The sequence below is a fragment of the Diabrotica virgifera genome, chromosome 1, assembly GCF_917563875.1.
Source record: "Diabrotica virgifera virgifera chromosome 1, PGI_DIABVI_V3a".
NCBI lineage: Eukaryota > Metazoa > Arthropoda > Insecta > Coleoptera > Chrysomelidae > Diabrotica > Diabrotica virgifera.
In genome coordinates this window covers 252,729,668-252,990,754 of record NC_065443.1, presented here as the reverse complement: position 1 = coordinate 252,990,754, position 261,087 = coordinate 252,729,668, and the positions used below count along the sequence as shown (strand labels likewise).

At 32.4% G+C, this 261,087-nt stretch overlaps 2 protein-coding genes across 2 annotated transcripts; one reads left to right on the top strand and one right to left on the bottom strand.

The window, feature by feature from the left end:
• Positions 1-41,129: 41,129 nt before the first annotated feature.
• On the bottom strand, positions 41,130-211,157 carry LOC126893317 (sodium-dependent serotonin transporter). Its single transcript, XM_050663362.1, has 10 exons — positions 210,806-211,157; positions 193,059-193,193; positions 90,566-90,776; positions 90,367-90,505; positions 76,704-76,838; positions 76,368-76,596; positions 66,340-66,584; positions 64,353-64,553; positions 64,127-64,294; positions 41,130-41,207 (listed from the first exon to the last, which is right to left on the bottom strand). Exons 1-10 carry the CDS (start codon positions 211,116-211,118, stop codon positions 41,130-41,132), a joined length of 1,854 nt encoding a protein of 617 aa, XP_050519319.1. The 5' UTR covers positions 211,119-211,157.
• Positions 208,860-210,148, top strand: LOC126883360 (probable serine/threonine-protein kinase kinX). The gene has a single exon (XM_050648830.1). It carries the CDS (start codon positions 208,934-208,936, stop codon positions 210,131-210,133), a length of 1,200 nt encoding a protein of 399 aa, XP_050504787.1. The 5' UTR covers positions 208,860-208,933; the 3' UTR covers positions 210,134-210,148.
• Positions 211,158-261,087: the final 49,930 nt, after the last annotated feature.

Sequence of the window (261,087 nt, the reverse complement as noted above, 5' to 3'; positions counted from 1 at the left end):
CGTGCCACCCCTTCTCGAGGTTGAAAATTATTTTATTAAAAATAATCTTATAATTCGATAGAGGGACAAATTCTAAGCAAAATTTGTTATATACAGTTAGTAAAATAAATCAAAATTTTTTGAGTTATTAAAGACCAAAGATTTTAAAATTTAAATTTTAAAGTTAATAGCATTAAAATTTATGCTCCAAAAATTTTTCAAAATTTATCTTTTAAAATTTTTTTCAAAAAATGTTATTGTTTGCTTGTAAATAACTCCGTTAATTTTTAGGATATTAGGTTCATCTAAAAACCATTTGAAAGTTCATTCTAAGGGCAATTAGACGACGTTAAACTTAATCTTGTAGACCCCTTGATTTTTTTAAAATAAAAGGTTAAATGGCCCCGGTTACATGGTTCTCGCAGCAAAATTTAAGGTTTAAACGTTTCTATGTCGGTTATTTTTTACCCTACAGAAATAATAAAAAAGGTAAAAGATTTAATACAGAAAAAACTAAAGTTTAGTTATGTGCAGTGCTGTTTTTGTAACAATATAAGGTTCCGGTACGCAATGGTTCCGGTACGCAATGTTCCTGGGGGTCTGGGGATTGTTCATAAGAGGGGTCCGCCCCCGGGAAAACTTTTTAAATTTATTCTCAATAATGGCGTTTTAAAGCTATTTGGGAGCAAGGGAAAAATTCAGGCATTTGTCTATAATTTTGTCGATTTTTTTATTTTTTGTCCCAAGAGGTGCCGGTACGGCGTACCGGCGCGTACCGTCACAAAAACAGCACTGGTTATGTGTATATCATTTTTTACGTATATTAAGTATTATTGGAGTTATTATCAAAAGAAAATGAGAATTACGATCATTTTAAAAATTCTGATTTTTTTAAATTATATCTTTTTTTCAAAAATTTTCATTCTAACCCCGTCAAAATTGTTGAAATCCTTACTTATGCTAATATAAACAAATTTTTGTAAGGATCACTATAAATTTTAATTTTTGTGGAAATGGCGTATGTTTGATTTTTCACTTTTTCCTAAAAATTCGAAAGGGTTCTTTTTTTTTGATCATAACTTGCTTAGTTTTAACTTTTTCTTTACTTAACTTCTTCTGAAGCTCAACTGATAGTTAATCTGAAGTGCTTTGACGAGTGCTTAACAGGTATATTTTATAAAATGCGCCGTTCTCCCGTTATTTAAGCTTGAATACTCAGATTTGAGGATTTGACTACTCGTCGAAAAAAATTTACATTCAATTACTCATAACACACTTTGACTTAACATTAGTTTAGTTCTTTAAAAGAGGAGTGTATAAAATTTTTTATTATCTTCAATTTTGGAAATAATAACTTTTTTGTAAAAGCTTACAGTTGAGTTATACGTGAAAAACAGCTTTAAAGCATGTATTTTTTTACGAAGAAATAAAATCTTTGATCCTCCATAATTCAAAAAGTATTGATTTATATTAATATCTTGATATAACAAATTTTGCTTAGAATTTGTCCTCATATCGATTTATGGTATTATTTTTAATAAAATAATTTTCACCCTCGAGAAGGGGGTGGCTTCCACCACCAAGGTAATAGCGCAACTTTGCATTATGTCACCTTTATTGTTTGAAGTATCCCTCTAACTGTTCACCAATTTTCATGAAAATCGATGGAGGTTCAACGAAATCAGAGGTGAAAACCTTCAGTGACTACACTAACAAGGGTTGATAGTGTAATATATCTATATGTATGCAAAAACTTTTATTTAGGTGAAACTTCAAGAGTAAAGTTTATAGAACAGAACTGTAAATAGCGTTCCTCCTCCCACTCTTTAAAATCATACTACCTAACCTTGTTAATTATTGGTAATTTAACATTAATTGTTTCTGTTAATTACGGCACCATAATTATAGGGATTTTTTTATCATACCATAATTATTATAGGGAAACTTAAATTTTATTCTTTATGACAGATAATCCCTTCTTCTCTACGTGTCATCTCCGGGACGGAGGTTGGCAATTAACCCCTTACCTGAACATATTGTCGACGACGAAAGGTCAATAATAACTGAAAATTTGTCTTTTCCCGCTGCTGGGAAGGTTGCCGAAAGAAGGTTGTCAGTAGTCAAATCTACAAAATATGTTTTCACTTTGAACGTCTTTCGTAAAACTGGAGTAAAACGTATTTTTCTAAAATCAGGTAGCAGGGCCGTAACTACGATGTTGGGGCCCCGGGGCAAACGTAATCTGGGGGCCCCCTACCCCCAGCGCAAGGGGGGTCCGGAAAATGTTTGATATTTAACCCATTGAAAACGCATTTTCCCTCCTGTGTGAACACCACACTCTCTTCTTTCTTTTTTTTTCAGCATGTCCTGCAATAATTATAAAATTAGCAGCGTTAATGAATACATCTTTATCTGTATCTGACCTTGTGGACAGATCATCAACGAATGCGTTCGTTCGCTACAATGTAAATGGTCTTACTTTGTAGCGAACGAGTAACCAAGCGAGCTACCAAGCAAACGTAAATGCACCTTAAGGTGCCTTAAGCAACTGCAGTGTGAGCCAAACACACTTAGTGAAGCTGGTCAGTGTACTGGTGGAACTGATCCTAATGTGCTCATTCTGTCTTACCCTTACCTTTCTTTTCAAAATGTGGTACCATGTGGTTCCTTTCACATACCAAGATGTGGTCTAGGAAAATTGGTTAAGACAAAGTAGCTGGGCTGGGACCTGGGGCCCCTATTCCGGTTGCATTTTAATTTTTATTTCGCCAAACTAACTAATTTCCTCAGCAACAATTTATATCTTTACGAAAGGTCTCGGGGGCCCTAGCTTAGCCCGGGTCCCCTCTTCCAATGGCACTTTAGGTTTTGTTACTGTAACAAAAATTAACTTCTGTTGGAGTGATATACTCCAACAGAAGTAATGAAAAAATGATTAATACTTATCACTCAATAGTTGTGTCTATATTGAAAATAAAAATGAAGGGGCTTCAGCAGTGAAGCCGAAGTCGGAAAAAATAAAAAATACTACTTTGCGGTAGTGAAGAAAGGGGAATTAGAAGGGATAGAAGTAGAAGTGGGAAGAGACAGAGGCAAACTGAATAGAGTTGGCTAGCAAGAGATGCAAGAAAACCACTTGACACTCAAGGATGGATACGGCTCGTTTGCATGCCTGTCGAAGAACAGTAGCTCTATGTAGATAGTAATGATGACTAAAAGGTGAAATAATAAAATAAGAATAAGGTACTGAAAAGGAATGAAGATGAATAATTTCTAAAGACAAACAAGATAAATAAATCTAACAAATCATGGGCGCCATGAAAATGATCTTCGATCATTTTCCCAGGTATCTTATACTGCTGTCAAATATTAAATATATCAAACCTGTAATAACAAACATAAAGGAATAATAAAATTCATGATATACAAAATAAATAAATATTTATTAAAATAACTACTAGATTTTTAACAATCTCTGAGTTAGACAAGCATATATCATGTAACTCTAAAAGACATAAGTTATACAAGAAGCTATATATATTTTAAAGATAACAAAAATAATGTTATCTGTTACAAACTTAAATACCTCTTACATATATATAGGGTACAAAATTACATAAGTCTTCTACCAAATGGTTATAGTACGCCTGCTACGTACAACCAAAGGAAACTGACAAAGATGATAATACTACAAATAAATAGGCCCAAGCCTCACTAAGGGAAAATACAATAATGAATAAATAAAGTTAAATATACAATTGACTAAAGTAGAAATGAAGTTGAGATAAATACCGACGATGACCTAAATTAACCGAACAAATGGAATAAAGCGAATAACAGTAAAATATTTGGGAAACAAGCTAGTAATATTAAAAAATAAATTTACCCGAATTACATAAACCAATAATAAAGTATTAAAAACCTAATTTTCTCTAGGCTTATTCCTGTGCACAAAAAGTTACCGTAGATACAAAGTTTGGGAACCAAATACCATAGTATACAAATATGTCATATAAAAACAAAGGTACGCTAAATCTGAAAAAAATAATTAATAAACATAATGTATCAAATAAATGTCTGATATATAAAAACCATAGTTACTTAAAACACAACACTAAATGTTCCCAAACGACTCCTAAAGAGGTTGCTGCTGCATCCTCAGAAATGAGCATCAAGATGATGCGGTCCCATGCCCTCCGTAGGCCCAGGTGGCAGGACGAAAAGGAGCTGGAATGCTCCCAAAAAGCTTGTTCCCAAAAATGACTTACTCCCAATGTTGACTTGACTGTGGCTGTGGTGGTTTCCCTAGGTGGTCAAAGAAGGGGCTATGACTTCATCTTATGGTTTCTCCCAAATGGCTAAAAACATTCCCAGTTTTACTTCCCATTTTAGACATTAGCAAAAAGTAAAGGGAAGAAGAAATAATTGAGGAAACTTTTTAGAAGCATTAACATAGAAAAACCGATCATTAAAATGGAACAAAAACTAATCTCAGGTAACCTTGAACTATTTTGAGTGTGAAAACATGAACAAATAATGATGAATGTGAAATTTGAATATGATTTATCTGAGGGAATATCTGTAAAAATATATAGAATTTATAAAAATATTGGATGTTCAATAAATTTAAAACCTACAGAGAAATGATAATTATTTCCAATATTAATTGAGAATTGCATATGTTTGGTTATGTCTAACCAAAAAATATAATAATATATAATTTTCCTTGAATGAATATTCAATAATCGAAATAATCTACATAAAATCCAAATAATGAGTTGACTAAGAAATTTAACAATGAACCTAATATATCAAATGTTCCATCACAAAAAAAACCAGGCTATATAAAAAAATTATTATGAAAAACTAAATATTTTACCGGGTTGATTCTTATCCAGATTCCATTAGGTGTTGAGTTACACATATGTTTCCATACTCCAGGCTCCAGATAGCTTTTCACTTGGAAATTAACAAAAATGATTTAAATAGTTAAAATTATCAACCCGCCATTGGTATAACCGATTCGAACCACAGCTCACAGTCAAGTAAAGAGCATTACTCTCTCATTCAGCGAGGAAGACGTCAAACTCTCACGGAACACGAATTAAATGACAAGGAACGGTTCAACTATGTTCCGTACAGTGTGACGTCACATGAGAAGTCCTTTACGAGAAATTAAAGAATTTATATGGGAGGTCAAAAGAAAATAATTTTAAAAATAATTAAAGCGCTAAAAATGATATTATAACGGGTGGACCGTTACATTACGCCGAAATAACTAATTTCCTAACTAATAATTTAAATTTTTATGTTAAGGTCTCGGGGGACCCAGCTTAGCTCAGGCCTCAGGGCCCCCTGTTCTGTTCCAATTGCATTTTAGTCGAAAATACTAATTTCTCCAGTGAAAAATTAAGACTTTATGTTACTGTTTTTTTTAAATTGTGTCATTTGAAAATATTTCATTGATATCGGCTTTATTTTTATTTTTCTCGTTAAAATCTATGCACGGCCAACCAAAAGGGGGCCTGTGCGGGGCCCCCCTTGGCCGGGGGCACCGGGGCACTGCCCCGGTTGCCCCAATGGTAGTTACGGTCCTGTCAGGTAGGTATTGTCCAGTCGGTTTAGATGAAAAAAAAATGGCCTAACCTTTAATGGCGAAATGCCCTATATTTTAATATTCTAACCTTTACAGGGGATCACTAGTACATAGTATAAATTTAAAATTGCGACTGAATTCCGCCGTTGCGTTAGCCGATTCTAATTTAAAAAAAAATTATACGAACTAAAATTATTACAAATGCGATTTCCTACAATCTATTTTAAAACATTCTTTTGTGCGGTTAATATTTGCCAAATTAAGGGCGAAAATAGCGGAAGGGGGGGGGGGGAATTATTAAATTGTATCTTGTTTATTAGTCCAGAAAGCCACTGCGCATCCGCTAGGAAAAATATTCTAATTCGGATTTTTTGCACAATCTTACTCAAAAAGGACTCCTTTTAACAAACTCCATGTTGCCAGGACCAAAAGGTGGTCAAAAATTTTTTAAACGTTTTTTTTTGTTTTTTTCCTAAAATTATTTTTTTTGCATGGAAAAAAGTTTTTTTAGGTTTTTTGGATCATTCCAAACAGAAAAGGTCTTTAGTGACTTTTCTCTAAAAATAATAGTTTTTGACATATAAGCGATTAAAAATTGAAAAATTGCGAAATCGGCCATTTTTAACCCTCGAAAACTATGTGAAAAACTGAAAATTTTAATGTTACCGAGGTAGGTAGATATTCTTTAAATATCGAGTGATGAAATCCCGAAGAGTTTTTTGCAATAAAATATTCAAAACTCCTTTGTTTTTTAATTGCTAATCAAGCGTGCGCGACACTATTTTCCACCGACAGTATGGTGCAAATGAAAGGAATAAATTCGTTATTTCGTAAACCGGCGACTTTAAGGAAAAATCCCGAAACAGGTCGATTTTTATTTTTAAGTTATGATATTATGGCATATATGGTATACTAGTGACGTCATCCATCTGGACGTGATGACGTAATCAATGATTTTTTTAAACGAGAATAGGGGTCGTGTGCTAGCTCATTTGAAAGGTTCTTCAATTCTCGATTCAGTAATATAAACATTTAGATAATTATTTATACAGGGTGTCCAAAAAATTTTTATTAAATTAAATTATTTGACAAAAAAGAAGTAGAAGGACACCCTGTATAAATAATTATGTAAATGTTTACATTACTGAATAGAGAATTGAAGAAGCTTTCAGTTGAGCTACCACACGACCCCTATTCTCATTTAGAAAAATCATCGATTACGTAATCACGCCCAGACGGATGACGTCACTAGTATACCATATATGCCACAATATCATAACTTAAAAATAAAAATCGACCTGTTTCGGGATTTTTCCTTAAAGTCGCCGGTTTACGAAATAACGAATTTATTCCTTTCATTTGCACCATACTGTCGGTGGAAAATAGTGTCGCGCACGCTTGATTAGCAATTAAAAAACAAAGGTGTTTTGAATATTGTATTGCAAAAAGCTCTTCGGGATTTCGTCAATCGATGTTTAAAGAATATCTGCCTACCTTGGCAACATTAAAATTATCAGTTTTTGACATAGTTTTCCAGGGTTAAAAATGTCAGATTTCGCAATTTTTCAATTTTTAATCGCTTATATGTCAAAAACTATCATTTTTAGAGAAAAGTCACTAAAGACCTTTTCTGTTTGGAATGATCCAAAAAACCTAAAAAAACTTTTTTCCATGCAAAAAAAATAAGTTTAGGAAAAAAACAAAAAAAAAAACGTTTAAAAAATTTTTGACCACCTTTTGGTCCTGGCAACATGCAAATTTGTTAAAAGGAGTCCTTTTTGAGTAAGATTGTGCAAAAAATCCGAATTAGAATATTTTTCCTATCGGATGCGCAGTGGCTTTCTGGACTATATTAATTATTATTAACTTTACGAGAATAGGGAACTTGCATAAAATTTTAAATTCGAAAAAAATGTTATAAATCACAACACAACATAATGTATAACATATATCAAAGATAAAAAAAGTTGTTTTTGTGTTTCGTTTGGCCCCTAAATACGATTCTAAATTCAAATTAAAGCAGCTAGCCCAATACGCGTAGTGACGTCATATGGTTAATGTTTACATTCTGCACCAACAAAGTAAACAAAATTGTATATAATTTTAAATCAGACATTATAAACGTCAGTAGAAAATACAGTTATGTGACGGTACAAGTTAGCCCAGTAAATGAACGGGAAATTCGGCGATACCGTGTAATTTTCAGGGGCAACTCCGAATTGCATGAAAATTTAGATTTAGGCTCTACTTACCCTCCACTTCAAAGTTGAAATTGTGCCGTTGGTTGCTTTTACTTGGAGGGTGACAGTCACCCCTTCACGTGGGTGAAAAACCATGCGTTCAAGATAAGACAGGAAATGGATAAATTGACTAATTTTAAGCAACTTTTGTTCTGTAGAGTTTTTTACGTAAGTCAATACTTTTCGAGTTATTTGCCATTGAAAATGTTGATTTTTCGACAAAAAAACTACGTTTTCAGACGGTTTTTCGCAAATAACTCAAAAAGTAAATATTTTATCGAAAAAAATATCCTTAGCAAAAGTGTAGCTTATAAAAAACCCAAAAAAATGGTGTATCAGTAAAGTCTATCAATCAAATAAAAACAAAGTTGTAGCTCATGAAAAATACGTTCTCATTCGTCTAATTCCAAATCAAATATTTCAAGGTGAAATCACCGAAAAATTAAGAACTTTTCGGGAAAAACCTATTTAAACTTTTTAAAGTGTTTATAAAAAGCTTTGTTTTAATTGTTAACAAAAGTTTTAGCATTAAAAATAAGCGAGTTATGCTCAAAATATAGTTGGCCCTCTTTTTTTTGCAAAAAAATCATGAAAATCTCGCCGTGTTTAGCTCCCCAAATGAAATTAATCGCTACCGCTTTACAAACAATTTACTTACCTATCTATTTTTTATACGATCTGTCAGTCTCACCGGTTTAAAGTGTTTATTTTTGAAAGGGTTATAATTGAGAAAGCTTGATTTGGTCACTAATCACGAGTGTATGCAAATTTTGAACAGCCATATCTTAACCAATTTTTTTCTTACGGAGAAACAAAATGAAACTAGCATATTTATAATAGCAAAACCTAAATTTTTTTACTCTTTAAGATTTTTCTTATCACTAATACTTTTTAAGTTATTTTGAAAAAATGAATTTTTTTTACTATAAAACCAAATGTTTTCAAAAATACTCACTTCAAACCAATCAAACTTACATATTATATAAACAATACACATACAGTTAAAATAGATGGTAAAGCCAAACGATTATTTCATTAGAGTGCTAAATAGAGGGAGGTTTTTACGATTTTTTTTACTAAAAAAAAGGGGCCAACGTTTTTTTTTAGTGTAACTCGTTTATTTTTGATGCTGTAAAGTTTTGTAAAAAACAAACAATAAGCTTTTTTCGATACTTTAAAAATGTTAATAAGGTTTTCCCGAAAAACGCTTCTTTTTTTGGTGATTTAGCGTTGAATTATTCGATTTGGAATTAGACGAATAAGAACGTATTTTTCATGAGCTACAACTTTGCTTCTACTCAATTTGTAGACTTTACTGGTACATCATTTTTTTCCTTTTTTATAGGCTACACTTTTGCTAAAAATATTTTTTTCGATAAAATATTTACTTTTTGAGTTATTTGGGAAAACGGTCTGAAAACGTAGTTTTTTTGTCGAAAAATCAACATTTAAAATCGCGAATAACTCGAAAAGTATTGACTAACGTAAAAAACTTTATAGAACAAAAGATGCTTAAAATAAGTCAATTTATCCACTTCCGGCCTTATTTTAAACACGCGTTTTTCACCCCCCGAGAAGGGGTAAATGTCACCCCCCAAGTAAAAGCAACCAACGGCACAAATTCAACTTTGAAGTGGAGGGTAAGTAGAACCTAAATCCAAATTTTATTTTCATGCAATTCGGAGTTGCCCCTGGAAATTACACTCCAAAACGGTCATTTATTGGGCTAAGTGTTTTGATCGTTTGAACTATTCATATAAAACTTGTACTTTTACAAAATGGTTTTATGTTCCATAGTAAACCTTCTTTCCTTTCCTTCAAAAACTGTATCAAACTCCAATCTCAACAAACTGGTATATATTATTACAATGACATACGATAAATGTTATTAGAATATAAAAAATATTTTTCCCTTATTCCGCGATGATGAGCTGGCCAAATACCCAAGTAGGTGGAGGCCAATAAATTAAAGAAGGAGAAGAAGAATATACCTAAATATAACCATAAACATAACTATATAATAAAACATCGTGACGTCACGGGTCGTTTGAACTATTTTACATTACAGAAAATTTTAAATTTGCATTTCTAAGTTATTATGAGCTTTTAAAGCGTGAACTTTTGGAAATCTTATTTTTAAACAAAACTGAACATTATTATGTAATAAAGAATGTTCAAGTTCCCTATTGTATATAAACAAGAATGGAGAGAATACTATTTTGTACAATTTTGATCTCTTTAATTTTTTTGCTAAAATCAAAATTTGAGATCGTACTTATGCGTAATACCTTGCGGGAAATGGTTTTATAGGAATTGTTTTTGTTCTATATCTCGGACATTTTAAATTCTTCGACAAAATGGTAAGAACCTAAATTGTTGAAATTGCGATTTTCTGCAATTTCTTAATTGTAAATTTTTTCGTGCGGTGTTATTTCCGAATTGAGCGGAGAATAGTAACCAATTATAATTATTTAATTATCTTATTCATTATTAGTAAATGAACTTAATTGTTTTTTATTAACTTTACGACATAAATGGATAAATCTACATAAACAAAAATTGAGAGAATTTAATTTTATACAATTTTGATTTCTTTGATTTTTTGTTCTACAATCAACATTTAAGGGCCTACGCCTATGACAAGCCTAACGAGACATAAGCGATTAACGAAGCATTAGACGCTTACGTCATTAGCAGCAAGCCGTGAGCAAAACCGAATCTAAGATCTTAAATATTGATTTTAGCAACAAAATTAAAGACATCAAAATGTTATTAAATATAATTCTCTCCATTTGTGTCTGTGTCTGTGCACACTAATTATGTCATAAAGTTAATAATAAACGAGATTCAATTCAACAACTATGCGTCCCCCTTTCCACTATTTTTCCTCTTAACTCGTAAAATATCGACCGCATCCAAAAAATTATTAAAAAGAAATTATGGGAAATTGCATTTGGAACAATTTTAGTTCCTACCATTTTTGTCGAAAAGTTGAAAATGGAGGCGATGTTGGGCAACAACGGTCCTCCTTTAAAATCAAGATAGCGGCTAATGAAATGGAGGAATTCAGTCGTGATTCTAATTTTACAGTACCATTGACTCCCTCTAAAGATCAGAATAATAAAATTTTGGGTAGCTCGCACACACACACACACACACACACACACACACACACGCACACACACACATGCTCGTATCAACCCCAGCCCCGGGGGACATGTGTGTTCCATTGGAAAAGTGGAACCCACATGTCCGAAGATCAAACCGGTCACACCCCGTAATGGAGTGGTACCTATCTGACCCCCAAGCTATACCTCCACCCCTCCTCATCGAAGGACATACCGAATGGGGAGGCGTTGATCTTAATGTTACTTTGGATGCCCTGGGTAATGGGATATCCTTTGTATTACTTCATGTGGTTAAGCCACCTGGTTTTAGGGGTAGCTAGAAGAGCTTTTCTCCCTATTAATGACTAAGTTCATTTTTTACTTTACTTTGGACTTGTGTCCTAAAAAAATGTGTTCCGGACATCAAGACACCGATCTAAATCGGTGTCTTGCTGTCCAGACCGTGTGTGCTCGGTCACTCAGCCGGCGAATTGGCAAAATAAATTTTGTTCTCCTTGACGGCTGAGCGCCCGAAAGGTGTGGCCATCAAGCCCACGTCTGTCGGTACGTGACCTTGATGCTCACATTCTGCGGCTATGGTCCATTTGACCTACCTGAAGGGTACTTAGTGCCTGAAGGGCGACATTTGTGTTTCAATATTCTGTGTATATCTCAATTGTTCATTCTTAAGAGTTTCCTCTATATCCAGCTAACTGCTGTCTAGGCCGTCTATGTGTAGCAGATGGATTTCTACTACAATGTTTTATAAAAAATATCCATTAATTTTAATCCTATCCCAAGAAAAATATTTATTTTTCTAATATATTTTGTGAGTTAATATATCATTAAAATTCTAAGCCGTCCCTGCTTATGAGTAATACTGTTTGTTTCGCAACATAGTAAAATCATACGAAATTTCCTGTTTACTTGTATAAACATTTATTGTTCTGGAAGGATCCGTTGAAAAATCCCAGTATATTTCCCTTAAGTTTTGAGCGCTAAAAACCCTATGATATTATTGGTCAGAATTTTGAAAGATCGTTGAGTTCTCTCCGCCGATTGGTCAAATGTCAAACCGAAAGAATGATCGGCTTGAAGCGTAGGAGAATTTTGGGAAGAGAAGGTACGCGGTACGTACGCCGCTGAAAATAAAGTTTAGTTCTAAAAGTACTCGAGTTCTGAAAGGATGTTTGATGTATAAGCATCTTTTTGTGTAGAACTCAACAGACTCACAAAGAAACGCACTTTGCCGGCTTTAAAATGGTTTTCTTTTTATGGTAAAAAAAGTGAAGGACTGGCAGTTTGTCCAGTTAATGTCAAGGAATATTATTACAATAGTTTTCACAACATTTTACATGGATATATTCTTGTGAAACACTATTATTGTTTTGCAGTTTGGTTTGCCGGCGGTAAAAAGAGAAAGTGCGTGGTTTCCTGTTTTTATGATGTTATGGTAACATTTCTGTATTGAAGTACCCCGATTATCCTGTATTGAAGTACCCCGATTATATTTGATTTGGTATCAATTTTATCCTGTGTCCTGTTTGGTTGAAAATTGAATGTCTTCCCTCCCAGCCCCGCTTAGAATGGAAAATTTTGGATAAGTTTTTGACGTGTGACATGGATTTTTGTTTTAAGTTTTAGAATGGAAGAAAGTGTTATGGCATGGAAGCCATATGATGATAATTTGTAGCCCAGTATAACCCCAACGAGGAATCTACGATGAATGTCCCCCATTTGGTTTCCAGTAAGTACTCGATATGAGAATTTGAGGATTTTTCAAACGGCGTCCCAATTTGTTTAAATAGTAGGAAAGTCCTCAAGTCTGTGTAAGTATCCTTTGCTTATTTGGTTATGTAGTTAGTCTTCTTTAAACCCTCCTACCCCTCCCAACGAATCTACGACCCGCCACCGCACAAAAAATGAGCTGTCGTTCGCATGAAGGTTTGCGTGTCTGTTCCTTCTACTAGCCCCATTCTGACCCCCCAGTATCTTGGTAGATAGTCTTTCCTTGATCCCATTAGAACAGACAGGTAAAACGCTTCATATGTACCGTTCTTTGGTTTTCGTCGTAGTTAGTCAACTCTCTTAATAATCTGCTAGGATGGTTTCTGGGTAGCTCGCCATGCAAGGTCAAATGCTATCCCGACTGGATTAGCAAGGAAGTCAATAATTTAGAAGTTAGCGAACATTTAAGATCGTAGGCGCCAAATTTCGCGCTAATGTGTTTTAAATACATTCACTTTTTTTGAACCCTGAGAAAACTCACAAGTAATTTTGAAAAATTTAGACGCAGAATAAAAGATTGCAATATTACCGAGGGCCGGAAGTCCCTGAATAGTTCTATAATGCTTATTTTAATAAGTTACATGATTAAAAAAAGAGAAAAGTTAGTGTCATTTTTAATTTCGTATATCTCATTCAAAAGAAACTTGTTTGTTGTTCTTGGTTATTCTTATATTTGAAATTAAAAATCACACCAAACTTTGTTTTTTATCACCCCTGTAACTTATTAAAATAAAAATTATAGAAGTTTATAGGGACTTTCGGCCCTCGGTAATAATGTAATCTTCCATTCTGCGTTTAAATTTTTCAAAAATGTTTATTAGTTTTCTCAGGATTCGAAAAAATGAATACATTTAAAACATATTGGTGCGACATTTTGCTCATACGCTCTTAATTTTAAAAAAGGTATAAATTAAAGAGCAGTAAAATAAATAAACTTTATTCAAATCAATTACATAATGTACATTAATATCTATTTCAACATACATAAACATGAATCCTATTAGAATAAATCATTCATTAAACTATATAAAAACTCAACATCTTTGTTATTTCCATGTTAATGGCTGAGTAAACTGGAAATAACTATCACAAAATCTAAAGAATATCTACGCTGTTTTTTTTAAAGAATTTGTTGGATCATAAGATTTTTTTCTTAAAATTTGTTTCAATTAATATTACAATTTTTTATGGTTTTTAAAAATTAAAAAGGAAAAATTTAAAATAAACGCTACGTAGAGATTAAGACCTTAGCCTTTTGTAGAGTTAAAATCCAATTTAATCTCTCTCATAATCTCATAACTCATAATCTGTCTTATACATTTATTTTCCACTTCTACCCTTTAACGTACCAAAGACAGCAAAGTCTTCTTCAGGGAATCTGGTTAAAATTAAACAATGAGCTTGATAAATAGGTATTTAGTCCATTTAGCAAGCTTTAGACTCCTCCTTATCTTAATGTAAGAACATTGACACCAGAGACATACAAATAATATTAAATCTGTACTGGAATCAGCGAGCTAATATAAAAATAGAAGACCAAACATCGGACGAAATAGAAATACGTAGAGGGGTACGACAGGGTTGTATATTGTCACCGCTCTTGTTTAATATTTACAGCGAACAAATATGCCAAGAAGCTCTCTCATATGCAAACGAAGGGATAATAGTCAATGGAGAAGTTATCAATAACATTCGATATGCTGACGATACTGTGATAATGGCAAGAAGAGCGGAAGATCTACAACATCTAGTTGAAAGTATGAATGAGATATGTAATAACTACGGCATAAGGATGAACGTCAAAAAAACCAAATATATGTTCTTCAGTAAGAATCCAATAAATGACACTAGTATCACAATAAACGGTACCCAACTTGAAAAAGTAAACGAATACAAATACTTGGGAACCCTTATCAATGAAACAGGTGACCAAAATCACGAGATAAAAAGACGTATTGAAATTGCCAGGTCTACTTTTATAAAAATGAAAAAATTATTTTGTAATCGTGATATTAGTATTCATCTACGAACTAGAATGTTAAAATGCTATGTATTCAGTACTTTGCTCTACGGTGTTGAGTCATGGACTCTTAAACAGAGGAATATTAAAAATCTTGAAAGCTTTGAGATGTGGTGCTACCGCCGTATACTAAGAATAAGTTGGGTGGATAAAATTACAAATGAAGAAGTAATACGCAGAATAAATAACAAGCCAGAAGTTCTACTGAATATAAAAAAGAGAAAACTTGAATACTTAGGCCACCTGATGAGGGGACAAAAGTACACATTCCTACAAAACATAATGCAAGGAAAAATCCAAGGACGAAGAAATCCAGGCCGTAGAAGAATGTCCTGGATGAGAAATTTGAGAGAGTGGTTTGGCTGTACCACTAACGAATTGTTCAAAACAGCAGTAAATAAAATTAGAATCGCCCTAATGATATCCAATCTCCGATAGGAGAGGCACTCAAAGAAGAAGAAGACTCCTATCGTAGATAGGAGTCTAAAAATCGTTCCGATAGGAACTCTTCCATTCCGATAAAAAACAAAAAGAAAATTTTTACAAAACAAAATTCATTAAAGATCTAATTAACATTAAAGAGTTAATATCTTTTCAATTAGTATTTTCTGGCTTGTATCATTTTAGCGATGCATTTAAGTTACGAAAAAAAAAAAAAACGAGTGGCGTCAAATTTGGAGTCCGAGAGGACCAAAGAATTTCAGATCCCCGATGGATAATTCTTCCAAAATAACAATTTTCAAAGTATTACCTTACATCTAACCATTTTTAACCTACTGTTACATACTTAATAATACTTAATAGTCCAATAAATGACCGTTTTGGAGTGTAATTTTCAGGGGCACCTCCGAATTGCATGAAAATTTGGATTTAGGTTCTACTTACCCTCCACTTCAAAGATAAATTTGTGCCGTTGGTTGCTTTTACTTGGGGGATGACAGTCACCCCTTCTCGGGGGTGAAAAAACATACGTTCAAGATAAACCCGCAAATGGATAAACTGACTGATATTATAGTCGGTTCGCTAAACTCAATTTGGTAAAATTGGCAAAAAAGTAATTACTAAATAGTTAATAATTACTAAATAGTTAGTAATTTTGCCAATTTCGGCAAAATTGGCCAAAAACTAAAAGTTACCTACTAAAATCTCTAGCCAGTTGTGTCTGAGTTTAGCGAACCGACTATATAAGCAACTTTCATTCTATAGAGTTTTTCTTTATATAAGTCAATACTTTTCGAGATATTTGCGATTGAAAATATTTATTTTTCGACAAAAAAACTACGTTTTCAGCAAACTACGTTTTTCGCAAATAAGTCAAAACGTAAATATTTTATCGACTATTTCACTAGACTGTTTTTAAGTGATAAAACGGCATAGCAACGCTTCGTTTCCTACTGACAAAACTCCTTAGGCTACGGCTCCACGGGCGAGAAATTGACGCTGGCAGTAGCAGTGAAGTGAACTTGAGGGTTCCGCGGAACGGAATGGGAATGGCCGAACTGTACCGACTACAGGACTTGTGCGTAGTCGGTTCAGTTCGGCTATTCCCATTCCGTTCCGTGGAACCTTAAGTTCATTTTACTGCTACTGCTAGCGTCAATTTCTCGCCCGTGGAGCCGTAGCCTTAGCGACGTGATTTCTCAGCGACAAAACTATGACAGATGTCACGAAAGTGTATGGTAATAACAAATAAATAAAGATTATATTTCGTTGATATGGTGCATTAATTGTCTCGTGAAATAGTCTTGTCGAATATCATTCGAGAGAAAATTATTTCCGGCAAAATGTTCTCCTGATTTCATTCAAGTTCGTTGCCTTTTGGTAATTTTCGCTTATGAAATTTTGACAAAATCACTCGACTGACATCTCGTGATTTAAGTCAAAATTTAATTCGCGAAAATTGCCAGGCAACAAACTTTCATACCAGTCGAAAATATTGCCGGCAAAAGTTTCTCTCTTGTGATATTATATATCTACGAAAAAAATATTCTTAGAATAGAAATATTCTTATAAAAAAACCTAAAAAATTGTCTATCAGTAAAGTCTATAAACCGAGTAAAAGCATAGTTGTAGATCATGAAAAATACGTTCTTATTTGTCTAATTCCAAATAGAATATTTCAACTTGAAATCATCGAAAAATTAAGCAATTTTCGGGAAAAAGTGAATGACATTTTTTAAAGTGATTAAAAAAATCTTAATTTTTATTTTTTACAAAAGTTTCTAGCTTAAAAAATAAACGAATTACGCCGAAACAAAAAGAATGTGTGTGTACTTTGTACGCACGTAAGAAGTTATACTTCTATTATATGATTTAAACGAAATTAATATACTTTTTATTTATATTTTGTTTAAATATTAAACTAATTTATACTTACTACTTCTCACACATTTTTATTAGAACAGTGCCAAAAATTAAAATAATAAAATAATAAAACACACACAAACACATTAAACAAGCCACAAATGATGTCTGAACATTAATTGTCGAAAATTTTTTTAACTAAATACGTATTTTCTGAAAATACAATTATATAATAAATATACTTACAATCATAAAATGTATTAAAAAAAACAAAAAAGAAAGTTTCTATTGGGACTCGAACCAGCGCTGATAAGAGCGGTTGGTATTGGAATTCATTGGCCTTCTCCGCTTAGCCACGGACACTGTGTGTCATTATTTACGAAGATCGACTAACTAAACGGATTAAACTTGTGATATTTTGATATTTTGAAAATTGATCAAATTATTTTAATTTTGAATTGAAATGATTTAGAATAGAAAAAATACAACAAAACATAGAGTAAAAAACAATATATTAGGTGAATATTGATAGAAATTTTGATGGTAATCAAATTATATAAATAAAAGTATTACATACTATGTATTTTGGCAGATCAAATAGGTAGGTTTATACTCATGATACATTAACAATTATTACGTACCTGTTGCTTTTAAAAACTATTTAAAAGTCACTACAATAGTATAAACTTTTTTGTTTCTGTCCTCACAACAATAAAACTAATATACAGTCGGAAAAATGAAAGAATACCCATGAACGAACATATAAAAAACGCTGTATTTTCCTGTCACCGTGTCACAAAGAAAATTGTCCAGTGCAAGTACATGTAATAATAATTGTTACATGTACTTGCACTGGCCAATTTTTTGTGTGACACGGTGACAGGAAAATACAGCGTGTTTTATATGTTCGTTCATGGGTATTCTTTCATTTTTCCTACTGTATTATACATTTGTTTACCTTTACCTTTACCTCCAAACCACAGCTGCCATATCGGATAATTTTTGACATGTCATTTGAACATCCAATCAGAACAAAGTTATAATGCGCATGCGCCGGGCTGATAGGTTTTAACATATAAAAAAAATCACCCTCTATCGCCGGTAAAGAAGTATAACTTCAAAAAGTTGAACCCTTTTTTTTGGTAAAAAAATCGTGAAAATCTCCCTCTATTTAGCACCCTAAATAAAATTAATCGTTACCGCTTCACCATTTAGTTTAAATGTATGTATATAGGGTGAGGCAGATAAAGGGCCTATTAGAAATATCTAGAGAACTAAAGGCAACTGAATTATGAAAATTGGAATAAGGGGTTTTGAAGACTGATCTATTTAATGAAAATATTTTCATCCATTTGGTACTTCCGGTTATACCGGAAGTTGCTTATAACTTCGTTTTTTAAATGGGACACCCTGTATATTTTTACATTTTTGGATTCTCCTTGATTTCTTTTATATTAAAATATAAGGTTTTGTAACATTATACTGGGTAGGTTAAAATATAATTACGTTTTCTTATTAATTTAGTAGCAATATTCACACCCTGTAGGATTGTAGGAGTTTAACATAATGAACTTTATTTATGTTCAAATGATTTTTAACATACAGTCTACTATTGTTAACGATTATTAGTGTAGTTAAATTTTTAGTTTTAGTATATAGGGTGGGTCGAAACTCGGATTGAGTATTTTCTGAGTTTTCTTAAATAGAACATTCTATATTTTAGTATTGTAATGAAATGATATTTCATGGTACTTTTTTACTTCTTAAGCATTCCCTATACTAACTGCTTTAATTTGTGCTTAATTGTTAATCACACCAACAATCTTAACTTCGATGCTATTTTGATAGCTCAACCATTATTGGCAATTTTAAGTATCAGTCTAGATTAATATGTATTTATTTTCAAAAAATTATTTGTGATTGAATATTTTAATGGCCAACCTAATACAATTTCACCTATTTCCTGTTGCAATTAATGTTTGGCTTGAATCACCAATAACTCACAAACTAAAGCAGTTAGATATAGGGACTGATTAAGAAATTAAAAAGTACCATAAAATTACATTTCCATTACAATATTAAAATACAGGGTATTCCATTTAAGAAAACTCAGAAAATACTCATTCCCAGTTTAGACCAACCCTGTATACTAAAATGAAAAATTTAACTATACCAATAACTCTTAACAATAGTAGACTATATTAAAAATCATTTGAACATTAATAGAGTGTATTATGTCAAACTACTACAATTCTACAGGGTGTGAATATTGCTACGAAATTAATAAGAAAACGTAATTATCTTTTAACCTACCCTATATAATATTACAAAACTTTATATTTTAAGAAAGAAGAAATCTAGGAGAATCCAAAAATGTAAAAAAATACAGGGTGTCCCATTTAAAAAAAGAATGTGTGTGTACTTTGTACGTACGTAAGAAGGTATACTTCTATTATATAATTTCAACGAAATAAATATACAGTTACAATACAAAAAATTAACAATAATTACCAAAAATTACCCAAAACTTAAAAATGCCAAAAATTAACAAAAAAAAAAAGAATATGAATCGTCCGGGATTTGAACCCGCGATCTCGCGATCTCTCGATCTCTGGTCCAATGCTCTACCAACTAGGCTATCAAGGCGCCTGTTATTGACGTTTCGGATATACATAATTATACATCACGGTGACAAGTGAAATATAAAAATAGATATTTTATTATTTTACGCCCAAGGAAGACAAATCCAAAGACAAAAAAATTATAATAAATAATACATTTACTAAAAAACACTAATATATTATTTTAATGGCTTATTTGCGCTGATATATAATTTGAAAGATTAGCAACGAACTACATACTGTCTGTCTGCGCATGCGTCAGGCAATTATAAAATTTCACCCCCGATCGTAAAGAAGTATAACTTCAAAAACGCAGTTACAATCAACTTTCGGTATAACCGGAAGTAGCAAAGAGATTAAAATATTTTCATTAAATAGTTCATACCTCAAAACCCTTGTATTCCAATTTTTATTATTCTCTTATAGCTTTAGTTCTCGAGATATTTCCAATAGGCCCTTTATCTGCCTCACCCTGTATTGTGTATGTGATCTGTAAGTTTGACAGGTTTGAAGCGCTTATTTTTGAAAAAGTTAGGTTGTATAGCAAAAAAAAAATTTCTAAAAATTTTGGAAAAATTTCATTTTTTCGAAATAACTTAAAAAGTATTAGTGATACGAAAAATCTTAAAGAGTAGAAAAATGTAGGTTCTGCTGTTATAAATATGATAGTGTCACTTTGCTTTTCTTTAAGACAAAAATTGGTTAAGATATGACTATTCAAAGTTTGCATACACTCGTATATAATGACTCGGTCAAGCCTTTTCAACTAAAGCACTTTCAACAATAAGCACTTTAAACCAGTGAAACTGACAGATAATATAAGAAATAGAAAAGTAAAGTAAATTGTTTGTAAAGCGGTAGCGATTAATTTCATTTGGGGAGATAAACACGGGGAGATTTTCATGATTTTTTTTACCAAAGAAAGGGGGGCCAACTTTATTTTGAGCGTAACTCGCTTATTTTAAATGCTAGAAACTTTTATAAACAATTAAATGAAGCTTGTAATAAACAATTTAAAAAAGTTTAATCGAATTTTTCCCGAAAGTGCTTAATTTTTCGGTGGTTTCACGTTGAAATATTCGATTTGGAACTAGACGACTAACAACGTATTTTTCATGAGCTACAACTTTGCTTTTGCTCAGTTTATAGACTTAGCTGATACACCATGTTTTTGGTTCTTTTATAAGCTAAACTTTTGTTGAGAATATTTTTTTCGATAAAATATTTACTTTTTGAGCTATTTGCGGAAAACCGTTTGAAAACGTAGTCTTTTTGTCTAAAAATAAACATTTTCAATCGCAAATATCTCGAAAAGTATTGACTTACACAAAAAAAACTCTATAGAACGAAAGTTGCTTATAATCAGTCAATTTATCCATTTCCGGGCTTATCTTGAACGTATGTTTTTTCACCCCCGAGAAGGGGTGACTATCACCCCCAAGTAAAAGCAACCAACGGCACAAATTAAATTTTGAAGTGGAGGGTAAGTAGAACCTAAATCCAAATTTTCATGCAATTCGAAGTTGTCCATGAAAATTACATGGTATCGCTGTATTTCCCGTTCATTTACTGGGCAAAATGTTACAAGGTAGACAATAACCAATTGAAAATTTATTAACTCTTTGTTAATTCTAATGTTAATTAATTTTTAATGAATTTTGTTTTGAGATAATTTGCTTATCATTTTTTATCGGAAAGGAAGAGTTATCTTGTTTGTAATAAATAAAAATGATGGTATTCTTCTTCTGTCTCTTTATAAGCAATTCTGTTTGTTTATTGGCGGATTGGTCCCTCTATGGAAGGTTGTCACTCCATCTCCTGCTCGGTCGTCCGATACTTTTTCTACCGATTGGTGACTATTTATCTTTTGCTATTTTGACCATACGTGTCTCCCCCTTTCTGCTTATGTGGTTATTCCATTCTTCTTTTCTATTTAGTGTCCATTTGTTTATACACTCTACGTTACATTGTCTTCTAATGTCTTCACTCCTCTTTCGATCTCTCAGCGCATTTCCTGTATCGGGAATGTTTGTGGCTGTATCGGGTATTATTTCTGATGCATATGCCCTTATTGGTCTTACACTGGCTTTATATATTCTTGACTTCATCGTGTTAATATGTCGGTTTTGGAGTATAGTGCCATTAAAACATCCTCTTAGTCCTTTTGCTTTTTGTACTTGATTTCTCACTTCTTTGTTCCGGTCTCCGTATATAAATATCAAATATAAGAAAAACATTGCATCAATGTCGTCCAGATCATGGCATCTTCTGTCCTGTAAGTTGAATTGCTCGCCTCTATAGAGGTGTTTTCGATTTCTCACTTTTTTGTTCAGGTTTCCGTAGCTTGACAATGTAATCCCATTACTTGTTCAATATTGATACCAACAAGTTATATCTTACATCTGATTGGTTCTTTAGTGATAACAATTGATTTAGTTTTCTGAAATGAAATTGTCATATTGACTTTGTCTGCTCTTATGTTAAATCTGTTATAAATAGAAAAGAAATGTACCGTGCTCTGAAAGAATTAAAAATTCCCAAAAAATTGATTAGCTTGATTGAAATGGCGTTGACAAAAACGAAAAGTGAAGTATTGTGGAAAGACGTCTCAGAGGACGAAATCAAACAAGGACTCAGGCAAGGTGACACGATGTCAACCACGTTATTCAATCTTGTTCTTGAAGTAATAATGAGGAATTGCAGCATAAAAATGGAAGACACCATATTTAAAAATGAACATCAATGTATAGCTTTCGCGGATAATCTAACAATAATAGCAAAATCAAAGAAAGAATTGAAAAGAAATGTGAAAAAGATAGAAAAATAAGCAAATAGGTTTGGCCTAAAGATAAATGAAAAGAAAACTAAGTACATGATAATGGGGGATACACAGTACACAGCCACAGCAAGACAATGAAGAGTTTATAAAAATACAAGGGGAGAAAGATTACATATACAGTTTTGACAGAGTGGAAGATTTTATCTACCTTGGTGTGAAAGTAAAGGAAAATGGACATGAAGATAAACAAATAGAATCCAGAATTACAAAAGGCAACTAGAAATACGGAATGCTGAGATTCATGAAGTCTAAGTTTGTTTCAAGAAAAACAAAAGAAAGAATTTACAAGACAGTGATTAGAGCTACGGTTGTATATGGAGCTGAATTATGGGTTTTGAGAAAGGCAGATGAAGAAAGATTGGAAAGATGGGAGAGAAAAATTCTCCGATCAATTTACGGAGGCATAAATACACAAATGGGATGGAGAAGAAGGACAAATAAAGAGTTGGAAGAGCTGTATACGGAACCAAAAATCACCGCAATAATAAAGGCGCATAGAATAAGATGGCTGGCACATGTGCAAAGATTGGAAAATCACAGAATGACCAGGATGATATTGATCAGGAAACTTGAGCGAAGGCTGCAATTACATACTATAACATCATTTTTAATTCCAAACACTTTTCATAATAACAATTTTCGATGTTGTAAAAAAGGTTTTTTTTTACATACCTCTGTACCATATTGATAAAATTTGATATCTGATTGGTTAATCTTATGTTTTAGACAATTGCAGAACCTTTTATGAATAATAAATTTTTTTCATTAAATTAATAAATCGCATATGTTGCCAACTTAGATAGACAGGCTAATTATATTAAAGTACATAATTATATTAAACATGTTTTATGAAATTTTATTTTATCAATTTCATAAAAACTGTGAATTTTCAATAAAGTTAAATACCGACCTGAAATTAAATCGTGAAATTAAAATATGTATTTGTTGAATTTGGTATCACAAAAGTTAATTAGTAAATTAACAATTACACGAAAATTTAATTTTATGATCCAACAACAAATAATTAATAAAACCAACACTTTTTGATACGTGTATGGATTATCCCTTTTAAATAAACAACATTTTAAATGGATTTATCCACAAAACATAATTAAACGTTCCCTATTTACTAAATATCATTAAAACAGCAAATTTGATTTCTACAAAACACACACCTAAACGATATTGTCAGCTGAAAAAGCAAATACGCAGGAAAGTTTTAGATGAAATATGGCTGAAATTCCACCTAAAACAGTTTCCGGTTTGACCGTACATCAAAGAGACAGGTTTTTATTCCGCAAATTAATAAAAAAATTAGAAAACTTGATTTTACATTATGCATTGTTATATACAGAAGACCGAAAACAAATCTATGAAGAGAGAGTATGAACTAAATGTCACACTAGGTAAAAGTACAAGAGGCAGACTGAAAATACTTCTTTTTCTTCTTTTTGTATACACATGACTCTGCCTGTTTTTTAATGTGCATCCCATATTGTCGTTCCGTCGTTTTCGTGGTCTTCCTTCTGATAGTCTTCCTATTTTGAAACCGTCTCTCGGAGTACTTACTGCTCTATTTATTGTTATTCGTCTTATGTGGTCATTCCATTCTACTCTTCTGTTTCTTACCCAGTTTTTAATGCTCTCCAACTTGCATCTTCGTCGTATGTCTGTACTTCTAGCTCTGTGACAGTATTTTACTATTAGTCCAGTCGGGTTACACGAATAACAGGCCTAACCTTGCATTAGGAGCTGCCCCAAATTTTATTTTTCTAATCTTTAGGGAGGGTAAATATTAGTATAAATTTAAAATCTCGACTGAATTCCACCGTTGAGTTAGCCGCCATCTTGATTTTAAACGAGAACCGTTTTTGCTCAATATCTCCGCCATTTTCAATTTTTTGACAAAAAGTGTAGAAACTAAAATTGTTGAAAATGCGATTTTCTATAATATCATTTATTATAATTTTTTTAGTGCGGTCGATATTTTCCGAGTTATGAGGGGAAAAGTAGTGGGAGTTGGAGGATAATTATTGAATTATTGAATTATCCCGTTTATTATTAGTTTTACAACAAATATGTACCTATACAAAAATGAAGAAAATTAAATTCTACACAATTTTGATCTGTTTAATTTTTTGCTAAAATTAATATTTAAGGTAGTACGTATGTGGTAATGGCGCGAGCGTAAGTCCGGATTGATTTTATAGCAATTGTTTTTGTTCAATATCTACGCCATTTTCAACTAAAATTGTTCAACATAAAATTTCCTACAATTTATTTTTAACAATTTTTTTCATGCGGTTGATATTTTCCGAGTTACATGGGAAAATAGTAAAAAGTGGTGGAGGAAGCATAATTATTGAATTGAATTTTGTTTCCGAGCTGCCCCAAATTTTATAATTATATCCTTTAGCAGAGATTAATAGTAGTGTAAATTTAAAATCTCGACTGAATTCCGCGGTTGCATTAGCCGCCATGTTGATTTTAAATGAGAACTGTTGTTGCTTAATATCTCCGCCATTTTCAACTTTTCAACCTAAATGGTAGGAAAGAAAATTGTTGGAAATGCAATTTCCTACAATTTCTTTGCCACAATTTTTTTATACGATCAATATTCTCCGAGTTAAGGGGGAAAATAATGGAAGCGGAGGGGAAGCATAATTATTGAATTGTCTCATTTATTATTAACTTTACGACATAATTGTACATAAACAAAAATAAAGAGAATTATATTTTATACAATTTTTGAAACTTCCAATGAAACATCAACCAAACTAAGTATATATAAAAGACATAAAAAGACATTATATGCATTAAGTTCACTTAATTTTATTAACTAGCGGGTTTGATTGGTTGAATTTGTCTGTCGATATTTTAAGTTTTATGTCAGCTAATATATCGTGATGTTTCAACAATTTTTTTTTAAATTTTGGACCCTGTTGGGGGGAATTTTTCCATTTCCCCCCTTGTAGACCCGCCACTGGTTCTCTCGAAAAATTGTAGTAAATCGTAATAGCAACAATTTCAATTCTTACACTTTTTGTCGAAAAGTTGAAAATGGCAAAGATATTGAACAAAAACAATTGCTACAAAATCAATCAGGTCTTACGCTCGCACCTTTACCACATACGTACTACCTTAAATATTGATTTTATCAAAAAAATGTACGACATCAAAATTGTACAAAATTTAATTCTCTTCATTTTTGTATAGCTATATATTTGTTGTAAATAATAAAAAACTAATAATAAACGAGATAATTCAATAATTCAATAATTATGCTACAACTGTCACTATTTTCCCCTCATAACTCGGAAAATATCGACCGCACGAAAAAAATTATAATAAATGAAACTATAGAAAATCGTATTTTCAACAATTTCAGTTTCTACACTTTTTGTCAAAAAATTGAAAATGGCGGAGATATTGAGCAAAAACGGTTCTCGATTAATATCAAGATGGCGGCTAACGCAACGGCGGAATTCAGTCGAGATTTTAAATTTATACTAATATTGACCCTCCCTAAAGATTAGAAGAATAAAATTTGGGGCAGCTCCTAATGCAAGGTCAAATGGTATCCCGACTGGGCTATATAGATCTTTAGTACGGTTTTCATCTCCGCCGATTTGAGCAATCCTTTTGTCCTCTCTGTGCCACGTCGTGTTACTGCCGCGTATGTCATTATTAATCTGATGAGTGTTTTGTAAATTCTGCCTTTCATTTCTTTTCTAATATTTTTATTTCTCCATATTGTGTTATTCAGCAAACTGCGGCTCTGTCTGCTCTAGTCACTTGATCTTCCACTTGTTTTGAGCTTACAGTAGCTAGATAGTGTGATGCCTAGATATTTATACTTCCATCATTTGTTATATTATCTGACCATTCAGCTCTAATTTATTGAGACTGAAAATGCGATGGAGGAAATAATTTAGACAAACAAATAAAAAAAATTGATACGCGAAAAAAGTGATAAGTTCTAAATCAAGCCTGAAGGTAAACGTAAAACCAAAATATTAAAAATTAAAACACGGGAAAACTAAAATTTATAAAAGAAAGATTTTCCAGTAAAACCATCCGGAAAACTATTTTATCAAGAATTAATCTATAAATATGTTGATGATATAAATACATATCTAAATCGTCATCATAGTAATTACAATCTTAACAAATGTGTTGTGGTTCATCATTAAGCTTTAATCATTAATATTCTACGTTCAACTCTATTTTTGGGAATTTATTTGCATTAATCTGATTGTGTCTTTCTTACTAGTGCATGTGTCTTATTGCAGAGCCCTTATTTGCCATTATTTTTTTATATTTTGTTTCTACTTCTTCTTCTTTAGGTGCCGTGTCTGTATTCAGACGTTGGCCGTCATCATGTTTACAATTTCCTGAACCTCTCTCTGTCGGCTGATGCGCGAAATAATTCTTCTACTGTGCAGCCACACCTTTATCTAACATTACGCAGCCATGAAAGTTTCTTTCGACCAATCCATCTCTTTCCCTCCACTTCTCTTTGTAAGTATTACAAGGCGAAGCAGATGGTATTTAGGTCCTCGAACTATATGGCCGCAGTATTCTGTTTGATTCATCATATCTTTATTTAATGGTGTAGAAATTTTGAAAGTAGGCCCTTTAACTTTCGAAAATCTATACGTGTATAAAGCTCTCCTTTAAGATAGTACGTAAATAAAATTGTTAAATATATCCGTTATTAGACTGACTAATAAATGAAATGATAGAACATTTCCTAACCTTTAACAAATCAATCACGTTATTCACTTAATATTTTGGTTACTCTATTAGATTTTTTTCCATTTCTGAATATCAGTCTTAGAGTTACTCACTACGTACCTTCAATTACATTTTATAGAACAATTTAACATGCTTCTGATCTTTCCTCATTTCTCTAACATTAATTGTACCTTTCCACTTTACAATTTCGATAATACTGTCTCTTTTTTATTCGAGTCTGTTCACCGAAAATTGTTCAATATACTGCTTTATTCTGTTAAAGTTATATGTATTGGGTTGCACAAGTATGCAAACCAATAAAAGCAGAAATAAGAAGAACTGTATTACTGTTACCATAACTTTTAAATATAGGTACCAAAATATAACAAAAAACATTGCATCAATATCATCCAGATGTTTTGAACCATGGCATCTTCAGTCCTGTAAGTTGAAGTGCTCGCGTCTATAGGTGTTTTCGAATTATTTGTCATGTAGAATCAGTCTCCAATATCTTCTATTATATTCTAAATTTTAACATATTCTCTCCTGTCTCTGTATAAGGCTCTCCAGTTTCTGTTTGCAAGGTCCCGATGTCGTCACTTATCTGGTTCTCCCATCTTATTTTGCACATTTCCCTTGGTGGCCTACTTCTCAGTGGTCTTTATTTTATAATTTTCTTAGTAACTGCTCAAGGCTATCTTCTTTTTACATGACCCATCAATTTTAGTCTTAATAGCTTAATACATTTTTGATGATTCTCTTTTGAAAATTTCCCTTACTTTGTGGTTCATCTTTTCTGTTTTTACATGTCTTTATATAGTGGTGACACCAATTGATTTCTAACAGTGTCTTTTAGGAAAATATATATTCATATTTCCTTTCTCATTCACATGCTTTATTCTTAAACGTTTCTATCAATGTTTAAATCTTGCCTTCATATCCCATTGTCCTTTATTCTGTTTTCAGTTTTCACTATTAATTTCTACACGCCATTTGTTGATTTTTTCGACTCCTTTTCTAATTTCACTTTATAGTGTCATCAATATATTCAGCTAGAACAATAACCTGGATATCTAAATGGAGATAAACCATATTTCTCAATTTTCAGTTCATTCTTAAAATATCCTACAAATCTTTCAGAGCTGAGTTTAAACAAATTAGATAAATAAAGTGGGTGGCATAAGGCCTTCTTGGATTAATGTATTCTTGGATGGATTTTGTTCAACTTTAGATTGTCTCACATAGATATACGATATAATGGAGTCTTTCGTATAAACACCAAGTAAAGTTTTTCACCGTAAGTCATCTTACAAAAACTAAAATATAAGTTTAGGGAAAACTCTCCAAAACATAAACAACCGAAATAAATGAAGATGAAAATACCTACATTTTTTACGTATAGGTACTATACCGAGCTCGAAAGCCCCTTGCCCCTTGCCCCTTAAAAAAAAAGAAACATAAAAAGTAGGAAGAATAAAAAAGATAGAACGAATAAAATTAAAAATAAATTTTTTATTTAGCTTAATGCCTCGACAAATAATGGCCATTGGTGCACTACTGTTGATTTCGAAATCAGTTAGTGTAATGCGTAGTGTGTGTGTTGAGTAAATGTCTTGTTACTTAGTAAAGTCGACTTCATTGTCTTTTCAAAGAGACGTTAATTGAAATAACATACATACGCCATATTTCATTAAACATTTAAAATGCTATTGTTTAAAAGAAAATTGTTTTGAAGATATTGATGACATCCAAATAAACACCATATCCGTATAACTAAAAGTAGTTACTTTATTATGTCAATTACTTCTACTAAATGATATATAAAATCGACATTTTACATTCCAGACTTAAATATTTTTTTAGTAAAAGGTGTTTATCGACACGGTATGAAAAAATAATTTTTTAAGTAGGTATATTTGAAATATTTAAAAGGGAAAATCTAAAAAATATAATCTTTCTGATTATTGTACTTAAGTGCATTTTTTATAAAAATAAAATTGATTCTGTATATTATACAGAACAGTGAAGGCTACTGTTCTGTTTTCTTAAAAATCAAAAGTAGAAGAAACAAAATTTTCAGTGTGAATCTGAAACATTTTGAACTTGATCCGAAGTTGAAAAATCAAATATTTCTCAAACGGGTGTTTTTAGATTTTTCGGTATTTTCTTCTAATATTATTTTGATTAACGTAATACCAACTTTGGTATAATACTGTTGTAATCTTGTAATAATAATTCTAATTTTTTTCCTAGAAATATAAAACATTGCAAATGGTTGACTACCAATGATTTATTTAATCAATATTTTTTGTATCACGATTATTTTTTGATTACAACATTATCAAACCAATTTTGTGTGGTGTATTTAAAAAATACTTCACTGCTTGCTTCTAAAAAGGTTTCAGGTATAACTTAGTGACAAATAAAATTTAGCTATATTAAAAATATTTTATATAGAGTGTCTCAAAAGTAACGGAACGGTCGAATATTTCGCAAAATGAACACCGGATGGAAAAAGTGAAAAATAAGTTTTCAATAACTTTTAAAAATCTATCGAGCGACACCAAACACGACCCCGCACTGTACCCCCTGGAGGTAGGGTGGGGGATAACTTTAAAATCTTAAATGGAAATCCAAGTAGATTTAGATTCCTTAAAAAAAACCATTTATCGTGATACCATAGGTTAATTATAGAAACGGTCTAATATCTCATGAAAAACCAAAAAACACGTTTTTAATATTATTCAAAAACCTATCGAATAATACTAAACATTAATTTCCACCACACCCCTTGGTGGTGGTTGTATGGGTAACTTTAAATTCTTGAATACGGACCCCCGTTTTTTATTGCAGTTTTTGATTCCTCATGAAAGAGTAAGTAACATTTATTCGAAATATTAGATATAATAATAATATTAAATATAATAATAATTCGAAATATAATAAATCGTATTTTTCCGATTATATCGCCATCTATCAACAATTCTAAAAAATGTTTCGAATAAATATTACCCTTTTTTTATGAAGAATCTAAATATTCAAGAAAAATGGGAGTTCCTATTTAAGATTTTAAAGTTACTCCCACCTCACCTTCATAGGGTCGGGTGGAAAGTTATTTTTAGTATTACTCGATATGTTTTTCAAAAATATTAAGCACGTACTTTTTGATTTTCATTTGGAAGTGTATTTCTTGAGATATTAGACCGTTTGTATAATTTATCTATGGTATCACGATAAATACTTTTTTTCGATTATAGCGCCATCTATCCACAATTCGAAAAAATGTCTTGAATAAAAGTGGCTTACTTTAATGTAATGAATCAAAACCTGCAATAAAAACTGGCAGTTTCCATTTAAGATTTTAAAGTTACCCTCCACCCCACCTTCATGGGATGGATTGGGGGGTCGTGTTTGGTGTCATTTTATAGATTTTTGAAAATTATTGAACACGTATTTTTTAGTTTTTCGATACAATGTTCATTTCGCGAAACATTCGTCCGTTCCGCTACTTTTGGGACACCCTGTATAGATATTTAGCAGGCATTGGTTTTTTATTCGTGCAATGCTTACCAAACAAAAAATGTCATCGGTAAAACATTGAGATATTACTGGTTTCTGCAGATTAGTTTATTTAATTATTTGAAATCTGTAGTTTTTGTTTAGTTTACTAACTAATTTCTTTCTATAAATTTTAAAATTGGATCTAAAGATTTTTATGTTTTTTTTTTGTCCATGTTTGTCCATGTTATCATAATCTAGATTAATTGTCCCTATTCCTCGTTCTTTAATAGTCATTTTTCTTAACACTATTTTTAATTGTCCTGCTATTTACAAAATTTGCCATTTTCCAACCTTCTGGAATTTTGTTTATAATTATGCCTATATTTTGCCTTATTTTAATACTCTAGTAGAGTGTGTTCACATCTGACTGGTCTTCTTCTACTTTTGGATTTGGTAAGAACTTATCTATCTATTAATATTGTTAAATAACCTCACAAACTCCACTCATCAAATCAACTTTCTAAATACACTACGTTTCAGTAGTAAATTTCCTATTATTTTCTAGTGAGTTTAATCTAAGCATGCACCGTTTTCCTTAAGCTAACAAATACTCTTAGCACCTATGATTTCGGTGAACGTGGAATTGGCTGCATGCCACGTCCACTACTAATCGAACTACCAGATTATCTATACAAATATATTGTCGCTTATATCTTATCTTGTATACAAAATACATATAGTCTACCTTTTAATGAGCTATGATCCAAGAAGACCGTTTTAAGTTTTTTAAAGTATAATTTATGAACAAGCGTTTTATAGATAATATTACGTGTACAGAAAGTATATCGAATATAAATGTTCCTAAGACAATAATTATATGGATTTTGCTTTAATTCTTGTGCATATTTGCATGTTCAATTGCAAATTAAACTCATAAACTGGCTGTTATAACCGCCCAAAAAAACCGGTTGTCCTAAAAACCGGTTCCGTAAGATGGGGTTACTTTGATCAAAATTAATCTTTCATCGCACCTAGCAATCATAAAGTTATGATTTAGTTTTTGAAAAAAATATATTTAAATCGGTTTTTACTTAGCTATTACACTATATAAAAATATTCTCAAAAAATAAAATATTTTAATAAAAAAAAAAAGGTAAATGCCTGATCAAAGTTACACTTCAAGTGGGGTTACTTTGATCACACATACAATTTACCTGATATTTGTATTGTAAGCCCTAAAATTAAAAAACAAAATATTAGAAAAAGTGTTGTTATGTTTGCTAATAATTTCGCCGTACGGTAGATTCTTCTTTATCGCCTGGACGTGGCTCACTTGACCTGTGTTTGGATGGTTGAAACTTTGATTTATCCATCTGATCTAAACACTGTCTTAAAAGGATAGGAAAACGATCTTTAGGCACAGTAGTTAGACGTAAATTTTGTAGTTTCCAAGTTGTTAGTGTAGCACGCCATGCGCTCTTCATGGGTCTAAAAAATCCGACATCTAGGGGTTGGCACAGATGAGTCGAATTTGGCACTAAGCAAACGAAACTGATGTTGTTCTCATTGCATCTTTTTATTACATCCCCATCTAGGTGTGAAGAAAGGTTATCTCCTAAGAGTACTTTTCTGCATTGTAATCTTTTGACATGCGGTAGAAAGGAGGTCATAAACCAGTCGCGAAAAGTGACTGTATCTATCCAACCGCTAAGTGTTCTATTGTATCTACTGCCTCTCGAACAATATGGTTGATCGCAACAAGGTGCTCCAACAGGACCACTTTCTTTCCACGTGTCGTAAAGATGGGTAAGTTTATAGATAATGTAAGGAGGTAACAGTATTCCACTAGCAGAACCACAAATCATTATACTAGTTGCCGTCTTGAAATGATTACATATTTTTTCGGGGTATTTTACCCCTCGTTTTTATACTCCCCATTTTTTTCCTGGGTCGTCAGATACATTGGACTCATTAAATATGTTTTCAGATGGTACATCTTTTAAAGTATCTGATAAGTTTGCAAAATAAGCCTCAATCGTTTCTCTGGAAATTTTACTTCGTACTTGTTTAATGTTTGTGGATAAACGTTGGCTAAATTAATTTTTGTGTCGTATTAATAGACTAAGGGCCCAATCTTTTCCCGGCATGTTATTGACAAACTTTATTGACCACCCTTCCTTGACGTTCCAAATAACATTTGGCCATCATTCTTATATCGCGTAAAGTTAGCGGAAAACCCCAATCTGCACACTTAGCCGCTGCTGCTAAAATAGCTTTTTCTTCAACATGACTGAAAACCGGCTGAGCTCCTGGATTTTTAATATGTGCCCCTTTGAATTTGTTACGAAGTGTTCCAAACGGAATTTTATAAGTTGCTGAAGCTTCTCTTAAGGCAAGACTTCCAGTAACGATATCATTAAGTGCTCGTTCTACCGTTTCTTCATCGTAATTTTTGTAAGGCCTACTTCCAAGACGTTTTGTGTACGTACACACCATATTTCTGAAAAAGAAAATGTACACTAGTAGACTATTTTATACGCTGGGGTTACTTTGATCACTGATTAAAGAAGCCCCACCTCTCCGATCAAAGTTACCCCGCGACACAATATTAAAAATAAAAACATGGTAAAATACAGTACGTTAAAATTTGAGGTTAAACCTACATCATGAAAGTACCTATATTAACATAACGAAATGATTTTGTTACCTAAATAACATGCCTATAGCTTACCATAGAAGTAATTTTGGTGTTAAAATATGCACAAATTATTGTTTCTTATAATAATACTTACATGTATGTATATTTGCCAGAGAACACGTGAAACACGACTCACACGGTTAACAATAACATTCCACTGTTGCCACGTATAAAAATTACATCGAAATATTCGATCAGTTTCGATTGAAATGAAATATATTTTAGGCGAGAAGTTATGATTAAAGTAGCCCCCAGAGATTAAAGTAGCCCCATCTTACGGTTTTCGTTTCTTTTTAGTCATTAGTTGTGTTCGCGCTGTACAACATGAACGTATTCAGAGTAAGTTCGGGATTAGTTTCCAAGGCGCAGGCGTCAACGTAAACTTATCCTGGACATGCTCAGGATTTTTCGCTCCGCGAACAACTTTCGGATTCGTAATGTAATGACGGATTGCATACATTAAGGTTAGAGAAGGACGCCTTTTCTTGTCCCTTTCTTATTTCGAAATCAATGTCAAAAAAAATGCAAATGCAACAAATTTGTATGTCGACAAAGAGAACGAGAATAGGAGAATAAAAGCAACAGGCAAAGGATTAACTTTCTATTCAATAATTCAATGCCTTTCTTAGAAGTTAGAAATTTGATTAGCGTCTTTCTTTATTATTTCGACAATATAATTTGGTATTTCCACGCAGAAATCCGGCTTACATTTTTGTAGAGAGTAAAAGATTGTTGATATTTAGATATAAAAATTACCTTTAACTTCCTGGGGGTTGAACATTATATGAAGGAAGGAATAATTTAGTAAAGCAATCATTTCCAATTTTGATATGTATGTATTGAATTTGATAGGTTGTGGTTGTGGCATTGTGTTGTGGTTTATTACACCACAAAAATAATGAAATATAACAAGACACAAGAAATAGTTTCAGAATAAGTTTGATGTGTTGTTTATGTTTCATTATATTCAATAAGAGACTAATTTAACTCATAAATTAAACTGAAAAATAAACCACAAGAATATGTAGGTACTTATAAGCTCATCTACATAGAAGAAATTAAGTAAAAACAGAGTACAATTTATTTTAATACTTGTTCGGTGGTAATACATAGGTACCTACTACCGTAATAGATAATAATTATCGAATATCGAATGAAAATAATACTAGAAAAGGTACCTACTTATTTATAAACATACGAAATGGAAAACAACTAAAAAAACTTTAATATAAAAAATATTAAAATTTGTTTGAAGAATATTTAAATGATACAACACTTTACATAATTTCAAAACTTTAAAAACCAGAATCTACATTTACAAGTTGTTTAACAAAACAATATTTTAGGTTAAGAATTGGAAGGAGTAAGAACAGAAATGTCAAGAAATTCTTCGCAAATATTTTGTGCGCCTGTGCGAACTTAAAATCCGAAATAAAATCCTCGAACGTCGAGAGGGTATTTCGGACACGTTCAGGAAGTTTTTTCTGTACTGCGCGAACACCGAAATAAAAATCCGGAGGGTGTTCAGAGGGAAAGATTCGAGCTCCGCGGACGCTCGATTTTGTAATGCGCAGGCGTTCTCCCTCTGGGTACCCTCGGGTTGTCCAGCGCGATCAAAGCTAATAGCCATTAGGTTCAATGTTACATTTACATTACAATTTAGTTTGCGATACTCTATTCAAATCGATATAAATATTAATCATAGCGATACTATCGAAAGAATATGTATATTGATACCAAGATAATCAATTGTACCAAAGTTTAATCCCAATAATTGGGATCGTACCCAATCGGAATCGAAAATAGAAGTCAGTCATTATTGTTGTCAAATCGGTTTCGGTCAGCTTAAAATTTCGTCATCCCGCTCGGGGGCGAAAATTTTTCCCATTTTTTCTCTGAATTCATTATTTTTTTCCAAAGGTAGTAACTTTTTGGGTCTATCACCGATTATTACTGTAAAAAGAAAAAACCAGTTATAAGCGGGATTAAATAACAACCGGAAAAACCGATTATTGCAGAGTAAAAAACCGGTTTTCGGCTACAACCGGTGGGTTCTTCTAAAAAATAAAAGGTAATGTTCTTCTGCATTACAGTATATTGGTCAGGCCGACAAAGTATGGCATGCCGGTATACTATTTATGCTAAAGAAAAAACCTTCCCCATTCTTTGTACCAAATCCTAAAAAGCTATATTTCCATCCGACATTTCCTAGTCAAGCAAGCTAATGAATACACAAGCCTAAGATCAATAAGAGCCGGAGTACCACAAGGAAGTCTCCTGGGACCGATATTGTATTTACTCTACAGTTGACTTACCGACAAGTAAAAAATCAATGCGTGCAACTTGTGCTGATGACATAGCTATACAAGCCTCTCACCATGATCCCAGCACAGCATTCAAAAACCTTTAAAAAGAAAATAACAATATCCAACGATGGCTTAAAAAATAGATAAATGAGAGTAAATCCACCCATGTAACTTCCACCATGAAAAAACAAACATGTCCAACTATAACCGGTAGATACTGTCAAGTACTTAGGAATCCACCTTGATAGGAGATTAACTCGGCAAAGCACACTTTGACAAAAAGAAAATAATTAGGAATAAAACTCTGAGAAATGTACTGTATCATCGGCATCGGTCGCAAATCCCAAATATCGCTTGAAAACAACTACTGATATATAAAGCTATAATAAAACCAGTGTAGATCTATGGTATCTAACTTTAGGGAACAGCCAGTCAAACAAACCAGATTCCAGAACAATGTCCTTTGAACAATGTTGAATTGAATGCCCTTGGTGTATGCCAAACTATGTGATAGAGCAAGACCTCAATATGCCATCCATAAAAACAGTAGTACCAGAATATTACAAAAAATATTCCAAGTGACTATAATCTCATTTAAACGAGATAGTCAGAAACCTCATTGATGATCATAATTATGTAAGACGCTTAAAGGGATTCAAAATAGAGCAAAAAGATTCGAATTATCTGTAATAACTAAAGTTGTTTTAATTTAATTATTTATGTAAAGAGAGTGATCACTGGATCTCCCTCTACAGATCAAATTTTCAATTCCTCTCAAATAATTTACCTAATGTTTTTAGTTAAGGACAGATTTCAAATATTACAAAAATTTAAAAAAATGAGCTGCACATAAAATCAAGATTGCAATATTGATCTCCATTCTCTCTGGAGGAAATGGAACCTGAATTCTAAAGGCTTTTTTCTGTATAGATGCTCAACTTTCTTTGATGATTTATGTTCTAGACATAAATTTTGAAATCTATAAATTTTATTTATATTATTGTTTGCCATAATCAATACAATCTTTTAACACGTTTTACATGTTGCAGCTCTAAAGTTATAAATTGTTTTTGGGCCCCTTAGCTCCAGTTGATTTTCTTCCTTTCTCCTATTTATTTTTCTTTAATTTGTTAACCTATCTTAGGATTTTTACTTTACATTAGATTATATTCTTACCTGTCCCTTATTTAACTTTATCGTCAATTTTGATTTTAATTTTTTTTCTTCAATACTTTCTGTACATGTATATAAAAAATGATACAAAATAAAAAAGTTTATATACTTAAGACTAATAAACCTTATTATAATAAATCACTAAAGAGACTAGTAAATCCCATTAACTAAACTTTAATCCTATTTCACATACTCTTTACAAACTTACCTAAAACAACTGTGTTTTTAAAGCTTTGGTCTTCTTCGTCTTCTAGAAAATACTATAAAACGCCACAACATCTAACGACAAATCAAACTTGTACAAAAATAAATTAGGAACATGACGTAAAGTATGGCTGATACTTTACTCTATTCGCACAAAAATAATGTATCACCACTAACAACGTTATAACTATATTCAAGGAAGAAACAGTTCAAACCTTGCTCAGAATTTAGAAAATAACATAGAATAATGGGTCTCAGTGTGGAGTCGAACAAAATCAATGAGGCTCTTGATAAAAAAGTTGTAACATATATAGTGATGAATATAGTGATATTTTTTATAAGTTTGAAAATTAAATTTCTCAACAATCTGAAAGAAATTAATAGAAACATCTGAGAAAATTTGCACTTGTCTTCCTCAAATGAGATTCTAGGCTTATTTTCTAAATATTCGTTTTTTATAAATTTTTAAAAAGTAAAAAAAGATTCAAGATGATTTCCTTAATATTTTGTACACTGGAAATTCATAAATATTTAATTTATGTATACGTATATCTAAATTTATAATATTTAAAATATTTATTTGGAAATATGTTTATAAGTTTAAAAATTCAAAAATCGTATAAAACATTTTATACAGAGAGTATTTGAACTACTGCAAATAGTTTTTATCCAAATAGTTTTTTTTATATATCTTTGGAAAGTTGCTGTGAATATTTCATAATATTTTAGTGTTTTTGTTAATCCAATTTTTTTAAAATGACCAAAGAACGTTCTTCTAAAGGGTACTCTGATAGCTTTCCCATTATCAACATAAAACTTTATTATTTCGATTAGTTTATTTTATTTTTATAGTAAAAACAATTACACAAAAATATTGTATAGACAAATATCATTCAATCTGTAATGTACATCTACCAAATTTACCTGTTACAGTTCAAGTTGATTATCCAGTTGAAGTTGAGTATTGCTAGTTCGAGTCAACTCAAACGGCTGGTTTTAGTAAAAGTTGATTATAAAATAGTAAATGAAGATTTTTATTCAACATTTACTAGTAACAGTAGACTCCAACTAGAAAAAGTATACTCTTCCCAATGCCATTTAGTAAGAGTTGATTCACACAAACAACCGATTCTAGAAATTAAATGTTGCTGGATATGTTCAAATCGTGATAAGTATGTAGTTGAAACGGTCAAAACAAAGAGACGCATACCCATCAAAAAAGCACGTGAGATTATACTCGTATAATCTACATTTACTGAATCGATCCAGGAATAGTCAACTCAAACTAGTAAGAGTTGATTATATTTTTGCTTCGGTCTACTTTTAATAACAAGGGTTAGGAAGAATTTACTTCAACTAGTAAAAGTGGAATTAAATTTTTCAAATCAACTCTTACTGCTCGTTTTAGTTGGAGTTGAGTCGAACTAGGAATAGTCCACTCTAACTGAGAATCAACTTGAACTGTAACATACCTACCAAAAGTTGTAGTTTCTTTTTCTTCAAAATACACTTGATTAATTCAAAAAAATTAAGCAGATAACATATATTATTATATACTTATATTTAAATTATCTTAACATACATGAAGACCTTGAGAATGAACTAAAATGTCTTTAATGTCCTTTCAATATGCATGTAACTACTTTATTAAACGCCGTTTCTTATAGATTGGTAATCTAATAAATATTTTATTGGAGGTACTGGTTGTACTTTAACTTTAACACAATGGTATTAAACACTTTTCGTATTTACTTTTATTTTCCACAGTAAACACACACAGTTTAACACTATCTCTTCAAAAACTGCAATATAAACAAAATGGTATGTACTTTTGTATGAGACACGAAAAATGTCATTACAAAATAATTTGATATGACGTCACAAGTGGTCGCGCGATTTTTCTATCGTTTGAAATGATTGAAACACACAGAAGATTTTAAATTTTAAGATATTATGAGTTTTTGAGTTTTTAAACGAAACTGAACATTATGTAATAAAAGAAAAATGTGCAGGTTCCCTATTTAAATAGAGCAGCACAACATTCAAAGATATATGAATCAGAGAATTTTTAGACGAGGTCCAAGGTGGAATCAAGAACAATAGAACTAGCATAAGTAACTTCAGGTATGATAAAATTACGGTTCTAATTACAAGTTACCCACAAAAAATGCAAAATATAAAAAATTCGGTAGTTTGTCATAACAAAATGTTTGGTTCAAATCTAAATGTTTCCAAAATTAAATTTCTAATAGTATTTTGAAATACACCAATAAATTTTATATTTATATACCAAGGGACAAATAATAGAATAGGTAACTTCCATAAAATATTTGGGATAAAATATGAACAGTTAATATAACCCACAATATGAGATTCTATCAAGAATCGATCAAGCGAGTAAAGCACTGTCTGGAGCTCTGAATCCGAATGATCAGGATGTTGTCTCTGCCTTTCTATATGGTTGAGACAGTTGGACAATGGACCATTGAACAGAAAAAATAATAGATGCCTTTAACATGTACATATACAGACGGGTGCTGAGTAGGGATGGCGGTTGTTGGTAAAACACCGGTTTTCGGTTATACAGGTTTTTTAACTTACGGGTTAACCTGGCGGTTATAACCGGTCAAAAAAAACCGGTTATTCCAAAAATCTGTTTTCGGTTTTTTGAAACAATATTCAATACCCAATAGGTTACAACGTTAAATTTACATTGCCCTTTAGTTTGTGATATGCTGTGACATGCTTATTTTCAACATAAAATTTCACAGTTGCATAAAATCATATATCTATTGGAAAAAATCAATTTTCATTTGGTAACTTCAAAGAGCTGTAACTTTTTTAAGTGGACATTTGCACTAAGGTAAGTTAGGTTCATTCGATCTATTTTTGCTCCCAAAATAGGTGATTTAATTTATGACCTACTTTTTTGTTACACCCTTTATAATAAACTAACGCAATGAAAATTTCGGGTCAAAATAATAGTAGAATAGTCAAAATAAAAGTAGTGGAATTAGAAACATATTGATAAGACTATAAACGTAATATATTAAGTCTATAGACGTAAGACTATAAACGTAATTATAAAAATAAAAATGTAACATCAAAAATAGTAAAAACAAATAATGAATCATTGTTTAAATTCTCAATTGGATGTATTATTGTCCTAAATATTTTTGAAAATTTGTTGCATTTCCGAAAAAAAATCACTTATTACACAAGATAGGTAAACAAAACTATTTTATTCTTTCATTTTTTTAAGTGATTCCACAGACTCATTTTTGTAGGTATAGCATTCAATATAATACAACTATGACTGAACAGCTGATTGAACTAAGTACCTAATATGTGTTTTTAATCGAATTCCCCAATACAGCAAACAAGACGTGCTGTGCTTATTCTCAAGTTCATCAAAATAGCCAATTCCGCTAATCACATTTCTTAAACATATTTCAGTGAGTGTGAGAGTCATTAACGAATATAAACATTAAACAAATCAATACAATTATTGATAAATTTAAGCAAACAATATTTTTTTCCGAATTCATTACTTTTTGGAGGTAATTTTTATTCGGTTTTTCACCGGTTATTACCTTAAAAAGAAACATCGGCTAAAACCGGGACAAAAGCACAACCGGTAAAACTGGTTATTGCGAACTAAAAAACCGGTTTTAGGTTATAACCGGTAGGTTTTTCCCATCCCTAGTGCTGAGAATTCCATGTATACAAAATGTACTAACACTAAGTACGAGGTACTTCGGCGTATGAGTAAATAAAAAGAACTATCAAAGCACGATCAAAGAGGGGAAAATACAGGGCCTGGGTCATGTGCTAATATGCTAAAGATATGAATTATTACGAATCGGATTAAAAGATAAAGTACAGTAATAAGTAATAACGAAATCATCTTGTCCCTTTTTGTTAAACACAACTGTCTACAAAACAATGTATCTACATATATGACTCTAGGCTTATACTAACCATTCGATTGTATATGAATTGGATATTTCGTCAGGTCACACCTCAGTGCCACCGCAGTAGGTCAGCGTGCTATTCTCAGACGAGTGTTCTGCTTGCCAGATCATTTTCCACCTCTACAAGAGAAAATTTTGTCATTATCTTATAGAGAAAGCCCTACATCTAGAGAGTAGAAATGGAGAGAAATTATGTAAGTAAAGAAAACTTATTAGACGAGCAGAAGTCTTAGATCAGAAAATGTAAAAATAGGGGAGTGAATATAGATTTTCACTTCGGAAAAAATCAAACAAGATAGAACTTTTTGTAAGTTCTTTAAGAAATGTTTAATAAACAACATAAGTAAGTTCTACTCGAGAAGTGTTTGCTTCATTTTTTATTAAACAAATGAACTGCGAAAATAGATGTTCTTTAAATAACTCCGAAAATATAAATTTTTGAAAAAAACTGACTTAGAGAGTGAAAAATTCAAAAAATTTTACAAAAAAATCTTATATAAAGATTTTTCCAAAATTAAATCTGTAGCTTCTATAATTTTTTATTTATAACGTTAAAGTCACCCTTCTCACAAACATTGGCGCACTGTAAACGAGCCTACGGCGAAGTGCACGGTTGAGTTTTTTAATGTAATTCTTGAACTAATCGATCAAATAAAATTTTACAAATTTAACATGAAAAAATAATAATTAAGCTATCTTAGAGTTATAATAAAAAGAAACAAAATGTATGAGCATAAATACGGTGTGGTCTGAAAGTGAGACTTACATGAATTTTGTTTAAAAATGATTTAAAAATGTGTAACTAATACAATTTTTAATGTTGTTCTGAAGCTATTTTCTTGTGGCATTTTTATAATCAAGTATATTCAAATGGGAAATAAGCCACAATTTTACCTAAAAATGATTTTATTAACGTTTCGACGCCCAAGTCGGGTATTATTTTGTATTTTGACAACGACACCCGACTTGGGCGTCGAAACGTTAATAAAATCATTTTTAGGTAAAATTGTGGCTTATTTCCCATTTGAATATACTTGATTAATACAATTTTTCTTATAAAACTCTCAATTTTACACAACTTACCTTTAAATTATCTTACTAAACGATGTATCATTCAAAAAAATCTCAAAAATTTAATTCAAATGATACGACGTCTCAAAAAATGTAATTTTTGTAAACTCCTTAGTTTTACAGAATTACACCAATTTAAGACGGTATTACGCAATTTTCAACTACTACTACATTGTTTGATTTGCTTGTCTGGATAATGATCAGAAGAAATGCGTACAATGTGCTTCCCCGTTTAGGATTTTGTCCTCTTCAGGGTTTGTGGTGAATGTTTGGTGTTGGCAGCAAAAGCAAACAGTCCGAAAAACACACTGGGGCAAGCGCCGTGTCCTGGTGTTCTTGGATCCTTGGTTATGCCGGACGGTGGTGTCCAGAAGGCTAAGAAGTCAACAGAGAAGAAAGTTTGATGGATTGTTGTTGGTTCCATAGACATTTACGTGTACTGTCCGTGCTTTGCTCTCGACCAGTCTCCCTAGAAACCATTGTACAACGACAGGCGAACCTGCGTCCCTCGTCGGCGGTCAGGAGGTGGCTTTGAGCGCAGCGTGGACAGTGAGCGTTCGAGTGGAGAAAATAGTTGCGGCTATTTTCTTGGGACGAACAGGTATAATTGTGCAATGAAGTTGGGAAACCGCAAAAAACCAACTTCTCCCTGTTCGGGGTAAGGAAGAGGAAATGTTAGAGGTGGGTACGGTAGGCTAACGGGATAGCCTCAAGGATGTTTTCGTACTCTACCGGGAGTTCGTCAATGCATGTTTGCATTAGAGCGGACGGTACGTGAATCTTTTTGCGTTTGGGCTTTTGGTAGAGTACGTGGCCGGAAGATGAACAGGAACATTTGAGAGATTCTTGTGTGTCGGAAGGGGGGCCGTTGATTACTTTGATTGTGAAGTTCCTGTTCAGAGAGTTTATTCTCTCGGTGATTTTGGGGATGTTCGAGATGTTATGGATTTCGTTTGAGGGATATCGCCAGTGCTCATAGTTACATCTACGCAAGACTCTGCGCTCTGTCCTCAACAACCTCTCTTGTTTTTGTCTTGAGTAAAGAGAGTAGATACATGATTTGTACTCCATGACGGGTCGAATAAAGGTCTTGTAAGTGTGAATGAGAGTCTTCTTGTGTGTCTTGCCAATTTTTCCCGAGAGAGCGTTGAGAAGTCTGGCCCTGTTCCTTACCCTATCTAAAGTTGCCTTTAGATCTGCGTCCCAGTTGAGAGTCCTGGTAAACAGTACTCCCAAGTAGTTCACAGTCGGGCTAACAACAAGCCTTTCTCCCAACAAACTCAGAGGATATTGGTCGTCTTCATTGCGAATGATTCTATTTGACACAGAAGGGGCGCGAAACACAATTGTTGTTGTTTTGTTCGCGTTGAGCGTGACTCTCCACTTACAACACCATTCGCCGACGCCGTCCAACAGAGCCTGGGCTCTTCTGAAGAGGAGTCTTGGGTTGTATCGAGAGGTAGTTGAGAGCAGAGTCGTGTCGTCTGCATAGAGAAACAGCCGAGCACCTGGGATATTTTGGTTAGTGATGTCGCTGTTGTAGATGATGTACAACAGCGGCGCTAGGACTGAACCCTGGGGAACTCCAGCTTGTGGAGTGAAGGGGGTGGACTTTTGATCGCATATTTTCACTCTGACAGTACGGTTGTGGAGGTAGGAGTGTACAATTTTGGTAAATTGCAATGGTAGCCCGATGTCCAGAAGTTTCCGAACAAGCCCGTCGTGCCAGACCTGGTCGAAAGCCTTCTGCACATCCAGAAATGTGGCTATGGCGAATGAACCATCGTTGATGGTTTGAGTAACTTTGGTAGTGAAATCTATTAATGCATGTTTTGTAGATTTACCTGACTGGAATCCATATTGGAATTTTGGAATGATATTGTGATTTTCGAGAAAGTCATTGAGCCTCTCTTTTAAGATTAGCTCAAGGACTTTACCCAGAGTATTGATTAGTGAGATTGGTCTATAGGATTCCACGTCGGTTGGGGGTTTGCCTTTTTTCAAAAGCATGATGGTGTTGGCCACTTTCCAAGGAGTAGGAAAGTGGCTGTTTTTGAGACATGCATTGAATATTTTAGTTAGAAGAGGAATGATACTCTCTGGAAGTTTTTTGAGGCACCTTCGGTTGATGCCATCAGGTCCGGGAGCGCTGTTTTTGCCGATTTGGCAAAAGCTCTCCGTTTCCCTGTCGGTGAGGGGGTCCATGATAGGATCATAGACTGGAATGTAGTGGTTGAGAGTAACATTTACTATGTATTCTGTGTTGAATTTAAATATGCGATCAAAGTTCGGGTTATCTGGCGTTTGAAAATTGTTTTGAAGCGAATTTCTGAATGCTTCGGCTTTCCCTTCTGGGGAATTGACTATGTGATTGTTGACCAACAGATGAGATGGTTGAGATAATTTTTGTTTTGTTAGGACTTTGAATTTTTGCCAGAATTTACCTCCGTCTCTGTAGTCCAGTTTTGAGGTAGCATCTTCCCATCGGCGAGCCGTTAGGACAGATATCTACCTCTTTATCCTGGCACAGATCCGGTTGTACTCTGTTTTGATTAGTGGGTTTCTGTTGGCCTTGTATTGACGTAGAAGACGTCGTTTTTGTTGAATTTTGGCAATGATGTATTGTGGAAGTGCCGGTGATGTATAAGTTATTTGTTTGAGTGGAATTGCGTGCGTGATCGCCTCAGTGATGAGGTTCTCGATATCGGTTGCACTTGTGTCGATACTATCGTTAGTATCGAGTTCGCCTAACATTGGGAGATTTTGTGTGATGAAGTTTTGGAATTCAGTCCAGTTAGCGTGACGATAGTCTCTTATAGATCTTGGAGGGTTTGGTTGTTTTGGAATGAGTATGTCGGTGTCGACAAGAAGAGGTAAGTGGTCTGACGTTATCGAATCGCCTATGTGACATCTATCCCCGAACCGATCCAGAATGTTACTAGTAACTAGGATGTGGTCGACAATAGAAGCCCCATTGGCGTTCAAAAACGTGAATTCAGTGTTGGTGATTCTTGAAATAGGAAGGTCTAGTAGATAATCCGTGAGGCGGATGCCTTCTGGGTTTTGACGATGATCACCAAACTGTGTGTGTCTACAATTTAGATCGCCCATCAACACAGCCTTGCCGAGCCTCGAAAAGTACTCTAGCAAATGCCTGTTGAGTGGTTGATCCGGGTGTTTGTAGTAAGAGACTATCGTGAGGGTTTCGTTGTTGGGGATGTGCACGTCAATTGCCAGGAAGTCCACATCAGGTGGACGAAAATTTTGTGGGAATGTGTGTATGTTGTGCGGTATTCCGTGTTTCACGAGAATACCATTCCCACGTGAAACCTGACAGCGGCTTCGATGGATGATCGAATATCCTGCGAAGTGTGGATCGTTTTTCGACAGAGTATCTGTGAGTGCGAGGATCTGGATGTTATGCTTCGACAGGATATTCTTGATGAGGGGTCTCTTTTTGGAGAGACCCTGACAGTTGACTGTGCCTAGGGTGAAATCCATAAAGGGAGGGTGTTTAGTGGTTGGAGCGGAATGCCACCGTGACATTGCTCCCGTATCCGTGGACCACTGTCGAGTGGTCGTAGACTTGGCTAATCAGATTAGCCGTGATTGCAGCGATATGTTCACGAAGTTCGGGCAACAAGTTAAGCAACAGAGCAGTCTGAATAGACAAGATGTTCTTTGTTTCTGTAGGGAGTTCGAAAGGGGGGAATGATCTTTCGATCGTAAGTGGCTGAATTTCGTGTTGGGCGGAGGGGATGGTGTGTCTTTGTGGACACTTGTTGGAATATGCGGGGTGGTCACCACCGCAATTCGGGCATTTAGGTTCCTGCTGTTTGGTGCAGGCGCTGGATTTGTGGTTGCCGCCGCAGTGGGGGCAGACGAATGCTTTTTGTGGGCATTCGTCGATGGAATGTCCGTTGATGCAGCATTTGCTGCAATATTTTGGAGTGGGGATTGTGGGGTCGGAGCCATGAGGAAGTTCGGCATTATAGATTTCACCATCTAGAGTTATGCCTCGGCTCAGTGCTGACGTGAATTTCTCCAAGGATTTGGTCACCACCTTGATCACTTTGGAGTCCTTGCCTGTTTTATAAGCTTTGACTCTCCACAGCCTTTCGACTGGGAATTGCTGTTCTGTGAGCAAGTCGGTGACCTCCTGCTCGGAGTAATCTACGTCGATTCCAGTAATGCAGAGGAGGTAGGTGGGCTCTTTAGCGGAAGTGTTTGCATTTCTGCTACGGCTATGGACCGTAACCATGGTTTGGCCAGTTGCTGTGTGGATAGCTTTCTCGATATCCCCTGCATTTATAGGATTAAAAAGTCGAAGATGTGCGATTCCATGTGAGAGAACTTTGCAAGAATGAATTTTGTTGGACAAAAGAGTGGTGGCATTTATTTGCCGAAAGAAGGTACGTTTGTTACAAAGATCTTTTGGGAGATCTTTGATGAGATACTCGGACAGTGTGGGATCGTTTATGGCGTTGATGACGTTTTGATTTCTGGCTTGGGTTTTGGGTCGTGGATTGGCTGCGGCATTGGCGTAAGACATTTGTCTTATTTGTCTTCTTTGGAAGACGAAATCGTTGGGTTCAGGATTGTTTGCAGTGCTGATGGTTGCTTGTTGTTGAGAAGAGGGTTGCTGTTGAGATGATTGTTGTTTCGATTGTTTGGGTGCTTGTTTTGACGGTTGGGTTGGGACTTTTGGTATGGCACCGTGAATATTCCGAGCGCTCTGACGCTGAGGACCAGCCTGTGCTGGTGTTCTTAGAGGCGGAAAATCGTTAGCATATCGCTGCAGAAGGGGGTTGGAGGCGTCGTCCTGCTCGATGCGAAGGTAGGCCTCGCGATACTTGTTGCGGACGATTTGCATCTCCGCGCTAAGCGTCTCGAGGTCTAGCTCCGCCGTGAGCCGGTTGTAACCTCTGGATGGGGGCACAGTGCCTTCCTGATGCAAGGAAGAGAACTGGTTGGCTGTAGTGGTGGTGGTGGTGGTGGCAACGCTTGTCGCGGTCGTCGTCCGAGGACGAAGCGACCGGGTGGAGCTGACTGACCTTACAGAAGAAGGCATTACAAATGGGTGAGGATGCAAGTCTAGCGATCGGAGGGCACCTCAGCCTCAAGGTGTTCTGGGGGGTAAACCCCAGGGATAAAGGTGGCTTGTCCACCCCTCCGTGCTTTTCCGGCGTAAGACAGTGACTATAATTACCTGATGGGTGCAGTTTACCCTGCTGCTGGTGGGTCCCTCGTTGAAAGCCTTTTTCGCAGTTAGTTTGGCCCCCTTACTCGCACTTGTTCTTGTAACCGTGTGTGAACACTAGGTAGAGTTCGGGGCGAGCGAACTCGCTCGAGCCCAGGGCCAGAGTATTCCTCTGAAACCCAGTAATCCGTCTACCTTTTTGGTTTACACGGCCAAGCGTCGTTGGTTTTTCACACTGGTTCCAAACTAATAGCTTAGGGCTAACCGTGCGCCGCTTCTTCAGCACTTGGTGCTCTCAGGCTTCTCGCTGTTCGTCGGTAAGAGTGGGGTGTGCTAGCAGTGACCTTACTCTTCGACGTCCGGGACGAGAATGCAATTTTCAACAGAGCTATTACACTTTTATAGGTGATTTTTTAAAGCTCGAGACGTAGTCTTTAAAATGCACTAAATTATTTTACTTTAGAAATGAAATAAAGTATTTCTTTTTGAGAAAATTAAGAAAGATAACAAAAATGTAATACAAAAACCGAAAATTACCAGCTAAAAAATGTTTATACAAAGTGAACAAAACTTTTTTCTGTAAAACTTATCTAAAATGCATTTAATAATAAGCTTCAACAATAATAAATATTCAACAAAAAAAGTTTTTTTTAGCTCTTATACAGTATGCCTGCGTAACTTGGAACCTATTGATAACTTTTTTATTATCAGTCTTACGAAAAAAAGGTATTCCTTATAAAATACTCTGCATCGTATATTATCTAAGATGCAACCATCAAATATAAAATTTTATTAATTTTATACGAGGTATGTAAAAAAATATGAATTTCACTCAAGAATAAAGTACCTTTATATTTCACAATATCGAAAATTGTTATAAAGAAAAGTTGTTTGGAATTAAAAAATATGTTTCAGTGTACAACTACATTCTTTTAATTAAAATATTGTGAATAATAAAGGCACTTGACTCTTAAGAAAAATTCATATTTTTTACATACCTCGTATAAAACTGAAAAAATTTGATATCTGTTGGTTGTATCATAGATTTTAGGCCAGGTAGAGCATTTTATGAAGAATAATTTTTTTTCGTAAAATTGATAATAAAATAGTTACAATAATTGTAATAAAATCATGATGGGTATCCGTAATTTGAGAAACAATTGAATTCTTTTTTCGATTAGGATAATGTTATTGTATATTAAAACACAGTTTTTAATTTCAAACAACTTTTCATAATAGCATTTGTTGATATTCTGGAATAAAAAGCTACTTTACTTTTTAAAGGAATTCATATTTTTGACATAACTCGTATAAAATTGATAAAATTTTGAGTTTTAGATTTTTGACTATCCAGAGTATTTTATGAAGAATAAATTTTTTTCGTAAAATTGATAATAAAAAAGTTTTCCATGTAGTTCCTAGCTACGCAAACATACTGTATAAGAGCTTCTGTATAAGAATTTTCAAATTGTAATGCCATATTCGGATTCAGCATAACCAAAAACAAAATAGAAATATATTTGATCAAAGTAAAATGATGAATTCAACGATATTTTTAAATTATTTATACAAAACAATTGTTATTGTTTAAACAATTAATAAACAATTAGCGGCCAAATCTGCGAGTAGAACTTTTTACTTTAACATGTATATAAACTAACAAAAAAAGTTTTAGAAAAATATAAGCTTGTTTGAATTATTCCGAAATAATGCATGTTTTCGTTCTAATTGCACTCCCCTAAAACTTCTATCATTGGAACCAATATTCTGGTGACAATCTAAATCCGTGTCTTCAAAAAGTTGCAAGGTAAACAAACGAACGGTAAATGAAGCAGGCTAGGAGTAAATTCAAGATCGCATCCCCCCGTGGGGCTGTGTACACATAATAGGGCTTTTCATTCACATTCATTTGTTTCTAGCTTCTGGCATATGTCATATAATCCGTGTATTGTCCGTTTCATGATCATTTTTCAGTGCGTAACAAATGATAGGAAAAAGGGTAAGTCCGTGATAATACACATTTATGACATTTATTCTAACATGACATTTTAGTTAAATCTGACAGTTGTCACATTTTATTTTCAATTTGGAATAAAAACAAATCAAATGTGTTTCTTGCATTTATAAAATGGTATTTTCTTTGATTTGTATAGTCTTATAAATTATAGAGATTATATTTGTAATATTATAAGGTATCTAATTAAAAAAAAATTATTTTTTTTATTATGGCGCCATCTATCGACAACTAGAATAACTAGAATAAATGTTATAAAAATGTCACGGACGAAATGTAATCACCGACGTGCCTTTTTTTCTGTCACATACAATTTAATTCGTTAGAAAGAAATCGAAAAACTGTGACGCACTGAAAGATGATCATGAGAAATACTGTACATTAATAATATACAAAGATTATACAACATATGAGAGAAGGTGACAGAAGATATAAACAAATGACAATCGATGAAAAGCCCTATAGGAGTAAGACTAAGAGAAAATGAAAGACAGTTAATATATCATTCTCTTTCAGAGACAATCACCAACCTCTTACGTACGTTTTACTCTATTGGGATCTTCAGAGAGGCCCTGTGGTCTGCTCTAAATCAATACGAAAACCAACTGGCTTAGCAAGCAAAATTATACAAAATAATTTGCTTTAGACGTTGTAGCGACATCTATTTAACACAAAGACAACCCAAATCCGTGTCGTCTAAAATTTGCAAGGCAATCGATCGATAAAAGTAGACTTGGGAGAAATCTAAGATCGCATTTCACAACCCGTCAATATATCTAGCTAAAACTCCATCGAATATTGATTCCATGTACCGGGTGTCCCAATAAGAATGGCTGTCGGCCATATCTCAGGAACCGTTTATAGGGAAAAAATATGGGCTAAAAAAAAGCTAAAGCTTTGGGAAAAATATTTATAACAAAAGTTGCTTCGGGAAAAGCCTGGAAATTATTTTCATAATTGTAAGTCCACCGCTAGAGGGCGTAATTGAATATCAAAAATTTAAAAATCAAAATTTTACAAAAGCCTAATGAAAGTGCATCGGAAATCAGATCATCATATTCATTATAAAATTCTGTGCATATTTGATTTCACAAGTTTAAGTCTACTTTTGCAAATAAGAGGTGGGGGTGAGTGGGAACCTTGTTATGAAAAAATGGCTGTAAGTCCGGTTCTGATAAATCGATTTTGGGAAACTTGGTTTTGTTGAAAACGGCACTTTATCGCCAATGTAAAAGTTATAATTTCGAAACAGTCTAATAAGTAATATATAAGCTAGGAGGCGTTATTTAATTTTTTTTAGGAATCTATATTTCTTTGGAAAATATTAAACATAAGTATGCACTTTTAATCCTGTATTACAAAACTAGACCAAATTAGCAACAGAATAGAGAAAACAGCATGTCGATACCTTTTTCTATCTCGAGATATCTTAAGAAACGTGTAAATTTTAAATATAACTGTTACTGTCATCGGTAAACGAAGTTAAGGAAATCAAAGTGGAAACAAGTAGTGGGCTATGGAAAAAAATTAGAGCGTGGCACTGACGGAGTGGCGACAAAACTGAATACTTCTTATAGATTCGAATATATTGGGTTCGATTAAATTCGATTCCATTCGATTATATTGAATTTTATGTAATATATATTATATTATGCCTATAATTTAAAGTATATCGATGCTGCCTAGCCAAAACAGCATAAATGATTAACTTGATTTTTCAAGAAACACAAAAAACTGATTATTTTATTTTTAACAATTCTGTTTATCTGCACAGTCGCTCAAAATATTGGTGTTTTTTTTTTCAAATTTTAATCATTTGAACATTAATGTGGCTTAAAATACTGTCTGAAATTAATTAATAGTAGATTATACCACGAGTCAATAATGATGGCTATTATTCCCGAGGAATATTTACGAACCGAGCCGCGTTAGCGGCGAGGGAGTAACATTCCGAGGGAATGAGAGCCATTATTGCGAGTAGTATACTCTACTTTATCGACGACAAATTAATTAATTTAAGATTTTTAATGAACAACTTTATTTGTTAAAAACATTAAAATTAGTAATAGTACAATTAATAAACTGAATTGGTTGAGAATCATCATTAACTTTAGTAGAGTTTTTAATACAAATATTTGGGATCTCGATTACTGTAGAACAAGAAGATGGTACATTACTGTTTATCTCTTTAGCGATAGTATCTGCTGTAGTTGCCTTGTTTCTCATAGACTGATCAATGTATCCTTCAGCTACCTGTGTTGACTTCCAGCCCCCATGACGCTTTAATCCAGTTAAATCGCCTCCTCCATCAATATATAGAGTGGCAGATGATCTGCGATAACAATGGCCGGTATAACTTTGAGGATTTGGCAAGTTTAAATATTTGGCAATCTGTTGCTGTAGCTAGTTCTACAATTTCTGGTGGTGTACAATTAAAAGATTCTTCATTTTCGTCCATCTCAACACAAACTGTCAAATATACTATTCGTTTGACAGTGACACTTTTTGAGGTTGATTATTTTGTTTCCGTGGTGAATTTTGTGATTGTTGTGCCAGAGGGATTAATAGCTATTAATCCCGCATTATTAATCCCTAAGGGATTATTATATGGCATTATATTGCAAACACCACAAGTATAATACATATATTATGTATCAGTCGTAGATAAAAGTAAAAAATGGAGCTCATTATTATGTCAAATCAAAATACAACACTCGTGAATATGCCAAAATTACCTCTGGCGTTTATGTCGATCGCATCGCTATAACGTTAGCCAACATGGTGCTTAAAAGGGATATATGCCATCAGTGGCGTAGCTAGGGTGGGGCGGTCCGCCTCGGGTGTCACCCCTTCAGGGGTGACACCCGAGAGACCCGATCACAAAAGAATAAATCATTAATTTGTGACTTTACTCACGTATCAATCTAAAGTTCGATATTATTTTGTGAACACACGAAACTACAGTATAAATAGGGACACTAGAACTTCTCTGAGAAAAATTGGAAGTAAAATCGTAAAAAGAAGTAAGAAGTAAAAAAGGCGCATGGCGACCGCGCAAGGTTCCCAGTCGCTAGACCGCTAGAGTACCACTCTCGCATTGCTGGTCGTGTAGAAACGTACAGGTTAACTGCCGGTAGTACTTCTTGAGATCAAAGTGCCTACATAGAAGAAATTTTACTGTTCCTCTTTATACTGTGACGAAACAGAGAGAAGTCGAGGTTAAAGAAGCATTTCTTGGATTTTTTTTCCTTTAAAAGGAAAAAAGCAGTTAATCTAAGTAACGAAATTCTCAAGAAGCTTGAAATTGATGGTGTAGAAATATTATGAGGTACCTTTCACAGGGATACGATAATGCAGCTGTTATGAGCGGCGTACATGGAGGAATATAAGCTATTATATTAAAGCAATAATCAAAAAGGCCATTTTCCTTGGATCTATTGATCATTTAATTAATTTATGTGGCCAGCACTCTTTTTCTTTTGCACAAAACACATCTTGTGTAACATTTTCCAGAACTAAAAAAGCAATTTTTAAGTTTTTTTATGTGTTTCCATTAGCTGCTAGGAAATGCTTATTAAACACAGCAAAACATCTGTTAAGCGACTTTCCACAACGCGTTGGAGTTCTGTCACTGCGCACTATGATGGCTGCAGTTAAAGTATTGGCAGAACATTTTTATAGTGTTGTTCCTTCAATTTACAAATTCTCTCATCAACAAGAAAATTTATACACCAGAGATGCTGCACATAACCTTATGCCCGCTTTGTATAATTAAAGGCATTGATCAATCAGCGACCAAAATAGGGGCACTTCGTCTTTATATTAAAGAAAAACGTAATCATATTATAAAATAAAGTAATACATAGATTTTGCAACGACAAAATATGAGGACGACGACATTTCCACCTAAAAACTAATTCGACGTAGAAAACGAATGGATGGTGAGTTAGCTACCTATATAGGACTTACACTTCGAGCCTAACTTCAAAAAGATAATATTATGTTGAAATATTTTGACATTCAATGTTGAACTCGAAACCAGATCAGTCCATTCATATGGCTTCATTGTTCGAGGCTGTGCAGACACACACTTTGCTTTTCCACGAACAGTGAACAGTTGAAATTAGCTGTTTCAACATTTTGTGACTTTTACCATGAAGAGGTATCAGATGAAGACCTCCTGCTAGAAATACCAAGGTTCAGAAGACTTTTACAAGCGGCCAATATTACAGCATCTAAATGGTTAGCTGTAGACTTTTTAAAATTCATTGTGGAATGGGATTTTATGGAATCTCTCCCAAACTTGGTCGCCTTAAAATTGTTTATGACCATTTTTGCATCGGTTGCTTCATGTGAGAGAAGTTTTGGGAAGCTAAAATCAATCAAGAATTACTTGCGAGAAACAATGACGTCAACAAGGCTAAATAACCTCGGTTTATTAACTATCGAACGGAGCGGTTAATGTTAGGAGAATGGAGCGGTGATTGTTAGGAATATCAATGCGAGACAAAATCAAAAACGAAGAAATCAGGAGAAGAACAAAGGTGACTGACGTCATCGAAAGGATAGCCAGGTTGAAGTGGAGATGGGCAGGACACATAGCCAGAACGACAGATGGGCGATGGACGAAGAGGTTACTGGAATGGAGGTCAAGAGAAGATAAGAGAAGCGTCGGTCGACTGCCTACAAGATGGACTGACGACTTAAGAAAGCTAAAAAAAAACTGGATCAGAGCGGCGCAGGATAGATGGGGTTGGAAACGAGGGTAGGAGGCCTATGTTCAGCAGTGGACTTTTGAGGCTGGATGATGATGATTAACTATCGAACATGAAGCAACACAAAACATAAATATAGAAAATGTCATTTTAGAACTATTTCGCATTGACATGGTGTAAACCAAAAAAGTAAATAAACTGTTATATATAACTGCCGGGAACTAGATAGTGGTAGCTCAAGATAGGTAGACATGGAGAAACTTAAAAGAGGCCTATGTTCAGCAGTGGACGATAGCGGTTAGACGATGATGATGATGATATACTATTTACTGCAGTTTCGTTAACTATAATTCTTAATTTTTTCATTATTCAAAACATACGGTTATCGGATTTTCGTTGATTTTAACAATCTTTATTTTTAGGATTTGGGGTGACACCATCGATTACCGCCCCGGGTGTCACCCACGCTAGCTACGCCACTGTATGCCATAAATAAAAAAAAGACGAAAATTAAAAATTGTGGTTAATATCAACAAAGAAAATTATAAAATTATGAGTAATTTTGACAGCCTTTATTTTGAATTAATCAAAAATATGTTCTAAATTACTTAACGGTATTTACCTATCTACTGTTTATCAGAATCATCAGTTTTTGAATCGGCGGATACTAATTCATAATCATTGTCACATTCAATATTTGGATCAACATGATTATTGGTTTCCTTGATTGCAAGCACGATGGTTGTCCGGCGCATTTCTTAGGGATTTCTTAAGATTAGTTAGGGATTCTTTAGATGGGACATTCGCTTTAGAGGGATAGGACGTGGAAGCCTATTTTTTTGGCCAGCCAGATCATCAGATTTAACTATTTTAGATGTTTATTTATGGGGATGGATTAACCCTTTCACTATTTTTGTACATTACCATGTATATTGAATTGTATTGCCTTATATGAAATTCATAATTATTTACCTCCTAATCTACATTTGTACATCAGAAAGTACAACCTCTTTTAACGTTTTTAGGTTGGTAGTAAATGCGATAAAGTTCGACAATAGACGTTAGGCAACATTTTAAAACGTGAGTGGCGTGTTGTGCAAACAGGTGCATTTTAGGTTATGTCATATATTTTACGTTTTCTTGTAAATCTATTAAAATTAGAAGTTTTATGATCTGCTATTGGTAAGTACCTGTTTCAACGTTGGAGTTTCATAATAATTTATAATGCTTTATATAATACAAAGTCCACAGATGTAATTTGAATAAGTATGTACATTAGCATGGACAAACGCATTTTTTGGACAATATATTAGACCATATTTTTGCAAAATATACCATATCTTCCACAGTATGATGACAAAAAGAAATTCTCAAGATGTAAAAATGAGGGGTGTAAGAGCAGAACACATATATTTTGTCAAATATGCAAAGTTCATTTATGTATTTTAAAGGAAAGGAATTGTTTGTCAATATTTCATTCAAAGTTAATTTTAATATTTATATTACTTTTGACAATAATCTGATTTATTAGAGTTTCTAATAAAAAATTAACACTCAATGGTTTTTTTTGCTTCCATGAACTTATTTTGTCCATTGGGATGGACATCCTGTACTGGAAGGGTGGGGGTAGTTAATTCTTTTTATGTAAAAAAATAATCTATAGTGCAACAATACTTTGTATACCAAAAATTAGAATTTTTTAATCACTCTAAAGGGAAGTGATAGTGAAAGGGTTAAATAAAGACCTTGTTTTTGCAACTAGGCCCACTACTCGGGAAAACATGATTCAGAGAATATGAAATCCCATTCAAAGCATTTAGAAAGAAGAAATTAATACTATTCTTTAATCTACTCTTGAAACAGTAAATTCTTGCATCGAAAATGATGGGCAACAATTTGAACATTTAGATCGTCACTAGGTAGTTCTTTTATTTTTTTTGTTGACATCTGGAAACTGTTTGAATGTGAAAATTTGTTTTTTCCATAGCACACTACTTGTTTTATGTCGCCATCGTTTACCGGTGACAGTAACAGTTACTTTTAAAATTTACAGGTTTCTGATATATCGAGATAGAAAAAAGGTATTGACATGCGGTTTTCGCTGTCCTGTTGCTAATTTGGTCTAATTTTGTAATACAGGATTAAAAATGCATACTTATATTTAATATTTTCCAAAGAAAACTAGACTTCTGAGAAAAAATTAAATAGCGCCTCCTAGCTGGCATATTACTGATTAGGCTGTTTCAAAATTATAACTCTTACATTGACGAATAAGAGCTGTTTTCAACAAGACCAAGTCTGCAAAAATAGATTTAGAAGAACCGGACTTACAGCAATTTTTTCACAACAACGTTTCCACTCACCCCACCTCTTATTTGCAAAGGTAGACTTAAACTTGTGAAATCAAATATGCACAGAATTTTATGAACAATACGATGATCGGATTTTCAGTGCCCTTTCATTAGGCAAATTTTGTAAAATTTTGATTTTTTAATTTTTGATATTTAATTACGCCCCCTAGCGGTAGACTTACAATTATGAAAATAATTTCCAGGGTTTTCCCAAGGCAACTTTTGTTATAAATATTTTTTTCCCAAAGCTGTACTATAAACAGTTCCTGAGATATGGCCGAGAGCCATTCTTATTGGGACACCCGGTACATGGTACTCATAATAGGATCAAAACTAAGAAAAAACGAGAGACAGTTAATATTTCATTCTGTTTCAGAGGCAACCCCCATCCCCTTACGTACGTTTCACTCTCTGAAGATTCCAATATGGATAATTTTTTATCTATTCCTTTTTACGAAGGAATTATCTGTTCTTACAAGCAAATGTCCTGGTGATTATCGTGTATCTCTCGTATATGCTTTTCTACGTATCATTTATATAACGATTTACTCATCCGTATTTTTCGATCGAGTAGATAGTTACAGTTTCCATCTATTTAAAGAAGATATCCAAACAGAATTTTCGTTGAATCGGAAACTAAATTCCCTACAAACTACCACATACTTCCTTACTTCGGACGAAGGTCTCATTCTGGATTATTTACCTTGTTTTCTTAATAAAATACGAGAGATACCCTAAAGGTTTTTGCCCCGAAAAGACGAAATAATTTCTCTTAGTCTAATTTGGTAATTTTGACGTTTAATTTGATATACCTGGCATTAGCCTATGCAATGATTTTTTCTGTCTTAAATTATATATTTATTATTATTATCCCTGTTATTTATAGCATTCTTCGCCTTCCGGTTCCCAGTTTCCCGCTTTGTCAGTCGTTCCATTCATCAGGGTGAAGATTCCTTTCCGACATTGCCTTCTGAAATCCGCCTAGCCAGGATTGATTTGGCCTTCCTCTCTTCCTTCTTTTCTTTAGCATCCATTTTAAAATTTGTTTTGGGAGCCTGTCGTCGTCCATTCTTTCTACATGACCGTACCAGATCAGTTGTCTCCTTTGAATTTCGTCTATGATGGTTGACTTGACTCCCATTATATTTCTGATTCGGTCATTTTGTATTCTTTCAAGCCTTGATTCTCTAGCCGATCTTCTCCAGAAGTCCATTTCCAATGCAAGTAGGCGTCGTCCCAGGGATTTAGTAAGTTGCCATGTTTCGCATCCATAAAGCACTATACTTTTAAAGATGGAGGTAAAGATGAGATGTTTTCTTTGACTAGATAGTTATTTTGACCATAGCATCGGGTTTAGACATCCAATCACCCTTTTTCCTTTCGCGATCCTTTGCTCTATCTCTTTTTCGGTGCGACCACTCTTGTTGCTCTTAAATATACATATTCCTCATAGATCTTGATTGTTTCATGTTCGTTAACTATTACATCTTCTAAATTAAAGATATACAACGGAAAAATCTTATTTTTTCTTACTACATATAACTCTTTGCTCCTTGTCGGTCCTAGTTGCCTACTCAAGAACTTTCATGATTGTCTCTTTAGAACGCTGCTGTAAAACAAGCACAAACAGCACGCTCAGGGCCGTAACTACCATTGGGACAACCGGGGCAGTGCCCCGGGGCCTCCGGCCATGAGGGGCCCCGGGGGCCGTTTGGTTGGCCGTGCATTGATTTTAACGAGGAAAATAAAAATATGTATTTTTAAATCCGATCCCAATGAAATAGTTTCAAATGACACAATTTTAAAAAGACCTTACAGATGCACCCTAGTCCTCAACATAAAGTTGAGGGGGCTAAGCTGAGGCCCCCGAGACCATAACATAAAAATTTAAATTATTACCCAGGAAATTAGTTATTTTGGCGTAATAAAACCTAAAATGCCATTGGAAGAGGAGGCCCGGGCTAAGCTGGTGCCCCCGAGACCTTTCGTAAAGATATAAATTGTTACTGAGAAAATTAGTCATTTTGGCGAAATCAAAATTAAAATGCAACAGGAATATGGGCCCCCCAACCCAGCTATATTGTCTTAACCAATTTACCCCAGGCCACATATTGGTACGTGAAAGGAACCACATTGTAGCCGAACAATGTACTTACATAAAACAGATAAGATGGTACTTGCAAAATTATTTAACTTAAAATAAGGCGATTTCAAAATTTTTGTGTTGGTCAACTAAAATAGCAATATATAGGTACAAGAAACTTCAGTCATGAAATGCATTAAAATGAGTTTTCAAGAGGTTAAATATCAAGAATTTTTCCGGACCTCCCCATTCCGCTGGGAGATAAACCCCAGACCCCACGGTAGGGGCCCCCAGAACACGTTTGCCCTGGGGCCCCCAACATCGTAGTTACGGCCCTGAGCACGCTGCTGACAAATGTCATATGTTTGTTACTTTCTTCAAATAACTCTTTTATTCCAATTTCTTTTGATTTTATGCATTTGTTAACTTTGTGTTTCGGCGCTCAACTCTTCTATCAACTAAATATTCTGTTTAATATTTATTTTTTAATTACACATTTTTATTTATTTCATTTCTACTCCGATTTACTCTTTTATGTTCCCTGTATTCAGACCCCGTATCTACGTCACAGAACATAATATGTCATGAAACATAAAAGAGTAACTATGAGTAAAATTTAATAAAAAATTTTGGTCTTGGTAAAAGGTATATTATTTTAAAAAGCCCTATAGGGCTACAAACATCGAACAAAACGTTTTCGCTCTAAAAAGAGCATCATCAGTGTTGCAAGAACATGGTGAGCCAACCAAAAAATACGAAGGTCAAAGCCTTTCAAAAATGGACTAAAAGTCACATCAAAATGCTAACATAGCAAATTCCAAAGGATGGATATAATTCCTAAGGATACGGTCCTAGGATAACATATGACTCCCACACGTGGTAAGTGGGTCAAAGGTAACAAATTAGGTCATTATGTTACAAGAGGTGACATGTTGCCTGTCACCTCTTGTAACATAATGACCTAACCACTTACCACGTGTGGGAGTCATATGTTATCCTAGGGCCGTATCCTTAGGAATTATATCCATCCTTTGGAATTTGCTATGTTAGCATTTTGATGTGACTTTTAGTCCATTTTTGAAAGTCTTTGACCTTCGTATTTTTGGTTGGCTCACCATGTTCTTGCAACACTGATGATGCTCTTTTTAGAGCGAAAACGTTTTGTTCGATGTTTGTAGCCCTATAGGGCTTTTTAAAATAATATACCTTTTACCAAGACCAAAATTTTTTATTAAATTTTACTTGTAATTAATGGTATACAGCCAGCTACAGGATATTTTTCCTTGTGGAGTAAATATGAATAGAAATGAAATAAATAAAAATATGTAATTAAAAAATAAATACTAAACAGAATATTTAGTTGATAGAAGAGTTGAGCGCCAAAACACAAAGTTAACAAATGCATAAAATTGCAAATAAAAAAGAAATTGGTTAAAAAGTTATAATATTATATAAAATGTTTATAATCTACTCCAATTCGATAGAAAATATTTGTCAGTTTGCAACTTCGATCTGTGATTCAAGTTTTACTGCAATGCAGAAATCGGATTTTTTTAAATATCTATCATCTATGTAAAGTGGAATTTCTGTTCATAAACTTTATTATATACTTCAATATAGTCTAGGGGGGTGAGTATATATTGATATCGTTTCATATTTGTAATTGATATTTTTTTATCATTCTTATAATATTCTTTTTTACTTGTTTTTATACATAACCTCCAAGCCACTTTTCTTTTCAACCTTATTAATTGAATATGTATGTAGAACCTTCAGTTTAATTTAATTTATTTATTTTAATGACAATTATGTTTATTCAATCTTTGTCATCTGCTATTTTCTTATGTATTTTATTTTTAAAAAACTTGTAATTTTGTAAAATTTCATGGAAAAGAAATATTTGAAATTTATGCTGTCGCTTAAATAAGGTCTCTTCTCTTAGTTTTTTCGTTTAATTGCAATTTTTCTTGCCCCCCTTTTTGGGTGAGACTTTCCGAATCACGTGGTGCACCTCATAGGAAATAAGCGGCAGTAATCTGGTTGCTACTATGAATAATCCAATACCTACTTGAAACTACTTCAGCTTACATTAGTATGATAAAATTGATCCAAAAAAATGCATAACCCAGACATCCAAAGTGAAAGTTTTCCTCCAACATCAAATTGTTCTACATTATAGTCCAGATAATGTTCAGTAAAAAGTTACACCATTTTGAGCGTCGGGTTTAAGAGGGAGGTGGGGGAGAAGTCGGTAAATTAGTAGTTTTTTAAGTTTTTCGTCAATATTTCTTAAACTATGCGGTAACGTGAACAATGTTCTATACAAAAATATTCTAGATAATAATAGGTAAGTGTAGTATAATTGGTCCAGAAAAGGCCTAACCTCGTCATCAAAAATAAAAATTTTCCTCCGACACCAAATTGTTCTATATGGTCCACATATTGTTCAGTAAAAAGTTACACCATATTGAGCGTCAGGTTTGGTGGGAAGGGGAGGGGAGAAATCGGTAAATTGGTAGTTTTTTACGTTTGTCGTCAATATTTGTAAACTTTAGCGGTTTAGCGTGAACAATATTCTGTACAAAAATGTTCTACATTGAATTTGAAACAAAAAAGGTTCTATGCATAATTGTTCTAAAATCAACGGTTCCGGAGTTACGGAGGGTGTAAAGTAGAGGTTTTTCCTATTTTTTACATTTCTTGGACAAATTATAATATTATTACTGAGGAATCTATTTTTTTAACAGGATTGTGTTTTCTAAATATAATAAGCCCTTGAAGGAACTTTAATCTCACCACCTTCAAGAGGTTTCTACAGGCCTAGGCCATATAAATCTCTGGTACGAAGAAACCTACTCTGAACTTTCAATGGACAATGTCGCATGAATATCTTTCCAACAGTAACATTTTCGTTTCAAATTTAATGTAGAACATTTTTGTATAGAATATTGTTCACGCTAAACTCCTTATGTTTGGAAATATTGACGAAAAACGTAAAAACTAGTAATTTGCCGACTTCTCCCCTCCCCCTCCCCCAAAACCCGACGCTCAAAATGGTGTAACTTTTTACTGAACAATATGTGGACCATATTATAGAACAATTTGGTGTTGGAGGAAAACTTTTATTTTGGATGACTGGGTTAGGCCTTTTTTGGACCAATTATATCTACTATACTACCTCCGTAACTTTGGAACTATTAGTCTTAGAAGGATTATGCATGGGACCTTTTTTGTTTAGAATTTAATGTGGAACATTTTTGTATATAACATCATTCACGCTGAACCCCATCGTTTTAGAAATATTGACGAAAATTTAAAAAAACTACTAAAACTCAACGACTTCTCCCCTACGTCCCCCTCAAACCCGAAGCTCAAAATGGTGTAACTTTTGACTAAACAATATGTGGACCATATAGAACAATTTGGTGTTGAGGGATAATTTTCACTTTGGATGTCTGGGTTGGGTCTAGTTATACCACATTACATCCACATAGTCAGCCTACATCAACCATTCAATTACAACTGCATTTTCAATGTTAACAGTCAGCTGCATGAAGCCAACATTACATTCAACTAAATGAAGCCAACCATACATTTTGCCGTAAGTATTATTTTCACAAAATTAAAACGGAAAATCCCAGTGGTTGGTTGTATACCTTAGTTTAAACAAGCTTATACCAGTCCTAAGTTGGCTGGTATCACTCATCGGACGAACCGTAAATTTTTCGAGCAGGGACATGTATGTTCCCTTAGAGCAGAAACAGACGAGCCACCCTGCAGCTCTACTGAGTGGATCCACAAAGTGGTTTATACAGGCGATTTTGTAGCGCCAATAATTTTGTAATGGACGCCATATTGGACCACTGTCGCCGGTCTTCGCCACTGTGGTTTCCATTACAGAATCATTGGGGCTACAAAGTCACCATGTTTAAGCCACTTTGTGGATCCACTCAGTAGCGCTGCAGAGTCGCTTGACTGTTTCTGTTCTTAAAGCGAATCCTTTAACATCAACCTCGTGTCATCATCATTTTATATTTTATTCCAATTATCATGTAATTTAAAGGTTTTTATAAACAAAAATGTGGTTAGTTTCAACTAGTTTCAAGATGTTTAACTGATGATGGTCGGACTGAATCTAAAACGTTTTGAAGATTTACATTATATTATTCCTTTATACATAAGAAGTTTTTGTACTTCATTGTAATTTTATTATTTTCACATTTTGTACAGCTTTAGGCGGGATTTTTTTTATTAAGGGGAAAAGTGCCTGTCAATATTTTCAATGTGTTTAAAATGTATTAATTTTTTTCGAATCCTGAGAAAACTAATAAGTATTTTTGAAAATTTAAACGCAGAATGAAAGATAACATTATTACCGAGGGCCGAAAGTCCCTTAAAATAAATAAAAAGTTTCTTTTGAATGAAATATTTGCAATTAAAAATCACACTAAATTTTCTCTTTTATGTTCACCCCTGTAACTTATAAAAATAAACATTATAGAAGTTTTCAGGGACTTTTGGCTTTCAGTAATAACGTAAAACGTTCTGCATTTAAAATTTTCAAAAATATTTATTACTTTTCTCAGGATTCGAAAAAAAAATGAATACATTTAAAACACATTAAACATTTTCACAGGCGACATTTTGCGTCTATGCCCTTAATATTAAAATTCATTTTTAACGTATGATAAATACCATTAGTTAAAATCATCTTTTATTTGTCCCTGTCATTTCTGTTTGTTTAGATTTGCATTTAAGATAAAACGTACCAATACCACAGAGACTACAGCTAGTCGTAGCCAAAACAAATTGCTGCCACTAGATAGGTTGTTATATTGTTATAATTTGTTACGCATTTCTTCTTTGATAACATATTTAGACATAATTTTTTGCGTCTAATTTTTTTTTCTGTTACCTTGCTGCCGCAACAGTGTCACTCTTTTTGGAGCCGCGTCTTTCATCTTCATTTCGTGGCATAGGCATCTTAGGTGGCTTAGTTTGGTATATTGCACAATGTTAGATTCTGTGTGTAAGTATTTTAATACAATTTAAAGTTACACCTTTTTATCCAGTTAGCATCATTTGTATAACCTAGTATCGTAATAATTTTATTTAAGTGTCCGAATATCTCTACATGTCCTTCTTTTTTTTACTGTCCATATTTTAACCTCGCATTGTAGAACTGGAATCATCAGAATTTTATATATTTTAGGCTTTTTATTAATATCCATAATATGGATCCTCTTGGATGCTAATATTCTTTCTCATTATTTCAAAAGCCTTATTATATCGTTATTTACTTTCACCTGTGAGCCTGGGTAGGTAAATTAGTCTACTTTCTCTAAACTGTTACCGTCATTTTCCAAGGGATCTTCTTGACCACGTGTCTTACTTATTGTCATACATTTTGTTTTGATACATTAATAATTATGCTCATCTTTTTGCTACAATGTGTTTGTCAATAAACCTTTAAATCGTCCTTAGTAACTTAAATATTCAAAACAACACTAATTGAAGACCATCATCAAAGCAGCAGACCATCATAAAACAAACCTTGTAGACTTCGAATAATAAAAATGTGTTTTTATGTTTATATTTAAGTTACCTGTATGAGATTTCCTGGAGTGATGGCAAATTTGTAGATAATGTAACAAGGTATACAAAGGATGGAAGATGCTGTTAGGATGTATCCAACTTGTAGACTCCAATCTGGATAGTGGTACTCGGTACCTAACATTTCTTCATGACTTAGAAGGGAAAATATGAAAATAATCTAAAAGAAAAATAAATAATTATCACTTGTAGACGAAATTCGAAAGTTGTTTTCTTACCAATATAAAAACAGGGCTAATATACTTCCAGCATATCCTCCAGAAAATTCCAGGCCGATGCCCAATCATTTTTTCGATGTCTCTAGCAAAGTTGTCGGTTCCATATATCCAACAAACTCCAGCAGCTTCCACGAACACCACAAACAAAATAGCTAAACCAGGTCCATAGACGTTTAGCATGTTCACTAAATATACGCCACCCTAAACAACAAATTTTTTGGTTTTACCAAAACATTCAATTATTCACATATACAGTTAGTATCGTATAAATCCCGATGCACGTAATCCGCATCATAGCAAGTGACGTCACATGATACCAACACAAAATATTTGTCGTAGGTCTGTTCCTTCTTAGAATTTTTTACTCAAGTACACTGGAATTACAGCCATTAGACATTTTTTATTACATAAGCGTAGAAATAATATTTGAAGATTTCTATTAATGCAAACTTAAAGAAATACACCATAGCTTGTTTCATTTAATTTGTATAAGTAGATTATAAAGCGTTTTTATGAAGCAGACTTGTCCGGATTACACTCAATAACTGCGATCGAAGGAAGGTCACTTTTGACAGAAAAAGTTTTTCTAAAGTAATAATGAAGTGGATGAAAAAAATTAAAGAAAGACTAAAATCTGGAAACAGAAGCATGTACAGGGTTATTCACTATATTTTGACCCCCTGTATACTGCTTTATTTACAGAATTAGAAAGAAATGTGAAATAGAAAAGTTATTTGATTTTTAAATTACAATTTTTTGACATAATATATATCATACTAATGACGTCATCCATCTGGGCGTGATGGCGCAATGGCCAATTTTTTTAAATGAGAATAGGGGTCGTCTACTAGCTCATTTGAAAGGTTATTCAATTCTCTATTCAATAATATAAACATTAAGATAATTATTTATACAGGGTATCCAAGAAAAATTTTTTTTAGATTAAATTAATTGACACAAAAAGAAGACTGTATGTAATTTATTTAATTCAAAATATCTTCTACTGCTGTTTGAAAACAGAAATAAAAGTTTATTGCACAAATAAACATTGCTTTTTGCCTAAATTCAATGTTCAAACTGCCAAGTGGCAGATGGGTGGCAGCTTGAACATTGAATTTAAGTGAAAAGTAATACTTATGTGTTCAATAAACATTAATTGCTGTTTTCTGACAGCAGTAGAATGTATTTTGAATTAAATAAATTGCATACATTCTTCTTTTTGTGTCAATTATTTTAATTAAAATTTTTTTTTGGACACCCTGTATAAACAGTCATATTAATGTTTATATTACTGAATAGGGAATTGAAGAACCTTTCAAATGAGCTAGCACACGACCCATATTCTCATTTAAAAAAATAGTCGATTACGTCATCACGCCCAAATGGATGACGTCACTAGTATGATGTATATGCCAAAAAATCATAATTTAAAAATCGAATAACTTTTGTATTTTACATTTTTTTCTAATTCTATAAATAAAGCAGTTGACAGGGGGGGGGTCAAAATAACCCTGTACTTACCTACTATGCAGTGTGTATCTTTTAAGCATCACAGTTTTTTTACATTGTTCACAAAGTATATAAAACCATCATATTATGCATAATTGTAATGTATTGATCAGAAAACTGTAACTTAAATAAAGCTGAAGAAAAATATTGATTAACGTTTAAAAATCTAGTTTTAACAAAACATTTCAAAGCAAATAAATAATGGAAAAAATGTTTTTTTTATTCTATATTACTTCTTTATATCACACAAGCGGCTCAAATTGTTTTTAACCTAAGAATATTATTTGATTTTTGCTTTCTATTTTTATTCTTTTTATTTATTTACATTAAATATAAATTTGTCTTTTTGTATAATTTTGTACAATAATTACGTGATAAAGATTTAAATTGAATTCAGGAATTTTTTGTAATTTTGGCAACAATGTTAACTTAGATCTCTGACGTACATTGGGATTTATACTGTACCAACCATACTCACATAAGTAGTTGTGGGCAAGGCACAAATGTAGATACAAAACAGCAGAATGGCAACGAAGGTCTCTCGATGTCTGCCGAGCACTTTCGGATACTCGTCACATAGTGCCGTGATCATGGCTTCCAGGCCGCCAAAAGTGCTGTCAAGACCGAGGGTGATCAACATAAGAAAAAATATAATCGACCAGAATACTGAGCCACTCATGGTGGCTATCGCTTCTGGGTAAACTATGAAGACTAGACCGGGACCTGAAAAATAGAATAATTAGTCGTTTTCACCATTCAACATTTTCTGAATATTGATGTTAATGTTTTAATGTATAGATTGTCTGATAAGTAACCTCCTTTGAAATTAAAAACATATTTTTCCTGAAAACTATTCTCTTTCCTGAAAATTCTCCTTTTACCCCAACATAACGATTATAACGATTTTCCAACTTTTTTATGCCGTGCGAATAATACGATTCTGGAAGCTCTTCAAAATAGCTGTTTGTTTCTTCATTTATCCCTTCGTTCGAGCTTAATTTTTTATTTACGAACCATCTCTTTATCATCAGATATAGGAATTCATACTAATCGGAGGGGGTCAAATCAGGAGAATAAGCTGCATGAGAAAGCAATTCAAACCTTAAGTGCTGTTTCACATTATAAGAATTTTGAACGTGCGAGGGTTTTCTCGTGCGATAGTTTTGACGCACCTATCCTTTTCACACAATAAGAATTGAGTCGCACGAAGATATTTTGCTGTGTTGTTTGGTATATTATTTTTATTTACACTTTGTGGCTGAGGTAGATACATGATACGATGTCGGATATGTATCATTACGATGTATCATTACAAATGGGTATTTTTTGTCCATACTTTTTCCTATTGTACTGTAATGCGTATTTAATTCATTTGCAATTTCTATTTTGTCAGTTATTATTTCTGATGTTTTTAATTCAAAGTCTTAATTTGTTTTTATAATCGTTGTTCTACTAAGTTATTTGTGGGATCTTGGATTAGCTCATCTAATTAGCTCATACAATCTATATAATAAACTATTATAAATGGGGAATAAGCCACAATTAAACTAAAAAAATGATTTTATTAACGTTTCGACATCCGATTTGGGCGTCGAAACGTTAATAAAATTATTTTTTTAGTTAACTTGTGGCTTATTTCCCATTTAGACTATAGTTTATTATAAAAATTCCATAAGGAAACTTCAGAACAACATTACAATCTATGTTTTTTATGTACAGAATTTAAAAGACCCTCTGTCATCCATTCATTTTTAAATGTTGTTCCCCTCGTTTTAAATGTTGCTTTTAGATAATTTCACACAAGACGTGACCGCCGCCCTACTCCCGTTTTCACCGAGTTGTTTACCCTATAAAACTAAATAAAATTTCGTAGAATAAAAGGTATATTTTATATGGATCGAAATCAAATTATAGCGTTGAGTTTACTTTATCGTCGAAGAAAGAGAAATAAGAGGAAACGAATTCATTGGGTCCATCCGGTTAACACAAAAAGATACGATTTATATATTTTTATATTCACAAATATTGATGGAACACCCTCTATGCTCAACGTTAATTGCAACTATGTAAAATAAAGTTTATTATAATATACTTAGCAGTTTTAATTACTGCTGTTTTCAGTAACATATAATTAATTGTGCTGCACTTATGAAATGTGTTTTTTTCTTTATCACCTAATTCGTCAAATTAATTAATTCAAATTAATTCGTGCACTGTTAAGTGCACGGCATACAGCATTCCAAGCATTTCTCGTCAAGTTTCTATCTTTAAATATTTCTATTGTTTTGTCCCAATGAACAGGTCTCGCTTCAATTAATGTTATTAATATTTGACTATCAATCTAAACAGGAAATTTTGTCTGAACTGTGTCAAATCCACAGATGTGATATATTATGCATACAAGAGACTCACCGTGACATATCAGCAAATAGACCTAGCGTTGAGGGAATGCAGCTTATCATTGAACATCCAAGTGCAAAACACGGAAGCGCCATCTTCGTGAAAAGAGATATTCCTGTAACATCAGCTCAAAAAACATGCTACAATGACATTGAAATTCTGACCGTCGAAATAGGAGCCTGCACAGTTACATCTGTGTATAAACCACCCTGGAGAGACTTTGTTTTCTCCCCTCTAAAAAATTTCGCTTCTCAAAAAACCAGATTCATTCTCGGGGATTTTAATAGTCATAATGTTCATTGGGGCTACGCTTCAACTGATAAAAATGGAGATCTTGTGGAATCGTGGGCTGAACAAAACAATCTGGCACTGCTGCATGACCCAAAACTGCCATATTCATTCCAAAGCAAAATATGGAAGAAAGGTTACAACCCTGATCTCACCTTCATCAGCATGTCTTTAGAGGACCGTTGCGTCAGAAAGATATATAAGCCTATACCAAAGACACAACATAGGCCCGTGGGAATATCCGTCTACAGCGCTATAAAAGCTCCCAAAATCCCTTTCAAACGAAGGTTTAATTTCAAAAAAGCGAACTGGGAAAAATATACTGATGAATTGGAAACACAAGTGAAAAATATAGTCCCGATCCCCAAAAACTATGATGCGTTCATCAAACTTGTAAAACGAACCTCATGTAAACACATACCCAGAGGATGTCAACAACATTACATATCTGGTCTGAACGATGAAGCAAAAGACATTATGACAAAGTACACCGAAGAATATAGTAAAGACCCATTTAGCGAAGTTACGGCAGAGATAGGGGAGAGACTGCAGCAAATACTAAGCGCCTCCAGACAAGAACGGTGGAGCGAGACTTTAAGTAAAATGGATATGACGCACAGTAGTAAGCAGGCTTGGAATATGATCAAAAAACTGAATGGTGATCCCACCGAGCTGAAAGAGCCATTTGCAATAACGCCAAATCAGATAGCCCACCAACTGCTTCTGAATGGCAAAACAAACAATCGTTGCAAAACGCCAAAGATTATAAGAACTCAAGACCAGGAAACAACTCTCTTGCGAAACCCATTTACCATCGAAAAGCTTAAAAATGGTATTGACTGTATGAAAAATGGAAAATCCCCTGGAGTGGACGAAATCCTAACAGAGCAGATAAAACACTTCGGGCAAAAAGCGAGGCAATGGGTGCTCGATCTATTTAACATTTGTCGCTCTACCTACCAGATTCCACAATACCGTATCGCCGTAAAGGGGAAAACACACAAGTAGAGTCGAAAATGGAAGAGGCTTTAAACATGATGTCAACTTACAACAAACAAAACTCATTAAAGCCAAACCCTACTAAAACCCAAGTATGTGCATTCCACCTCAACAACCATCTGGCGCATGTAAAACTGAATGTTTCCTGGGAGGGACAACGCTTGGAACATACTGATAGGCCCAAATATCTTGGAGTGATACTAGACCGGTCACTAACGTATAAATTCCACTGTCAGAGCACAAGACAAAAGGTTTCTATGAGAAACAACCTTCTCCGGAAACTTGTAGGGAGCAAGTGGGGTGCAAACCCCCAGGTCTTAAAGACAACAGCTGAGGCCTTATGTTTCTCAACAGGGGAATATGCTTGTCCCGTCTGGGGTAGATCTAGACACGCCCAACAAGTCACCACGGCGTTAAATGAAACATGTAGAATAATTACCGGTTGTATGAAGCCTACCCCTCTACCATTACTGTACCGGGCAGCTGGATTCGCATCACCAGACGACCGTAGATGCGCCTCACAATTTGTGGAGAAGTTCAGGCAAACTTTCGATGAAAGGCACCAATTATACGGGTTTGATGAACCGCCAGGAATCAGCCGACTTAAATCAAGGAAAAGGTTTATGAGAAATGTCAGCGTCGAACCACCCGAACTGTTCCCCCTACATCCAGAACGACCTAATGGAATGAACCTCGACTGGAGAACCTGGCGGACACTCAACTGAATACGCACAGGTGTTGCCCCTGTAAAACAGAACCTTATTAAATGGGGCATCAAGACAGAAAACGACGCACTTTGTGAGTGTGGGGAAATACAGAGCGTGGAGCATCTGAGAGTATGCAGACTTTGCCCATCACAGTGCACCCTCGATGATTTATGGCTCGCAAATACAAAGGGTGTAGACGTAGCCCGATATTGGGCAGAAAAACTGTAGTCTGATCCAGACACGAAAAAGTAAAGTAAGTATCAATCTGAGACATCATAATATAAAATATATGCACCTACTATAAACAGCCACAAAGTGTAAATGAAAATAATGTACCAAACAACCAAAGAAACTACCTTCGTGCGACTGAACGACAGTATCATCTGAAAGGATGCATTAAGCCCCCTATGCTACTGGCTGTGTAAAGACGGCACGGCTGCCGTCTGTTGTTGTAAGCGAGGGATGGCATAAACACGGCGACTTCACCGAACGTTTAAACCACCGTCTAGTGAGAAAGGCTCCATATGATTACATGCGCCACCATTGGAATGTCGTCGTGCGTTCTAACCCTCGCACGTTTAAATTCTTATAATGTGAAACAGCACTAACTCATGAATTTTTGCCATAGTCATAAGGGTCTTCTGAGTCGGTGCATTGTCTTTGAGAAACAACACTTTTTACTTCTGCATATGGGGCCGTTTTTCACTAAGTTCCTGCTTCAATTTGTGCAATAATGCACAATAATATTGGCTCTTGATAGTTTTACCATTTTCAAAATAATCAATCAAAATTATGCCTTTGCAATCCCAAAATACAGTGTCCGTGGCCTTTCCGATCCATTGATCGACTCTTGGCCGTTTCGGAGCACTTTTACCGGCTTCAGTTCACTGCTGGGGTCTAGGACATTTCGCCGTCGCCGTTTCGCCGTCCCCATTTCGCCGTCGCCGTTTCGCCGTCGCCGTTTCGCCGTCGAGCCATTTCGCCGTCGAGCCATTTCGCAGTCGCCATTTCGTTGTTAGCATTCGTACTTATAATTTCGGGATGATCATTACTTGTATATAAGTTTTGAATGGTTTTCGAACGATTATATACTATCACTTTTGCATAATGAAGTTTTTTATTTTTGATACAGTAAAAACAATTAAAATTGAAATCCCTTTTCTCAATATTGTTTATTTCCGGGAATCTGATAATAGTCATATTTATCTATTTAATGATTTGTATTTGGTTTTACTAGCAACATCAGCATTTTATTTACACCGACATTTAGTATAAAAAAAAGTTAGTATGTTATCACGTTCTTGTACGTTCTTGCGACATTTAGTATAAAAAAGTTAGTATGTTATCACGTTCTTGTAAACTTAACCAATGCCGGGATGGCGACGGCGAAACGGCCGACGGCGAACTGGCTCGACGGCGAAACGGCCGACGGCGAAGTGGCTCGACGGCGAAACGGCGACGGCGAAATGGCGACGGCGAAACGTCCCAGTCCGCACTGCTGTGCGTTGATTCTGTTCTCTGGTGCGTAGTAGGGTAGTAGTGAATCCAAGTTTTATCAACGGTTACCAATCGATCCCAAAAGTCCGACGGATTGGGCTTCATAAGGTCCAAACTCTGCTGAGAAATGGTCACACGATCATGTTTTTGATCAATGGTTAGCAAACGCGGCACCCATCGGCAGAATAATTTTTTCATATTCAAAACTTCGTTCAAAATATGACTTGTGTGCTCGATATATGCAAACCGCATGACAGAAAATCACAAGAACTATGTACCAACAAAGATAATACACAAAGGCTCATAAGAAATTCCGGAAGATAAACAGTGGTAAAGCGTCGGGAAAACATCGAATAAGAATAGAAGTAACAAATAATGAAGGCAAACAGCTAATAAATAAAATACAGAAATTATTTGACCTATGTCTACATACAAAAGGGGGACCCAACTGACCTATAAGGCTGTATGACACTATGCATTTTCTTGTATCATTTCTAATATCGTTTCTGATATCGTTTCTTGTATACATTTTCTTGTATCATTTCTTGTACGTACATTTGTGCCCTGTATGACACTATGCAAGTTCTTGTATCGAAAATTGTATGAAATTCGGCACGTGATTGGTCGAAATTTTGTTTGTCACCCTGTGTCACGTTATGGCAGTACTGCATACTGCATCTACAGCTACAGCTGATTTTGAAGATTTTATAAAATTTATAAACTTTTAATTAACATTTTAATGTTAACCAGAATTTTACGTTGACTGTTTGAGGTTGATTATTTGTGTTTTTATTTTGTTTTGATATTTGTGCTAAAATATTTGCATTAGAATTATCTTCAGTTTGATCCAAATTAGGAACTATTGTATTTTCGTCTATTAAAAAATTATGCACCATGAAACCTAAATTTATAGTATGAACTTTACTAGGAGCTACATATATGGTTATTAGTAGAACAGTAGTCCATACCAAACGGTATATTAAGTATCAATAAAAGATTTATAAATAATACCTACAAAAACACAAATAAATTCATCAATACATTATTCCATTTTCATTTCAGCCGCCATTATGAGTAAGTAATTATGACATTTTAGATGTTTTACCAGCAGGTTTTATGTTTTTGCTCTTTGCGCAGAAATTGGCGCAGTTCTTGTACAAGAATCTGTGTCTGACTCAAATTCTTGTATCGTTTCTGATATCGTTTCTTGTATCTGTGTATGACACTATGCATTTTTTTGACATATCAGAAACGATATTAGAAATGATAAAAGAAAATGTATAGTGTCATACAGCCTTTAGAACTGCCGACTCAGTAGCCTGTTAAAAGATCTTTAATAATTATTATATACATACACTCGATGACAGGCTGGATTTCGATCCGGGTATAGGACAAAAACAGATCACCTGCAATCTAACAAGCCCTGAGGACACCAATAAAAGTAGACAACAGAAGAGGAGTAAAACAAGGCGACACTGTATCAAAAAAATTATTCTCAATTGAAGAAATATCAGTTAAAAATAACGCAGAAATAAAAAAATATGAAAAAAATATTTTTAAGAAACGCTCTTCTTTAGTTACAAGTGACAATTAAACATATTATAAAAAAATCTACTAAAAAGCCAAAAATAAAAAAAATTGAAAAAATCTAACACATTCGTCAAAGAAAAGCATGGCACGTCTTCATCGAATAAACGGTTTTCGCACCACCTTTTCTTTAACGAATGTGTTAGATTTTTTCAATTCTTTTTATTTTTTGCTTTTTAGTTGATTTTTTTATAATATGTTTAATTTTAGTCACTCGTAACTAAAAAAAGCGTTTCTTAAAAATATTTTTCCATATTTTTTTACTTTTTACTTTTTAGTCTTACACTTTTCAAACATTAAAATATATCGTCATGTTTATTAAAATATGTATAAAACATATGATGTACAAACATGAAAAGTAGTCGGAATCAGCAAAAAATTTGAAATTTTTATTGTTTATTTATGAAGCATAACGTAAACAATTAACGTAAAAAGTGAGATTATGTATAGTTCATATAATTAGCTACAATCTGTAAAAGTTTTAAGTTTCTTCATTGTAAAAAACAAGAGAATTTAAAATTTTCCGTTAAAATCGTTTTTTTTTTATTTTAACAATTAATAAACAAAAACATTTCTATTGACTATTCGGGTATTGTTCCCGCGAATGCATATGTCTCCAAATTTTTAGTCATTTGCATTGAAGAAAAGGCAGTCAAATAAACGTCCAAAGATTTGGCCCAAACGATTGAACTAAAGAAAAGCGTTTAATTAATTAATACGACAAAACGAATTCTAATGTTAATTGTAGCACAAAACGTCTCTACCGGTGATTTTTCTAAGACTACGATAAAAATACGAATTTTTTGAATTCGAGTTTTGGTTGAAGTTTTGTTTCGTATCGTATTGAAATTTGACATGAATAAACGCCAATTTATATACACTCACCGCCACAAAATTCCGCCACCCAAAATTTTTTATTAAGTGTGACAATCCATAACTTTATTATTTATACTCCCATTTTCAAGATTCTTGCATCAGTTTGTAGGTACATGTATTGATGTCGTTTTTTATTATTCCGGTAACAAAATTTTTTGTTTAGATGTCATTATACGGGGGTGAATGGAAGCGTTGTATTTTCTCTTAACTTTAAAAAATTCCGTGGAAAAATTTTGAGGGCAGATTTTGTTTCATACTCCCTTTGTATTATCCTGGAAGTATCACTAAGGTTTTGTTTTTCGAATTATCCAAATATCTCTTTTCTTGTAAGAGCTGTAATAAAAACACTACTTTGAAGGTTTTTTTAATTAAAAATATCAAACTCACTAAAATTAACAAAACAAAACAAAATTAACAACAAAACCAAACAATTCAATAGCGGGTATGTCCACCTCTTGCAGCAGTGACTGCTCGCAATCTGTTTGGCATCGAATAAAGATGTGTTATCTTTGCCTCGGGAATAGCCCGATATTCCTCTACCAGGTCAATAACTGTACCAAATTTTCTGGAGGCCTAGGATGACGGCGAATAGCTTTTTTAATTCATCCCATAAACACTCAATAGGATTGAGATCTGGGCTACATGCGGGTCTTTCTAATCTTATCAATCTAGCCTCTATTTTATGAGCCAATCAGTGTTTTTATTTACAAAAAATGGTTCAGCTCTTACAAGAAAAGATATATTCGGATAATTCAAAAAACAACATTTTAGTGATTCCTCCTGGATAATATGACAGGACTATGAAACAAAACCAGCCCTTCCATTTTTCCACAGAATGTTTTAAAGTTAGGAGAAAATACAACACTCCCATTCAACCCCGTATAATGCACTGCAAGCAAAATTTTTGTGTTACCGGAATAATACCAAACGATAGCAATACATGTACCTACAAACTGGTGCAAGAATCTTGAAAATCGGAGTACAAATAATAAAGTTATAAATTATCAAACTTAATCAAAAATTTTGGGTGGCAGAATTTTGTGCCGGTGAGTGTATAAACAAATATATGAACGTTCAAAATTTGAAACTTTATTGATTATTTATGAAGCATAACGTAAACAATTAACGTAAAAAGTGAAATTATGTATAGTTCATATTATCATTAGCTACAATCCGTAAAAGTTTCAAGTTTCTACATTGTAAAAAACAAGAGAATTTAAGCATTGTTCATTGAAATCGTTTTTTTTTATTTAAACAATTAATAAACATAAACAAATTTTTTTATTGACTATTCGTGTTTGTTACCGCGAATGCATATGTCTGTAAATTTTCATTCATTTGCATTGAAGAAAAGTCAGTCAAATTAACGTCTAAAGATTTGATTAACTATTTAGATGGGAAATAAGCCACAATGAAATTGAAAAAATTTATTAACGTTTCGAAGATCAAATCGGGTTTCGTTGTCAAAATACAAAATACTACTAAAGATTTGATGCAAACTATTGAAGTAGAGAAAAGCGTTTAAAAATGGAACATTCAATGCTTGGCCTAAACCTACGAGACAGAGAAAGAAACGAGGAGATACGTAGAAAGTCAAAGATCGATGATATTCTCGAACGCATTACAAGGCTAATAAATGGAGATAGGCGAGATATGTAGCACGATTGCAAGATGGGAGATCGACAACAAAGGTTTTGAAATGCAAGACAAGAAGTGATAAACGCAGCCAAGGTAGATGATCAGATGACATCAAAATAATTTCGACGAATTGGCTATCACAGGACCCAGACAGATATATGATGATTATGATGATGAAGTCTAGTTTATATCGTAACAGATTCTTGTTCATGTGGTGTGTCCTCCAAAACGTAATAAATTAATTACATGCTCATTATTTTCTCTATATACTATTAATGTAAATTACTTTTTTTTATTGTTTTTCTTCTGCTTCGGATATGTTTTCCTTCAATTTAGCATCCGATTATTAGCTGAAATAGTGATTTTTTTTATTTGTATTATATTTTTGTATGTTCCAACCGATTATAAGATATAATCTTCTTCATAAAAGATGAAATGAACGGAAAGGTAGCTCACATAATAAAATGTTTCTCACCTTTATACATTGCACAACACAAAATCAACTACATCTTACCTTCTAAACCTACTTGCTCTATACTGGTATGTTGAACGTGGGCCATGTACCCCAATACAGAGAAAATAACAAACCCAGCCAGAAAACTGGTCAAACAATTAATGCTGCTGGTTAATATAGCGTCCCTGTAGCAGTTATTGTTGAATTTGTTATAACTAGATAGAGCCAACAGTGTTCCGAAGCCTGGGCCCAGAGAGAAAAATATCTGGGAGGCTGCATCTATCCACACCTAAAAAGATGATTGAGTTTATAAAAATAATAAGAAACGAATATATTATCTGATGAGTATATTTAGTAATAAACGACATATGTAAAGCTTTGGTTTTGATGTATTACCTTTGTATTATATAGTTTATCCCATTCTGGGGTGAGGTAATAACGAATTCCTTCAGCTGCTCCTGGAAGTGATACTCCTCGAACTAAAAGTATGATGAGTACCACGTACGGTGCTAAAGCTGTTATCCATACAGCCTACAAATGAATAAATAACTTTACTAGGAAAAAAAATGTGACAGGGAATGCTTTTACAAAAATTTTGAATTTAGAAGTGATTTCTGGTTAATCTTTATAAGTGTATACCCATCATCATTATTACCATTATTTTGTCTTTATTTCCTTTTTGTCGGCTTTACTATTACGTTTTCACTTATTTTCGATTATGTTAACAATAATCTTCTCCAATATTACCTCTTGTCTAACGGGCCCGATCTAAAAAGAGCCCCCAAAAAATATTAAAACATTTTTGAACATCTGAAATACTTCTGACTGGACTTAAGTACACTAGTACATCATAAAGTAGTCCTGAATACATTTTAAACTTCCAGGCTAGTCTGAATTCCTCCAAAGACTAAGTATTTTCGATGGGAAATAAGCCACAATTTTACCAAAAAAATGAATTTATTAACGTTTCGCGCCCAAGTCGGGTGTCGTTGTCAAAATACAAAATAATACTAAATAAACAAAAATGTTGTTGTTTGGTAAAAAATTCTTTTAATAATTTATTTAATCTGACTCATTTATATCGGCAAGTCAGGCATATATTATTTTAAAGTAGAAGACTTTAAAATGATATTGCCAATATTGATGAGTTGCGTTCCTGGGACGACTTTACTAAAAGATAGTTCATTCGATTACATGAAATCAACCCCAACTCAAGAATATCCGCCACAAAAAATCATAGCATGTGATCTGTCTTTAAAAAGACAACCAAATGCAACGATTGCAGTAAAATTCTCGCGCTAGAGATTCCATAGTAAATCACGAGGGAAAACCAGGAAAAAACCTCGTGATACTATCCCGACATCGTAAGTATTTGGGCTTACATTTAGTTTACTCTCAAAACTAATACCAAATTCTGACTTTAATGTATATATGCTATTTTAAATTATAAATAATATTAATAATACATAGATAATATATAAATAATATTAAAATATAAAATATGTACTAACTCGATATGGTAATGACTTACTAATCGTGGTATTTTCTTTCTATTGACTTCCTCTTTTAGTATAGGTAACTTTATGTTTTTGTTTCTGCCTTTCCTCGATGTTTTAGTCTCAAAGAAGGATACTGGATATGAAACTCAAGTGTATAGGAAATCAACACACATCAACAGATATCTCAATTACAAATCGAGTCACAACATCAACGTTAAAAAGGGAATCATTAAATCCTTATATCATAGAGCCAAAATTACTTGTTCTAACGAAAATTCATTTTTAGAAGAAAAACATTTGTTAACATCTGTTTTATTAAAAAATGATTATCCTTTATCGTTTATAAATAAGGAATTGTCAAGATTGGATCGAATGGAACAGAACAACGTAGAACGGGATCCTATAACATCCACAAGAAATAATAAGAGGAAAATATTAATACCATATATAAAAGGACTATCAGAGAAACTTAAAACAATAGAAAATAAATTCAACATTTCAACAACATTCAAAACAACAAACACATTGAGATCTATTCTATCTAAAACTAAACCTAACAATCAACAAGAAAGAACAAAGAATTAAAATAAATGTAAATTAAAATACCTCGTGAATGTGAACAATTTTATTTAGGTGAAACATCAAGACCATTAGACGTTACAATAAGTGAATCTTATATTAAAAATAGAGAATTTGATAGATCTTAAATATGTCAACATGCATGGGATAATGAACATAGAGTTCAGTGGAGAGATTCAAGTATAGTCCTAAAAGAAACAGATAGTAAAAAGGGAAAATCAAAGAAGCGTCTCTAATTATGCTAAATGAAAACAATTGTGTCGCAAATTCCTCGGCAGAATGCAGTAGGATGTGGTTACCCATACTAAAAGAGGAAGTGAATAGAAAGAAAATACCACGATTAGTAAGTCATTAACATATCGAGTTAGTACATATTTTATATTTTAGTATTATTTATATAATATCTATGTATTATTAATATTATTTATAATTTAAAATAGCATATATATATATATTAAAGTCAGAATTTGGTATTAGTTTTAAGAGTAAACTAAATGTAAGCCCAAATACTTACGATGTCGGGATAGTATCACGAGGTTTTTCCTGGATTCCCTCGTGATTTACTATGGAATCTCTAGCGCGAGAATTTTACTGCCGTCGTTGCATTTGGTTGTCTTTTTAAAGACAGATCACATGCTATGATTTTTTGTGGAGGATATTCTTGAGTTGGGGTTGATTTCATTTAATCCAATGAACTATCTTTTAGTAAAGTCGTCCCAGGAAAGCAACTCATCAATATTGGCAATATCATTTTAAAGTCTTCTACTTTAAAATGTACAGTGGGTGATCATATTATTAGAGCCACCTAGTAAAATTCAATGTTTTAGAGGAAGGGTATATAATTGAGCTCTATCATATATTAATGGATTTGTTTCCATTTGGCAGTCTTGTTACACTTTATGAAAGTGCAATAAATAGTCTGACAATAGTGTCAACACGCATGTGTGGCAAAGCGTGACTCAGATGCCATTGTTTGTCAGTGCTGCCAGCCTAGCTTGCAACTCGTGTGCCTATTATTTTGTATTCTTGGTTTTTAGAGTTATAATAAGCTTTGCGAGTTTCCATTGCTCTTTAGTGATAGTCTGGCAGGCCTATACTATTTTTTGTGAATTTAGTAAAAATTGCGCGTTCGTTACACTAGTGGTACCAGAATATCATGGGAAATCCAAAGACATTTCAGCAAGGAAAATAGCAGAAATAAAAACTTTAATATTCAATACTAATCACTCAAACAGAAACATTGCATCCATTTCTAAAGTTTCAAAGGCAACGTGGACCGTATAAAGAAAAAACTTGCATACTATTATTAAACAAAAGTAAAATTTTCTGAGGTGGCTCTAATAATATGATCACCCACTGTATAATATATGCCTGAATTGCCGATATAAATGTATATAATGCCGATATAATAGTATTATTTTGTATTTTGACAACGAGACCCGACTTGGGCGTCGAAACATTAATAAACTCATGTTTTTGGTAAAATTGTGGCTTATTTCCCATCGAAAATACTTAATTATAAAAATGCCACAAGGAAATAGCTTCCTCCAAAAACCTACGAATAATACTAGAATTGTGATGGAGTATTAATGGCTTATATATAAAAAAATATACAAGGAGAATGACTTTTCAAGTAGTTGATCGATTATGCTGCAACACTCTTCCATGAGCTCATGTGCTCATTCTGCTAAGTGCACGAACACTGTAAATCTGTAATAGGTACTAAACTAATGTTACCAAAACAAAAAAATGGTAAAAATACTGAGATACACAACGTGCCCACGCCGTCGATAGAACCGTCGCTCCTTCAAAATTTTCAGAAACGAGCTAGTCCCGAGCGATAGATAGGATCCTCCTGCGTTACCACAACCAAAAGTGGTAACAACGTATAATAACGTGCAACGGATTCACATAATCTCGCTAATATTTTCGTGCGTCTAGTTGGCTATTTACTGAATTAGGTACTACATATTAACAAATATTTCTGTTGGTAAAAATATAAATGAGATTATTTCATAGTAGTCATAAAATATTTATTTGCAAGATTTTTAACTGTTACCAATGGTAACAGTGGTTACATGGACGCTTCGCCAAAAGCAAAAAGCATCTTTTTTAATGGAGAAAAAAAGTATTTTTCCAAAAATTTAAAGTATTCAGTGTTAGTATAATAAAAGAAATTCTCAGGACATCGTCTACTGGTCGTTATTTGACATCCTCTATCAAATTACTTCTGCAACACTAAAAAAGTTGTAAAGATTTTCCCTAATATTCTTGATTTGTCGTAAAAAAATAATTTTATGGAATCGTATACCTGGATTTTATCGGCTTATATTTAATAGAAGCTCTTTCGTCATGTAGACATATTAAAACTGTACATGAATTTACTAAAAATGTAACTGAAAATGACACAATATACTTACTATATTTTTATTACTGTATTACTCTATTTATATAAGTGGTCCATAGTAACAATATTTTTAATAAGTTAAAATATTTTACAGTAACAGATCCAGGGGAGGGCGATGGGGGCAATCGGCCCCCTCTCAAAACAAGTTATATATAAGGATTATAAAAACATTCATTTATTTTCATACAAATTTAGCCAATCGGCCCCCCTCTTGACGACGCTGGATACTGCTGGATCCGCCACTGATGTTTTAAGAGGACTTTTACTTACTAAATAGCAAAAAAAATTTTAAATAGTGTTAAAGAAAATACCTTTTATAGCGTCCTCCAAAAGATAACCTTTAAATTTAAAAAGTCTAATAAGTCAGGAAATAATATTCGAAATTACTTATCCTCTGAGCTTTTTAAGTTGGAAAAATAAAGCATAACAGAGTGGCGAAATACTCGACAAGGGAAATCTAAATTGCATTCCACGTCCTGTCATTCACCGTGATAATAATTTTAGCGAACTATTTCCTTTAATATCCACCAAAGGTGAATAAAGTATAAACTAAAAGAAGAGAAAAGATGGCTCAGATTTGATTACAGTACAGAGCCGCTACTATGTGCTTATACGTATTTCGGAATAACCGTCACAGCACACCCCCACATAGCAATGCAAGTTCCGTGTTAACGAGTGAAACGACGATTGTCGCATAAGCCAGTGGTAGGGCGCGTAACTATACGCCATATGGCGGTAAATTCAAAAGGGCTGTAAAATTAACTTGGATTGAGAACTCATTTTAATGTAAAGGAAAATCAATATAACCTTGAAATAACAAAATCCTTATCCTTGATTGATAAAAGTATATCTGTATGTATTTATCAATCAACGTTTATAATAATTCGTATACTATTTGGATTTTTTTGTGTTATTTTGAGGTTATATTTATTTTCCATTACATTAAAATGCCAAAGTGGTTAAAAAATTATAGAATAAAACATAAAATACAATCTTTATTTATAAAAATGTTTATATGTATGTTTATAAAATATGTTTGTTATCAATTATCAATGTAAAAACTTAAACACAACTACCTTATTACACATATATTTACACAATATTATTATTTATTCATCAGTTTAAACCACACCAAAATTGTATACATTTGGAATAAAACACAACTGCTGTAATTCACTTTACACTTTCTGTTGCTGGATGCACTATTTTGCACTATTTAAACGCTATTTATGAAAAAATAAAACAACTAATATGGCGTCGTATTTTTCTCAAGGAAATGAAAACTGACAATGACAAAGAAAGTCACAGAATACAGAACGAACTGAACGAACGACGTGCAGAAACCTGCAGAAATGAGACTAGTGGTGCCATCCCGTGCAAGGGCGCAAACTAGCAAACGTGCGTTGACCTTGAATATCCCTGTTGCATTGCTATGTGGGGGTCTGCTGTGATAACCGTTTCCTCATCGGAGCACCTGGGGGTAATTATCAAAATAATTACCATTGATGCTACTAGCACCATCTATGAATCAAAAGTCTAATTAGGCAGGACTTAAAAAGCCCAGAGGATAAATAATTTCGAATTTTATTTCCTGACTTATTAGACTTTTGATTCATAGATGGTGCTAGTAGCATCTTTGGTCATTATTTTGATAATGACCCGGAAAGGATGAAAGGATTTGATTTCAGTTCAGTGCCTCTACCCAGGTGCTCCGATGAGGAAACGGTTATTCCGAAATACGTATAAGCACATAGTAGAGGCTCTGCACTGTAATCAAATCTGAACCATCTTTTCTTTTAATTTATACTTTATTCGCCTTTGGTGGATATTAAAGGAAATAGTTCGCTAAAATTATTATCACGGTGAATGACAGGACGTGAAATGCAATTTAGATTTCCCTTGTCGAGTATTTCGCCACTCTTTTATGCTTTATTTTTCCAACTTAAAAAGCTCAGAATATAAATAATTTCGAATATATTCCTGACTTATTAAACTTTTGATTCATAGATCGTGCTAGTAGCATCTTTGGTAATTATTTTGATAATTACCCGGAAAGGATGAAAGTAATCAAATCTGAACCATCTTTTCTTTTCTTTTAATTTATACTTTATTCGCCTTTGGTGGATATTAAAGGAAATAGTTAGCTAAAATTATTATCACGGTGAATGACAGGACGTGAAATGCAATTTAGATTTCCCTTGTCGAGTATTTCGCCACTCTTTTATGCTTTATTTTTCCAACTTAAAAAGCTCAGAATATAAATAATTTCGAATATATTCCTGACTTATTAAACTTTTGATTCATAGATCGTGCTAGTAGCATCTTTGGTAATTATTTTGATAATTACCCGGAAAGGATGAAAGTAATCAAATCTGAACCATCTTTTCTCTTCTTTTACTTTAAATTTTATTTTAATATACTTATTTCGATGTATCCCCTTACTTCGACTGCCTTTTAAATAAACACCAGTTTGACAGTTTCAAAACAATAATTTTCGATAAATTTCAATAATCTAAAATAGGTGCTCGCTTTATAAGTTGTCCCATTTATCCTCTCGCTTGTTGTAAGTAAACCCAACTGTCGAGTTGCAGCTTCACAGGTCAGCAGTCGCGCGCGTTGTTGTATACAAACGAGTTTTAGCTCAGGTAGCTACCGTTATAGATACAGCTATAACTTTTAAAATTTTAAAACAATATCCACAGAGAACGGCAGTTCTCACCAGTGGCGCACAACACCCTTACAAGCGACACTATATATACACGAAATTTTCGATTTTCTAAACCTGTCTGAATTGAAAATTGGGCCAAATCCCATCTTAAAGTATAGGAAAAGACTCGTCCATCCATATGTTACGTCTCCATTTTGGTTCAAGAGTGTGGATTTTACGGCCCTTCCCATTTAGAGTCTGTTTTTCGTTCTCTTCCCCAAAACTCCCAAAAATTTCAAAAACTTAAGCCCGATCTTTGCGGCTTCTGATAGCACAGATCATTACTTTTCCAACGCATGTTTAATTTTAAAAATCGGTTATACCATTTAAAAGTTACCGAGCTCAGAATTATTACTCATTTTTTATCTAAAAATGGGAAAATGTTTGTGGATATGTATGTATACCCTATTCCACGAACATACGCCTGTTTTGGATTACTTCGACAACGAATATTTTACTATGCAAAATAAGAAGAACGAAAGTAAATTGCAAATTACATTGTTGTTTATTGGAATAATTTTAACGCCATTTACTTTCGTACTTCTTATGTTGCACAGTAAAATATTCGTTGTCGAAGTAATCCAAAACAGGCGTATGTTCGTGGAATGGCCCATATGTATGTATGTATGTATGTGTGTTTGAAAGTTAAACCGATTTGAATTTTTTTTCTGTGTTTCAAGAGGGTGTGAGGGCTGATTCAGAACCGGTGTAATTTTTTACTTCTGACTACCCGTGAGCCAGCTAGAGGGCTAGGAAGATACAAAATAACATATTTTTTGGGCGTATATATTTTAGGTTCAAGGAGGGACAGGAAAATTACAAATACACCAAATCAATAGGGTTGATTCAAGATTTCAAATGGTGCCTAACCAATCAAGCTGAGACATACACACTGCTCACCATAGCCAAAAAACTGAAAAAGTAAACTTTGAAAATTTTGTTTTTTTGACAATTACTCAAAATTTCAACCTACGAATTGCGCCAATAACTGAGCGTTTGTAGGAGGACTCAGGACGCGTCTAACGGTGTATATCTCATATCTGGGAAAATTCGAATTTTTTAGTTATAGGCTTCATAAGTATGATCAAAATTTATTTCTTATGGGAAAAACCGTTTTTCAAGCTCAATAATTCCTCTAATACGTTCAGTTATCATACTTGATCTTGGATGCATCAGATACTACTTGTCAATACGTTTTAAACTCATGTTTAGTGATCAACATCAGTTCAGCCGTTCAGAAGTTATAGAGCTCCAAAAGTATAATTAGTCCAGGAACTGAAACTTTTCACTTCGCAATTTTTACAGAATGGATCGATTTGCTTGAAAATTTGACAATAAGTAGTGGATAGTCCAAGGAACAAAATCTATATGATGCCGAAAGACGCTTTTACCATGGGGTGCTTGCCACCCCATCTCGAGGGTGGAAATTTTTTATTATATTTTGACCGCAAATGTTGGTAAAAACATTAATTGTAAGCAAAAAATGTTTTATATTTTTTTGATAAAATTAATAGTTTTCGATTTATTGGTTATCGAAACTTAGTTTATATCGAAAAAATCAATGTTATTAATCAATCATGGTTTATGTACTTGTAGTGGTTACGATGCTAAGTTTGATTGGGCAATCCGAGTTCATTTGCCGGGCCATAATTACATAATTATTATAATGGCTGGGATATGAACTCGGATTGTCTTATCACTGGTGTCGTAAGTACTAGATCATTTGGGAGAGAATGCGACCAAGGGGACCCCAGAAAACGGCAATTCTCGCTAGTGGCACACAACCCCTCTACATGCGACACTATATATACAAGAAATGTTCGATTTTCTAAATCTGACTGAATTATAAAATTAAAGTTTAGGAAAAGACTCGCCCATCCAGATGTGAACATTTCATTTTGGTCATAGGGTGTGGATTTTACGTCTATTCCTATTTAGGGTCTGTTTTTCTTTCTCGTTCTCAAAACTTCCCAAAATTTCAAAAATATAATTATAATATGTATATTCACTAAATTTTAGATTTTCTAAACCTGACTGAATTGAAAATTGAGACAAATCCCATCTTAAAATTTAGGAAAAGACTCGTCCATCCATATATTACTTCTCCATTTTGGCCAAGGCTGTGGATTTGACGGCCCTTCCCATTTAGGGTCCGTTTTTCGTTCTCGTCCCCAAAACTCCCAAAAATTTCAAAAACTTAAGTTAGACCTTTGTGGCTTCTGATACCACAGATCATTACCTTTCCAACGCATGTTTAATTTTGAAAATCAGTTATACCGTTCAAAAGTTACCGAGCTCAGAATTAGAACTCAATTTTTATTTAAAAAGGGGAAAATGTTTGTGGATATGTATATGTATGTATGTATGTATGTATGTGGAAAAGTTACACCAATCTGAATTTTTTTTCTGTACTTCAAGAGGGTGTGATGGCCGATTCAGAACCGGTGTAATTTTTGACTTCTGACTACTCGTAAGCCAGCTATAGGGCTAGGTAGATACAAAATGGCAAATTTTTTGGGCGTATATATCTTAGGTTCAAGGAGAGATAGGAAAATCGCAAATATACCACATCAATAAGGCTGAGTTAAGCTTTCAAATGGTGCCTAACCGATCAAGCTCAGACATACACACGGCTCAGTATAGCCGAAAAATTGAAAAACTTAACTTTGAAAATTTTGGTTTTTCGACAATTACTCCAAATTTCAAAATACGAATTGCGCCAATAACTGAGCGTTTGTAGAAGGACTCTAGGCGAATCTAACGTTGTTTACATTATATCCGGGGTAATTAGAAATTTTAAGTTATACGCTTCATAAGTATGATCAAATCTATTTCCTATGGGGAAAAACGGGTTTTCAAGCTCAATAATTTCTGTAACAGCTTTAGTTTTCATACTTGACCTCAGATGCATCAGATACTACTTGTCAATACGTTTCAAACTCATGTTTAGTGATCAAAATCGGTTAAGCCGTTTAGAAGTTATTAAGCTACAAATGTATAATCCAATTAACGATTATTCCTGAAATGTTTTATGTAGTTGTAGTGGTTACGACGCTAAATTTGATCTGCAACGGGCAATCCGAGTTCATTTACCGGCCATCCCAATATTTTTATTCAATCTATTTCGACTAGAAAAAAAATCTAGTGTACATTCGATGGACATTTGGGAGATAATGCGACAAAGGTGACCATTTATAAAGCTTAACGTGTAATCGAGAAAAATTGCATTCAACGTCATACATTTAATTTGTATATAACTTGAAAAACTCCTGATACAAGAATAAAAAAACCGCTAAACGCCGTAAAAATGAGTGGCGCATCCAATATTCCAGCTACAATAGATCTGATATGAAAATTACGTGGCGCGAAAATGTATTTTCATTTTGATGCAAAACAAAATTCTAGTTTTATTTTAAAAGATTTTTTCATAATATTTTCTAAATTTGAAGTAAACGCGCCACAAAAGAGTTTTAAAGTTCAAACTGTATCAAATTTACTCTTTTGTGGCGCGTTTACTTCAAATTTAGCAAATATGAAAAAATCTTTTAAAATAAAACTAGAATTTTGTTTTGCATCAAAATGAAAATACATTTTCGCGCCACGTAATTTTCATAACAGATCTTTTGTAGCTGGAATATTGGATGCGCCACTCATTTTTATGGCGTTTAGCGGTTTTTTATTCTTGTTTTTATTATAATAGAGAATGTTTTTACGTAAAAAAAAACAAAATTGATTTTTTTTAATGTAGAAAGTAATAGTTCCCTTAATATAATGTGCATTCTTGTCACATATCTAATTAAAAAATAGTGTTCTGAGTATTTAGATATCTTGATGTGTCAAATTTAAGACTGATTTATGTTATAACGGACCGTGTACGAAACGGCTGTCTTGCGGAACACGTTGAAGGATCGTGAGATATGAAAGACATTGGGTACTTTATAGTACCACGGGTCGGGGCAGCAACGGGGACGAGCGCCGTCTACGTGCCATGCTTGCTCCGTGGGTGACGATTCTTTTCCCGTACCCGTCCCGTGTCTCCCCCACTCCGTCCTAACATAAACTACTTGTCAGCGGTCGTAACGTGCTATTCACGGGGAACTATTGTACTTTAATTATTTTTGACCAGTCCGGCTTGTCGGTGTTTTTATATACAGTGATGAGCGTGCTAATAACCGGCAAAATAGCGCAGAAGATCGTAAACAAAATACATTGCGAAACAAAAAGAGATGAAACTAGTGGAGGTATAAATTACCGTTATAAACGTATAAATTAACATTAAATTACATATTTTCCCACCTTTAGACATATCAGAGGAGTACGACAACTGTCACTGTGACAGTAGAATTTTATAAAATACTCCTGTCACAGACGTCTAAACGTGTGACACTCTGTAATGTAATGTTAATTATTTATACGTTTATAACGATACTTTCCACCTTCACTAGTTTAATCTCTTTTTGTTTCGCAATGTTTTCCATCTTTTGCGCTAGTTTGCCGGTTATTAGTGCGCTCATCACTGTATAATTATATTATTATAGTTACATTATAAATATTGAAAAGTCTAAAAAGGTAAAAAAGTACCTATAAAATATCCGAAAATCCTAGTTAGCTTAAAGTGAAAGGTTTTTGACACGTCACTAACTAACCAATCTATTAATACCTTTAGAACAATTCAAAGAGCTTTTGAGAGACTTATGAGAAATGTAAGCTTAGAGATCATATGAGAAACGAGTTTTTGAAGAAGAACCAAAGTAAAAAATGTTATCAAAGCAATCATAAAAGCTAAATAGAAATGGGCAGGATATGTGTCAAGAGGAGAAAGAGAAGTGGACAAAGAGAATAATACAATGGCGACCAAGAGCACATAAACGAGGCATAGGAAGGCCGCAAAAAATCGATTGACAACATTAAAGAAAAATCAGGAAGAAACAAACCAGATAGTACAAGACATGCGAATATGGAAAACACAGGGGAGGCCGTCGTCCAGGATTGGACCAATGATATCGCTAGCAATTCCATGCTTGTAAAAATAATTTTTTAAACTCGCAAAAAGACACTCGCAAATAAAACTAATTTAAAACAACCCGTGCCGAAGCTGAAAGCGACCTGTTGTTACTCCTTCTTCTTCTTAACCTGCCCTATCAAATTCCCTTGAAGTTGGCGATTAACCTAGCAAAACTGTCTCTGTCTCGAGCTATTCTAAATAGTTGTTCTGCTTTCTTTATTCCTGTCCACTCCCTGATATTCTTCAACCAAGAGGCCTGCTTTCTACCAATTCCTCTACGTCCTTCGATTTGATTTTACCCATCATAATAAGTTGAAGAGTATTATATCGGTCTCCCCTTACTACGAGTCCAAAATAGGCCATCTTTCTACATTTGATGTTCTCAAACAGCTCGCGAGCAGCATTTGCTCTCTTAAGGACTGCCACATTTGTCAGCATAGTCGTCCATAGTATTTTTAGTGCACGTCTGTGCAGCCACATTTCAAAGGCCTCCAAACGATTAATGGTGGATATTTTTAATGTCCGTGCTTCGACACCATACAAGAGGACTGACCAAATGTAACATTTAATCATGCGCTTTCGAAGTTAAATTTGCAAGTTATCATTACAGAAGAATGACCTCATTTTTAAAAATGTCGTGAGTGCTATCTCGATTCTACATTTTTTCTCTTTATCTGGATCTAGTTGTTCAGTAATATGGCAACCAAGATATTTAAAACTGGGTACTCTTTGAATTATATGACCATCAACATATAACCGTGAATCTTGATTGGCCAAACGGCTAAATACCATGTAATTTGTTTTTGAACAGTTTATGTTTAGGCCAAACTCTCTTCCCACTGTGTCAATGGCATTTAAAAGGTGTCGTAATCCATTCATATCATCACTTAAAATAACTGTATCGTCTGCATATCTGATTGTATTTATCAGAATTCCATTAACTTTTACACCCCATTCCAAATTATGCAGCGCTTCCTGAAATATTTTATCTGAATATAAATTGAATAACAGTGGGGACAGTATACAACCCTGTCTGACAACTCTTTGTATTTTGCATATTTCTGTTGATTTTCAATTTATGCAAGCTGCCACTGTTTGAGGCCAGTATAATTTTTCTATGATTCGTCCATCTTGACTATCAACTTCTTTTTCCTTTAATATTTTAATTATTTGTGATGATTTACTCGATCAAAAGCCTTTTCATAGTCAATAAATACAGCAAAGACGTATTTCCTTTGATCTCGGCATTTCTGCAATACTACATTTAGTGCAAAGAGTGCGTCCCGAGTTCCCAGTCCATTTCTGAAGCAAAATTGTGTTTCATCCTGGTCTTCTTCACATTTACCTCTGATTCTACTGTGGGTGATCCTGTTGTTGCATAAATCAAAATCCCGTGAGGAGCTTGGTTGTTCCACGGCCCGTGTCATACACGTCCCGTCCTAACATAAATCAGCCTTTAGTATCTTAACTGATTATAAAATATTTTTCCAGAGAAGGTTCCCAATGTTTTCATTCTGGTGGGGTGTAGAATAGCATTATGTTGTTTTATATGCCATTAGAGTGAAAACTTAGTCTTTTTGCTAGCAGTTGCCGCTAGGGCATCTATGCCATTTCGTTCGTTGCAATCCGGGACTGCACGCTGGGGTTTGTTTTGGTTGGATCGGAGAGGAGCAGCATATGTGCCTCCTGATGAGAGACTAATAAGTTTCGAAACCAGTAGGGGTGCTTGCAGCACTTTCTGATTGGACTAGAATATGGTTCGGCTGTGTTTTCGTTTTGCAACGAAATTGAAAATGGTTATTCATTTTTAAAATATTTTTCATTTAAAAAATACATATATACAATATACAATATACATTTACCTTGCCAGTACTCCTAACACCTTTCCACAGCGAAAAATAAACTAAAGTAAACACAGCAAACACACACAAGGCCAATGCGGGTTTGATAGGACCCATTCGGTTCAGGCCGTCTGATTTATACTGTTCCAAGACTTCTCTCCTACAAATCGTGTTTTACATTAGATTTATCTACGACCAATTGATATTTTTCTAGACTTACTCGAAGAACTCTCTTGCTGGACTGGAAGCTGAGATATTGGGTAGAAGTTCAGTGACTGGTCTACACATGGGTGTGTTCCATTCGTTTCGGCACGATGTCCATGGTAGCTCCGACTGGAACGAGGTGATGAGGTAGTATAGTGCCCAGCCTATGATGGTATTGTAATACATGCCCATGTAGATGTCTATGAGGCAAATGGCGTAACCAACTCCTATAAAATAGCCATAGATGAAGTCTTATCAGAAAATTTTAGTGTTATCAGTATCTAAATATTATTTTGAGTTTTTAAATTATTTAAAAATAATGCACAGCTCTTATACAGGGTGAGTCATGAGGAACTGTACATACTCCTACCTCGTATAGAGGCTCCTATGGGGAATAACAAATAACCATTAAAAAGTGTCTGCTCCCATTGTTTAATAATATACAGGGCGAGTTTCGGATTTTGACAGAAATTTCTATTCGTCATAATTTTTGAACGGTCAGATCGATGTATCTCTTATTTTGGTCAATCGTTACACTATTACTACCCAATCAACTGATTTAGTCAAACTAGAAAAAAATCAGGTCCGGCTTTAAAAAAATTAGTTCGTTGGGGTCTTAGAAAAAATTTCACCCTGTATACGCTTTTTGAAAACTTTAATATAAATTTTACAAATTAGACAAATAGGCAATTAAAATGGCATATTTATTTTTTCCCCACACGATTACTTAATTTTTTATAAAAAAAATCAAAATCAAAATCGGAATTTTAACCTAAAAATAAAAAAAAAATTAAATCACGGTAACTCGATACAACTCTGTTCCATTTTAATATTTTTTTTTCTGAAATTTTTACAGCACATATCTCTTACCATTGTGAAGACTATAAAAATTGTTGTAGACTTTCAGTCTTCTTCTCGTAAAAGTTATGAATTTTTAAAAATAAACGGTGCAGATTCGTGAATTGCAAAGTTAAATCGCAAAAATTAAGTGAAAAAATTTAAAATTTGCCTATTTGATCACGTCTAGGTTAAACTATAGAGTCAAAGAGAAATGTGTGGCGAGTTTTAGATCTAGACGTGTTATAGAAAAAAAAATGGTAAAACTTTTAATTTTAAGAAAAACGTTGTTTATTTTTTTATTTTTATGGTAAAATTGCGATTTTGAGAAATTTGATTTTTTAATAAAAAATTAAGTAATCGTGTGGGGAAAAAATTAAATACGCCATTTTAATTGCCTATTTGTCTAATTTGTAAAATTCATATTAGAGTTTTCAAAAAGCGTATACAGGGTAAAATTTTTTCTAAGACCCAAACGAACTAATTTTTTAAAGCCTGACCTGATTTTTTTCTAGTTTGAATAAATCAGTTGATTGGGTGGTAACATAAATTAAATATTTGTTTAAAAAAAATTAATTTTTGTAATAAAAGTTAATTTTTTTAAATCTATGGTTCACTTTACCAAACTTTTAAATCGTAGTCAAATTTGATTTTTTTATAAAAAATTAAGTAAACGTGTGGGGAAAAAAATAAATATGCCATTTTAATGGCCTATTTGTCTAATTTGTAAAATTCATATTAGAGTTTTCAAAAAGCGTATACAGGGTGAAATTTTTTCTAAGACCAAAACGAACATATTTTTTAAAGCCGGACCTGATTTTTTTCTAGTTTGAATAAATCAGTTGATTAGGTGGTCATAGTGTAACGATTACAAGTTTCTGTCAAAATGCGAAACTCGCCCTGTATATTAATAAACAATGGGAGCAGACACTTTTTAATGGTCATTTGTTATTCCCCATAGGGGCCTCTATACGAGGTAGGAGTATGTACAGTTCCTCATGACTCACCCTGTATAAACGAACACCAGAAAGCACGCAAAAATGTTTCTTGAACACAAAATACGTACAGTAGGAAAAATGAAAGAATACCCATGAACGAACATACAGTGAGCACGTAAAGGTTGGAATAAATTCATTTTCTCAAAAACGGACGATTTTGGAAAACAATCCCGAAACAGGTCAATTTTTATTTTTAAATTGCGACTTTTTGGCATATGTATCATACTAGTGACGTCACCCATTTGGGCGTGATGACATCATCTATAATTTTTTTAAATGAGAAAAGGGGTCGTGTGATAGCTCATTTAAAAGGTAATTCAATTCTCTATCCAGTAATATAAATATTAATATATTTATTTATACAGGGTGTCCAAAAAAATTTTTTTAATTAAATTTATTGACATAAAAAGAAGAATAAAAAGAACAATGTGTGTAATTTATTTAACTCAAAATACATTATACTGCTATCAGAAAACAGAAAATAATGTTTATTTGATAAATAAATATTGCTTTTTGCTTAAATTCAATATTAAAGCCGCCACCTACCTTCTTCTTGACAGTTTAAACATTTAATTTAAGCCAAAAGCAATGATTATTTTTCAAATAAACATTTTTTTTCTGTTTTCTGAGAGCAGCAAAATGTATTTTGGACTAAATAAATCACATGAATTCTTGTTTTTATGTCAATAAATTTAATTTAAAAAACTTTTTTTGCACACCCTGTATAAATAATTATGTAAATGTTTATATTACTGAATAGAGAATTAAATTACCTTTCAAATGAGCTATCACACGACCCCTATTCCCATTTAAAAAATCATCGATGACGTCACCACGCCCAGATTAGTGACGTCACTAGTATGATATATGCCAAAAAGTCGTAATTTAAAAATAAAAATTGACCTGGTTTGGGTTTTTTTTTCCAAAATCGTCCATTCTCGAGAAAATGAATTTATTCCAACCTTTACGTGCTCTCTGTATAAAACACGCTGTATTTTCCTGTCACCTTGTCACACAAAAAATTGGCCAGCGCAAGTACATGTATTAATTATTATTACATGTACTTGCGCTGGTCAATTTTCTTTGTGATACGGTGACAGGAAAATACAGCGTGTTTTATATGTTCGTTCATGAGTATTCTTTCATTTTTCCGACTGTATAATATTATATAATATTATAATAGGTCTGGATCCCGCGTATGAAAAAAAAGTTGATTAATAGCGAGCTGAAAATTTGTTAATCGCTTAAAGGTGTCTAGTTGGACAAACTTTGATATATGGAAACACTGAAACAGGGGAAGTTTTAATTGTGGAACAGGTTAAAAATTTGGAACGGTCAGACCACGAAAACGGCCCATGTATTTTGTCCGACAGAACAGACTTAAACTCTCCGAACAGAGATTAAACTCTCATGCTAAAATCAGACTGCTATTTATCACCAAATGGGCGTTTTAATGAGTGGAACATGTAGAATATGTCAAATGACATGAATTATGACAGGTGATAAATAGCAGTCTGATTTTTGCATGAGAGTTTATTCTCTGTTCGGAGAGCTTAAGTCTGTTCTGTCGGACAAAATAAATATGCCGTTTTCGTGGTCTGACCGTTCCAAATTTTTAACCTGTTCCACAATTAAAACTGCCTCTGTTACAGTGTTCCCATATCTCAAAGTTTATCCGACTAGACACCCTTAAGCTATTAACAAATTTTCAGCTTGCTATTAATCAACTTTTTTTTTCATACGCGGGATCCAGACCTACATATATGTATACCTGTATAAATAGTCTTGTTTCTATCATAAACAAAATATGAGTTAATAAAAGTGGCAAATATGGCTGTTAACCGACCATTGCAACAAATTGACCCTCTTCCCACTGCTCTATTCAATTTACGTGGTAGTAAAAGGCGATATTAACCTCTATTCACCACCACGCCGGATGAATATATCGATATAAAGCTGATATACATGAATGAGCACATATTTGGGCTCACCACGATGATGCTATTTCAGATATAGACTTAAAAGTAGCTTTTGTGATGTTCTATTTTTGAAATTCGACATTTTTGTTTACGTTGGAGGCTTGTGCGACGACCACAAGTCCTTTTTTGTAGAGTTCTACAAGGGAATATTCAAATGATTATTTTTTCTATTGCATTTTTAAAGATTTAATTCTCTGAAGAGAGGAAATCGAAAATAGTCTTTATTTTTTTTCTTTTATTTTATACAGGATGTTAGTAAATAAGTGCGACAAACTTTAAAGGGTAATTCTGCATAAAAAATAATGACAGTTTGCTTTATAAAGGTATGTCCCCAAATGCTTCGTTCCCATATATGGGGTGTTGAAATTTTTCTTATAAACTGACAATTTATTTATTGCTCTAAAATTGGTTGAGATATGCAAATGAAATTTGGTAAGTTTTTGTAAATTTTTTGACATACAATAATTAAGAATTTTATATTCATCATTGGCGCGCATACGAGTAATGATCCGTATTTTTTTAAGAAAAAAAATAGGAAGTAACAGATATTTTAAATAAAAATCATTTTTTAGTTCCTCATCCAATTTTTGACAAAAATCTATCTTGGATTTTCATCATATGATTTACTGCTTTTATGCAAACAATAAAACATTTTAACGCGTAACCAAGAATGCTCCGGCAATGTTATAAATAGAAATTAAGAAAATATCCGTAAAAGTTAATAAAAATCGATGCAAACGTCACAATTTGATGAACTATAATAAGATATTGGTTACTGTTAGTCCTAGAATCTTTACATATGATGGACCATTTTACAATACAGAAGATAAACTTTCTTTCTTATACAGCAATGTATAAAATGTACAAGGAATGAAGTTAAAACGAGAACTTAAAAAAATAGCCGTATGTTAGCAACAATCGTTAAAAGCAGAAAAATTGGAAGAGAATCCACTACAATAGATCATCTTTAAGATAATATATTTTTCTTTCTACGTAAACAAATGTACCATTGAATAGGTATACCCAAAACGAAGGAAATCGGTATATAACAATGTTTACGAAACAATAGCCAAATGGACCCAGAAATGATGTGATTAGCGAACTTTGAAAAATCGTATCTTGGATTATATGAATCATAAAGACTTCTACCAACGTAATTTTAAAGACAAAGAATATAAGCTTTTTTTTCGTGAAGCAATACTCTTCCTCCCTTGGAAAAAAGTTATTGGACATAAAAGCAAAATCGTTTTTTTCGTGTTGTTTTTTGCTTCGTTTTTTGGACAAATTTTGGATAAAAAAATTATTTTTGACTTTAAAAAGGGATATTTTGATAAAAAATTTAATTTTTAACTTTTTTGTAGATGTATATGTACGAAAAGTACATATAATTCACCATAATGAACCCTAGTGCATAGGAACTAATTCACCCCTTTTATAAAAACGCCCTTTAAATGCGGTTTTTCATATTTGGGTGTCGATTGAACATATGAAACAATAAAATCCCTTTAACGTTGATGTTCCTTTAAGACATCATTTTTTAGGTGCAAATAATCAATAGCCTATTGTTCTTCTTTAATGTTATTGTATTAGATAGTTCTTAATAACGTATTAAGGAAATGAAAAATACGCGTTTAATTGCTTAACCCGTAACTGGTCGCCATGCCTCTCACAGACTCCGCACGTTTATTAACGCGTCTGCGTTTCTCGCCACAAATACGTAGCAACCTGTAAATTCGGTGTACCTTCCTAGCTTTTAGATTTAGAGCAGAGTTGTTGTTAACCCTACGGGTTTTTCCGTAGATCTACGGATTTTCAAAATTATTTCGGATTTTCGGATATCGACCACATTTCTACGGATTTTTCAGCTGCAGCCATCAAGAAGTTAAAATGGGGATTTTTTTGCTCTTTAAGTGTTATTCTGCTTCTTTTTTGGTCTGTCGGCTGACATTCGTCTTCTTTTTTGGTGTGTCAAGTGTCATTCTTCTTCTTTTTTGGTCTGTCAAGTGGCAGTCTTCTTCTTTTTGGCCTGTCAAGTGTCATTTTTTTTCTTTTTTGTGCAATTCTTCTTCTTTTTTGGTCTGTCAAGTGTCATTCTTCTTCTTTTTTGGCATCTCAAGTGTCATTTTCTGTCAAATTTCTGCACTACGGATTTCTACGGATTTTTGAAGCGCCCTCTACGGAAATATTCAGTTTCGGTCTTAACACTGATTTAGAGTATATTCGAATGTGTTAATGAGAGGTACCTCGCTCGTCCCGTTTTTGAAATATGTATTTACGTCGCGGAGTCTACTAGACGCAAGGTCACCATTAGTGTTATTTTAATATGGATAGTTCTCGTAAAGCTAAGAGTATTAGACGATGATTTCGAAGAAGTGTGCACAACATGGTATAATGAGGCGAACAGTGACATTACTGATGATGATGTGGAAGCAGGATATTATATAGAAAGTGATGAAATTTGTATAAATTGTACCAGGGTAGAATAGATTTTTAACGTTTTTTGTGATTTGCAGGTTTTGTGCAGAATTGCAATTATGTTGTTTTTAACAATTTTTTATATAAAATGTACCTACAGGGTGGGGCATTAGTGTGACAAAGTCCAATTACTCGTTTGTCGTAAGAGATACGAAAAAAAGTTATTTAGGTAAAAGTTGGGGCACACATAGTACCATAATTTAAAAATATTTTCAAATATACAGGGTCGTCCGTATTGACAGGGTGACACAAACTTATGTTTTTTTTAATGGAACACCCTGTATATTTTTACATTTTTGGATTCTCCTCGATGTTTCCTTTCTTAAAATATATGGTTTTGTAATATTATACGAGGTAATTTAAAAGTTAATTACATTGTTTTGTTAATTTCGTAGCAAAATCTACACCCTGTAGAATTTTAGTGATTTGACATCAAATTTTTATTTTATGTTCAAACGATTTTTAATATAGTCTACTATTGTTAAACATTAACAGTATAGCGAAATGTTTAATTGTAGTATACAGGGTGGGTCGAAACTCGGAATAAGTGTTTTCTGAGTTTTCTTAAATGGAACACCCTGTATTTAAGTATTGTAATGAAATGATATTTTATGGTACTTTTTTATTTCTTAAGCATTCCCTATACCTAAGTGCTTTAATTTGTAAGTTATTCGTGATTCTTTAAGCCAAACATTAATTGTAAGAAAAAGTACGTGAAATTTTATTAGGTGGCTGTGAAAATATTTAATCAGAAATAATTTTTGGAAAAGAAAATACATCATAATCTAGTCTGATCCTTAATTTATTACTATTGAATGAAATATCCAAATAAATTCGTGGTTAAGTTTGTTGGTGCGCAAAATATTAATAAAAACATACAATATCCTACCTCGTCGGCTATGACACAATCAATTTCCTTAAAAATTTGACATTATACTATTTTTATAGATCCAGTTGCTTTGTTACCATTACTAATATGTATTTTTCTTATGAGAAACTGACTAATAAGATTTTGGTGCTAGTGGAATATAACAAAAATGTGCTACTAGCAATAAGAAATTTTTCATTAGAAATTCCCTGATAGACGACAACTAAGAAGAGAAACGTTTAAAAATATACTAGAACGGTTTCAACGGACTGATCACTTAGATTATGATAAATCTGCTCGAATAAAAACTATTGTAAGTGAAGAAAACAGCAATTATATGTAATCCTTAGTGTCACTGAGGATCTGCATATTAGTACAATCGTTCTTACAATCTAAGTATCTAGTCTGTTAAAACCGTTTTAGTATACTTTCAAAAGTTTCTCTTTTTGGTTGTCGTCTATCAGGGAACTGCTGATGATAAATTTTTATTGCTAGTAGCTCATTTTTGTTATACTCTCCTAGCACAAAGCCATTTTAATCCGTTCCTCATTAGAAAAATTAATATTAGTAATGGTATCAAATCAACTGAAACTATATAAATAGTATAATGTCAAATGTTTAAGCAAATTTTGTGTCATAGCCAACTAGGCAGAATTTTGTATGTTTGATTCATATTTTAAGCACCAACAACCTTAACTACGAATGTATTTGGATATCTCATCCAATCTTAATAAATTAAGAATCAGGCTAGATTATTATGTATTTTTTTTTTCGAAAAATTACTTTTGTTTGGATATTTTCACGGCTACCTAATGAAATTTTACGTAATTTTTGTTGCAATTAATGTTTGCTTAAAGAATGACGAATAACTTACAAATTAAAGCTCTTAGGTATAGGGAATGCTTAAGAAATAAAAAAGTACCATAAAATATAATTTCATTACAATACTAAAATACCGGGTGTTCCATTTAAGAAAACTCAGAAAATACTCATTCCGAGTTTCGACCCACCCTGTATACTAAAATTAAACATTTCGCTATACTATTAATGATTAACAGTAGTAGACTATATTAAAAATCGTTTGAACATAAAATAAAAATTTGATGTCAAATCACTAAAATTCTACAGGGTGTAGATTTTGCTACGAAATTAACAAAAAAACGTAATTAACTTTTAAACTACCTCGTATAATATTACAAAACCATATATTTTAAGAAAGGAAACATCGAGGAGAATCCAAAAATGTAAAAATATGCAGGGTGTTCCATTAAAAAAAACATAAGTTTGTGTCACCCTGTCAATACGGACGACCCTGTATATTTGAAAATATTTTTAAATTATGGTACTATGTGTGGCCCAACTTTTACCTAAATAACTTTTTTTCGTATCTCTTACGACAAACGAGTAATTGGACTTTGTCACACTAATGCCCCACCCTGTATGTTTAAACATACATATATTATATTTGTTTGTATATATTGTTATGATCTGCTTTCTCTTACTTTTATATTAATTATTATTTATTTAATTAGTTATTCAATTGTCGCAAATCATACATAAAAAAATTAAGAAAAAATCTCAGGGTGCCTTTTTATCATAAAAAAAAAATAACTAAATTATCTTAGGTTATACTTATCCTTTCTCGTGGCTTCAGTATCTCTTAGTTGATCCTTATCGGGATAAAATAGGAAAAGAAAATAAATAGAAATACCATAAATTAGAACATACAAATACCTTTATTATCAAAAGCAATGCTCTGAAAATTTATCAAATAAATCCTGTGGGCATAACTGTCCAAATGAAACTTTTACCATATAAATTAATCTAATTCAAACAAATATTTATCGCTTTGTTCTTGATACCATTAATAAAACAAGCTAAACAAACAAATTTAAGTATTCGCAAAACTACTTATATTTCCTATTAAATTTTTGAAATGTTGGAATCTTAATTCATATGCTTTTACGCAAAAAAAATTAACTTCTGATTATAAAGAAAATCTATCACATAAGTTATTGACTGACCTTTTTGATTTACACACAATGATGTCTCCTCTTGACCCAAACAGCTCTTCCTTGTCGATTATGTTAGGCACCAATCAAAGCCCTCTCCTTTCTCAAAATCAATCCAGCAGCATACCAGCAACTATTTCTCCAAAACACGAGCCAGGCCTCTTTTGACCAGTACTCGTTCAATAAACTCCAAAACTCTCTCCTCTCTTTCTCACAATAATAATCTCCTGAGACCCAAGTATCTTTTTTACTTGGTGTCACAAATAATTTTAATAACTATAGTTCTTGTAACTTACTCTCTTGGACTTTACAGAATCAAAGAGGTATTTCTTCTCAATTTTATTTGTCTCTCGTTCCACTTTTGAACTACTCTTCACTATCAAACAACCACTAGTACCTGCTTCTGAACTACTCACGAAAACTTTTGACTGCTCTTCTCGGATGCCGGTCACATAATAATCTCCTTTTCCAAAACTGTCTGAACATTCAAACTTCTCTCTCCATATTCCAAATTGCCAAGCCAATCAGAAACATTTCTCTCTCCACATTCCTCTTTTTTCATTCGAAAAGACCCATGCATTCTTTCAACAAATACTTCTACTCATCATAATTACTTTTCGGGAATTCTACAAATATTCTTGGGCTTAAACAAAAGGACTTAAAATTCCAAATTTCCCTACCTTATTTTTCTAAAAACTAATAATTACAATTACCTGTGGATTTTGCCTTTCCCGTAACAAAACAATCTTTTTAAAATTATAATCCGAAATAAAGTGTCCTTTTCACTTCACTTTATTTACAAATGTCTTTAATTCTTCAGGGAAAAACTCATTAAAGATAAACCCACTGCGTAAAAGCTACCTTCTAATAAATAGTTACAAATCAATATACAGGGTGTATCAAATTTATGTGCCCGCGTTATAAAAAAAATAAAGTTTATATTCTATCTTTGATTGATAAAATGATACACAATAATATTTAATTTTTTTTGAAATATGAATTTAAAAATTTTGTGTTATAAAACATGTTACCATTTTTTCTGTTTTAGTTTATAAGTCCTACAGTTTGATTTTTTCTTTTTGGGTAAATAAAAACGATATTACGATATTGTTTTATTATTAAAAACTGTTTTATTGCATTTTTAGGTGCCAGCTTGACAAAAACAGCTTTTTTTTAGCCAGGAGTCTGTTAGACTCATGGTTACCATTTATGTAATTAAAAATATTGTCACCAGTTAAGGGTTAAAAACGGTGCACCGTATTATGAAAAAAGACAAGACAGGTTTTTTGTCACAAATTAAAACGAGAAATTTAAAAATAATTTTTAATTTAAAATATCTCAGTGGGGTACTACTTTTTTCTTTTAAAAAGAAGGTAAGTAGGAAACAACAAAGTAAGATACAGGCGGCAGAGATGAGATACATATTTACGAAGAGTAAGAAACAATGTTATAACATAAAAAGGGTAAACCCTGTAGTTGGCTGTATACCTTTGTTAAGACAACGTAGAATGAAGTAAACACTTCTGTTGTATATAGGTATATTATAAATTTATTAAAAATTTTTTAAAATTGATCCACAAGGGAGTGGTTGTACAAAACGTTTTCGGTCAAACTGACCATCCTCAGTGTAAACGTCCAGTGTACAAGTAATTGAAACTAGCCACTTGAATAGGTGTAAAACCTCAAAATAACATTATTGCTACATTATGAGCTGTATAGTAATCGACAATAAGTCGATGTCTTAAGATTAAAAATGTATCACATGTGGATGTATCCTTGCTCGGAATTAGCACAAGAACCTTGTGCTAATTCCGAGCAAGGATGACATACATCCACATGTGATACATTTTTAATCTTAAGACATCGACTTATTGTCGATTACTATACAGCTCATAATGTAGCAATAATGTTATTTTGAGGTTTTACACCTATTCAAGTGGCTAGTTTCAATTACTTGTACACTGGACGTTTACACTGAGGATGGTCAGTTTGACCGAAAACGTTTTGTACAACCACTCCCTTGTGGATGAATTTTAAAAATTTTTTAATAAATTTATAATATACCTATATACAACAGAAGTGTTTACTTCATTCTACGTTGAAACAATGTTATATTAAGAATATACATAAGAAACGTAGGCATAAATAGTTAAAAAAAGACAGTTAAGTTGGTGGGGTCACCTGCAACGACTAAAAAAATTAAATACCGGTCAAAAAGGAATAGGACAGTAAATCACGAAGGAAAAAGAAGAGAAAAAGACCTAGGGAGACTTGAAACGATATGATTCGTGCCACTTGAAATGACAGTGCATTTCATCCCTAAACATTAAGGGTAGAAGATTATATATAACAATGAGGTAGAATCTGCTCCCCAATTGTAGCTTGTAGTTGTGTTCGTTGTTCTCTGATATTGTTCTCAATAAATTCAAACCAGTTTGGCAATTTATTTTTATATAATATTTATACCTAGTCCCAGTAATGAAGCTTAAAATAGGACAAAACCTCTCAATTTTTACAGAATGGATCGATTTGCTTGAAAATTGGAGAATAAGTAGTGGATAGTCCAAGGATCAAAATCTATATCATGCCAAAAGGCGCTTTTTCCATGGGGGTGGTTGCCACCCCATCTCGGGGGTGGAAAGTTTTATTATATTTTGACCGCAAGAGTTTGTGAAAACATTCATTATAAGCAAAAAACGTTCTATACATTTTTTTGATAAAATTAATAGTTTTCGATTTATTCGCTATCGAAAGTGATAGTTTTATATCGAAAAAATCAATGTTTTTAATCAGTTTTCTGCTAATAACTCAAAAAGTTTTTGTTTTATAAAAACCACTTTACTTAACAAAAATGTACCTTTTTGTTAGTATCCACAGAATATATCAACATAAGTTAATTGTGCTGATTAAAAGTGAAAGAATATTTACCCTACCTCACTGAGACCGATCAAATGATAGCCATCAGAATGGAGAAGGTATAAGTATACATTATAGGTTTGGTGGTCGAGATTAAACAAACGATCTCCAATCTCGCAGAGAACAAACATTTGAAATTGAAATTTTTCCATAAATATTAAAGAGCCAGCTGCCACCAGGCTATCTCCTCACTATTTGATGGCTATACCTTCATTTAATATATAGAAAGAGTGTTGAAGATAAACAGTTAATGAATTGAACATGAGGAAAATTACGGTTTCCAATCCGAACTAAAAGGTTTCTGTTGTTCGACTTTACCACTTTCAAGTTTCAAGTTTTCGTAAAGAGAGAGATGAGGGTTTTTATTCTCGTTTAAAAAAAGATTTTGGATTTTAGCATTTGTTATGAAATATATTTTTAGTCTATTTCAGCGTTCTTGACGTTTACAGTATTGTATCCACGAAACAAATGAATGTAATACACATTTCATTAGCACCAGAGATATTTATTAAAATCTGCCAAAATTATTTAAAAGGTTTTAATATCTATGTGAATTTGATTCACATTAGACCAGGACTAATCTGTAAAAAACGTCAATTTTTGGATGTGAGAGGTGGCATTCGGATTTTTGCAGATAAAGTTAGGTGACACCTTCAGTAATAATAATTGACTTATGCTCCTTCTCAAATATGCCCTGACCATTAATAAAAAATTAAAATATTTAAAAATTTCGAAAAACATCGATTTTTTTTTCTTTCTTTGCTTATAACTTTAAAACGATTCATTTTGGAACAAAATCGTAAAGAAATAAAATAAAGATAATTGAATTTTGTATGATATACGACTGGTCAATAAGGGGGCAAAATACGCCTGTTGTTATTCAATGTTTCTTAATGCCTTTGGTGGCACTTAGAACCTTAGTAATTCGCTTAAAAAATTCTTATCACTTACTTAAACGGTTTACCAAATTTCATTAAAATCGACTTAATAGATATTGCATAATAAATTTGCAATCTAAATGTTTTTAAAAAAGTTCAAATTTTTTAAAATCTTTCTGAACAAAAAGTAGACCATTTAGAAGTTGACTAATTTTTTTACATATAAAGAGGTGCTTTACCTATCTAATACACTTTACAGAATTAAAATCAATCGGATTATTTAAGGGGCCTCAGCAATGTTTTAAAATTATAAACAATTTTTTGGCTTATAAAAAATAGCTTTATTTAATAATAAAATTTTTTTTAGCAATGCAAATAATTAAAACCGGTATAATTTGACTTAAACTTTCAAATGCTGTCAGTAGAATTGCTAATTTATTTTTTAATCAAAAGTTATTCGCGTTCAAAAATTGCAATTTTTCGATTTTTTGAAAGTTTCACCGTGTTTATTTTGAAAACTATGCATCCTACGAAAAAACTTGTAACAACATTTTTTGCTTAAAATTACCCAAGAAATACAAAAAAATGTTTTATTTTGCGAAAAATCGATTTTATGTAATTCCTTAAGTTCTTTGTTTATAACAATCTTATCGACATCCGGATCAACTGTTATCCAAAAAATTCGTGTTGTACGGGTCAAAATACATAAAAAACTTGGGTAAGTCCATCTAAATAAAGGAGCCCGTAGCACCCCCTCCTGGCCACAGCACTAATTTTTTTATAAACCAAAAAATTGTTTATAACTTTAAAACATTGCTGAGACTGCTTAAATAATCCGATTTCAATTCTGTAAAGTGAATTAGATAGGTGGAGTACTTCTTTATATGTAAAAAATTTAACAAATCTTTGTATGTTTTAGTTTTTGTTGTGCAAGATTTTAAAAAATTATAATTTTTTAAAAAAGGTTTAGATTGGAAAATTTTTATGCAAAATCTAGTAAGTCAATTTTAATGAAATTTGGTAGACAGTTTTAGCACATTACAAATTTTTTTTAAGCGAATTAGGAAGGTTCCAAGTGTAGCCTAAGTGATGGAAAAACATTGAATAAAGACAGGCGTGTTTTGCCCCTTATTTTATATTTATTGCTATTTTGCAGCAAGGGTGAGAAATTCAGACATTTTTAACCAATCGTATCATAGGAAGCAAAGAAAATAGAAAAAAGAACGAAATTTTTTAAAATTCTTAAATTGTTTATTTTTTTATTAATGCTCCGGGCATATTTAAGAAGGAGCATAAGTCAATTATTATTAACGAAGTTATCACTTAACTTTATCCGCAAAAATCAGAATGCCACCTCTCACATCCACCTAAAAACAGATCTTTCTTGGTCTAATATGGATTTTCCCAAGATATGTATTTAAAACCAAAACGTTAGGAAAAATATAGTTTTATAAACAAGAAAGATGTCTAAAACGACTTTAAGAGAGGTCTAAAAGAAACGTTTTGGTTATTCTAAGGGACTTTCGGCCCTCAGTAATAAAATCTTACAATCAGCGTTTAAATTTTCCAAAAATACTTATTAGTTTTCTCAGGATTCGAAAAAAAAAATGAATACATTTAAAACACATTGAAAATTTTGACAGACGACATTTTGCGCCTATACCCTTAAAGACTTTTAGTAAACAGCAATCAAACATATTTTACAAATTAATCTATAAATAATTTTCTGACAATCGTGATTTACTAAAGATTAACATTTTATATGTATATACTCCTATTATTCAAACCTTCATAACCTTGTACTAGTTTCCATCATCGTGACATCCACGAAAACCTAAATGCTACAAGCGAATTATTATTATTATTTACAGCTGATTATTATTACCACATATAACACTGTCAATGTCATATCAATAACGCGACAGTTTCGTGGTCTACGCGGAAATAATAACATACATTAGGTGGAAAAGAGTGGCCAAAATGGATATTCCTGATTCTAATTTAAATAGTTGCATGTAACCGGAGACGCTTTTAATGTAAAAAGGTGTGTCGCATTTTAACTCTTAAAATACCCGATGATGAATCGATTAAAAATGACGTAATGGAGTGTTGTTTTTGTCCACGGTTAATTTTATTTTCCTAGTCTTATACTTTAATGTATCAATTACAATTTCAATATCCCTATCTAGTCCAAGTAATGAAGCTTAAAATAGGACAAAACCTCGCAATTTTTACAGAATGGATCGATTTGGTTGAAAATTTGAGAGTAAGTAGTGGATAATTCAAGGATCAAAATCTATATGATGCCGAAAGGCGCTTTTACCATGGGGGTGGTTGCCACCCCATGTCGGGAGTGAAAACTTTTTATTATATTTTGACAACAAAAGTTGGTAAAAACATTCATTCTAAGCAAAAAATGTTCTATACATTTTTTTGATAAAATTAATAGTTTTCGATTTATTCGCTATCGAAAGTGTTAGTTTTATATTAAAAAAACTAATGTTTTTAATCAGTTTTCTGCAAATAACTCAAAAAGTTTTCGTTTTATCAAAACAACTTTGCTTAACAAAAATATACCTTTTAAAAAAATAAACAAAACAGTTTTTTTAAATTTTCCTTAAGACCAATAGTAATCGAGCTATACTTTATTATATGTTAGCTCTTCTTCGTCAAATGCTAAATATTGTAGTTTCAAAGTCAAAAGACGGGAAAACTATGCATTTTTCGAGGATAACTTGTTTAATCTAATTTGAAGTGGTATTTAAAAATATCTATCTCCAGAAATAAAAGAAAGTCTTTAGCTCAAAAATTAAGTGGCTTATAATGAAAATAATGTCAGACCCTATATTTTTCAGCGAAAAAGTGATCGAAAGCAAACCCCTAATCACTACCCTGACAAAAATTAGTCATTGACCTTATTTCGTCTTCTTTACTTATGTAATTATTAATAGGTTCTAGAAGTTTAACTGGTTTAGAATGATCAGTTTTTAAAAAAATGGAGTCAAAAGCAAATATAGAATTTTTGAAGTTTGGTAAAAAATTTCCTTCTCTTCAGAATAGAAAGATTATCATCAGAGATACGAAAAAATATTTAAATATGAAATTGTAGCTTATTTAATTCTCAAGAACATGGTTTTCAAAAATTTTTTCTACGGTAAAAATTGAGTGAGCTATTGACAATTAAATCTTGTAATAACATGCAAAAATCACCTTTACCAACCCTTGCAAAGTCACCACTTTTTGCGACTGAGGATTTTAAAAGGATTACATATTAATGGTCTTATAGATCTTGTAAAAACCTACAAAATTATTTTTTAACAAACTTTCTAGGATTAAAATTAAAAAGGTTACGGTTAAAAAATCAATATATTTTTTTGAGAAAAAAAAAGAAATTCAATTGGAAGCATAATAATGTAAGTTATCTTTGCTTTTAGTCATTGGCCTTATTCATTCTTCTTTACTTATGTATTAGTAATAGATTCTAGAAGTTTGACTGGCTTAGAATGATTAGTTTTAAAAAAACTGGAGTTAAAAGCGAATAACGACATTTTGTAGTTTGGCAAAAAATGCAATTTTCTTCAGAATAGAAAGATTAACATCAGATATACGAAAAAATGTTTTTATATGAAATTGTAGGTTATTTAATTCCCAAGAACTTGGTTTGAAAAAAAATTTTCTACGGCAAAAATTGAGTGAATGGTAACTGAGTATATATCAAAAAACATTGATTTTTTCTGTATAAAACTAACACTTTCGATAGCGAATAAATCGAAAGAATTAATTTTATCAAAAAAATGTATAGAACATTTTTTGCTTAGAATGAATATTTTTATGAACTTTTGCAGTCAAAATATAATAAAAAATTTCCACCCCTAAGATGGGGTGGCAACCGCCCCCATGGTAAAAGCGCCTTTCGGCATCATATAGATTTTGATCCTTGAACTATCCACTACTTATTTTCAAATTTTCAAGCAAATCGATCCATTCTGTAAAAATTGCGCGGTGAAATGCTTCGGTTCCTGGACTAATCATAATGCGCTTCATTATGATACAGATTTTTAACCAAAAGAATCGTGAGATGACGTTCTCTATAGAAGGTGGCACATATGCAATGGGCAAGACAAAGTTTGACAGCGTTAGGGATATTGAAAATTTAACACCACCTGAAATATACAGGGTGAGTTTTTAGAAAGGTATCGGTCGATAATTCCATTATGGTACAGAATATCGAAAAAAGTCTTTTAGAAAAAGAGTAGACAATGATTGGAAAATATGTCAAATTCTACAGGGTGATCAATAACTGCGTGGTACAGCAAACATATCATTTTTTAAATGGGACTCCCTATATATTTTTTCATATTTATATTCCTCTCATAATTCGTGTTATTATAATATAGGGTTTCGTATTACATCAAAAATGAATAACCATTTTCAATTTCGTTGCAACACGAAACTACAGCCGCATTATATTCTAGTTCCATTAGAGAGTGGAGCTAGCACCTCTACCGGTTTCGAAACTTATTAGTCTCTCATCAGAAGGCACATACGCTGCTCTCTATGACCCAACCAGGACAAACCCCGACATGCAGTTACGGATTGCAACGAACGAAATGGCAGGGATGCCGTAGCGACAACTGCTAGCAAAAGACTAAGTTTTCAATCTAATAGCACATAAAACAATATTAAAAATATTACTCTACATCCCACCAGATTGAAAACAATGGGAAACTTCTCTGGTTACACCTCCGAGGCTTCTAAAATTTGCAAGCCATAACGGATGCTGAGACTAAAGAAGATGAAGGAATTTTACAATTTATAATTCACCTCCCATCTGCTCAGCGCGGTGAAGTTCCAACGAGAAGGGAACCATAGCAATGGTTATAACTGTAGCTGTAAAGCCAAATCGAAATTTTCAATACATTTATTATTATCTCCAATTTTTCCTTGTTGTCCATTTGTTACTAACGATAAAGACGGGTTATGTGCTACAAGAGTAATTGGCTCAATACACAATAGATTTAATTTGATATACCTAAATAAGATACATTGCTTAACTTTTATGGGTAAATTCTCTGATGCACAGTGTATATATGTACGTATATACCTAGTTTTTAATTAAAAATATTTTTTTGCACGATTGATCATTTTTGACTGTTTACCGTGACATATTTTACGTCAGTAGGTGACATTTACTAGCAACTCGACGGTAAGTAATCCAACTCGACGGTAAGTACTCCAACTCGACGGTAAGTAATTCACTTACCGTCGAGTTAAAAAATCTCTTAATTTTAATTTATTTTTTGAAAGAATAAAGAAAACTAACGAATTATTTATTAATATTGAAACTTATGGTACAATTTGTTAAATGCTCGCTTTCTTAGGCCTATAGCCAACATTTTTTCTCTTCAAATACGCGATCAAAGTTGAAAACTTGGAAATATCAATGCCATCATAAAGAAAAACGGTGGATTTAATCATTGAATATTCTGCCCAGAGGCTTCCAGGAGCTTCCAACTGCATATGTCTTTGAACGAAATATGCCAATAGAGTCTTTTCTTCGATTCTTAAATTCTTGCCTTCGCACCATTTTTTAAAACTTTGGTAGGTATTTTGATAACGGATTTTGGATTTTTCGGGAATAATTGCGGAACACCCTTCTTCCCAAGCCCGTTCAATTTCTTCAAATTCACTTTCGCTCATATTTTAATTTATAATAATCAAAATTGTACTTAAAATTATTGACATTCAATATTATTGACTAAGAAAAAACTCAATTCTCCATTGTTGTTATGCACCCTAGTTACTACCTAACAACCAAAGTATCTATCTTGATAAAATTAATGAAACTAGTCAATATGACGAAAATGTTTAATTTTATAATTTATAATGGTATCAATCGTGCAAAAACGTTATAAGCATGTCGAACGTTAAGGGTACCCGATCTCAGACAATAATTGGAGTCGTCGCGCCGCTCCTCCTCCAAACAATTGTCTTCGATCGGTATAAAACCCTTACCGTTCTTCATACTTAATATACTATAATACGCATGACATTCAGGAAACGCTTAACATTTGCTAATGGTAGGGGAGCCCAAGCGGGGATTTTTGCAGTTACTCTAGCGCGTCAGATTATCATATGGGGAGAAACCTGGTACCCTGTAGATGTACCTCTACCATATATTGGCTCTTAACACAGGGGAGTTCGTTAAGGGGGCCCCGAAAAAAATCTATCCTTAAAAAACTCGAAATTGTCAGATTAAGATAAGGTAAGTTGAGTATGTAAATGCAAAAGAGTGTATATTTCAAAAATCTGACGATTTGAGCCGGGCGTAAGGAAATGGGCGAGTCCCAAAGTTTCACAAGAAAAAAGCGAAAATTTCGCGAAATGAACGACAGATCGAAAAACTAAAAAATAGGTGCTCAATATTTTTTAAAAATCTATCGAATGATACCAAACACGACTTCCCACGGAGAGGGGTGGGGAGTAAATTTAATATTTTAAATACAAATCCCACGATATTTCGCGAAATGAACATCAGGTGGAAAAACTGTAAAATACACTTATTCAATATTTTTGAAAAATCTATCGAATGGCACCAAACACGACTCCCCACGGAGGTGGGGTGGGGGGTTACTTTAAAATCTTAAATGGGAACCCTCATTTTTTTATTGCAGATTTGGATTCCTTACGTAAAAATAAGTAACTTTTATTCGAAATATTTTTTCGAATTATGGATAGATGGCGTTATAATCGGAAAAAACGATTGTTGGAAATGGAAAATTAAATTAAAAAACGGCAAGCGCCTACTAAAATGGAAAACTTTACTTAACTTTTTTTGGCTTTAGGACCTACTCTTCACAACCCAATAGGTCCCCAAAGCGCTCCAGTGACTGCACATTTAGCATACTTTGCTCCGCTACCATAACTAATTTTTATTAATTTTATTTAAACGTTTGTATTTTTTATAAACCAAATATCGAAAACAAAAGTTCCTAAAAAATACATAAAATATCAATTAAAGATTTAGAGCACTTTTTAATGTTCGCTTCGTTATTAAACCTATTTATTTTCGAATTATAATCAAATTATAACATTTCGTTTTTTGATTAATTTTTTAATTTGTTTTTGGGCCTTTTTAATTAAAATTAAAGGAATGTTTCAAATAATAGAGATTTTATACTCACTAAATTAACTTCTCAGCATAATAAAACGTAGATAAATATTTAAAGCTTCTTCAAACACAGAGAGAAAATTTTGGACCGAAATACCTTTTCTGCCTCACAACTGAGAAATGAGAAAGAACAATTTTGTACTCAAAAATATTTCAAAAATGAAAAGCAATAGTTAGATAAGAATTAACAAGAACAAGTAGGACTTATATAGGGTGGAACTCCCTTACAGAATAAAATTATTTCTGCCATTATTTTAAAAAATTATAAAATACGCGAGACCCGTCAATTTTTAGGTATATAAAAATCTGCGCTTTTTAAACATAAATTTATTTGTATAGGATGATTCAGGCAAGCCTCGTAGAATCCTCTTCTTCTTCTCTAAGTACCGTGTTCAAATTTTTAGGCGTGGGTAGCTTCCATAATAATTTGCCGATATCGTTCTCGATCTTGTGCGGCATGTAACAATTGATCTGCTGATAAGCCGAATACCGAAAAGCCGATTGACGAAAGTTTCGGAGCCATGAATATTTCTTTCGACCAATTCCTCTTTTTCCGTCGATCTTTCCATTGAGTATTAACTGCAGCATCCTGTATCTGCTACCTCTCATTATATGCCCCAGATATTCAAGTTTTCTCTTTTTTATCATCTTCATTAAGTCACCTTCGCCTTGACCTACTCTGTTTAAGACTTCTCTGTTTGAAATGCGTTGAACCCAAGATATTCTGATCATTCTACGATACGACCACATCTCAAAGGCTTCTAATTTGTTCATCATGTTAACCTTCATGATCGTAGAATCCATAAGCTTTATTTTTAATTGAATACCCAGTATATTTTTAAATTTTTAAACATTGAACACATTGAACATTCAAACTGAAAGATATAAAAGTTAATGCTATGAAATTATAATGACAGATATACAATAGTTACAATAAAGTTAATGATTTAAAAATAGTTTCATTTTATTAAGTGATTGTAGAAAAAATGTTGTATGTATTACAAGCGCAAAGTGACATTATTGCTTTCGAGTAATTACCGCTCTCCGCTACGCGTTGAGCGGCAACTCTTACTCTCAAGCAATAATGTATCAATTTTCGCTCTTAATATATAAATAACTATTTTCTATTCTCATACTATAATATATCAATTATAATGTCACTACCTGTATCATAATGTACTTCATTATGATACAGATTTTCATTACGATACAGATTTTTAACCAATAGAATCGCAATATGGCATTCGTGATTAAGGTGGCACACGCGCAGTGACCAATGGCGAGTCAAATACATACGCTTTGACAGTTCTCAATATATAAACAAACTGTCAAACTGACAAACTACTTAATTTGTTTGCCTTACAAAATTAATAAATTTGAATATATTTTTTGTTGTGAATGATCAGATAAAAATCGTGTATACAACTTGCATTTAATTATTATTATAAAGATCGTACTCTATACGAAACTCGCCGCTAGGCGGCTCGTTTCGAATCCCTCACACTCGCTTGATAATGACCATCATTAAATGCTCGTCGCATAATATACTATTAAAATTCTATTTAAATTTCATTGCATTAGTCACATTTTTATTAGTTTTAAATTAAAAAAATCGATTTATCCATATGATACCAATTAAATATTGCATTTTTAGCTAGTTCTGAGCTATTATGAAAATTTCAGGTGCCTAGGAAACATAGAACTATGTTTAAAATGGATTACGAAATAAAAAAAAAGTTTTAAAAATATACAACATGCAAGTGTCCGGATTTTTTTGACCAGAAATGTAGTAAAGTGAAGAGGGTGATTAGGTATTGAATCTAATTTGCAGAAGATATAGGAAAGATAAATAGGTAGGTACCTATCAATTATTCATTATTTTTAAGTTTTATTATTAGTCTTCTGAGATGGGCGGACATTTCATAAATGGTCCAGAGAAATAAGATTTTTCTCGTGACACATCCCTCTTCAGGCCGAAACCAAATTTTTTGAGTAGTATGGACATCTATAATAATAAACTATATGTTTTCTGCAGCCGATTTTGATGATTTACACAGTTATAAACAAATGAAGATCAAAAAACGGTAAATTTTCGCTTTTTTCGTTTATTACTAAAAAGTGAAGCATTCAAAACAAATTTAAGAATAAGAAACTCATAAATCATATGAAAAACTTCAATACGGCATTCGCTGAATATGTCTATCCTTATTTGTTGCTTAAAAAATTGCAAAATAAGTCATACATTTTGAGATTTTATAAATGTTCATAACTTATGTAAAAATTAAGTTAGAACCTTCTTGTTACACGAAATGCTGAGACCTCATGTGCTTAAATTGTATCTTAAATTTTAAAGCAATTGGTCAAATAGTTTAAAAGTTATTTAATTTGTTTTTCCCAAATTAATTTTTTTTGCAACACTATACGTTAGAAAATTATGAGGTTACAATAATACTTCGGACAGTTTATAAAACAAGAACATTTATACTATAAACTTAATTAAAAACAAATGACAAAAAGTAATTTTAAACGGTGTAAAATTATTTTGCAAAAACATGTCGATTTTATCTTTGCTTATAAACAATTAGAATAACTTTTTAATCGTTACCCGTTGAAATATTATTTTATCATATTTAGAAAGACTGCATTTTTATACACATTTAGAAAGAAAAACAATTGCCCTAGGACAATTAGGGACGAAGTTAGCCCCCCCTTTTTTAATTCACATGTTCTTGCAAAATAGTTTTGCAATATTTAGAATTATTTATTGTCATTTTTTTTAATTAAATGAATAGAGTAAATCTTCTTCTTTCATTAACTATCCAAAGTATTACTGTAATTTCATCATTTTCTGACTTAGTGTTGTAAAAAAATTATTTTGGGAAAAACAAATTAAATAACTTTTAAACTATTTGATCTACTGCTTTGAAATTTAGGGTATGACTTAAGCACCAGAAGTCTCAGCATTCTGTTTAATAAGAAGGTTCTAAGTTAATTTTTTACATAATTATGAATATTTATATAAACTCAAAATTTATGATTTATTTTGCAATTTTCTAAGCAACCAATAAGGATAGACATATTCAGCGAACGCCATATTGAAGTTTTTATACGATTTATGAGTTTCTTACTATCAAATTTGTTTAAAATGCTTAACTTTTTGGTAATAGACGAAAAACGAAAATTTACCGTTTTTTGATCTTCATTTGTTTATAACTATGTATATCATCAAAATCGGCTGCAGGAAACATATACGTTATTATTATAGATGTCCATACTACTCAAAAAATTTTGTTTCGGCCTGGAGGGCGTTGTGTCACCATCAGGATATTTTTTTCCTTATTTCTCTGAACTAAAAATGTGTTTTTAATTTAATAATTATTCAACCAAGTTTTGCCGATATCAAACCAGGTTTATGTGCCAATGAGTGTGAAAAAACATAAACTACTGGTCGAATTGGGGTCTTTATAGTAGTTTTGAACTTCACCCTGATTTCACACGAGCGAACATTTAGATCAAATTTGCTTCAACGCTATCGATATTTGGCTGAGGGATATTTATAATGCGAAAAACATGGAGGCATAGACTTTATTGAATCATCACGACTGAAAATCAGAGTTTTGTTGTGACACGAATTAGATTAACGGGTTTTTTGCTGCAACTTTTTAAATTTCAATCGTTTTTTATGTTTACTTGTCTATTTCCATAATCTTGTTAATACAGGGTGGGGCATTAGTGTGACAAAGTCTAATTACTCGTTTGTCGTAAGAGATATGAAAAAAAGATATTTAGGTAAAAGTTGAAGAACATATAGTACCATGATTTAAAAATATTTTCAAATATACAGGGGCTTGCGTTTTGACAGGGTGACACAAACTTTTGTTTTTTTAAGTGGAACACCCTGTATATTTTTACATTTTTAGATTCTCCTCAATGTTTCCTTTCTTAAAATATATGGTTTTTTAATGTTATACGAGGTAGTTTAAAAGTTAATTACGTTTTTTTGTTAATTTCGTAGCAATATCTACACCCTGTAGAATTGTAGGGATTTGACATCAAATTTTCTATTTATATTCAAATGATTTTTTATATAGTCTACTACTGTTAATCATTAACAGTATAGCGAAATGTTTAATTTTAGTATACAGGTTGGGTCGAAACTTGGAATGAGTATTTTCTGAGTTTTCTTAAATGGAACAGCCTGTATTTTAGTATTGTAATAAAATGATATTTTATGGTACTCTTTTATTTCTTAAGCATTCCCTATACCTAAGTACTTTAATTTGTAAGTTATTCGTGATTATTTAAGCCAAACATTGATTGCAACAAAAATTACGTGAAATTTTATAAGTGGCTGTGAAAATATCTAATCACAAATAATTTTTCGAAAAAAAAAATACATAATAATCTAGCCTGATCCTTAATTTATTAATATTGAATGAGATATTCAAATACATTCGTAGTTAAAGTTGTTGGTGCTTAAAATATTAATCAAACAAACAAAATTCTCCCTATTTGGCTATGACACAAAATTTGCTTAAACATTTGACATTATACTATTTATATAGTTTCAGTTGATTTGTTACCATTACTAATATTAATTTTCCTAATAAGGAACTAATTAAAATGGCTTTGTGCTAGGAGGGTACAAGGTGCAAAGAGGGTGCTATAACAAAAATGAGCTACTTGCAATAAAAATTTATTATCAGCAATTCCCTGATAGACCACAACCAAAAAGAGAAGCTTTTGAAAGTATACTAAAACGGTTTTAACAGACTAGATACTTAGATTGTAAGAACGGTTGTACTAATATGCAGATCCTCGGTGACACAAAGGATTACATTTAATTTCTGTTTTCTTCACTTACAATAGCTTTTGTTCGATCAGATTTATCATAATCTAAGTGTCCAGTCCGTTGAAACCGTTCTAGTATATTTTTAAACGTTTCTCTTCTTAGTTGTCGTCTATCAGGGAATTTCTGATGAAAAATTCTTATTGCTAGTAGCACATTTTTGTTATACTCCATTAGCACAAAAATCTTATCAGTTCCTCATTAGAAAAATTCATATTAGTAATATTAACAAATCAACTGGAACTATAAAAATAGTATAATGTCAAATTTTTAAGGAAATTTAGTGTCATAGCCGACTAGGTAGAATATTGTATGTTTTTATTAATGTTTTGCGCACCAACAATCTTAACTACGAATTTCTTTGGATATCTCATCCAATATTAATAAATTAAGGATCAGGCTAGATTATGATGTATTTTTTTTCGAAAAATTATTTTTGATTGAATATTTTCACGGCCACCTAATAAAATTTCACGTATTTTTTCTTGCAATTAATGTTTGGCTTAAAGAATCACGAATAACTTACAAGTTAAAGCACTTAGGGATAGGGAATGCTTAAGAAATAAAAATGTACCATAAAACATCATTTCATTACAATACTAAAATACAGGGTGTTCCATTTAAGAAAACTAAGAAAATACTCATTCCGAGTTTCGACCAATCCTGTACATTAAAATTTAACATTTCGCTATTCTGTTAATGTATAGCAATAGTAGACTATATTAGAAATCGTTTGAACATAAAATAAAAATTTGATGTCAAATCACTACAATTCTAGAGGGTGTAAATGTTGCTACGAAATTAACAAAGAAACGTAATTATCTCTTAAACTACCTCGAATAATATTACAAGACCATAAGAATGGAAACATTGAGGATAAACCAAAAATGTAAAAATACACAGGGTGTTCTATTTAAAAAAACATAATTTTGTGTCACTTTGTCAATACTCACGCCCCTGTATATTTGAAAATATTTTTAAATTATGGTACTATCAGTGCCCCAACTCTTACCTAAATAACTTTTTTTCGTATCTCTTCCGACAAACGAGTAATTGGACTTTGTCATACTAATGCCCCACCCTGTATGTATGTGCTTGAATATTTCGTGAATGCGTCATATTAAAAATTACGTCAGACAGCAACGTTTTTCTATCGGGAAATTCACTTGACATAATCAGACTTTTGGTAGACTAGGTTGCCATCTAAAGCCGGGTACACATATGCGAGTCGAACTGTTTGCGAACTGTTCGCATACAGTGAGTTGAAAGTATATTTAATATATTTACAGTGAACTCATCGCAAACTCATCACGATCCATGGAAACCAACTACGAACCAACTTGTGTGAAGTTTATAAAATGATTCACTTAATTTGTAATTTTATCTCAGTCAAGTTCTAAATGTAATAAAGATAGTAATTATTTGTTTATACTATAAAATAATAGTTATTTATGTACCAAGTCAGTAAAGTGACTCTTTATCGAACGAGTCTGATATGACGAGAAGAGCGAGCGTAGCGAGCGAGGCGAATAACAGATGAGTTCGATAAAGCGTCTTTACTGACGTCGTGCATACAATAGACCAGGGGTCACCAATTAGTTTCCCTGAGGGTCCGTTTCGAAAACCTATGACACTTCCGGGGTCCGGATTTATACTGCCTGTGTCTGGCTGTTCTGATTCGGTTTCTTTGCGGATTCTTGTTCAAAAATATCCCCTATAAACAAATCAGAAGGGTGCCAGGCGAAATTTTTGGGCAGAAATTGTTTAACATTTTTTTAACAAATTCAAAACATCATCTTTTTTGCCCCCGAAAATATGTTTTTAGCATTTTTGGGTCATCCTAAACAAAAAAGATCTGTCATTTTATTAAAACTTAGAAGTTTTCAAGCATCGCAAATGCATATTTTAGCATTTTTCAGATTTTAAGTCGCTTATAACTCAAAAACTATAACTTTTCAGAAATATGACAAGAGACCATTTTTGTTTATAATTACCCAAGAAACCTAAAAATACATTTTTCGAAGCAAAAAAGTAATTTTGAATTTGCTTAAAAAAATGTTTCACCCGGCACCCATCTGATTTGTTTAAAGGGAACATTTTTCAAATCGAGTCAGAGAAACATTTTTCATACGAAAGTGTCCTCACACATGGACTAATATGGGAAGGAAAACTAATAATATCTGATTGTTTTTTGGTTACTGTATACTTTTCTCTAAGTTTTCCTGGTACAATAAATAAAATATAAATTCATTGTGTATTGTTTTGATGTTATTATCAGTATATTTTGAAAACAGCAGTATTGTAAATTGTTACTGGGTATATTTTAAAAGTTAGGAATTTATATTTTGAATACTAGTGAAGTTTTTAGACATCTTCAATTTTGTAGAAAGGAAACTGAGGAATTTAAAATAACTAATCATACTACAAAATGCTAATTAACATGTTATCTTTTCTACATTATAGTCCGTTCTTTAACGGTAAAATATTGCAAAACCTCCAAATTTTAAAGAACCGCTTGGATTGACATGGAATTTGGCATACACATAGCTAACAAGTCAAAGAAAAAAAGTGATATTGTGCCGATATGTGCTTTTGCCCTGGGGGTGAATATCACCCCCTATTGGGGGTGAATAAATATTCGTCCAAAGAAAGTCAGGAAATGGATAAACTGGCTAATTTTAAGTAACCTTTGTTCTATAGAGTTTTTTCACTAAGTCAATATTTTTCGAGTTATTTGGCAGTGAATTATGTTCATTTTTTCAACAAAATAACCACGCTATTTTGTCGAAAAAATATTCTTAGCAAAAATATAGCCTGTAAAAAATTTTAAAAAATGGTGTATATATCACGTCTCTATACCTAGTAGAAGCAGAGTTATAGCTAATGAAAACTAGGTTCATATTCGTCAAATTCCAAATGGAATACTTTAACGTGAAATAATCAAAAATGAAGCACATTTCGGGGAAAACTCATTAAAACTTATTTAAAGTGTTTAAAAAAGCTTCATTTTTGTTTTATAAAAAAAATTTCTAGCATCCAAATTAAACAAGTTACGCTCAAAATAAAGTTAGTCCCTTTTGGTTTTGGTAAAAAAATCGAGAAAATGACCCTCTAATTAGTATCTTAAATGAACTTAATCGTTACGACTTCACAAGTTCTTGACTCATGTATATATTGTTTATATGATCTGTAAGTTTCATCGGTTCAAAGTCCGTATTATTGAAAGGGCTGTAGTTAAAAGTGGTTGAACGAGTCACTGATCACGAATGTATGCAAATTTAGAAACACCAAATCTTAATCAATTTTTGTCTAACATAAAAACAAAAAAATACATGATATTCAGAAAAGCAAATCTGACTTCTTTTGTTTTTCGAGATTTTTAGTATCTCTAACAATTTTTAAGTTATTTTGAAAAAAACATATTTTTCAAAATAAAAGTTTTTAAAAATTTTATTTTGAAACCAATTTTTTTCAAAAATAAGTACTTTGAATCGATGAAACTTACAGATCATATAAACACAATATAAGTAAAATTATTTGTGGAGCGGTAACGATTAATTTAATTTAAGTTGCTAATTAGGGGGTGGTCTTCCCGATTTTTTTTTGCAAAAACAAAAGGGACCAACTTTATTTTGAGCGTAACTTACTTAAATTTAATGCTAGAAACTTTTTGTAAAAACAGAAATAAAGATTTTTTTAAACACTTTAAAAAAGTTATAATAGATTTCCCCAAAAGTGCTTAATTTTTTGGATATTTCACGTCGAAATATTCTTTTTGAAATTTGGTGAATATGAATCTATTTTTCATTGGCTATAACTCTGGTTCTGCGAGATCCAGAGACCTATCGCGTACACAATTTTTTTTACTTTTTTATAGGCTGTATTTTTGCAAGGAACGTTTTTTTCGACAAAATATTTACTTTTGAGTTATTTGCGAGAAACCGTCTAAAAATGTGGTTATTTTGTTGAAAAAATGAACGTATTCACTTGCAAATAACTCGAAAAGTGTTGACTTGGAGAAAAAGCTCTATAGAACAAAAATTACTTAAAATTAGTCAGTTTACCCATTTCCGGACTTATTTTGGATATATATATTTTTTCACCCACAAGAGGGGGTGAAACTCACCCCCAGGGTAAAAGCACACATCTGCACAATATCACTTTTTTTCTTTGACATGTAAGCTATACGTATGCCAAATTTCATATCAATCCAAGCGGTTCTTTAAAATTTAGAGCAAAAACCGTGAAAGAATGGACTATTAGTTTCAGTGCAAGGTGTTTGTTGCAAACTTATTAAATCTGAAAAGTATTTCAATTAAATGCACATCTGAAAAGTACTCCTACTTAACATATAGTAAAGAGGAAATCATCATCATCATCATCAGCCCATAGTCGTCCACTCCTGAACATAGGCCTCCTCGAAAAACTTCCATTCAGATATATCCTGCGCTGCTGCAATCCAGTTGGTACAAATCCTCGTTATGTCGTCAGTCCATCTTGTGGATGGTCTTCCCGTGTTTCGTCTATCCGCTCTCGGCCTCCATTCCGAGATTTTTTTGGTCCACCTATCATCTCTCATTCTAGCGACTTGTCCTGCCCACTTCTATTTAATTTTGGCTATGTGTTTTATTATGTCTTCTACAACACTTCTTCTACGAATTTCTTCGTTTCTTACCCTATCTCTTAACGTTATGCCCAACAATGATCTTTCCATTCTACGTTGCGTCTCTTGTAGTTTTCGTGCAGATGTCCGTGTTAGGGTAAGTGTCTCTGCGCCATATGTAAGAACAGGCAGGACACATTGATTAAAGGCTCTTCTTTTTAAGCTGATAGGTATATCACCTTTAAAAATATCACGTAGTCTTCCATATGCTGCCCATCCCAGAGTTATTCTTCTTAGCAGGTCAGCAGTTTGATTGTCTCTGCTAATTTTTACCGTATGTCCAAGGTATATGTAGCTGTCAACAACTTCAATTTCGACGTCTTCTATCTTTAAAAGATGCCTCGGAACTAAATTCGTCATCATTTTGGTCTTTTGGTAATTAATATTTAGACCTACTTTACGTGCTGCATCGCGGAGTTCATTCAACATATCATTGGCAGTTTTTAGGTCATCTGAAATCAGAACAATATCATCTGCGAATCGTAGATGACTAAACATCTCACCATCGATGACTAAGCATCTCACCAGAGAGGAAATGAATATAAAAAATGCACATGACAATTTTATATTACAGTTTACTTAATTTCAAAATTAATGATTAGTACCTACGTATAACAATAAGGGGGAAAACTCTTTACACAATTAAATTATCAGAGAGAAAAATGACATTTTTTATGTACAACCTGTCTGAAGTTTGGAGTGAGTTTAGTGCGACTGAGTCTCATTAGGTAGTTGAGATATTCATCTGTTAAGTGAGATCTCTACCGATTTTTAATAAAGTTAATCCTTGATAAAGCGGCTTCGCACACATAAGTTGAGAACATAGTATACAATTTCATGGCCAAACATTTTCAAAATTGCAAAACACTAGGTATATTCTGAATTTATTGACGGTCCGCACAAAACTAGCCCACGGTCCGGATGCGGACCGCGGTCCGCTAATTGATGACCCCTGCAATAGACAATAGAATAAGACGTTATACTTCTATATTATGATTTCAACGAAATAAATATATTTTAAACAGTTAATCGTATTTTTATTTAAATATTAAACCAATTTTAAGACTTAAAATAAAATACCAATAATTAAAGATACCGTTAATAGTTACGTTTTATTTATGAAGAGTAGAAAATCTAAATAAATATATTTGCTAACAAATTAATTATTATTAATATCTGTCACCGTCCTATATACATATAATCGAATTAACAAAACCACCATTTCATAATATACAATTTGTATTTGCGTTAATACAAAACTTAAAAGATTTATGAATTTTATTAATTTTAGACGAAATAAAAATTTCGTATGACAGTAATGACGATGACAGTGACAAAGCTTTTGCATGATGGCCGATTTCGATGTTTAATCGATAGTTGTTATCAATATTGAATAAGTACCTAAGTACTAGATCTGTAAAGTTTTGATTTGTGTTTTATGAATATAATAATTGCAAAAGACTACAGAAGTTCACTTTCTGACATAAAAATGAATATTAACGTAAATTTTGTACAATATTTTTAATAAATTTAAGTAAATTTAGTAAATAAATTTTAAGTTCACTCAAATAAATAATCGATTACTGCCATCGACCACTTACATTCAATCTCAGTTTATTTTGATTAATCGTGGCAGGTAAAGTAAAATTCTTCTTTCAGTACAATAAAGTGTTACTTTACTGCCGCAAATGGCGTCAGATGAGTACAATAATGAATGACTTTAGTGACGGTTGGCGATAAAAATTTATTACCTTAGGTTTCTCACCTTTTTATCTAGAGAAACACGTCATTAGTTCAATCTCGACGCGACGATACGAACAGACAATATCGCTCCGTAAGCGGTCCAAATTGAACAGCGAAGCGAATACCCTTTGTGTTCGTTCCAAAAACTGACAGGCCGTGGTTCGTGACGAGTGACGAATGAACAGCTCGTAAGCGGTTCGTCCTGCCGTTCAAATTATACGACTATAGCGTTCGCATACAGTTCGGCTCTCATAATATGTGTACCAGGCTTAATTGATTCATTTAATGTGTAATTTTATCTTAAAGTCACGTTCTAAATATAAATAAAGACAGCAATTATTTGTGTATCAACTATAAAATAAAACGTATCTCTATTAGAGAGGCATTGACAATATTTTTACACCGTATTTATTAGCCAATGTTTCAATGTTATACTTGTCATATATATCTGCTTAATGGTTCGAGAGCTGTTAAACATTTTTGAGTAGGTATTTTAGGCAATCTGAAAATTTTTCAGGTAACTCTTCCATGATAGCTTAATACAAAAATGCCGGTCTGGCTGAAGGGTAGCAGTTTTTTTCTCCAAAAATCCCCCCCAAATTAAAAAAAGGGTAAACATTATTACAAAAAATATCATTGACGTGAGTTAAAAGTAAATTTAAATATTAAAATATAAAGAAAATAAACAGGCCAGGTGATTTTCGAGAGATTTTAGATTTTACCTCTGCAAGATGCTTGCATGGGCGCCCCAGCAAGGGGTGCATCTGAATTTCAGAAGATTGCATCTGAATCTATATATACTATTAATCAGTATAAAATATACAACTATACGTGTATAGCTATGTATTTTGTTTCCGGATAGGGGGTGCAATTATTAGTTTTACAGGGTATTTTTAATATTAAAAATAAATATTCTAAAAATGACAGGTTTTTTTGGTGAAATTTTCTAACTACCAAGTGATCAAACAAATTACGCGTGCATGTGAATGAAAATCGCTATAGGCAAGCAGCAGTATGAGAAAGAGCGTATACCGATAGCTTTTTGCGTCCTCTATCGCTATGAGTCCGTTCGCTCGAGTAAAATCACGTGACCTGGCGATACCCATGTTGTTGTACCTCAAAATTTTGGAGTAATTATTATATATTTTAGATTTATCAGATATCTTTTTATTAATTAAAACAAGATAATACGAACTACAAAATAAATTTTGCAAATATGATACAAAAAGATAAAATTATTATTATAAATAACATAGGTATAAAAGTATAAAAATATACATATATTAAGTTACTTCTGTGCCCGAATATTGTACTTATTCTTGAAACTCTTCATCTGAGCTAAAATACTCATTTTCTTCTTCTTTTTCGTCGAACTCCAAGAATATGATCTATAAATAGTTATGTGTTTCAATATATTCAATTTAATACAATATATTCAATCTTCTTCATCTTCGAGTGCCCCATCCTTTCAGGACAATAACCATCACCACGGCCCGTTTTATTCTGTCTGCAACGGTTCTGAAGAGTTTTATTTTTGTTTTTACACCCCACTACATTAAATTTTTCAACCAGGATATGCGTCGTCTTCACGGTTCCCTTTTTCTTCCACTTTTCCTTCTATAAAACTAATCGCCATGTTTTTCATTTCTTAGTATGTGATCAAAGTAGCTCGTTTTTCTTTCCTTCATAGTAGTGAGTGATATTTTTTCCTTTTTCATCTTTTTTAATATTTCCGTGTTTGTTTGTGTTGTGTCTATGATATTTTTTACATTTTTCGATAACATCACATCTCAAAAATGCCAAGTCTTTTTCATTTGCGTCCGTGATTGTCCAGGCTTCGACTCCGTATAAAAGGACAGAGAATACGTAGCAACTCAATTAATTAATTACTAATTAATTTTTAATTAATTCTAAACACATATTACAACTATTTACAGATCATATAGAAGAGGAATCTGAGTCTCGAGGGGAGTCTGACGAAGAAGAAGTAAATGAATATTTTAGGTCAGATGAAGAGTTTAAAAAAGAAGTACAAGATTTGGACAGAGAATTATTTTAGTTTATATTTTTATACTTTTTTATCTTTATTTATAATAATAAATTATTCTTTTTCTATCTTATTTGCAAAATCTATTGTATAGTACGTTTTATTTTCCTTTAATTGATAAATAGTGACTAAAAAATCTAAAATATATAATAATTACTCCAACATTTTGAGGCACAACAACATGGGTATCACCAGGTCACGTGATTTTGCTCGAGCGAACGGACTCGCTGCGATAGAGAACGCAAACAGCTATCAATATACGCTTTTTCTCACACTGCTGCTTACCTATAGCGCTTTTCATTCACATGCATGCGTAATCTGTTTGATCACCTGACAGTTAGAAAATTTCACCAAAAACCTGTCTTTTTTAGAATATTTTTTTTAATATTAAAAAATACCCTGTCAAAATAACAATTGCAGCCCCTGTCCGGAGAGAAAGTACATGCAATCTTCTGAAGTTCAGATGCAGCCCTTGAAAATAATCCTGGGGCGCCATCCAAGCATCTTGCAGAGATAAAATCTCTCGCAAATCACCTGGTCTGTTTATTTTCTTTATATTTGAATATTTAAATTTACTTTAAAGTCACGTCAATGATTTTTTTTTGTAAGTACAATTTTTACCCTTTTTTAACTTTGGGGAATTTTTGGTAAAAATAACCGCTACCCTCCAGCCAGATCGGCATTTTTGTATTAGGCTATCATGGAAGAGTTACCTGAAAAAAATTCAGATTGCCTAAAATATCTACTCAAAAATGTCTAACAGCTCTCATGCTATAACTGTTTGCTGCCTCCAATAGCTCGACTTCAAATGATGTTCTTCAGAATATTAATCCTTTTATTTATTTTTTAATCTTTTTATCATAACCATTTTTTAAATTTATAGTTTGTTTCAGAAAATTTTTAGGAATTTTTGTTTATATAAATGGTATGGAGCATTGTCCATTACTACCATATTTAACTCACCAGTTGGGTGGAGGGAACATCCTTCAAAGTCATAGTGGATAGTTTATTACTGATGACCACTAAATTATAAAAACCTGGTTAAACGACAAATCTAGCAGAAATGCATCATACATAGAAGTGCATATAGGTAGCTGAAATAGAAAACCAATACCCGACATAAATATATACCATATTCTAAAGATATATATTTCTTTTCGGACCCCCCTTAACGAACTCCCCTGTATTAAGAGCCAATATATGGTAGAGGTACATTTACAGGGTAGAAGGTTTCTCCCCATGTAATAATCTGACGCGCTTGAGTAACTACAAAAATCCCCGCTTGGGCTCCCTACTATAAATCAGTAATTATAATTCTAGCTATACCAACTATTGACTTTTGGCTTTTCAGCTTACTCTTGTATCATCCATTGGGTAATATCGGTAAAACATAAATTACTAGCAATTCCAGTAATGTCTCGTGGCTTCCTTTACACACACATTTTCATTGTATGTTGAACACAAAGAGTGGAACTGAAAGATGTCTATAAACAAGGAACACTGCGTTTCCAGGATTTAAAAACAAAAAAAAATCGAGAACTCAAGGGTGTGTTGTATGCCTTGGGACTTCCGTTGGATGATTATTTAAAAGCTTTTGATAAGTGAGGCACTTGATATATACAGTATGTCCCTGTAAGTTGTATCCATATGGAAAACTTTTTTATTATTAATTTTACGAAAAAAATTATTCTTCATAAAAAGCTCTGCATGGTCCAAAACCTAAGATTTAACCATCAAATATCATTTTTTTTTTTAATATTATACGAGGTATTTAAATATATTAATAATATATTAATAAATAAAATAAATTATATAAACAGTTTGAATTTCATTCAAGAGTAAAGTAGCTTTATTTTTCACAATATTGAAAATTGCTGTAATGAAAAGTTGTTTGGAATTAAAAACTATATTCTAGTATGCAATTACATCCTTCTAATTGATTTTTTTTTGAAAAATTCAGGATTATCATTATTTTCAGTTATTTCAATTCAGATAACTCTTTTATTATTAATTTTACGAAAAAAGTGATTCTTAATAAAAAGTTCTGCATGGTCTAAAACCTGAAATACAACCATCTTATGTCAAATTTTATCAATTTTATACGAGGTATGTAAAAAAATATGAATTTCGCTCAAGAGTAAAATACGTTTATTTTTCACAATATCGAAAATTGTTATTATGAAAAGTTATTTAGAATTAAAAACTATGTTTCAGTATGTAATTACATACTTCTAATTGAAATATTCTGAACTTTACTTTTGATCTAAATTTATCTTTTTTGACATAACTCGTATAAAATTGATAAAATTTGATATAAGATGGTTGTATTTTAGGTTTTAGACCGTCCAGAACTTCTTATTAAGAATCACTTTTTTCGTAAAATTAATAATAAAAGAGTTATCAGAATTGAAATAACTGAAAATAATGTTAGTTATCCACAATTTTTCAAAAAATATTTTTTTTTCAATTAGAAGGATGTAATTGCATATTAGAATATAGTTTTTAATTCCAAACAACTTTTCATAATGGCAATTTTCAATATTGTGAAAAATAAAGCTACTTTACTTTTGAATGAAATTCAAACTTTTTGACATATCTCGTATAACATTCACAAAATTTGATATTTATTGATGGTTAAATCTTAGGTTTTGGACCATGCAGAACGTTTTATGAAGAATCACTTTTTTTCGTAAAATTAATAATAAAACAGTTATCAGAATTGAAATAACTGAAAATAATGTTAGTTATCCATAATTTTTCAAAAAATATTTTATTTTCAATTAGAAGGATGTAATTGCATATTAGAATTTAGTTTTTAATTCCAAACAACTTTTAATAATAGCAATTTTCAATATTGTGAAAAATAAAGCTACTTTATTCTTGAGTGAAATTGAAACTTTTTGACATAGCTCGTATAACATTTAAGTTAAATCTTAGGTTTTGGACCATGCAAAGAATTTTATGAAGAATAACTTTTTTTCGTAAAATTAATAATAAAAAAGTTTTCCATATGGATACAACTTACAGGGACATACTGTATATATAAATATATGATAGGTGTACAGAAATTAAGAGTTTATATTTAGTTCTGGCAGAAACCTTGTTTCTACTAAAACTAAACTTATCATAATAATGTAGATTTATATTTTATTTTATTTACTTTCATAAGACTATGAAGTTTCTACCATTACAAAATTATGAAAATATTAAATTATTACAAGAACGGATACAGTATGTTTCAGTCTTATTAACTTTTTTGTCATACTTGTTATCAAAGGTGACTTCAAAAAAATAAATGATTAAAATGCACTTGTGGACAATCCAAGAGAAGATATGAGCGATACGTTGATAACTAAACTCTATTCTCATTTCACTAGAGCTTAAAATCTTTCTTCTTCTTCTTCAGCCTGTGTTCGTCCACTGCTGGACATAGGCCTCTTCCATTTGCTTCCATCGATTTCTACTCTTGGCAATTCTCATCCACTGTTTGCCCGCGACTTGTTTGATATCATCTGCCCACCTCTTCTGCGGTCTGCCTACTCCTCGCCTGTTCTCTCTTGGTCTCCAGTTTGTTAGTCTCTGTGTCCATTTTTCGGGATTATCTCGGGCAACATGTCCGACCCATTGCCACTTGAGCCTTGCTATACGTTCTGCGACATCAGTAATCTTTGTTATTTCACGAATGTCGATATTTCGAATTTTGTCTCTCAAACTAATCCCTAGCATGGCCCTCTCCATCGCTCTTTGAGTTGTACTGAGCTGCTCTAAGGTTTTCTTTGGAAAGGCCATGGTCTCCAGTCCATATGTAGTTACAAGCAAGATACATTTGTCATAAACTCTACGTTTTAGACACATTGGTATATCTCTATTCTTCAAGATAAAGCTTAACTTGCCGAAAGCCACCCAAGACAATTGTATGCGTCTTTTTATTTCGGCTATTTGGTTTTCTTTGCCGATTTTGATGGTATGTCCAAGATATATATATAGTGGTCTACATTTTCAAGACTGACGTTGTCAATAACAAGATTAGTTTGTACATTACTCATTATTTTTGTTTTCTGAAGATTCATTTTGAGACCTATTTTATTTGACTGCTGGTTTAGTTCCTTCATCATTTGCTCCAGTTCCTTGATATCTGTACTGAATAATACTATGTCGTCCGCAAGCCTCAAATGACTCAAACGTACACCATCAATGTTTAGACCTTTTTCCTCCCAGTCGAGCTGTTTGAATACATTTTCCTTGCTAAGGTAAAAAGTTTTGGTGAAATAGTATCACCTTGTCTAATACCTTTACCAAGGCGTATTTTTTCGGTTTTTTGGTCTTCATTGGTTTTGATGTGGAATGTGGCCTGTTCATAAATGTTTTTAATGAGTGTAGTGTACCGTGAGTCTATTCGAGTATTCCTAAGGGCTGACAAAAAGGACCAGGTTTCAATACTATCGAAAGCCTTGTGAAAGTCAATAAATGCCATATGTAAGGATACATTATATTCTGTGGTTTTTTCTACCAGTGTTCTGATGGTTTGTAAGTGATCGTTAGTACCAAACCCTTTTCGAAATCCCGCCTGTTCAACCGGTTGATATAAATCAAGTTTTTGTGTTATGCGGTTGGTTATTATTCTTGTTAGCAATTTGTATAAATGTGACAACAAACTTATAGGCCTATAAGAGCTTACAATACCGAACTAAAATCTGAATACCGGTATTTGATATTTGAAATTTGAAATATCGGGATACCGGTATTAAAACCGGTATTCTTATGCCTAGTCTAATTTCTAAAAAATACTTTAGGTTTGTTAACTGCTCAGACTTTGAAAATACTCTTTCGGAAGGTACTGATGTGGCAGGGATTGACAAATAATATTTTATAGCCAAATTAGTCCAGAAAGCCACTGCGCATCCGCTAGGAAAAATATTCCGATTCGGATTTTTGCACAGTCTTACTCAAAAAGGACCCCTTTTAACAAATTTGCATGTTGCCAGGACCAAAAATGGGTCAAAAATTTTTTAAACGTTTTTTTTTGTTTTTTTCCTAAAATTATTTTTTTTTGCATGGATCAAAGTTTTTTTAGGTTTTTTGGATCATTCCAAACAGAAAAGGTCTGTAGTGACATTTCTCTAAAGTTGATAGTTTTTGACATATAAGCGATTAAAAATTGAAAAATTGCGAAATTGGCCATTTTAACCCTCAAAAACAGTGAAAAACTGAAAATTTGAATGTTGTCAAGGTAGGTAGATATTCTTTAAACATCTATTGATGAAATTCCGAAGAGTTTTTTGCAATACAATATTCAAAACTCCTTTGTTTTTTAATTGCTAATCAAGCGTGCGCGACACTATTTTCCATCGACATGCGACAGTATGGTGCAAATAAAAGGAATAAATTTGTTATTTCGTAAACCGGCGACTTTAGGGAAAAATCCCGAAACAGTTCGATTTTTATTGTTAAGTTATGATATTGTGGCATATATGGTATACTAGTGACGTCATCCATCTGGGCGTGATGACGTAATCGATGATTTTTTTAAATGAGAATAGGGGTCGTGTGCTAGCTCATTTGAAAGGTTCTTCAATTCTCTATTCAGTAATATAAACATTTATATAATTATTTATACAGGGTGTCCTTCTACTTCTTTTTTGTCAAATAATTTAATTTAATAAAAAATTTTTGGACACCCTGTACAAATAATTATGTAAATGTTTACATTACTGGATAGAGAATTGAAGAACCTTTGAAATGAGCTACCACACGATCCCCATTCTCATTTAAAAAAATCATCGATTACGTCATCACGCCCAGACGGATGACGTCACTAGTATACCATATATGCCACAATATCATAACTTAAAAATAAAAATCGATCTGTTTCGGGTTTTTTTCTTAAAGTCGCCGGTTTACGAAATAACGAATTTATTCCTTTCATTTGCACTATACTGTACACACATGCAACGGTGGAAAATAGTGTCGCGCACGCGTGATTAGAAATTAAAAAACAAAGGAGTTTTGAACACTGTATTGCAAAAAACTCTTCGGGATTTCATCAATCGAGGTTTAAAGAATATCTACCTACCTTGGCAACATTCAAATTTTAAGTTTTTCATATAGTTTTCGAAGGTTAAAAATGGCCTATTTCGCAATTTTTCAATTTTTAATCGCTTATATGTCAAAAACTATCAATTTTAGAGAAAAGTCACTAAAGACCTTTTCTGTTTGGAATGATCCAAAAAACCTAAAAAAGCTCCGTTTCATACAAAAAAAATAATTTTAGGAAAAAAACAAAAAAAAAAACGTTTAAAAAATTTTTGACCCACTTTTGGTCCTGATAACATGCAAATTTGTTAAAAAGGGTCGTTTTTGAGTAAGATTGTGCAAAAAATCCTGATCGGAATATTTTTCCTAGCGGATGCGCAGTGGCTTTCTGAAGTAAATAATAAAGCTCAGGGATTTTAAATAATTTTAAATAATAAAGACTAAATAATAAAGTATTTGTTCCAAAATTCCATCGGGTTAATTTTTCTTGCAAAATGTGGCCTTTCGAAAGAAAATGTGATTCCGGTATTCGGGATCCCGGAATCCCGGTATTAACTATTAATTTTTTGTTAGATTTGAATAACAATTATATTTGAGGACGAAAGATCATTTTGCCCATTTAACAAAATACAACTGAACAAAACAAACCGCGGTTCGTTTTGTTAGACTGAAGAGTGAGAAGGAGTATAGCGGAGAACGAGATATGTCCTAACATAAACATAAAATATCGCTCGACGGAGCATATCGTCGGTCTAATGTGAAAAATGCGTTAGTCCAAAAAACCTGATTTTACAGGAGAGACAAAAAACTAACTATGCATAACTCCATTTGTTTACAACTAAATATAATGTAAAAATTGCACATGTCCCTAAACAATTTAAATTCACTCCTTTTGCAAACAAAACGTTGTGTCATTTCAACCTGTATCCTGTAGGTACTCACCCGTTTACAATGAAAAGACTTTTTATTTTATTGTATAAACATTAAGCTTGTTCCAAATAGCGGTCAAACCAGTCAGAAACTATCAGCGAATAGTCGACCAGCGCGAGTAAAGGGGATAGCACTAATGACTGTATTATGTTCTAGCACTGACTAACTGTTTGCTGACGATTTTTGACTAGTTTGACTATTGGTTGGAACAGACCTAGAAAAGCATCGATACATTTGAACGATTTGGCCACTAACAAGAGCGCACTTGTGGGACTTATGCAGATTTCTCTAAAATCTAGTAAACTAGAGTTTAGAAAGAAAACAGAGTTCTACATAGCTTTTGAATAATGCTAACAGATGCAATCAAAAGTCTAAAATTGACTATTTTGGACTTATGCATTTTCATATTAGGCCTACGATATTCGAGATATACATAATATATCGCACGTATAAAAATATATAGTATAGTTCCGTGTATGCAGGCTCACTCATTACTATAGTGAGTCCTGTGCTGAGTACTATTTTTGTAATATATGATATATATAATATATATATATATATATATATATATATATATATATATATATATTATATATATATATATATATATATATATATATATATATATATATATATATTATAGTATAGCTCCCTGTGACTGACAAGCTTTAAGGTTCCAATTTTCATCCCGTACATCATAGCTGGTCTTATTGTAGTTTTGAAGAATTTTTCTTTTAGTTTAGTTTTTAAATCTTCTTCTTAACGTGCCCTATTAAGTCCCCTTGACGTTGACGATTAACATGGCGAAACTGTCTCTGTCTCGAGCTATTCTAAATAGGTGTTCTGCTTTCTTTATTCCTGTCCACTCCCGAAAATTCTTCAACCAAGATGCCTGCTTTCTACCACGTCTACCAGTTTTTAAATGTTTATATTAATAAATACCCTTTATCTGTTTTTATTAAATATTGCGTACTTTTTGCATATTTTTGTAATAAAACAGTTGTTATTTGCACCCATATATATATATTTTTCTAGGTCGCCGCTTATATTACCTCCCTTGAATAAAAACGACTTAAGCCCAGCTTTAACATGTAGAGTGTTCTTAGAAAAAAATGAGCAAAAAATAATTTTAACGAACTCAAATACAAGTAGTAGTAAGTTAGCTCATGAATATTAATGGTAGACGTGGATTATCACAATCCACTCTACGATGAACTAACTCTAAGAAATTTTCAAGTCCACTTGATATTTAAGTATGTGTGCGTCAAATGGAAAAATGTCGGGATTACTTGAAACAAGTTTAGTTTGAGAAGTTTATGAATAATATATGATGAAAGCAATCTAAAATTTCAACTACGCAGTAGCGGAGGCCACTGTGGCTTTGACTGTGATTGATTTGACAGGATACGGCAATTTTGTAACAAATGTATAAATATTAAAGAATACTCCAAAATCATAACTGGATGTAGTGCAAAATATCCATAATAAAATTATTCAGTCAATATAAAAAAGTGATCCTAGATTTTTTCGTTTTCTTCTTTCCTTTGCATTTTACACACACTCAGCCCATTGACCACTGTTATAATTTTTTGCATTTCAAAAAAAAAATAGTTGACTTATTTTTTTTCGTTTTTATTTTTTCTATTTTTATTCAATTTTTTGTTTTGACTCGTTTTTTTTTCTTTTTTTTTGTTACATAATTCATCTTAATTTTCCTTTGTATTTTTTAATTTTTTTGTTTTTTAATTTTTTTTAAATAATTTTTTCGTATCATTTATTTTATTTAGCGTATGGCTACATCACAGGTTCATATATATACATATATATATATATATATATATATATATATATATATATATATATATATATATATATAAGATGTAGATCTTTGAAACACACTCAGTGAACCAAAGATCCAAGGTTATTGGTTTAACGACCACTCGTATATATATATATATATATATATATATATATATATATATATATATATATATATATATTGTTATATTTCTATTTGATATGAAAATTAAAATTAGATAATTATAAACAGAATTCAATTTAATATAAAATATTTTCAATTTTCTCAACCACGGGCATATAAATTTAGAACAACCTGTATACAACAAATTGTTATATTTAATTTTAAGAAGTGATTAAACGATACTCGGAACAATGCGCTTAAAATAAAACTAAAGTGAAATCGATAATAGGTCATTATCGTTGTTCGCGGAAGGTTCAATCATTAGCCGATGCTAAAGAAGACTTAGTGAAAGTAGATAATAGATCATTAAATTTTGTAATTAGTAGAAAGTAATTTTAGAATGGGAATTAACTATTTTTTTTTGAAATCCATTAAGCATATTTAGAAAGTTTAAAAATTGGTTTTGAGGAATACTGCGAATGAGAGTTGGTGGTGGAATTTTGATTTGTGAATCTGGAAGGGATATTTAGAAAGTAGGGGAATGAATGACAAATAGAGAGCAGAATGTTTTGAGCTGTCGAGAAGTGAAGTCGAGTAGTAGACGGTAGTGTACGGAGAGTGAGAAAGCCTGTGTAGTTCCGTGAGTGTGAAGTATCTATCGTAGAACGAGAGGTAGGCCAGGTTGAGAGTAAAAGAACCTCCTTGAGCCAAGAGTTCCCGGTAGCTGATTGCAGTTTCGAAAAAGGTAGAACACAGCATCACGACAGAAGCAGGAAACGAGAGCTATACGAGCTAGTTTCAGAGGAGAACATTACTGGAAGCCAGGACGAGGTTTGGATTGCAGCCAAGGATAGCAGGAAACGGGTCTTGTGTGAAGACATTCTCAGTGCACCAGAAAAAGGTCAGTCTCATTTATTTGGACATGAATGTATGGGTTTTTCGTAGTAAATACCACATTTAAAATTGAAGAAACATAATCAATAATATCAGAAAAGCTTCATCAAACTTAAATAGAATTGTTGCTAATAAATCATAATAGTTAAATGTTAATAAAAACTTTCAATTGGAAATCAAAAGAAAATAAGATTCCCATGTGTAAATGTTATGTTTAAGAAAAATAAGATATAGCAAATATTAAGCAGTGATTGCCATTTAAATAAAATAAACAATATTTTGATTACAATTGTAACCCATATGTGTTATTATTTTACTCTTTTCTTTCCTATCCCGATTAGGAACCATTAAGAAATACTTAGAAGCCACGTATGTAAGTAATTAATTTTATAAAAAGCCCTGAGATTGAAAACATATTGATATGTGATCTGGTAAATTAATTAGATTATTATTAATGCATTGATTAAATTAAATGACATATAAAAATATTATCTCATATCAATAATCAAGATCACATCAACTGTCGTCCAACGTGGAAAGCATTTTGAAAGTATTTCTAGTGGCAAATTTGAAGGATAGAAAGAGTAAAGCTGGTATTTGAAAATTTATATGCCTGTGGTAAAAAGTGAGATACTTACATTTGATAACATAAAATTTTAGATCTCTTTAGGTACAAATTTTACATAACTGATTTAATATTTTATTTTTACGATATTTACATTTGATATAATTATTGACAATTTATAATATTTGGGTAAAAAAAAGTCGTCTTGGTAACATACTAGTAAAATTTCATATTTGGCGGGGATAATACTTCTTGAAAACAAATGTCTGTGACAAGAAGCCAAAGCAAGGACAACAAAAAAACAAAAAGAACATTCAGACCAAGAAGATATTTTAGACACGACAATCATGGCATCAGAACAGCAAGAATTATCAGGAATAGATAAACTATTACAACTGATGCAACTCCAGTCACAAAAGCTGGATGACAATCAAAGAGAAACAAAACAAGCAATGGATGAAGCAAAAAGGACAATGGATAAAAATCAGGAGGAAACAAAACAAGCAATAGATGAAACAAAAAGAATAATGCAAGAAAATCAGAAGGAAACAAAACAAGCAATAGAAGAGAACAACAAGAAAATGGAGGAACGCATAGGAAAGTATGAAAAGGAAGTAAAAGGATGTTTGACAACAATGAAAAACGAGATGAAAGAACAAGAAATGAAAATCCAAAATAAAATAAAGGAGATAACGAATTGCCAGAAAAAAGAAATGGAAAGTTTGGAAAACAAGTTGCAAAACGCTATTCAAGCAGACATAGAAGAAGTGGAAAGAAAGATTGCGGAAATCAATACTCAACAAAATGTCGGAGAAAGAAGAGAAATGGTTATACATAGCACAGATGACGTGAAGATAAGGTTTGGCGGGGACGTAAGAAAATTACACCCAGTGCCGTTCATAAATAGCCTGAAAAAGAAAATACAGCACATCGGAAATTTCGAAACAGCAAAAGAAACTATCAGAAACCATCTAAAATATGAAGCAAGCCTATGGTTCGATTGCAAAGAAGAAGAATTTGACAGTTGGCAACAATTTGAACAAAAATTTTTGAATTATTTCTGGGGAAAAGTCCAACAATTGGAAATTAACAAGGAATTGCAAAATGGGAAATACAATGATAGGATGGGTATATCAGAAAGGACATATGCATTACAAATTTACTATAACGCAAAACATCTACAATATAATTACTCATCGGAACAATTAGTCGAACTGATTGCAAGACATTTCGAAGAAACGCTGGAAGACCATATCACATTGCACAACTACAAAGACATAGATAGTTTATGCCAATTCCTACAAATAAGAGAATCACGTTTAAGAGAAAGAAAATCAAGAAGGTCGCGAGAAGATTACAGGTTCCGAGAAACACAGGATTACAGAGATAGAAATCAAAATAGGAGGGACTATACAAGACGAGAATTTAATCCCAGAAGGGAAAACGAAAATAGAGACAACGGAAGAGGAAATTATGAACAAAGAAATAGGCAATGGAATGAGGACAGAAATCGAGAATACCAGAATAGAAACACCACACGCTCAAATCAAGAAAACAGAAATAATGGTAGACAAAATGAACAGGGATATCGAGAAAACCGAAACAGATCCGACAGACCAAGAGAAAATAGAAGAGAAGTAAATAATACCCAGACAGATGAATATGACGGAGAGAGACATTATGACGAAAATATAAACTACGATGAGCAACCGGCGTTTTTTCACGACGGCGCTCACTAAAAACCAAAAATCAAACAGGAATCTTTTGTAACCCCAAGGAGTTTATTAAATTGGCAAGAAACAACGAAAAGAAAAATGGAATTAATTTAAAATTTGTGGATGGATTTATCAACGAGAAACCAATTAAAATTATGATAGACACTGGATCTGAAATAACATTGGTCAACAGAAAACTAATAGAAGAAGTTAACTTAACAAATTTAATTTATAAAATACCTAGGGTAAATTTAGTGGGCGCAAACAAACGGACATTGGCAACTATAAATGAAGGCATACGAGTAATGGTACGACTGGGCAAGAATATGTATGCACTACAATGTGTAATAATGCCAAACATGTCACATGACATGATAGTAGGAGTTGACGAATTGGCAGAAAAACATGTAGTGATAGATTTTAAAAATAATACGATGAATCTAACAGAAGAAAAAGAAGAAGAACAGAACAAGGAACAGGAGAAACAAAATACGGACGAATCAGGTAAAGAACAAACAGTGGAAATGAATCTGGCAACGAAGCAAGGACAAAGAAGAAAAGGGAGAAAAAGTCAGAAAAAGACAAAAGAAAATGAAACCTGTGGCTCCTCAAAAGAAGAGTTGAGCCCAGAAGAAGAAAAATTGAGAGTATCAAAAGCAAAAGAAAACTGGGATTCCTCAAAAGAAGAGATGAGCTCAGGAGAAGAAGAAATAAAGCTAACAAATGAAAGCGAAAAAGATATGATCGAAACAGTGACATTTGAAGAGGAGGCATATGAAAACGAGGATGCAGAATACACGGTAAAAGTATGTGAAAAATCTGAGGAAAAAGACAGAAGATTGATATGGGAAAAAGGGAAAGACAACATAATAGCCGACACTCTAACACAGGATGAGGACACTGAAAATAAGGAAACAATTACTCTACAGGTGGGACTAATTAGAGTAATACAAGAAGAAGGGGTATAAGACGTAGATTAAAGTAAGGAAATATACAGGGAGTTGGTTTTGCCCTCGAGAAAATTTATTTAAAAATGCAGATAAATTTTATCGAATACTAGGCGGGGATTTGTTATATTTCTATTTGATATGAAAATTAAAATTAGATAATTATAAACAGAATTCAATTTAATATAAAATATTTTCAATTTTCTCAACCACGGGCATATAAATTTAGAACAACCTGTATACAACAAATTGTTATATTTAATTTTAAGAAGTGATTAAACGATACTCGGAACAATGCGCTTAAAATAAAACTAAAGTGAAATCGATAATAGGTCATTATCGTTGTTCGCGGAAGGTTCAATCATTAGCCGATGCTAAAGAAGACTTAGTGAAAGTAGATAATAGATCATTAAATTTTGTAATTAGTAGAAAGTAATTTTAGAATGGGAATTAACTATTTTTTTTTGAAATCCATTAAGCATATTTAGAAAGTTTAAAAATTGGTTTTGAGGAATACTGCGAATGAGAGTTGGTGGTGGAATTTTGATTTGTGAATCTGGAAGGGATATTTAGAAAGTAGGGGAATGAATGACAAATAGAGAGCAGAATGTTTTGAGCTGTCGAGAAGTGAAGTCGAGTAGTAGACGGTAGTGTACGGAGAGTGAGAAAGCCTGTGTAGTTCCGTGAGTGTGAAGTATCTATCGTAGAACGAGAGGTAGGCCAGGTTGAGAGTAAAAGAACCTCCTTGAGCCAAGAGTTCCCGGTAGCTGATTGCAGTTTCGAAAAAGGTAGAACACAGCATCACGACAGAAGCAGGAAACGAGAGCTATACGAGCTAGTTTCAGAGGAGAACATTACTGGAAGCCAGGACGAGGTTTGGATTGCAGCCAAGGATAGCAGGAAACGGGTCTTGTGTGAAGACATTCTCAGTGCACCAGAAAAAGGTCAGTCTCATTTATTTGGACATGAATGTATGGGTTTTTCGTAGTAAATACCACATTTAAAATTGAAGAAACATAATCAATAATATCAGAAAAGCTTCATCAAACTTAAATAGAATTGTTGCTAATAAATCATAATAGTTAAATGTTAATAAAAACTTTCAATTGGAAATCAAAAGAAAATAAGATTCCCATGTGTAAATGTTATGTTTAAGAAAAATAAGATATAGCAAATATTAAGCAGTGATTGCCATTTAAATAAAATAAACAATATTTTGATTACAATTGTAACCCATATGTGTTATTATTTTACTCTTTTCTTTCCTATCCCGATTAGGAACCATTAAGAAATACTTAGAAGCCACGTATGTAAGTAATTAATTTTATAAAAAGCCCTGAGATTGAAAACATATTGATATGTGATCTGGTAAATTAATTAGATTATTATTAATGCATTGATTAAATTAAATGACATATAAAAATATTATCTCATATCAATAATCAAGATCACATCAATATATATATATATATATATATATATATATATATATATATATATATATATATATATATATATATATATATATATATATAAATTACAGACAACAGTAAATACAAAAATATTCTACAAACAAACATCTAGATGATAAATATATTCGATTGACTCTTTTGTAGCAACCAGGAAATCCGAAGGGTTGCCGTTATAGAATCTAATCGGGCATTCCTCTACCATGTGTTTTACTGTTTGCCTTTCGGCGCCGCAGTCGCAATTTGGTGATTGTATTTTTCCCCATCTGAAAAGTGAGTCGGAACATCTGCCACAGTTCGTCCTTATTCTATTGAGTGTGGTCCACATTCGTCTCGGTTGGTTGAAGCCCTCAGGTTTGCTTGTAATACATGGCATGTTCCAGTTAGCTGGTGCAGCGTTATTCTCCCATTGTTCTCTCCACCGTTCAGTTACATTAAAGTTTTGATCTACTAGCCTTTTTGCTGTTTTTAGAGGCGGGTGTCTTGAACGGAGCCTATTTATGTCTCTGGCGGAAGTTGCGACATGGGAGCGGAGCTCAGGATCAGTATTGATTTTTGTAAATTCTCTGACAAGGGCATGTTCCCGGCGGATGGGTGGTGGAGCTATATGACTCAAAGCTGGTAACCAGTAAGTGGGCGTGGCCTTGATTGTGCCCGATATAGTTCGCATGGCTTGGTTGAGTTGGACATCAACACGGTGAGTATGTGGACTGTTTATCCATACTGGTGCACAGTATTCCGCTACGGGGTATACCAGTCCTAATGCTGTCGATCTAAGTGTAGGTGCTGAGGAGCCCCATGTAGTGCCGCAGAGCTTTTGCAGGATGTTGTTACGAGTTCGGAGTTTTACAGCAGTCTTAGTAAGATGCTCTTTAAAGTTTAGCGTTCTGTCAAGTATAACACCTAAGTATTTTGGGTGTTTATTATAGTTAAGGAGTCTGTCCTCAAAATGGATTTGAGGTTGATAGTTGGCCATCTTGTTGTTCAAATGGAAGCAGGACACTTCTGTCTTAGTTGGATTGGGTTGCAATCTCCATTTGCGGAAATAATTCCCTAGGGCATTTAAATCGTTTGTTAGAATGCGTTCAGTGACCTCGAATTCTTTATGACTTGCGGCAAGCAAGTCATTTCGTATCATGTGATGGTTATTTACAATATTTGTGTAGGTCGCAGATTGCATACATGTTTCATCTTAATTCTATGATTAGTACATTACTTGGTTATACAAGTTTATACAGAGTGGGGCATTAGTGTGACAAAGTCCAAATACTCGTTTGTTGTAAGAGATACGAAAAAAAGTTATTTAGGTAAGAGTTGGGGCACAGATATAACCATAATTTAAAAAAATTCAAATATACAGGGCTACCCGTATTGACAGGGCGACACAAACTTAAATTTTTTTTTAATATAACACCCTGTATATCTTTACATGTTTGGATTTTTCGCGATGTTTTCTTTCTTAAAATATATTTTGTAATATTATACGAGGTAGTTTAAAAGATAATTACGTTTTTTTGTTAATTTTGTAGCAACAATCACACCCTGTAGAATTGTAGCGATTTGACATCAAAATTTCTATTTCTGTTTAAACGATATTTAATATAGTCTACTATTGTTAAACATTATTAATATAGCGAAATGTCTAATTTTAGAATACAGGGTTGGTCGAAAATCGGAATGAGTAATTTCTGAGTTTTCTTAAATTGAACACCCTGTATTTTAATGCAATGATATTGTATGGTACTTTTTTTATTTCTTAAGCATTCCCTATACCTAAGTGCTTTAATTTGTGAGTTATTTGTGATTCTGTAAGCCAAACATTAATTGCAACACAAATTGCGTGAAACTTTACTAGGTGATCGGGAAAATATTCAATAAAAAAATTTTTCGAAAAAAAAAATATATTAATCTAGACTGATCCTTTGTTTATTAATAATGGATATCGTAGAGAAACTAAAAAGTACCATAAAATATAATTTCATTAAAATACTAAAATACAGGGTGTTCTGTTTAAGGAGACTCAGAAAATACTCATTCCGAGTGTTGAATACCAACCCTGTATACTAAAATTAAACATTTCGCTATATTATTAATGTTTAACAATAGTAGACTATATTAAAAATCGTTTGAACATAAATAGAAACTTTGTTGTCAAATCACTTCAATTATACAGGGTGTAAATATTGCTACGAAATATGTTTTCTGTTTTCGGTTTTCTGTTTCTGTTTCTTCTTTCCTTTGCATTTTACACACACTCAGCCCATTGAACACACTGTTATAATTTTTTGTATTTACAGATTTACAATCTGAGTTCGAGTTAATAGAGATATAAACTAAAAAAATATAATTGACTTATTTTTTTCGTTTTAACTTTTTCCTTTTTTTATTTAATTTTTTGTTTTGACTCGTTTTTTTTCTTTTTTTTGTTAATTCATCTTAATTTTCCTTTGTATTTTTTCATTTTTTTGTTTTTTATTTTTTTTTAAATAATTTTTTTGTATCATGTCGTGATGGTTATTTACAATTTTGGTGTAGGTCGCAGATTGCATACATGCTTCGTCTTAATTATATGATTAGTACATTACTTGGTTATACAAGTTTATACAGAGTAGGGTATTAGTGTGACAAAGTCCAATTACTCGTTTGTCGTATAGACCAGGGCGCATCTGTAAAAATATTAGTACATGTGGACGTTGAGAGGTGACTCAAATTTTTTTGCAGAAGTTGCTAGAAAATAACTTAAATAATAATATTTGAGCTATCCTCCCTCTCAAAGAGGTCCGGAACATTGTTTAAATAATCAAAATGTCAAAAAATGAAGGAAAAATTCGATTTTTTTCTGGGTTTTTTGATTATAACTTTAAAAGTATTAATTTCCGAGAAAAGTTGTACTGACATAAAAGTTGCCTAATTAAATTTCCTACAATATAAAATTGGTTAAAAATTTAAAAAATAGTCACCTTTGTTGCAAAATAGCAATAATTGCGAAAAAAATCATACAAAAACAAATATTCGCATTTTACGTTTTTCAACCATTTTTACTAGACCTAGGACCTTCATATTTCACCCAGAAAAACTTTATTATATAGTAAAACAACACTGTAATTTCATTAAGATGGGTTCAATAGATTTTGCAAAATAAATTTTGCAATCCAGCTTTCGCAAAAAAAAATTAATTCATTTTTTCAAAATGTTACAGGACTGAAAATAACGCAGATAGCAAGTTGAAATTTTTTTTGAGTATAGAAGTGTACTGTACCTTTCATTTGCAATTTCAAAATTAAAATCAATTAACTGCCAACTGTCAGGATTTTTTTTAATAAACATTAATTATTGGTGCTACGCGCAGGACAGCGGATAATTTGCTCTGATTGGGCATTCCAATGACCTTTGATAATGATTGATACATTTTATTTTTTATTACATTTCGATATAAATAAATAAATTTGCTTATTGCAAAATAAAAACACATACTCTATCCTTTGAAATAACACTTTTTTTAGCAAAAACTTTCTTTGTTCATATATTTGAACTTAGAGATAATAAAAGTTTATTTTTAAACATATGCAATTATTGTTTAAACAATATTTCACAAACAATAATAAAATTAGTTTGATTTTTGTCGAAATAAAATATTAAAATACAACAAAATATAGAGTAAGAAAATAATGTATTAGATAAAGATTGGAAGAAATTTTGGTGGAAATCAACTTGTGTGAATCGAACACCGCTATCCTGCGCGTAGCACCAAAAATTAATGTTTATTTAAAAAAAATTCCTGGCGCCGTGGTAATTAATTGTTTTAATTTTGCAAATTGCAAATGAAAGGTACAGTACACTTCTATAAGCCAAAAAAAATTCAACTTGCTATCTGCTTTATTTTCAGTCCTGCAACATTTAAAAAAAAATGAATTTTTTTTGCGAAAGCTGGATTGCAAAATTTATTTTGCAAAATCTATTAAACCGATCTTAATGAAATTTACAGTGTTGTTTTACTATATCATAAAGTTTTTCTGAGTTAGATATGAAGGTCCTAAGTGTAGTATAAATGGCTGAAAAACGTAAAATGCGAATGCTTGTTTTTGTATGATTTTTTTCGCATTTATTGCTATTTTGCAATAAGGGTGACTATTTTTTTTTAATTTTTAATCAATTCTATATTGTAGGAAAATTAATTACGCAACTTTTATGTCAGTACAACTTTTCTCAGAATAATTTTAAAGTTATAATCAAAAAACCAATAAAAAAATCGAATTTTTTCTTCATATTTTGACATTTTGAATATTTAAACAATGTTCCGGACCATTTTGAGTGGAGGATAACTCAAATATTATTATTTGAGTTATTTTCAAGCAATTTCTCAATATTTTCATCTCGAAACAGATGCGCCCTGGACTAGTAAGAGATACAAAAAAAAGTTATTTAGGCAAGGGTTGGGGCGCAGATAGAACCATAATTTAAAAACAAAATTCAAATATACAGGGCTACCCGTATTGACAAGGCGACACAAACTTTGGTTTTTTTAAAATAGAACACTGTGTATATTTTTAAATTTTTGGATTTTTCGCGATATTTTCTTTCTTAAAATATATTTTGTAATTTTATACGAGGCAGTTTAAAAGATAATTACGTTTTTTTGTTAATTTCGTAGCAACAATCACACCCTGTAGAATTTTAGCGATTTGACATCATAATTTCTATTTCTGTTTAAACGATTTTTAATATAGTTTACTATTGTTAAACATTATTAATATAGCGAAATGTCTAATTTTAGTATACAGGGTTGGTCGAAAATCGGAATAAGTAATTTCTGAGTTTTCTTACATGGAACACCCTGTATTTTAATGCAATGATATTTTATGGCACTTTTGTATTTCTTAAGCATTCCCTATACCTAAGTGCTTTAATTTGTGAGTTATTCGTGATTCTGTAAGCCAAACATTAATTGCATCACAAATTACGTGAAATTTTATTAGGTGATCGTGAAAATATTCAATAAAAAAAATTTACGAAAAAAAATATATATTAATCTAGATTGATCCTTAGTGTATTAATAATGGATATCGTAGAGAAATAAAAAAGTACCGTAAAATATAATTTCATTAAAATACTAAAATACAGGTTGTTTTGTTTAAGGAAATTCGGAAAATACTCTTCGGAAAATACTCATTCCGAGTGTTGAATACCAACCCTGTATACTAAAATTAAACATTTCGCTATACTCTTAATGTTTAACAATAGTAGAATATATTAAAAATCGTTTGAACATAAATATAAACTTTGTTTCAAATCACTACAATTCTACAGGATGTAAATGTTGCTACGAAATTAACAAAAAGCGTAATTATCTTTTAAACTACCTCGTATAATATTACAAAATCCTATATTTTAAGAAAGAAGACATCGAGAATAATCTTCTTCTTCTTCTTTCTCATAATCCTTAGTGCCCTTCAGGGCGTCGGATGTCGGGTTCCGTCTTTTATCCACTTCTTCCAATTGCTTCTATTGGTGGCCAGGTTCTCCATATTCCTCATACTGATGTGTCTCCTTTCACCTATATCCTGGATCTGGTCCATCCATGTCTTCCTCGGCCTTCCCTTTTTTCTTTTGTTTCCCATTTTGGCTGCATGTACCTTCTTTGTAAGTCTATTTGGCTCCATTCGTTGTATGTGTCCAAACCAGCTTAATTGTTTGTTTTCGATCTTCCTCATTATCGGTTCTTGTTAGAGCTCTCTTCTTATATCTTCATTTCTGAATCTATCAAACTTCGTAACTCCGGCTATTCTTCTCATGTATTTCATCTCGGTCGCGTTTACCATTGATTCATGTTTCTTTTGGACAATCCATGTTTCCGCCCCATATATCATTATCGGATTTACTATGCTGTTATATACTCTGAGTTTAGTTTTGTAGCCTATTTCTGACTTTCCAAAAATTGAATTATTTAAAGAGTAATACACGATAGTTGCCTTCTTCAGTTTATTACTTATTGCCAAGTCCGTTTTCCCATCATCTGTTATTATGTTTCCCAAATATTCTAAAATGTATGAGAATAATGAGAATAATCTAAAAATGTCAACAAGAGTGACCCTGTATATTTGCAAATATTTTTAAATTATGGTTCTATCTGTGCCTCAACTTTTACAATGCATTTACCTACACACCTTTTTTTCGTATCTCTTACGACAAATGAGTAATTGGACTTTGTCACACTAATACCCCACCCTGTATATTCATATTTTCTAATTAACCTAAAAATGCAATTGAAGATTTCTATGTTTCCAGAAAAAATTAATTTTTAGGTGAAATTGAAAGAAGACAATTAGTTTTCACAAGTGTCGATTAAAACATGCAATGTTTTTTTGTTTCTCACATTCTAATGGGATGTGTGTTAAATCTCCATATTTTCCACAAGTACAGTTTGGAGTGTCTGATAGATTCATTCAGTATTTGCTTGATGTTGTTGGAGCATTATCATCATCAATCAGCCAATCGCGTCGACTGCTGGACATAGGCCTCTCTCAGTTCTTTCCAGTGTTCCATTCCATGATTCGTCGTGTCCATTATCCATCTTGTGTTCTAGCTAAGTGCCCCACCCAATTCCACTTAAGCGTCGTCCCACATAACAATGATGTTCGCATCATGTTCAAAGCATATACTACCAACATTCGTCGGAGTATATTCTTTTTAGTATATGCATATGTATATTCTGTGGTACATGCATAGCATGTACCTTAAAAAACATTCTAAATTTCATGTTCTTTGTATATACTCGTACTTCTAAGAATATTCTCGTACCGAATATACTGAGCACATGCGTGTACGTAGTATCTCAGAATATTCGTAAAATTTATTCTTAGAATATACCTTTATCGAATATTCTTTAAAAGTATATTTGAGTATATTCTTAACACATACTTATAAGTACATACATACTTTTAAAATATCTTAAAAATATTATATATCTAATAATGTTAGTTTTATGGATAATTAACTTCGTTATTTATAGAATAATTAATAAAATTTATGTATGTAGTTAGTATTGGACGAATTAATTTCTTAAAATTGTTTTAATTGTATGGTAAAAAAGTTTAAACATTAATTGTATTACCGAAACAAAAATGTTCGTTTTCATAATTGAAATGATTTATAATTTCGAGTTTACCATGAGTATTTTTACATCATTGGATTAGGTACATTCAGTTACAAAGAACTGAAAGAATACACCATCCACCATTTTTATCACCAGATCGTAGAAGCAAGTATTTATAAAAGATCGGATCGAAATTATATTGACGTGATATGGGTCATTTCATTCAACTGCAAACGGCCAGTCTCATTCTGACCATTTACTACCTGGATAGGGATTAAGTACGCAACGGTAAAATATGAAAACGAAAACAGACATTTGTGTCTAATTATGCAGTGTTAAGGATGAAGGCGAACGATAAAGTCCTAAAAGGAGTAGGATTAGGAACATATATCGCTCGCTGAGAACATTAGTGACGTAACTCAAAAAATACCAATTGTGACTTAATCTATTAAACATACTCCTAATATTGAACTTGATATTATGCTTTAATGACGGAAGTCTCGATACGTCAGTAATACTCTTTGACTTTTAGTTCCACTTCTGCATGCATTAGTGACGCAAGTCACTTTACTACAAACTACGTTTTTGAAGTCACTTTACTACAAAACGTTTTTGAAGTTACGTCACTAATGTTCTCACCAAGCGAATAATCTCTTTATTTTGTTTGCGGTGCTTCAAAATATGATTTATTTTGGTAACTCAATATTACTTAAATAGTAGGTAAGTACATATACTTAAGTATATAAATTTTAGTTACTTATAGGTTAGGTTAGATAAATATTATATAATATTTATAATAAATAACTAAAATTTATATATACTTACTTTTTAAGTAATATTGTAGAATGTACTAACTACATTCTCATATGCAATTAGAATATGTACCTAGGTACTTGGTAGAACCAGTACAACCTAAGATGAGATTAGGAGATGCTGAAAACATACTTCTGAGAAATATAGCACTTCCTTTTGATATTCTTAAAAGTATATTCTTGCCAGATACTAAAAAAATGTACGGTAGTACGTTCTAAGTATATAAATAGAAGGTTTATAGCACGTCCTTGGAATATCCTTAAAAGTATATTCTTAGTATATACTGAAAAGAAGTTCCGTAGTACATTCTAAGTATATACATAGAACGTTTAAGTACTGTAATGTAGTATATACTCAGTATGTGCTCTGAACATTCCCAATGGTAATTACGCATATTCTCAGTATATACTTTTTCTGAAAAGTATGTTCTATGAATCTACTAAGAACATGAAATTGTTATGTGGGGTATGACGTTCGATTACGTCTTGAACTCCTGATCTTTGCCTGATTTGTTGGTTTGTTATGTGACTCGAAAGCTCACGTTCAGCATTGCACGTTTCATGGCTCGTTGTGTAACTCTGAGTTTATTTGCGGATTTTTGCATCAGTGTTCAAGTCTCTGCTCCTCTGCTCCATAAGTTTGTAAGGCAAAACAAATTAGTTATAAACCTTTTGCTTAAGACAAATGGGAATTGAACTTTTTAGAAAATGGCTTAGTTTGCCAAATGCTGGCCCTCTAAGACCTATTCGCCTCTGTATTTTATGTGTTTGATGGTCTCTGCTTATTTTGATCTAGTGTCCCAGATATTTGTGAGTGTCTGTTTATTGCATGGTATTATTGTCAATAGTTATATTACCACTCATTACGAGATTTGTCATAAGTTTAGTTTTTTCAAAGTTTATTTTTAATCCTGCTCTCTCAGACTGAGTTTTAAGCGAATGTGTCATAGAAACTATATCCTGTAAGTTATCTGCGAATAATACAACATCATCCGCAAACCTCAGATGATTTAATCTCTCCCCATCTATATTGATGCTCATATCTTGCCATTGAGTGTTCTTAAATATTGACTCTAGAGCTGCAGTGAACAATTTAGGTGAAATACTGTCTCCTTGTTTTACTCCTGAATTTTTCTGTATCTTCGTCTAGTCCAGTGGTTCTCAATATTTTTGAGTCATGTACCTCAAAATAGTTTTTATTATTTTTGGTACCACCTAACTGGAATATCTATCTAGCTAGGCAATCCAATTAACTATTTATAATAGTGTTGTTAATTTTGGCTGATTTGTGTACCACCGCAAGTAATGATATGTACCACAAGTGGTACATGTACCACAAATTGAGAACCACTGGTCTAGTCGTATACTTAATGTAGTCTATTCGGCTTTGATTTATGGCTTCCAGTACTGTTTTAAACTCTACAGAGTCAAAAGCCTTGTCGTAATCCACAAATGCAAGAACCCGTGGTATGTTGTACTCGATGCATTTTTCAATTAATATCTTTATCGCCAACCGTCACTAAAGTCATTCATTATTGTACTCATTTGCCGCCATTTGCGGCAGTAAAGTAACTCTTTATTGTAGCGAAAGAAGAATTTTACTTTACTTGCCGCGATTAATCAAATTAACCGAGATTGAATATAAGTGGTCGGTGGCAGTAATCGAATGGCGAGTATTTGAGTGGACTTAAAATTTATTTACTTTAATTATTAAAAATATTGTACGAAATTTGCGATATTATCAATTAAATTTATGTCAAAAAGTGAAATTCTGTAGTATTTTGTAATTATATTGATATAAAATAAATTAAAACTTTACCGATTTAGTAATTATTCAATATTGATAACTATCGATTAAAAATCGAAAGCGGCCATCTTGTAAGTTATCTGTCATCACTGCCATGAAATTATTATGATGTCTAAAATTTAAAAAGTTCTTAAATTGTAAATTGCAAGTAAGTGTTAAAACGAGTATCAAAGATTATGTTGGCAAATATTATTTTATATCAATAAAACATATCTTAACCGATTGTCAAATATACCAGCAAACGAGAAGTAAACTCAACCTTCCCAGGGACATATCTGAGCTTCTTAGAGACAATACAAATATTGTCCTTTTCATGATCATTTTTCAGTGCGTAACAAATGATAGGAAAAAGGGTAAGTCCGTGATAATACACATTTATGACATTTATTCTAACATGACATTTTAGTTAAGTCTGACAGTTGTCACATTTTATTTTCAATTTGGAATAAAAACAAATCAAATGTCTTTCTTGCATTTATAAAATGGTATTTTCTTTGATTTGTATAGTCTTATAAATTATACAGATTAAATTTGTAAGATTATTATCTAATTAAAAAAAAATTATTTTTTTATTATGGCGCCATCTATCGACAACTAGAAAAACTAGAATACATGTTATAGAAATGTCACCGACGAAATGTAATCACCGACGTGCCTTTTTTTCTGTCACATACAATTTAATGCGTTAGAAAGAAATCGAAAAATTGTGACGCACTGAAAGATGATCATGAGAAAAAGTATATCAACAATATCTTACAGTTTTTAACGGACATAGTGACAAAAGACATTTAATTGTATCACAAATTTTTTAGGTAGGTATACTTTTTGTTAGTACCTATGTGTTTACTTAATATTATAATCTCTTTTTATTTTTAATATGTATTTTCCATTGTTGTCGTTTATAACCCCAGTGGTTCGGACGACATTAAATTAAAAACATATATGTTGGCGATAAAATTTTGTATGCACCACGTCAGTAAAGACTCCTTATCGAACTCGTCTGTTACTCGCCTCACTCGCTACGCTCGCTCTTCTCGTAATATCAGACTCGTTCGATAAAGAGTCACTTTACTGACTTGGTACATAAATAACTATTATGGTATGCAAATGGTCATTAGTGCCATATCCTGCCCTGAAGCCTGCCTGTTCTATGATTTGATATAAATCTAGTTTAGGTGTTATTCTCTTCGTTTACATTTTCATAAAGAATTTGTACATAATATGTTGTTGGGTCTATAATTTTCTAATTTAGTAATGTTTGTTAGAGCTTGGTTTGACCTTATTCTAATAATATATTTTTAGTTATATTTTTATAATTAGAGCGTTGATTAATAAATATACAGAGTATATATTTATCAACCTGTATATTTCTCTCTGTATATTTATCAATCAACGGCAAAACAATAAGCTCGTATACGACTTACTTAACTATTATTACTCTAAATTATATTTTTAGGTTATTAAATATATAACTATTTAATCCTTTATTTGTCGGGTATAAGTCCCGGACTTGTATACTTGCATTTTCCTAATATCTGGAAATCACTTTGAGATAGCAGATCATTACAGTGTATATTATTTACTATCATTTACTGACATCGTACCGCTATAATACATATTATATGGTGCTTTTCATGAGCATTTTTCAGTGCGTCACATATGATAGAAAAAAAGGTAAGTCCGTAATAATACACATTTATAACATTTATTCTAACATAACATTTTAGTTAAATCTGACAGTTGTCACATTGTATTTGCAATTTGGCATAAAAACAAATCAATTGTGTTTATTGCATTTATAAAATGGTATTTTCTTTGATTTGTATAGTCTTATAAATTGTACAGATTATATTCGTAGATATATTATATAATTCGTAAATATTTTTTTTTCGAATATAGCGCCATCTATCGACAACTAGAATAAATATTATAAATGTCTAGAATCACGGGCGTGCCTTTTTTCTGTCACAGACAATTTAATGCGTTAGAAAGAAATCGAAAAACTGTGACGCACTGAAAGATGCCCATGAGAAAAAGAATACTCTCTCGGTAACTGTACAGTAAACGTAACAAGCACATTGTTTCAGTCCACCAGACCTAGCGCGCCCACTCTCGTTTGTGCTAGGAAATTGAAAATTATTTAGATAGCAGGTCAGTTGTTCCAGATACGGACTATGAATTTGATTCGAGGGCCCTAGAGTAAGATGAGAACGAATAGGGAAAGTGGCAGCTTATATCAGCAAGATAAAAACAAAATTATATATATATATATATATATATATATATATATATATATAAATTAAATTACAAGGAAAATTATTGTCAAAACTCGCAAAGAGAATGTGAATATGTATATAAAAGGAAATACTTACATGGAATGTTAGAGGGCAACTGACTACACACATTAACATCATTTATTTAATAACGTTAAAAAAATTATTTTTCTTAAACTGTAATGGAAATCAAGAAGAAACCCTACGGTAATTAATAACAAATAAGTGGCTGACTTTTTGGTATAGGTTTCATTTAAGCGCAATTGCCCATTTTTTAATTACAGGGTGTTACATTTTAAAAACCCCCTTTTTATACCATCTGAATGGCTTGTGCTAGAGTAAAAAAACTTTCAGCAATTATCCATGTACTGGTGTTATTTACAAATTTGTATAATGCACCCCCATTTTTTTCCCGTAACTACCTCAAAAAAAGAAGAATTAATAAAGAAAGTGATTTTCTTAGAATCCTTCACACACCATTGCCCTTTATTAAAATGCTTCATATATCATTTTGTGCAAGTTTTTATTACCCATGCACAGACACCAAAAGCGATTTTTTGATGCAACCCCTGTAGCCAAAAAAAATAAATAAAACGAGTGGTTGAAATTTTTTTTTATTATTTTTGACCCATATGGGCATAGGCTCCATCAATAGGGTTTTTCATAAATATATATGGTTATTGCAACATCCCTGCGAAAACTACCCATATCCTTGAAAATAAACTGCAGGAACTACCCAAGTAGCACAATAAAAACATTTTAGTTTTATTTAAGGTTTATAAAGGTTTTATTGTGGTAAATAAGAAGATAATGGTTTTAAAGTTACCTTGTAGATATACTGCCAGAACTTTAAAACTGTTAAGCATTTGTCACTAGTTTTAAAGTATCTAATAAGAGTACAAAATAAGACTAATTATTCTTAATAAATAATTTGTCTTATTGTAGTTTTAAAATGGTTCATTCTCAGTTCCCTTTAAAACTAATCAGTTTTATGAAGAACTTCCGGACTGTTTGGTTTTATTAGATTCTCATTTGTGACCTTTTGGTTTTATTGCAGTTTTAAAGATTCTCCTAATATATGACTAATAAAACCTATTATTAAAACTAATTATCTCAAGAGTATTCTGTCAGTAAAACATATGCCTTAAAACTATTTTTTTAGTTTTCTTTAAAGTTGCTTTCTTTAAAGCAATTACTAAGCTATATTAGAATCAACTTAGTTATCGTAAAGACTAAACTATGCTTCTTGTTAGAAACAATAAAACTAAACTCATCCATGTCCAAAATGGTCGGCCATTTGTTTTAGAACGAAAAAGTGGTGTAGTGTGTTGTAAAAAGTGGAAGTACAGTTAGTATGGAAGAAATAAGTAGCAAGTACTTTAAATATAAACGTACTGGTCATTTTTAAAGAAAAATACAACACACAGAGCACTACGACGTCTCGATTTTAGGTTAGATTCACATTAAAACCGAGTGGCATTATTGTCAGCAGCATTAAAATTAAACGGTTTTAATTCCAAGGCAACCTTGCTTTTATGTAGGATATATGCTCTTGGAAAGGTATAAACTAAAACCATTTGATCTTAACAATTCTCTGTCGATAGACCAAATAGTTTTATTTGGATTTCGGCCATATTGCTTTCTGGAGATGCTAAAAGCCATGATAGATTACAATATAAGGCTCACATAAAAATTATAAATAAGCGCCTTAAAGACATAAATTCGATTTATTTTAACATTAAATCATTAAAATTGTAGATAAAATTATTTTTCTTTTAAATTAATATTTTTCGGATTTAAATTTTTTTATTTTTATTTTTTAATCGCCAAAAGACAGAAATTTTAGGGCGCGTGAGTTATTGAGACCTATTTTTGTTAAGATTATCAATAAAGTTGGGTGCGCAAGTGTTTTTCTACCTTGACAGTCCGAAATAACCAAGCACATTTTTGATTATTTTATGGTTACAAATACGTATGTACCTATCATAACACGTGGAAAAATTTGTTGGCCTACCTATATGGAGTATATGGGTTTAAAGAATCATTTATTATGGTAAATTGTCTTTAAAAGTCTCCATTTAAGAAACCTTTTGAAGTATGCTATAAAACTGCCTGCACTTAAAGTGTCTTTTAACGTGGTTTTAAAAGCACCTTCACAGCAGCTTTAAAACCAGTTGTTTAAGAAAACAAAGTTTTAAGAAGGTTTTTATTTTTGGTTTTATTGACCTCTTTCAGAGTGGTCCCTTTTATGTTAAAAGCGGTTTTATTGCAACCTTAAGGTTTACTTAAAAACCAAATGGTTTTAATTTTAGTTTTATTCTTCAGTTTTAAAGCATCCTTAAAAGACTTAATAAACCCGTTCGGTGCTACTTGGGTACCCCTATCCCTTGGCGAGCATGTTTTTATGATTTTCTCATTAACTATGCATTTTTTTGAAACAAAACTTATACAGAATTAAATACCACTATTTTCTCTACAAATAAGGTCATATGCATTTTTTTCGTATAAGCAACCGTTACGGCACAGTGGCGCCGTAAACCTCAGAAATTCTTTGGCGGGCTCCAGTTTTTGTTTTTTTTTCGTCACCTATTAATTTTATTGATAACGTACTTATGAAAAATAAACGAACACACTGTCTGCTACACATTATGACTTATGCATATTTTACTTTCTTTGCACCCTAAAGCCACAGTGGTGGCCCAAAATCAATTTTTGATTATTTTATTTATTAATTCTCCTTTTTTTGGGAAGGTTCCGGGAAAAATATGGGGGTGCATTATACAAATTTGTAAATAATACTTGCAGATAAGGACACACCATTAAACTTGATAAAAATAATAAACTTAAAGATAAAACCCATAATTAAATTAAAATTCATGGTGACGTTTCAATTATTACTTTAATCATCGTCAGAATAATAAGTTTCTTGAGCGGATGCTTTAAAATAATTTTAAAGGAACAAACAATAATTAATGAAAACTTAAAAATGACATTGGCAATCATTGGGTTAAGTCAATAATTTCAAACACGCCATGTCTTGTTGCGTGTTTAAGGGTGGCTTCAAAAGAAATATGGATAATGCCTCCTTGATGTTGAGTTCCGTTGGAGAACTTGCATGACCAATGATTGAGAAGTCCTTACGACTAATAGGGTGGTCAGAATCAGACATATGTTGGAATACCGCTAAATTTGGAATTGTTCTTGATCGTCTTCCTAAGTGAGGAGTGACACCTAAGTGTTCGCAACATCTGACATTAAAGTGACGTCGAGTCTTCCCGACGTACGTAGCTGCACAGCTACTACATTTGAATTGGTATGTAATGTTAGATGCGAGATCACTAGGAATCATGTCTTTCACATGGAAACGAGATCCTATTCTTTCCAAAGTCGTGAAAGCGAATCTTAATTCTATAGAGGGAAATGCTTTTTTAATTGTTCTACGGATGTTGCGTCGGATTTGTAAGCTGTGGTAACCAGTATATGGAAGTTTGATATAGATCTTTTCTTTGATTTCTTCTACTTTGCTGTTTGGTTGGAATTTGTTATTGAAAAAACGTCTGATGTATCTTTCTAAGAAGTTCAACGAAAAACCATTTTTACTTAAGATCACCTTTATGTTTTCTAACTCTTCATGTAGGAATTGCCAGGTTGAACAGATAGTGAAAGCGCGGTGAACAAGTATATTGATTAAACTTGTTTTGTATTTGTTGGGAATGAAGCTATCTGCGTTTATATACAGGCCGGTGAAGGTTGGTTTTCTATATATTGAAGTGGAAAAACCTGAAGGTGATCTGAAGATGTTAATTCCTAAGAAGGGCAGATTTCCATTGACTTCAATTTTTAGTGCTTTCACTATCTGTTCAACCTGGCAATTCCTACATGAAGAGTTGGAAAACATAAAGGTGATCTTAAGTAAAAATGTTTTTTCGTTGAACTTCTTAGAAAGATACATCAGACGTTTTTTCAATAACAAATTCCAACCAAACAGCAAAGTAGAAGAAATCAAAGAAAAGATCTATATCAAACTTCCATATACTGGTTACCACAGCTTACAAATCCGACGCAACATCCGTAGAACAATTAAAAAAGCATGTCCCTCTATAGAATTAAGATTTGCTTTCACGACTTTGGAAAGAATAGGATCTCGTTTCCATGTGAAAGACATGATTCCTAGTGATCTCGCATCTAACATTACATACCAATTCAAATTTAGTAGCTGTGCAGCTACGTACGTCGGGAAGACTCGACATCACTTTAATGTCAGATGTTGCGAACACTTAGGTGTCACTCTTCACTTAGGAAGACGATCAAGATCAATTCCAAATTCAGCGGTATTCCAACATATGACTGATTCTGACCACCCTATTAGTCGTAAGGACTTCTCAATCATTGGTCATGCAAGTTCTCCAACGGAACTCAACATCAAGGAGGCATTATCCATATTTCTTTTGAAGCCACCCTTAAACACGCAACAAGACATGGCGTATTTGAAATTATTGACTTAACCCAATGATTGTCAATGTCATTTTCACGTTTTCATTAATTATTGTTTGTTCCTTTAAAATTATTTTAAAGCATCCGCTCAAGAAATTTATTATTCTGACGATGATTAAAGTAATAATTGAAACGTCACCATGAATTTTAATTTAGTTATGGGTTTTATCTTTAAATAATACTTGCATATGGGTAATCGCTGAAAGTTTTTTTACTCTAGCATAATCGGTTCAGATGGTATAAAAAGGGTTTTTTTTTTAAATGTAACACCCTGTAATTAAAAATGGGCAATTCTCCTTAAACGAAACCTATACCTAAAAATCAGCCACTTATGTGTGATTAATTGTCGCAGGGTTTCTTCTCGATTTCCATTACAGTTAGAGAAAAATAATTTTTTTAAAAACATCTTTTTTTAAATTTTGTCAACTTTAGGGCACTACCCCCCTAAACGGTGGGTGATAGACATATGCTATCGGGAAATAAATAGTAGGAAATAATATAGTCCTCTTCATTTTACTATTAAGTAAATTTTTTGCAAAACGTACAGGAAGAACTACGTTTTGCAAAAACGAAAAATTGCCCCCTTTAAAGGGATGAAAAGGGGGGTTCCGGGACGAAATTTTTTAAGAAAAATTTAGTCTCATAATAAGCACCCCTTGATATACCAGAAAAAAATAAAACCTGACCTGTGTCCATTTTTCGAGGTTCAACCTCTGTTTCCTACACTACTTCACTTTGAGAGATTAGTATTGCGTCGTTGCAGATTATTTTAAGTTGTTTTTCTCCCATTTAGTATCTTTTTTTGTTCTTACTTTTTTTATTATTCCATCCACGATTAGGTTGAACAATAGAGGACTCAGGGAGACTTCCTGTCTTGTCCCATTGCCAGCTTCAATTGGGTCAGTTAGTTCTTCATCTCTTTTTACTCTTATTGTGTTGTTCTGGTTGATATTTTCGATCGTTTTAATTATTCCTAGAAGTACCTGTCTTGCGTACAATAAATGGATAACGTCTTTAAATTTGACCCTGTCAAATGCCTTTTTAAGGTCGACGAAACATAAGTATGCCGGTTTGTTGTATTCTAACGATTTTTCTTGAACCTGTCTCATTATAAATATAGCGTCGGTGCATGATCTTCCCGAACTAAAACCTTGTTGTTTTTCTGCTAATCTTATATAATTGTATTCAGTTTGTTATCACTTTGGTGGTTAATTTTAGTGTTGTGTTTAATAAATTAATTCCGCAATGGAAAAGTTGATTCCGGGTACTCAAAATATAAGTAAAATGAAAAATTAAAGACAGCTTATGTTTCATTTCGGTTCAGAGATGATCCACCATCCCTATACGTCCGTTTTGGTCTCTCCAAACCTCTTCAGTGGGGCTACATGAATATCTACAGGAACCTAAGCTGTTTTTAATATTTTTTTATTTCGTTTTCATCTATCAGACTAGATTTTGTTTTTTTTATGTTTTTAATAAGTCTTTAAAGCACTGCGGTTAAACCATCTTTTATTTTCAAATGTATCTTTCTACCTATTAGGAAACGGATTCTAACTGATAATAATGCATTTTTATTGCATTTCCTAATAGTCTGGGCATATTACCGAAGAATTGGCCATTTTTGGGAGAAGCTTTTCACTAGTAATTTTATTGCTGGAATCGAATCTTATGATTGTATATATTAATAATATAGGTATGCAAAGTCCGCAGATAGTGTGCTACTTTTTTATAAACAAAATGCCGCCCGAAAATCGTGTTTTTTTTTTTCAATTTTTGCTCTATAACTCCAAAGATTTTAACTTTACACCAAAAACACTCAAATAAAAATTCACTCTAATTAAGTTCTGCATAGAGAGGTGTCTTTTCCGATTTACTTCGACGAAAATTTTTCTCGGAATATGCAGGATTTTTCAACAAAATATTTAATTTTCAACTAAAATTTTATATAAGTAATTGTTTACCAATAATTAAATATCTTGGTTATATATAAGCTCTTTAAATATAGATTATAATTCCAGAGAAGCCGATGGAAATTGAATAACCAGTTTAGCAACAATTGAATTGTTAATTAAAAAATTACGGTCGCTATAATAACCATAATAATTATGATACAAAAGAATAACTATGATTTTTGTATAAAAAGACACTGTACCTATCTAATGAACTTTACGGAATTAAAATTGGACTATTTAGGCGGCCTCAGACATATTTTAAAATTATAGACAATTTTTTGGCTTATAAACAAATAGAATATCTCGGCAAATATTAAATTAAATTAAATGATGAAAACAGCATTGAAAAAAATGTGGTAGGGCGCTTCTTCTAAAAGAAAAAACGTTTAATTGTGATAAGTGGTTCCTGAGACACAACCGATCAAAGTTGACCGGCATTTACGGCAAAGATGTAAACAATAGGATCATAATTTTTGAACCATCACCTTTTTATTTTTGTCCTCTTTCTGCACACCAATTTTCAATCTTAGAATACTCACAACATACATTATTATAATAAAAACTATCAATATTACGAGTGAAAATTGCCAAAAATAGCAAAATTACAATCAAAAATTAGGTTGGAGAAAATGTAATCTCAAAGTTCAAAATCGGTATACGTTAAAAAAATGCATTTTCTCGGCTTCCCATTGAGCAATTTTCTTCATTCTTTTTTTGTTCCCAAGTGGCTCGAGTAGAGCCATCTGACTAACGCATTATCAAATGTAAACTTGCTTTTGTTTTGTTATGATAAATTAATTTATTTTTTCTACAACCACTATTCAAAGTGCACTTTTCTGCACGGTTTTATGTTAGCAAACTTGATATTTTCTCACAGCATAAGATATTTGACATTAGTGTGCAGAAAAGTGACGTTTCTGTGCCGCAAAGTGACGTTTCTGTGCCGCAAAGTTCTTTTCTGCACGGTTGACTACCTCATTCTGAGTAACGTTATATTCTGTTTACATCCGTGGACTACCGCATTCTGAGTAACGTTATATTCTGTTTACATCCGTGGTTAAACTTTAGACAAATATATAACCTATAAGACAATTATTATATTTAACTATAGCATAGAAACTAAATTATGGATGTTACAACTGTTTTATTTTACAATTTTATTCTTATTAAACATTTTATAATTATCAAATAACCAATAAGGATTTAGCAACCTGTGCAAGAGACGTCGAATGAAGTAGGTTTTGTGTAAATCCGTGACTGCATAAATATAATGTCAATAATGTGTAATAATTGTTTAAATTTAAACAAATTAAGGCAGTGCATTAATTTTTTAACTGATTTCTGTGCAATTTATTTAGGTATAAGGAATTTAAATTGATTAGTAGGTAGTAATTAAATACAGTTTAAAATTTATCACATAGGTACCTTACAGGGCCCCAGCTACCATATGTTCAAAGTGTGCAATGTACACGGGCGCCATCCTTTAGGGGCGCCAAAACACGGGGTCAAAAATTGCAAAAAAAGCAAAGAAACAAAAAAACAAAAATTAATTTTAAAATAAAAGTTAAGAAATTAAATAGGATTCAGTTTAAACACACACTAAAATTGATTAGGATATCATCCAGTTACTGCCGATTCCCATTTGCGAGAACATGTCAGAAGTCAGACATTTTAATTTATTTTGTTATGCTTTTATTCTGTTTGTTTCATTTTGATATTTAGCGTACTAATAATAGTCCATTTACTCACGGTTTTTGTTGTAAATTTTTAAGAACCGCTTAGATTGACATACAATTTGTCATACACATAGCTAACAAGAAAAGAAGTGATACCTACTGTGCCGATGTGTGCTTTTACTCTGGGGGAAACAGGGGTATTCTCAGGGGAACACACCCGAGAATACGTGGGGGTATTCTCTGGGGTGAGAAAACATTCGTTCAAAATAAGTCCGGAATTGGATAAACTGACTAATTCTAAGCAACTTTTGTTATATAAAGATTTTCGCTAAGTCAATTCTTTTCGAGTTATTTGCGAGTGAGTATGTTCATTTTTCAACAAAAAACCCCGTTTTTAGTCGGTTTTCCGCAATTAAAAACTAATTAATTTATCGAAAAAATACTCTTAGCAAAAATATAGCTTACAAGAAAGTGAAAAAATAATTTATATATGAAGTCAAATTCCAAATGGAATATTTCCACGTAAAATAACCAAAAAATTAAGCACTTGTCGGGGAAAACTCATTACGACTTCTTTAAAATGTTTAAGAAAAGCTTTATTTATATGATCTGTAAGTTTCATCGGTTTAAAGTGCTCATTTTTGAAAATATTTGGTTTTAAAGTAATTTTTTTCAATGTTGAAAAAATTTCTTTTTCCAAATACCTTTAAAATTAATTAGTGATACCAAAAATCTCAAGCAGTAAAAAATGTAGATTATGCTTTTTTGAACATTTTGGATGTTTTGTTTTCCTGTAAGACAAAATTGGAAGATATGGTTCCATATCAAATCCCTGTTCAAATTTTGCATACACTCATGATTACTGACTCGTTCAGCCCTTTTAAATACAGCCTTTTCAAAAATAAGCACTTTGAACCGATGAAACTTCAGATCATATAAACAATACATAAGTAAAATAACTTGTGGTGAAGCGGTAACGATTAATTTCATTTGGGATGCTAATTAGGGGGTGGTTTACATGATTTTTTTACCAAAAAAAGGGACCAACATTATTTTTAAATTACTTACTTTTGATGTTAAAAAATATAGCTTCTTTTAAACACTTTAAAAAAGTTGAAATGAGTTTTCCCTGATAAGTACTTGATTTTTTAGTTATTTTACGTTGAAACTTACGTAGGTAGTTTACGTTATTTGATTTGTAATTTGACGAATAAGAACCTCCTTTTCATCAACTACAACTCTGCTTCTACTGGGTCTGCAGACTTCATATATAGGTACTTACACCATTTTTTTCACTTTTTTATAAGCTATATTTTTTTGATAAAATACTTACTTTTTTAGTTATTTGCGAAAATCCGTCTAAAAACTTGTTTTTTTTTTGTTGAAAAATGAACATAAATTTACTCGCAAATAACTATTGAAAACGACACTAACGAAAACTATTGAAAAGTATTGACAGAGAAAAATCTTTATAGAAGAAAAGTTATTTAAAATTAGTCATTTTATCCAATTCAGGACTTTTTTGAACGTATGTTTTTTCACCCCGAGAAGGGGTGAAACTCACATTCTAAAGTTCAGTTTTCTGGTTTATTTCAAGCACCTACCTACCTTCAAAAAAATAAATAAAAAACATGATCCAAAATGCTTTAAGGGGCGCAAAAATCCTTTTTTGCACACAGGCGCCAGTACCCCTTACGGGGGCCCTGGGTACCTATTACAATTAATCGTCGTTTGGAAATTGTGATTTTTATTTTTAGGAAAAACTGTGCTTGTAGAAAAAGTATAGTGTGAAACACGTGCAGAAAGGTAATTTCTCACTCGTTTGAATTGCGGCACTCGCTTGCGCTCGTACCGCAACTTTTCAAACTCGTGAAAAATTAGTACCTTTCTGCACTTGTTGCACAATATACTATATTATAACATTAATTTTTAATTTGTTTAAATAAAGATTGTTTAAATAATTATACAGCTTTCAAATAAGAATATTTGTATTTTTAACGTTAAAAGGTACACTTGTAGTAAGTTTATCTAAAAAATGTCTACAACTGGCAAAATTATATAGTTTTCTTTCCTTATAAATAAATTAATCTATTATTACAAAATAAAAGCAAGTTTGACCTTTAATAATGTGTAAGTTAGATGGCTATACTCGAGTTACTTGGGAACAAAAAAAGAATGAAGGAAGTTGCTCCATGGGAAACCGAGAAAATGCATTTTTTAACGTATACCGATTATGAACTTTGAGATTACATTTTCTCCAACCTAATTTTTTATTGGAATTTTGCTATTTTTGGCAATTTTCACTCGTAATATCGATAGTTTTTATTATAGTAATATATGTTATGAGTATTTTAAAGATATGAAAATTCTTGTGGAGGAAGGGGACAAAGTATAAAGGTGATGGTTAAAAAATTATGATCCTATTGTTTACATCTTTGCCGTAAATGCCGGTGAACTTTGATCAGTTGTATCTCAGGAACCGCTCATCAAAATTAAACATTTTTTCTTTTAAAAGAAGGGTCCTGCCACATTTTTTCCAATACCGTTTTCATGGTTTAATTTAATTTAATATTTCCCGAGATATTCTATTTGTTTTTAAGCCAAAAAATTGTTTATAATTTTAAAATATTCCTGAGGCCGCTTAAATAGTAAAATTTTAATCTGTAAAATACATTAGATAGGTACAGTGTCTTTTTATACAAAAATCTAAGTTATTCTTATGTATCGTAAATATTACGGTTATTATAGCTACCGTTAATTTTTAATTAACTATTCAATTGTTGCTAAACTGTTTATTAAATTTCCATCGGTTTCTGGAATTATAATCTATACGTAAAGAGCTTTTATATTACCAAGATATTTATTTATTGATAAACAATTACTTATCTAAAATTTTAGTTGAATATTAAAGATTTTGTGGAAAAACCCGCATTTTCCGGGGAAAATTTCGTCGAAATAAATCAGGAAAAACACGTCTCTGTGCGGAATTTAATTACGGTGAATTTTTATTTGAGTGTTTTTGGTGTAAAGTTAAAATCTTTGGAGTTATAGAGCAAAAAATGATAACAACACGATTGTCAGACGCCATTTTGTTTATAAAACAAGTAGCACACTATCTGGGGACTTTGCATACCTATATTATTAATATATACACTCATAAGATTCGATTCCAGGAATACAATTGCTGGTAAATAACTTTTCCTTGTATTTTGCTAATTAGCCCAGAGTATAATATAGATACAGATCATCTACCATTTCAACAGTAGCAAAATTCCTTATTGCTAATTTATAATGAACTTTTTTTTCGTTCCATTTAATGGCCTTGGGATACACAATTGATCAGACTATATTGATTACTGAATTAATAAAAGATAATGGTTGATAATGTAGGGTGTATCACAATACTGAATTAATAATAAAGAATAATAATTAAATGTCTATTAATTTTGACCAACTTTAAATTTGTTAAAAGTTTGAATACCTACTTAATTAATACTTCGTGCATATAAAAAGGAAAATATCTATGAAAAAGAACAAATTTATATACATGGTGTCCAGAAACTCTCCCGAAAAAGGAGGACCGGATATTCCTCAGATAAATGCCTTCCTAAGGGAGCTAGAATTCTTTAAATATAGCGTCTTGTAATGAGTTTTTTTAAACAGCTCCGGAACACTTCAATTTAGAAAAAAGAAAACTGGTACGCATATTTATCTTCCAGAGATAAATCGATTCCATCAATTGAGAATTTATAATATTGGTCATAGGCGTCCGTGTTGGGTAGGGCAACGGTTATTTTATTCCATAACTTTTTTGTCTTTAATTTTTAAGTATTTTTGACACTGGATTATTAAACTCTGAGGTATTCTAGTACTAAAAGGTACCCTTGCTTTAAGTCGGTATGATTCACAGTTTTCTAGAAAAATCTATTTGAAAATTGTTAGTTTCTTAATTTGAAATTTTTTTTCAAAAATATAACTATTTAAAAAAACGAAAACTGATACGTTTATTTCTAGTAGCGGTCATAGGCTTCGGTTTTTCGAGGTAATTTCCTAGTTCCTTTTGTTCTTTCGTTCTTTGAATGGTTCCTGGTTTTTGCTTGTGTATCTTTTTCTAATTTTGTCATATCGTCGTTTATGAAGATTTTTTCTTTCATATTCCTCAGTTTATTTTTATTTTTCATCACTATTAGTTTTTCTTCTCTACTATTTAGCTCTGCCAAATATGTTTTTTCTCCAATTTTTTTGCGGTGTGTACTGTTACTTCAGCACCTATTTCTGTCTTAATAAAGTTTTTCGTCGTCTCCCGCAATTCTTCCTGTTCATTATTTTTATTGTGCAGCCTTGCACTACTATATTTTTTACTCGTTTTTCACTTTCTATTTTTTCCACTCTTTCTTTCATGAAAGCGAGTTCTTTTTTAGTTGCTCCATTTCTTTCATGGTTTGTTCATGGACTTTCTTCAGATCTTTTATTTCTTTTTTGTATTCTTTTTGTTCTTTATTAATTTCCTTGATTTCATAACCTATATTTTTCATATCTTCTCTCTGGTCATGTAGTTCTTCCTTTATTTCCTTTATGTCATTCGTTAGTTGTTTAATCATTTTCATCATTGTTTCTAGTAAGTTTTCATTTTGTTCTTCTTTTTTTGGGTGTTTTTGTTGTCTTTTTTGTTCTTTTAAATATATTAGCTTCTGAGTCATCTAATATAGTAGCTTTCCTCTTATTTTCATCTGTCATGGAATCATTCTTTTACCATTTACTTGTACCGCGATAAAAACCGCCACTCAGTTCAACCCTTCAGAGGCTCATGTTTCTCAGTACAATTTATTATCTAGGTAATTGAAGGTCTACTAAAGTTAAATATAATGTAACACCATGACAGTTATTTTGGAATAGCTTAGCTATTTTTTGAAATGCAGATCTTGCTTTCTCTATCCTAAATTCTTTTCTATTTTAATTCTTTACTTGTAGTTGAAAGACTTATAATAATTATTGAAAGTACTTTTAGGTACTAATGAAAATTACTGCATCCATATAATTTTTAAACTTATATAAAATATGAGGTAATAATCTTTTCGTATTTCTTAAACATTTTTATATTCACGTACTGTTAATATAAGATTTAAGTATTGTACGATAATCCGAAACCGATCTGCTGTATATAAACACTGTTATTGATTTCCACATTCCTGAAAATTCCGAGATCATAAAAAACTTCCCCGTGAAAAGTGTCCGCTCTAAATATAACACCCATCAAATCATCAAGTTTACATCTCCGATTTTGGCGTCAAATCGATGGAGGAAGGAGAAGTGAAGTATGTTTCAGTGTCCAGCTATTTTTCCGGTTTTTTTTCGGTTTACGTTTCCGACCTTTTCATCATTTGAACAATCAAAAATGCGTCACAGGGGCAATTTATGAGAACATGTTTACCTACACCAGTGGCGGGTTATCACAAAGTTCGCTATTATTTATTTAAGGAAACGGTTGAAGAACATTTTGTTCTTTTTCTTTATATTGGTATAGTTCATTCCACCTCAATAATATCTGTTATATTTTTTTTGATGGCTTTGGATTTCTCGATCAAACACGATAGATACTAAATATTGTTTGCTACAATATTAAATATAAGGATATTATGTATAGTTGCGGTCAGTGAATAATGTACACCTTCTTTTTTATATTGTAATACTGTAAAATCGCAGTGTAATACGGATTTACTAAATTTCAAATTGCTTGTCAAAAATTTCGCGCGTATTGAAAAATAACATAAAAAGTCTCCAAAATTTCTGTAGGCATTTGAAGGGAACTTGCATAAATTTTTAAATTCGAAAAAAATGTTATAAATCACAACAGAACATAATTTAAAACATGTATCAAAGATAAAAAAAGTTTTGTTTGTCTTTCGTTTAGCCCCTAAAGACGATTAAAAATTCAAATTAAAACAGGTGGTCCAAAACGCATAGTGACGTCATATAGTTGTGCATGTACATTCTGCACCAACAAAGTAAACAAAATTGTATATAATTTTAAATTAGACATTATAAACGTCAGTAGAAAATACAGTTATGTAACGTCACAAGCGTTTTTGATCGTTTGAACTATTTTACATTGGCTAAGGGTTCTTCTAAACCAAGGCCAGAAAACAGAAAAAAATATATAGATTTTAAATTATCTTCTAAGTTATTATGAGGTTTTACCGCGTGAAAGTTTGGAAATATTATTTTTAAAGGAAACTGAATAATATTACGTAATAAAAAAATGTGTAAGTTCCCTCATAGGTTTGGCATTCGTTTTGACACTGACACTAAGTTTTATAAATATATTTGATAATTTCTATTTCTGATATATTTGAGTGTTTTTAAGATATATTTTTTAAAATGACCGAAGAGGGTTTTTGTAAAGGGCAGTCTGATAACTTACCTATAGTTGATTATGTGTATGGTGGCTACATATTTTCAAAAGAGTGAAAATTTTTCCGTCGGAGAAGTTCGGGGAGTTAAAGCAGATAAGTAAGTATGTACATATATTATGTATATTATACTCCCATTATACCTACTAATTTTATACTGTGATTTTATTCTGATTATTATTCTCATAAGTATTTAACGATAAAACTTAGTAGGTACTACACAAAAAATGTCATTACAATATAAATATTTTCCCATATTTCGCGACGATGCTGTGGCCAAATACCCAAGTAGGTGGAGGCCAATAAACTAAAGAAGAAGAAGAAGAATATTACATATAACCCTCCCACATTACTGATATAACCATATAAAAAACTAATGTAAAACTATGTGACGTCACGGGCCGTCTGAACTACTTTAAAATAAAGAAGATTTTAAATTTGTATTTCTAAGTTATTATGAGTTTTTGAAGCGGGAAATTTTGGAAATCTCATTTTTATACAAAACTGAACATTATTATGTAATAAACAAAAAATGTGCAAGTTCCCCATTGCTAATCTCTATAATTTTGACTCAATTTTATTCAAAAAAACTTTCTTTTATAATTTTCATTATGTTACATTTTGGAAAATAGATTTAAGTTTTTTGGATTTTTGAAATTTTAATCAACCATTCTGGGTCCGCCATTGCTAACGTCAATATGACGTAAAGTATGCCTTTAAAAAAGGTAAAAATTCAAAAAATTAGCCACTGGATATTAAAGGGTGTAACTATTCAATGGCCACAGCTGTACATATGGTTAAATTTTCGCTATCCCATATTTTATTTTATTCGTTCACAAAATATAATATAGTAAAGTTGCAAATATATAGTAAAGTTGTAAAAAATGGTGAACGTACTTCATAAATTTTAAATAATGGTGGCAGAGCTGTGCGACGGAACATGTAGGGCAGTCAATGAGGTTATTTGGCTCCGAACCCCATCCTACTATATAGATTTATTTGATATTTTCACAGCGAGTAGAGAATAGCTCAAGAAACAAAGTCTACCCTATGCCGATGTGTGCTTTTATCTTGGGGGTGGTTCCCACCCCTTCTCGGGGGCGGGAAATTTTTTGGTTAAAATAACTAAGGAAGTGGCTAGAGAACCCAATTTTAAGCAAAAATTGTTCTATAAGTTTTTTTTGAAAACTCTTTACTTTTACTCTATACTTTTGAGTTATTCGTTGTTGAAAATTAACCGTTTTCATTGAAAAATGACACCTTTTCAAACGGTTTTTTGCGAATACCTCAAAAACTATGCATATAACGAAAAAAACTATATAAAATATTTTTGTAACCTATAAAAGTACAAAGAAATTCGCAACTTCATAAATCTTCTAGTTATAACACAAAAAGAGATTTGGTAGGTGAGAAGAGTTTGTTTTTTTGGTGCATGCGCAAATCGGCGTATTCAATTTAAAATAACAGAGAAACGGTCGATTTTAGGTGTATATTGATACTAATACCTTTTGTAGTACTTGGAAAGACCTTTAAAATGAGCATAACTAAATGTCGATTACATTCAACTTAAGCGAGATATGCTGCAAAAAAATTAATGACTAACGTATTTTAAGAAAAAATGAGAAAACCCCTCATCCATAAAAATTTAAATGCATCGTTTTCCTTCTAGAATACTTTCTATACTGTTATTTCTATGTTTAAAAAGTTGGACGGGTTTAAAATAAATGGTTTTTGAAAAAAATAAGATCAAATTATAGAGCGTATTTTTAAATTTTCTTAAAAATCTTCCTTTTTCTCCATGTAACTCGATAATGACAAGAGATACGAAAAAAGATACCGCACACAAATGTAGAGTTTTTTTTAGATAAAAACTTTGTTTTTATTTATCATTACTGTATCTTTTATCATTTCAAGTTACATGGAGAAAAAAGAAGATTTTTAAGAAAATTTAAAAATGCGTTCTATAATTTAATCTTATTTTATTTTAAAACTATTTATTTTAAACCTGTCTAACCTTTTGAACATAGAAACAACACTATAATAAAAGGTATTGTAGAAGGATAACGATGCATTTAAATTCTGGTGGATGGGGTTTAACTATACTTCTCATTTTTTCTTAAAATACAGTAGTCAACAATTTTTTTTGCAGCATATCTCGCTTAGTTCGTAATCGACCTTTAATATTGCTCATTTGAAAGGTCTTTTCAAGCACTACAAAAGGTATTGGTAGCATTATACACCTAAAATCGACCGTTTCTCTGTTATTTCAAGTTGAATACACCAATTTGAGCATGCACAAAAAAAAACAAACTCTTTTCAAATACCATATCTCTTCTTGAATTATAACTAGAAGATTTATGAGGGAACAAGTCTCTTTGATTTTTTATAAGCTACAAAAATGTTTTATATAATTTTTTTAATTAGATGCATAGTTTTTAAAGTATTTGCAAAAAAACTTTCGAAAAGGTGTTATGTTTCAATGAAAATGGCCAATTTTCAACCACGAATAACTCAAAAAGTATTGAGTTTTCAAAAAAAAATTATAGAACAGTTTTTGCTTACAATTAGGTTCTCCAGCCAGTCTCGTGGCTATTTTAACCAAAAATTTTTCCACCCCTTAGAGGAGGTGGGAACCATCCCCAAGATAAAAGCACACATCGGCATAGGGTAGACTTTGAATTAGGAGATAAGTAGAGGCTATTCCCACAATTTCATTAAAATCCATGCAGTAGGATAGAATTCGGAAGTAATATCCTATTGTTGCTTCCATTAACTAGCGTAATGGAAATATATTCCACATATATACAGTGCGTCCATAAAGTAACGCATAAATTCATTATTTTGTAAACCGGCAACTTTAAAGAAAAATCCCAAAACAGGTCGATTTTTATTTTTAATTTCCGATTTTTTGGCATATATAGTAGTGACGTCATCCATCTGGGCGTGATGACGTAATCGATGATTTTTTTAAATAAGAATAGGGGTCATGTGATAGCTCATTTGAAAGGGTATTCAATTCTCTATTCACTAATGTAAACATTAACATAATTATTTATACAGGGTGTTCAAAAAAATATTTTTTAAATTAAAATAATTGAGACAAAAAGAAGAATTTATGTAATTTATTTAATTCAAAATGCGTTTTCCTACTATCAGTAAACAGAAAAAAAATTATATGACATATAAACATTGATTTTCGCTTGAACGGAATGTTTAAACTGGCAAGAGGTAGTTTGTGGCAGCTTTAACACTGAATTTAAGCGAAAAACAATATTTATTTGTCAAATAAACATTTTTTTCCTGTTTTTGACAACATTAAAACGTATTTTGAATTAGATAAATTACATACATTCTTCTTTTTGTTTCAATTATTTTAATTAAAAAAATGTTTTTTTGAACACCTTGTATAAATAATTATGTTAATGTTTATATTAGGGAATAGAGAATTGAATACCCTTTCAAATGAGCTATCACATGACCCCTATTCTCATTTAAAAAAATCAACTATTACGTCATCACGCCCAGATGGATGACGTCACTAGTATGATGTATATGCCAAAAAATCGGAAATTAAAAATAAAAATCGACCTGTTTCGGGATTTTTCTTTAAAGTCGCCGGTTTACGAAATAATGAATTTATGCATTACTTTATCGACGCACTGTATTTGAAAAATACATATTACATAATATAAATTAAGTTAAATAATAATTAAGGATTATACTGAGAAACAAGAGATACAGCTTGTTTCTCTTCATATTCCTCTTAAATAAAACTCCAATTCTTCTGCATATTTTTCTATGATCAATAATTGTTAATAAAATAATGAATTTTTTAAGTTGTATGAAAATTTAGGTATTAAATATATGCTTTAAAACATAGAATACTACCGTTTAACAGATTAACAGCGTAAGCCAAAAAATTCGGGCCAATGCTTTTTAAATGCATTTTTTTTCTTTTCGAATCCTAAAAAAATTAATAAATATTTTTGAAAAATTTAAACGCAGAATGAAAGATGTCGGTCAGATAGCCAAGCGGTCTGAGGTGCTCGATCGACCAATCTAGTGGCTATGCGATCGAGGTTTGAGCTCCAGCTGGTGAATAGAAAAATAAAATCTAATAATAAAACACTGAAAACGTTTGTTTTCTATACTTTCACAGAATTTATTATAACTAAGTGACTACAGCTGTTTCGGCAGAGTGCCTTTCTCAAGTGATATAGTTTACAATGTGTTTGCCTTTTTAAGTCTTCAACTGAAGAGGTTGAGGAGTGGGGAGCTGTTTGTCTCGAGTTGGTCATTCAGAATTATATCTGTATTTTTCAGTTTATTAATTTCGATAGATTCTAAAAAAGATAGCTTAAGGCCTTTATTTTGAATATGCAGAATTTGAAACTCTTCATTGAAAGAATGATTATGATCTAGAAGGTGAAGTGCGTATGTAGAAGTGTCTGTTTTTCTATTGTTGAATGCCCTTTTGTGTTCTGCTATCCGTTTGTCAAAAGTTCTGCCAGTTTGACCGATGTACGTTTTCGGACAGTCACCACACGTTAGTTTGTACACACCACTCTGTAGTTGCTTTCTCTTTCGGCTTTTATTGTTCTTAATATATTTGCTTAAGTTGTTGTTAGTTCTGAAAGCTGGTGTTATTCCTTTCTTTTTTATGTATCTGGCTATTTTTGTTGTTATCTTGCCAGTATATGTGAGAGAGCAGAAGGTACTGGCAAGATAACAACAAAAATAGCCAGATACATAAAAAAGAAAGGAATAACACCAGCTTTCAGAACTAACAACAACTTAAGCAAATATATTAAGAACAATAAAAGCCGAAAGAGAAAGCAACTACAGAGTGGGTGTACAAACTAACGTGTGGTGACTGTCCGAAAACGTACATCGGTCAAACTGGCAGAACTTTTGACAAACGGATAGCAGAACACAAAAGGGCATTCAACAATAGAAAAACAGACACTTCTACATACGCACTTCACCTTCTAGATCATAATCATTCTTTCAATGAAGAGTTTCAAATTCTGCATATTCAAAATAAAGGCCTTAAGCTATCTTTTTTAGAATCTATGGAAATTAATAAACTGAAAAATACAGATATAATTCTGAATGACCAACTCGAGACAAACAGCTCCCCACTCCTCAACCTCTTCAGTTGAAGACTTAAAAAGGCAAACACATTGTAAACTATATCACTTGAGAAAGGCACTCTGCCGAAACAGCTGTAGTCACTTAGTTATAATAAATTCTGTGGAAGTATAGAAAACAAACGTTTTCAGTGTTTTATTATTAGATAAAATGAACTTCCATCAAGTAACGGTCGAATCCATCAATTAGAAAAATAAAAGGCTAACGTCGTAGTCTAAAATTCTAAAGAATCTACGGCTTGGTCTGGAATAAGCTGGTATCTGATCGGCCTATGGGGGAGGCATCTAAGCATTCCGGCACCTAGGAGTATTTGGCACCTAGGAGTTTTCTATTGGTTCCTTGCGACACGCGGTTATATTTCAACCAATAGGCGGCGAGGTGCCAAACACTTAGATATACGGAAAGCTATTCGGTGCGAAATTCATATAGGAATGTTAAATATTCGTAGACGGAAAAGGACTACTTTTTATTAGAGTCAGTTAAAAGGAGATTGATTTTAAAATACTTGTTAATGTATTATTAAATAAAAATAAAACATTATAGTATTTGGAATGTTATTTGGTGCGAAATTCATATGAGGAATGTTAAATATTCGTAGACCAAAAAATACGACTTTTTATTAGAGTCAGTTAAAGAAGACCGATTTTAAAATATTTTGTTAATGTATTATTAAATAAAAATAAAACAATTATAGATTATGGAATGTTATTTGGTGCGAAAGTCATATACGGAATGTTAAATGTTCGTAGATAAAAAATACGACTATTTTCGTCTGGTAGCACACAGCCCTAAACTTCAATAGAATTGAATAACTGAAACATATCTAAACATACTAAACAACACGTGCAAGTCATTAAAAATTCTGCGAAAGCGAAACCTTAGTCAAATAAAGAAATAATATTGTCTCTCAAAACTATACCATTCCATTTATGAATTTCGCACGAAATAACATTCCGTATAGGCGTTTGGCGCCTCGCCGCCTATTGGTTGAAATATGACCGCGTGCTGCAAAGAACCAATGGAAAAGTCCTAGGTGCCAAATACATATACGGAATGTTTAGATGCATGGGGGAGCGGTACGGAAAGGGATAAGGGCTTGCGCCTTGGTGATACTCCTCCATAGATCCCTACCGGAGCTCGTTGACGCCTAAAAACGGTGTATAGATATGAAAGATCACATTATTACCGAGAATCGAAAGTCCCTTAGAATAAACAAATAGTTTCTTTTGATTGAGATTTTGAAATTAAAAATTTCATTAAATTTTCTCTTTTTTCTCACCCTTGTAACTTATTATTGCTAACTATAACACTTGTTTTGATATTGTTTCAGTCAGTTCACTTTTTTCAGTTCAGACGGTTTGTATTTGTTTTACTATGACTTCAGCTTATTTATTGTTTGCTGCTTCTGTTTTTAGCTAGTCAAGATTCTAGATTATTTTCTTATTATGTTGAGCTATCGTTCTTATTATTTTCATTTTTAATTTTGCTATAACTTATATGTATGTGCTCACATTACATTTTCATTTAAATTATTATATGTCGGAATTCTTTCACTAATTGGTCTGAAATCCTTGACCCTGTTTCTTATTGTTTTACTGATCATCAAGTTGATGATCAAGTTTTTCTTTTCTATTTTCTCCTCTTTTTTATCATATTTTCATCTGTTGGGCTACTTCCTGCATTTCTTTACTGCTAGCATGGTTTTCACATACCAAGTTCCTATTTCTTACTTTATCTTTCTTTTTTTTTGCTTTTTAATTTTATTTGCTATACTTCGAATTTTAGTTTTTTCCTAAGGGGATGGGTACGTATTTTCGGCTGCAATGCTATTTAAATAGGGATTAATTTTTTTCGAATCCTGAGAAAACTAAAAAGTAGGTATTTTTAAAAAATTTAAACGCAGAATGAAAGATTACGTTATTATCGAGGACCCAAACTCCCTGAGAACTTCTATAATGTTTATTTTAATAAGTTATAGTGGTGAAAAACTAAGAGAAAATTTACTGTGATTTTTAATTTCAAATATCTCATTCAAAATAAACTTTTTATTTATTCTAAGGGACTTTCGGCCCTCGGTAATAATTTAGTCTTTCATTCTGCATTTAAATTTTTCAAAAATATTTATTGTTTTTTTCAGGATCCGAAAAAAATTGACCACAATCTCCGTGGTAATATTTTCCAAATCTATCTTTGTCTTACAACGCACTCAGTCGAATAGAATATTGTCAGCATATTGTCAGTCAGACAGTGACAATTTTAAATATTTGACATGGCATCGAGAATATTTTGAGTTGTTGATTAATATAATATTGATAAATTAATAATTTGATAAATAATTGATTTAAGACGTGAACTTAATAAAAAGTTATTTATTGTGTATTATTTGTGGAAGATCCAAGCAGAGAATACATCAGGATAATATATTCTGTCATCCAAGTATTTTGTTGTTAAAGATGTTCAATTCAAAATTGTAAGCGTTCCCTAGTAACAATATATTATTAAAAAATCACTTTAACACTTTTCCTGTTTTCTCGATTGAGTATTAATTTTCGTTGCACATATAAATTATTACAATCACTGAATACATAGTTAGTGAAAAAATTATCAAATTTATTAACTGAATTAACAATTTGCAATTATACAAATAACAGTTATCCAAGAACATTCAAAAGCCATCTCTTTAAGTTACTGATGACATTTTCAAGTAGAATGGCATTCTAGTAATGTTTACATATCCATACCAGTGTGAATTTTACTACACGCAATTTGCCGTGTAAAGACAGAAAAAGTAGGAATAGCCGTAAAATATTTGCGAATTATGTACCAATGGCCTTAATTTACGAGTTAATTACATTCATGTTCTTTTTCTTTGCCTGATCAGTTCCTTCTACGTCCTTTCTTCTTCTATCAAGTTATTGATCTTTCTAGGTTTAAGGTTTCATTGCCCTATTTCGAAATCTCTCCTTCAGTTGTCAGTTTGGTAAAGCCTACTTTAACTGTTTTTTCCATTTAGCCTTTTTTCAACTGCTCTCTTATAGATTTTGTATTTTTCTTTCCGCTTTATTAATTATTAATCATCAAATAATTGATGCACCGGGGTATGTTTTGTATTCACATTCACATTCTTCCTTCGGAAGTCACACTTATACAGTGATGAGCGCGCTAATAACCGGCAAAATAGCACAAAAGATGGAAAACATATTAAATTGTGAGATAAAAAGAAATAAAACTAGTAGAGCTGTTAAATTTAGCGATATTAACTTATAAATTGATATTATATTGATTGTTTCTTACCTTTAGACGTATCAGAGAAGTATGTCAACTAAAACTGTCACTGTGACACTGGCATTTCTCAAACTCGTTCGATACGTCTAAAGGTGGGAAACAATCAATATAATATCAATTTGTAAGTTACTATCGCTAAATTTAGCACCTCTTCTAGGTTCATCTCTTTTTATCTCACAACTTAATATGTTTTCCATCTTTTGTGCTATTTTGCCGGTTATTAGTGCGCTCAACACTGTATACTAGCATTATTTAACAAAATGCCAAGATGGAGACAGAAAATACAGGACCGGGATATATGGAGGAAAATAACAAAGAACGCTAAGAGGAACTCTAGATTAGACTAAACTGGAGAGAAGAAAGAATGTGGAGTGACTCACCACAATAAATGAGTCAATGAGCTCAATAAGAGTGGTTCCAACTCCGCACGGAGTGTATAGCCTGTATATATATATTAGTGCGCTCATTACTGTATACTAGAATTATTTCAATGTATGGATCTAATCTAATCGCTATACAAGTAATCTTACCAGTACCTTGTTGTTTACATTTATTATCAAAATGCCTTTATATGTAGAACATTTTAATTTAAAATCCCTTTTATAATTTGCATACCAAAGCGCCCGTCAATTTACTTTTCGCTCTTCATTCCACATTGGTTAATGAGTGCGTTTTATGGATTCCCTTTATATTTGAGAGGTTTGGTGTTAATAACATCTTTAACCGGGACTACATTGTCCTTTATTATTGTTATTACTTATTTTACATTATGTAGACTTTGCACATATTTGATTGATAGTTTCATTCACCAGTCGACTCGATTAATTACACCAGTATTTTTCACTTTTTTGACATTTTTTTTTGTGTTAAATTATTAAACCAGGGCGGATCCGTAAAAAAATTCCTACATGTGAATGTGAAAGGTGGCATTCTAATATTTGCAGGAAAAGTTGTGTAGGTTATAAAATCAATAAATAATAATTTACTTTTCCTCCCTCTCAAACAGGTCGCGAATATTAATTAAAAAAAAACAAATATTTAAAAATAAAAGAGAAATACAGTATAGCCCTAAAATAAATAGTACTGAACTTGTAATTATTTTATTGTTTTAAAAAATACATATTATTGACACTTTATAACATATTCCAAATCAGCTCCTCCTCTTTCAAGACAGACTTCATAGCGATATTCCAGTTTTCTCGTATTGTTATGGAGTAAAGATTGTCTCAAGTCCGCGTGGAAGGCTCTAACGGCAGCCTTTAACTCATTGATGGTTTGTGGTGCCCGTTTAAAAACAGCAGTTTTAGCCATGAACAAATGTATGCGTCTGGAGATGTTAAGTCTGGAGAATGTGCAGGATAGGGGAAGTCAGTAAATCGTGAAATGAATTTGTTTGGAAAATGTCCCTGAAGAAAATGACGAACTGCGACAGCAGTATGGCAAGTTGGCCCATCCCGCTAGAAAAATTGGTCTCGAAATGCCAAATTACGTGCACGACAAAATGGACATAGATCAGATTAAAATTTGTATGTTCCTCTGTTGATTCAGTATGACTTACCTAAAATTTTCTTCGATAAAGTATGGATAGTCCATTGAAATGTTACATTTAGGGTTGCATTTCTTATAGGAGTCAATTTTATTTTTTAATGTGTAGGGGGGTTCAGTAGAAGCGTAAGTTCAAGTTTTTGGGGTAGCCACCCTTGTCCCCCGGCCGCAATCTTGAAAAAAAGGGGTGAAAGGGCTTTCACGCTATATCTCCTAAACTAGCAAGCCTACAGAAAATTTAATTACACATAAAATGTAGCAAATTAAGTTTTCTACAATTTTATATCAATTACTTTTTATCGTCAAGTGACCAACAAAAAAGTTATAAACAAAAATAAGAGAAAATTTTGTAAGAAGTTTCCTTTTGGAGATTATAAATTTTTTTCTGTTCATTTCACAATAAAATAAAATCATAGCGATTTAGAGGATTTTTCAACGAACAACTATAAAGTTGTTTAATTTTATTTTTCTACAAACGTGTTAAAAATGCAATTTTTAGCACTCCTACGAGCGTTAAAAATGCTACTTTAAGGCACTAGTGCTTTAAAAATTTTAAGGCATTGCAGTTAAAATTTACGTATTGACAGTATAGGCAATTTTGATGTAATGTCAAGAAAAATATAAAAATGAAATACCAGTCAAGTTCAAGTAAAAGTTTTTGTAGATATTGTCCTGTAATTACGTTTGTAGAAAAAATATTGTATGATATACGTGTTAAAAAGTACAATTTGCTTCGCTTATTCTGCAAATTTTGCGAGACGAAAAACGTTCGCAGACAACAGTGAGTAAAGACGGCTAGACTTTCCCACTGACAAAAATTTTCGCCAGAGGTTTCTTACAAATAAAATAACCACCACTCATGATGCGCGCTTACAAAAAAACACAAAATGCTTATCTAATCACAAAAATATCAATTTTGCCCACAAGACTCTCAATGGTATTATCCATAAAACTCAAAATACTTTTCACAATTTTTAATAGGACTGCACGTGGCCAAATAGGTAGCACAACTGTAAGAATAAGTTAAGTAGAGGGGAACCGACTGTTGTGCCACCTAGGATAAATTATACTAATAAAACGAAAAAAATTGAAGAAGAATGATGTATGTGTGTGTGTGAAAAAATGGCTTGGATGCGGGTCCGTTAGCCACAGATTTTTATTTTATTTTTACCTCAATTTATTAGTTTTGTTATATTCCCACCTATCTGACTCAAATGACTATATTTGTTTCTTTCAAGTAGTTTATGAGTAATTTAAATATTTCCATTTATGACAACTTAGTAGATATTCTATACTAATTGGAAAATGAACTTGTGTTTGTCGTAAATTGTAATACAATTGATTTATATATCTCTCGTTAATTTTGCATTCAAAGAAAATATGGTTCAAATCTCTAATCGAAACATTATCACAAAAACAGACTGATGAATTAACTATTCCTAATTTGTGCAGATGTGCCTCATATTTTCCGTGTCGAGTTTTTAATCTGACGATAGTAGAAATATCTTGCTTTGGCAGGTTATACTAATGAATAATGTAACTGCAATGATGTAACAGTAAGAATGATGTAACTGCAAATGTGGTCATTTCCTGTTTATTGCGTAATTAAGTTCTAAGATACTATGTAGGTCTACTGTATGTCTAGTATGATACTAAGCAACTATAGGGTAGTTGCGTCGTTACTGAAATACGCGCTATAGTAGACCTTGTTTGAGATGCATAAAAACGCAACTGTAGCTAGGGTTTGAAATGGAGCGATTAAATTGAGATAATGAAATTCGAACCAATATCGATGAAAATAAAAGCCATCGTTGTCAAAAAACAAACGCCATGCCGATGCTCCTGGACGATTACTCTTCATTTAATCCCTACTTTACTTACTTACTTACTTAGTCCTAAGCCTTTATACCTTTAGGTGTAAGGCTGGTGGAGTTGAGTTTGGCATTGTAGTCTCCATGCTTTCCGATCTTGCGTTAGGTTTCTTGCACTTTCCAATGTCAATCCCTTCTTCTCGACTTCTTTCCTGATTTCATCTACCCACATAACTCTTGGTCTTCCTCTTTTGTTTTTCCCCTGCACTCTCGTTTCGAACACTCGTTTTGTAAGCCTCTCGTTCGACATTCTACATACGTGCCCGAACCATCTAAATTGTCCCTCCACTATTTTTTCATTGATTGGTTCCAGTTTTAGGTTTTGTCTAATTGTTTCTTTTCGTATTTTGTCTGTCCTCTTTCTGTTTGCTATTTTCCTCAGGAACCTCATTTCCATAGCATTGACTCTGGATTTTTGCCTCCCCGTCAATGTCCATGTCTCGCTGCTATACATGATTATTGGTCTAACTACTGATTTAACGACTACCGTTTTTACTTTCTCCGGTATCTCTTTTTTTTCCCAAAAATGTTGTTTTCATAGCGTTAAATAAGCTTCCTGTTCGTCCCATTCTCTCGTTTATTTCCATGTCTTGTTTACCATTTGCTTCGATTATTTCTCCTACCTAGGTATTTAAAACAAGAAAGCCGTTGGTCCCGACAACACACCTACAGAAATGTTAAAGCTCATAAATGAGGAAAACATTGGAATACTAGTCAAACTTTTCAATGATGTTTATTCGACTGGTGATATCCCTGAAGATTGGTTAAAGTCCGAATTCATAACCCTACCAAAAAAACAACGTCCGAAAAACTGTAGCGACTATAGAATGATAAGCCTTATGAGCCCCACCTTGAAAATCTTTTTACGTATCATCCACAGTAGAATCAGAGATAAATGTGAAGAAGACCAGGTGAAACACAATTTGGCTTCAGAAATGGACTGGGAACCCGGGACGCACTCTTTGCACTAAATGTGTTATTGCAGAAATGCCGAGATCAAAGGAAAGACGTCTTTGCTGTATTTATTGACTATGAGAAGGCCTTTCATCGAGTGCAACATCACAAATTAATTAAAATATTAAAGGATAAAGGAGTTGATAGTCAAGATGTGCGAATCATAGAAAAATTATACTGGCGTCAAACAGCGACAGCTTGCATAAATGGAAAATCAACAGAAATATGCAAAATACAAAGAGGTGTCAGACAGGGTTGTATACTGTCCCCACTGTTGTTCAATTTGTATTCAGATAGAATATTTAAGGAAGCGCTGCATAATTTGGAATGGGGTGTGAAGGTTAATGGAATTCTGATAAATACAATCAGATATGCAGACGATACAGTTCTTTTAAGTGATGATATGAATGGATTACAACACCTTTTAAATGCCATGGACACAGTGGGAAGAGAGTTTGGCCTAAATATAAACTCTTCAAAAACAAAATACATGGTATTTAGCCGTTTGGCCCATCAAGATTCACGTTTATATGTTGATGGTCATATAATTCAAAGAGTACCCAGTTTTAAATATCTTGGTTGCCATATTACTGAACAACTAGATCCAGATAAAGAGATAAAATGTAGAATCGAGATAGCCCGCACGACATTTTTAAAAATGAGGTCATTCTTCTGTAATGATACCTTGCAACTTCAACTTCGAAAGCGCATGATTAAATGCTACATTTGGTCAGTCCTCTTGTATGGTGTCGAAGCATGGACATTAAAAATATCCACCATTAACCGTTTGGAGGCCTTTGAAATGTGGCTGCACAGACGTATTCTGAAAATACCATGGACGGCTATGCTGACAAATGTGGCAGTCCTTAAGAGAGCAAATGCTACCCGAGAGCTGCTTGATAACATCAAATATAGAAAGATGGCCTATTTTGGACACGTAGTAAGGGGAGACCGGTATAATATTCTTCAACTTATTATGATGGGTAAAATCGAAGGACGCAGAGGAATTGGTAGAAAGCAGGCCTCTTGGTTGAAGAATATCCGGGAGTGGACAGGAATAAAGAAAGCAGAACACCTATTTAGAATAGCTCGAGACAAAGACAGTTTCGCCATGTTAATCGCCAACGTCAAGGGGACTTGATAGGGCACGTTAAGAAGAAGAAGGTATTTAAAATATTCCACTTGCTCTAGTTGTTTCCCGTCTAATTCTATTGCGTGTGTCTTCTTCGTATTTGAAATTATTATTGTTTTTTTTCCTCTGTATTAATCCCTATTTTAAATAATTAAAAATCCTTTTTTTGCTCTTCTGAAGAATTTTGCGCATTTTGCGTTTGCGCCATTCGTCTTCTGGACCGGCGAATTTGTCCTCAAATAACTTCTGGTGCCTTTTTTATATATGCTTATACCCCAGACTGTGGGTGAAAAAACGTGATATAATTCAGGAATTTTTGAAACCTATCAGGTGTTGTAAAGGACGATGCCAGAAATAACTTCTACTAAAATGTGACCAAAAATATTGTGAGCTTTTTTTTTAATTGCGATTTTCATTTGTTAAATTTGCAATTTTTAAAGATTTTTAATTTTGCAGCTTAGGATATTGATTTTAGAGAAAAACTTTTTAGTAGAAAGTTATAGTAAATTAAAAAACCTACAATTTGAGCTATGGTAAGTTTAATTTCGTTTATTGGTTATTGCAAAACAGCATGCGAAAAGTCCAAAATGGCCGTTTTTTACAATTGCGTTATTTATTGTACAAATAATTTTTTTTTATTTTTTAAAGCTTTAAAATGAAGATCTTTTAATTCCAAACATAAAAAAAATTGCAAGGCCGGATTATCGAATTTGTTGCTTAGATATTATAAATTGTTTATCCCAAGAAGTCAAATGTCGAAGGCTATAACTTTTTGAAGAAAAATCGTAGAAAGTTGTTGTAACATCCAATCTCCTTCTAAAGAGTTATATTTTCATATTCTGATGTAAATAAATGCGTAAAACATTTTTAAACCTCTAGTTTTTGGGTTTGAAAATAAGGGGGCAAATTTCTTTATAAACATTTACAGCTGAAGCGGCCCAGTACGTCCTATGAGTTTTTAACTTACAGATTATTGTTGCTGAAGAGGAAACGAAGATTTATAAAAAAATAAAAAAATTCTACGACCAGCTGAAGCCGAGCTAAATGTTGGGTTTGGAAATAAGGGGGCAATTTCGTTATAAACATTTAGAGCTGAAGCGGCCCTGTACATCCTATGAGTTTCTAACTTACAGATTATTGTTGCTAAAGACGAAACGAAGATTTATAAAAAAATTAAAAAAATTTACAACCAACTGAAGCCGAGATAATTGTTTATTTTTTCTTAAATCGTAGTGCCTTTATTTATAACAATTAAGAAATTATTTTACAGTCATTGACTAAAGAAAGACTTATATTATCTGAAAATAAAAATTATTATAAACTATGATTACATTTAATTATTAAAAATTATTTTTAAAATCGGTGCTTTTGCGAGCGGCCGAATTTTGCAAATCGCCCGGCTCGCTTCAAATCCGCGCGCTCGGAAAATTTTTATGTAACTTGTATTAAATTTTGACCGAAAACAATTTAATAATATCACCATTATAATATACAGTGTATTTACCACTGTATTTGTTCTGCTTGATAAACTTTTATATGTGAAATCTCATTTCTGAAGAAATAATATTACAAAAATAATACATATAACTATATTTTTAATTTTTGCATTGTTATATAAATATAATAATAATAATGTTACTTCTTATTATACAATATAAAACTTTTTCTTCTTGTAGTGACTATCCGTTTTGGATGTTGGCGACCATCATGGCAATTTGGCAAACCCCATTTGGAAACTGAGAACCAGGAAGGCGAAGGATTACCTTGCTAGAAACTTTACGTACGTCGTTCAACACAACAACTACAAATCTTTTTAGAGCAGCAGTACCGATTTAGTGTGCAAGTACAGATTGCCATGATGGTCGCCAACATCCAAAACGGATAGTTACTACAAGAAGAAAAAGTTTTATATTGTATAATATGAAGTAACAGTATTATTATTATATTTATATAACAATGAAAAAATTAAAAATATAGTTATATATTTCATATATATGTATCATTTTTGTAATATTATTTCTTCAGAAATGAGATTTCACATATAAAAGTTTATCAAGAAAAACAAATACAGTGGTAAATAGACTGTATATTATAATGGTAATATTATTAAATTATTGTTTTCGGTCAAAATTTAATACAAGTTACGTAAAAATTTTACGAGCGCGCGGATTTGAAGCGAGCCGGGCGATTTGCAAAATTTGGACGCTCTCAAAAGCACCGATTTTAAAAATAATTTTTAATAATTAAATGTAACTATATTTTATAATTATTTTTAATTAAAGATAATATAAGTCTTTCTTTAGTCAATGACTGTAAAATACTGTCTTAAATTGTTGTAAATAAAGGCACTACGATTTAAGAAAAAAGAAACAATTATCTCGACTTCAGTTAGTTGTAGAAATTTTTTATTTTTTTATAAATCTTCGTTTTGTCTTCAGCAACAATAATCTGTAAGTTAGAAACTCATAGGATGTACAGGGCCGCTTCAGCTCTAAATGTTTATAACGAAAATTGCCCCCTTTTTTTCAAGCCCAACATTTAGCTCGGCTTCAGTTGGTCGTAGAAATTTTTTATTTTTTTATAAATCTTCGTTTAGTTTTTAGCAACAATAATCTGTAAGTTAAAAACTCATAGGATGTACAGGGCCGCTTCAGCTCTAAACGTTTATAACGAAATTTGCCCCCTTATTTTCAAACCCAAAAATAGAAGTTTATAAATGTTTTACGCATTTATTTACATCAAAATATGAAAACATAACTCTTTCGAAGGAGATTAGATGTTTCACCAACTCTCTACGATTTTTTTTCAAAAAGTTATAGCCTTCGACATTTGACCTCTTGGGATAAACAATTTATAATATCTAAGCAACAAATTCGTTAATCCGGCCTTACAATTTTTTTTATGTTTGGAATTGAAAGATCTTCATTTTAAAGCTTTAAAAAATAAAAAAAAATTATTTGTACAATAAATAACGCAATTGTAAAAAACGGCCATTTTGGACATTTCGCATGCTGTTTTGCAATAACCAATAAACGAAATTAAACTTACCATAGCTCAAATTGTAGGTTTTTTAATTTACTACAACTTTATATTAAAAAGTTTTTCCCTAGAATCAATATCCTAAGCTGCAAAATTAAAAATCTTTAAAAATTGCAAATTTAACAAATGAAAATCGCAATAACAAAAAAATCTCACAATATTTTTGGTCACATTTTAGTAGAAGTTATTCCTGGCATCGTCCTTTACAACACCTGATAGGTTTCAAAAATTCCTGAATTATATCCTGAAATCGACCTATTTTTTACCCACAGCCTGGAATATTAGGGTTCTGAGTTTTATAGTGAGGAGAAAGGTCAAAAATATATTAATTATAGCATAGGAATGTTAAAATCATAATAAAGTGTATGAATAAAAAAATATACAGATAGAAATGTAAGCCTGACGTTTTGTTTTTATTTTGTCCCTATGAGCATTCGAGAATCTGGTCAAGTTTGGAGCGTTGTAAAACCTACATAAATAAATAAGATTAAACAACTTTATAGTGGAAATTGTTAGGTGAAAAACCTTCTACAAAATTTCTAAAATGTTATTTTATTGTAAAATGAACTGAAAAAAATTATAACCTCCAAAAGGAAACTTATTAAAAATTTTTTACTTATTTTTGTTTGTATCTTTTTTGCTAGTCACTTGACGATAAAAAGTAATAGAAATAAAATTGTGGAAAATTTAATTTGCTACATTTTATGTATTATTATATTTTCCGTATGGTTGGTAGTATACGAGATATAGCGCGAAATCCCTTTGCACACCTTTTCCAAGATGGCGGCCGGGGGACAAGGATGGCGACCCCAAAAACTTGAACTTAAGCTTCTAGTGATCCCTTCTACACATTAAAAAAATAAAATTGACTCCTCTAATAAATGCAAGGTATGACCTCAAAAATGTATCATTTTAATGAACTAGGACCAATGATTCCGTGTCCCGAAACTGCACATTAGACACTCACTTTTCGCTATGTAAAGGGACGTCTTGAACTTCATCTGGTCTGGCAAAGCCCAGAAATCGATTTGTGCGACGATTTACATGTCCTGACAAATGAAAATATGCTTCGTCTGAAAATCATACATTTTTCAAAAATTCAGGATTTTCATACTGCAATGCAAGAATTCTAGCACAATATTCAACTCTACTGTGATAATCCACATGTAATGTACATGTAATGTACATGTAATGTACATGTAATGTAATGTACATGTGACATGTACATGTGATGTAATTGTCGATGTACTTGAATCACATAAGAAAATGAACCCAGCTTCTTCAGGATTCTTTGCAAGGAAGTTCGTTTTAAGCCAAGATACAACGCTGTTCTTGTCTGGCTGGATTTCGGATTTTCCAAGATTCGCTCAAAAACACGTTCATGGTTATCGTTGTTGTTAACTGTCCTGGGACGCCCTGAGTTTCCTTTTCTTTGGAACAATACATTACCCGTATTTATAAACTTTTCAACAACCTTCAAAATTATAGCATTACTTCTTCTTCTTCTTTGAGTGCCTCTCCTATCGGAGATTGGATATCATTAGGGCGATTCTAATTTTATTTACTGCTGTTTTGAACCATTCGTTAGTGGTACAGCCAAACCACTCTCTCAAATTTCTCATCCAGGACATTCTTCTACGGCCTGGATTTCTTCGTCCTTGGATTTTTCCTTGCATTATATTTTGTAGGAATGTGTACTTTTGTCCTCTCATTAGGTGGCCTAAGTATTCAAGTTTTCTCTTTTTTATACTCCGTAGAACTTCTGGCTCGTTATTTATTCTGCGTATTACTTCTTCATTTGTAATTTTATCCACCCAACTTATTCGTAGTATACGGCGGTAGCACCACATCTCAAAGCTTTCAAGATTTTTAATATTCCTCTGTTTAAGAGTCCATGACTCAACACCGTAGAGCAAAGTACTGAATACATAGCATTTTAACATTCTAGTTCGTAGATGAATAGATACTAATATCACGATTACAAAATAATTTTTTCATTTTTATAAAAGTAGACCTGGCAATTTCAATACGTCTTTTTATCTCGTGATTTTGGTCACCTGTTTCATTGATAAGGGTTCCCAAGTATTTGTATTCGTTTACTTTTTCAAGTTGGGTACCGTTTATTGTGATACTAGTGTCATTTATTGGATTCTTACTGAAGGTCATATATTTGGTTTTTTTGACGTTCATCCTTATGCCGTAGTTATTACATATATCATTCATAGTTTCAACTAAATGTTGTAGATCTTCCGCTGTTCTTGCCATTATCACAGTATCGTCAGCATATCGAATGTTATTGATAACTTCTCCATGGACTATTATCCCTTCGTTTGCATATGAGAGAGCTTCTTGGCATATTTGTTCGCTGTAGATATTAAATAAGAGCGGTGACAATATACAACCCTGTCGTACTCCTCTACGTATTTCTATTTCGTCCGATGTTTGTTCTTCTATTTTTATATTAGCTCGCTGATTCCAGTACAGATTTAATATTATTTGTATGTCTCTGGTGTCAATGTTCTTACTCTCCAGGATTTCTTTGAGTTTACTGTGGCGTACTTTGTCAAAGGCCTTTTCAAAGTCTATAAAGCAGGCGTGTACCTCTTGGTTAACATCTAGGCATCTCTGTGTAGCATTACTTGGAGAACGTTTATTAAACCGTTATGTGAATGGATCACACACTTATTGCAGACTTGCACTATTACGTCGGCCGAATCCGTATGAGCGAAAATAATGCTCCACAAGAAACACTTTCTCCTCTGTACTTAACACCATTTTTAACAATTAGGCCTTAATAATTAATTGTTTAAGGATTACTTGAGAGGTCTATTAGTAGTTAATTTAATAAGAGACATCTATGTTTCAGTTTCAGTACTGTTTATTTTGGGCAAAACTGTACTACAGTATACAAAATAATACCAACGTTATGGACCCACAAAGAAATACTGCTCCCATAGATCGAGATACAATAAATACATAGAAGACCATCCAACTGAACTATGTTCACGAAAGGAAAGGACAGTCAATGTAAAATGCATACTTTGCGAGGGTGACCATCCTGCAGAATACAAAGGTTGCTCTGTCTACAAAGAATTGCAGAAATAAACAATATCCGACGCTTACACCAAAACAAAATTTGTCACCTCATATAAATTCCAAAGTGGAAATCGAAACGTCAAATATAATACAATAATATATTATAATATAATATAATAATATATTTAAATTTAAACTTAGATTTTGGCTTATTCCCAATTAAAATAGTAATTTGCATAAGACGCAACAAGAAAATAGCTTCAGAAAAATGGACTAATTGGAATGATTTTCGTGAAAGCCTGGATACTTTATTGGATCTCTATATTCCTCTAAAAGCCAATGTTGATATAATACACCAGTCCATGAGACCAAGAACAGGATATTACCTCCGAATTCTATCCAACTCTGGGGGCGGTTCCCACCCCTTCTCGGAGGTGGAAAATTTTTTGGTTAAAATAACCACGGAAGTGGCTAGAGAACCTAATTCTAAGCTAAAACTGTTCCATAATTTTTTTTTGAAAACTCAATACTCTTTGAGTTGTTCGTGGTTAAAAATTGGCTATTTCATTGAAACGTAACACCTTTTTGAACGGTTTTTTGCTAATACCTCAAAAACTATGCATGTAACTAAAAAACTATATAACAATTTTTTGTACCTTATACAAAAACAAAGAGATTTGTTCCTTGAAAAGTCTTCTAGTTATAATAAAAAAAGAGATATGGTAGGTGAAAAGAGTTTGTTTTTTTGGTGCATGCTCAAATCGGTGTATACTCTGGGCTAATTAGCAAAATAAAAGGAAAAGTTATTTACCAGCAATTTTATTGCTGGAATCGAATCTTATTATTGTATGTATTAATAATATAGATATGCAAAGTCCGCAGATAGTGTGCTACTTTTTTTATAAACAAAATGGCGCCCGAAAATCGTGTTTTTTTTTAATTTTTGCTCTATAACTCCAAAGATTTTAACTTTAGACCAAAAACATCCAAATAAAAATTCACCGAAATTAAATTCTGCATAGACACGTGTTTTTTCCGATTTACTTCGACGAAAACTTTCCCCGGAAAAAGCGGGTTTTTCCAACAAAATCTTCAACTAAACTTTTAGATAAGTAGTTGTTAATCAATAATTAAATAACTTGGTAACGTAAAAGCTCCTTCCGTATATATTATAATTCCAGAAGTCTATGGAAATTGAATGAACAGTTTAGCAACAATTAAAATGTTAATTAAAAATTTACGGTCGCTATAATAACGACAATAATTATGATGCATAAAAATAACTATGATTTTTTCATAAAAAGATACTATACCTATCTAATGCACTTTACAGAATTGAAATTGGACTATTTAAGCGGCCTTAGGAATATTTTAAAATTATAAACAATTTTTTGGTTTATAAACAAATAGAATATCTCGGGAAATATTAAACTAAATTAAATTGTGAAAACGGTATTCAAAAGACAGTGGCAGGACGCTTCTTTTAAAAGAAAAAACGTTTAATTATGATGAGTGGTTCCTGAGAAACAATCGGTCAAATTTGACCGGAATTTACGGCAAAGATATAAACAATAGGATCATAATTTTCAAACCATCACCTTTTCATTTTTGTCCTCTTTCTCCACACCAATTTTCATATCTTCAAAATCCTCATAACATATATTATTATAATAAAAACTATCGATAATACGTGTGAAAATTGCCAAAAATAGCAAAATTCCAATCAAAAATTAGGTTGAAGAAAATGTAACCCTCAAAGTTCAAAATCGGTATACTTTAATAAAATGCATTTTCTCGGCTTCCCATGGAGCAATTTCCTTCATTCTTTTTTTGTTCCCCAATAACTCGAGTAGAGCCATCGAACTAACGCATTATTAATGTCAAACTTGCTTTTGTTTTGTTATAATAGATTAATTTATTTATAAGAACAGAAAATTACATATTTTTTCCAGTTGAAGGCTTTTTTTTAGATAAACTTACTACAACTGTACCTTTTAAAGTTAAAAACAAAAATATTCTCATTTGGAAGCTGTATAATTATTTAAACAATTTTTATTTAAACAAATTAAAATATTGTGTTATCATAAATAAATTAATTTATTATAACAAAAGAAAAGCAAGTTTGACATTTAATAATGCGTTAGTTCGATGGCTCTATTCGAGTTACTTGGGAACAAAAAAATAATGAAGGAAATTGCTCCATGGGAAGCCGAGAAAATGCATTTTTTTAACGTATACCGATTTTGAACTTTAAGGGTTACATTTTCTCCAACCTAATTTTTGATTGGAATTTTGCTATTTTTGGCAATTTTCACACGTATTATCGATAGTTTTTATTATAAAAATATATGTTATGAGGATTTTAAAGATATGAAAATTGGTGCGAAGAAAGAGGATAAGAACAAAAAGGTGATGGTTTGAAAATTATGATCCTATTGTTTATATCTTTGCCGGAAATTTCGGTCAACTTTGACCGGTTGTACCTCAGGAACTACTCGTCATAATTAAAAGTTTTTTCTTTTAAAAGAAGGGTCCTGCCGCTGTCTTTCGAATACCGTTTTCACTATTTAATTTGGTTTAATATTTCCCAAGATATTCTATTTGTTTATAAGCCAAAAAATTGTTTATAATTTTAAAATATTCCTGAGGCCGCTTAAATAGTCCAATTTCAATTCTGTAAAGTACATTAGATAGGTATAGTGTCTTTTATGAAAAAATCATAGTTATTCTTATGCATCATAATTATTGTCGTTATTATAGCGACCGTAAATTTTTAATTAACATTTTAATTGTTGCTAAACTGTTCATTCAATTTCCTTCGGCTTCTGGAATTATAGTATATACGAAAAGGTCTTTTATGTTACCAAGTTATTTAATTTTAACAACTTCTTATCTAAAGTTTAGTTGAAAATTAAAGATTTTGTTGGAAAAACCCGCTTTTCCGGGGAAAGTTTTCGTCGAAGTAAACCGGAAAAAACACGTCTCTATGCAGAATTTAATTGCAGTGAATTTTTATTGCAGTGTTTTTGGTCTAAAGTTAAAATCTTTGGAGTTATAGAGCAAAAATTAAAAAAAACACGATTTTCGGGCGACATTTTGTTTTTAAAAAAAGTAGCACACTATCTGAGGACTTTGCATATCTATATTATTAATATATACAATCAGAAGATTCGATTCCAGCAATAAAATTGCTGGTAAATAACTTTTCCCAAAAATACCCTATTCTCCGATAATCAGCCCAGACTAGTATTCAACTTGAAATAACAGAAAAACGGTCAATTTTAGATGTATAATACTACCAGTACTTGTTGTAGTGCTTGAAAAGATCTTTAAAATGAGCAATATTAATGTCGATTACATTTAAACAAAGCGAGATATGCTGCAAAGAAAAATTGATGGCTATGATGTAGTTAACACAATGAACGCCACGTGAGTTGTATATAACTCACGCCTTGTTTTGGCCCAAAAACAAAAAATTTTAATGTGGCGGCCAATGTGAAAATTAATTACTCAGTCATTTGACAACCGATTTTAAAAATCTTTATATCGCTGAATAGGTGAATGACCGTTCTTTCAATTTACAAAAAAAAATATACTGGGTGTTCCAATAAAAAAGGTCAACAACGTTTTTTCAAAAATTTGCCATTGTTTTTTTCGTAATTGAAAGCGATATAAAAAATGCAATCCATTCAAACAAAACTTTCACTAAAATAAAACATTTCAGCGAAAACCGCATATTTCTATGTTGAGCCGTTTAGAAGTTATAGGTAGTTACAATGGAGGAAAATATAAGGGACATCTGGTACCCATAAAAAATAATTTGCATATACTACATTTAATATTTCAAATGTCTTGCAAAAATAATTTCTTTTAATAGACGTTATAAAATGTAACTTTTTAGGAGCTGGCTAATTAACAACTCCCCTCGCCCTTGTTCAATTCAATAACCTGGAACTTGACTGTAAACAAGTTTTAGTCCAGCAGCGTCGATTCAATAGATTTTTCAACGTTTAATTATCAGAAAAAAAGGATTCCCAACAAATTGTGATAACGTTTGCAAACAATGGATCCACTTGTAGAAACCTTTTTGGAATCTCGAGGCCATTATTTTCCCTTCGACGACGTTGTTGGGTTCAATGAGGTCGTTGTTCATTGTCGCTAAGTTGGAATTTAGTTTTTTTCTTTTGCGATTGTCGTACAATTGCTAAGTTTGAGAAAGAATGGTTCATTATATGTATCAATAAAAACTACTCAGTTTTATTGAGTGGAAAAGAATGAATCTGGATTTACATGATTTTTATGTGACTAAAACAACTGTAACACAAAATTTTATTATACGATAAGTACAACTAAAACAATTTAACTGTTTTAAAGCTTTCAATACTGTTCTTAAAAAACGCTAAAATGTGGAAATATTCATTTATCACCCTCGTTAACAGTACATATTTAGAAAAATATTGAATCAGTCTTAAAGTCCTGCACATTTATGACATTTTTTCTTTTTTTTTCGTCTTCTTTTTAAATCAGAGACTTGTTAGTATCTGGTACTTGGTAGTAAGGCTATTGTACAATACCTTGTTTTTTCCTTAAACTCCTATAAGTTCTGTGGTCCCAACGAAGGCCAACAGTTTTCTAATTGTTGTTTTAGGATTTCTTCTGGTTCAAACATCAGTTGACGAGTGAATTTCTGCCTTACATCACTTACTTAGCATATTGTAATTTCCTAGTATGTGTATGCCAGTCTCTTCTTCCATTTTGCATTTTCTTCACCATGGGTCATTCACCTTACCTAAATAGTTTGTAATTTACATATATTCTGTACTAGGCCGTCTCTTATCACAAAGCCCGTTCCAAATTTATGTCTTCCGTTTTTGTTACCGCTGAAGAAGATGGTGGATTTACTTATATTTATATTTTCATCGTCTGGCCATCTTATTTCTTGGACTGCTGTCAAGGGCGGATCCAGGGAGGGGGCCATGGGGGCCATGGCCCCCTCCGAGAATTTAAAAAATAGAAGTTTAAATATTTGTAGTTTTAAACACATACTTATATATGCACAAAACAGGGATACAGCTGTCTTCTGAACTATAATTTAACAAAAGCAGCAACGGAAGTTTCAAGAATGATATAGGATGTTTTGTAAATCAGAATGTTGATACTTTTACAAAGCGTCATTTGTTAAAACGACTTTGGCAGCCATCAATCATATCAATTTCTATATTATGTTCACACAAAGAATAAAAAAGAAATTTAGCGTTACTTGGGCCACCAGAACTTAGAACATAGAAGTTGGTTGGTACTTTCGCACATCAAAAAAAGGGATTGTCTTGCAAGTATTGCGTTTTATTTTTCTAATAAAAAATATGGTTTCAATAAAAGGATGACAGCCCAAAGCCTTGTCACGAAACCTGTAACATCTTTCGCCAAAACCCGTTATCGCAACCCGCAAAAGTCAGACATTAACCAGATAGACTATCAGAGGTCTAGACAGATACAAGAAAATAGAGAAAAACTACGACCAATAGTAGAGTCTATAGTGTTCTTAGGTCGACAGATTATTCCCCTAAGAGGCCATCGTGATGATGGCTTTCTGCTACTGGAAGAAGATGCTGGACCTAGCAAGAAGGGAATTGTTAAGGTTTAAAATATCATCAGGAGATAAGGCTCTTAAACAACACGTATCCACAGCATCTTCCCGAGCAACCTACGTTAGTAGCACCAATCAAAGTCAATTGATAACATGTTGTGGTGAATAAATGATTGAATAAATAATGAATCAGGTTCAAAGTGCAAATTTCCCTATCATATTTGACGAAACGACCGACGTATCCCAAGTGGAACAGCTTTTTCTAAATTTGAGATACATACACAATAATAACATTCGTGAAGACTGAGAAGTTCATTGACGATTATGAGAAGATAAAAATAATTAGTGAAAATCAATAGACAAGGCGGAAACGGCGGGTTCGTTGGGAAAAATATTCCCATGAGATATTTTTGCATAATCACATTCGTGAGACATCCCAGAATAAGGTTCAAGAAGTTGCCCACGAGAAAAGTGGGCCAGTTTTTTTTAACAATTTTTTTTAATCAAATTGCAAAAATCAATATTTTGGCCCGGACTAATTTTTTATTAGGTTTTTTGGACCATTCTGGACAAAAAAAGGTCTCTTATAATTTTTCTCTAAAATTGATCTTTTTCGAGTTATAAGCAAGTTAAAATTTGAAAAACGCGAAAATGGCCATTTTTAAGGCTTAATAACTCGGTCAAAAATTATTATTTTGAAAGTCAGAAAGTGACTAAATCAAAGTTTAAAGTTGCCGTTGCATGATCCTGAAGAAATCTGTGTCATTAATTTACTACTAAGCTGTTATTTTTAATTAATAACAATGAGTGGTTGTATCGTATTGACGCTGCTGTAAATGTGAGTGCGAGTAAGATGCACAATTGGACTGCTGGAATAGCTTCTCTCTCGCACTCAGCATTTACAGCCCCGCACACGTGCATGACGCTTATTATTATTACTTAAAAATAGCAGCTTAGTAATAAAATAATGACAAAAATTTCTTCAGGATCTTGTAGGGGGGACTTCAAACTTTGATTTAGTCATATATTGACTTTCATAATAATAACTTTTAACTGAGTTATTAAGCCTTGAAAATCGCCATTTTTCGTTTTTTTCAATTTTAAATTGCTTATATAAGTCGAAAACGATCAACTTTAGAGAAAAATTATAAGAGACCTTTTTTGTCCAGAATGGTCCAAAAAATTAAAGGAAAAATTGTTCGAGCCAAAAATATTGATTTTTGCAATTTGATTAAAAAAAATGTTAAAAAAAAATTGGCCCACTTTTCACTTGGGCGACTTCTTGAACCTTATTCTGGGATGTCTCACGAATGTGATTATGCAAAAAAATCTCATGGGAATATTTTTCCCTTCCGCCGTTTTCGCCTTGTCTACAAGAATGAGGGGAAGAAGAAGGCCTGACAGGAGAAGAATTGGGAAAAATAGTATTATAAACTTATTGAAAGACCTGCACTTGGATCAGAAAAAATGTGTAGGAATCGGTACTGACTTTAATAATATGTACTTTAAAAACGATTAATTTTGAATGTCTTTATGGCACTCAATAGTGTGTGAATAGTGCCTTAAAACTCACCATTGTCACCCAAATTTTTAAAAATTAACCCCAGACCTCCCGGGTCACCCTCTCAAACAAAGTTCATGGCCCCTCCCGAAAATCGGTCCTGGATCCGCCCTTGACTGCTGTTATATTCATTCCTATGTTTTCCAGTTGTTCCACAGCATTTGTGGCAGCTCCAGGTCTGTACCAACTCTGGACGTTCCAAGTTCCGATATTCATAATAGTCCTTTTACATTGCATTGGTCGTTTTTTGTAGCAGTTTTCATGATTAGCTTCTTTTTCCGAGGGTGGGTAGTTAACCCTCCGCTCAACTCTTCTCTTTTACTCGGGCTTGGGACTGGCTGCAGTAGGTGATTTCTGAGCTACTCAGTTCACCCGTTCCTCACCCTACCCCAGGCAGAGTTGGCTTAGGAATGGCTTCTCATTTTGTTCAGTGATGAGACCCTGTTTAATTTTAAGACAATGATGGGCGAATAAGAATTTGTTGAAGACGTGGTGAAAGAAGATATATTTATTTTTTTCAGAATGACAGGTCGCTATTCTGAAGAATTATGCTGTGAGTTTAATTAAAAAGAAATGTGATTGCTCAGAACTACATGAATAATATTCTAGGACCAGTTGTAACAGTATAGAATCAGCATCCATAAAACTCTATTGTCTAACAGCATATAGCCATACTTCATAAACTAGCAGTGTTTAACAGGTTTATTCTTAATTATAGTCACTAACAGAACTAAGGTCTGGTCTAGCATTTATGTCACTTATTTAATCTTTTACTAATTGAACATATTATATTTCATATCACATTTGTGTCTACAGAATTTTGTATACACACAAAGAGATAATCAAAAATTGCTACAGTAAATAATTTAAGATAAAACCTGCAGAGTATATTATAACTGTTTATAATTATTAGCACCTTACCTTTTAATGCTGGACAGATTCGTTTCCAGATAGTGAGACAACCACTTCTGTGGAACTGTCCTAATGCCAACTCCATATAGAAGAGTGGAAGTCCTCCAAAGATCAACATGATCGTGTATGGAATTAAGAAGGCACCTATAACAAAGATATAAAAAATTAACCATGAAAATATATTTTTATTTTTTATATCCAAATGGTGATTTTACAATGAATTAATTACAATTAATTAAACCTTATTCGACATCAGTGAATACTTGGAGTTCCTTCTCAGTAAACCAATTGGGATTTATAACTAGAATCATGGAATAACTGGATTCCATGATAAATCAAATTACTAATAAAAAATTTTTCGAAATGTGATTTTTTACAGGAGAAAAAGTATTGTTTATAAAGAAAAATATATTTTGTGCCATAATGACTAAAAAAACAATTGAAATATGTACTTATATTACTACTTATATTAATATAATCGTGGAGTATATTGTCCACCACCGGAAACAACACATAATAATCTGTAAATTACGATATTTCCAGAACGCCGATTATAACGAAACTAAAACCAAATTGTAAAGCACATTCCAGTGATAGCTTAGAGAGATAAACAAGGTCAAAAATTAAATTTTTAAATATATTTGCAGTAGAATTCTTATATCTGGCGTACAAAATACGCCAGCGCGTGTAGTTAAAGGTTAATGAATTTTTTTATTTTTTTTTCTATTTGATGATTTAAATATAAGCCTCCCACATTTCCTTCAATGCTTCTGTCCCGTGCCAGACGTTTCCATATTGGTCCTGCAACAATCTTAATGTCATAACTCCACCGCATTTGGGGGTCTTCCTCGTGATATTTTTGCTCCACAAGGTATCCAACTCTTAATGTCTTTGTTCCATCTACAATCCTCGAGGCTTTGCGTTGAAGCTGCTTGTTCAATAACATATTTTACTTTTGTTCTTTCTAATTGATAAGTTAGTTTGATGTTCCCGAAGTGAAATGCCCAGCATCTGTCGATCTTTAAGTTTTTCTCAACTTTTCCAGATTGCCTCGGTGAATGTCAGTGTCTGAGCTCCATATGTTAGGACAGGGAGGATACAAGAATTAAATGCTTTGGTTCGAGGTTTATACGGTATTTTTATTTTTTCAGTACATAAGACAGTTTCTCCCTGATCTTAATCTAATTGTTGCTGAATTCAGGTTAAATCTTTTCGATTTTACCACGCCAAGAAATGGGGAAACATAAACATTGAAAAAAGGATACATCAAGAACTACTGGCAGCTACAACTGTTAACAGAAAAAGTTAGGATGCAAACGTTCAACAGCTGTTCCCATTCTCTTCTGTAGATTACTCCGCGATTCAAAGACATATGCCAGTGTGCATCACTTGATGTGGGACAGATGATGAGGACAGACAAAAAGAAATTGAAAATAAAAGTTGACAAAACATTAAAACGTATTTTCCTTAAAAATTTGTTTCAAAGGCGGTGAACATTGTAATTCACAAACTACTTGACCAATCCTCCTGAAATTTTGCATATATTTTCTTTTATTTCCTGAGGTAACGCTTTTCGTTATCTTTCGCTTGATTCTCATCATCTTTTGCAAAACATTTCGTTGCTCTAACTTCTGAGTAATACCAAAAACAAAAAAAAAACGTTCAAACTAAAAAATAAAGACAGCCATACCTCGGGAAAATCATAAGCTAATAAATTCATTTTTTATTTAACATAATCCAATGAAGAAATCTGGTGTCTACCGCAAAATCTATTTTTGGAGGTGTCTGTAAAAATTTGCCACACTTAGCTCATTTTTCTATATTTTTCCTTGACATTTTCTTTAAATATTCTTTGGATTGTATTGAATATGTTTATTTAATTTGAAAATAAGAAGGAGTGTGTGTACTTTGTACGCACGTAAGAAGTTATACTTCTATTATTATGATTTCAACGAAATAAATATATTTTCGTAATATATAATTGAAATTGATATATTGTAATATACAGGGTGTAACAAAAATACAGGTCATAAAATAAATCACATATTCTGGGACCAAAAATAATTCGATTGAACCTAACTTACCTTAGTACAAATATGCACACAAAAAAAGTTACAGCCCTTTGAAGTTACAAAATGAAAATCGATTTTTTCCGATATATCGAAAACTGTTAGAGATTTTTTAATGAAAATGGACATGTGGCATTCTTATGGCATGAGCATCCTAAAAAGAAATTATATTGAAATTTGTGCAGCCCATTAAAATTTTATGGGGGTTTTGTTCCCTTACACCCCCCAAACTTTTATGTGCGTCCCAATTAAATTATTTTTGCAGTACTATTAGTTAAACATAATATTTTTAAAACTTTTTTGCCTCTTAGTACTTTTTCGATAAACCAGTTTTAATCGAGATGCGGCTTCTTTTTTAATATGTTTACATAAAATTTTTATGGGGTTTTTGTGCCTTTAAACCCTCCAAATGTTTGTGTACGTTCCAATTAAACTATTATTGCTGTACCATTAGTTAAACACAGTGTTTTTAAAACTTTTTACCTTTTAGTATTTTTTAGATAAGGCACCTTTTATCGAGATGTGGCTTCTTTTTTAATATGGTTCAAAGTATACCTCAAACTGTAATTTATAAATAAATTTTCATATTATTACCAAGTCTCTAAAATCGTACCTACTTAACAGTACACAAATTTGTGGTGGATTTGACAAAATATTCAAAATATCTCAAAAAAAACTAACTTTTCGAAAAAGTACTGAGAAGCAAAAAGTTTTAAAAACATTGTGTTTAACTGACTGTGCCACAATGATAATTTAATTGGAACGTACACAAAAGTTTGGGGGGTTTAAGGGAACAAAACCCCCATAAAATTTTTATGGGGTACACAAATTTCACTATAATTTTTTTTTCTATTATGATGTTTCAGACATATAAGATGTTTCTATCATAAGAATGTCACATGTCCGTTTTCAATAAGAAACCTTAAACAGTGTTCGATCTATTGAAAAAAATCGATTTTTATTTTGTAACTTCAAAGGGCTGTAACTTTTTTTAGGTGCACATTTGTACTAAGGTAAGTTAGGTTCAATCGAATTATTTTTGGTCCCAGGATATGTGATTTAATTTATGACCTGTATTTTTGTTACACCCTGTATAATTGAAACATAAGCTGTTTTTTAATTTTTCATTTTAGTCATATTTTGAGTATGTCCACGTTGGAATTAAGTATGTACACGTGTATGTACACGTGTGGAGTACACACTAATTGGTTGGAATTTGGAATTTTTTCCTGGACGAATAGACGGAATGTGACTGTATATTGTAGAGTCCCTGTCGTTTTCTTTATTCGTCGTCTCCTTGCCTTATAAATTATTGTAAAAGGCAGAGATTAAGGATGTTACCAAAAAGTGGTTTCACGAGAAGTTTCAGATTTATTGTTTAGATCTGGCACTTCTCATTTCTCTTCCCTCACTAATTAATCTATTCCCAACGAAGACAAATCCAAAGGCACAAAAATTATAATAAATAAATATAATAAATAAATATTAAAAAAAAGACTAAGTTTTCACTCTAATGGCATATAAAACAACATAATGCTATTCTACATCCCACCAGAATGAAAACAATGGGAACCTTCCCTGGTTACACCTCCGAGGCTTCTACAATTTGCAAACCATACGGATGCTGAGACTAAGGAAGATGAGGGAATTCTACAATTTACAATTCACGTCCCAACTGCTCAGCGCGGTAAAGTTCCAACGAGAATGGTTCCCTTCATACTCCACACAGAGTAAATGTAAATTAAAAATGAATAACCATTTTCAATTTCGTTGCAAAACGAAAACACAGCCGAACCATATCCTAGCCCAATCAGAGAGTGCTGCAAGCACCCCTACCGGTTTCTAAACTTATTAGTCTCTCATCAGGAGGCACATATGCTGCTCTCCCTGATCCAACCAAAACAAACCCCAGCGTGCAGTCCCGGATTGCAACGAACGAAATGGCATAGATGCCCTAGCGGCAACTGCTAGCAAAAAGACTAAGTTTTCACTCTAATGGCATATAAAACAATATAATGCTATTCTACATCCCACCAGAATGAAAACAATGGGAACCTTCTCTGGTTACACCTCCGAGGCTTCTACAATTTGCAAGCCATACGGATGCTGAGACTAAGGAAGATGAGGGAATTCTACAATTTACAATTCACGTCCCATCTGCTCAGCGCGGTAAAGTTCCAACGAGAATGGTTCCCTTCATACTTCAATTATGTTGTTTTATATGCCATTAGAGTGAAAACTTAGTCTTTTTGCTAGCAGTTGCCGCTAGCGCATCTATGCCATTTCGTTCGTTGCAATCCGGGACTGCACGCTGGGGTTTGTTTTGGTTGGATCAAGGAGAGCAGCATATGTGCCTCCTGATGAGAGACTAATAAGTTTCTCTGATTGGGCTAGAATATAGTTCGGCTGTGTTTTCGTTTTGCAACGAAATTGAAAATGGTTATTCATTTTTAAATAAATATTACTTACTAGAAACACCAATATATTTTTCACACTTTATTTGCATTGATACATACGTAACTTGAAATATTTAGCAACTAACTTCACACTGTCGGTATGCGCGTGCTTCACAGTGTCGCTTTTATTATAAAAATTCACTCTCAATATTTTTCCCAATCGCGCTACGCGTAAGATTTTTTGGTTAAAATCGAACTACATATCTATCAATTTCCGAGGTTATTTTGAGGTTAAATATTTCCAAACCCGAGAAGGGGTGGTACTCACCCAAAGGGCAAAAGCATACATCGACACAATATCACTTTTTTCTTTAACATGTTGGCTATGTGTGTGCCAAATTTCATGTCATTCCAAGCTTTTCTTTAAAATCTTGAACAAAAATCGTGACTTAACGGATTAGGGGAGAGTCGGCCAATGGTGCGCGTTGGGTAATTGTGCGCATAAATGTTTCTAATCTCCTATTTAATAAAATTGCAAAAACTACATTGTCGGGCCATCCAGTAGCAACTGCCATATCTATCCGACACAAACGAACGTCGGGAGTTACTTTACCGGTTGACAGTTATCGTTTTCATGTTTTTGCGTGGTTTGACAAGAGTCAAAAGGTACAAAAATTAAAATTATTAAACACAACACCTCCGAAGTTATTTGAGAAAGTGAACTGTGCAATGATGGTGAGTTGGACGATCTCGTGTCAGATCAAAATGACTTCTGTGTATTGTGGTAGCAAAACAGACGAGGTATGGTGCAAGTGTACGATATATATTGTCAATGGTCTCATGCCATGTGTATACGACGGGATAGTTCAGAAGGATATATTTATGACTTCTGCAGTATTTTGATTTTTTAAATATCTGTAACTTGGTTTCTTCTCATTTTCAACATTTAATTTAAGCGAAAAACAATGCTTACTTGTCAAATAAACATTTTTTTTTGTTTTATGACTATAGTAAAATGTATTTTGAATTAAATAAATTACATACATTCTTCTTTTTGGTCAATTAATTTATTTAAAAAAAAACTTTTTGACACTGTATAAAAACAATTATGTTAATCTTTATATTACTGCATACAGAATTAAATATCTTTCCAAATGAGCTATCGCACGACCCCTAGTCTCATCTAAAAAAATCATCGATTACGTCATCACGTCCATATGGATGAATTTAAAAATAAAAATCGACCTGTTTCGGGATTTTTCCCCAAAGTCGCCGGGTTCCGAAATATCAAATTTATTCCAGACATTTGCACCATACTGTATAATATACCCTATTAAATCATAGAAGTATATTTATTTCGGTTGTTGAGTCTTCCATAACTTAATTCCTAATATCCATTTCAGAATCAATCACACATATATCTCTCAAACGCGTATAAATATAAATTCGTTCAATCTCTAACTCTGTTAGACTGAATAACAGAGATCACAGAATATGGAACAGCCTTAATTCGCTTTTAAAGTTTGTATAAATTGTGTACCAAAAGGGAGTCATTAGCTTTCCATTCAACTCCCTGTATCTTCATCTTATTGAGTTACGTTTCCGGCGTGTATCCTTTATTATATAAACGGCAAATTTCGTCCGTGTCTTTTGTTTAACGTAATCAACTTAAAGAATATCATCTGGTTTTCTTTCTTCTTCTCGAATAAGGTTTTGGGGCTTAATGAGAATCTCTCTGGATTTATTTTTGAAGTTAAAAGGAGACACTGACGCTAAAAATATCATTAGACGTATCTACCATCTAGAAAAAAAAAATACACGTCACATAGATTGTATATTATATATGTATATATACATAGAAAAGAAAAATCATTGGCAAATAACTCGCAATGCGAATGTGAATACAAAATTAACAATATAAAAAGATGGAATGCAACTGCAGACACGTGTTTCTGACTCATTAGTCGTCATCAGTACAGTATAGCCAAGTTAGAAGAAGGAGCAGTTTAAGTTGGGAAAAGATCACTACAGGAGCAATGTTACCATTTGTGACAACAATGTCAGAAGACCCTGCCTTTCAGGGCGACGACCAACACAGTCACGGAGGTAAAGCTACCTAAGGAAAGAAAAGCCAAAACCTTATGATATAAAGGATGTTAAGTAAGCGAGTACAACTATAAACATAGAAAAGAAAAATCATTGGCAAATAACTCGCAATGCGAATGTGAAAACAAAATTAACAATATAAAAAGATGGAATGCAACTGAAGACACGTGTTTCTGACTCACCAGTCGTCATCAGTACATTAAACATAAGTTAGAAGAAGGAGCGGTTTAACTTGGGAAAAGATCACTACAGGAGCAATGTTACCATTTGTGACAACAATGACAGAAGACCCTGCCTTTCAGGGCGACGACCAACACAGTCACGGAGGTAAAGCTACCCGAGGAATGAAAAGCCAAAACCTTATGACATAAAGGATGTAAAGTAAGCGAGTACAACTATAAACATAGAAAAGAAAAATTCGAATTCACATTCGCACTGCGAGTTATTTGCCAATGATTTTTCTTTTCTATGTTTATATTTGTACTCGCTTACTTAACATCCTTTATGTCATAAGGTTTTGGCTTTTCTTTCCTCAGGTACCTTTACCTCCGTGACTGTGTTGGTCGTCGCCCTGAAAGGCAAGGTCTTATGACATTGTTGTTTCTCCCATTTTTAAATGTTCTAAAGGTCACAGTTACTTCACTTTACATATTATAACCTATAAAAAAAACATTGATTTCATCTATTTTGAAGTCTATAAAATAGGGAAAATCCCCAAAAAACCCCTAAAAATAGTTCTTCGGATTTTTGAAGGTGGCGAACCTTAAGAAAAATCTGAAAAAAATTAGACCTGCCGTCCTCATCAAAAAAAAGTTATACGCTTTTTTCCAAAAAAAAAAAAATTATTTTTGAGGTTATGTACACTACCGGTCTAAAAAATAGACATGTTTTGTAAAAGCCTCAACAAAATTTAAAATTGATTGCATTCTACCTAAAAAAAAAAAACAAAACGAAAAATGAAGTTTTTGGTGGTGAGGGAAGGGGAATGGTTAAAATTACGGTGAATCTTATTTTTTAATCACATAAAACTTAAAGAAATAAAAAAATGAATTCTGGTAGTGAGGGAGGGTACATTTTAATTCATGTATCCCGTCCATAATAGTAGGGAAGGCAAGTATGCTAAATTTGCAGTTACTCGAGCGTTATGGCGACTTATTGGGTTGTAAATATGTATTAGGTTCTAAAACCAACAAAAGTTAAGTTAAGTTTTCCATTTTAGTGGGTACTTTCCATTTTTTAATTTAATTTTCTATTTCCAACAATCGTTTTTTCCGATTATAACGCCATCTATCCATAATTAAAAAAACCGCATATAAGTTACTTATTTTTACGTAAGGAATCCAAATCTTCGATAAAAAATGGGAGCTCTTATTTAAGATTTTAAAGTAACCCCCTATCCCACCACCGTGGGTGGTCGTTTTTGATGTCATTCGATAGATTTTTAAAAAATATTGAACACGTATTTTTCAGTTTTTTGATCTGATGTTCATTTCGCGAAATATCGCCGTGTTCTTATACTCTGGGCTAATTAGCAAAATACAAGGAAAAGTTATTTACTTGCAATTTTATTGCTGGAATCGAATCTAATTATTGTATGTATTAATAATATAGATATGCAAAGTCCGCAGATAGTGTGCTACTTTTTTTATAAACAAAATGGCTCCCGAAAATCGTGTTTTTTTCAATTTTTGCTCTATGACTCCAAAGATTTTAACTTTAGACCAAAAATACCCAAATAAAAATTCACCGCAATTATATTCTGCATGGAGACGTGTTTTTTTCGATTTACTTCGACGAAAACTTTCCCCGGAAAAAGCGGGTTTTTCCAACAAAATCTTTCAATTTTCAACTAAACTTTTAGATAAGTAGTTGTTAATAAATAATTAAATAACTTGGTAACATAAAAGCCCTTTCCGTATGTATTATAATTCCAGAAGTCTATGGAAATTGAATGAACAGTTTAGCAACAATTAAATGTTAATTAAAAATTTACGGTCGCTATAATAACGACAATAATTATGATGCATAAGAATAACTATGATTTTTTCATAAAAAGGCACTATACCTATCTAATGTACTTTACAGAATTGAAATTGGACTATTTAAGCGGCCTCAGGAATATTTTAAAATTATAAACAATTTTTTGGTTTATAAACAAATAGAATACCTCGGGAAATATTAAACTAAATTAAATTGTGGAAACGGTGTTCGAAAGTCAGCGGCAGGACGCTTTTTTTAAAAGAAAAAACGTTTAATCATGACGAGTGGTTCCTGAGATACAACCGGTCAAAGTTGACCGGAATTTACGGCAAAGATATAAACAATAGTATCATAATTTTCAAACCATCACCTTTTTATTTTTGTCCTCTTTCTCCACACCAATTTTCATATCTTTAAAATCCTCATAACATATATTATTATAATAAAAACTATCGATAATACGTGTGAAAATTGCCAAAAATAGCAAAATTCCAATCAAAAATTAGGTTGGAGAAAATGTAACCCTCAAAGTTCAAAATCGGTATACGTTAACAAAATGCATTTTCTCGGCTTCCCATGGCGCAATTTCCTTCATTCTTTTTTTGTTCCCTAATAACTCGAGCCATCGAACTAACTCATTATTAAATGTCAAACTTGCTTTTGTTTTGTTATAATAGATGAATTTATTTATAAGAACAGAAAATTACATATTTTTTCCAGTTGTAGGCTTTTTTTTAGATAAACTTACTACAAGTGTACCTTTTAAAGTTAAAAACATAAATATTCTCATTTGAAAGCTGTATAATTATTTAAACAATTTTTATTTAAACAAATTAAAATATTGTGTTATAATAAATAAATTAATTTATTATAACAAAACAAAAGCAAGTTTGACATTTATTAATGCGTTAGTTCGATGGTTCTACTCGAGTTACTTGGGAACAAAAAAAGAATGAAGGAAATTGCTCCATGGGAAGCCGAGAAAATGCATTTTTTTAACGTATACCGATTTTGAACTTTGAGGGTTACATTTTCTCCAACCTAATTTTTTATTGGAATTTTGCTATTTTTGGCAATTTTCACACGTATTATCGATAGTTTTTATTATAATAATATATGTTATGAGGATTTTGAAGATATGAGAATTGGTGTGGAGAAAGAGGACAAAAATAAAAAGGTGATGGTTTGAAAATTATGATCCTATTGTTTATATCTTTGCCGTAAATTTCGGTCAACTTTGACCGGTTGTATCTCAGGAACCACTCGTCATGATTAAACGTTTTTTCTTTTAAAAAAAGCGTCCTGCCGCTGTCTTTCGAATACCGTTTTCACAATTTAATTTAGTTTAATATTTCCCGAGATATTCTATTTGTTTATAAGCCAAAAAATTGTTTATAATTTTAAAATATTCCTGAGGCAGCTTAAATAGTCCAATTTCAATTCTGTAAAGTAAATTAGATAAGTATAGTGTCTTTTTATGAAAAAATCATAGTTATTCTTATACATCATAATTATTGTCGTTATTATAGCGACCGTAAATTATTAATTAACATTTCAATTTTTGTTAAACTGTTCATTCAATTTCCATCGGCTTCTGGAATTATACTCTATACGGAAGGGGCTTTTACATTACCAAGTTATTTAATTATTGATTAACAACTACTTATATAAAAGTTTAGTTGAAAATTAAAGATTTTGTTGGAAAAACCCGTTTTTTCCGGGGAAAGTTTTCGTCGAAGTAAATCGGAAAAAACACGTCTCTATGAAGAATTTAATTGCGGTGAATTTTTATTTGGGTGTTTTTGATCTAAAGTTAAAATCTTTGGAGTTATAGAGCAAAAATTGAAAAAAACACGATTTTCGGACGCCATTTTGTTTATAAAAAAAGTAGCACACTATCTGCGGACTTTGCATATCTGTATTATTAATATATATATAATCATAAGATTCGATTCTCCGATATTTCTCGAAAAATGGCCTATTCTCCGATAATCAGACCAGACTATTATTTAAAATTTTAAACTTACCCCCACCACTCTCCGTGTGGGGTCGTGTTTGGTAGATACAATGAACTGTCAATACGGATTGACAGTTCATTGGTTTGGTATCATTCGATAGATTTTTGAAAAATATTGAACAAGTATTTTCACTTTTTCGATCTGACGTACATTTCGCGAAATATTGGCTTTTTCTGTGAAACTTTGTGACTCACCCATTTCCTTACCCGCTCAAATCGTCAGATTATTGAAATATACACTGTTCTGATAAAAATCCCCGCTTGCGCTCCCCTACCATAAGTAGAAGGTTTGATGCGCTACTGTCGACGTTATAGACCATAGAAAAAAGTGTTGTGTGATTTGGTAGAATGCGATCTTACTCTTTAAAAAACATGTCACGTATTTCAGCGCCATCTCAGCAGCTGGTTAAATGGAAGGATACTACAAATCTGGCCTCCACATAAGTGGTCTGTAGCTTCGACATGATAGGTGTGAAATTTTAAACGTTCTTGTTGTTGATTGGATAGGAAGGGTGCCATAATCTAGCCTCCATGTCACGTACATAGCCTCCATACGGTACTTCCAATTTTTAATATTTTATTAAAGTGGAAAATAAAGGTAAAACACAAACAACTTTTGTTTCTTACTTATTTATTTATAAAATAATGTGACATTTTACATAGAAATACGAGTATTTAATTTGGATTAAATAAATGTTTACTTGTTGAACTTTTCCACCGTCTGCACACAACAGCTGAACGGAGCCATTAGACCTAACAACAAAATGCGAAATAAAGTGTGTATTTTAAAACTGTTGGATAAACAGTACCTACAATCAGAAAATCTCTACCTTACAATCAGAAAAACTTACCTTTAAAAAGGTACTCGATTACAAAATATCAAAAAACACGACTGAATATCAGCTTTTTATGGTGACACAAACACATCACATAACCGACCGACCATATAAAATAACTGAACGACAACGAACGAACGAACAGGAACACTGAACACAAATTCACAGATAGCGCAGGATTTGTCAAAAGTCATGTTCCACCAATCACAATGCCGACATCAGCGCCTCTGACAAAATGGAAGGAAAATAAATACGATTACATGTTTTTTATTAGAGTGCGCGGGGCATGTTATAGACTCTTATCGTGACTAAAATCATTAGCAAATTTCACTTATTGGGACCGTGCAAGTTCGGCAAAGCGACCCCTATTTGTACTCTCTATACTAAAATACGCACTTTTAATTATATTGGCCAATTATATTAGTCCTGGTTACTGGATAATTGTCAAGGCCGTAGTCCAAAAAAATAATAAGAAGAAAAAATAAGATTCAGGTTATGTTATGAAAACGTCAACAATTGTATGTAGTAAATAAAATTAATTATTAAAATGCAGTACTGCAAGCAAAATAAAATTAATTAAATTTACCTTTATATAATAATTGCATATCATATCAATATTGTGGAGCAATATATAATTTTTGTGCTTCATTGACAGAAGGTATGAAATATACGTCAATTTGACAATTTCAATTGACAATATGAATTATTTAAGATAGTTGCAATATTTCTTCGCGACTCGCGCAGGGTCGTTTCTCGTTTCCCCTTCCAAGTACTTGCACACCGCGAATAGGGAACTTGCATAAATTTTTAAATTCGAAAAAAATGTTATAAATCACAACAGAACAGAATTTAAAGCATGTATCAAAGATAAAAAAAGTTTTGTTTGTCTTTCGTTTGGCCCCTAAAGACGATTAAAAATTCAAATTAAAACAGGTGGTCCAAAACGCATAGTGACGTCATATAGTTGTGCATGTCAGGTGCATGTACATTCTGCACCAACAAAGTAAACAAAATTGTATATAATTTTAAATTAGACACTATAAACGTCAGTAGAAAATACAGTTATGTAACGTCACAAGCGTTTTTGATCGTTTGAACTATTTTACATTGGCTAAGGGTTCTTCTAAACCAAGGCCAGAAAACAGAAAAAAATATATAGATTTTAAATTATCTTCTAGTTATTATGAGGTTTTACCGCGTGAAAGTTTGGAAATATTATTTTTAAAGGAAACTGAATAATATTACGTAATAAAAAAAATGTGTAAGTTCCCTCATAGGTTTGGCATTCGTTTTGACACTGACACTAAGTTTTATAAAAATATATTTGATAATTTCTATTTCTGATATATTTGAGTGTTTTTAAGATATATTTTTTAAAATGACCGAAGAGGGTTTTTGTAAAGGGCAGTCTGATAACTTACCTATAGTTGATATGTGTATGGTGGCTACATATTTTCAAAAGAGTGAAAATTTTTCCGTCGGAGAAGTTCGGGGAGTTAAAGCAGATAAGTAAGTACATATATTATGTATATTATACTCCCATTATACCTACTAATTTTATACTGTGATTTTATTCTGATTATTATTCTCATAAGTATTTAACGATAAAACTTAGTAGGTACACACTTCCTATTAAGTATAGTGATCAAAAAATGTCATTACAATATAAATATTTTCCCATATTTCGCGACGATGCTGTGGCCAAATACCCAAGTAGGTGGAGGCCAATAAACTAAAGAAGAAGAAGAAGAATATACTTACATATAACCCTCCCACATCACTGATATAACTATATAAAAAACTAATGTAAAACTATGTGACGTCACGGGCCGTCTGAACTACTTTAAAATAAAGAAGACTTTAAATTTGTATTTCTAAGTTATTATGAGTTTTTGAAGCGGGAAATTTTGAAAATCTCATTTTTATACAAAACTGAACATTATTATGTAATAAAAAAAAATGTGCAAGTTACCCATACCGGAAGTCTATAAAGTTATTTTTTTTCAGTGTAGAAAATTTTAAAAATCAAATTATTCTACTTATACATAAATATATAGCCTCCACATGTTTGGAAAGGCATTTTGTTTGGAGCAGCTTCTGCGATTAGTGGAATCAAACTTGTAAAATTAGATTATTAGATTATTAGTAGAGATGTTAATAATTTGTATACCAATAATAAAATTAGTTAGTCCCAGTTTCCTGGCGCGGTAGGCGCTAGTTAATGTATTTTTCAAGATTAACTGCTGCTAGGTTCATATTGTGCAATATTTCCAATTCATTCTTGATTATTGTTAACATAATGCTTGCTTTTCATTGCTCTGATAACGTAACTTTTTCCACATAGAGTTAACATTTCCAATTTACCAAGGGGATTTAATCATGCTGACGATACTTTTTTATCGATTAAAGTAAGTTAATAAATGCAACTGTCTTTCAAACGGACATCACCGAGTTTTAATTTATTTAGTGTACACAGTCTATTTATTTCTTCCATTTATAGTCCAAGTAATGAAGCTTAAAATAGGACAAAACCTCGCAATTTTTACAGAATGGATAGATTTGCTTGAAAATTTGACAGTAAGTAGTGGATAGTCCAAGGATCAAAATCTATATGATGCCGAAAGGCGCTTTTACCATGGGGGTGGTTGCCACCCTATGTCGTGGGTGAAAATTTTTGATTATATTTTGACCGCAAAAGTTGGTAAAAACATTCATTCTAAGCAAAAAATGTTGTATACGTATTTTTGATAAAATTAATAGTTTTCGATTTATTCGCTATCGAAAGTGTTAGTTTTATATTAAAAGAATTAATGTTTTTAATCAGTTTTCTGCAAATAACTCAAAAAGTTTTCGTTTTATCAAAACAACTTTGCTTAACAAAAATATACCTTATGAAAAAATAAACAAAACCGTTTTTTTAAATTTTCTTTAAGATCAATAGTAATCGAGCTATACTTTATTATATGTTAGCTCTTCTTCGTCAAATGCTAAATATTGTAGTTTCAAAGTCAAAAGACGGGAAAACGATGCATTTTTCGAGGATAACTTGTTTAAACTAATTTGAAGTATTTAAAAATATCTATCTCCAGAAATAAAACAAAGTCGTTAGCTCAAAAAGTAAGTGGCTTATAATGAAAAGAATGTCAGACCCTATATTTTTCAGCGAAAAAGTGATTGAAAGCAAACCCCTAATCACCACCCTGGATAAAATTATTCATTGACCTTATTTCGTCTTCTTTACTTATGTATTATTAATAGGTTTTAGAAGTTTAACTGGTTTAGAATGATTAGTTTTTAAAAAAATGGAGCCAAAAGCAAATATCGAATTTTTGAAGTGTGGTAAAAAATTTCTTTTTCTTCAGAATAGAAAGATTATCATCATAGATACGAAAAAATATTTAAATATGAAATTGTAGCTTATTTACTTCCCAAGAACGAACTTGGTTTGCAAAAATATTTTCTACGGTAAAAATTGAGTGAGCTATTGACAATTAAATCTTGTAATAACATGCAAAAATCACCTTTACCAACCATTTCAAAGTCACCGCTTTTTGCGACTGAGGATTTTAAAAGAATTTAATATTAATAGTCTTATAGATCTTGTAAAAACCTACAAAACTATTTTTTACCAAACTTTCTAAGATAAAAATTAAAAAGGTTACGGTTAAAAAATCAATATATTTTTTTGAAAAAAAAAAAAAGAAATCCAATTGGAAGCATAATAATGTAAGTTAGCCTTGCTTTTAGTCATTGGCCTTATTCATTCTTCTTTATTTATGTATTATTAATATATTCTAGAAGTTTGACTGGCTTAGAATGATTAGTTTTAAAAAAACTGGAGTTAAAAGCGAATAACGACTTTTTGTAGTTTGGCAAAAAATGCCATTTTCTTCAGAATAGAAAGATTAGCATCAGATATACGAAAAAATGTTTTTATATGAAATTGTAGGTTATTTAATTCCCAAGAACTTGGTTTGAAAAAATTTTTTCTACGGCAAAAATTGAGTGAATGGTAAATGAGTATAATATCAAAAAACGTTGATTTTTTCTGTATAAAACTAACACTTTCGATAGCGAATAAATCGAAAAGTATTAATTTTATCAAAAAAATGTATAGAACATTTTTTGCTTATAATGAATATTTTTATCAACTTTTGCAGTCAAAATATAATAAAAAATTTCCACCCCTAAGATGGGGTGGCAACCGCCCCCATGGTAAAAACGCCTTTCGGCATCATATAGATTTTGATCCTTGAACTATCCACTACTTATTTTCAAATTTTCAAGCAAATCGATCCATTCTGTAAAAATTGCGAGGTGAAATGCTTCGGTTCCTGGACTATTAGATGACATTACATCGTTGTGCTGATCAAAAATCTACTTCTGACACTAATGTGACACTTGCACATAATATACTGTCAGGTACTTTCCTCAAAAAATAAAATAAAAACAATAAAGAATATTTGAAGATTTACATAAAATGTTCTTTAAATGGTTTACTAATTTTGATTCAGCAAAACAACACGAAAATAATGAAAGTAAATCTACTGGACAAGAAAATTGCATGAAGAATATTGGTTTACAATCAACCAAAGCAGAAGAGACATATAAAGAAACTCATAAGAACAATGAATTGGGACCCATTCACCAAAATTTCAAAAATAAGTTAGACTCTATGATAACTAAGCTATCTTTCCCCTCACTAAAAGCGGAAGATACCAAAATCAATCAAAAATGTAATCGTAATAATATGGCAGCAGCAATAGCTGAAGACAACCTGAAAAAACACGAAAACCATCAGCCCGTAGAAGAGGGCAATAAAAAGTGTAAAAAGAATGGTAACGAACACGTAAACAATCAGCCTGTAGTAAAGGAACAAAAACCAGTCGAAACGTTTAAGGAACAGAAACCAGTCGAAACGATTAAAGAAAATGTTAAAGAGGGTAATCAAAAGTGTAAAAAAAATGCTAAAGAACACGAACACCATCAGCCTGTAGTAGAGGAACAAAAACCAATCGAAACAATTAAGGAAGAAAAACCAGTCGAAAAACCAGTCGAAACGATTAAAGAAAATGTTAAAGAGGGTAGTAAAAAGTGTAAAAAGAATGCTAAAGAACACGAAAACCATCAGCCTGTAGTAGAGGAACAAAAACCAGCCGAAACAATAAAGGAAGAAAAACCAGTTGAAATAATAAAAGAAAATGTAAAAGAAGGTAATAAAAAGTGTAAAAAGAATGCTAAAGAACACGTAAACGATCAGCCTGTAGTAGAGGAAGAAAAACCGGTCGAAACAATTAAAGAAAATGTTGAAGTTTTTGTTGAAGAAGGCAATAAAAAATGTAACAAAAAGAAGGAATCAGGATTAACAGAAAAAAACTCTGCTGAAACATTTAAGAAAGAAAAAATTGAAGAAGAAAAATTTAAAGAAGATACATTTGAAGAAGAAGCATTTAAAGAAAATAAATTTGAAGAAGAAGAATCTGAAGATCCTCAAGACATGCTAAGAAGAAAATGTCGCGAAACTGATCAATGTCAACGTTTAGTTCAGGTATATGAAACGTGTAATGAAAGGGTTAATGCAAGGCCTCATACTGCAGAAACCTGTGTAGAGGAGTTATTTGATTTATTAAAAGCTGTTGATAAATGTGTTACAAAAGACCTTTTTAATAAATTAAAGTAGAATAATCATTTAACAGTTTATTTGTTTTCTTTTATCGCAATGTTTGATAGTAATGAAATGGTAAAATACTATTCAAATATGAAGTAAAATCAACAAAAAAATAATTGGGTTGTAGAAATAGATTAACATTAAGTCTTAGTACCTACTCCCTCCATAATATTAGTAACTATATAGTATGGCGGTACTGACATATTGATCTTATCGATGAAATGAAAACACGTTCTCAAAAACTAATAATAATACTCTCCCGTTTCATACCGCTAACGCGGCTTTAGGATTATGGCAGGGTAGTCTGCTATATCTAGGGCCTATGGTATACAAGAAAGGTAACAGGCTTCAACCGCCTATTATTATCCCTGGTTTTACCCAAGGTACTCATTTTATTCAGGGTGGATCGACCTGGGGCCTATAGACATTTTTAAAAATGTCTAGCGTTTCTCGCCGGCGGCGCTGGGATTCGAACTCCGGCCTACCTGCATGGAAGTCAGACATCCTATCGTCTGAAGTTACGCCGACCCGTTCTCAAAAACTAAGTAAAAGAAAATAAAAGAGAGACTAAGTTACTATTCTGCCAATACACAATCGTACCTATGTATAAACATGAAGACCAATTATATTTATAAAATTTTGTGTCAACTTTTGGGTCTTAAAAAAGTGATATTATCTACTTACCTCCACCATTCTGGTAACATATATACGGAAACCTCCAGACATTTCCCAGATCCACAGCGAACCCGACCACAGCCAACAAGAACTCAACCTTCTTATTCCACGTCTCTCTTCTTCTTTCCGGCGTCAAGGCCACCACCACTACTCTGGTCACATTCTCTTTGTTCGCCTTCGAGTTTTTATTGTCTTTGCTTTTGCTGGGCGACTTTCTGCCTCCTTCATTGGGAGACTTTTTGGCGCCGTCGTTGGGGGTTTTGGGCGGCTTGTGAGAGTTCTCTGTGCAGTTTTGGCCTTCGTCAGGTTCTGGCGCGGCCATTTCTGGAAGATATGCTTCAGTTGTGATACTCTCGGTGTTGGATTAGCATGCCTATAAAATAAGAAACTTTTATAGCAGGGATAATATTTCATGAGTGTATACTATGAAATTAAAATATGAAATAGGAAATTAGTAAGAATAAACAAAAACAAAATTTGTTTAATTTATTATTGTTTTGTATTTTGAGAACAATTTCGACAGTGGCAATCGAAACGTTAAAATAAACTTATTTTAAAGTAAAATTGTAGTAGTCTAAGAGCTAGTGAACCCTCCGACTAACGGTCGTCCTGTAAGGCTAGAAACTTGTCTAGTGATAATTCATAGCACACCAAGGCTAGAAACCATAACCTGGCAGGCATCAGCCGTGCACGTGTATCTACCAGGTGAATCGAAAAGTGCAAATTTAGGGGGTAAATAAACTTTCACGTGTAAAGTTTAAATTTAAGTATGTGTTTGAGTAAGTCATTTAGAAGAAATGTGTACAATGACAGGCGATTCTGAAGAGCATAAGACCTTGCCAGGCGAGGAGAAAGATTAGGGGTTTTTCCTAAAATTATCTTTTTTGCATCGACCGAAGTTTTTTTAGGTTTTTTGAATCATTCCAAACAGAAAAGGTCTTTGGTGACTTTTCTCTTAGGTTAATAGTTTTTGTTATATAAGCGATTAAAAATTTTGAAAGTTGCGAAATCGGCCATTTTTAACACTAAATCGGACATTTAACTAAAAATGTCAATGTTGCCAAAGTAGGTAGATATTCTTTAAACATTGATTGATGACATCGCGAAGAGTTTTTTGTAATACAATATCGAAAACCCCTTTGTTTTTTAATTGTTAATCAAGCGGGCGCGACACTGTAGTATAAATGAGGATGTTTGAGTTTTCATAAATTCATTATCTCGAGAATGTGCAAATTTGAAGAGAAATCCTCAGACAGGTCGATTTTTATTTTTAAATTAGAACTTTTTGGCATATATATAATACTAGTGACGTCATCATTAACCTCATTAAATGAGAGTAGGGGCTGTGTGATTGCTCATTTGAAAGGATATTTAATTCTCTATTCAGTAATATAAACCTTAACATAATTATTTATACAGAGTGTACAAACCATTTTTTTTTCTTTTTGTCTAAATTAATTTAATAAAAATTTTTTTTGTACACTTTGTATAAAAAATTATGTTAATGTCTATATTACTGAATAGTAAATTAAATAATTTTTCAAATGAGCTATCACACAACCCCTACTCTCATTTAAAAAAATCATAGATTACGTCATCACGCCCAGATGGATGACGTCACTAGTATTATATATATGCCAAAAAGTCCTAATTTAAGAATAAAAATCGACCTGTCTGAGGATTTCTCTTTGAATTTGCCTTTTCTTGAGATAATGAATTTATGCAAACTCAAACGTCCTCACTTATACTACAGTGTCTTGCCCTCTTGATTAGAAATTAAAAAACAAAGGGGTTTTCGATATTGTATTGCAAAAATCTCTTCGGGATTTCATTAATCAATGTTTAAAGAATATCTACCTACCTTGGCAACATTGAAATTTTTAGTAACTTGTCCGATTTAGGGTTAAAAATGGCCGATTTCGCAATTTTCAAAATTTTTAATCGCTTTTATAACAAAAACTATTAACTTAAGAGAAAAATCACCAAAACCTTTTCCGTTTGGAATGATTCAAGAAAACCTAAAAAAACTTTGGTCGATGCAAAAAAAATAATTTTAGGAAAAACCCATAACCTTTCCCCTCGCCTGGCAAGGTCTTGCTCTTAAAAATCGCCTGTCATTTTACACATTTTTTCTAAATGACTTAAGCAGATACTTAAATTTTAACTTTACAGGAGAAAGTTTATTTTACCCCCTAAATTTGCACTTTTCGATTCACCTGGTAGATACACGTGCACGGCTGATGCCTGCCAGGTCATGGTTTTTAGCCTTGGTGTGCTATGAATTGTCACTAGACAAATTTTTAGCCTTAGAGGACGACCGTTAGTCGGAGGGTTCACTAGCTCTTAGACTATAGCTTATTCTCAACAAAAGTAGTAAATTGTATTAAGATGCCATAAGATAATAGGTTCAGAACAATATGGAATTAGCTTTCATTGTGTTGGTTGCGGAATTACTCTCACACAAGAAATTCAAAACAAATATACACCATACAAAATCAAATTACTTAAAATATTCCCATTTAAAAAAAACATTTGTTAGGAAAATAAGAAAATCTAAAACATGTTTAAGCCCTTTAATCCTTTTTGTTATTGTTGCAGTATAGGATAGGGGATCCATTTGTCAGAAATAGAGTTAAACCTTATTTAGCCGTGTGTTGTCTGTTTAACGTATTTTTAAATTTTTAAAACTAAAAATAAAAAAGGGGGTACCTGAAGACCGACAACTTCAAATTTGAAAAAGTAATGACATTCAACTACCTGGGAGTTAGCTTGGGAATAATTGGAAATGAAAGAATTCAAGAAAGAATTATAAAGGGAAACCAAGCCGTCACGTCGAAAGAAAGAGAAAGATTTTATATGGATCTAGATATAAAGGTTGATTCGCACCTCTCATCAGGCCATTTACCTGTGATCCATATTGACCATTGCTTGTAGAGTCTCTCTGGTATAACATCGATCCCTGATTTTTTTTCGTTTCTTACTTGGTGGAGAGACTTCTGTACTTCTACTCGTGAAATGTTTGGTTCTGCCTCTCTAATTGCACTTTCTTCCATTCTGAGAGAAAGATCTTTTGAAGTGTCTTTGTATAATTCTAAACAGTAATGGTTTCAGGTTTTTAATACTCCATTATGGTCTTCACTAGCTTAAAGTTGTGACTTGAACTCTAGGACCAAATATTTAATTTTTTTAATAGTTGATGACTTTCATGGCAGTCGACAAAAAGTGGTGTGAAGTTGTACCGGAAGTTGTGCCGGGCTTAGTTAGTGCTGTGCATTGTATTGTAGCCACAACAAAGACGTGAGCAGTTATTGAAAAGCAGATTGTGCTGTGCAGTGTAGCCACAACATAGAAGTGGGCATTTCATACCAAAAAAGCTAGGATGGACCAGGTGACATCTAATACTGGTTAATCTTGTAGATTAGGTGTATTTTTATTGTCTGAATAAAAAAAAATTTGAGTCACATGCTAAGAAATGAAAAATATGAGTTGACGCGATTAATTATACAATGGAAAGTAGAATCAAAAAAAGGACCGGGGAGACAACTCAAGTCCTGATTGAAAAATTTAAAGCAGTGGAGTGAAAAAAAAAACAATAGAACTTTTCCATTAAAAAAAACTTAAACAAAACCAAATTTTATTGTTTAGTCGTGACCAACATCCCGATTCAAAGCTTCAATTAAACGGAGTCCAAGTTGAGAAAGTTCACAAAATGACATTTTTGGGAACTATAATAACTAACTAGATCCAGACAGAAATAAAACATAGAATAGCAATGACTAAAACTACTTTTATGAAAATGAAGTCATTTCTTTGCAATAATCATCTCAGTTTAGAACTAAGACAAAGAATGGTTAATACCCCAGGCTGTGGGTGAAAAAACGTGATATAATTCAGGAATTTTTGAAACCTATCAGGTGTTGTAAAGGACGATGCCAGGAATAACTTCTACTAAAATGTGACCAAAAATATTGTGAGCTTTTTTTGTTTGTTTTTTTTCTTAAATCGTAGTGCCTTTATTTATAACAATTAAGAAATTATTTTACAGTCATTGACTAAAGAAAGACTTATATTATCTTAAAATATAAATTATTATAAACTATAATTACATTTAATTATTAAAATTTATTTTTAAAATCGGTGCTTTTGCAAGCGGCCGAATTTTGCAAATCGTCCGGCTCGCTTGAAATCCGCGCGCTCGGAAAATTTTTACGTAACTTGTATTACATTTTGACCGAAAACAATTTAATAATATTACCATTATAATATACAGTGTATTTACCACTGTATTTGTTTTTCTTGATAAACTTTTATATGCGAAATCTCATTTCTGAAGAAATAATATTACAAAAATGATACATATAACTATATTTTTAATTTTTGCATTGTTATATAAATGTAATAATAATAATGTTACTTCTTATTATACAATATAAAACTTTTTCTTCTTGTAGTGACTATCCGTTTTGGACGTTGGCGACCATCATGGCAATTTGGCAAACCCCATTTGGAAACTGAGAACCAGGGCCCTGATTCTAAATCAAATTAGAATCAGGCCCCAGGAAGGCGAAGGATTACCTTGCTAGAAAATTTACGTAGGTACGTCGTTCAACACAACAACTACAAATCTTTTTAGAGCAGCAGTACCGATTTAGTGTGCAAGTACAGATTGCCATGATGAAAGTTATTATTAGAACCAAAAATTAGAAGTTTAAAAATGTTTTACGCATTTATTTCCATCAGAATATGAAAATATAACTCTTTAGAAGGAGATTGGATGTTTCACCAACTCTACGATTTTTTTCAAAAAGTTATAGCCTTCGACATTTGACCTCTTGGGATAAACAATTTATAATATCTAAGCAACAAATTCGTTAATCCGGCCTTACAATTTTTTTTTATGTTTGGAATTGAAAGATCTTCATTTTAAAGCTTTAAAAAATAAAAAAAATAATTTGTACAATAAATAACGCAATTGTAAAAAACGGCCATTTTGAACTTTTTGCAGGCTGTGTTGCAATAACCAATAAACGAAATTAAACTTACCATAGCTCAAATTGTAGGTTTTTTAATTCACTACAACTTTCTGTTAAAAAGTTTTTGCCTAGAATCAATATCCTAAGCTGCAAAATTAAAAATCTTTAAAAATTGCAAATTTAACAAATGAAAATCGCAATAACAAAAAAAGCTCACAATATTTTTGGTCACATTTTAGTAGACGTTATTCCTGGCATCGTCCTTTACCACACCTGATAGGTTTCAAAAATTCCTGAATTATATCCTGAAATCGACCTATTTTTCACCCACAGCCTGGAGTATAAGTGTTATGTTTGGTCCGTACTTTTGTATAGTGCAGAAGTGTCGTGGATGCTAAAAGTCTCGATCATGAACAGAATTGAAGCATTGGAAATGTGGATTCATAGACGGATACTGAACATATCCTGGCAGCAAGAAAAACTAATGAAGAAGTACTAAGGAGGAAAGGAGGGTCAACAAAGATAGAGAACTGCTAAAGACTGTTAAACATCGAAAAATGTCTTATCTGACACATAAATTGAGGGTCAGGGAAGTCGATTTAAAATATTACAACTGATCCTTAAAGGCAAAATAGATAGATGTAGAGGTGTAGGAAAAAACAAGTTTCTTTGCTTAAAAACATTCATCAATGGACTCAGATATTAAATGCAGGACAATTATTCCATATTGCAGAAGATCGAGAAGTCTTCGCAATGGTGATCGCCAACGTCGGATAATTCTGATATGGCACGTGAAAAAGAAGATCGCTTACTTTGCACCTCTTTTAGTTTCATCTCCTTTTATTTCACAACGTGTTATGTTTTCCATCTGTAGCGTTATTTTGCCCGTATTAGGGCGCTCATCACTGAATATAAATTCGATATGCAATATAATTATTATCTCTAGTTTATACAATACAAAAGTTTGGATAATATAATCAAATCATAAATTCATATCTGTGACATTCTTAATCAGTTTACATTTAGTTTACAAAATATTGTTTTTAGATATTTTTTAATATAAAATAAATTTAATTTTTAATATCGAACAGATTCCAACTGTCAACTACGACACATTAAAAACCCCTTTCGCTTCAAATCCTCCTTCAAATCTTCCACAACCCTAAAATAAAAGTCCATCTTTCGACGTATTGCTTGTCTTAAAAGAGCTGTCAGCTTGATTTGGATAACGAAACCAATAAGACATGCGACCAGCTCTAACAAACGACGAATCGAGAAAGATTGTTGCAAGAATTCACCCAAGTTTTCAGCGAAATCGTGTCTTCTCGCGAGAAAATCGGAAAAGGCGGAAATGTATCATCTCGGGACGTGCCAAATTGGCATCATCGGCCAAGAAAACCTGCACCGTGTACCGTTTAGGCTATGTACTCGAGGAATTTATTACAGGAGTAGAATTGCCAAAAAACTATTTATGAGTATTTTTAGTTTTTGCGTATTTCTACTAATATGTGCATCTTATTCATCGCTTTACCTTTTTTTGTTTTATTTTCGTCATATTTTATATACAGGGTGATTGATTAGTAGGGTAAAGCTCCGCTATAGTAATAGATGGCAATAAAAGTTAATAACAAAAATTTTAGCCACCTTTGAGCTTCACATTAAAAAATTAGTTAGAATGTTACAGGGTGTTCGATAACACAGTGGCAGACCTAACTTATATTTTTTTTAAATAGAACACCCTATATTTTATTTTATATTCGAAATCCTGTTAACTTCTCCATCACAAAAATATTAAGGTTTGTAATTTTATACAGGGTATTTACAAAGTTATAACCAATTTTGTATGAAAATCGTAACAAGTTCAACTCCCTGTATAAATAAAAATAAGCACAACAGCAATGGTTAATTAATGCCATATTTTTTAATTTATTGTCAAAATTTTTAAGAATTATTGATATTGCTAATTTTCTTTATATCAAATACAGGGTGAGTCAAAACGCAAGTACATTGTTTTATCAGTAATGTTAAATGGAACACCCTGTATTTTATATCATTATTGAAAAGTAACATTAACGTACTTTAATTTTTATATAACATTCCCTATGCCCAAATTTATTAGTTTTCGAGATATTTTCATTTTTCAGAGCAAATTATTTTAGGTGTTTAAATTTATCTAAATTTTAAGTAAGCCATGACTGAATTGACAACTGAAGATTACCGATTATCAATCCGGTAATTAATGTAACACTGTAGCATATAAAGAAATAAAAATAATTTATTAGTAATACATTTTACAAACAAAAACAAAACCACTACATGTAACATTTTTTAAACAATTAAAAACTATCTTTTTATGCAAATGCAACAAATAAACAAAGAAAATTAGTAATAAATTTTACAAAAAACACACAAACACAAAATACAATATTTTGTGAAGAAAATTAAACAATACTTTTGTATGTAAATGTAACAATGTAACAAATAAAGAACGAAACATAATTTATCAGTAATACATTTTGCAAAAAAACATGTTTGAAAAAATTAGAAGCTACTTTAATAAAATATTTTTAATATTTAACTACATAAGGTGTTCAAAATTATCTCCTAACACATTTATGTACGTCTAAAACGATCATTGAATGAGCTACTTACTCTACGGAGCATTTGTAAATTAACACATCGAAATACACTTTATATTCTATTGTTCATCTCATCCCTTGTTGTTGGAGGTATTTTATTAACTTCATTATTAACGTAACCCCAAAAAAATCAGTCCAGTTTATTAAATTCTGGTGATTTGGATGGCCACGCTACTGGTCCATTGAAAAATGAAAATATCTCGAAAACTAATAAATTTAGACATAGGGAATGTTATCTAAAAATTAAAGTACGGTAATGGTACTTTTCAATAGTGATATAAAATACAGGGTGTTCCATTTAAAATTACTGAGAAAAAAATGTACTTGCGTTTTGACTCACCCTGTATTTGATATAAATAAAATTAGCAATATCGACCATTCTTGAAAATTTTGACAACACGTTAAAAAATATGGCATTAATAAACCATTGTTGTTTTGCTTATTTTTATTTATACAGGGAGTTGAACTTGTTACGATTTTCATACAAAATTGGTTATAACTTTGTAAATACCCTGTATATGTATAACATAACAAACCTTTATATTTTTGTGATGGAGAAGTTAACAGGATTTCGAATTTAAAATAAAATATAGGATGTTCTATTTAAAAAAACATAAGTTTGGTCTGCCACTGTGTTATCGAACACCCTGTAACATTCTAACTAATTTTGTAATGTGAAGCCCAAAGGTGGCTAAAATTTTTATTATTAACTTTTATTGCTATCTATTACTATAGTGGAGCTATTGAGCTTTACCCTACTAATCAATCACCCGGTATTTAGTCTAGGAGCAAAGGGGATTTTGTAGCCCATCGAGGTCCATGAGATTTTACAAATGATTTTTATCTATTTTGACCTGATAAATCAGAATCTTCAAGATGATAATCCGAATGTTTGGGCGGGAATTACTTATTGACAATTTAATTATTTAAATGTTTATAAGTTATAAACTAAAAAATATATACCCTTTCTTCAAAATCAAAATTTTTTTTATCATGTTAATAAGAACAATAGCTCAGCCAAAACATACATTTTGAGATTTACTAAATTCATTTCGATGCAGTTTTCGATACAGTCATTTGAAATTGACCCAGTGTTTAACTGACATCCACGTTTCTCAAGCGCAACATAATAAATATTAGGTCCAGTCGGGTTAGCCGAATAACAGGCCTAACCTTGCATTAGGAGCTGCCCCAAATTTTATTTTTCTAATCTTTAGGGGGTCAATAGTAGTGTAAATTTAAAATCTCGACTAAATTCCGCCGTTGCGTTAGCCGCCATCTTGATTTTAAACGAGAAAGGTTTTTGCTCAATATCTCCGTTATTTTTAACTTTTCGACAAAAAGTATAAGAAGCAAAATTGTTGAAAAAATGAATTTTTATAATTTCATTTATTATAATTTTTTCGTGCGGTCGATATTTTACGAGTTATGGCGGAAAATAGTGACAGTTAGAGCATAATTATTGAATTATCTCGTTTATTATTAGTTTTACGACAAAAATGTTTCTATACAAAAATAGAGAGAATTAAATTCTACACAATTTTGATCCCCTTCATTTTTTTGCTAAAATTAATATTTAAGGTAGTACGTATGCGGAAATTGCCCAAGCGTAAGACCTGATTGATTTTATAGCAATGGTTTTTGTTCAATATCTACGCCATTTTCAACTAAAATTGTTCCAAATATGATTTCCTACAATTTCTTTTTAACAATTTTTTTCATGCGGTTGATATTTTCCAAGTTAAGTGGGAAAATAGTAAAAAGTGGAGGGGGGAGCATAAATATTGAATTGAATTTTGTTTTCGGGCTGACCCAAATTTTATAATTATATCCTTTAGGGGAGATCAATGGTAGTGTAAATTTAAAATCTCGACTGAATTCCGCGGTTGCATTAGCCGCCATATTGATTTTAAAGGAGAACCGTTGTTGCTTAATATCTCCGCCATTTTCAACTTTCGACAAAAACGGTGGCAACTAAAATTGTTGGAAATACAATTTCCTACAATTTCTTTGGCATAATTTTTATATGCGATCAATATTCTCCGAATTAAGGGGGAAAGTAGTGGAAGCGGAGGGGAAGCATAATTATTGAATTGTCTCATTGTGCTTTTCGACATAATTGTACATAAACAAAAATAAAGAGAATTATATTTTATACAACTTTTGAAACTTCCAATGAAACACCAACCAAACTAAGTACATAAAAGACATAAATAATAACTATATGCACTAAGTTCACTTAATTTTATTAGCTAGCGGATTTTATTGGTTGAATTTGTCTGTCTATATTTTAAGCTTCATGTCAGCTAATATATAATATTTCAACATTTTTTTTTCAATTTTGGACTCTGTAGGGGGAAATCTCTACATCCCCCCTCGTAGACCCGCCACTGGTTCTCTTGAAAACATGTAGTAAATCGTAATTGCAACAATTTCAGTCCTTACACTTTTTATCGAAAAGTTGAAAATGGCGGAGGTATTGAATAAAAACCGTTGCTATAAAATCAATCAGGTCTTACGCTCGCTCTTTTACCGCGTACGTACTACCTTAAATATTGATTTTATGAAAAAAATTAAGGAGATCGAAATTGTACAAAATTTAATTATTCTCATTTTTATATAGGTACATATTTGTTGTAAAACTGATCATAAACGAGATAATTCAATAATTCCATAATTATGCTCTAACTGCCACTATTTACCCCCCATAACTCTGAAAATATCGACCTTACAAAAAAAATTATAATAAACGAAATTATAGAAAATCGCATTTACAACAATTTCAGTCTCTACAATTTTTTTCGAAAAGTTGAAAATGGCGGAGATATTGACCAAAAACGGTTCACATTTAAAATCAAGATGGCGGCTAACGCAACAGTGAAATTCAGTCGAGATTTTAAATTTATACTACCATTAAACCCTCCTTAAGATTAGAAAAATAAAATTTGGGGCAGCTCCTAATGCAAGGTCAAATGGTATCCCGACTGGGCTATATGTAGATACTTGCACTTTATAATATTAATCTTAAAAAAACAACTTCTGCGTGTCTCGTAAATCTAAAATTGTTAATTATTGTTTCTAGCATAAAAATTAATATTTCATTTATTTATCATTTAATAATAAAACTATATTTATATAAAAATTGATAAGATAATGTTTCAAAATTTATTTTTAAGCTTATAATCATAGCTTTATACTAAGGTACTTTAAATCTGTTTTTCTACAACCGTGTTAAAAATGCAATTTTTAGCACTCCATACGATCCTTAAAATGCTACTTTAAGGCACTAGTGCTTTAAAATTTTTATGGCACTGCAGTTCGTATTGACCGTATAGGCAATTTTGATGTAATGTCAAAAAAATATAAAAATGGAATGTCAGTCAAGTTCAACTAAAAGTTTTTGTAGATATTGTCCTGTAATTACGTTTGTAGAAAAAATATTGTATGATATGCGTGTTAAAAAGTACATTTTTAAGGCACTCATGTGAATTGCAGAACTCTCTTCGCTCATTCTGCTAAACTTTCACATGCGTGCGTTAAACGTGTACTTTTAACACTTATATCATAAATAACTATTAATTTGAGAAAAAAAAAAAGATATCAGCAAAAATGTCTGAAAATTGATGACAGTTCGGTCAAGGATAGTTCTTAGTGTGTAGATTAAAAAAGTTCGTGGGACCTAGCAGTGGCGACGCATGACTTTTTTAAAGTGTTACCAAAACCAGATGCAAAAAACCTTAAAAAAAAAATAAGATATGGTTAAATGTATACAGTGCTAGTCAAAATTTCGTACCCCCTCGTATCTTTTGAACTGTTATACCTATAATAGTGAAATTTGGAGGGAGGAAATAAACGGACGTAAGCTTCTTAACTGGTCATGACAGGTGACGCAATAGTGACAGATGACTTAACAGAGCCACTGTGACCGACAATTTTATATAGGACCTTATTGCAAGTGATACCTCGTTTGAAAGGTATTCAAAATGCCTATTGAGTCATACTATTTTTTTTGGGTTTAAGTTGGTTTTGATTTTGGTAAATAAATTAAATAAATATAATATTGTAGTTTCGTATTTAATTAATATAAATTCAAATGTCCTCCTATTATTATTTTTTTGTCAAAAAATTCACGTTTTCCAATTCTCTATTAGTTTTTACGTCAACGTCAACCTTTATGACAGGTAATCATAGGCGGAATTTTGAATTTTTGTTAATTAAATGCGAAACTACAATTTTATATTTATTTCATTTATTCATCAAAATTAGCTTTAACTCAAACAAAATTAGTATGACTGAATAGGTATTTTCAATACCTTTCAAATGAGGTATCACTTGCTCTTGCTATAAGGTCCCATTTAAAATTATCTGTCACAGTGGCGCTGTAAAGTCATCTGTCACTATTACGTCACCTGTCATGACTAGTTAAGATGCTTACGTCCGTTTATTTCCTCCCTCGAAATTTTACTATTATAGGTATAACCGCTCAAAAGATACGAGGGAGGGTACGGACTTTTGACTAGCACTGTATATAGCTCCAATACTATCATTTTGTATATTACTTGAAACTCTCGAAAAAACAGTTGATGTTTCTAGATGTTGGCAAAATTTTTGATCTTTTTTGGCAATTAATGTTAACAATTCCCTGTAACTAATTGCCTCGATTGTCAGAGTCGTCGCCCTCAAAATGACCACGAAACGCTAATTCTTCTTTGGCCAAAAACTTATGGTATCTATTATAAGTGTGCTGTGTGCTAAGGATATACCTATCTATTTTTTTAACAAACTCATTATGTTTAGCAATATTTGCTTTAAAAGCTTGGTTAAGAGAACTTTCGATTCTTGTTTTGCCAAACTGAATCAAATTGGGTATACATCTTACATGTAGGTAACGGAGAAATTTCATGCCTCCTTTTTTAAACTCTAAAACTATTAAAATCGTGAACCTGGTCCACCCATTTTTTTCTGTAGAAACCAGAAGACATGGCCAACAATACAGTCTATTTCTCTTGCAATCACATAACCAAGGATTTTCACTGTATCGCTCCCTCGGAGATCGCTGGGAAAATTTACACTCAAAATAACAAAATTCAGTTTGGCAACACTGTATGAATGTTGATAGTAACATATCCCTTTTAAGATAAACAGAACTGTAATTTAGTCCAGACAAATTAATATATTTTTTTTGCCATAAAAAATGAGATTTTTCAACCAAAAAATATTTCAAATATGATGTGCAAAATAATTTTTAATTGGGTTCTGTTAATGAGCTTGCTTTTTTGTCATTAACGGAAGGATTAAGGAATAATGATTAAATCATTATCGCCCAGTTATCGTCTTAATTATTTTAACTGTAGCTACTAATATCCGTCAACTAATTCTGAATTATTAATGGGTTGTTAAAACATTTTATCTGTAGCGGCTTCTGGAATGTCTTAAAAATATCAAATTTCATTGATAAAATGCGCATATCCCACCGATATCGAACTACTTTTTTGATTCCTTTTTAAATTGTTTAAAATAGGTTTTTTATTTTCAATAATCTCATTTTTTTTTCAAAATTATATAAGGAGAATTACTTTTCAAGTAGTTGATCGATTACGCAGCGACACTCATCCATGGTTAACTGCACGCACACTTTTTATAGGTACTGTAACCAAATTTAAATCTGGTAACAGGGCTACTGATATACACAGCGGGCTCACGCCGTCGCTCGTTCAAAATTTTCAGACACTAGCCGGTCCCGAGCGACAGCGAGGATATGGCGAGGATGTAAGAAGAGACTCAAAGAAGAGACTGCTAAAGATGACAGCAATACCATAATATGTAAAATGCTTATCAGAGAAATACCTAAAAAGAAAAGAAACAAGTACAACATCATAACATTAAAAACAACTATCACTTTGAGATCTTCCCTTTCCAAAATCAAACCCAACAACACACAAGAAAGATTCAAAACGTGCATCTATTAAATAGACTGTGAATTCAGCAATTTATACGTGGGAGACACGACAAAACCATTAAATGTCAGGTTAAATGAGCATGAAACCTACATCAAGAAACTAGATGTATCAATAATTATGAAAAAAATTGATATGAAAAAGAGAAAGGTCAAAGAAGCAGCCTTCATCCTAGTTAACGAAGAAAAATATGTTGTAAACCCATCAGCAGAATGTACCAGACTTTAGTTGCCAATACTAAAAGAAAAAGGCAACAACAAGAATATACCAGCAATAGCGGAGTAAAGGAATTCACAGTTCATAAAGAAGTTCAAGTCACCTACAATCTCATACAACATACATATGCAACACACACTACATAAACCCAAATCTAAGTTACAAGACTTAAGTTACACAATCGCATCTACGATACAGATTACACAAACAAATTAACACAAAATAACACAAAAACAGTTACAATTTGATATTCCTAGGGTGAGAACACCCCTCCAAAATTTCTTCAACCATATCGGTACCTCAAAGCAAAACTGTATTAAGTCCAAAATTTCAGTTTTCTACTTTTTTGGCTTTGTGAATAGAGTGGAAAATTTTAATCCCATTGAGGCAAAAAAGTAGAAAACTTAAATTTTGGACTTAATACAGTTTGCTCTGAGGTACGGATATACATGCTGTGACCTACAAGATTGAGTTTTTCAGGGAGAGTGTGTTTGTATTTTTTCATAGAAACTGACAAAAATAATAAAAAACTCGTCATTGAAACTATATTTAACACAAAATTACACTGAAAAATTGAACAGTAATCAGCCATCATTCTCATATCCCAATTTACTTCGGTAACTTCCCTATATCTCTTTTATGGGTTAAGGCTCATATAGAACTAATGCATAATGAATATGTTGATAGCTTGGCTAAAAAATCTATTGAGTATGGTACTTCAAATAATCGTAAGTTTTGCATATCTGATTTAGTTAACACTATTAAGCATCGGGTAGATAGGTTAACACTATTAAGCATAGGGTAGCGGGTAGATACTTCTCTGCGATCCCGGTAGGGAATAGATCTACTTCAGGAATAGCACACCTGCCGTACGCGAGCTCATGGATTTCCCCAACATCCCTTTACTGGGGAAACCATGTCCAAACCCAAAGCATTCCCATCTCCACCATTTCCTCCTTCCACATCCTAACCAACTCGCCAACACGCACTAGCCAAGCGTGGCGTTTTAATGGCTAAAACCCCAAAGGCAAATTTCCATGAAAGACGAAACTACTGAACGGCCCTCAGTCTCCGGCGGCTCCAACACCCCCAGCCAAGGTAGCGGGTGGAAAAGGGTTAGAGCAGAGGGTGCTAAGAATCCCCGGAAAAGATCAGGCTACCACAAAGAACGACAAATGCATATCACCTCATATAATGTTAGAACTCTTATATCGGACCAGAAGATGATGGAACTGGAGGAAGAACTGAAAACAATAAAATGGGACATCATCGGCCTCAGTGAAATCAGACGAAGAGGAGAAGCTCAAATTACCCTTAAATCGGGGCACTTATTTCATTTTAGAGGAGAAGAAGACACTTCAAATGGTGGAGTAGGATTCATTATACATAGAAAGCACGCCCAAAATATAATTAAAATTAACAGCATAAGTCCCAGGATTGTGTACCTCATCTTCAAACTAAATGCAAGATATAACCTTAAGATAATCCAGACATATGCTCCAACGACTAGCCATTCGGATGAAGAAACTGAAATATTTTATGATGACCTACAAACAGCATTACATACTACACCAGCATACTACACAATAGTTATGGGCGACTTTAACGCGAAAATGGGCTTTAAACAAGATGATGCAGAAGTAGCAATGGGCAAGTATGGCTACGGAGAAAGAAATGAACGAGGGCAAAGACTGCTTAACTTCTTACACCAGGAAAATTTATCCGTGATGAACTCTTTTTTCGATAAAAAGCCTCAGTAAATGGACATGGATAAGCCCAGATGGCAGTGTCAAAAATGAGATAGATTTTATCATAACGAACAGAAAAGAAATAATTAAAGATATTGAAGTACTTAACAAATTTTCGATAGGAAGCGACCACAGATTAATCCGAGCAAGGATACAATTAAATGTCAACTTGGAAAGAACAAAGATGATCTTCAAAACACGAAAGAAGAAATGGATTCCCCCAGAAAACAACGACCTCTATGAAGATATACTAACCAGACGTATACAAGACTTAGAAAACGAAATAGAAGACATCGACCTAGCAAATAATCTCATAACGGAGGCACTTAAATAAACCGAAAGGGAGTGCTGCCCGACGGTCGTGACCCATAAAGAAAAATTAAGCCAAAATACCAAAGAGTTAATAAGTAAAAGAAGACAACTGACGGAAAAATACGACTCCAACTACACAACACTGAAGAAATTAAATAAAGATATCCACCGGTCAATCCGAAAAGACATAAGAGAAAACAATACAAGAGAAATAACTCAAATTATTCAAGAAAACAAAAGTTTAAAAGTTTTGCGGCGAAATACGAATAACATTGGCAACAAAAATATGTACAGAATAAGAAATAAAGACAACAGCATTGCTACGGATAGAGCCGAAATCCTTAAGGTTGTCGAATCGTTTTATCGCGAAATGTATGAGAGCACCAACGCAAGGCAAGATCAGCTCCTGTCCAAAATCACAAACCAGGGATCAGAATTAATGCCAGAAGTAACACCATACGAAGTTAAAAAGACACTTTCAGAAATGAAAAATAATAAATCCCCTGGCGATGACGGAGTAGTGATCGAGGCAATCAAACAAGGTGGAAATAAAATTATCCAGGTTTTGGCCAAACTTTTCACCGAATGCATTTACCAAGGAAAAACGCCTTCTCAATGAAACAATGCAGTCATTGTTTTATTGCACAAGAAAGGTGACATAACAGATCTAAAAAACTACCGTCCTATCAGTCTGCTATCACACATATATAAACTTTTCACAAAAATTATCAAAAAGAGACTGGAGGCTAAGTTAGACTTCTATCAGCCTAGAGAACAAGCTGGCTTCAGATCCGGATAGAGCACTAACGACCACTTACTGGTAATAAAAAACTTGATCGAGAAGTCTGCGGAATACAACAAACCATTGGCACTGATATTCGTGGACTACGAGAAAGCGTTCGATACCATAAACCAGCAGAAAATGTTAAAAGCATTTACAGAATGCCGAATAGATTATCGCTATACTAACATGATAAAATATATCTACCACAACGCAACGTCTAGCGTAAGACTATCTGATCAACAAACAAATAAATTCTGTATACAGCGAGGAGTACGGCAAGGAGACACCATCTCACCAAAGCTGTTCACAACCCTTTTAGAACACAGTTTTAAGAAGGCAGATCTGAACGAATATGGTATCAACATAAATGGAGAGAAGCTCAGTCATTTGAGATTCGCAGATGACATCGTCCTTATAGCCGATCGTATGGATGATGCAATAATAATGTTGAATAAGTTATATCACGCTTCCTTAGAGGTCGGACTAAAGATTAACATCAACAAGACGCAAATAATGACTAATCTGGTGCTAAATAGTAATATTGTTCTTGATGGAATGAATATTGAGCAGACTGCATCTTATAAGTACTTGGGACATGAAATTCGATTGGGAAGAGATAACCAGACGTGCGAGCTCCCACGTCGCATAGGATTAGCCTGGGCAGCGTTTGGTAAACTGAGCTATGTATTTAAATCGGACTTACCCATATGCCTGAAAAGGAAAATCTTTGACCAGTGTGTATTGCCTGTACTCACTTATGGAGCGGAAACATTAACACTCACAAAAAAGGTAGTGAACAAGATTCGCATAACTCAAAGGGCTATGGAGCGCCAGATGTTGGGTGTCTCCCTGAGGGACCGAATCCCAAACGAAGAAATACGTCGTAGAACAAAAACATCGGACGCCGTCGAAAGAATCGCGTTGCTCAAGTGGAATTGGGCAGGACACGTCGCCAGATTGTCAGACAACCGATGGACAAAACGTATTGTCGAGTGGAGGCCACGAGAAGAAGCACTACGGAGCAGAGGACGACCACCAACCAGATGGGCTGACGATCTGAAACGTATTGTCGGCAACTGGATGCAAGCCGCACAAAACAGAGAAAGATGGAAAGAGCTGAGGGAGACCTATGTCCAGCAGTGGACGCGTACGGGTTGATGATGATGATTAAGCATCGAGTTAAAAATCAGTGGAGTCAATCATGGCGAGATCTTTGTAAACAATCCAAATCTCAGTATTCACTGATTCAACCTTCTGTTACAAATATATATTGGTTTAAAAATTATGTAGTACCTCGAAGATATATAACAACATCAATCAGAATGAAGTTTGGACATGCATGTTTCCCTCTACATCTAGCAAGAATTAAAGTTTTTGATTCAAATCTTTGTACTGAATGTCAGAAAATGGGTGATTTCAATCACACTTTCTTTGAGTGCACAAAATACATTCCACACAGCTATAATTGAATCGAAGATTTAATAAAATGTAACGTTTTTCCACCTTTCAATATATCCTATCCATTGTCTCTGAACAGCAAAATAATATATGATTGTTTAATGAAATTTATCTGTGAAACTAAAATTAATCCCTAAATTTATTAATCCTGATAATTTGATATATTATGTACATTTGGAAAAAGAAGAAGAAGAAGATGTAAAATGGAAAAATGTGGTGAGCAACTTGGATAGTCCATAGCGGCCAGCTGCAGCTTTTGAACTGAGTAGAGAGCTGTGGAAGAGTTTGCTATGGAACTCTAAGGACCTCATTGCCTTCTTTATGTATGAATAGAAAACAAAAAAGTTTTAAATGACTAATTGACACCCAAGTCTATGCCATAAAACAAAAAAAATCTCCTTTATGTCTTAATGAAACCTCTCTCTTCCTGTTCCTCGCTGACAGCTTTAAGATCTTCGGGAAAATAGTCAACATGACATTCCAGAAAATGAAATTTATCAGTCATATTGCATCCCAGTTTTTGTTTATAATTTTCGACCACGTTGACTACAATTTCTTTGCAAAAGATCTCAGTGCTTAAAATTCATCCTGGGTCATTGTATTCGGGAATGATCTGTCTCATTTTTGTCCCAGTACAAGTCTTTCTCTGTCAACTTGTTTACTTAAAATTTCGACAAACTGTTTCATTAATCCTAACTTTCATTAATCCTAACAAAATAACTAATTTTGAGTAAACTTATGCGTCAGGCACCACATTTTTTGTCCTGGTACAAGTCTTTCCCTGAGTGCAGGCCATTCTTTTTTAACGTAATGTAAATTTCGTGCTCGACTTTCCCATTCGCACAAATAAAAACATGGATACTGTGTGAATCCAGACTGCTGACCCAAAAGCGTAGATATTATTTTGAGGTATTCCCAGAGTGTCTAAGTATAATTCGCCATACTTTATTTGATTTATCAACAGCTCACGATTTTCCTACGTTTCTTTGATATTCATGGAGTGGGCAAAGGGCCACCCTTCAGATTTATCTTAGAAGGATCAATATAAATCCCCATAATGTGGAATCGTAATTGTCAGCTCCCATTTTCATGACTATTTCAAGAATATTAATACAATACATCAGTGAACATTCTTGAGAAAACTGTTCCTTGAACCCTTTTTCATGATGCCTATACCACAAAAATGTGGCTCCTGGAGTCAACAGATTTTTATCTTTCAATCGTGATCCAATAATTTGCGCATCATCCTTCGACAGGCTTAAGTCTCTCCCTAAGCCATTTAGTTCAGCTTCGATAAACTATTTTGAGACCGTTAAGTTGACGGCATAGCCAGTGTTACCATTGAAATGAAATAAACATAATATTATACTAAAATATTTTCTATCGATGTATCAAGTATTTTAGAAATAATTTTAATGCAATTTACGAAATATCAATAAGGTACCTCTGTGCTCTAAGACAGATCTAATATCTCACAAGGTTTTTTTTTATTTTTTTAAAATCTTAACGTTATGGCACAGTATTAATGTACACTGTACCCGTATTAGCTAAAGGCACTTATCAAATTCAAAACACCAAAAATCATGTCGGCCTGTGTTAGTTATTTAAAACTGTAATTTTCATTACTCCGATAATTGTAGCTTAATCCCATATAAACACTAAGCAGATAATATAAACTTTCTAACCAATCAAGATAGTGATATAAAACGACCCTGCTGATGTAATAAATATGTTTTAAACTACCGCAACAAGGGGTTTTGTGTGACAGCATAAATGTTAATTTCGTGTGATGTATTATATGGGTCAGGACACTATATTTATATGATAGATGAAAATAGGTATTGGTTGCGTTTCTCCAAGGACAATGTCGCTTTTACAACAAACTCCTGGCGGTGGGCTTGACGATGATCATGCAGGAAAGGTTTGATTAATGTATATTCTATTATCGTTAACTCGTTTTCATTAACAATATATTTTATAAATGTATACCGGCGGCCCAAAAAAATGCAACCCCTTGAAGGACAAATATAGTTTTTAAATATTTATTTAAGGAAGTATACATTACAATATTCTTATTATTTGATTACATTATAAACAAATTTGCAACGTTATTTTCGTCAAAATATTAAAAATGAGTGGCTTCTACTTGATTTTTGAAGTTATACTTCTTTGGGCACGAGGGTGAATTTTTACATTCCCTGGCACATGCGCACACCGACTGTATGGTATTAGTCGCTAGATCTTTTAAATTATCTAGCGCAAATAAGGTGTGCGTGAAAAGAATAGATTATTAGTGTTTTTAGTAAATTTATTTATTATAATTTTTATGTCTGTGGATTTGTCTTCCTCTTAATAAGTACATATTATTAAAAATGTTTATTTTCAATTAATGTATTTGTCACCGTGATTGTAATTATGTCCGAGAAATGATCGACTGAACACATAAACCATGGTAGCTGATCGGTAGAGCATTCGTCTAGGGATCGAGAGGTCCCTTGTTCAAATCCAGACAAAGTCATATCCTTTTTTTTGTTCTTTCTAAAATTAGTTTAATATTTAAATACAATACAAAAAAACTGTTTAAAGTAGATAGGTATATTGATTTCGTTGAAATCATAATATGAAGTTAGATTATATTATAATAGAAGTATAACTTCTTACGTGCGTACAAAGTACACACACACATTCTTTTTTTATACGCTCTCGTTCAATTACTCTTTGGGACATTGACACTCTTAAGCGATTTAAGTTTCAATCTACCATATCCCACACATGTTCGATGTGTGACAAATCAGTGGATCTTGACGGCCACCCCAAGTCTCTATACTAGATTCTTGTATGAACTCCATGATTTCGCGGGCAATATGAGGTCTTAAGTAATCCTATTGAAAGATCGCATTTGAAATGGTTTGTAGGTAACGATGTCAAACCGCTTGCAGTACTTCAGCCATAAATCGTCAACCTGTCAGAGTGCCGTTAATAAGAACTAAATGTGATCTATCTCCCAAATATATAGCACCCCATACCATAACGCTAGGTTGTCTTGCTGTATGACGTTCAACAGCTTATATTTCGTCTGACGTCTGTCTGTATTTCGTGTCCCACCTCGAAAAAATATTACCCTTATGCGCCCATCAGGGCCACCTAAACAAAAGCTAGATTGATCACTGAAACAGTTTTGCCGAGCTCTGCATCATTCTAAGCATCGACCCTTTTGCTGTGGTGCTGGTGTCAAAAGTAACCAAAACCAAAATTAATCAAAAGCGGACGGTAAGCTCTCAGTTCCATTCCAAGTAATTTTTGGGTAACTATTCTTCTTGGAGTTCATAATGCGCAGAGTCTTGGATGGTTGGGAGGGAGGAGTAAACCTAGGTGGTGTTAAGATATCTAACTTGCGTTTCGCAGACGACACTAAACTTCTAGCCTCTACTCCAAAAGAAATTACTGAATTATTAAAAAAACTCGAGGTAGAAAGTGCTAAATTTGGACTCATGGTTAACTACAACAAAACCAAAATCATGGTTATTGATCGCCAACAACAGTTTCCTGAAACCCAAACTATTGCGGGATGCGAGGTAGTCTCATCTATGATATATCTTGGAGCTCTAGTTAACAACACAGGCAGTTGTGAACCCGAAATTAGAAGACGCATTCAACTAGCAAGAGCAGCAATGAGTGAACTAAACGGGGTCTGGCGTGATCGTCACATTACTATGACAAACAAAAAGAGACTCGTTTCAACTCTGGTCTTTTCCATATTTTACTATGCATGCGAGACATGGACAGTCAAAGAATCAGATAGACGACGTATAGACGCCTTTGAAATGTGGACATGGAGACGCCTGTTTCGAATTCCATGGACGGCTCGCCGTACAAATATCTCGGTTCTGGATGAAATTAAACCGGATCAGCGTCTCTCCAGTACCGTTTACTCTAGAATTTTAAAGTTCTTTGGTCATATCCATCGAAGTGATCACAAAATGGAGCGGTTGGTGGTCCAAGGAAGGCCTCAGACTCAACGCCAACGCGGAAGATCTCCACAGCGATGGGCGGACATTACTAAAAAGCTTCTCAACAAACAGTATACTGAGGCAATACATGTAACTGATGACCGCGATCAGTGGAGAAATATTATCAATCAAACTGTCAGAGCTGCTGAAGCCTAATTATGAACCACAACACATCTACTAAGATGTTAATGACTATGATGATGATTCTTCTTGGGACTACCATAACTGTAGCTGAAACTAAATCACTTCTTACTTGTGTACACTGTACCGTCTACTTCTAAAAGTAGAAAGTCTAAGACGGCGCAGATCACGGCATTACAATATTCTATTAGAACGTCCAGACTCTCCACGACGCCGATAAGTCTCATCATTGGACTAGTGATATTGATTATAGTTACTTTCGAGTATTCGTTACAAATCGTTACTTATGAATAAAGTAATCATTTACAGTATTTGTTACTTTGATTACTATGATTACTTTTGTTACTTTTGTATTTGAGTACCGGTAATCATATCGAGAATCGTATTTCTCAGTAGGTAGGTTTTATTTTTATTTTCATTCTGTGAATTTGTGAATTATCTACTATCTAATCTACATCGGCAAATCGCGTAGATCTAGATAAAAATATAGGATTCTCGCATTCGATCTTTGTTAATGACATACATTACATATTTTACGTATACCATTATACCTCCCTCTGTTTCATCTTCTATCTTCTCCTCACCCTCATACCCTTAAAACGCTTCATACCGATAACGATAATCGATAACACTCGTAAACTACCGGTCCCGTCCGTTACTCGCTGGGATACGATTGGTAGAAAGAAATCAAGTGTACTGGTTGTAGATACAATAGTAGTTACTCGCTCTGATACGATTGGTACGAAGCAACGAAGTAATCAGAGTAATAAAAGTAGATACAATAGTAATTACTCGCTCTGATACGATATGTATGAAGCAACGAAGTAATTAAATTAGATACAATAATCGTTACTCGCTCTGATACGATTGGTACGAAATAACGAAGTAATCAGAGTAATCAAAGTAATCAAAGTAGATATAATAGTCGTTACTCGCTCTGATACGATTGGTACGACCTAACGAAGTAATCAGAGTAATCAAAGTAATGAAAGTAATCAAAGTAACGATTTGCCTCTCTGTATAGTAATCGTTACTTTCGGTATTCGTAAGTAACGAGTACTTTGTAACGAATAGATACTTTTTCAACATCACTACATTGGACCACCTCCTCCAAACTCTTAACGCCGTTGATGGATTAGCTTCAACTCTTCGTGAAATTTCCCGTTTAACCAAAACCGGTCTATTTCTTTCCTAGAATGCGTCCCTATTTGAAGTCACTTAAATGACAAAATTACCGACGGCCGCGAACTCTTGGCATTTTAAATTTTTTGGGTAAATCAAAAAACAATTAAAAAGTACTTTCTACTGCTCTCTTATTTTTGCGAAAAAAAAACGAAAAAAACTTCAAGTTTTACAAAGAAATACTTTCGATTCAAATAAATAGCCGTATACAAAGTGTTGCATTTTTTTAGCCATCATATTTATAGTGGTGTATTAAAAAGAAAAGTGATTCGCCAATATTCCGTTCTCTGAAAGATTTTGGAAATTTTTTCAATTGAATCGTTTTCAATAGTTGTTTTTCTGATAAATCAAGTCAACGAGAAATATGCATTTCGAAGGATCCGACAGCAAATTAAGCGTGAACCAATGTTTTTTAACCTGCGGAATAGAAAGAATTACAGTGGAACCTCGATAAGTCGGCCCCCGATAACCCGGAATTCCGGCTAACCCGGATCGATTTTCATGAGACAAACATTTCAACAATAAAAATGTATGTATAATGTTAAAACATTTTATCTGTAGCCGCTTCTGGAATGTCTTAAAAATATCGAGTTTCATTGATAAAACTTGGCTTGGACCATAATATAATATTTGAGAGATAATGGGCATTTGTGTAATTTGAACCATACGGTAAAAATGACTCATGGCACACGGCGGCAGCGGCGGCAGACCGACGATCATTATCCATTATCGGGCTATCGCAAACAACAGGCACCTTTTATTCCTTTATTTATGTTCAACTGTCTTTTAAAAAATTATTTTTAGAACAATGGTCTTTTAAACTTTAAACAATGAAAGAGCCACTATTCTTAAATAACACAACATCGTTCCGATGGCAGACGAAATTGACACAACCGAAACTGACTGAGTTTTTTTTACCTAGAAACGAACAATACTCTATCTACATATACTGTCTATTGTGTCTAACTATACTCTATACTATACAATATACAACTATAATAGGTAAGTTAGATGTGTACTGTGCATATATATTTCATGTTATTTTAATTATAACGGACTTTATCTATAAGTATACCGTATTTTATTAATTTTTACAATGCTCTCCGGCTAACCCGGATTTTCGATAACCCGGATCAGCCGCGGTCCCGATTAATCCGAGTTATCGAGGTTCCACTGTATGTATACACTCGTGGATTCCATGCTCCTCGAAGATGATGTAAACTGGAGTGGAAAACTGCAAGAGATATTACAGAACGTTATGTGGAAATTGAAGAAAATGCGAAAGAAATAGGGTTAGCCATCAACTTAGATCAAACTACTAAGGCCTCCCACAGACGAGCGACTGTTACCGGCCACTCTTTGGATCCACAAAAGTAGTTTCCTATGATTGACCCTGGGCGACTGTGGCCGGCCACAGTCGCTCGTCTGTGGGAGGCCTAACACAAGCAAGAAAGCAACGAAGCTTGCAGAATTTGAAGTAGTCAAATAGCTCACATACTTGGGTGTACAGATAACTGAGAACGGCATCGAGGAGGAGGAAATACAAAAACGGATAATGCTTCCTGACAAAGCATACTGCTCTCTGTCGCAGGTGTTTGGATCCAAAGACATCCATAGAGAAGAAAAGTTTAAAATATATAAAACCATCTTACAACCAATATCAATCTATGGCATAGAAACATGCATCATGACAGAAAAGACAAAAAATCTTATTGAAAGAAAGATATTAAAGAGGATATTGAGACCCATTTGCGACAATGACATACGGAGAATAGGGTCCAACCACGAGTTGTACCAATATTACAAAGAACCCTCAATAGTAAATTATGTAAAAATATAGAGATTCCTCTGGGCAGGTCACCTTATAAGAATGGATAATAATAGAACTTTAGTGGAACTATGGTGGGTCGTCGGCTAGTAGGAAGTCCAATGAAGAAGTAGATAGACGAAGTGAGAAGTGATACTAATGAGATATTGAGGGTTGCTATTTGGAGGAGAGCAGCCAGGGACAGGGAAACTTGGAGACGGATGCTGAGGGAGGCCAGAGTCTGACTTGGGCTGTAGCTCTCGCTATAGAAGAGAGAGTAAGTATTATGTGGGTCAAGACACTTCTTCTTCTTCAGGTGCCATCTCCGCTACGGAGGTTAGCAATCATCATAGTTATTTTAATTTTTGAGGCAGTAGCTCTAAATAGTTGTTTTGAGCTGCATACAAACCATTCTCGCAGGTTCTTCAGCCATAAAATTAGTCTTCTTCCGATGCTTCTTCTGCCATCTATCTTTCATTGCATTATGAGTCGCAGGATGCCGTACTTCTCGCCCCGCATCACATGTCCGAGATACTGTAGTTTTCTTTCTTTAATTGTAAGTTCAACTTCCTTCTCTTTACCTATTCTTCTTAGTACTTCGTTGTTCGTAACTTTTTGTACGCAGGAAACGCTCATAATTCTTCTATGGGTCCACATTTCAAGACACTATATTTACATAATAGGTATTGGTTGCGTTGTAGATCTATAAATAAAGAAAGGTAATTCGATAATATTCTGATTTCTGAAAGATTTACAAGAAAGTTGTCAATCAGAGTTTTTCTGATTAATCAAGTCAACGAGAAATATACTGAGTGCACCTTAACTCTAATGCCCGGTATACACGACAACGATTACCGATGTGACTGCGTACTTCTTTTGTGCAGTTTTATCGATAGTGTGTACAAAAATTGACGCAAATTTTAGGTTAGAGGCAAGAAAAAAATATATTAGATAAATCGTTGTCGATCGCAGTTGCACCGTTTTGTCGTGGTGTTCATAGTATGTAGACGAAAGTTGGGCCAATCATTCAGTAGAAAACTTCATGTAATCATATGAGCGCCTTTAGCTAAAAATTCCAATGTTAGAGATAATCTTTCATGGGGACTTATTGCTTTTCTCGTCACGGTCTTTGTATTAGCGGTGTAATTAAAGACAGGATGTGTAGGTAAGTCTCTCCATTCATCCTCAAATAATTATGCCAATCTTTTGGAGGAAATATCAACTAATTTAATAAATTTAGGCTTTTTAAATTTAATAAAATTAATAAATAAAATTAAATAAATTTATTAAATAAATGGACTTTCTTATTCCACACACTCTGGATTTTCTTTTCTTTTTGCAGAAAACAAGCCAGACTATCGCAAACGCGTCATCGCCTTCTATCGCGGATGACATGTTTATAGTCTGAGCTATAAGTAAATTAAGTAAGTAAATGAAGTATATTTTAAGAAAAAGAAGAAAACCAAAAGAATTGTTGGATTTGGATATTTATTATTTGTATTATAATATATTATAATAATCTAAATGGAATTTATTGTAGTAAAAATAAATACACTGCACAATCGAATCATTTTTATTCAATTATTCTAAACCACTAACCCAAAGATTAAACTACAAAAACTCGGTCTTATCCAGTTGTAATTTAAAATTACACTCGTATAAGTAAAAGTTATAATTTCGATGATAGGCCGACCAGCAGATTGTCTTACTTTAAACTTTAAAATGTCACTCTCATAAAATTCCATCTAAATATCACTAGAAACAAGTGAAATTTCAAATATGATTTACATTTTTAGCCCCCTTATTTGTTTCAACTTTACCTCTAGTTTATTATTACTAGATTAATGCTCCAAACTGATCAAAAATCGGAATATTAGCGAGTTTTGTTACTTTTTGAGCACACTGTATATTGCATATTGTAAGATGATTGCGACATTTTGATAAGAGGGAAATAATGGGAATCTAAATACTACTGGTCACTAATTGAACTGTTAACTTATATCTCTTCAAGTTTAGAGGCTATCTGATTAATATCTGAGGCCTTGCTAAATTATCAGTTTGTTTGAAACTAATCGCTGGACCAGAATGTTGGTACAATGGGTAAAGGAGCGAAGTCTTTTGAGACGTCTGTCCCTACAGCCCTCACTTAAGTGAGTTCAACTGTTCGATCTTAAAGATGAAAGAAAATATTAATTCAATTAACGGGGTGGTTAGCAGTTGGATTTTACATGAAAATATCAAAAATTGTTCTTGTTAAAGTGGTAGTAATCGTCGGTTATTTTAATGTTATAGTAATTTAAAGTTGTTTTAATAAATAATTTCTAGATAATTAAAAAAAAACTAAATTCTAACTCAATAAAAACTAGGAGAATATAGCATTAATGTTCGTCTTCCACAATATTTTGTCTGACATTCTCGTCAAATAACTCAACAAACCCAAAGTTCTCTTTTCGATAAAAAGATCTGACTAATTTCCGGTTTTCTATACAGCTGCCCAATTTCTGCATTTGTTCGTCTCCTCCTATCTTTGTTAAACACTCTAACTTCCTTAAAGATTTTCTTTTACATAATCCGCTTCCAGATATCCAACATACTATATTTCCGTGTTTTATATCTTGTTCTTTGTTGATAATTCAGGTTTCACTGACATAAAGGACTAGAGCAGGGGTGGGCAAAAGCTGGCCCGCGGGCCGGATCCGGCCCTTTTGCTTACTTTATCCAGCCCGTTGAAAAATCCAGCAATCAATTTTTTGAATATTTTATCCGATTTTGATGAAATTAACAATATTAGTGTTCATAGTGTTCATATAAATAATGAAATATACAGGGTGTCCAGGAACTCTACCGACAACCGAAGACAGGAGATTCTTCAGATAATTTTAAGACAATTCTCCTAGCCCGAAAATACTTCCTAAGGGAGCTAGAGCTATTTGAAAATTTCGTCTTGTAATTAGTTTTTCTTAAATACCTCCAGAACGCTTCAATTTAGAAAAACGAAAATCGGTGCGTATATTTATCTTCCAGACATTAATCGATTCCATCTATTGCGAATTTCTAGTACCGATCATAGTCGTCCGTTTTGGGTAGGGCAACGGTTATTTTATCACATAATTTTTTTGTCTTCCACTTTAAAGCATTTTCGACACTGGATTATTAAATTGTGGTGTATTCTAGTACTAAAAGGTACTTTTACTTTAAGTCAGTAGGACACACAGTTTTCTAGAAAAATCGATTTGAAAATATTTCGTTTTTTGAATTTGTAAGAGAATTGAAAAATAAAAAAAGGTGTATTTTACCAACTTAAAGCAAGAGTAACACTCACTTCAAGAGTAACTTTACTCATAAATTAATAATCTGGAGTCAAAAATGCTTAAAAATTAAAGTCAAAAATATTATGCGATAAAATAACCGTTGACCTACCCAAAACGGACACATATGACCCGTACTAGAAATTCGCAATTATTAATGAAATCGATTCAGCTCTGAAATATAAATATACGTACCAGTTTTCTAATTTCTAAATACCTTTTCTTTGGAATTTTTTTTTTTGGAAATTCAAAAAAAGAAATATTTTCAAATCGATTTTTCTAGAAAACGGTGTATTCTATCGACTTAAAATAAGAGTACCTTTTAGTTGTAGAATGCCCCACAATTTATTATTCCTGAGTCAAAAATGCTTAAAAATTAAAGATAAAAAAGTTATGCGATAAAATAACTGTTGCCCTACCCAAAACGGACGCCTATGACCGGTACTAAAAATTCGCAATGCATGTAATCGATTTATCTCTGGAAGATAAATATGTATACCAATTTTCGTTTTTCTTAATAGAAGCGTTCTGGGGATATTTAAGAAAAACTAATTACATGGCGCCATCTTCAAAGAGTTCTAGCTCCCTTAGGAAGCATTTTCTGACTAGGTGAATTGGGTTAAAATATCTTAAAATTATCTGAGCAATCTTCTGTCTTCGTTTGTCGGTAGAGTTTCTGGACACCCTGTATAAATAATATTATTATTGTATTGCTATAATTTCGAATAGCCTTAACCGTATTCCTACTTTAAAGTAGGTATTTATGCAACTTTATATTTTCATAAAGCGGAGGTCAGCTGACTACAGTTCGTCCAATATACTTACCGTTGCACGTCATCCGCGTCGTAGACCCGTGACGTCACATGATACCAACAAGAAATATTTAGGCGGTAGGTCTGTTCCTTTTTAGAATCATTTAGCCGAGTACCCGGGAATTACAGCCACTAGACATATTTTATTATATACACGCGTAGAAATAATATTGGAAGATTTCTACTAATATACATTTAAAGAAACATACCCTAACTCTACGTGATAACTGCACTGTTATACATTGGTTGCTATATGGTTACATTTGTTTATTTAAAGTACCTAAGTATAGGATGTATTCTAAAATAGTCCACAACACATACTTGTTATGTCCACTGAAAATTTCAACACCAAATAGGCAAATGTACTTCAAAAGTGGTGTTTACAAATCTAATAAATTAAACTAAATCACACCTGGAATCTTCATATAATTGTTGTTATTTTTTTTGTCAAGTCTCTTTGATGTAGATGTACAAACTAATAGTCTAAGATCCGAATAGGAGGTGGAAGTGTACCCATCTGCTTGCCGGATGAAACATTTTTTTTATTAAATTTCATACATAGACGTACACGAGCAGCATGGGTTGCCTATCAAAATCGTGTCATAGCTATCCTTAAGGGAAGGCCGTAGGGGTTGAAATCAACATTTCAAGCACATTTTTGTGAATTTTTTTGAAAGTATGATAAAATTATTTTATTTCTAAATTAAAAAATCGTATTCAGTAAAATTCAAAGAATACTCGAAAAAAATTCAACGAAAAATATTGAAAAATAAGCCAACGGTGGCAAATTTTTAAAGACATTTTTTTTTAGTTATAACGATTTTTGACTTTTTGGTATCACTCAGAAATCAAAACAACGAAATATTTTGCACAAAAAAGGGAGAAAATCAACATATTTATTATTGTTAAATAAAAAATAAGCATAAATCAAAAAATATATCGACAGCTTTACCCCAAGGAATGTCTAAAGAAAATATATACAAAATTCCAGGTGGGTTGGTCAAGACGTTTTTGAGTTACAATGTCTACAGCCTCTGAAAAAAGCAGTTTTGAGGAAAAAGCATTTAAAGTATTGTCAACTTTTATTTTCAGTTTCTTTTTTGTCTGCCAAATCGTAAAATGATGCACACCGGCATATCTTTTTGAATGGCGGAGTAATTTATAAAATAAAATGAGAACAGCTGTTGACCGTTGCTTATTTCGTTGAAGCGTGCTGACGCGAACCTGCTGCAAAGCAAGTCGAAGATAGGAATATTCAACACTATTCGACCTTCGACTCGCTTTGGAGCATCTTCGCGCCAGCGCGCTTGAGCATAGTGAGAAACGGTCAACAGCTGTTCTTATTTTCTTTTGCAAATTACTCCGCGATTAAAAAAATTGAAAATAAAAGTTAACAATACTTTAAAAAGCGTTTTTATCAAAACTGCTTTTTTCAAAAAAGCCTGTAGACATTGTAACTCAAAAACTACTTGACCAACTCACCTAGAATTTTATACATATTTTCTTTAGTCATTCCTTGAGGTAACACTGTCGAGATATTTTTTGTTTTATGCTTATATTTTGTTTAACAATAATAAATATGTTGATTTTCTCCCTTTTTTCTGTAAAAAATTTCGTTGTTTTGACTTTTGAGTGATACTAAAAGTCAAAGATCATTAAAACTAAAAGAAACTTGACAGCATTACCTTGAAAAACGCATAAGCTAATAAAATATTTTCGAATTTTTTGTTTACCATGATCCAATGATGAATTCTGATGTCCACCGCAAAATTCATTGTTCTTTTTAGATTTCTTTAAAAATTTGCCGCCTTGGCTTATTTTTCAATATTTTACTTGATTTTTTTTTAATATTCTTTGAATTATACTTAATATGCTTATTTATTTTTAAAAATAAAAGTATTCTCTTATACTTTCAAAAAAAAATCACAAAAATGTGCTTAAAATGTTGATTTCAACACCTACGGCCCCCCTTAAGGATAGCTATGACACGATTTTGATAGGCAACCCATGCTGGTCGTGTTTGTCTATGGATGGAATGTAATAAAATAACTGTTTCATCCGGCAAGCAGATGGATACATTTCGACCTCCTATTCGGATCCCGTACTATAATTTACTTTAACATCTGATAAAGTCCACGTTTATTTTCCAATCTGTCAGGCATACTATTCAAACCTAAAAATCATCACGACTCAAAGTTTTTTAAAGAGATTAAAGTAGGAAGAATCCCTATAAGGCATATTTACTCAGCCCCTCATCGACGGGAAGTATTCAAAGCTAGTCGTTCTATAAATATAACCGCCGCATATTTATAAAGAGTAAGTATATATCAAAATTGTACGCCAGAGGCAGCTAATCCAGTTCAAAAAACATACGGAATTGCAGTTTACATTGAAAATATTTTGATAACTACGTCGTTTGTCACGCTAGTATCCAGATTTCGATTTTTAGGCTAAATAAATAGCGTGATATTTGGTGCGATTAAAAGAACTGACAATGAAAATTTGTTTGAACATATTTCATTGATTGCTAACATTTATAAATGTAGATATAGGTGTATGGATTACGCTGCAATCAACAGGATTAAAAATTCCAGAAATAAATATTGAAAACTTACGTATAAGTAAAAACTTAGATTTGTATACTGGTATTAAATTTATTAAAACTTTTAAAAAGTCATCCAAATGGAGTAAAACAGAACGTTTTAGATCTAATATCAGATCACCCTCAGTGCATTATGTGTAGTAAATGTAACTAGCACACTAGTGGTATTTATGACATCAAAAAAATATGGTTTTGATTACATTTAAAATTAGTAGTTCAACCCAAGTCGCAGCTAGCTCGCAAATCAGCAAATCCTATTGACAAGTACCGTGTGGTTTGTTCGAGCAAGGAAACCATGTTGCTATTTAATCGAGGAAATAAACTGAAAAAATGGCAAAACCTCGCAATTTTTTCGTCCAGCATCGATTTGTACAAAAATTTGGGATTAGCCTCATTTCACCCTCTAGTTCATTTTCTATATTGAGCCGTTGTACGCTTTTGGTTTTTTAAGGGTGAAAACTACCTATAATTGTAAAAAATTATAAAATAACATTTTAAACTTTAATATTGTCAACATTTGGTTCTTATTAGTTACATAATGATTGTTTTATGCTTTAAGATATACTACCATAATATTTCAATCCTTAAAACCACCCTTGTTGGAGCTATATATAAAAAAATTACTTATCCTAAAAGAATAATTTCGGCTTACATCGATTTACATAAAAATTTAGGATTAGGATTATTTCACCCTGTACTTTATATTCTATATCATGCTCAAGGGCGTTGATTATTTTTAATGGTGTAAACTATCCCTTATTGTCAAACATTGTATAAAAACATTGTAAACTTTAATATGGGTAATATTTGGTGTTGATTGGTTAAATAATGGTTGTTTTATGCTTTAGGATATAATATCATAATATTTAAACCCTTAAAAATTACCCCTAATAACATTACAATTTTTATAAGTAGATAATTTAATTGATCTATATAGAAAAAAAAGCAGAATTAAACAAATACAAAAACATTTATTTACAGAAAAATACGAATTTACAAATGTGCACAAATACAAATACAAATAGTTTTTTTAGTCATCTTCCAGTATACGAACCGGTTCTGTGGTATTATACATACATTGAAAATTCTCCATAAGCGGACTGTTCGAATCTTTCGAAAAAAAAAATCGTTTTATAAACATAGCTCCTTAATTTTTGGTGATAAAAAGTTTTTTGAAAAACGATTTTGTAGGATTTTGAAGAGCTATAATAAGACTGTGTAAATTAAATTCCGTAAGATCCTTTAGTTTTTAATTGGGGTGGGTTTAAAAGGCTCGAATAAGGGGGTGTTTGCTCGTAAATAGAGGTTTTAAATAGCTATATCTCGCTAACTGTTCACTGTAATGAAAATAGATGTAAAAGTGAATTTTAGTTATAAAAAGTGCTACAATTTAATAGTTTATCATTTTTTTCGTAGCTCCAGTATTTTCGGAGATATTTTGAAGTAAAAGGTAAAAAATACGAAATTGCAAAAAATCCATTTTTCCTTTAAACTCCAATTTCCCTAAAAGTATGCCTTTTAAATAGGTCAAACTTCTTGAATGTATTGGTAATACAAATATACAAGAAATTACAGAAAGGTTAAGATTAATTTTTAATTAGTAGGGTAGTTAGGGGATTGTTTCCACTGATTTTTATCGTAAAGAAAAGCAGTTACCGACCTTTGTTTGATCATAAGTCGCTAAATTTTAATGCTAGAAACTTTTTATTATTTTTTTTGAAAGATCTAATTGTATACTTAAAAAAAGATTACAGTAAAACCTCCGTTAACCGAAATAATTGGGTGAGAGGCAGTTTCGGATAACAAAAATTTCGGTTAAAAATAACAATGTTTTTTGTATTCTTCTTGTATCAAATTACATAGTATTCTTGGTCATAGTTTATTGATGAAATTATTGAAACTGTCGGCCGTTTCGGTTAATCGATGTTTCGGTTAAAAAGGTTTCGGTTAACGGAGGTTCAACTGTATTTAAATTTTCCTCAAAAAATGTAAACGTTTTCCCTGTATTTGGCTTTGAATATTTCAAATTATACATGATTTGACGAAAAAATCTAACCTTTAACGTACCGTATCTCGGTTTGTATTGGTCTAAAAGATTTTATAGAAAAATAATTTGATTTGTATTACTAAAAGGTACAATTTTGATATTTACAGTTTTTTTGATTAAATGCATATTTTTCGAGGTATTTTCAAAAAACCCTCTAAAGGAGTCGATTTTTTCGTCGAAAAACTGTTACTTTCAAGCGCAAATAACTCGAAAAATATTAAATAAAATTAACATGAAGTAAAACTCCCTAGTGTAATTGGTATATTTAATAAAAATTCTAAAAATTTTCAAAAATCCAAACGGATTACGTTCATAACGTTTTCGGACCTATCAGTCCATCATCAGTGAACTCTCTGTCCTTGCTAAATAGCCACAATGCCAAACACTGGTTAAGATGTATGTTCTAACTACATATTGAAATTTGTAAAATAATTTGGCCTACATTGGATGCCAACGGATAACTATTAGCAACATGATGCCCTACTCCATTAATTAAGAGATTTTTTATATATGATTAGGTCTGCATTGAACTACGTTTAGTCTGTCAATGATTGTCTGATTAGATTGATATCAATACGTCAACGAAATTAAAATAAAGTTCATGGTATCAGGAGCACACTACTGAATCAGAAATATGGAAGAAAACTTTTTATAATTTTGAGAATAACATATCATTTTTGTACAAACTTTTGCTTAAGCACATCCAAAAATCAATTATTTTTTTTGTAAATCATCAATAAACTGGAGATTGATTTATAATTGACATAGGACCTTTATTCACAAGTATAATAATAAATTGACGGGAAACAAAATTAGATATTTATCAGCCCAGAGAACACGCAGGTTTTAGAAAAAACTTTGACACCAAAGACCACCTCCACTCCATAAAACGGATTATAGAAAAATCCATCTAATACAACTGACCATTTATGCTGGCTTTCGTAGACTTTCGCAAAGCATACAATACGATAGAAATTAACAGCATAGCGAGAGCATTGGACGAAAGTCGTACAGATTATCGGTAGGTACCTACTCCAAACTGATCGCTAACATATACAATAATGCAATCATGACATGACCGTCCGACTACACAGAGATACCAAATCTATAAAAATCAAAAGAGGTATTAGACAGGGAGACACAGTATCTCCCAAACTCTTTACGGCAGTTCTGGAACATGCTTTCAAACAATTCCGACGGCGAAAGGCTCTCCCACCTCTATCCACGGACGACATAGTCCTGATAACAGACAACAAAAGAGATTAGAACTATGCTGACTGAGTTAAATGCCTCCTGTAGGTACGAAAGTTGGTTTGAACATTAATTTTGGCAATAGATGGCAAACCTGGTACCTAGCGAAAATTTAAATGTCGACTGCAATGAAATAGCATAGTGAGATACACCATAAAATGATTATTTTACAAGTAAACGAATATCAAACGCAATGAATTACAAATTTTAATGAAATGACGCTGACGTCACGACCAATGTGGGCGCGTTTTGGGTTGCCTGCTATAATTTGAATTTTATCCCGATTTTAATCGTCTTTATGGGCCAAACGAAACATAAAAACAACTTTTTTTCTTTGATATGTATATTTTAAAATATGTTCTGTTGTGATCTATGGCATTTTTTTTATTTAAAATTTTATCTAGGTTCCCTATTGTCAGACGATGTCAAAAGGGTCTCTGGGAATTGTCTGCAGGAAGCTCAAGATCGACAGAACTGGAAGAAATTAGGGAAGGGCTATGTTCAACTTTAGACGCAGAAGGTTTGATAATGACGACTTTTTATTCTAGGAGGTAGGTAATTTAAAACTTTTAATCTACATTTATGTACTTAGGATTAGGACTATTAGAAAAGGAAATATCGTCGGCTTAGGGACACAAAATTGTATCTCAGAAATGACTACTTTTCAGCAGAGCTTATTTAAGGTTTTTAAAAAAGTGATTTGCATTTTGTAATGATCTGTAGTTTATTCTCAAATTTTTTGTTCCGAATTATTAATCTTAGAAATGGAAGTATGGAAAGCATTGGGAAAAACAGGAATAACTTGGCTAGCAGGTCTATTTAATAGAATTATGGAAGTTGGACAAATGCCAGACGAATGGAGAAGCAGTATATTAGTACCTGTCTACAAAAACAAGGGAGACATACAACAATGCACAAACTACAGGGCTATAAAACTACTTAGCCACACCATGAAAATATATCTCTCTCTCCTGTCGTTTCCCCATTACTGAGGATCGTGATTTCTTCCAATATTCCTAACATTATGATGAAACAGATGAAAATATGGGAGAGAGTAATTGATAGGCGGATACGTGACGAAACCGAAATATCCGATAATCAATTTGGCTTTATGCAGGGCAGATCAACAACAGATGCAATTTTCATTGTAAGGCAACTGATGGAAAAATACAGGAATAAAGAGACCAACGCTCATATGGTATTCATTGATCTTGAGAAAGCATATGATAGAGTTCCTCGAGAGATTCTGTGGTGGGCACTCAATAAGAAAGGAGTCCCTGGCGAATATGTAAAGATTGTGAGAGATATGTATGAGGAAGTAACGACTAGTGTTAGAACAGGTGTGGGAGAGACTGATAAATTTCAGGTGAAAGTAGGATTGCACCAAGGCTCGGTGCTTAGTCCTTATTTATTTTCATTAGTTTTGGACCAGATAACAGCGAAACTACAGGGTAGTATTCCATGGTGCCTAATGTATGCTCATGATGTAGTGTTAATAGGAAATAGTGAAAGAGACTTAGAACAAAAACTGGAACAGTGGAGACAAGCTCTGGAGGAAAAAGGTTTAAAACTTAGTAGGATAAAAACAGAGTATTTGGAATGTTCATTTAAAGATGGAGTTACTACAAATAAAATGGTATCTTTGAATGGTGAAATGATTGTGAAAAGCAATAGTTTTAAGTACCTCGGATCGGTATTACAGAGTAATGGAGAAATAGATGGAGATGCATGCAGTAGAATTAGGGCTGGATGGATGAAGTGGAAAGAAGCGAGTGGTGTGTTGTGTGACAGAAAAATTCCAATGAAGCTGAAGGTAAAATTCTATAAAACAGCCATAAGACCGACTATGATGCACGGAACTGAATGTTGGACAGTGAAAAAGAAAGAGGAACAACGAATGCATGTGGCGGAAATGAGAATGCTTAGATGGATGAGTGGAGTGACAAAGAAGGATAAAATTAGAAATGAGTATATTAGGGGAAGTCTAGATGTGGCACCAATTGATGCCAAAATGAAAGAGCATAGGTTAAGATGGTTTGGTCATGTTCAACGTCGAGACGTTAATCACCCAATACGAAGAATAGCTGAAGTGCAGATTCCTGGAAGGAGTAGGAGAGGAAGACCAAAGAAGACCTGGGGGGAGACGATAAGGCAGGACATGTTGGTAAAGGGGATTAACATTGATATAACCCAAGATAGAATTGTGTGGAGAAATGCAATTAGGGAAGCCGACCCCGCATAGGGATAAGGCAAAGAGAATGATAATGATGTTTACTTTAAGGTAATACAATCATACCCAACAATGGATAAATTGTGTTCTCAAAATAACAACATTCAGATAAATAGTGGTGGAGATACATTTTTGTGTCCCTAAACGAAACGTCTATTATTATAGAGACTTACTGTTGGGATCAGTAATTTATTTTTAATTCTTTGTTGCTATAGTATTAGGTATAATCTAATTTTACAACTGAGGGTTACCCAATTTTCTAATAATAATAAAAGTAATATTCATAATTCATTTTATAACTTTATTTAAAATCACAAAATAAAAGTAATCGACTTTAGATATTGATAGAACCGATATAAACAGTTTTTTATTTATTTTTTTAAATAAACATCAACTTTGAAAAGATTTTCAAACATTAATTTTATTTGTGTCAATCACTTTGCAAACCTGATTGATTGTGATACGCTCTGCTGAAGAGTAGTCATTTCTGAGATACAATTTTGTGTCCCTAAGCCGATGAAATTATCAACTTTTTCACTTTTTTACGCCTTCACAGTTGTAACAGAGCTGGAAATGCAACAGACCACGCTGCTAAATATACGAAACAAATTATTAAATCAATTGTTGCTACCTGCAACCACAATTCAGTGCAATAAAATTTATGTCACAAAAATGTAACTCAATATCATCAGTCAAAACATAGTATCACAGAAATGTAAGACCACTTACATTTCTGTGACACGCAAAGATTGCTAAGAAATGTAGTTACGAAAACTTCTTACTGGGGTTTAAGGTGTTCGGAGAAATACAATTTTGTGTCACTCAAAAGAACTCAATAAGGTAAGTTCAATGGTGTAGATATCTCAAAATGGAAAAAAATGTAGTTACATTTTTTTGTCCCTAAGCCGACGATATGTCCCTGAGTCCTTAATATGTTGCTTGCAAAGATATGCCTTTTGATGTATCCGTTTATATCCTGCTATATCTTTATAGTTATAATACTTTTTTCCTGGTTAAACTTCAACACAAATTCACGAATTCTCTGTATTAACCAATCGCATTGAAGCTCTTCAATCAAAGGTAATCTGTGTATCTGAGCGTTCCCTAGAACCGCTCTACATAACAACTATACAAAATTTAATGCGCAATTTGCCTAAACGTCGGATAAACCAAATACAATAATAATTAATCTGGTCTAATTGCCTCCAATTAATTTGAATCGCATATTTTATTTGCAGAAATATATGCCAGTGCAACCTATAACGAACACATGGATTCCTAGGATGGGATTTAGTTTGTTATCATGGGATTGCGGAACGCTCTCGTTAGATGATATACAATATGTCCGTAGTCCTTTGAATATGCATGACATTATTAAAAAAGATACTTTTAATGTTACATACATTTGTTCCAACGGATCTTTGCACATGCATGAAATTATCAAAGAATTATTTTTTATACTGGGTCTCTTTTTCACTTACAGAAACTAGCATCGCAAAATTAAGCCGCTTGCCATAGAAACCACAAGTTAAACAAAGATAAGCGTTATGGCATGTCTTTGATACATTATTTACTAAGAATTTTAACGCTTATCATTTTCAGTGACATGGGCGCATTTGCAGGGCCGCCGAGAGGGATGAGCGGGCCCCGGTAACAAGTGAAGAGCGGGCCCCCGCAAAAAGTAAACAGCCAAAAAAAATTGTTTTATTTTTATAAGGTATAAAATTATCAATTTTAAATAATAGGAAACATTTCAAATATAAATTTTATTAAATTTTGATTATGGTTATAATAGGGAAAATTTAACGTGGGCAGGGTTTGGAACGTTCAGATGGATACTAAAAAGCACAAAGATACAACAGTACTAGTCCATTAAAATGTTACATTTTTTAGGCCGTACCTTGCATTTCTTAGAGGAGTCAATTTTATTTCTTTAATGTGTAGGGGAGATCAGTAGAAGCTTAAGTTCAAGTTTTTGGGGTCGCCATCCTTGTCCCCCGGTCGCCATCTTGGAAATGGGGTGCAAGGGGGTTTCGCGCTATATCTCGTAAACTACCAACCCTACGGAAAATCTAATTAAACATAAAATATTGCAAATTAAATTTTCCACAATTTTGTTTCTATTACTTATTATCGTCAACTGACCAACAAAAAAGATATAACCAAAAATATGTAAATTTTTTTAACAAGTTTTTTTTGGATATTATAACTTTTTTTCAGTTCATTTTAAAATAAAATAACATTTTAGAAATTTTGTAGAGGGTTTTTCAGCGAACAGTTTCCACTATAAAGTTGTTTAATTCTATTTATTTATATAGGTTTTACAGCGCTCCAAACTTGACCAGATTCTCGAATGTTCATAGGGATACAATAAAAACAAAAGTTAGGCTTACTTTTCTATCTATATATATATATATATATATATATATATATATATATATATATATATATATATATATATATTTTATATATTTCCTTCATCATTTTATATATTTCCAACTAAATTCACATTCACTTTACGAGTATTAGCCAATGATTTTGCTTATTTATTTTTATATATATATATATATATATATATATATATAAAATATATATATTGTCTTTACCGACGAGCCCAGAGAGGTTGAAGAGGGCGAAACACATTTCTAAGAACTGGTGTTTGGATCTTTGATTCTATTCGAAAAATTTTTCCCAGCCCGAAATGGTGGATGTGTGAATTGTTCGTAAGGGGATTTTTCCACATTCTCTATTTCATCTATTTATATATATATATATATATATATATATATATATATATATATATATATATATATATATATATATATATTTTATTCATACAATTGATTATGATTTTAACATTCCTATGCTATTATTAATCTGTTTTTGACCTTTCTTCCCACTATAAAACTTATAACTCTAAGCATATATAGAAAAGGCCCAAGAAGTTGTTTGAGGACAAATTCGCCGCTTCAGAAGAAGAATGACGCAACCGCAAAATGCAAAATTCTTAAGCAGAGCAAAAACGATTTTTGATATCAAAATCATAAAGTATGATAAAAATTAGCCATTCACCACACCGTGGTCAGGATCTTGAGATATAAGCGTTTTTTGGGGTGTGCCGCTTGTATATGAAGTAACATAACTTTTTTCCTATTATATATTTTGACTTAAAATTTTCCAAAAAACTTCTTCATCAACTATATTGTAGTGTTGTGTTGGTTAAAATTATAAACTAAAAAGTTTGTCGCTCAACTTTTTTAAGTAAACATGAAACTAACGAAATATGATGACAAAATGTTAATAAATTAACAACTCCTTTTTTAATGTGTTTAAACATTTTGGACAAATTTCATTGTTATCTACATGCTTCTAAGATGACACAGTAAAATTTTTAAAAGGAAATATTTACAGCGACCAAAGATACAGCGAGGTAAATTTGAAAAATCATCAAAATTGATTTTTGGCATTTTTGTATAAAATTTATTTTTTTAACATGTTCCACCAACTCCAGATAAAAATAAACGTCATATTCGGATTCAGCGACCTCGAAAACATAAAAATAGACCAAAATTGATCATTCACCTTAAATTTGATTTTCGTGGTTGGCATAACGGTTAATGCTCGTCTAATATATAGATAGAAAAGCATTATTTTTCTATGAGAATTCGAGAATCTGGTCAAGTTTGGAGCGCTGTAAAACCTAGATAATAAATAAAATTAAACAACTTTATAGTGAAAATTGTTTATTGAAAAATCCTCTACAAAATCGCTATGATGTTATTTTATTGTGAAATGAACGTAAAAAAAGTTATAACCTCCAAAAGGAAATTTCTTACAAAATTTTCTCTTATTTTTGTTTATAACTTTTTTGTTGGTCATTTTACGATAAAAAGTAATAGACATAAAATTGTAGAAAATTTAATTTGCTTCATTTTATGTAAAATTAAATTTTCTGTAGGGTAGGTAGTTTACGAGATACAGCGCGAAAGCCCTTTGCACCCCTTTTTCCAAGATGGCGACCGGGGGACATGGGCCTCAACCCCAAAAACTTGAACTTAAGCTTCTACTGAACCCCCCTACACATTAAAAAAATAAAATTGACTCCTCTAAGAAATGCACACTAAATGTAACATTTCAATGGACTATACCTAAAAACCCGTGTATTTGACCAGTGCATCCTTCCTGTTGTGACGTATGGCTTAGAAACATGGAGATTAACAAAGGTCAACATAAACAAAATAGAAATAACTCAGAGAAAAATGGAAAGATCCATGTTGGGAATAAAACTGCAAGATAGAAAATCAAACAAATGGATAAGAGAGAAAACACAAGTAAAAAATGTAACTTAACATATTACTATAACAGGGTTAAAGTGGAGATTTGCGGGCCACAATGCAAGACAGGAAGATAAAAGATGGAATGCTGAAATACAAAACTGGAGACCGTGGAAAGGAAGAAGAGGAAGAGGAAGACCTCAGATGAGATGGAAGGGCGATATTGTAAAATCTGCAGGAATTCACTGGAAAAGCGCAGCCAAGGACAGACAGTTATGGAAAGATTTAGGGAAGGCCTATGTCCAAAGTTGGATAGAAATGGGCTAAAGAAGAAGAAATTTTTTATAATACAGGTGCTTTTCGAGTTTTCTGATTGCCAAAGATGTCTATAATTTTCGAAAAATCTCATGATTTTACCAAATCATTATCAATGCATAAAGTTACTAGGCCAGTTAATAGGTCTGGATCCCGCGTATGAAAAAAAGTTGATTAATAGCAAGCTGAAAATTTGTTAACAGCTTAAGGGTGTCTAGTCGGATAAACTTTGATATATGGGAACACTGGAACAGGGGCAGTTTAGATTGGGGAACAAGTTAAAAATTTGGAACGGTCACACCACGAAAACGGCACATTTATTTTGTCCGACAGAACAGACTTCAACTCTCCGAACACAGATTAAACTCTCATGCAAAAATCAGACTGCTATTTATCACATGTCATAATTCCTGTCATTTGATATATTCTACATGTTCCACTCATTAAAACGCCCATTTGCTGATAAATAGCAGTCTGATTTTTGCATGAGAGTTTAATCTCTGTTGCACAATTAAAACTTCCCCTATTTCAGTGTTCTCATATATCAAAGTTTGTCCGACTAGACACCCTTAAGCTATTAACAAATTTTCAGCTTGTTATTAATCAATTTTTTTTTCATACACGGGATCCAGACCTATAACCGATCCTATTTCATTGTAGATTTTATAGCATTTTTAATGTGAAAAAGATAACTGAAAGATCTTTCCTCTTCAGCGGGTTAAATTGCTTAAACAATCTATGACAATATTAAATATTTCGTCGGGCTCAAAATTATCAGTCGCTTTACTACTAGGCTTAGACAAATCATCAAAAAATCTGGCAAGTTTCTTGCGCCGTTGTTTAAAATTTCACATCTTCAATCGGTTTAAATGTTATTCAATTTGTTTATACCAACCGACCTTTTTACAATAACGTATCTCAGAAAAGAATGAACTTACAATGATTATATGGGTAGTGTAAGCAAGAGAGAGAGAGAGAGAGAGAGAGAGAGAGAGAGAGAGAGAGTTATTCTATTTTATTAATTAGAAAAAACTATTTCGAACATTGCAAAATTTGATGCAAAGAAATTGCATTTTATTTTTCATTCCTTTTTGGATATTGCCCGCGGAAATAGCTATTTGTATAACAAGGGAGGAAAGTGCTACTTTTCCTCCCGAGAATGAAGTTTACTAAGGGAGAAAAAGGCACTTTACTCCCATGTTATACATATGATTTTTCCACCTTCCTCAAATAACAAGTCATTTTTCATTTTTACTTAATTTATTTATGTAACTAACCAACAAAATTTATTAGAACTAAAACAACAAGTAGGTACAATATAACTGTCAACTGTCAAATATAAGTCAAATTATTAATGTAAACATTGTTAAATCAAAATAACAATTTACTGTTTTTTACCATTCTGCAAAATACAGAGTGTTTTATAAATAAACGTTAAAATGTATAGATACTTACGTAATAGAAAATAGATATTGTACAGGGCGTCAATAAGTTATATTTCATAAATGAAATACCATGACGTCACTTTTAGTTTTCCTCCCTAGGGAGGAAAAGTACAACTTTGCTCCCTACAATCAGGTCCGGAAAATTATACTTTCGGTAGAGGTAGGTGGAAATAGCTATTTTCCACCTACCTCTACCGAAAGTATACTTTTCCGGACCTGATTGTAGGGAGCAAAGTTGTACTTTTCCTCCCTTGGGAGGAAAATATTTTTCCTCCCTAGGGAGGAAAAGTAAAAGTAACGTCATGGTATTTCATTCATGTAATGTAACTTATTGACGCCCTGTACAATATCTATTTTCTATTACGTAAGTATCTATACATTTTAACGTTTATTTAAAAACACTCTGTATTTTGCAGAATGGTAAAAAACACTAAATTGTTATTCTGATTTAACAATGTTTACATTAATAATTTGACTTATATTTGACAGTTGACAGTTATATTGTACCTACTTGCTAGTTTTAGTTCTAATAAATTTTGTTGGTTAGTTACATAATTAAGTAAAAATGATAAAATGACTTGTTATTTGAGGAAGCTGGAAAAACCATATGTATAACATGGGAGTAAAGTGCCTTTTCCTCCCTTGAATGATTACTGCCCTCCGCTACGCGTCGGGCAGTAAACTTCATTCTCGGGAGGAAAAGAAGCACTTTCCTCCCTTGTTATACAAATAGCTATTGTATAACAAGGGAGGAAAGTGCTACTTTTCCTCCCGAGAATGAAGTTTACTGCCCGACGCGTAGCGGAGGGCAGTAATCATTCAAGGGAGGAAAAGGCACTTTACTCCCATGTTATACATATGGTTTTTCCACCTTCCTCAAATAACAAGTCATTTTTTCATTTTTACTTAATTTATATATGTAACTAACCAACAAAATTTATTAGAACTAAAACTAACAAGTAGTTAAAATATAACTGTCAACTGTCAAATATAAGTCAAATTATTAATGTAAACATTGTTAAATCAAAATAACAATTTACTGTTTTTTACCATTCTGCAAAATACAGAGTGTTTTTAAATAATCGTTAAAATGTATAGATACTTACGTAATAGAAAATAGATATTGTACAGGGCGTCAATAAGTTATATTTCATGAATGAAATACCATGACGTCACTTTTACTTTTCCTCCCTAGGGAGGAAAAATATTTTCCTCCCTAGGGAGGAAAAGTACAACTTTGCTCCCTACAATCCGGTCCGGAAAAGTATACTTTCGGTAGAGGTAGGTGGAAAAAACATTTTTCATATTCGAAAAGCTGGCAGGTTTAAAAAAAAGTTGTCCTACGATTACTTTGGACAAAGTTAGTCCCTTTTTTCAAATATATAACGATATCGAAAAACGAAATATGAATTTTGTTTTAAAATTCATATGAATTGTTTCAAAATTCATATCAAACAAAATGTGAATCTTTCTTTTTATTTTGTATCTAGTCTTTGCCTACATTACCAATATACCATTTGTTAATAATTTTAACTTTAAATTACCCCTGTAAATTGTTTAAACTATTTTTGGAAAAAAAGTTATAATATTTTAGGACGATTTTTGTTGACAAAACATAGGATTAGATCATTTACAGTTACATTTACAATAACTTTGAATGAAAATTCTTTGCTTTTCTTAAATGTGACAAACAAGTAATTTGACAAATATTTTATTGTTGTGGGTAGGTAAATAATACCGTATTGAAATTGTTGATTTGTACTATAGAAAGAAAACCTACCTGTTTCCTGCTAAGAGTCCGGAGCCGTTTTTTAATTATGTATTAACGATTTGGTGCAAAAAAGCTAAATAGTTGACAAAAAATTACAAAATTAGGTTTTTTAAAACATTGAAAAAGCTTCAAAATTGAGATTTTTGAAAAACTTTAAATTTGTTGCTTCGCAAACTGCAAAATAAGACAAAATCCTTATTTGTTATTAACTACTATTATAATTAACCTAGTACTTTGTAGGTATACCCCATTTCACGAATATACGACCCTTTTGGATTACCGGGACAACGAATATTTTACTGTGCAAAATATGAAGAACGAAAGCAAATTATATTGTTGTTTATGGGAGTAATTATTATAGCAAAATACTTTCGTGCTTCTTATGTTGCACACTAAAATATTCGTTGTTGCGATAATCAAAAACAGTCGTATATTCGTGGAATACACCATACTATATCATCTAAAGGCATCTTATATAGGTATCTCTAATATAGGTATTTCATCTAAAGTAGATGTCATCTAAAGTACATAGATAGATCTAATATAGGTATTTCATCTTAAGTAGAAAGTAGGGCACCTCAAGATTTCATCACTAAAGTAGATTTCATCTAAAGTAGATACGTATATCTAATCAGGGCTGCTTTATCCATTAGGCAACATAGGCAGTTGCCTAGGGCGACAAATTAGGAGAGGGCGGCAAGAATACTGTACAAAAAATATTTGTATATAAAAATTAAAATCGAATAATATTTAAGTACATAGTACATCCATCAATGGAATATAAGTGGGCATTCATTTCTACACTATTCATTCAAAAAGGACAGAAGTCGTAAATTTAGGGATTATTGGGTCGTCGGCAGCACCGCAAAGGCGAAGGGCGCACTGTTCTATAACCTTTTAAACTGAATCCTTTTGGGTTATTCGTGGTTGAAAATTTGCCGTTTTCATTGAAAAATGTCGCCTTTTCGGAAGGTTTTTTGCTAATACCTTAAAAATTATGCATCTAACGAAAAAAACTATATAAAACATTTTTGTAGCTTATGAAAAATCAAAGAGATTCGTTCCTTCATAAATCTTCTAGTGATAGCATAAAAAGAGAAAAGAAATTTTTTTTGTGCATGCTCAAATGGGTGTGTTCAACTTAATAACAGAGAAATGGTCGATTTTAAGGGTATAATGCTATCAATATCTTTTGTAACTACTGCCTGAAAAGACCTTTAAAACGACCGCACTGTTAAATTTCGATTACATTCAAACTTAGCGAGATATGGTGCAACAAAAAAGGATGACTAATTTATTTTAAGATAAAATGCGAAGTATGTATATTTTAACCCCTCTTCCACCAGATTTAAATGCATCGTTTTACTTCTACAATACCTTTTACTATAGGGTTATTTCTATATTAAACAAGTTGGAGGGGTTTAAAATGTATGGTTTTTGCTAAAAATAAGATCAAATTATAGAGAGTATTTTTAATTTTTTTTTAAATCTTCCTTTTTCTCCATGTAACTCGAAAATGATAATGAGATACAGTAATGAAAGAAAAATAAAATTGTTATCTAAAAGAAAACCTACATCTTTGTAAGGTATTTTTTTACGTATTTCTTATCACTTTCGAATTACATTGAGAAAAAGGAAGATTTCTAAGAAAACCAACATTTTTGTAAGGTATTTTTTTACGTATCTCTTATCACTTTCGAATTACATGGAAAAAAGGAAGATTTTTAGGAAAATTTAAAAATGCGCTCTATAATTTGATCTTGTTCTTTTCAAAAACCATTCATTTTAAACCCGTCCAACTTTTTGAATATAGAAATAACACTATAGAAGAAAGACGATGCATTTAAATTCTGGTGGATTAGGGGTTAAATATACTTCTCATTTTTCCTTAAAATACATTAGTCATTAGTTTTTTGCCCCATATCTCGCTTAGTTTGAATGTAACCGACATTTAACAGTTCTCGCTTTAAAGGTCTTTTCAAGCAGTAGAAAATATATTCGTAGAATTATACCCCTAAAATCGACAATTTCTCTGTTATTTTAAGTTGAATACACCGATTTGAGCATGCACCAAAAGAATATTTTTTTCACCTACCATCTATTTTTTTATTAAAACTAGAAGATTTTTGAAAAAATGAATCTCTCTGATTTTTCATAGGCTACAAAAATGTTTTATATAGTTTTTTTCGTTAGATGCACAATTTTTATGGTACCTATTCCCAAAAAAACAGTCTCCGAAAAGTGTCATTTTTCAATGAAAATGGCAAATTTTTAACCACGAATAACTCAAAAAGTATTGAGTTTTCAAAAAAATTTATAAAACAGTTATTGCTTAGAATTAGGTTCTCTGGCCACTTCCGGTGTTAGTTTGATAAAAAAAATTTCCACCCCCGATAACGGGTGGGAACCACCCCTAAGTTAAAAGCGTCATAGGATATAGCATAGACTTTGTTTCTTGAGCTATTCCCTACTTACAGTACTTACAGTGAGAATATCAAGTAAATTGATGTAGAAGGATGGAATTCGGAGCCAAATACCATCACTGACTGCACTAATACCTAGATACCTACATCATTCATAATGCATTCACTTCAAGGTTCATTTGGATGTGGATTGAAAGATATTGAAAGATATAATTTTGATCTTGCTTTGTGCATTTATTTGTGCCTGCCAGTTGCCAACCAACGTGTCCGCTGAAAGGTCATTTTTGAGAATGTCAAAAATTTAAAAGAGTCATGAAAATAATTTCTGATCAAGTATGATGCAAGAACGTCTTAACAATTTGTCGATTTTGTCCATAGAAGGTGACGTAACAAGGGCGATAAATTATAACGACATTAAGATGATTATTTCATTCATAGGAGATTCTGACCAATAGAAAGCTACAGAAATCTGAATTAAATCGATAATTTTTGATAATCTCCCGTCGTTAAGTATATTACGTCAGATGCCCTTCGTTGCTACGAAAAAATACATTCAGTGACATTAATGACAATTAATGTTTTAAAAATTATAAAAGTGATGACTTTCAATCGTCAAATATTTATAAACTGTGTGTTTAATGGTACTTACATAAATAAATCACAATAAAATTTTGGTTTTGAACAGTTTTATTCATGAAATAATCGCAACAAATTGCACTCGACCTCTGAAATTAATATAGAATTTTTGCTCTCGTGACACTTTGACATAATTTCACTCGCCTTCGGCTCGTGAAATTAAAACTGTCAAAGTGTCACTCGGGAAAAATTCAATAATTTCAGAGCTCTTGTGCAATTACTACTGATAATTTTTCCAAAGAAAAATCAAGAAAGAAATCTGATGTGATCGAACTGGAATGACAATTTTTATGTATTCTTATTTAATTAAAAAAATCTGCTTGCAATTTCTTTTTTCACAAAAATGGTACATGCTTGAAGGGCGGCTACCAGAGAATTGCCTAGGGCGTCAATTGACCTAAACGCGGCCCTGTATCTAATATAGGTATTTCATCTAAAGTAGAATGTAGGGCAGCTCAAGATTTAAGAACAATCCATTAATTATTTTAAAAGTTATTTTAAGGGACATTTTTAAAGGACATGGTAAGTACATGAAGAAGAAGATTCAGTAAAAAGTAGGGATAAGATTAAACTTAGACATCATTGCCTGTGACTGCTAAAAATGAGGCTAAAATAAAAATTAATCGGACCATTTAAAGGAGAACTAAAAATTCAACAGTTCAAATTGATTTTGACCTTTTTTTAATTCGTATATACTTTTTGCGTACATTACAAATATGCAATGAATAATATTGTTAATTAACAAATAATGTAATATTTGTTTAAACGGTTCAAAAAGTATATGTTTCCCAGAAAATTCTAATTTTTAATTCAATTTTAATTAATCGTCTACTGTATGATAAAACTTTAAGTCTTTATCTTTAAAGTAAAACTAGTTACCATTTTTCAAAAGATTTTTTTCTGCGGTCAATATTTTTAAAGTTATTCTGTTTATAATCTAAAAATGTCAATAATAGTAAGTTCTTTAAAAGTAAAATATTGCAAAACCTCTAAATTTTAAAGAACCGCTTGGATGGACATGCAATTTGGCATACATATAGCTAACAAGTCAAAGAAAAAAAGTGATATTGTGCCGATGTGTGCTTTTGCCCTAGGGGTGAGTTTCACCCCCTTTGAGGGTGAAAATATATGTTCGAAATAAGTCCGGAAATGGATAAAATTACTAATTTTAAGCAACTTTTGTTCTATAAAAGTTTTTCACCAAGTTAATACTTCTCGAGTTATTTGCGAGTGAATATGTTCATTTTTCTACAAAATAACCACGTTTTCAGACGGTTTTTCGCAAATAACTCAAAAAAAATCTTATCAAAAATATAGCACGTAAAAATGTGAAGCAAGGTGTATATATTAGGTCACTATACCTAGTAAAAGTAGAGCTATAGCTAATGAAAAATAGGTTCATATTCATCAAATTCCAAATCGAATATTTTAACGTGCCATAACCAAAAAACGAAGCACTTTTTTGGGGAAAACTCATTTTAACTTTTTTAAAGTGTTTAAAAATGCCTATTTTTGTTTTTTAAAAAAACTTTTAGCATCAAAAGTAAAAAAGTTACGCTCAATAAAATGTTGCTCTCTTTGTTTTGGTAAGAAATCGGGAAAACCACCCCTAATTAGCATTTCAAATGAACTTAATTGCTACCACTTCACAAGTTTTTTACTCGCGTATGTATTGATCATATCATCTGTAAGTTTCACCTTTTCAAAGTCCTTATCTTTGAAAAAGCTCTAGTTAAAAAGGCTTGAACGAAACGAGTCACTTATCACGAGTGTATGCAAATTTAGAAACATCGAATTTTAACCAATTTTTGTTTTACAGAAAAACAAAAAAATACAAAATATTTAGAAAAGTAAAGCCGACTTTTTTATTGTTTAAGATTTTTGGTATATCTAACAATTTTTTTAAGTTATTTTGAAAAAAATCACTTTTATCAAAATTAAAATTTTTAC

Excerpts from the sequence above, each read along its gene's own strand:
- LOC126883360 (XM_050648830.1), top strand. The coding sequence starts at position 208,934 with ATGTTCTTTAAATGGTTTACTAATTTTGATTCAGCAAAACAACACGAA.
- LOC126893317 (XM_050663362.1), bottom strand. The coding sequence starts at position 211,118 with ATGGCCGCGCCAGAACCTGACGAAGGCCAAAACTGCACAGAGAACTCT. Across the intron at positions 90,777-193,058 it reads AATCTGTCCAGCATTAAAAG|GAGTTGGTTACGCCATTTGC; the intron begins GTAAGGTGCTAA and ends GCTATTTTATAG. Across the intron at positions 90,506-90,565 it reads CCAGCAAGAGAGTTCTTCGA|GAGAGAAGTCTTGGAACAGT; the intron begins GTAAGTCTAGAA and ends CACGATTTGTAG.